The sequence below is a fragment of the Toxotes jaculatrix genome, chromosome 11 (genome assembly GCF_017976425.1).
Source record: "Toxotes jaculatrix isolate fToxJac2 chromosome 11, fToxJac2.pri, whole genome shotgun sequence".
Classification (NCBI taxonomy): Eukaryota; Metazoa; Chordata; class Actinopteri; family Toxotidae; genus Toxotes; species Toxotes jaculatrix.
The window spans coordinates 23,376,941-23,665,298 of record NC_054404.1 but is presented as its reverse complement, the minus strand read 5'-3'; the positions used below and the strand labels follow the sequence as shown (position 1 = coordinate 23,665,298).

Below are 288,358 nucleotides of genomic sequence, written 5' to 3'. Positions count from 1 at the left end.
TACAGAATGAAGGTACACCTTTTCGGTGCTACATCTTCACCCCCTACGCTCTGAGAAGAACTGCGGAGGATGGAGCAAGGTTTGTGAGTGCTGAGGCCGTTGACACTGTGTTAAGACACTTTTATGTCGATGATTGTTTAAAAGCAGTTGAAACAAGTGAACAGGCAGTCAGACTGGTACAAGAACTCACAGACTTATGCACCAGAGGAGGTTTTCACCTGACCAAGTGGGTGAGTAACAGCAAGACAGTCTTGTTGTCTATTCCAGATAATGAGAAAGCACCTGCAGTTAAAGACCTGGATTTAAGCCACAACACACTTCCAATGGAACGTGCACTTGGCGTGCAGTGGTGCACAGATAAATATGCAAAGTAAGCCTGTCACCAGACGTGGCATCTTGTCCACAGTAAGTTCTGTCTTTGACCCCCTTGGTTTTTTGGCGCCACTCATATTACCAGCAAAACTCATCTTGCGCGATTTGTGCAAAAAGAAACATGGCTGGGATGAAGTGATTGACAATGGACATGCAAAAATCAAGAGTGATACCTCTGAAACATGTAATATGTTACCGAGACTGGAACTGACAGGTAGCAGTCGTTGCTGTCAAAATGGACAGAATGCTCAGACAGGAACTTACGGTCCAGTTACAGGAATCAGTCTTCTGGAGTGATAGCACTACAGTACTTGGATATCTTTCAAATGAAAGTGCTCGCTTCAAAACCTTTGTGGCGAACAGAGTCATCACCATAAGGGACCATTCTCATCCCACTCAATGGCCCTATGTCCACTCGGCACTAAATCCTGCGGATCAAGCTTCTCGAGGGGTCAAAGTGAAGAAGTTCATGCAGAACAAAGTCTGGATACATGGCCCAGCTTTCCTGCTGAAACCTGAAGATGAGTGGCCTAAACAGCTGGATGAGAAAGACTTGTCAATAGAAGGAGACCCAGAAGTCAAAACGTGCGCTAGAGTCGTCATGACCAGCACAACTGAGAGCTTGTACACTGTCAACAAGCTTGTTGCTTTCTACTCAAACTGGCAACGACTAAAGAAGGCATTCACATGGTTTCTCAGACTGAAAGACACACTAATACTACTAAAAGACAAGAGAAAGGAGCTCAAAGCTACTGTCAGTCAGTCTGAAAACAACTCAGAAAAACAAAACAGGCTCATTGCAGAGCACATGTCGAAATTCAAATCAACAATTCCACAGCCTGCGTTATCACTGGAAACAGAGCTCATACGGCAAAGTCAGACGCAGGATTTCTCAGAGGAGATCTGTGCTTTACGAGAAAGGGCTCCAATCAAGAAAAAAAGTCAGATCCACAGACTGGACACTATATTGCAGGATGGTATACTAAGAGTTGGAGGAAGGCTTAATAAGGCTTCAATGCCACAAGAGGCTAAACATCCAGCCCTCCTCTCTAAGCAGTCACCTATAGCCAACCTCATACTGCAGCACATCCACCAGGAAGTTGGACATTGTGGTCGCAACTATATGCTGTCAGTGCTGTGACAAAAGTATTGGATCCCTCAAGTTGCTTATGAAAACCTAACCCTACATCCCACCAGTCTTTGACAAGAACGATCAATATGCACGACGGCGATGGAAACAAGTACAGTATATTGCCAATCTATTTTGGACCAGATGGACAAGAGAATATTTGCCACTCCTTCAGGAGAGACAGAAGTGGCACACACCACAGAGGAACTTCTCGCCAGGAGATATTGTACTGATAGTGGACAAATCTGCCCCTCACAACTCCTGGAATATTGGTCAAGTGATAAAGACATTGCCAGACTCTAGTGGTACTGTGAGGCGAGTCAGCGTGAGGACTAAGACTAACAAACTGGACAGACCTATAAACAAACTGTGTCTGCTGAAACGTGATGTGAACAGTTTGATTATGTCAGTACGAGTGTCTACATGTAATATACATGTAACAGTTTAATAGATGTTATGTTGAATGTTATGGGCATAAAAGGAGAGAAACTCATGGTGTGGCCCCCATCCTCCCCTGACCTCAACCCTACTGAGAACCTTTGGAGCATCCTCAAGCAAAATATCTGTGAGGGTGGGAGGCAGTTCACATCCAAACAGCAGCTCTGGGAGGCCATCCTGACATCCTGCAAAGAAATTCAAGCAGAAACTCCCCAGAAACTCACAAGTTCAATGGATGCAAGAATTGTGAAGCTGCTATCAAATAAAGGGTCCTATGTTAAAATGTAACTTTCAGTTCTTTATAGTCTATAAAATGTTTTGAAACTCTGTTGTGCATAATAATTTGGAACAGTGCATTTTAAGTTCTTTATTTTTGAAAAAAATAGTTATGATTGGGAGGTTTGTTCAATAACAGTCAATTTATACTCTGACATGAAAATTATGCTGACTTTCATTTGCATCGACTGAATAGAAAAATCATAGAAAAATATCATTTGCATAATCATTTGGAACGCGGTGTATGTTAAAGAATTGATTTACTTCCAATTGGTCACACGATAGTGACTCTAACCTCAGAGAGCAGAAGAAATTAGACTCAGTTTAAAGGCTCTGTTTGGATTCCTGCTGATTTACATGAATTTTATTTTAAACATTTAGACAGACATGGTGAACGTTTTCTCGCTAAAACATGGGTACTTAGACAGTTCCTTAGTATTCTGTGGTTGCTTTGAGGGTGGGTGGACAGTGAAATTGTCATACCACAGAGATGCAGCATTTCCTCACCCTTTCACTCGCTGCTTTCATGGCTGGTACAAGTTTCTTTCACTTTTGACGGACAGTTTCTGCAGAAGTCTTTATTGATTTAAAAAAAAAAAACTTTTGGGCCTCTGTTACACATGCAATAACAATATTTTTTGTTCAATGACAAAAACAATTCATTTATTTATTTATTTATTTATTTATTGGGGGATGGGGGAAATGCCGTTATACATTCAGGACTCAGCCTCAGCTCTGTGTAATTAGTGTGTTTTCTGTATAACACTGATTGCATGACAAGTTGCGTCAGGATGTGATTCAGCCCAGATGAAATGGACACATACGCTCAGATTATTAGGAACACTCAGCTAAAACTAATACAGTCTATTCTACTGTTTCCATGACAACTGTTATTCAAAGGATTCAAAGGATTCAAAGGCTTTTTTATTGTCATTTCACCATATGTCAGACATACAGGGGAATCGAAATGTTGTTTCTTCTCTCAACAATGTGCATTGTGCAATATAAATAAACAATTTAAACAAAAACCAGCTAAATAAACTTTCACTACAATATAAATATATAGTAAAGAAATATATGGAAAACACACACACACACACACACATAGATATATATATATATATATATCAGTGTTTGTTGAAATTGTGTTAAAGAGGTGTGATCATTTTGGAGGCAGCAGTTTGTGGTGCTGTTGAACTGTGATGTGTTATACATGCTGACAGGTTGTTTAGCCTAGCCTTACTGATTTGAGTGGGGTGGACAAAATAATAGGAACACCTGTCAACTTACACAGAACTTACCACAGAATACATCTTCCTCAATGATCACACAGCATTAGCAAGGTGTAGGAGCTAGATTTGACTAACCCAGGGAAATGAATCTCACGTAGTAGAACATCCTCTCGTTGCACCGTGTTATAGAGTTATGGATGTGGAGACAGTGTATAAGCGGGTGCAGTTTCCCAGCCTCTTTCTTATTCTCCCCTCTCTGGCATCAGTCCACTCCCAATGCTCACATACTTTCCTCATGACGTCTGAAGGAGGATTTTGTCAGTTAAAGGTGGTTTTACTGCATACAACGCGGGAACTCGACCCAGTGGAATTTTTCTGCAGTGTATAAGGCGCTGTATACCGTTCAGTGTTATCTGCGGTCTCCTTGCTAAATATGTCCTCAGGAAATTACAGTTTCCTTGTGAGAGACACCATGCATTTCAGCAACAGCTCAATATCTGAGGCATTCATCTCAAACATTCAGGTTTTCATTTAGTATTTCAGATATTTTAGCAGATGAACAATACAATAAAACCGTTTTTTCTGTATGTGAGTATGGTCATGCCAGGAAATCTAAATGAATTTAAGATAAAGTTAAAATCCAAGTCCACTTGAAATCTAATCATCCCCTGAGGTGGAGGCCATATGCCTGCTGAAAAAAAAAAGCAAACTCGGTGCCCAGTGTCCAGCGTTTGATGCTGTGAACTGTGATTTTTGGCAAAGCAGATGAGTCAGAATTTGGGACTTCCTTTCAAACAGCTGAGCTAATTGTTTCCTCGCTCTGTTTAAACGGCTGGCATGATGTTACTCAACAGAAACATGTCTCAACTAGACAGATAGCTCGGAAATGAAACACAAAACTTCGATTCCAGCGTCACACTTAAAAGAATCGTGGTCAGTCTAACTTCCATGAAAAAGAAATGCATGCAGTATTCCACTGAAACAAATCTGCCACAGGCTGGTACTGAAATGTCTCAGAGAAAGATCTTCTGAAGTTTCTTGTTAAATTATTTAGAAGTGAAAGAAAAAAAGTTTTAAAAAAGAAGTTAGACAACTTTACATTTTGAAAATGACACTTTTTAAAATAGGTGCTGGGTCAGACCAGGGTGTCATGAGTTTTCCTGAGTTGGTGTGTGTCTGTTGCTTGTACCATGTGAAGACCCATCCTTTCATGTGTGCAGTGCACATCAGTGTCTTGTGAGGGATTGTGTGAGCAGCTGGCTGACTAAGAGACTGAATCAAAGTCAACTTGTAGTCTTTTGAGTAGTTTTTAAAAAGGCGGGCTCGGAGCCTGTGGAGGAGCAAAGGGTATTCAATGCACTGATTCAGCTTGGCTTCAATAGAACCAACACCCCCTGTGATAGCAGTTAGCGCTGAAGAAAAAAACACAAACAGCCCAACCCAGCATGAAATGGAGACCTCTGCTGGAAAATGGTGCTTGGATTTATCACAGTGCCCAAGCAATATTGATGAGTTTTGATATTTGATATGGGCGGCCGATTGTGTTGCACTACAGTAGTTCAACATACCTGTCTGTATTTTTTAATCTTAACCTAAACAGGAGAACCTCTGTGAGAGTCAAAGTTTCTTGATGGTGTGTTATCATTAAAGCTGTATAATCAGGATTTTAAGTTTAATTTAAAGGAACAGACGTTTTGGAAAGATGATTATTCAGATTATTTAGATGAGAAGACAAGAATTGTTGTCATGGTTACAACAGGTCTCCGGAAAGTCACTGCATGACCTTGCACCACTAACAGCAATAAAAACCACAATTTGTCATTTTTAGACTTTTTATGGTCCTGTCTGACTTTGAATGGATTTAATAAAGAAGACGTGATATGTTTATGACCTTCAGATGTGCTGGTTGGCAGGTTTTGCCCACTTGCAACAAGATGGGTTTCAAATTGGTTTGGTACTTTTTGCTTAATCCTGCTGACAAATCAACAAACAAACAAACAGACATGGGTAAAAAAAAACAAAAAAAACAAAAAACCTCCGTGGCGAAGGTAAAAATGTAAGCTATTGTAAATATGGGCTGAAAGTGACCATTGTACAGAGGCAGCCATTAAAATAAAAATGCTAGCTTACTTATTTTGATTCTGTGGCACACTTGGCAAAACCATGCTAAATTATCTCTGTGTGTTTTTATTTGTTTGTTTAATATGTATTAAAAATCTTTACTCTGCCACAGACACTGGTGCTCTACACTTAAATACGTGAGTATACAGTCAAAAAAATCACTATAAAAATTCAACCTTTTGAATGATAAGCTTATATTATGCCTGATATTAGGGCTGCCATTACCTGTATAACATCTGCACAGCAATATAAAATTTTATGTTGGCCGTGTAAAAGAGGATGTATTCAGGGGTGGTGAGCTGGCCAGACTGCACACTCTAAGGGAGTGGTGTCTGAATGTGGCACTTCCTTGTGTTCACCGACACAACCATTTGGTTGTTAAAGGTGTTATTCAGCACACAACCAGCTTAAAGAACAGCTAAAACCAGGCAGATTTTTTTTTTTTTTTTTTTTAGATGTGTTCGGAAATGAAGCCATTTGCAAGGGCTTGGTTTAAAATGATTGTAATGCAAATAAACCTTTGCCCAAGCTACTTTTGTGTGATAAAACATTACAGAGCAGTTCTGCTGTAGCGTCACACACTGCGCTCTGTGAGGTTGATGCGACCGGTGATGGCCTGTGATTTCTGTCACAGTTATGTATGTCCCCTGGGGTGAACTGTTTAGTATGTCGAGTTTCATTCACAGACAGACTTTTACACATTGTTTCCTCCGAGTGTTCCTCTTTAGAAACTCTGGTTGGTCAATGGGAAGTGGTTAGGCTGGGGACAGATTGTCTTACTCACACATACACACACCCACAGCCACACACCCACACCCACACACACACACACACACACACACACACACACACACATAAACAACTTCAAACTTGCAGAAATGAGAAACATTTCACACCAAAATAAAAACAACAGTAAAAACAGCTGAACACACTCTTTGAAATTGAAAACACCAGTATAAAATATGTGTATTTGTTCAGTGCAAACTGATCTCTAACCTGTTATCGATTTCCTGAGCCACTGTGTCTGTGTCTTTGCAGCTGATTGACTCGTTTGCCTGGGAGATCTGCACATTGAAGAAAGAGATGGGGAAAAAGACTGAGCCTGCAGAAGGAGACCTCAAGACAGATGCACTGCTTGGGTGAGTTTACACTGTGCCTGTGTATAGAACAGTTTGACTGTGTATGTGTGGATGCAGGTACTCTTCTGCACCAAAGCCAGTGTTGTTTCATTTAATGTGGTGCAGTTCCTCATGGCTATCAGCAGATGGCGCTCTTGATAGGCCTTTATGATGTTTTGTGCAGTGTTGAGTGTGTGTGTTTGACCTGATGATCAGATACTGACACAAAGCCATGTCAGGATTCAGCAGATAGCCTGGCTCTCGTGTGTGTGTGTGTGTGTGTGTGCGTGTGTGTGTGTGTGTGTGTGTGTGTGTGTGTGTGTGTGTGTGTGTGTGTGTGTGTGTGTGTGTGTGTGTGTGTGTGTGTGTGCGTGTGTGTTGATCAACATCTTCACCTTGCAGGAAAACTTGATTCCAGACAAACCACTGATACTAACGCAATAGCAGCTCAGCTATGAAGAGAAGAGTCATCAAGTAATTTCAGGTTAAAGTTACATCATGCCCAGGCTACCTTTGTTACCCCTCTGGTGATTAATTCCTGTTTTAAGACACAGTTTCTGCGGAATTGGGAAAGTACCTGTGAAGTATCCAGGAAGTGTGACGCTGAATGAATTTCAGTTGGTTATCAACTTTGGAATTATTTATAGTAAGGTCACTGAATTAGTCATGTTTGCGTCTCTTGCTGTTCCTACACATTTTAAAGTTCATGCATGTGTGTCTGTGTGTGTGTGTCAGGGGTGGAGAGCAGTCATGTTAGTACTTGCTGGTGGGGTGATAAGAACTGACTATTACTGGCTGTAGATTAGAGGTACATTTATAGACTTCTGCTCTGCTGCAGTTCAGAGGGAAATGTTTAGGTAAAGATGTTTTAAAGTACTACACATTGTTAAAAGACTTAACAAGTGGTTTCCAACCTTTTTGGGTAATGACATGTCACAAAAAGCAGTGTGTGGTCGGGGTCGCACCTTCAGATGTCTGAGTTTTCAACAGCTCCACCAAACCCCTCTAAACTTCTCCCCCATGGTTTCATTTCAACAAACATTCAAACGATCCAGCATCTCACCAAAAATCTAACGTTTAGACAAAGAGTCCAAAAACTGAAAACAGATCTGTGAATCAGATTTCTTCTGACCTCTCACATCAATCATCTCAGGACTCCTCAGATTTATCAGGTGTCCCTGCGTGTAAAACTATATATAAAGTGGTTCAAACTAGCTCCAGCTCCAGCAGCTACAATAACATGCTGCTAACGAACTGATGCTTCAGTGTTAATCATCTAATCATGTCATATATATAAAAAAAGGGGACCAAAAAAAGCCTTTAAATTAACTGCTTTAACTGCATTTTACTGCTAATACTTGCGTGTTTTTACTTAAGTTGGATTTTTCATGCAGGACTTTTACTTTTCATGGAGTATTTTTACATTGCTGTAAAAGATCTGAATACTTTTTTCACCACTGGTTGTAGGCCTGTGTATACACTACCAGTCAAACGTTTTAGAATACCGCCAGTTTGCTATTTTTTATTGATTAATTTAGCAGTTCAGTGAATAACCTTAAATGGTACAAAGGTCAGTGGTAAACTGCCCAAGGTAAAAGAAGAAGAATCACGTACTTATCATAGGAAACAAGCCTTTTTCAAACTGCCTGAAGCCTTGAAAGTTAATGCAAACAAGTCCTACAAACCCTCTGTACGAAGGCAGTGTTGGAACAAACTGTTAGTAGGACAATACTATATGAATAATAACATGTCACATTGGACCTTTGAAATCCCGTGAACTGTTGTGTTTCTTACAACATTGTGTGTCTGTGTTTTCAGGCTGGGTGAAGAGGTGGGAGGTCTCTTCCTGCAGGCCCCACCTTGCCCTGGGGTTGGAGTGGGGCTCGCTGGAGCGAGAGACTCGGGCTACGACTCCCTCCATCGGCGGCTCAGCATTCTGGACCGACTGGTGCATACGCATTCTGTGTGGTTACAGCTGTGCCTCAGCCACCAGGAGGCCACGCTTCTACTGCAGAACCAGCCCGCCGGGGTAAGGGAGCAGCAGCCGCTGTGCAGCCTCTTACATTCAACACTGTTGAGTTCACTGTGGTTTAAAAGTTTAAGAGACACACGGAGAAACAGTAAATGCAACACATGTAAACTCAATGCTATAGAGTACAACAACATCGTAAAGTACAGCCAGCCCAATGAATAGCTCTCTGGCTCAGTGTCAACACATTGTTCAGGTGCTTAACAGACATTGAGATAAAATGACTATATGAAGAGCAGGCCTGCAGCGATAAGATGTACAGTGACTGATTACCTTAAAAGGTAGATGTAGATATCTTATAGACCTTTGTTTTATTGGTAATGCTGATAAACAGTGAACATCCTTCTTTTCTTTCATGCTTGAATGTTACCCATAATCCACTTGTCTCACGATTGGCTTTTTTGTTTGTTTTTTCTTGCAACATGAAAATCTCCTGCCACTTTGTCATGTAAACAGCTGACGGGATGTTTTTGCTTGACTTGGAGAGTTTAGGTGAACCTTGACCATTAAGAGACGTCCACATGGACACACACTGAGTGTCACAGAGTCACACACGTGGGTCTTTTAGTAAATATGTACATGCGTCTCGTCCTCCATGACCCCTTTTGAACCTCCGTCTGTAATGTCCCTATTAAAGAAACAGAGAAAATGAATAAATAGTTCACCATTATGTACGTACTAATAAATTTCAGTTTTCAAAGTTGTGGATCTACATGTAGATAATGTACAGCATCTTTTGTGTGCTTCCAAAAAAAGACTGTTTTTGTATTTTGTATAAATTTTTGTATAATAGAATAAAGTGCTACTATTGTTCGCTGATTACATCCTGTGTTACTGAGACTGTGAGAAGAAAAGAGGAACTTCCATTCAGACCATGAGATGTCATGGCATTGTCGCCGATGTCTTCACAGTAAGTGGGAGTGAACTCTGTTTTCTCATTGGATGTTCTCTCCCCTGACCTGCAGACATTTGTGGTGAGGAAGTCGGCCTCCCTGCAGAGGAAAGTCATATCTCTGCGCATGGACAAAGACTCTGCGGTTCCTGTCAAAGACTTCCCTGTCAAGGAGAGCCAATACAGTAGGCATCTTTTATTTTCATTTTTATTTTTATCCTTTGAACGTACAGAAGGCTGGCAATCAGGTGTCCTCCTCCAGAAACATCATACAGGACAGACTGTGGAAAGTGAACAAAATATCAGTGGGAATACACGCCTGTCTCCACCCATGGCTGTAATCACAGGCAAAACCAAAAAAAAAAAAAAAAAAATTAGCTCAGCTCAACCAGCTGTAATTAACCAGGCTGCTGTAATTATGCAGTGTAGATTTTGGAAAAGTACTCGTAACAGCCGCGTTGAGTGTATACAGAAACCTGTAATTATTGCACAGGCAAGCTTAAAGGGTGGGACAAAGTTTGTAATGCTTTCAGTCCCAGGCCAAAAAGTTTTTCTTCTTTACTCCAGTCAAACCTTGTCACTCATCTCTCTGACTTCATGGGTGTCAACACCTAGAATGTGAACAGTCTGTCTGCATCGTAACCACTAGGTAACAATAGCAACCATTTAGTGACCTCTTTACATTCCCTTCCTGCATTAAGGAGGGTGGGTAACAAGCAAATGGACTGACTGGACTGAAATAACATGTGGGGAGGAGTTTAGAAGGAGTTTTTAATGGAAGGGGTCACTGAAAGGTTTATCCAGTGCGTCAGAGGCTTCAATACACTCTGTCTTTTGTTAGCGGGTGACCTGAACTTCACTTTTCAAGTGTTTTCTTCCCCTTTCATCGCTCCATATAAATCAGCGCGATCATTAAGTCTGGTGTTGTTAACTTTTTTTTCTGTTCTATTTTTAGTTACTTGAAAAACTGGAATTTTCCCGAAGCTCTGAACAAAACATCTCACTGATGTCTACTGTCTTCTTTTTATACCTGTGCTCTGGCATGTTTGTGTGTTGGCACCAGACTGGAATCTACCAGACGCTTAACTAGTGAGAGAGAGAGTGTGTGTGTGTGTGTGAATCACTGCCTACTGCAGCCCTTTTTGCTGACTACTGGCAGTGGGTGTATAAAGAAGATTAAGTGATGTCACCTGAAGAGAATGAGACAACAATACAGGAGAACAATAAATACAGGGGCCATTTCACAGAGAGGGAGGCTTCATGGATGGAAATATGTCAGCGGATTGAGTGTGGATATGTGGATTAAGAATAAATTGTTTAACACAGGAAGATTTCTCAAGAACCTTGAGCAGAGCCCAGCACATTGTGGATGGATGGATTGAGAAAATGTAAATGAAAAAAAATCAGACCCTCATTCGCTTCAGTGAGACCACTGTGCAGACACGCCAGGGGGTGCCCACGGAGAGGAGGCGAAGACGCAGAGTGGCTCAGCTTTAGTTGCAGCTCGACGCAGCATCACCTCGGAAGGTGCCGCGTTGGCCAATAAAATTCATGCAAGCACACATGCCTTAAAACTGTGATTGCGATAACAACACTTCCCAGACTTGTCACCTCCTTCCTCTTGGTAATATCAACAATCGTGCAGTGTCTTGGCGTCTGATAAGCCCTCAAACCCACAGATCTAATTCTCAAACCGGTTTTATTTTCATCATCTGCCAGGACCTGAAGCAGCATGTTGCAAAACACGTTTATATAATGCAGGGCTGTTTTCAGTTTAGAGCGCCCACCGAGACTGTCACAGTTCATGTAAAGTTATTATCCTAGAAGTTTTTATCTTCATCGGATTACATTCAATGGTCTGGGTAGTGCTGGTAAATGCAGCTACAGTGGGCAGCAGTTTCACACAGATCTGTTTCTGAGTGTCAGGTTCTGCTGTAGATGCATCCTTACAGCAGTTCCATCAGGCATAGATGTAAACTTGCTGCCACACCACTACCTTTTTACATCTACATTTATTTGACTTCAGAATTTTTCTTTCTCTGTGTTCATGTTGATTTCGAGGCTTTGTGAGATATTAAATTTGCTCACATTTGTGTCCGTGTCTTTGTGTCTGGAATGTGTGTTTTTTTTTAATATGGGGCAAATATTCACTTGGTCTCAAGGATGAATTGATTAGAATTTGGCGGTCAAATGTTAAAGGTCACTGTGACTTCACAAAACATGTTTTTTTTTGGCAATAACTTGAGAATTCATACAGTAATTACAACATAGCTTGTGGTCTTTAACAGAGAATTGTTGTGCGTTGTGCAGAGTTGTGTGTCGAGGGTGTGCAAGCTGTGAAGGATCCTCACAGCTTGAGAGAAGAAAGCTGTTGCAGAGCCTGGTAGAGTAGATCCACCTCTTCTCTGTAAGCCGTGCCTCTGTTTCGTCAGTTAATCAGTTAACTTTGGTGGTGTGGTTGGAGCTGACTAATGTAGTGCAGGTGTGTGTCAGCATTGTGAACAGGTGTGGGCAAAGTATAAAGCCCTGGGGAGTGCCGGTAGTCAATGATGTGGTGAAGCTGTAGGTGTAAGCTGCTGATCTGGACCGACTGTGGTCTACCAGTGAAGAAGTCCAGGGCAGCGGTCCAAAAGTCAAAAAATGTCCCTTCCTAACATCTTTTGACCTCAGTAGAAGTCATAAGGACTTAGGAAAAGACAACTCGCGGTGCTAACTAGGCTACGTGATCATGCGTGATGTTACATGATTTTGTGCACAATGTTACTGACATGGAACGGCGTGTCACTTTAAATGTTGCTGCCAAAGGAATTATGGGACGGGATTTTCTTCTTTCCCACAATAAAGACTTTTCTTTGATATTGCATTGCTTTGCATAGTCTGTTATCTCTATGTTGTCTTTTTGTTTGTGTTTAATTTCCACATGTCAGTCTGTCACAGTCATGTACACACACACACACACACACACACACACAGATGCCGGTTATATCAGTTCATACCCAGATCTTGGCCACGTTTTGCTTCAGTCCCAGAAGCTCTGACTGTAAGCTGCTGTAATTGGATGCCAAGTTGTAAACAAACAAATTCTTATTCAGTGTCTTACTGCCAAGATGCATGAATACATTTTTTCCCCTCTGAACTACTGCTATGATCTGTTTGCCAGGAAAGTGTCGTATTACAGTTCATAAAGAAACATGGAAAAGGTGGTGACCGCCACGGTTATTCATGTTGCTGTTTGTTTCTGTTATTTATACAACACTTATACCACTTTTTCTTCAGGGAAATTCAAGTTAAAGTTAATTCATTCAAGTTAATGAATTAAACCAACCACGTGTGTGCACTGGTTCAGTGGTTGGCTCTGGTATTCGTGTTTGTTTCTCACCTGTGTTGTTCTGTGCTCCTACAGCTTTCTCCTTGGAGGGTTCAGGCCTGAGCTTTGCAGACCTTTTCCGTTTGGTGGCTTTCTGCTGCATCAGCAGGTGAGCTCATCATTTACAGTCACTCATAAAAAATTCAACCCACTCTTATGAGTTATCTGTCAACATCAGAGGCATTCAGCTGAACTGGTGGGAGCTGAGGGGGGCAGGGAGCGCAGGTTGAGAGACGTGAGGTGTGAGTTTTCTTCTCCTTCTTAGAGTCACAACCCTAAATTTGAAAACATGGACACGACATATTTGTAGGTTCCGTGTGACAACAGTCTCATGTCTGTCGGGATTAAACGTCCAGAAAAATGTTTCGAAACCATAGAAATAAAGATGCTCCTTACAGCTGCAGAACCTGCCCGAGAATCATCAGGTTTTTCATTTTTCCTCAGTATCAAAGTAACAAAGTGATCAATGCAAATAGCTGTTTTGACATACAAAAAAAATGTTGCACTGTCACTGTTTTTCTAACATTACTGTACAACTCGTTATAGATTTCTTGTGTTTTGGGGGTTAGAAAGAGTTTTCAGCTCAACACAACAAAGCTCCAAATCAGCACAAGCAAAGAAGGAAGTGTCAAGGATGGAAAAACAGTGCACAAAATATTCCACTTTTCACCTTTATCTAAACAAGGAAGCTGAGATGCATTTTTAGAGGGTTGGATGTTTAAAATAGAAATGCGTGTCAAGTGCATGACTATTCCTTTGCACATAGTTCCGCTGGTTCCACAACACAGTGTTTATTTATTTATGTATTTGTTCAGTTTTCCTGGGGTTAGTTCTGTCTTATCGTTAATCTTTGTTCTCATCAGCAGTTGCAGCTCGAGACAATGGTTATACTCAGGTATTTATTTTCATGTCATAGTGAGATCAGCTAACAAAGTCTCTATTAAGAGCCTTTGTAACCTATGGAGTTTTCTTTCAAGTTTATATTCACTGTTACCCACAGAAACAGATTGGGTTTGTTCCTTAGGTCTAACAAACATATTGAACTCTTTCCCTTTTTCATGAAACATTTGCAAAGATAGTTTTGAACCTTTGGAAACTACGTAAAAACGTCTTATGAAAGACCCACACAAACAGGAGTGCAGCAGGCACATGTTACCCTCAGGCCATACGCCCAGGCCAGGCCACACTTGTCTTCCAAGACAGTGACTCAAACTTGCACTTTCAGGAATAGGCTTTCAATCCCGCCCACTTTTCACTCGCTCTTCCTATTCCTAGACTTTCTACCTTTCACTCAACCTTTCCTCTCTTTCTCAGGGATGTGTTGCCCTTCACTCTGAAGCTTCCGGAGGTTATCGCTTCAGCCAGGACGTCTGCCGACCTCGAGGAGATTGCTAAACTTGGATCAGGTTTGTTCTATATAACTTTGGGAGACAAAGCCTTCCATCCTGTAGAGAAATATAGAATACATTAAAATAATCGTGCCTCGCGCCGAGTCCTTTTATCTACAACGAATTACAACAAAATTGGCAAGTAACATTTACAAATTGTTGCAGTTTACGTGTGCAAATGAGAACATAGCGTGTGTAGTGTAACCAGTAGGTGTGTCAACGTACATCTTTAGGTGTTTCCATGATCTAGTGAAAATAAAGTGCAGCAGTTCAGGGAGAGAGTCTGATAAGGATTATTATGTAGTCTAATGAAATCTATCAGAATATAGCAAGTCGTGTGCAGAGGTGTAGTATCACTGTATCATGAGTTGTGTTTATTATAAATCCTCTTCGTGTTTTGCCTCATCTCACATCTGCTGTGTGTAAAAAACTGAAGGCTCTTCTTTTTCCCTGTGGCACAACACTCGTAAAAGTCCATGTCAGCCCTGCTCAAAGCATTAACTGGCATGCCAGAGGCCCTGTTTGGACTCAGGCGTTAGCTGGGGCGCCTGTGGAGCTCCACCCACCGGCTGCGGGGGGGGGGGGGGGGAACCTTGGCTTTCTTTACAGCCATGACCACAGAACTTGGAACATTTTCATTCATCTCCAAAAAGTGTGGAGTTTTTTTTTTTTTTTCCTTCATTCAGCTGAGCTAAAAATAGTGACTGGAAGCTGTGTAGGTGTTTGCACCACTTCTCTCTTTTCATAACCCACTCATAGAGACACTTGTGTCCATTCAGGCTCTGCTTCTGTGACTCTGCGCTTTGAGGTATCATGTGTACTCTGGGCTTCCTGTGCATGACTTCCAGTGTCTTTTAGCCCCGGCAGTATTCATGGGTTCAGGATGACACACAATGATTTGATCACCTCCTCTCTTTAATGTGGTCTTGAAGGGTCTACAGACGTGAATTCTCACTCTTGTGTTCCTCAGTGTCTCTCTCTCTTTCATTCATAAACGGGCCCTGTTGAGTGAGTTGGCACAATGGTGGGTTTTGTGTCTGTGGAGGTAATAGAGCGACGATGAATAGATGATCTAAAAGGCAGTTCTGACGTACATACAAAGAACAACAGTGTGTGTGTGTGTGTGTGTGTATTGCCTGCAACAATAAGTTGAATGTGGCTTGGAAAGCTGAGAAAGAGTACTGCTCATTCTGACGTCTTCACAGTGTCACGCCACCTGTTGCATGGCTCTCCACCTGTAATGACAGTTTAGTGCAGGAGTCATCTGTCATCTTGTCTGAGTTTTTTTTGAGGCCCCTCTGTCCATTAGTTAAAGTATGAGATGCTTGGCAACCCAGAAACCAACCAGTATTTCCATCTCAGGGCTGCAGGGATACAGACCATAAGCAGTGAAGCAGGTATTGGCAAGATGTGGCTTCAGTTCAGTCATGGTGGGCTACTGACTCAGTATGAAGCACCATACCAGTCCCTGAACCATGTTATCTTACCCCTATTTTGAATTCAGGAAAAGGAGAACACTGGTTTTGGATTGGGAATTGGAATTGGGAGATACTGCTGAGGTACAGAAATCCGGTCAGATTACAGATTACAAATTGCCAAACAACCAAATTACTACAAACTGTTTGCCACAAAGACAACCTGACTTCCTGAGCACCTCTGGGGCCCCTGTGGATCACCTTTCCAAAGTCTAAAGTTACCCCAACGTCTTATTTTTAATCTTTCTTTTCTTTTTTTTTTTAAACATTCCTTTCTCTGAAGGAACCAGAGGGGACTGAAGCCATGTCCCAGCACAGTGTGTTGGTTGTCTGTGTTTTCCTGCTGTTCATCTATCATATTGCTCTACGAGTTGTCCTTAACTTTCCCGGTTCTTACGTCAGCCGCACCAAACCACAGTCCTCTGGGCTTTCAACTACTTGTGTGGACACGCTGTCGTGTTTTACTGAGTAATCATTCGTTCTGCGGAATTAAAAGTATCGAGATAAACATAAATTGTGAAATGTCTTCAACAAACACAACTATCAGGACTCTGTGTATAAAGAGATAGTATTAACAACCATGATGAGTAACACAATCAGAATAATGAACAGAGGAAAAAGGGGGAGATATTAATAGAGGACAGAGAAAAACAAGAGTAGTGTACGAAGGGAAAAACTTCTGTCTCGGCATGTCAGAGAGAGAGAGAGAGAGAGAGAGGCCACGCAACTTCAGCTGAAACACAGGGAGGGAGGTGGGACTACTCTGTTAATAGCCCGCCCACACACACACGCACACACACATTACCATGAGTGAGTCATAACACAGATTGTGTGTGAGTGAGCCAGAGAAACCAGTCGAGTTTCAGCTTGTGCAGACGCAGCGGTGTGTGTTTTCCTACACCATCAGAAATTGGACGGAGAAGTTGGACTGTTAGTGTGAGATCAACGCAGCGGCCTGTGTGTGTGTGTCAGAGAGCTTTGGGATCACAGTAAGTGTTGTTGCCCTCCCTTTTCTGCTCCGCTGTTGTGTGAAGGAGCTGCTCTGTGTCTGGCACTAGTGTTCTTCTTGTGGTATTGTTTCCACTCGCACGCGTGTGTGTGTCTTGTTTTGCTCTGTCTGGTATGCCTTGGATTCTAAAGGGTCAACAAATGGTTGTGTTACAGTCGTTTCAGCTCCGTTTTCCTCCGTCTTGTTTGCCGGGTAAATGCTCCCTGATGGACAGAGCCTCTCAGTCTGCAAAGGTTTTGCACTAAGCAGCATTTAGAGGTTTTGTTGAGATAGGTTATAATTGCAGGATTTGTATTGCACGTGAGCATTGGTAATTATTTGTCTTTCTTTTTGCGGTGCTGCTGTAGTATTGCAGAGTTTGCTATGAGTCTATAAAATTGTCAGCTACCAGAAGAACAGCAGGAAACAAGACAGCTGACAGTTTCATTGTTGGTAGAGGTGTAATGGTTCAGTACAGTAAGAATATTTTTGCCGATAAAGTTTCTTTACACTTTTTTTCTTTGAGACACAGTAAAGAGACACCTTTAATTTAATTATATCATATCATATCAGTTATGCTAATAGCATTAGTTTTCTAAACACAAGTCAAAAACTGCCAAAGCCTGTTTGAATTTATGTTCCTTGCATACCATGATATAGTAATTACACTGTAGCTGTATTAGACTAAGCAGGATATACTTGTTTATTTCACAGGGCCTCTAAAACCAAACCAAGCTGTGTAATGAGCCACTTCTAATTGTTGTTTCTTAATTGTGATATTATTGCTGTTTTTTATGGTGATATTATTGCTATTATTTTTGTTTATAGTGATGTTATTGCTATTATTTTTTTAATAGTGATATTATTACAAGTGTTGCATGTTCTGCTGAAAATAACTGGACTTGGTGTTTAATTATTTAGCCTGAAAGCTTGTGAAAAGGCAGGTACGGCAGATATGTGGTCCTGATAATGGTTGCTGCAATCTGCATTCTAATGCGTCATGTGGATTTATTTTTATTTTTATTTTTATTTTGTATTTTGTGCTGCAAAAAAAAGTGATGTTTCCTGCATTGAGTAAATTAAAGGTGTAATATTTCTGTCTCTGTCTCTCACAGGGTTCTGGGACTCTCAGCTGTGCCACAGGAAGAAGGGCTCAGTCTCGTTGTCAGGGACAGCAGCTCCCGTCAGACCACCTTCCCCTGTCCAGAGACCAGTCTCCTTGGCAACCACCCCAGGGCGCCCTCGGCTTCAGACTCGCACCCCATCTGAGCTTGAGTGTTGCCAGTCCAACGGAGCGCTGTGCTTCATCAACCCCCTCTTCATCAAGATCCACCAATCAGACGGCGATCGGAGCACCGCTCCCGACCCACCTGACACAGCAAAGCAGGACCCGGGGGAGGAACCCATTAGCAACAGCCGAGAAACCAACAACGAGGATACTCAGCACTCTTGTAGCAACAGTCCTCAAGTCTGGAGCCCAGATCACAGTGACAGAAGCCAGTCAGGTCAAAGCGACCTGCAGAGCCTTATCAGAAACACAGAGCTACAGGACGATAACAGTCAAACCAGCAGCAGTCCGAGGCTAAGTGCTGCAGACAGTGTGTCTCGGTCCCCACCCCCTCATCCGCCCCCGCCGCGCTTTGTGCCACGACGCTCGGCCCCTCCTCTCCGAAAGTGCAGCATGCCAGAGAAGATCCCCTGGATCAGTGTCCCCAAGGAGAAGACGGAGGAGAGAGAGAGGGGCAGCAGCCTCCTTTCTCGTCTGGGCTCCTCGCTAAACATCAGCCCCTCGTCCTCTCCTCCCAAGAGACTCAGCATCAGCGCCCCTATATCCATCTCCCGGCCCTCCCTGCCCCTCTCTCTGTCGTCTCTCTCTTCTTCTCCACGTCGATCCAAGATCTCACCATCATCCAGCCAGGAGGATGCCCAGTGCCACTTGGCATTGGAGGACCAGACTATTGAGAAGGCCCTCATTAGGGCCAAGCTCTCAAAGTGTAATTCTACCAGAACCCAGGACTCCAGCAGTCCTCCAGAACATTCACTGATGACAACCAGCAAGCAGGCCGAGATGCAAGGGGGAGAAGAAGAAGCAGGCGATGAATGCAGCGGGGGCGGCCAGCGGCTGAGCGACATGAGCCTTTCCACAGACTCCACAGACTCCCTGGATTTCTCTCAGTCCTCGGCTTTCTTCCTTCCCCCTCTGCATGACCCCAGCCCCCCCACTGTGGCCGACTTAAACACCCACCTCCCCCTCTCCATCCCTCCATCCCACCTGCCTTACAGCAGCATGGAGGAAGATGACGATGACGAGGACGAAGAGGACGAAGAGGAGACCGACTACGGCGTCAGCCTTGAGAGTGACCAGGACCAAGACCAGGACCTGACCATGGTGCCACCGGGGCATCGCACAAACCGCCGCCCCAGTGCCAGCGCTTTGGTTCTGCAAAAGGCCCTGCGAGGGCAACTGCGCAAGATGAGCGGCGTCTTCAACTCCCTGCTGACGCCTGAGAAGAGGGCGATCCGCAGGGTTGTGGAGCTGTCCAGGGATAAAAGCTCCTACTTTGGCTGCCTGGTGCAGGACTATCTGAGCTACATGGGCGAGGGTGCAGGCGCCCAGGCTTGGCAGAGCTACGCCTCTGGACTGGAGCTGCTGCAGACTCTCCGCCAGTTTATTACCCAGATGAAGAGCTACCTGAGACAGAGCTCCGAGCTGGAGCCACCAATCGAAAGCCTCATCCCTGAAGATCAGATCGGTACGTAGCTCCGCCATCTTTTACTCTAGTTCCTGGGGCACCTTTTGTTATTTTTGGGTCTTTTAATGAACGGCTTGGTCACTGCAGATATCACTGCAGCTCCATTTCTGCTTTTTAAGCATTATGACCTCATCCTCAACCCAGCAGGGAGGGCAGTCATTTCTGTGTGTGCATTTGCAAATAATGCCATGATTATTTTTAGGAAGTGTGAATGAGTGATGTATTTAATGGTGAAATATTATTTTTCCAGCAACACGATGTCCGAAAAAGCAATATTTAATGCAAATGCAGCGGTTTCACTTCAATATTTTAGCAGTGAGGACACTGGAAAACTTGTCCTCACGTGTTTGCAGCTGGATGTGTGCATGCGTGGGGTTATGCTGTGTATACATTGGTGCTGAAGCCAATCAGCATCCATTTGAAAAACAAAATGAAGGCAGGTGAACACGGGGTGGAACCGGCCTCAGGGGTTCAAACAGAGTGCAGCTATTCCATCCATTACTAACGTTTGCATTTTCCTTTTTATTGCCCTTTATTATATCCATCCTTCATGGCTTCTTACAATACTGTGACAGCATCATGAAAAGGGGAAAACCAGACACAGTAATATATCTACACAGGAACACACACACACACACACACCTGCCGGAAGAGCGGTCTGAATCATTTAGGCCAAGATTCAGTGGCTGCATTAGACCTTGGACAGAGTAACATGTAAACAGAGAGCACAAAGAGGTTTTTATCTCAGGAGGAAGGGGACTGAACCAACCTGTTTCTACTGGCCCTATTTGCCGCTGTAATTATGAAGTGGGGTGAAAATCTTTTGATCAGTAGTCATCACATAACGTGCCCCAATCTTTAATGCTGACACTTCACACTTTAATGTTATTTTTTTATTTTTTTTATTTTTTTTGATTGTTAGAAATCCTGGACCTCCATGGATCCAGAAAGTAAAATAATTAAAATAGTTAAAATAATTGTACAGGTTTCATCCATGTTCCTGTGTTATAAATTGACACCTGACACCACCAACACATCCTCGCTGTTAACAAACACAAAAAATGACATCATAGAGATGTTATCAGATGTTCTCGAGGCCCGGGCTTTGGACTTTGAGAGTTTAGAACAGTAAATGTTTGTTGTTTGTTTTTTCTTCCTGGAGAAAGTCCCCCAGTGCACAGGAAGTGATGCGTGTTTTATGGTGACAGTGGATATGTGTAAATATAATAACACAAAATTCACACAGACGGGTTTAATTAAAAAAAAAAAAAATGCACAGTTGGATGAAGAAAATTCACATCTTTTGCTGCTTTTTGCATTTTTACCCCATCACTGGATAATAATGTGTAACTTCACCCAGTGGCCCAGGGTTGAAGGCAGTGACCATGCAGCGTCCCCGTTTCGTATTTTGCCGGCGACCTTTGTGGCATTTTTGGTCGCAAAAAAAGAAAAAAAGAGTAAGAAAAACAAAAAGTTTAAGATTAAAATTCAAGATGTAATTGCATTTTTTTTTTCATGTCACTTCTCATGTTGGCCCTACCTCGTGTGCCTGTTTTTCTGAGTGACACACCGGGAACTGCTGCGATTTTAGTTCTTGGAATAGTTGCACAATATTTTGTTGTGGCAGTTTCAGAGTTGTTTTCTGCTCGGCTCAAAGGCCGGCCTGCCCAGATGGTTTTCAGAGACCGCCTGCCAAGTCTGCCTTACTCCAAGCTCCAGTTCTTTTATACCAGCTCTCCAATCAGTGGGTGAGGATTTGAGGCAAGCCCCCTTCACTGCCTCTGTCACCCTGTCTGTCTCTGACAGACAGTCTCTCTTTTCCCTCCAGACCCTGTCTCTCCCTCTCTTCTGCTCTTCTTGCTTTACTGTACCAGTATTTTTATATAGGAGCGGTGATGCTTTTATGGAGTGTTCAGTGTAAATGATGTGTGATTGATAGTGATAATCTGATACTGACTTAACTGGAACGCTGCTTTAAATTAGAGGAAATGTAACACAGCTTTAGCAAAATGATGCAAATCCAGAGCTAACATCCGGGTGTAATATGACATGAAAACAACAAGAGAGGGAAACACATAACATCGGGATGCTGTGTTCAGGCAGTGCAGACAAAGCTGAAAATAATTTGACACACATTTTAAAAGAAAGAGTCACAGGGTTTCAAATATGGATGCTGCTGCTGTTGTTCCTGTTTAGCACTCACTCAGCAAACCAGCCGTGTGTGTGTGTGTGTGTGTGTGTTTGGGTTCAGGATGTTCAGACGGGATGAGGGGAGTGTCCCGGGGGGTTTAGGCAGAATAGAGTTTGTTGTGTTCCACTCATCCCACACAGTGAGGCCGTCCTCCAGCACATAGCCTGAGCCAATTCGATGTCATGAAGCTGTGGCGTTTCACAAGGTGTTCATGTGTTAGAATAACATCTGCAGGATCTGCTGATTGTATAAACAGCTACATTTGTGAGGTTCACTGGATTAAAGGAATAGTTCAACATTTTGGGAAACTATACTTATTCGCTATCTTGTAAAGTGTTGGATGAAAATACTGATACCCCCCCTCATATCCAGCTGGAGCCAGCCTCTTGTTAGCCGAGCTTAGTGATCCAGCACATAAACCCCAGTAAAACCACAAATTGTGTGCATGAACACCCCCCCCCCCCGCCCCCCGGCGTGGAAATAACATGAAACCCTTAAGAGGATAAGTGGTGTAGATAATGGATGGATGAAGCAGGAAGTAAGCGATCTCTGTATCAGGTGAGCATCCTGGTTCACTGACAGGACAGATGGACGCACCCCTTGTTCTGATTACATCATGGCTGTGTTCCTGTTTATACCACAAGGAGACAACTCAGTGTTATTGTCTACATGTCTTTGCCATTCTGTGTGTGCGTGTGTGTGCGTGTGTGTGCCTGTCGTATGGTTGTGGTTTTTATGAGTTTTGTTTTTTTGATGCCACCATGGCAGCCGATTAAAGTCGTCCTCAGCCACTAATGAAATCAAATAAATTGAATATTTGTCGTTTTGTTTTAAACCATAGGGAGAAAGAGCTGTGAAAACTAACTGTTCTTCTGTTTGTGATAAAACCCAAGAGAGGCTGCGACCTAGCCAGTTATCTAAAGGTTGAAGTCAAAGTGCCTCGTGAGCAAGGTGCGTGGATTGCCTTTGAAACCAGGATAGGACGCGGACGTACCGAGGGGTCAGCGTGCTCCGCCGGCTGTTCCACTGGAGTGTGGAAAACTCTGTAAATCTGGGCAGCTCTTAATTTCAGACCCAGTGCAGAGAGAGAGGAATGTTGGCGCTGTACTCCCTGTTCTTAATCACTTCAGCAGACGAGTGGGGAGTCCAGTGATCCCTGAAATAAGAGGTATCTCTGTTGCTAAAAGGCAAGAAAATGTGCATATTGTGCCCTTAAGACTTAAAATGATGAATTTCTGTCATCATTCAGGCCATTCACTGTTACTAAGGCTACAGCTAATGATTATTTATTATTATCAAATCACGTAAAACCAGATCCTCACACTGGAGAAGCTAGAGGCAGCGAATTCTGGCATTGTTTTCTTAAAATCTCGAAATTGTAAGTGACTTTCAAAGATGTCCTTAGTAAAGGAGTGGTACAAATAGATAGAATTGGATAGATAGATAGAATGGAAGGGAATGCAGAGAAGCGGAGAGGAAGTGGGTTCAGACGGTAAAGGTTTCGTGTTATTTCCACGCTGAGAGTGACCGTAAAACACGTTTTTCTTTTTCTACCTGCTGCAATTTTTTCTGGGAATTTTCTTAAATGACTCACTATCTCATACCTGCTTCTGTAACATAGTTTTACTCTTTCTCAACTTTCACTGTGTCTGAGCCAAAGGTAGTTTCAGTGAAGCTCTTAGGGTGTCAGTGAGAACACGAAATCTCCGGAACGTGGTTGACGGGAATATTGAAATTAGCTAGAAAAACAACACAGGTCCTGCTGATGCCGGTTCAACGTGCCGGACACCCTGCTTACTGGCAGCTCTTAATCACTTTCTAGTTGTAGAATGAGGAAGCGAGAACGAGCTGTTTGTGTGAGGGCCTGGCACCAACGCCATTCCTGCGTCTTATCACCTCACCTGTGCGGTCTAAGTCCAGCAAGACGTGCCAGGAGGCAGCAGCAGCGATGTGGGTGTGGAGAAATTTTCCACCAAGCCCAGAAAGGGAGATGGAACTATTAAACACTTCGTAATGACAAGACGGGTTGTTGTGAATGGGAGAGCGCTGGCTGGCATCCAGCTGTGGTGGAAAGTAAAATCTGTGTCTGCAGATGTGCTTAGCCAAAAAAAAAACAAAAAACAAAACTGCTGACTTCATCCGATTCTGGAGAATAGTCAGCATCGCGCAGACAGCACTCACACATGGTCCTTATTCAGCAGTGCTGTGGTTTGGCCTCCCTCTCTGCATCCATCCTGTCTGTATTATGATATCATGGTTTGTGTGTTAGTCAGGGAGCACGAGCTGAGCTTGTAAACGCTGATGTTGACACAATCTCTGTGTGTGTGTGGATCCAGCTGCCCGCTCCGTGCTCTGGATTATTCAGCTCCAGCAACATCAACACACTCGCACTAACTCTGGCGCACACATGCACGGTGAAGAGCGGCAAATTAGGGTGTAACACATGACAAAGACGAGTGACCAGAAAGCGGCGATCTGACCTTGACGGTCTCCAGGAAACTTGACTGGGGTCTTGACTGATACCATTGTTGTTGCTGCACAGTGTTCACAACAAGACTGATAAAGAATGAAATGTCAACCTTGACATTTGCTCTGAAATGAGACTGACAAGTAAAACAGGCCAGCAGAGGCACAGCACACACTCCCTGAATGTAAACCCGCCCCTGCAAGCACATCAACAGACGTGAGGACAGTTTAAGGTCATACATGAGCCTCACAAATACACATCTGCCAGTCAGAGTGATTAATGGACCTTTCTGCTACAAGTGCTACAAATAGTCCAGAGCTGTGTTTAGTCATCCTGCAGTTGTTTTGTCCTGGAGGAGCACAGCCAGCACTTCCTTCACGTGGGAGAGTATCGGATCACCCACATACAGTCATTTGATCAGGAGTTTGTCAGCAAAGACGGAAACGCTGTGATTTCCAGCTTTTTCTGCAGCCCACTGAACGTTTCAGCCTTTATTTTCTGTGTCCTGTCTGCGTGTTACAGTACTGCCAACTAGTTTGTTGCACTTCACAGCCATCACCATTTATCTTTCTTCATCATGAAAAAGAACATGAATACAGAGTATGTTTACCCAAGTTCGCCGAATGTTGTGAAGGTAAACATAGAGTCAGTCGTGCGTTGACATTTATCAAAGAACAGTTAAAAAAACACACACTTCACAGACGACGGGATAGTAAGAAAAGTTTTATCCATTTAAACCTAAATCTACAACCCAGTGGAGAGTGCAGACACAGAGAAACAGAAGGGCTCTGAACACGTTCTGAAGACTCTGGATCTTATTTATCTGTGCCACAGAGCTCTGTTGTTGTCCAGTGAGACACACTGCTGCTGCACTGGGTGACGTGTTCCTTTATTTCCATGAAAACACACACACGCACACTGTAGTTTATTTTGACTCAATCCCAAACACACCGTCCTGCTGCCCCAAAGACTCACTGAAGCACCAAAAATGTGGGTTGATCCTCCACTGAAAATAGTCCCCAGCAAATGTGCGATTTCCTTCTGTTTGAGTTTAGCAAGTGGAGTGTTTTAGAGACACTGAATTCTAACTTCATCCTGTCTCGTCCTCCTCAGACCGGGTCCTGGAGAAGGCCATGCACAAGTGCGTCTTGAAGCCTCTTAAACCGGTGGTGAGCACGGCCCTGCAGGAGTTCCAGGTGCGCAGCGGGGCGTGGCAGGAGCTGAAGGAGAACCTGGCGCTGACCAAGGCGCGGCAGCCGCAGGACATGGGCGTGGCTGACATGCTGCCCCCGGACCATGTGGCTATAGAGAAGATCAAACAGAAGTTCCACACCATGTGTAAACTGTACTCCCCAGAGAAGAAGGTCACCATGCTGCTGAGAGTCTGCAAGCTCATCTACACCATCATGGAAGACAATTCAGGTAGAGACCAAAGGACACACACACACAGATGGACACAGGTGTGTGGCTGGATGAGGACAAAACAAATTGGTGGAGCTTAGAAATAGCATGAAACTGTCCTTGTGAATTAGAAGGCAGGGAGATGGTCTTCCTGCCTGAACCTTCACTACGCTTCATGTATGATAAGCATGTTCCACAGAGTCATCCTAAAATGAACTAATGAACCTGGTCTCTCTGCGTCTCAGGTCGTCTGTATGGTGCTGACGACTTCCTGCCCATGCTGACCTACGTGTTGGCCCAGTGCAACATGCCCCAGCTGGACAGTGAGATACTTTACATGATGGAGCTGCTGGACCCTTCGCAGCTTCACGGAGAAGGTACCTTAGTTTGGAGAGCTCACGATATTTGCTTTTCTTTTTTTTTTTTCTCCCCCACCTCCCGCCCTCCTGTGTTCTCACTGTGAACGCTCTGTGTGTCCACAACCAGGCGGTTACTACCTGACCAGCGCCTACGGAGCCATGTCCCTGATCAGGAACTTCCAGGAGGAGCAGGCAGCCAGAGTCCTGAGCTCTGAAACCAGAGACACACTCCACCAGTGGCACCGCCGCCGCACCACCCAGCGCTCTGCACCGTCCATCGATGACTTCCAGGTTAAAACACACACAAAGAGCGTCCAAAGAACCACACAGTGAAAGTGGTAGACCAAATGTCTAAAAAGAAAGCCAAATTCAGTGACTCACTCCAGCCGTGAGGATTTCTAGATGTGCTGGACTTGGCCCCAGATACTTAAAATCCGTCTTTCGGTTGTTTCACTTTTTGACGAAACCAAAATGTCTAACCTGACTGTGATTCCTCTGATTTTTCCCTCCAGAACTACCTGCGGGTGGCGCTGCAGGAGCTGGACAGCGGCTGTACAGCCAAGACCCTACAGGTCCGACCCTACGCCACCGTGGAGGAGGTGTGCCAGCTGTGTGCCCAGAAGTTTAAAGTGTCTGACCCTCAGAACTACGGCCTCTTCCTGCTGATGGAGGGCAGCAGCCAGCAGCTTGCGCCGGACACCCACCCTCAGAAGATCAAGGCTGAGCTGCACAGCCGCTCGCAGGCCGCCCCCTTCCACTTCGTCTTCCGGCGAGTGGCCGGCGGCGGCACCATGTCCTCAACTCCTCTCGATACCACACCCAACCTCAACAACCTCACTGTTACCTCTGACCCCCAGGCCAACCTCAACGACCTCAGCATGGACCTTTCAGGCTCCTCCCCCCAACCCGGCCTTAGCCTAGGCTTGTGCCCAGCTCTGAGTCTCAGCCTGTCAGCGGGCCGACTAGAAGTTTGAACGGGGTCTTTGTCTCCCAGCTGTGAAAAGTATCTCTCATTATCTCTAACAAACATGGCTCCATGAGACTGAAAGGAGCCCGAGTGTTGAAAGGGTTTAACTGTGCAGTGCCAGTCTTTACAAAGCCGGACTTCTCCTTTCAGATGACACGTCTGTCTCGGTCAACATCCCCTCGCTGGAAAGTTCTGTGTGACAGACACGAGCGAAAGAGGAAAAGAAGAAAGGAGGGAAGGAAATGAGAGAGATAGAGTCTGTTTTTTTTCTTACTTCCTTTGCTTTGGCATCAGAGCAGCACTTTGTTGCTGAAGGTCTGAACATAGTTAAGGTGGAGATGTTGGACTTAATGTCGAGTGTTATCAAAGACCGCGTGGACGCTCGGACGCGTCCACAGTGCTGCCTTAATGCTGGTTCTTGAGGGGCGGATTCAGGACCAGTTGTTGTTGTTGCTGCACGGAGGGAAATCAAATCTCATGAGACTCATCTTTGATTAATCACTTTAAATATATAACACATGTATTTAGGTGATATGTATAACTATGACTTACTTGTTACAGTTGCTGGTAAACTGTAATTCGGTTGTGTATGTTTTGAAACTGTTAATCCTTCAGACTGTCTGTTGTAATGGAGTTTGGCGACACCCGGTGGTGCCTGGTGCACATAGCAATCTGATATTTCCTAAGACTTCCATCGGAGACGGAGCGTTTACGGCCTCCCAGCTGAGGCGGGAAGCTGGAAAAACACACACCTAACATTTGTGTTTTTACCCTGCTACAGTAAGAGTCCCCAGTGTTTCTGCCCTGACTCTTTGTACAGCTACACACTGCTACACACAGCTCCCTCAGGACACGCTAAAGCCTGGAAACACACTTTGATGTGTAGATCTCGAAGGATCTCTCTGAAGCAGACAGATGTACATGTTAGCTGTAAGAATGGAAGAGACAGTGTGTGAACTACAGTAGGTTATTTATGATAATCTTAAGGATTAACATTTTAAGAGTTTGTAAAATATTGTTCTTGCATGTAGTTTGTGTTAAAGGGTCGTGTTAGAAACAGGCAGGTCTGCTAGCGTTGTTTTTTTTTTTTTAAGTAATACTGGTATATGTATTTACTGCGGTGAGACATAAAGAGGTTGCGTGGACCTCTTAGCTGGTCTGAGGTCAGTCCCGGTGAAACATGTTGAATGGCTCTTTGAGGATGAAATGTGGAAAGACAGACAGATTTTTGGTAGAACACAGTGACTCAGAGAGTTACTGACACTCTGCAGTACGGTGTGTATCAGCGTTGAGTCTGGTACTGTCAGAAAACAAATACTTGAAACTTCCTTGTGGATTTGAGATGCTTTGGTCAGTAGAGAGGAAACTGGAAAGTGATGCGGCAGAAGGAAGCCTGAAAGCTGTTGGAGCCAGTTAAGTATTAATGTCGTGTATCATTGTGTGTATAGCCTGTGACGTAGCTCACCGTGTTTATATCTGGGGGCCAAGTGTTCAAAGTTTGAATTGACTCATCTCACTTTGTTTGAATTTACTCTGTGTGTATCTGTGCGGGGATTTTTCACAGATGGCCTTTCTGTGCCTATAATATTCTCTATGGTGTCAAAATGTCATTTTCATCCAGGAAACATCTTCCTGCTTATTATGTGTCATTGAACGGTATCATAAATATTCTTTTGTACTTAATAAATCTCAGAAACATGTTTGGATTCTGTTGTGCCAGTACTTCACCACTAGATGGTGCTCACATCTCACATTTTCACACCCAGTCCAGAGTGTTTCTGGTATCAGACGTCATCCCAGTGATCAGATTCACGATGAACCCGTTTACCTGCATGGTGTCTCACCAGAAAAGAGAAAGAAAAGAGAAAGACATATGCATGGTACAGATTCTAAATGTGGGCAGCACAGTGGTGCAGTGGTTAGCACTGTCACCTCACAGCAAGAGGGTTTGAACCCCGGTCTGAGCTCTTCTGTGCGGAGTTTGCATGTTCTCCCTGTGCCTGCGTGGGTTTTCTCCGGGTACTCCGGTTTCCTCCCACAATCCCAAAAACATGCACATTAGATTAATTGGCTACTCTACATTCACCCAGGTGTGAGTGGTTGTCTGTGTTTGTGTGTCGGCCCTGTGATTGACAGGTGACCGGTCCAGGGTGTACCCCGCCTCTCGCCCGTAGTCAGCTGGGATAGGCTCCAGCTCCCCCACGACCCTGACAGATATAGCAGTATAGAAAATGGATGGATGGATGCATGGATAGTAAATGTACCACAGCCCAGGCTTTTTACAACAGGCTTTTTACAACAGGCTTTTTTTCCCCTATTTGTTTATTTATTAACTGCTCAGTTATAGTTTCTGTAAATTTATTTCATTCTAAGTTTTCCCATATTGCCACCAGTGGACAGTGTGCAGGTGTTTGAACTCCTGCACACTGTCACCTCTATGTTTATTGAAAATGAATCATTTAGGCCACAGGACTTTGTGTCTGACTTTAAGTTTTCCCTTATTTTGCAGAAACTGTCAACACCTACGTGATGGACTGGCTCACAAGTTTGTCCCAGAAGATGAATCCTAAAGGGCTATACTGATCCTCTCAGCAGCCAGCAAGGTCAGATTTTTTACTTTTCCAGGGAAAGATCTCATTCGCACAGACCTTTACGGTGCCCGATATATATTAACTGAACAACCTGAAAGGGGCCATTCTGCATTATTAGTACTTTAACTTTTAATACCTAAAGTATAGTTTGCTTCTGTACTTTTTAATACTGTAAAAAGCAGGAGTATTAACAAAAGTATTAATGTCACAATGATATTACCTTCATGTGTATGACACTTAAATAAAAGTATACATTTAGTCCTTCGCTGTTATATTATGAATGCAAAAGTTTTGCTGAGACTTACAGGTAAATTTCTGCAACCATGTGGGAGTTTGTAGGTACAACAACAACAACAACAACAAAAAACTTACTACAGTAAAAGGGTTGTGTTACCTTAAGCAAGGACAACTTTATTAATGCTCAGGTAGCAAAATGATCTCTAAAATTACATTTGAAACATAAACACAAAGTAAACCATTCTGCTGAAAAGTTTCTTGTATAGGAAGAGGTAAAGCTTGGATCCGTAGAGAAACGCATCGTCTGCAAACACTCTCACTCTCCCTCTCTTTCATCCTATACTAGCAATAGCATGCAGTCATCTAGGATATCCAGTTCAAACTAAATCCAGTGCCGCCTTAAAACCCATTGGACTCTCATCCCAAAGTACATAGAGATTTACCATAAATAATTTATTCTACTGAAATATCTCCATGCGAGTAAACAAAGACCAACAGCTTCAGAGGTCTCAAACACATCGAAACAAAGGGGAGTACAAGGGAGACCTAGGATCTATGAAAATATATTCAACAGATATACAGATTAAGACAAAAAATATATAAATACATTTACACCTATTTATATACATATGTACATCAGCAATATATCACCCATGTGAATATCACAAATAATTTAGAAATCTCTTCTACAAGACGCGTCGTTTCAAAACGTGAGCGTCTTTGTTGTAGCTTGGTTAGTTTCAAAGACGTGGTACCCTGTGTTTGAGTTTCAGGTACATGCAGTGAATAGCAGCGCAGAATGTATTGAACCAAATAACCTGTAACATCAGTTGTTTTAATGATAAAGTGCATGATACAGATATTTTCCAATATATAGGATAATCCCGTTAAAAAAAAAAAAGCCCTAGTTTATAAAGCTACTGATAATACCTCAAAACACTAAGGGATAATTGATGTCTTGTAGTCAGTTATATATCTGTATCTCAGCCACGCTACCAAAAACGAGCAGTAGAGAGGTTGCAGCTAGTGATAGATACTGGCTTTAGACGGAAGTGCTAAAATACACAAACTACTTTGATTAAAATCACCAACTGCTGATATTGTGAAACTTAATTTTGAATGAGGTTGATTTTCAAAACATTAGTTAACACTTTAGTGTATAAGTCCCATGTTTTCCAAACAGTTACCTAGAAAGAAACTGATATTAAACAATTCACAACGTATGCAAAGTTTCCAGTTGTGCTGTACATGTTGAATGAATGAATGTTTCCTTGAGTTTAATGCATCCCTGTCAGCTTTTCCTTTCAGCAAGATGTTATCAGCTGTTTAAAGACAAACGTACGGAAGCTCAATTCTGCCAAGAGCAGAACAGAATTAATTCAATTTTTAGGTAGAATGAAAATAAACTCATAAAGAGTCATAAAGTTAAAAAAAAGTGGAAAAAGTCCCAGAAATAAACAGGTACCTTACAAAACATATAGTATTACCATGATAGATAATTCTTTTAGGGACACGTTCTAGGAAATTATTGGGAAATGATGGGACCTGTACAATGTGGCTGTATTCATCATATCTTTAAACCCTGTTACTGAAATCCAGTAACATTTCCAGCCAGTGTGACATGTGGATGGTAAAGAAAACATAATCATAATCATAATCACCAGTATCTATCTGATTTAAAAGACTGAGCTCACTATTAACCTGCTAATTCTGAGGCAAAACTGGCCCATGATGATGTTTGGAGGTGCAGAGCTCTGTCTGTTATTAACAGTCCTGTTCTGATAAGTTTGTGTAGCCACTGATAAATAAGAAAAAATGTTGCAGTGTTACATACTGACAGACATCATTTACAATTCGAACACACCCTTTTAAACTCTATTATAAATTCGTCTTTGATCATTAAAGCAGCATATTTACATATTTGTAAGCTCGTAGTTATTGCGTCACGTTACGTAGGATTCAAACACGTTTAATAAACCCTGTTTTCCGGTCGTATCACAGAGTCCTCCGCCTGTGTCTCAAATAAATAAATACGTTTGAGCTATAAACAAAAACGACATTGATTATTCGTACATTCAAAAGACCTCATTTGTCAGGGTTGATATTTTTATATGACTGATCAATAAATTCAAAATGCACCTGAAACAAATCAGACTCTGTTTTGTTTCGTCTTCCCCTCGGTGAGAAGAAAAAAACAAAACAAAAACAGGAGCAGGGCACTTGACATTTCAGATTTGTGGAGGAGAAGCTGACATTTTGATGGATACTGTGCGGGAATCAACAGGCTCTGACAGACGAGTGCTCGCTTTTACAGCAGTGGAAGTCTTTGAGGAAGTAAAGCCGCTTCCCCGGCGTCTCTCCACTCCCGTAGTGGAATTAAAAATCCCCCCCGTAAAGGTTTCACAAACCACATTGTACATGCTCTAAAAACTAGTAGGAATATTTATGTACCACAAACCTACCATATCTGGACAAGTCTAAACATTAGGCATTACAAAATACAAAGAAATCCTGGGATTAAAAAAAAAAAAATGAAGTTAGAACCCCTGTCCAGCCTTAAAGTGTTCAAGCTGAGATAAAAGTTCCTGATGCTTTCTTTATATTGCATCTTTACTCTAACTCCTACAATGCTACCACTGGAATACCTCCGCTTCCTCTTCAGGGTCCACATGAGGAGGGAAGCAGGGACATACGTCCACCACAGAGGAAAAGAGCTCGTCCGACTTGCTCGGCTGTTGTTTTCGGATAATGCCGCCTCTGTTTTTGAGTGTATTTTGGTCAGAGAAGAGACAAAGCAGTCCCTAGGTGGCAGTACAGACTATGACATCTTCTCACAACAACCAGACCCCCACCCCCCCACCCCCAAAAAATATAACATTTTGCTTCTTGAAACCTCAACATGATTATTTCATACAAACCTGCTTCATTTTACAAGGAGCCTATCCTTATAATCAGCATGCATCAGGAGGAACAGTTACAGTCTCCCTGTGAAGTTGTTTGAGCTCTTCAGTGCAAGTTTGAACTCTGGATTTGACATCCACACACACACACTCACACACCCACCCACACCCACGCACACACACACACACTACATACTACAAATCAACCAGACAAATACCCTCAGAGCAAATTGTGCTTGTTTGTACATGAGTGGTCACCTAAAATAGATCTTACGTGTAGATTTCAGTAAACCCGGGTCCATGAAGAAAAAAAAAAAAAAAAAAAAAGCAAGCCCATGTGTTTTTGCGACCTCCAGAGGAGAGATGTGCGTATGACATGAATAAATAATATATAGAACATCTGGGGGTGGGGCCGTATTTACAGAGGTGCACTATTTACAGAAGGAAAAGAAAAACTCTCCATAAAGCTAATTCATCTCCAATACAAAACATAGAAGCTACAGCTGTGTTACTGACGTGAACGGGTGACTGGATAATGCCCTGGTTTGGGTTTTTTTTTTTTTTTGTAGTGATTGTAACTGTTCGTCCGAAAACGTTCCAAACAACCAATGAAATTGGAAAACGTACGCAGACAGACTTAATCAAACACGTAGTGGTGAGAGAAATCGTCCTAAGACGATGGCGTTTGAAAAATGTGCTCATTTGCATCACAGATCCTGTTTCTCTGACTGAAAAAACTGCACCCTGTGGCCTCTAACGGCTCGACAAATCTCCATCATCTGCACCACAGCGCCAAACTGCACCCCTCCCCACCCATTTACATCATTGCTTTTAACAGTATTACTCTCAGCTAGTAGATCTAAAAGACGCACCTTTCCTCTCAGGGAAGGTTAGCAGCTAGTACACATTACAACTTTGACACCTAAATACAGGAAGTTTCAAAAGCAGTAGTCAGAGAACGTTTTTTTTTTTCTTTTTTTTTATGTGTGTGTGTGTGTGTGTTGTGGTTCTCAGTTCTGCCCTGTGTGAGGGGCTTTTAAATGAGTCCATCTCTGCTCCTGAAATCAACCCCAGACTCTGGTTATGAGCAAACACCAGAGAAGCTTCGTATTGCACTGAGCAGAAAAACAAGAATTAAAAAAAAAAAAAAAAAAAAAAAAAATAGAGAGGGAGCTCTTCACACAGGAAACACTGTGTGAATCAGACCTGTGTTCAGTGGTATTCTCTGTTCACGCCTCCTGTTAATCAGCTTTGAAATGACAGTGGACACCACCGTCTCTATAATACTTAATGCCATTTGGGATTTCGTGCAAGTGTGTGTGCACATTTGTGTCTGTGTGTGTGGTATTTTTTTTATTACCTCTTTGGGACCTTTTCCGGTATAAACACCGACCAGTAGTGTCGGGGACCAGTAGTCCTCATGGGGACAAAAGTCTGGTCCTAATGAGGCAAAACGTCTTTTCTGAGGTCAGTGCAATGTCCTAACAAGGATAGCTGTGCAAACTGTGTGTGTGTGTGTGTGTGTGTGTGTGTGTCTGTGGCGAGTAGTGGTGGGAGTATACCACTCATTTTGTGGGGACATAAATCTGTTTCCACAGTCACATTGTGGGGACTTTTTTTTTCGGGGGGGGGGGGGGGGGGGGGGGGGGCTTGGTTTAAGGTCAGAGGAACAGTTTAGGGTCAGGCAGGTTAAAATGAATGTAGGACAATGTAATGTCCTCTGAAAAGATGGAAACATGACTGTGTGTATCTGTGTGTGTGTGTGTGTCTGTGTGTCTGTGTCTGTGTCTGTGTGTTTGCGTCAGTCGTCCCGACAGGTCGGCAGGTTGACAAACGTGAAGATGTTATACTCGATGAGGCAGGAGAAACACAGGAAGATGGAGTAGAGGAGGAGACACATCAGACCCAAACGCTTGTCCAAAGTCCACTTGTTTAGGTGAACTCCAAGGACCTGATTGGACAGATTGGGACAAACACAGAGAGAGAGAGAGACAAGTCAGGAAGCTGTCAGAGGCTGAAACTGTAGAGATTCAGGATTCAGTTCAGTTATCATTATATCACACAGGGTATAATGAAATTACAGATGTCTCTTTATGTGAAAGTGTCCTATTACAGAACTTAATGAGTCAAGACATGTATAAGACATGTCATATACTCACGGTCAGAAACACAGACGCCAGCAGGAGTCCCACAGAGAAGATCAGGCCTTTGCTGTTCAGTTTGATCTACAGGAGGATCACGGGTGAGACATTAGCATCACCACCGGCACGTCTACGCCAATATGACGAAAAGGATGATGAACGAGAGCCGAAACAAGTCTTCCTGTCACCATGTTTGCAAACTCAAAGCTGCAGATTTACAGACGTTGTACCCAAACTTAAGTCCTCCACCGGTCCCCCTGATCCACTTCCATCCACTTGGCAGCATTAACTCTAACATCACAGACTGTCATAGGGACATTGTGGACGTTCCCGTACGTAACTGAGCGTGGACGAATCAACACCCTCTCTGTATATTTCGTTAAAGCTGGAAGAAGAAATGAGGAGCGTGGGACTTACGTCAGAGCCGTAGTTGATAGCGAGGGTCTTCAGGGCCCAGGGTAGACCAAGCCCAACCAAGATGTCAAACACGTTACTGCCGATGGAGTTGGACACCGCCATGTCTCCCATTCCTGAACAAGGGAACAGGAAAAGAAATGTTACAGAGTCTGGGAGACAGAGGTGGTGGGGGTGAGGAGGAGGAGGAGGGAGAGGAGGCAACATGTTTGGATGAAGGCAGGTCAGCCCCCAATGAGATCACTGGAACTATCTGTCCAAATGACATCCCGAATGAAACAGCGAAGCGACAGCGGCTACAAAGCGAAGGACGGACGGCTAACCTGCGGTGGCAAGCGTTCGTCTCCCAGTGAGCCTCCCCACGCAGACAGACAGGGCCGTTTAAATATTTGATGGCAGGAGCAAGAATAAACACAGATGAAAGGATGGAGGAAGGGACCCTGATGGGCTGTCTTCCCTCTGCACCACCCCTCTCACAACCCCCTTTCACAGCCTCACCACAGGGACAGAAGAGGGACAAAAAGAGGACAGGCCCACACCACCTACCCCAACACCCCCCCACCCATCCAAAAACCACCACACTCCTCTCCATCCTCTCTCTCTCTCTCTCTCTCTGTCATCTCCACCCCTCTCCAGCTCTTTGATAGTGGCTTCCCTTTGATTCTCCGTGGCTTCCATCGGGCAGCAAGGTCACGTGTCCAACTCTTTGTGTACTTTTTACACGTTAACCCGCTCGGCTTCGGTTTTAAAGTCAGACACACGCAAACAACTTTTACTACTGTCACTTTACTGTCACTTCCCGTGTTAAATGTGTGATTACCTTGTCTTGCCACGATGAGGCTGGCCATGCAGTCCGGTACGCTGGTGCCAGCCGCCAAGAAGGTGATGCCCATGATGACGTCTGGGATGCCGAGCGTGAAGCCTATAACCGTAACCTGAGACACACACACACACACAAAGACAGAAATGTTGGCTGTTAGATCCAGTGGCGTTTTCACACTTTGCATGTTTTTAACATTCCTCAGGGGCACAGGTGAAAAGAATCTAGCTAATCTTGACTTTGTTTGCAGTCTCTTCCTCTGCATCTATGTGCTTCTAAATTGCTCTTATTTCATATTTTCACCAATGCACTTCCTCCTCCAGATGCAGACCTTCCTCCCTGCTCCAGTTTGGTCTTCTTTTTCATTCTACATCAGCCAATTTTCTCTAATTTCACCCTTGTTTATACGGCTAAAGGGGAGCTCTATTAATTCCGCACATCGACTGCTGCTAGGAATATTAAAGATTTCACACAAATATAATTAACTTCAAAATAATCAAGTTGCTCAGGCTCTGGCAGAAAAGCATGTCACTCTATTTTTCTTTTTTGTTTTTCTATGTACATGTCTGTGAGTTTGCCCTCCCCTGTGTCTCTTCCCATCTCTCACCATCCAGACCATGATGTAGGAGAAGCCGGCGATCCACAGGGTGGAGGAGACGAAGGACAGCATGAACCAGTTGTCCCAGCGAGGCGTGGAGCAGTTGGGGACGGTGAAGTACAGGAGCAGGCACAGAGGCCAGGCCAGCAGCCACTTCAGCTTGTTACACACACCGGCTGCAAACACACAGGACACCATACCGTGTTACGCTGAGTCAGCACCCAGATACATGGGCTGCATGAAGAGGGAATAATCTGCTGTCTAACACCTAACCGGGCCCTGTCCACAGCTAAAACAAGTGTGGCTGCTAACACCTCTAAAGCTCCAGCTCTGGACATAACACACAGATGTGAGAGCGGCCCTGGTTTTCCAATTTCCCTCTTAGAAGGAAAACAAAAGTATTTCTAAAAATGCTGAACTAGTTTTTAAAACATACCTGGGCACTGGAAAGGTACAAAGGGTCCCTCTCCATCCTCTTCTTCTTCCTCTTCATCATTCTCATTGTTCTCGTTGTCCTCGTTCTCCGTCTCGTTACCCGTCTCTCGGTCATCGTGGCGAATGTTGAGACCCCTCTCTGCTCCGGACAGCCCGTTTTCAATGCCCCGCCTACTTCCTCCTTTCACCGGAACATCGGAGTCGCCATTGGTCAAAGTCCGTGTGTTGATTAGACGCTGCCTCTGTATCACGAACACACACACACACACACACCCATGCACAAAAACATAAAAGCACGAGGGGTTAAATTCTAAATTACATTCATACATTTCTACTTACGTCTGCTCAGATGAATTTCACTTAAGGAAACATTATGAAATGAAAAATAGAAAATATATATTTCTTCTTCAAGTGGACTTCAGCTAAGTGATGGACCAAAAGGTATGTTCGCTGCTCAGTAACAGGTCATGTCTGGCCTCCGTGCAGCAGCAGATTACCTTGTTAAAGACCCTGTCTGAAACGCTTTTCCCTCTGAGTAAAAGACGCCGCAGCTTCTTTTCAAATTGCTTCTTTTTTTTCTCTCTCTCCCTCTCTCTCTTTTTTTTTTTTTTTCAATCAGAAATGCAGCCGCAGCGTGCCCGTGTGCCCGTCCTCACCTCTGTGATGAGCATTCGCGAGGCCATGGTGAGGCGGGTTCTGGGGGAGAAGTGGCTGGTGATCATGATCCTCATGCCAGCCTCGGAGAAGGACAGCTGATGGGGGTACGCTGACAGCAGCTCGTCCACCATCAGCACTGACGGCTTCCTGTGGTGGTTTGCTAGAAGACACACACACACACACATATGACCACTACAGAACATGTCCATGCATTCCAGACCATGTAATGACTGTACATGTCAAACTACAGCAGAGGACCCCACATTAGGATTTGGGGTTTTTAGAGCAGCTGCTTTTATTCTTCCATGTGGTTTGTTTTCATAGGTTTTCAGGTGAAGCAGGTGTTCATGCTAGCTAACCTGCTCATCACCTGGTGGCACAATTGCAAAGTCCCTGTAACACCAGAGCCGGGCTGAACCTCCTTACCTGAGCCCTGAGCCATGTAAACTGTTTTCATATATAAAATACTGTTACTCCTTACTGAAAGATGTGTGTCCATATTGCAGTTAATCAACATTTTAAATTCAATATCTAGGCACTCACTGAATTATTGTAATGTAACAAACACACAGCTGGACGTGCGTACCTTTCTTCAGCAGAACAGCTGTAGCATCACAGCCGTCGTCCAGCTCAGCGTTACTGGCCGCTCCGTTCCTCAGACTGGACGAGTTCTTCTTCCTCCTCTCCAGAAAACGAACCACATGGGAATTCAACCTGGAACAGACATGGAGCGATCCAGTTCACCAGCAGTTCACGGCTTCATTGCTTAGGAGAGGACTCTTATTCATTAATTATTTGTCAGTCAATAATCATCAGTCCTGTAAGAGAAGGAGGTGTTTGAATCAAACTTACTTCATGATCAAAATGTAGACAAAATACATCAGAATCAGCGTGAGGGCCTCCCACCTGGAAGAAAAAAAAACACAGTTCGACTCAGTTTACCATGTGTACTTTTAGCAAACTGGAATTCATAGATGTCTCGTCACATTCCTTGTAATTCCAGCAATCAATGCTTATATAAATCTGACTCACCAAACCACTTTTTCATCGTATATGAACTGTAGAAAAGAAGAGAGATAGAGAGAGAGAGAGCAGTGAAAATCACAGGCCTGAACATGTGTATCTATACAGCTGTGGAAAACCACTCATTGTAAAAAGGAAAATATAAATACAATCAGATTTATCAGTCCAGCTGGTTGTTAAAGTGAGATGGTAAAACTTTTCATCAATCAATATAATGTGTAATGTTCATGTGACTGAGTTTGTGCTTTATCAAGCTGCTTCTTACCACTATGAGAGCAGAGATCGACAGAGTGTAGTAGACAGAGTCTCTGAGCAGAGGCCAGCAGGACAGACGGACTGTCTGGGAGAGAGAAGGACACACACACACACACACACACACAGAAGGAATGAAATGAAATGATGCTACAACTTGCAGACACTGAGCTCCAATTTCTGTCCTGTTGAGTAACACATCCCACAAGGTACTCACTGCTGTGCACGACTAACAAGATAAACCAACCAAGCTCTCTCTCTCTGAGTGTGTGTGTATGTGTGGCTCTTATGTAACTTGTAATCTAAATAGAAAAAAAAAAAATCTTTCAAGTATGTTTCTCTTTTCCTTGTGGGATTATAGCAGTGAACAGGACAGATAACACTTTCTACCACACACACACTCACTTCTGCTGCAAAATAAAAGCAGCTGTGATGAGAGTGTGTGTACTCTTCATCCGAGGTTTTTCATGTGAACGCCGATGTGTCGACTTAGGCGCGCTTGCAAATGGTTTTCAGACTGGCCCGAGGCAGACACAATCAAGCATAAAGAAAATTTGAAAGAATAAATATTGCTCGGCACAACATCTGTCTGTCTGCGTTTTTTATTTTTTACGTATGTATGTATGAAGTGGCCTTAAATGGTTTAATTGCTGCTTTTCCTCACACAAGCAGTGCTTAAAGTTCTTGGTAAAAATTTGGAAGAACATTACTGACATGGTCACTGTGTGTTGTGTTGTGTTGTGTTGTACCTGCAGGGTGAATATCCCACACACTCCAATAATGCAGAGGATGTTGAAGACGGCTGAGCCCACGATGGTGCCGACCCCGACGTCACCTTTAGTGATGAACACTCCTGCACACACGGGGACACAGTAAGTGATTACCACACATTACCAGATATTTGTTCATGTTTTAGACGTAAATCCTGTTTGGTTTTAAAGTTTTGGTGACTTGAAATGGTTCTGTAGCGCAGTGTGTGTGTGTGTGTGTAGTCAGCTGATCTACACTGATTTGCTTCTACAGTTGCTATATTAGCCCTGATTAATGGTAATGGAGTGATAATCAGTTTTTCAGGATTTGCAGTAACAATAACTCAGCAGCCATATGATCCTGTACACAAAGGAGCGAGGATCTGAAAATGAACAAACAGAGGAGGCTTCACTGTATGAAATCTGAACTGTGGAAGTCAAGACCAGGACCTGGACAGAATGGAAAAAAACTCATAAAACCTCTATATATCTGCAGGAGAGCTGCAGGAAGGTTCAGCTGACACAGGAGTGGGTGCTTCACTGTCCCACTGGAAACAAGTGCTTTGGACAGATGAAGTTAAAACGGAGCTCTTTGCACTTTGCCAACAGTTCAGCATGGAGGTATGGAAATATTCTGCTCTGGGGCTGAGTGGCAGCAGAATGGCAAACCTTTGTACACTCCACAACTACTGTTATAATATTTTCTGTCTTTAAGTTCATGTAATAAGACGTAGCAGAGCAGTAACGTTTGAAGAAAGGTTCATTTTTATGTACGTTTGCTTCAGGGGTTGGATTTACGGCTTTACACTTCCAAAATCAAGCCCAGGGACGTTCAGACATTTACCTCCAGCTGTCTGTGACACACCATTTGATTCATCCAAAGGATTTTATAAACTATAGATCTGTGTATTCTGTTATTTTTATTCATTTAGCTAAAGTTAAATATGGGAAATGATGCTATGTAGGTTCAGTATTTTCACAGAAACTACGACTTCCCACTTGTTTTGTGGTTTAAAAAATTCCCCTCAAAGGATGTGTGTGTGTGTGTGTGTCTGTGTCTGTGTCTGTGTCTGTGTCTGTGTCTGTGTGTGTCTCACCAATGACAGAGGTGAACAGTTCAGGAGCTGAGCTGCCTGCTGCCATGAAGGTCGCTCCCGCAACATCCTCACTCAGATGAAGACGCTGAGAAAGAAAAAGACATTCATAACAGAAATCCATTACTAAAAGTGTCCTTGTGTGTTGATGTGAGCTCAGTAGATGAGTAGTTCTGCGAAATATTATCTTACCTCACATATCTTTTCTAGTGAGGGAACAAAGTAGTCGTCACAGACCAAGGCCAGGGCGTAGAACATGTAGACTGCCTGCAGGAGCCAAAACACATACAACCTTAGCAAAATTCTGCTAAGGGCCACTTTCCTCTTACCTGAGCCATGTCAACCATTTTCAAATACTATTTATATACTATTTATATACTATTTATACATATACTTGATGTTATTATTATTACTATTTACTGAGAGATGTGCGTCCATATTACCCAGCATACCCTGCTAATTACCATTTTAAATTCAATATTTAATCAATATTCAAAGTCAGTCCATTGCTGTCTTTCTGACATTAGGAGCAGGACAGAGACTCTTATTGAACAGTTGCTTATATGAAAGCTGATCCATTGGTGATCCTTTGCTTATCGTGGTCCATTTGCACTGTGGTCATTTCATCTGTTTGCTTAAAATGCTCTAAGGTTACTTCATGCAAATTGCCCCAAATACACCAAAGTAAGAGCTCTTAGTGAAAACAAGCACATGGGAAATTTAAAATAAAGGTTAATCCGTTCCTGTTCTAAATAAGAGCCTGCTTCTTTCTGCCATTCCTACATTAGCAGTAAACATATTTGAGACAGACGGCTGAAACAGCTACACAATCATTTCAGAAAATGTTTTTGTTTACTATGTTTTTGTTGACATGAAAATAGAATTCGTAAGTGAACAGACTTCCACAAGAATGAGTGTAATTCCAGGGAATGACGTAACCTCTGTAACGCAGAAAGGGTGCGCTCTCTGAATCTTTAGACAGTCAGTGAGTGTGTCCTCAAATCACACATAAGCCTCTGCTCAGCATCTGCTAAACACTTCTGCACCACACTGGCAGCAAGCTCAGTGTGTGGCTACACTGATGTGTGTGTGTGCATGCGGATCTTTCTGTGGACAAATAATGTTTCAAAACCATTGTTGTGAGGACATTTTGGCCAATCGCCACAACTTTAAAGGGTTCTTTGAGGGTTTAGACTTGGTTAACAGTTTGATGTTACTGTAAACTCAGATCATCCTCCATTTTGACCTTTCTTGATAAATGAAAGTCATTCGTTCTAATTCCATCAGAACAACGACACAGTCATGTCAAACCTTCTCTCAAAACTGCTCCAACTTCCTTACCTCTAAAAGAAAAACTGCTGACACTCACTAATTAATTCCACTCACGTCTACTTTGTTGTTTTTGGAATCACTATTTAGTTGTTTCAAATTAAAAGCCTTCCTGCTTCTCAAAGGACATAACTAACGCCTTTCCTGGTAGGCTTTTAATTTGGACTGTTACGTTTCATTGATGGAGATCAATCAATGGATGTGATCAAAAACATGACATAGAAGAGTTTGAAATTGTAAATAAAAACAATATTTCTTAAAAAGTGAACATGACATGACTCTGTTGTCATATTAACTGTAAAGGTTCCATATTTTAGGCTGCAGGTTACAGTGAGTTCAGCATTATGATAACGTCCTTGTGTTCAGTGGCCCTGCAATGTGAGGAACTTGATACTTAATACCAATCCAGTGACTGATTTATGTGTCGCCACCTTTGCTGTGGTGTCAGAGTGCCACTGAACACATGTCAGTTGCTAGCAGTGTCTCCAAGTCAAGTCTGCATGAAGTTATTCTGTGTTAAAGCACTGGTCTGAAACTGGTTATAAGATATGATTTGGTAAAAATAACAATAGCACAGCACCTCTGTCCGATCTCCACTGTCTGAATGTAAAAGTGCTATGTGGAGTAACGTTAACGAGCTTAATTAAATCCCCCAGGAATGACTTGTTAGCTTATGTTTTAAATTCTCAAACTCTATGATTGCATCATATGGGGAGAAGCTAGCAAGAGATATGCATGGTAGGAGCTAATCATGAGCGGAGACAGAGTGCTCCTTCATGACCCACGATCGGTCCTTTGTTGGCAAGCCCTTCAAAATAAGATCAAAACACGAGGATTTAATGATAATGCAGATGCAGGAAAGTAAATGTGATTTCATGGAGCCGAGGCGTGTGGCTTGCACTCCACATATGCTGATAGTAACATAGAGCTGAAAAGGAATCTAAGCATCTGTTAAAAGTGGACTCAGTTTTGTACATCAGGTTCTGTTTTGTAGATTCTGTCCTTTTATTTTAATGGTTCTTAAATAACTTAATTCTACAGGATCTTCTGATGAGGTCTCAGTGTTATATACAGGTTTACCAGTGAGGTGCCACTGCAGTAACGGTCTGGATTTGTCTTTAGCTATATCATATGTGTGTGTTGTGTTTGTGTACAGTATGTATGGCGTTTTTATATTATTAGATAAAAGACAAATATTCACACTTTAGCAGCTGCTGCATAAAAAGCATTAAAGCCACATCCCAGCACAAGCAATGTTTCATTAAAGAGCTGTTTTTTTTTCTGATCTCTGCTGTTTTCCTTCTCAGGGGCCTTTTCCAGTTTGTCTTCCAGCGCAGTGTAACTGATTTAAACCTACACGAATGAAGAAACCAACAAGATTCGTCTCAAACAAATGTGTGCGATGCAGCGATGCAGGTGACACTCACACAGAGGACGTGCAGGCCCACCGCTCCTTCAGCTCTCTCCTGGTTGGTGAAGTAATCCCTGGGGAACTCGTGGATTGCTGCAGAGAGAGAAAAAAAAAATGCACAAATGCTGAATGAACTGAAGATACCCAAAGGGCGGAATGTCTCATCAACCCAAAGTAAGCCTAATTAAATAAATAAAATGAAGGTGGTAAGCATAGATGCAAGTCAAATCAATAAGTGAATTAAATATTCAGTGAGGAGGCAGATGTATAAACAAACAGTACAGTACTACAATACATAAAAAAAAAAAATCAACTGTTGAAGTCCAAAGATAAACAGAAGGAAAACAGAACAAAAGTCACGTCTCCTTTCTCACGATCAAGAACAGAGTGATTTTCAATTAAACACTGGACAAAGCTTTCTAAATGTTTCTCGCGGATAAACATCCCACAGAGAGGAAAATACAAAGAAATGAAAAGCTGAGACTCGCTGTCACTCTGCAACAATCTGGAGAGTCGCACTAATTTAAAAACATACAGCCATATTCTGTTGTCCTGATCAATAGCAGCCTCAAATCTCCCCCTTCCAGCTCAGTGCATACATAATCAATGGACACAAACAGAGGAAACAGAGGACAGGTTTGTTCTCGGAGGCACAAAATTGGCGAAGACGTGTCCAATGCGAGAGGATCAAAGACGCCCTGGTTTTCTAAGTTGTGAAATCGTCCAGATTCATGTGAGAACATTTTCAGAATTAGAATGTTAAACCTCTCTAACACTTGTCTGTGAGGTTTGATTGTACAACTGCAAAAACAAAAGCTTTTTTTTTTTCTTTTTTTGCACCAGTCTTCCTCATCATTCTCCTCTGATGTACAAGTCAGCTGTGCCTGGTAACCACCCCTACAACCCCCTCCTGGTCCACCGTTGTCTCCCACACCAGGCTGAAATGGACGGCTGCAGACCGTGAGGCTTGTGGACAGTCTGCTGCAGTGCTCACACTGTTCACTCTCAGCACACGAGCCCGAGATCAGTCAGCGGCTGAAAAGGTGAGATCAAACATCACCTCTGATATATGAGCAGACCTCTTGGCTCGCAGCCTACTGAGGTGAAGTGGCTCACGAGCGTTCAGTGAGTCTGAGTCCATGTACACTGATCTGAGGACAGTATAGAATTTAACGAACATGTTGAAGTTTCTCAAAACAGTTGAAATATATTTATTCATACAGAAAAACTTAGCAGTGGTAGCAGTGAGCTCTTGTTATTTGGACTGTGTGTGTGTGTACAGCTAAACACAAATCAAGCCATCAAAGTTGCTACAGTGTGTGTGTGTGTAAGTTGACTGACAACTGGTCCAGCTGTCAGTCAACCTGTATTTTTGAACCTGCGCTTTCATACACCTGTCACACAGGTGACAGTTCAGAGGAAAGAACTTGATTCCTCAGTTCTCTCTCTCTTTGCATCTTGTAGGGATAAAGATGAAAGGCTCCACCAGTGAAGGAAACATGGATGAAATTGAAGGATGAGGAATGCTCCCTGTGACCCTGTGGAGGGAATCTGAGTTTGTTTTTTTTGTTTTTTTTGTGCTACTAGGCCCTGTTACAAAATCAGCCAGGAGCTGCACTTTTTTTTTTTTTTTTTTTTTTCCCATGTTTGTACAAGTCAACAATGTAGGAAACAGCTGGGCATCACTGCAGAGTGCAATTTACTGTGGCTTTTTGCCCTTGCTTGTCATTCTCGGCACGTCAGACATGCAGCTATCAAATGTTTAGAACAAAGTCTGACCACATCTGTTCAGAACCAGAACAGAGTCTGATGTTCGTACTCCTAATGAATCACCCCACAGCCAAACCTGCACACAGAGTCAATCATTTGGACCGACTCAATTATTAAGATCAATTATCAGTTAATATAAGAACCGCGGGATGAACCTGTCCCCGGAGTTTGAATCCAGCTCTCCGCACATGCTCAGTGTGAAGCTGAGTGAGATATCACTCTGACACCACCCTGCCCCCTCCATCCTTGACCCAACAGAGGTGACACCATGAATTCATCAGTGTCTGACAGCAGCGGCCAATCACACCAAAATATGCCACATATTCAGTCACAGCCATCATGTGTGTTTCCTGTTGCATATGAGTCTGCATACGAGGGGCCAGGCTAAAAATAGCCTCAGCCCAGTGTGTGACTCTGTGTGTATTTGGGATTTGCTTGCATGCTCTGTGTGCGTGTACTATACATGCGCACAGTGAGTATGTGGGTGTACATGCTCGCTGTATATTTGTTTGCTGTGTGCATGTGTGTGTGTGTGTTTCATGCGTGCGCTTGTGAAACGTGAAGGCAACCCAATGTGCAGTGACATTCTCTCTCTCAACAGCCGAGAGCTTGTGAGTCAGGCGGCTTCAGCTTCAGCCTGTGCGTCCCAAACACAACACGAGCCTGTCTGCTCATAGGAACTGACAGCAGCACGGGGAGAGAGAGAGAGAGAGAGAGAGAGAGAGAGAGAGAGAGAGAGCGAGAGAGAGAGAGGCTGACGTGATGTGGTGCTGCCACTGACAACAGTGATTTTAAAAAAGGGGGCAGTTCATGGGTAACCAGAAAGGGAAGGTTAGAGCTAGGAATGAAAAAGCTTTACCTCCTATTCTATGTGTTTTATGGTCAAAGGTAAGGTAAGGTAAGGTAGAAGGAGATGGCAGCTCTTGTTTCAGGCACGTTCAGTTCAACTCTTTGAGAGATTATACAGGAAGTTTGAAGTCAATAACTGTTCTCTTTTGAGATAACAGAAAACTGCAAGTAAGGTCTGTCTGAGAAAATGGACACATGAGCCTTCATGCAGTCATCAGCTACCTTTGTCTCAAGGGCTCATCGCCCAAGGAGGTCCACAGGGACATGGTGGCAAAACAAATTTGGCCATTTGCTTCACCACTGTCAGCACCTCCTCCTCCATTACAACAAACAATAAAATACTACAATAAAATACCTCTGATGTCAAATTTAGAGTCAGTGCTTCAGTTTTATAGCAAGACTGAAACAACCAAACAGCCTGTTCCAAGATTAGTGCTAGACCCACAAACACAAACACAAACACACACAGACACACACACACACACACTGCTGTCTGTGAAACATGCAGGGACAAAACCGGTTACGTTCAGTCTCACAGCAGACACATATTGTATGCATGTTCGTACCCACACTCAGAATAATACATCACAAATACACACTCGTATCGCACATACACACAGACATCTATACATACTGATGAACACTGCTTTAGCCAATTCCACAGCCCCAAAATAATAACGACGACAATGACAACAACAGCCGGGATTTGTTGGCGTGACTGCTTCTTTTGGAGCGTCTGTGAGGACTCTTTGTGTTTTCAATTCACAGATCGGAGGCTCACTGAACCTGGCCAATGCAGGCATGGACACAGGCCAGCTCTGTTTCTGTCAGAGATGTGTGTTTGTGTGTCCCTGTTAGTGTGTGCCTATATGTGTATGTGTGTGTGTGTGTGTCGGGGGATCGCTACAAAGCTGCCCTTTCTCTTTCCTTTCACCTCAACTTGGCACTGATGCAGAAACTTCCTGAGGGAAGAACGGGCCACATACTGTGAAATATCTACTATTCAAACACACACACACACACATACAGGGGCGTAGTTCCTGTATATGTCAAATTTATGTTTCCAATCTTTTCTCCCATCTTATCTGATTCTCTCATACCAGAAATTGTGAATAGTATTTTCAAACTGAATCTCAAATGACCAGAGAGAAACACTGATTATTATAAAATTCACTCAAATGAGGGACATTGTTGCTGCCAGTAAACAGTGCGATAGTCTTCCTATATTCTGATGCACTATACAACATGGAGCCTAACTAAACCATGTTTAGGATAAAGTTACGTGCTCCAACAGCCAGTGACCTAAAAAAAATCCTATCCCCCTGGTAGGTCAGATCTTATACCCATAGGTTGTGAATTCTACTAGTTACTGTTAACCCTTCTGTTTTTGTTCTTTGTCATGGGACATAGTTCATGAATGGACAAATTCAGCTACAGACCAGCCTTTTATTTTCACCTTACACTGAAAATTCCTCGAACATCAGTATCTCCCTTTGATACAAGAACCACTGTTTCTAAATTATATACAGCAACAATCTGCAAACCATGCTAACATGCTCATAACAACAATATTAACACACCGATGTTAATTTTGATTCAATATCCAAAGAACAGTTATAGAAAATGCAAACACAACACTGTCATTGCTTTACTCGGTTTACTTAGCAAGATTAAAGTCTCTGTACAAAAAAAACTAATCCTCTCAATCACTCTACCCTGCACATGCAGACATTCAGGTTCAATATCTGCTGAAACTGATAAAAAAAAAAAAAAGCAGAGAAATGAGGTGAGGTCACCCAAACTCATGAATGATGAATCAGTGATTTCTCCTGTCCTAATAAGGCAAGCACAGTCACACACAGTCCCAGCATGAGGTGTAATCAGGCATAATGGGTTAATACAACACAGTAGCGGGTCTTTAACATGACACATGCCGTCTGACATATTTTGTATGGAAATCTTTTCATCAGGTTTTGCTGCCATGTTGGAATCTGTGTATATTAAAGTCCACCAAGTGAAATAACTGCACATTTGTATCCAACCCCAGCTGTGTGGACCTGCTCAGGTCAGCTGAAATGAAATTAATATTTCTGATTTCATCAGCTTGACACTTTAACTTGACAGTTTAAGCCCTGGAGAGGATTAGTGCATCTAAATAAATAAAGAAAGAAAGAAATATCATTTACTTTGAGCAGTACTTAGCTATATAGATAGTTTCGGTGTCTCTAATCCACAATAGCAAACAAGGACCAATTCTCTGATCTAAGGTTCCCGTGAATGCCTGGGCAGATATAACAAAACAATGTGCATGGTGAGATACCATTAGATAAAATGTGTTGTTTTGTTATTTGGGTGAACCAATCCTTTGAATCCCAGGCCGCTCCCACCCCCGTCACTTACGTAATACCACAAGAATTACATAAGAGCTCTGTGGCTCCAGTACAGACAGAGACACACAGAAAGAGAGAGAATCCTCCAAATCCTATACATCATTAAAGGGATCTGAGGAGGCTGCTGTGTTTTAAAGCGCAGCAGAAAAGACACCGCTTTATGCAGATGACAGATGGCTTTTCCTCCATCTATGACAAAGCGTGCTTAGCATCTGTTGCGAGGAAGTGATAACATACACATACATACATGCAGCGTGTAGAGGGAGAATGTTGTCAGATACAAACAGCAAATACAACAGCCCTGCTGTCACATGAAAACTGTGTATCTCTAAAACAGGAACCTGATTTTTTGTAAAATAAAGTTGCATTTTTGAATTTATTTAATATATATATATATTTTAAATATAAGGCCAAATGTTGATGAATTTTCTAAAGGAAAAACAAAAGACTGACCTAAAGGTAACTTACCGTACAGTATGTGAGGAAGTTATTATTCAGTGATATTTTACAGGCTGCATCAGTGTTTTTTTTATTGGCTAGTTCCCCATCAAACTTCCCATAACTGTCTTTATTGAGAAGTAGTGTTGACACATGGACATTATCACTAGAGGTATCACTATTCATTTTCTGACAAAACCTAATGCATACAATTACCCTCACTGCTGACATTCAACATTGTGATTTTTTTTTTTTAAACTTTTTTCTTCCTTTACACAAAATGCTTAATACAAAAATTAAACTAAAACTTCTCTACACTGACATTCATATAATTCTGGTGAAGAAAACTAAATCCCTTTGATTTTATTCTTTTTACATTTAGTCTAAAAAAATATGAGTGTGACCTCAAAAACCCAACATGTTTAATATGTATGTGTAATCATTAAATCTGTAATTGTCCTCTAAATGTCATTTAATCCCCCAAATTCTCAAAGACATTACAAAGGACATGTCCTCAGTGTTCCCAGTGGTAGCCATGACCCTGGCAACACCATCTCTCCCTTAAGAAAAAAAAACTTTAATTATTTATATTACTTTACTTTTTATATTTATAATACTTTATATTATTGATTATACAGAATGATGAATAATTCTAAAAGTGCCTCAATACAGTTTTTTTTTGTCACAACACTAATTCTCTGGAAAACACGTTCCCATGACGTGTGGAACAACAGATCCAGGAAAGTCTGAATTAATTGTTTAAGTCAAGAATCTCCCATACACAATCCATGTATCTTGTGCTTTACACTGATACAGTATAACAAACTGTATGTGAACCTCCCTCCCTCTCTCCAACACACACACACACACACACAGAGAGTAGTAGTTCAGTATTTGTCTTAATCTTAAAGATGGTATCGTTTAATGCACTGGGAGGTAAGCACAGCACTAAAACTCAGCCCCTGACAAAGTGACACTCTGACAGGGTTCATTTAGATTCAGTGTCTGGCTTTGCCTCATGTATTTATTCTCTGAATTGAGCAGCTTAAGACAGACACAGTCAGCACGTCATGTTCATGCACCCAGCAGCGGGTACCAGGGTGAAATATGATGTAAGTTTAAAATGTTCGACCCTGTGCCTTACGCCTGCTCATGGTTAGCAGTTTAGTGCATAAGAAGGCATGCAGCCACACACACACAAACGGCAGCATGTGGTTGCATTTATTTTCTGCCACAAGTGCTTACAAGTAAGTGGGTGGTATTACCTAACACGTCGGACATTCGTCAGCGGCAGAAAAAAAAAGTGCAGAAATTAAGAGGAAAACGAGGGGGAAGCACGGAGAGAGGTCGGCTGTATTTACAACATTTTCCTGTAAATCGCCCACTAACATCAGTGTTGAATAAATACAAATAAACATGTCTTTATAATAGCTCTTAATGTCTGCAGCAGAAAAAAAAATGTGCAGAAGAAAATGATCTAAAGAAATCACTTTAAAAGGAAACAGTAAAAAGGAAAAAAACAAAAACAAGAGCAAAGCAAGGAAAAGAAAATGGTGAAATGAGAGGAGCAGAAAGGCAGATCAGGAAAAAAGATTGAACGGCCCAGGCTGAGCTGCCCTCCACTCTGTTCCTCTATAAACAGCTCCTCTGAGTGTCTGCAGCCCCGGGACACAATTAGCACCAGAGGTGGCTCAGTCAGGGAGGTGCAGTGTTCAACACCAGCCCACCCTTTAGCTACACTAGCTGGGCAACTAAAACTTCTGCACTGCCCTGACTGTCAGTTTGGAAAAACTCAATTCAGCTCTTTAATGTGGGCTATTGGATAAAGCCTCATCTCAGTCAGACGAATTAATGGAGAGATAACTTTCTCAAGACGCATCTCAGGAATCTTAGCAAACACCATTTTAATTTTCATTTACCAAGCTGAGAGGATGGATGATGCCCATTTTTTAAAATGGGTTTTGTAACAGGGAAGTAGTAGCTGTGCTCATACGACTTTGCACTGACTGTCTATAATATGCTTATATAATAAGGTCAGAACTGGAGACAGAACTTCCTGGAAACATTTATAGAAATCTGTCCTATAACCATCACGTCCAGGTGCTTTACCAGCACTGAGAGCCTTAACCTCCATTTCCTGGACATCTGTCTCCAAGATAGTCTTTTCATTGTCTTCCAGCCAGTGGGAGGGGTGAGATATTTAAATTCTGATTCATACAGCTTAGAAGAGTTTTCTGGAAATGCCAGATTTATTTGTTTCTCTTCACTTATTAGGGATCCCCTGTGATCATGTATGGCTCATACTGAAGAGCTGCTCTCCATTTGTCTCAGTATAAGTGCGGTGATGTTCTATCCTTTATCAACAACACACATTTCCCTTCCCTTAAAAGCATCTGGTTAAACTTCCACTGTTTAGTTTTATGTAAATTTAAACAGGGATAGAGTGCGACAGACATGGGAGCGTGGTCGGATGTTAGGACGTTATGAATCCCTGAACCGATTCTCAATTCAATTCGACAATAACAAACTGGAGCTATTTATTAGTTACATTTAACAGGTCAACACAAACATAATGTCAAATAAAAGCTAATGTTGCTCTGTGTCTGCTGGATGCATAAACAGGCAACAGTTTGCTAACAAGTTCAGCACAACAATTTTGTAGCAGTGATAATATATGTCAGTGTTGTGTTTACTGCTCGATGCTAAATCGGTCCAAGAAATTACGATTAATTAGCTGCGTCTGATGTAATGAAATTCTTTTTTTACTAATGTTGCCACATTTTCATTAATAGACCTGGAATTATCTTCTGACGTGTTTCTGATTGTTTTTTTTTTGTTTTTTTTTTCAGAGGGAAAAACAAAGTGAGCAGATCATCACAGATCTCCGGTTAGCCTTTGCTTCTCTTCTTTTTCTCTTCTCCATCAGTGAAACCCAGCGTGAACCCATCTGAGATCTGAAGACTGACTCCACGGTTCCACGGTGCCCCTCGACGGGACACACCATTTAATCACCCTCCTCTCCACAATGACAGCTTCACCACTGTGACAGGCATTTAACGAGCTCCGGCCCGGGAATATGCTGTTGTCTGTCGTTCTGTATGCGTGCAACCCCCCCCCGTCATATTTCTGACACATAGAGCTGAGTAAAGTGATCTCTGAGTCGAGAGAGGGGAAAAGAAGGAAGAGGGGAGATTTAAACTACACTGCACAGGACGACAGCGTCGACGCAGGCTCAAGCATGTGTAAATGTGAGACAGACGCAAATAACAAAAACCACACATAGAGGGACAGAGGGAGTGATCATATCTGTGTGTGGAGGCCTGTGTGTATCCATCTGTGGCACATCAGTGACAGCAAGAGCTGCTTTCTGTTGCAGATGGAGAAAACTACACAACTTTTTGTGTGTGTGTGTGTGTGTGTGCCACTTCCTAGCTAAAGGTTACATGGTAATACTGGCATTTAATCGGTGAAGCAGCAAACGTGGGCAGCAAGAAATCAGAGTATGACCTGTGCTGACCTGGGACTCATATTATACATATTCACACAGAAAAATCAATATAATCTTTTGTCAATGTCTCACCTGTGGATGATGGCGTGTGTAAAGTAGGTGTCCAATATATTTCTCTGCCCCTATATTTGATCTGCCTCTAAGCTGTGTTGTTATTATTGTTGTTTCATTCTATGAAACATATAACTATTGTTTAAAAAGGTGATGATTGGCCTACATGTGGAAATACAGTCAGTCCTGTGATCACATCTTTGCATGTAGATGAAGCTCGTATCGATGACATACAGTATATTTTAAAAAGAATTTCCTACTTTTAAAAGTCCATGAATTTTTCATAAAGAGACTGTTTTGCAGTTAATTGTGCATTTGATGTCAAAAGCACATCCTGATTCACGGTCAAAGTATCATACTGTTTCATATAGTTAACCTTTCTGATGATGGCCAGCCGTTGTTTATAACTAGCTAACAATCAGGGCCCAGTGGGCCTAGTTGCCCAGCTAGTGTAGCTAAAGGGTGGGCTAGTGTTGAACACTGCACCTCCCTGACTGAGCCACCTCTGGTGCTAATTGTGTCCCGGGGCTGCAGACACTCAGAGGAGCTGTTTATAGAGGAACAGAGTGGAGGACAGCTCAGCCTGGACTGTTCAATCTTTTTTGTCCAATCTGGTCTTATCTTCAGTCATTCCACTTTACTTTTTTAAAAATTTGATTTCCTCCCTATGCCGTCTGTCCCTCTTCCCTCACTTGTGTCCTTCCTATTTTTTTTTTGCTGACATATTAGGTAATAAGTTGGTGTTACAATGAGGAATTACATGAGCTAATTCATCTGACGACCTCACTGTTTTCAGATCTGCTCTTGTTGCTTTGTTGAAGGTCTAATGAAATTCATTGTCGACTATGACAAAAAATACTAAATCTAGATTCAGACTTAATTACATGCAACGAAATGGTTGTGTATAGCTGTGTGTACCGAGGGTCAGCCTGTATTTTCAGCGTGTCTGATGTGTTTTTGCAGCAGTAGTTATACAGTTGCGTACGTTCTGTAAGCTTTTCTATGCAATAACTGTCACTGTCACTGGCGAGTTCTTGTTGCAGAATTCAATTCACTCGTGCAGTGAACTTCATAGCAAACAGTAGAAAGTCATCTGAGATGAGCTGTGGTTGGGTTGAGGTGTTCTCATTTACAGTGCACTGTTCCAGCGTAATCAGCTGCTCTGACAGCAGTGACTCTGAGCCTGCTGCTTAATTACAAACACATTTATGGAGGTGGAACACTTGTAGCTACAGGAAAAAGGTTGCCAGGGAGTCAGTTTTCATGTTTTTTTTTTCTCTTTTTGCTACTGAATGAATGTTTTGAAGTCAGAAATCATCTGTAAAAATCTACTGCATGCTTGGAGAGAAAAAAAAAAGGCAGACGCTTCCTCTTCTCTGTGCATGCTCACATCTAAAGTATACCCAGCTCTGCAGCCTTAGTGGGTCTGGTGTTGGGTTCAGTAAATAAATTCTGAGCTCACATTTTTAAGGTACTGCCGCCACCGTCTGCTATAGTATGTCGACTCACTCACCACTTTGGTGGAAAGTCATGAGACATGTTGCTGCTTCTTGCCTTTCAAAATCCAAGCAGCAACCCAAACAGCATGAGTTTCCTCTTGTGCTGGTCCTGTAGACAGTGTAGATAACTGGACCAGAAAACGTAATGCTACCATCTGCGTTTAAATGGCTTCAATGAGAACATGACAATATACATCCTAACATGAAAAACAAGGAAAAATGCTGAAAAATGTTCGAACATTTTTCATTAGTTATGATTTTGTCTACTTGTTGAAAAAAATGAGCTCACATCAGATGACACACACGCACACACACACTCATAGGCTGCGTCCACAGAGGTGCTGCTCTGTCACTCGTCGCCGTGTTAATAATTCCCAGTGTTAATGCAGTGCTGCCATGGAACCATGTTTCAACAGCTGAGCCCTGCCTCCCTCTGCTGCTGCTGCTGCTCACAGCACAGGAAATACGACACAACAGAATGTGTGTGTGTGTGAGTGTGTGTGTGTGTGTGTGTGTGTGTGTGTGTGTGTGTGTGTGTGTGTGTGTGTGTGTGTGTGTGTGTGTGTGTGTGTGTGTGTGTGTGTGTGTGTGTGTGTAGATTCACTGATGTGAGTGATGCAGCAGCAGAGAAACAGGGAGAAGAGCTGTGACGACAACACAAATGACAAGCTGTGGTGAATGCGAGGACGTTTTACTGCATTTACACACACATACACAAACAGGGTGCATGTGTGTTCACTAGCTGTTACTATATATATGTAAGAGTGTCCCACACCACAATCACAGGGCAAGAAGGAAGCATGAGGAAAAGGCTGCCAATGTGTGGCTGCTGAACAGGACATGACAGCAACTGTGGTTCTAATATGAGGCATATGTGTCCTCTGACCCCCTGAGAACCTCTGAGCCTTGACTGGATGGCCAAAGTAGGCATGTGACTGTCCAACCCAAGTTTTACATTCACCTTCAATGGAAAAGGAGCAGTGCATGCAGAGCAGCTGGGGTTAAATGCAACGCTCAGAGGCACCTAGGAGAGTAGTTCTGAGCATGCTCAAGCACGCTAGCCAGATGGGAATTGCAGTACCGATGCAGATATTAAAGGTACCGCTAATATGTTTCTAGTCAAATGTCACACACAGAAAACAGAAGAGATGAAGGAAGATGAAGGAAGAGCTTTGTGGTCACAATTTTAACACTGATGACGATGTCATGACTGAATATAAATGTAGAAGGGGACTATGGTGAAAAATACATGTGCCAGGTTATCTAAAATTGACTCCTTTTACATTAGATAACAAACCTATCTATCACCCTTCATACTTTCTGTCAGTAAATATGGGTCCCCCCCCCCATCTCCAGCCTTCTGCCTTCTGCTGTAGGTCGTACAGTGCAGCAGCTCTCTCTCCATGCTCTGTACATGAGTTAATACCACGAAATCAACAGCGCAATCTTCCCTCTGACCAACAGGAAGATTAAGCATGCCCTCGCTTTAGCATGTGCCCTCCTGACATGAACTACACTATCCTCTTTATACCATTATTGTCTATAGAGCTCCATAAAGCCCCCCCAGCCCCACCCTACACATGTACAAACACCAGAGCACAACACACATTGTCCATACCGATGTTGTTCGCACACACACATGAACACAAACCCCACACATTAGCCTGTGTTCCCATCATATACATGACGTCCATGTCTATATAAGCAGATGGCCTGATATTAATCCCATCACATACATCACCATGTTACTTTAATGTTCCTTTTATTCTCTGGCCTAACATGATCCTGTTTTACATCCACTTTCCACTGTAAGTCATGACATCACTCTCTAGACCTACTGTGGGTCTGCGTGTGTGTGTGTGTGTACTGTATTACTGTACTCTGCACTTTCTCTTTGCTGGCATTCATTTTGAGCTGAGGTTCCTGATGTGTGGGAACACATCATGTATGTCCTGACAAGTCCTGAGAGGTCACTTGTGGTTGTAAAAAAATACAGCTGACAGCTGTCACTCAAAAGCAAAGGTCCCTTCAGTCCTGGTCCCAGCAGAAAGCGGCTCAGCAAAGTGCTCATTCACGCATCCTTGTTAAATACATGGAGCCAGAAGCTTGGTAACGTACTAGCTGGATGGAGATGAACATAGAGCTGGATGGAGATAAACTTAAGAGGCAAACCAATAAAGGTTTCCAATTCAAACACGCATAAACTGTACTTAGAGATCTACTTTCATATGGGAATAAGGTTAGGCACAAATGACAAAACCTCTCTATTCTATTGTGTATTCTAATGTCCATGTCCCCCGTCTCTCTTTCCCTGTATCCTCTAACCTCTAACTCTGGCTTTTTTTAGATTCCACCAGGAAAGACTTGAAATGTAAACAGAAGAGGGACACAGGAGGTAGGTGTGTCCAGGTACGAAGCTGACACGCACATGGGGGGAGAGAGAAGTGGAAAGCTGCAGTGATAAAATATGAATTGGACATGGTGTGTGTTCCAGCTACTTCCTCATTTTTGTTAAACACACACCGCTGCACAAACACACACATACACATACACACAAAATCCACTGGCAGGTGACACAGTTCACTGGTTGCCATGGCAGCAGGGGGGGAGGGAGGAGGGTCTATTCCCACCAGCGAAAAATTTGCTGATTTGTTGCAGAATGGTCCTAAATAGCGTTACCTTCGTTATGAACACACATGCCTGCGCACACACACACACACACTGATACACCCAGTGTTACAGTGACTTGTCAGGTCACAGTGTGAGTGCCATGTTGCTGCTCTCTCCTGAGAGCTTGTTTGTGCGGGGTAGCAGTTTGGTGGAAGGGTGGAAGGGGGCGGGCTGTGAGGGCATCTGGTATATCTGTAATACTGTTGTTAAAGGGGAATTCCACTCTGTTTTGGAATCTGCTCTAAATAATGCGGTATAATTACAGTGCCGTGTATCCCCCATTTCGATGTTACTCAGGCCAATTAGACCTCCTGTTCGTTAAGACGCTGGGCGAAGAAGTGCTGCGACTGTTCATTCTCAAATAAAAGCAGGTATTTAAAGAATCACGGCACAAACACATAAAGGCTGCTCACTTATAAAGGCTCAATAAAGAACACAGAGGGGGGAGGAGGGCGTTACTTAGCTTGCATGCTAAATTTAGTAATAGACATTTCTGCAGCACAAATTACATTTTTATTATTTCCAATCATTTCTACATGACACTTTTTTTTTTTTTACATTACATTTTTGGGGGTCCCTGCTAAGCTACTCTCAATAAAACTTATTTTCTACATCTTTCTCCATTAAAAGCCTATAAGGAAAAAGAGGGATTACAGTGTGCACCTTTCGCCGCTTGGTAAAAATGAAGTGCCTGCCATTAATTAAAGAATGTGAAAAGTGTTTGTAGTAAAGACTAAAACTTGACATGATTATGCTGTGTAACATTATTCTGAATTTCTAAATTAACCAGGTAGAACGTGGAGGAAGTGCTGAGTTTGAGTTTGTGATTCAAAAACGAGGAGCTCTTGTTAAAATAGGATAAAGTATAAATGAATAGAAGCATGCTGATGGGTGGCAGTGTAATGGTAAATGAACTGCAGTTATATAGCAGCACACACACATTCATACTGCTATTTACACACACACACACACACACATTCACGGATGACCAGCAATGAAATGACAATCAATAATAGTATTAATACTGGTGTCAGTTATTAGTAATCAATTGTCTATCCTGATTGAATGCAATTATTAAAGCCATTATTAAAAATGTATTGATGGGAGTGTAGAGTCCCTATGGGTGCAGTGGAATCATTGCACCTAATGTGTGTTTATATGCTGCCATCATCATCATCATCATCTGTATGTTTTCTTTCTCTGTGAAAGGTCCGGCGTGAAAACCAAGTGAAAAAAGAAAAAATGCCACAAAAAGGTCAAAGGTAATCCTTTAGAGAACTGTGTGTCTGTGGTCACTAATAACAGATCAAAGTCACAGGGGATTTTCAGCTCCTCTGTAATTTCCTCAGAGGATTATACACTTGCAAGAAAAATCTCCAACACTCAATATTTTTTTTTTTGCATGTGCAGGTTTGGTGTCCAGGACGAGACCCAGGGGGTGAATCCAGCTGAAGAGAATAAAGAATGTCCCGCGGGGCTCCATACCAGGACATTTATCTTTATCACCCAGGGAGGGGAGATGTCTGCGTAGAACACAGCAATAGTCAATTAACATTGATTTTTTTTTTCTTCCCCCTCCATACTGGTGTGTGTTAGTGTGTATGTGCATACAATGCATAGAGCTGATGTGTGTATGGTGAGTGATTTATTTGTGTCTTTGTTAATACAAGATTAACAGCTGAATCCCCAGTTGTGTCTGGCAGCAGTTGTGTGATCAGTAACATTTCCATTTCTGTAACCTTGAAGCTTTTTTTCTAACTGTCTGATCAGATTTTGGACATTTATCATTCAGCTGACTGTTCACACTCACCACCAGCCGCTGAAGCTGATAATTCATTGTGACATGTTGATAAAAAAGAAACAGCTTTTCACAATCATCTCATAATCTTGTGCTTTTCTGTGACTTTCCATTTGTACCCAATGTATGCTAGATATTAGCATTTGTTTCCTTGCCTTTTGACAGACGGACAGGTGGCTGACATGACCGTCACTGAAAACTACAGGTGCCATGGAACCGAAGAGCGACGAGATCCAGTGGAATTCGATGGTAACACATACACTAAATGTTTCCCTGACACCTTCACACTGCGGTGTGCCGTATGGCCCAGCTCAGTTAAAAGGTGACGCAAACAGTGAAGGTCCAGAACAGGTTCTGCTAAAAAGATAATCCAGGATCATAAATAAACATGTAAACTGCAGTGAAGCACACACACACACACACCTCTCAGACACTGATGAAATCCAACACCTCGTGTGTAGCTTGCCTCGCCATTACGCTGCTGAGTAATATGACATTTAAGCCTTAATCTCCACGTGTGTCTGAGGTTGTTTGTGTGTGTACGGCACAGAGGTTTCTATGGATGTTCTAAAACTCTCACTCTTTGCCTACACAGACTTTAAACACTAAACCACAACTCTAATTCTCAATTCTGATTAAGTTGCCAGTGAGGATCCTGAACCCCGTGACCTGAGCCAGATCTACCCTGAGACCCAAGACCATGAGAGTGCTGAAAGCTAGTCAGTGGGCCTTAGCTTAGATTATTATATATACACAGTTCCCAAATGGTAAGAGTGAAGTTTCACGTTCAAACTCATTTACTCACTATTTTTAGATAATGAACCACCCCAGTAATTCAGCCTGTTGATGTGAAACTGAGTCTCAGGAAGTAGAACGCCATACAGGACTGCAGACTGCAGAAACACTACATGGCAGGTACGATCTGGGATAAATTAGCCAGTTCTCCTCCTCTTGATAAAGCGTTTCTCCTTTCCTGTCTCAGACTTTGGATTATTTCGTGCTGGTGGGATTATTTAACAGGAAATGATGTGATATGACGTGACAGAGATCCACCCTCCCATTCCCCAACCCCCCCACCCATCCATGCACACACACATACATACACACACACACACACCCTCCCAGCTGGCCCGCAGTCTCTGACATGTCTAGTGAGCATTCTTGGAGTGACAGATGGACCGCGGGCAAGGAGGGGGTGGCTTGGTAAACACACTCATATAATCACACACACATACACATACATACACACTCAAATGGGGGCGAACACATGTAACGTCCTCCCCTTCCTTCCTACATGAAGGTGGCATCATGCCCGCTCTCCTTGCCTTCACCCACAGTCTGTGTTCAGGGTTGGATCCCCAGGGCTCCTCATACAGGGGGATACATGACCTGCCTGCCTTTCACTACCTGTTTGTTCTCCTGCCCTGCCAAACACCACAGGCCACACCAACACACACAGGGACGGGCTATGATGTCTAAATAAATCTAATTTCAGAGGTTTGCTTCTTAAGGAATGTAGCTGTAGATGCTGTTTCAGCCACACAGGCTTGGCGTCTGATTGAAAATCAGCATGATATGATGGATATGTTGCAGCCTGACTGATTGTTATAGAATTGATCGATTCTACACAGGCTGCAGAGCTGCAGAATTAAAACTGTTGATTACCTATAGAAAACATTAATGCAGACCAAGATCACAGCCAAACTGATGAAATCTGGTATGGTTATTTGTGGTTTATTATTAAAATATTAGGAATAACTTGTAACGGTGGTGTTTTGAGCCAAATGCTAAGGGCAGCATGCTAATATATATAATATTAGTATGCTAATATATAACAGTGGCACCATGGGAATTTTTCTGGGCATTATATGGAACATAAATTTCAAAACCTGATATATATTTGCCAAACTGACCAGTTAGTTTTCATCCTTCTTTTCTCTCGTAAAACCAGAACGAAAAACCAGCTTGTCCCAAGTTTTCTAGTACTGAGTCTTCTTTGCCTCTTTGTAATGTGCAAAGCTGTAATGGGCTCACTACTGCCCCCTGCCGATTAGTGAGAACTGGAATTGTAGAGGGTACAGCGACGAGCACGAGTATTTTTCAGATTTCAAAGCAAAAAGACCTCAAAGATTAAGACTAACTGGTTGGTTTGGCAAATGTTAGTGTGGTTAACTTCCCATCTTAACTCCCCCCATCTTCCCTAGAACAGGGCCAGGGAACACTAAAGTCATTAGAACTCATTATCTGGGAACCATGAATGTCTGTACCAAATTTTATGGCAATTCATTCCGTATTTGAGTGGCTGACCAACCAACCAACACTGCCATCCTCAGAGCCACACTGTTTGTGTGGCTAAAAATATAAAAAATCTGGACATCAAATTTACTGAGAACATTCATTCTAACAGTGCCTAGTATTTCCTGTTGTTTCCTGTTTCTATTATTGTTCATGACAAGCTCCCTCCCGGCAACTCCAGGGCTCTGAATGTTTTTTGGACATCTAGTTTTAACAATTTTTTGCTGCCTCCATTCTACCCGAACTGTCTCCAAATAGACTCTCGCTCTGCCTTTATGGTTCATTTTGCCTCGGTGTGCAGTAATGGAAAAAGGGAAAATAGTCCCATTAAGCAGATAATTAGCTGCATGTTGGGAAAACCTGCAGTACACATGCTGTTCATCACAGTGTACTGCGAGTCAAGGCAGCAGTTTCTCCCATGTTCTTAAAAGGATTTACACAGTATTTGACTTTTGGGAGATGGGGGAAAAACTGCAGCGAAACACAGAGCACTGACAGTATTGACTGGGAAATAGATGTCTAAAGCCCCACTGGGGCCCCTCAAGACTATTGCAACACTGGTTCATTACACCCCACAGTACGGAAGTGTTGAAAGGAACAAACAACATACTGTAGCTATTCTTAGAGCCTTACCAATAACTGGGATAAACATGTTAATTCTGAAGGTGGCAATATGAGGTCAGTGCACACAGAGGGTTTATCCCCTTGAGACCATAAATGTGTTTAGAAATGTTTATAGCGATCTGACAGTTATCTTATGAGATATCGGGGCGCAGGGGTATTTGGAATTACTGAGTGTGATCCTTCAGCCAAAGGGTGGCACATAATGAGAGTCCAAAACAAAAACAAACAAACAGGTTCATCTTCAGGAGAACAGAAAAGTAGCAAAGTTTTGGCTCTGTGCTACAGAAAAGCTCAGATTAGCTGTTGATTTAACAGCTCTATCTGTTCCACTAACAAGCAGCATTGTGCATTTCAGTAATGTTTACACCTCAGCCAGGGTTAGATGGAAGTGGCAAAACAACAGCCAACAAGAACCAAAAAAAAAACATGCAGATCAGCATGTCGACATTACCTAAAGCTTACATGACCTTAAAGGGCTGAGTATGTGGATGTAACATTATGGTTACTTGGTTACTTTATGGATTTTATGGGTTGTTAGTAGGAATGAGTGCAGGATTAATGTAGGCCGTTCAGCACCTTAACCTTCCCTTAGATGTCCCCTAATCTGTGAATAAGTGCGTGAATACAGCTCCAGAGTGAGCTTTGCACAGGTAACATCTTTCTTGACAGCAATCAAATGACTAAAAGGTGATTCCAATTAATTTGACATTTTCGCTAAAAGACTAACACTGAAAGTAAAACTGTAAAAGAGTCTCAGCAGCACTGAACTGTCCAGACACCCAATGACTGTTTGTTTTTTTTTCATTACTTACTCTTATTAATTGAGGGAGCAGAGCGAAGAGAAACCGAGAGCAAAAGAGCGTAACCCTTTAAATTATGTTCCATTTGTGCGACCGAAGTATAATTAGAATGTAACAAGTCATTTGTTATGGTTAATTGAGACCTGATAGACAGAACCGTGAGCTGAAGTGTAACTGATAAGCAAGGTCAGGAGTCTGCTGAAGCACCATCACCACAGACAGCCACATCTACCTGCACTGCTGTTTATGATTGAACGAGATTGAATTAGATGAGAACAGATATGAGTCACAGAGGAAGCTGACAGACAGAGGTTACTGCTACTATAAGCGCTCACACACACTCACACAGACAAATACACACATTTTAATGAGGCAGAGCTGCTTGTTTGTGGTGCATGAGCACTGAGGAGAAAGTTGGCAATTGTAAACACGATTATCTCTAATCCAACACACTCCACTGTTATAATGCGTAATCATAGCTGAACGTGTGTGTGTGTTGGTATTTGACCTTAGAAGGACTTTTGCATTTTGGGTGCAGTCATGAATGCAAATTTGTGTGTTCCACATACATGTGTGTACAGTATGTGTGTGTTTGTATATGAACTTCCTCCAGTCTCTGTGCCTGTCAGAGACTGTGCACATTTGTTCTTCTGTGCGTATGAATATGGATACATTTATGTGTGTGTGTGTGTGTGTGTGTGGTGAGTGATGAGAGGAGGAAGTAAGTGCCATCGATCTGACCGATTGCAGCTGGAAGAGAGAACGGGACAAAGAGTCGCTGCTAAATGAATGTATAGAATCATCTCCTCTGACAGATCAGAGGCGAGTTTTCTCAGCTGTGAGTCTGCACTGAGAGGAAGCCTTTAACCCCGGATGCTAAGTATTTGTCAGAAGTGGCTGCTGAAGCTGTCAGTGCCACTGTTCACTTTACACGTGTAATCAAGCCGGGGTTTAATTCAAAAATTATCCTTGATGCTAAAAATTGAATTTGGGTGCTAACATCTTTTCACCTGCAGGGCTTCAGTTTTGTTTTGTTGTTTGGTTCAGTGCTCAGAGCTGCTGGTGTTCTGTGCTGTCAATCAAACACTGAGGGCACCTTCTTTCATAGGTGTCTGTTTATGATGTTTGTTTAAGGATCAAGGATCAAGGAACTTTATTGTCATACCAGGACATTCGCATGTTATGGTACGAAATTAGTACTCAGGTCCCAGTTTAAGCCATTCAGAGCAAGATGTGAAGATGTGAAGAAAGATGTGTTCTTTATCAAACAAAATACCAAACATCACTGATTTGTCGGGGGAGGATTTTGTGTTTTACATTATTATAAACTGAATGTATTTGTTGTTCAACCTCCACACGCCGGCCAGGAAACAAGCAGAGAGTACCCACCTTGTAACAGATGTACAGGCCGACCAGAGGCGACATCAACTTTGTATCTTTGCAGTGTCATCATGTCACATGACCAAACGTGTGTACGTCATGAATGTGGAACATCACGCCTCATGACTGTCTTTGCTTCATAGTATACTGTCTCTTTCACTTGTGTTACTGGACTTTGGTGACTTTTGGAAATATGATCCTGGTAACGCTGTGTAGCTGTCACTGTGTGAGATCTGAAGTTGTTATACTCATGTAAAGTAGCTGTAGCTGGATTTGACACTAGAGGAATACAAATATAGAATTCATCACCACTATACAATGTGTACATGCGTGTGTATCTACATGTATAATGACTATACTCATGAGGGACATTAAGTTACAACCACTGTAGAAACAAATCACAGGTGTAACGCAGACTGGCCTCGTGGCCATGACGTACATGCTGGTTGGTCATGTGACAGGATGTACCTCCTCTGAAGCCTACTCCAGGATCTAATGCCAACTATTTGTCTTGTCTAGACAGCCCTTCAGGAATTAAGCGATGACTTAATACAGTAAACAACAAACCCATACCTAAATGTTTTCACATGCTTTCAGTTGAAAGCTCTGGAAAAAGCAAATAATTGGATCTTGAGTTAAGATGATTTTGTCAAACTACTGTCAAGCATGACCTTTCATGACTCGGAACATTTTTATGGGTGACATCAAAAACCAAAATGTCTAACCGAGCTAGCATTTGTGCAAAGTGCAGACATTACACAAAGTGGATCCTGATGTGTTTCTGTTTTGGCTCCTTGTAAAAGGCTCGTCTTCTCTGACCCGGGGTGCCAATGATTAACCACTAACATATTCTTCGCAGCATACCTCATGAGCCATGTATATATATCTCCCACAAAGAACATCCTGTCTCTTCAGCTGCATTAAGGTCAGTACAGTTCAATTGATTTGCTCACTTGAGGGAGCCGCACAGACCCCAGCTGGCCTGAGTCAACAGCAGAAGAAGCAGCGTTATTTTGGGGAATTCGTCGTCACGTGTCCACGCTCCATTGTTGCGTATTTTGAAAACGAGGCTGTCAAGCACGCGCTACTAAAAATAGAACCTGGGCTGCTTCCCCCAAACTGTTGCTGTGAAAGCTTAGCATCAACAGCAATACAAATTTTTTTTTTGTCCCTGTAGAGACATCTAACACTCATTCCAGCAAATATCCTGCTCCCTAATTCCCATACAGTGCATTTCTTATCCCTCTCACAAAGGGAAAGACTGCTCCCTGACAAACGTGTCAGCCTCACCATAATAAATCCTCCACTTTACACTTCTCTTTGGCAGGAAGGTGAAATAATTTAACCAGGAACTCAATCTGAAACAAGCAATATCACGCAACAGGAGACAATCGTCTTTATTTCAAGAAGCTGTCATTTGGGTTTGTGTCTAATCTTGGACGGAAGTTAAACAAATGAAACAAATCCAATTAAATCACTCTGCCTGAAAATTCCCCTTGTTTTGACAACAGTGGGGCTGAGATGCTCCACATGAGATTAAATATCTGTTTACATGCATATGTACATGCACGTGTTACATCAGAACGTCAGCTGCACGCGCAAAGATGCGCATGCGTGCATCTCCCCAGTGTGTGTGTGTGTGTGTTTCCACGCCATGCTGCAGCGTGTGACAAGAAAGCTCTATGACTTGAAACTGAACCGAAGATTGTGTCTGTTAAAAAAAAAAAAAAAAAGACGCAGGAGAAAGAAAAACACAAAGAAAAACACAAAGAACACGCTGGAGACAGCAAGCGCTCCAGGGGTATGGACGAGAGAGCTAAACAGATGATAATGGAGAGAGAGAGAGAGAGAGAGAGAGAGAGAGAGAGAGAGTGAGGCGTAAGGAGAGCGTTGTGAAAGCCCCTTTTAGTGAAGGAAAGCGGGAATAATCCCTATTAAGGTAATTAGTGTTTCAGGAGACAAAGCGTAATTAAACAGAAACAGGCTATAAACTATGTGCTGTCTAAATATAACTTGTCTGTACAGATTCTGTCAACGTTGCATCCCCAAACTGCAGGAAGAGAGAGTGTGTGTGTGTGTGTGTGTGTGTGTGTGTGTGTGTGTGTGTGCGTGCATTAGATAGCAGTGGTGTGTTTACAATGAGATCAAGAGAATGCTTGGCAGGACGTCAGCCTTGTAAAGCCCCAGGATTCCACATGGAAAACACTCACACACACACACACACATGCACTGACAAGCCCACAGAGAAAACAAACATAAGGCATGAGAGCTTTTGGTACACAAAGAGGAAGAGACTTGCAGACACACAGGGATACACACATGGTGACGCTGGCAGCATTCAGTCTGAAGGAGAGCAGAGAGGATTTCTACCTGGGAGAACTTTGTGTTTTTCATCAGCTTTCATCTTAATGTCAACATCCCCTTCACTTTTTCTGTGTGTGTGTCTCCAGCTCCTCACCAGAGGGAGTGCTGTTCATTTTTCATCCTCAGTTCAGCTCCTCTGGAACCAGCTCTCTTAGACTTATCCTTGGTGTATGGTTGTGTGGACAAATTTTGTTTTGAAATCATTCTTGTGAGGACATTTTGACGTTGTGAGGACATTTTAACTGGTCCACACAACTTTAAAGGGCTCTTTGAGGGTTAAGACTTGGTTTCGGGGTTCAGGTCAGGATTAGGTTTAGCTTAGGGTTAGAATAAATGGTCTCACAAAGATAGTAAGACAGTAATGTGTATGTGTGTGTTTGTAAAGGCGAAGGGAAGGGGAGGAGGGTTGTCATATATATATTCCTTCTGTTTGTTCACCATGTATTTCTGTCATTACACAGACATACATGCAATGACTGACCCTGGCAATCTACTACCACTACTACACAGTAACACACAAAGCCAGGAGAGTCATTAAAAACCATCCATCTTCTATACCGCTTGATCTGTCAGGGCTGTGGGGGAGCTGAGGCCTATCCCAGCTGACTATGGACGAGAGGCAGGGTACACCCTGGACTGGTCGCCAGTCAATCACAGGGCTGACACAAAAAGACAGACAACCACTCAGTCACACCTAGGGGCAATGTAGAGTAGCCAATTAACCTAATGTGCATGTTTTTGGGATTGTGAGAGGAAGGTTTTCTCCGGTGTACCCAGAGAAAAGCCACGCAGGCACAGGGAGAACATGAAGAAGAGCCCAGGCCAGGGTTCCACCACCATCCTGCTGACTGTTCTCCATTAATTGTCTGATCTATAAAGAGTCAAATAAATAAATAGCGCAAATAATGTCCATCACAATGTCCCACGGCACAAGCTGACGTCATCAAATGTCTTGCTTTCTCGAATCAAAAGCCCCAAATTCTAAAAAACATCCAGTTTGCTAACATGTAAGACCAATTACAGCAGGCGATTCTCACAAGTGAGAAGCTGGAACCAATGTCAATCGATTAAACAATTAGCAAATTAGCTGCAGTTTAACTGTCTTTCGACCGACTTCTCGATTATTGGACCTGTGGAATCTTATTTGAATCTTAATTTGAATACGGAGACAGTCTTACCTGGTTCAGTGCAGTTTTTCTCAGGCTCAGAGTAGAGCTTGGACTCATTGTCAAAGACTTCTTGTAGAAGGTGACGACCGCCCGACCTCGCCCTCTCCACAACCACAGAGCTGGAGACGTGATATCCTGAGAGAGTCAGAAAAAAAAAAAGACAAAGAAAAAGAGATGATGGAATGGTTCCCATTATTCTTATTAACAAACCACCAGGCAAACCATTAGCGGCAACTCTATCCCAGGGCTGCTGGGTTGGTGAAAGGCTGTGAATGCATCATGTTGCATTCAGTGAAAGTTGGTTTTATGTAACAAAATAATGACAGACGGAGAGATTCTTTGTATTTGTTGGTTTTGCAGATGAACATTAGATAGTGACTTTTTAATGTCCGCTGAAATACACAAACAGACTAATGGCCGTGAAGCACGAGCTCTTAGCTCCACAGTTAAGTAACATTCCCGAATACTCTGAACCTTCCCTCTCCCCACACAACAAAGGCAGATGAGGCATGCATCTTGTGGTCACCGCGTTCCTGCAGGAGCATTAGCACGGCGACACACTGAGCGCCGCGAGGCTGATCATTCCAGCTCAGTCATTCGGGTCACGGTATCCTCAAACGCCCCCCCCCCCCCCCCCCCCCCCCCCCCCTCCCCACCTCCGACCCATCTCCTTCTCCCACCATGCACCAAGGGCCCTGACTTAGGTGCAGAGCGCGCCGGGGGCTTCTATAAATAGCACCATGCTCAGCTATATTTATCAAAAGGCAGAAACATGAAATGTTCGCAGCAGTTTGCAAACAGCTACGTCACAGGCAGATGGAAGAACAGAAAGTCAGAGAGCTAAAACATGATACTGTGGAGTGATGACTGTAGCAGCAGCATCAGTGATGTTTAGCTAATAACTGTGAACACCAACCAAGCGCTCCAGCCAAGATTTAAATCCTTGAGAAAAAAAGAAGGGAATGTCATCTCTTTTTTTTTTATGTAGCCATGCAGAGTTTTATTTTTATTTGCCCAAGTTTCTTCCACCACCTCAATACAATACAGGGTAATTTATTTCCTCTGCCCCTGTCTTTCTATACATTTAACAAAACAATCTCATCTCAAGCTTTATTTAGCAGCTGTCGCAAGGCTTTCGATGATATCACATGATCTTCATCGACAGGTGGTGTCCAATTATCATGAAAATGTAAATGAGTTTGAGTTTCCATTTTTTCTGAGTCAATTTCATTCTTGACCTTGGGAACAGCAGATGAAATGACAACCTCAATACTTAGTCCATTTTATTCAATCTGATTTAACATTTGCTTGATTTTAGGCGTTTCTCCCCATGACACTTAAATTAAAGGGCCAGTACCCCACCCCACTCCCCACTTGCAATGGGTCGATATAAATAGCACCATGCACAGCGATATTTAAAAACAAGAAACTTCTCTGTAGCACTACTGGACAAAACTACTTCTTTGTATTTATTGCTGTATTGCTTTTTTTTTAAAATCTATTATTCATTTGACTGATGTCTATTAGATTAAATTGCCCTTCTGAGACATTTCATCACTGATCAATGAGCAGTTCCTTAGATGATTTCACGCACAATGTACTTCATTACGATGAATATTGATGCTGCATCATGAAGTCACAGACCGTGATGGAGGGTTTCATCCTTATTGTCCAGTCTTCACAGAAAAAAAAAAAAACACTAAGGTGAGAGATCTGTGAACAGGGGTTCTGTTTCTAGAGAGATGCGCTGCTACATTTAAAATGTTTTAAATGTAATAGTCGGTAACAAGCCTGTGATTCACAGAGTCATTTACGGTGGAAGAATACATGACTACGGGGTAACATGGCAGCAACACCTGGGTATTCTGGAGGAAAGTACTTTTATAGATACTGGATACCTGCAGGTACAGTACTGGGAAACCTTTTTCTTACTGTGTAGTTAAAGAGTGAAAATAATAATGACTAGGTTCCTCATTAAATATTAAAGATTAGCAACGTTTGATCCATCAACACCTGTATGTTATATTATTACGTTACTTTAATAGTTTTTCCTGCTCAGGTATGTTTTTTATTCCAGCGTACCTGTGATGAGCTGCTGCAGTGCTGGGCCAATTTTCAAAAGTACAGTCCCATTTCTCAACTTGTTTATTTTCCACATCATAAAATGGAGCAGAGGACGTGATAATGAAGCCCTGCAGTACGGCTGTAACTGTAAAGGCGAACCCTTTTTCTCCTAATCATCGCAGTAATATCTGTTAGTAAGTGAGGCTATGACATGTTCTCCCCTTTTCACTTTTTTATTATACAGTAAAAAATGTTTTTATTCCCATGTTCCCCCAGATCTCAGTAGACTACAGTTTTGTTTCCATTTTTCCTTCCAGTGTACACGTCTACATTTAAGCATCAGCAAGAACCAGCAAATATTTTATTGGCACCTCATTCATCCAGCTAAATTACACAATAAATCATGGGCTGTATTATGAAGCGTTACGTAATGTTTCGATCATAAATAAAATTCCACTTGCTTACAGTGTTTATTGTTCTACAGGGAGAACTGAAGGCTGAGATCTGCCAAGATGCATCAGGGCCAGAGCTGCTATACAGCTGTGACACCCTTTGCCCTCTTACTGTATGTTTTTCTCTCGAGCCAATGCTTCTCTCTCTGTGTGTGCCTGTGCCTGTGTGTGTGTGTGTATGTGTGTGTGTGTGTGTGCGTGTGTGTGTGTGTGTTTGGGTGGTTGAGGATGGGGCCACATTAGCAGAAGACACTGAACAAGTTTAAAGCTGGAAACACTCGGTACAATTAGAAGACGTACTCCACAGGAATCCTCTCTATCTCCTGACATTACTTCATAAATGGAGTCTGTGCTCCATTAGACTGCACACACACACACAAGTGCACACAGGCAAGAGTCAACAAAGGGAACGCACAAACACAGACAGACCTTGGTGTGTGTGAGTGTTTTAGGTGGCTGGTTGAAGCATTGAAGCAGAATATATCACCACAGCCGAAGTTACTATGGCGACATGACGTAACAGATAAGATGGGGGGGGTGGACTTGACATAACACTGAGTAACTCACGCACATGCACCGACACACACAACAATGACTAACCAAACTACAAGTGCATGCCACTGATGTGCTGTGCAACTCCAACAGTCATGCAGGTAAACACAGCCGCCTCAGCAGCCACAGGCTCTTTCACTGCTGGAGCTGCACCTGGGAGAAAGGACTGGGACCCCGTGTCCATCAGGATCACGTCAAAAGCTAAAAATGTAGATTTTTTTTTTTCTGTTAATACTTATTCATTTCGAAAATTTCAATTTTCATATTCATACCTGCCTGTGAATAGCTCCGAGGCATCCTACCGCTACCATTTTCAGACCTGAGTACCTTTCCTCCTCCGCTGGGAAAGCTTAGTGATGAACAACACTAGTCTATTAAAAGATCACAGCATCTTTAGTCTATTTATTAATGTGCTGTGCATCTTTGCACTGCAGTGTGTCATGAGTGTGGCAATGTCTGTTTGACAGATTGGTTTTAGCTTCTCTAACTGGAAAGTGGGACAGTTGACACTTAGAACAAGATGTCTCAACAACTGGAGAGCTGTTTGGAATGACACTTGATGTCATTCGTGATCCCCAGGGGATGGTGCCTCATGATTTTGCTGACCACATGTTTTTTGTTTGATGCCACACTGATGTTATGTCAGAATGTCCATTCCAGGAAAGAAGTTAATGGTTGGAAGTCCTTTAAATTTACTGAACACATTCATGCTCCTCAGAGAATAAACCCCTTCTCTATTATGTACATTCCATATTGCTCATATAAAAGCATTGATTGGCGCAGATTTATAGACAATGAGAGAATGAATAAATGCATACTAAGTGAATGAATGGAGTCAGTCAAGATGCAGGAATCACCCCCACAGATTTAAGCTAGCAGTTTATACATATATGTACATATATGTGTGTGTGTGCCTATAGAAAGAATGCCTCAGGGGAAATGTAAACACAAGAACGCTTGATATATTTTGATAGTCTTCTCCCCACTATATTCATCCATACACATCTGTCTCTCTCTCTCTGTCTTCCTGTCTCTCTCTCGCTAACACAGTGTCCTATATTGACCAAAGTCCCATGTCTATAGGTCCGAGCCAACCCCATAACGTCACATAAAACAGCCGCCCATCGCTCCTCACTGTCATGCTTAATTAGCTACTTTATCTTCATTAGCGTCCCTTGACAGGCATGTTCATGTGTGTATGAAAACATGTCCAAGTGTATGTGTATATTCCTGCACACTGTGCCTGCGGTGTGTAAATGCATTTGTAATATGTGCATGTGTGTGCCATCACTGGTCTCTGCTCTGTGTATCAATGTGCGCATGTGTGTGCACATGTGTGTGTATGTGTGTGTGCCCTAGTGAGTTCTAGCTACAACCTTGTCCCTGGAGAGAAAAGAATCAGGCCACGAACACGTGACTCATACTATACAGAGCTATAATATGATCCACGTGATACCAGCATCCTTGGCTCCTCATCATAGGACATACAATAACTAGGTTACTGTTTTGTATGTATTATCATACAATACATGCATTATACATACACAGATATATAGATAGATGCACAGATATACTGTGCATGCATAGTTACATTAGCACTGCGTTTTATTCACCTGTGCTGATATGAGCTGATATGACTTCCGTTCAAGTCTGTCTCTCCGCAACTTGACAGATCTTCGAAAAATACAAAGTGCCTACTGCTTTGTGTCACTGGGAGCCACAGCTTTCTTTGGGAGAGAGCGTAGATGCTGAGGTTTCTGTCTGTACCACGTTAGGGACTGTATATTGCCGCCATTCTTACCACTCGCTGCTGTGCTCAAAGTTCAGTCAGTTTCTACTCTGAGCTTAGAGATAGCACCTGTCTGCAGTGGCACAAACTTACTAATTACATTTCTTCAAGAACAGTCTAGTACAAAGTCCTTATACTTTACTTGAGTGTTTCCATTTTATGATACTTTATACATCTGCTTCACTACATTTATTTACTGGTTTAATGGAAAATCCATATTCTTTATAGATGTTTTGTAACCACCTGTTAAGTATGAGCTTGTGATCCTGACCCAACATGTGAGAGTGAACAGATAGTGAGGGTCTCAGTCTCTGTGTCAGCAAGAATATGACTACAAAAGTCTCTCCTTTGTCCAAGGACAGGACCAGATAAGCCCAAGCCCTCTGTTATCCTGTAAAGATGCTGTTTTTGTCTCTACAAGTAAGGCAATGTGTAACTATGACAGATAAGATGACCCACTGAAGCTGTGTAAGAAACCTACACACCTTCTGTTCACTACTCATTTGTGTATCTCGTGTGTGAGATCGCTGTGGGTCAGTTTGCTAACATTTGAATCTAATCTAGCTGAAAGACAGGATGTGTTTTATTCAACAGAAAATTGCCACTACACTGGTTACTCTACAGATTCAGATCTTTCATCCAAAGCACATGGTCATTTTCTAATATATTACCCATTGTCAAAGTTTAAACCAGTTGTTCCCAAGCTTTCCCAAGCTAAAAGTGTGTCGTTTGTCATGTTTCAGTTGTCTATGATGTTGTTGTAAAATTTAAGATCAGAACAAAGTCCAAAAACTGAAAAAAGAACATTGTTTCTTCCTTCTCTCCTCTTCCGTTAATCATCTCAGATTTATCTCTCTACACAAGTGAAAATCTGCTCACACACTGACGCATCCGGATCAACAGTTTATGGAAGTCGAATAATCAGTCACTGCCAATTTTTTAAGAATGAGCACTTCTATTTTAGACACTTTGACTGCATTTAGCAGAATACTCACTCAGTGATTCAGAGTTCCCAGGACTGTGTAACACCACTTTAACATCATACCATGGTCTTGGCGGGAAGACTGAAGCGTTGGCTGTGCACCGAGCTCTGTGAGCCCTGCTGCAGTTTGAACAGCTGGTCGTGTGTAGAGAAGCCTGAAGGGTTCACCATGCTTCAAACAAACTGGGCTTTTGCTTTAAACACATCTTAAGGCCAAAGTGTTTGTACTGTGTCTGTTCTCAGTGGCAGTACTACGGTGGGTGATGATGACTCTTTTGGAGTTGTGTTTGTGTCCTCCCAATCAATCTCAGTCCAGTATTCTCTCTCTTTTAGCTCTGTTTTTGGTCCCTACCAACTCCTCCAGAAATCTCTGGCTCTTAAGCTGCTAAATCCTCCACTATGTTCACCAGCTGGTCTTTACAGTTTACAGTTTACAAAGTTGTGGCCCTTCTACATGTTGTATCACAAATCCAAAAGAGAGAGAGAGAGAGAGAGAGAGAGAGAGAGAGAGAGAGAGAGAGAGAGAGAGAGAGAGAGAAACAGCATCTACAGTGGCTGCTGTCACGATGAGTACCAATCCAAGCTGAATTTACTTTTCCAGATAATCAAGCAGTCAATGCACTGTTGCAAATCCTAACTGTCACACTGCCAACTGAAATTCAGAAACACACTTATCTGTGAGCGCTTGGTTACATCGACCCAACATCTCAGAGCAAGAGCATCGTAAATTCAGTCGACAGTGCTGTGAACTGCATGTCACACACCTCGCTCTTGCTCAGACACACACGTGCGCCAGCCAAGCTTAGCTGTGTGATTGCCCATCAATAAATCAATGAATATGGGCGGTTAGAATTACATAATCTCTTGTGTTTTCATAAAATGTCCCTACAGATGTTATTAAGGATGATTTTCCACAGGGTATATACTGATATTGTATATACATATATATGCACACACACACACAGAGGGTTTCTTTAATTGTTCCTTAACGAACAAGACAGCTCGTTAATGGTCTCATTAGCTGACACTGTCAGACGCCACGCCTGCTGTGAGAGTGTAAGAGTGCTGTCATCTCGGACGGTTTCTCACTCTCATCTCTGTCTGTCTGAAGATGTGGCCCTGGCACGGAAGGGGGTCAAAGACGCCCAGGGCATTGGGGGCACGGAGGAGGGTGTATAACACTTCCTTCTGCTCCTGTGGGGCTTTAATCTGAGCCCAGCCAACATGTACAGTCTATCCAACACACGTCCACATAATGGCTGACAATGGATGAATGCTAAACACATATTAAGAATAGTAACAATTGCGCCACAGTGTGCTAAGATATTAGCATCAATGCAGCAATTTAACATTTTGGCTAATACCTTGACAACCATTATTTGCGGTAGAAAAATTATTGCATCTGTGGAATCAGCGTATGATGCTGATGCTGACGCCCTGTTGCGTAAAAAATTTTAATCAACGCACTTTCCACTTCCTATTCAGCGTATTTCATCTAATCTTCACCAAACCTGGAACAATGTTGTTTCGTCTATAAATGGTTAACAAACTTATGTGCGAGTGACCCAATGCAAAAAATACTGAAGTAACTCTCTAACTCACCTCTACAGGTTGGGTCACCGTGGGAAAGCGAGTGTTTTGAAACGTGTTACTGACAGCGCCACCCTGCGGCTGGTAAGTTCCTGATTCTCCTGCTCCCACATGCTTAAAGCAAGACATGTGGTTCCACTTCAAAGTTCTTCAGCTAAATAAGAATCTCTCAGCAGCAGTAGCTATCTCACAGATTTACTTCAGGAGATGCACACTGCAGTTTGTCTTTTTTTTTTTTTCCTTTGACTGCCACTTTTGAAATCTATTTCAGAATGTTATTCTTATTTTCTAACAGCGTCAAACAGGTTTAACAGAACAATTTGTACACTTTAGATAAAGTCATTTTCTGATCTACCTTCTGTTGTCTCTTTTTCTGTCTGAGTCAAAGCTGCTTTCTCCACCACCTACCATGATAAAACCGAGCTCTACCTGCAGGCAAATTCAAAGCAGGTATAATCATGCGAGTGTGACTGAAGGGAGCGATATCAGGACTTAGATATCTTTAAACCATCACCTGGAGAAGGAATTCAGATAAGGACCATCAGGCCAGTACATTCTGCCACGTTGCCACAGAATCAGACCAGGGGAGGTTTTAACAGTGGGAAGGCCACACAGCTCATTGGGTCATATTGCAACTAGGCTGTAATGGGAGTGGGAACAGATAAAAAAAAAAAATAAAGATGGTTCCTAACTTCAGGTCACCATTTCCCCATCTACTGTCAAGTCACATGAGATTTTCAAAGCACTGGGTCTTAATCTCACATCACACAGGGAAATATCACTGCACTGCACAACAAATGTGAGGAAACTGATGCAAGGTTTCTGAGTGTGAACATCAATGATTGTCTAAATGTCATATCATATCATCAATTTACACCTGTTTTTTTTTTTTTAGCTTATATTTGTTTCCAGTATCCATGAGCCTGTTCCAAAGATTTTTCCAGATTTAAATGACTATATTTCTAATTAATCTGTTCATTCATTCATTTTTAGATCCTAACTACAGAATTCTGCAATGTTCTTAATAGGACAAGAAATATATTTCATTGTTTTTTCCAAAAAAGGACACCAAATGCCACATTGCTGTAACAAAAAGGACGACAGAGTAAAGCCAAGGAGAACATTTTTTAACCCAAGAGGAAAGCAGGACATGAGGTGTATCAAATCATCTTCACTGTGATTCTCTTTCTGTTTTAATTTGACTTTCCTGACCTTTCCGGCAGACAAATGAACTAAATCTGCTTCTTTCCTCTCTGGCCCACAGCAGATCCATGTCTCTTTGGATGAGCAACTGCAAGCAGTATACATGTCACATACGATAACCAACATGATGTCAACATGATGTCACTCACGTCACAGCGTCTGACTGTATTGCGTAATCGTCATGTTCCTTGTGTCAATCAAACACTTGTGATGCGACAAATTATTCAGGTCCACAACCTGAAGAGATTTTAACTTCCTCCCTACAAAGGCCTGCTGTACCGAGCTCGCTTCCACACTGCAACACAGAGCAAATAATGTATGAGCTTCAGAGCAGCAAAAAGGAAGAAGAGTGTGTGTGTGTGTGTGTGTGAGGGGGGAAAGATTATCACTGTGGAAATGTTTTATGCGTAGAGATCTGACACACACACATACATACACATACACACAAATTTCAGTACAAATTGTCTCTCCAGAGCAGAAATGACTTCAGACAAGATAGTTATGTAATCAGGGTGTATTTGCCTAAATTGTCCAAAAATGGACTGAGGGGAAGTGTGTGTGTGTGTGTGTGTGTGTGTGAGAGAGAGTGAGAGTGTGATGTGCTTTCTGTGTGTGTCCCACAGGAGGTTGGGGATGGAGAAAAAAAAAAAAGATCTAAGCTGGACAAAGCTTAACATGACTAAAAGTCAGTCTCATAATAACGTGTTCTGTGCAAGTGTATGAGTTCACGTACGTCGTTGTGGAGCACTACGTTGTGCTGCATCTCCTGCTCTGAGCTTCTGTTGTAAAATGAAGCTTAGCTAAAGTTCAGTCAGGAAGTCTACATCCTTGCACATGCCTTCTTAGTCTTTAACTTGCTAAAGAAAAACATCAAATCACCGAAGCTTTAACCTCCTGTTTGGTGTGGTACTAACGGAAGCCTTAAGCTAAAGGTAAATATTTTACAGGAGACTGTCCACAATAGAAAACTCATACCACTGGTCAATACTTCAAAGACATTTATATTGTTTGTATTTCCTCTCCTGTTACTCACAAGCAAAGGCAGCTATAGTGTGATTCAGTTAAAGCCAACGGTCAGTATGGGTTTCTTTAACTCTCTCCAACATCTGCTGACCTTACTTAGGTATTGTTTAACCACACTTTAACAATGGTCGTGGCAGATCAGTAAGCGCTCATATGAATCCTTTTTGTGACAGTCATTCTGGAAGGCACTGACAAATAACCTATTTCAGCCTGATCCGCTGTTAATTTGTATGAACCTGATAAAACATTCAGTAGTTTAAATCCTTTCACTGTCGGATTCTAGGTCAGTGTTTAATGAATTTAGCATCTACGGTGCAGCTTTTTGTTGCCACTGCAACAATAAATCTTTTTAGTTTAGTTTAGTTTTATGTAGAGGAACTTTCTCTTGGTAAAAGAAAAAAAAAAGTCTCCTTCCACTTCTCAACACTATAAACATCATTTCTAGTGTTACCTGTTAGGCCAGATAATTGGACACAACCTGGTCTAAAAACTACTTGAACAGCCAAGACATTCTGATGAACTCCTGAATGCCTCGGTCAGCCTGTATCCCAAAGTTATTCTCCTGTGTTTGAAGCATAATAAATAATATCTATGCCACTTAGAAACGCACTTATAATCATCAAGACTTTAACAGAATGGCTCATGGCAGCCTGAATGCCTAATAAGTGGTGAGTTCTCTGAGTGAGGAACAGGAGACAGTTTCACTCATAATCTTTCCAGTGAAGAGATGAATATCCTCAGCATATTTGTCTTTTCAAAAGGAAGGGCTTTTCTAATTGCTACCTTAATAAGCTCCTCCCCAACTGTTTCTCACACACACACATATACAAACACACAGATGGTTAAATTTCATTCGGAGTCATCTGAGAGTATGATTAATCTGATCTGAGTAATTAAACACGTAATGGGTTCCTCTGGCCCTGCTAAGTGCAGGTGAATAGGACTGTGATTGTGTTTGCATTGTTCAGGGGAACAAAAGGGCCCTGCAGGCTAATCGCTGCAGGAGAGCTCGATCACACATCGGACTGTGTCATTATCATCCAACAAGAGCCACTCAGAGAATTCAGAGATGAAGCTCAGAGGTTTAAATTATTATTTTCATTGTTTTTAGGCTTATGGTGGCGTTAAGATATGGACCAATACACCGTAAGGGGGTAGGACTTTCCCCAGAGAAAGGTTTTGTTTATCTTCTTGAGGAAGAAAGCTGGTAATTGGTTCAAGAATGATACAAAGCAAATGTATGAACTAGCTTGTCACAAACCCCAATTTCCACAGCAAACATGGTAAATGCTGCTGTTCTTTTGCATTTAATGACAAGCTATTCAGAGATATATGTATAGAGAAAGGAGCTTTAAATTTAAAGAAAGTGGACCTCCTGATGGGTTTGGAAGTCAGTCACTGCTTGTTGTCAGTCAGGGACCTGAATCATTGACAGCTCGTGGGTAAGAGGCCGATTCAATCACAGTGAGCTGAAGATTTACTTTCTATGTAAACATCAGTGGCTTCTTGTCCTGGATTGAATGAAAACAGGCAGGTGCCTCACAGTGATAATGTAAATGGTATGTATCCAGTACATTAGATTTAAAAGTGCTTTTTTTTAGTCCACTTTAGTCGAGTCTGATTTTGATAAATATTGATTCGATGGTCATCCGATTTTTTGTGCAGATGTTCATAGTCATCAGAGGATGAATCCTAGTGACTCTCATGATCCATTCATTTTTCATCTAGTGCCACCAGCAGGTCAGAGTTTTAGAGATTGAATGACAACATCTACCAAGTAAATCAGTTCAATGATTGGTAGAGACTTTCATGGTTCCCAGAGGATGAATCCTAATGACTTTTCCAATCCAGTCCAGACTTTTTTTCAAACCAGTCTTTTCCTGAAGCGCCACCATGAGGCGCAGAGTAAAATGTTTTGATAATTACTGGGCATTTGGTGCCAATATTCATGTTCCCATCAGGCAGAAGATACTTATGGTTTATGACCAAATGCCTACAAACTAATGAAATTACCAACAGCCTCAGCTGTATTTAGTGCTAAGTAGCAAACATTACTATGCAAAAACAACACAGCAACCATGGTAAACATTACCTGCTCAACACGTCAGTGTAATATCTTAATGTTGTGACTGACATCATGTTGGTACGCTAACATTAGCATTTAATTTGAAGAACTGCTATTGCTACGGACAATCTGAAATCCCTGCTAGCACAGCAGAGAACTTTTGTCTTGTATTGCTAAGTGTTGTGCTAAAATATATACCAGTAATATTTATGGAAATTTTAATCTTAAAAATCCTAAACAATTTATGAAAATAAATTGGTTATGGGGGTGGCACGGTGGTGCAGTGGGTTCCAGGAGGGTGCAGAGGGTTCCAGGTTCGAACCACGGTCTGGGCCCTTCTGTGTTCTCCCTGTGCCTGTGTGGGTTCTCTCTGGGTACTCCGGCTTCCTCCCACAATACCAAAAACCATGCATGGGTTAGGTTAATTGGCTACTCTAACTTGCCCGTAGGTGTGAGTGTGTGCGTGTGTGGTTGTCTGTCTTTGTGTGTCAGCCCTGCGATTGACTGGCGACCAGTCCAGGCTGTACCCCGCCTCTCGCCGATAGTCAGCTGGGATAGGCTTCAGCTCCCCCACGACTCTGACACAGGATTAAGCGGTAGAAAATGAATGAATGAAATTGGTTATGGAATGTAATGGTGTAATGGACTGATATCCTGGCTCTAAGAGCAAATGACATTTGAGTAAAGTGCAACCATTGTCTAGTCTGTGTTAAAGTCTGACCTTGAAATTCTATAAACAATGAAAAGTAATATCTTTTTGGCTTATTGTCCATTAACCTACCTTTGTATTTTTGGTTCAAATGTTTGTTTGGACCTGTCCTACATTACAGCATGAGAACATAAAATATAACCTTAAATTTAATATACAGCCACTAACCTACATTTCACTGCATAATAATTCTCAGCTGTGAAAACTAACAGTGTCAGATCGTGGCCTTAGGGGAAACAGCAGGTGTGTTTCATTTCTAATGTACATAGAGGGGACCCCTCTGTGCAGAAAGGCAGAATGTAGAGGGCCCATGAGAAGTATAGAAGGTCTTTGCCGAGCTCATCAATCAAACGCTTAATAAGGACTTTTACAGTGCTTCTCCTTAGAGAATATATGGCATATATAGCTGGGGGGGGGACTATAGGTCAACTTGAGACATGAATTTAAAAACCTACATGAAAATCTGACAATTTTGGTTGAACTCTGACACAAAACTAAAGATGATATAGAAATCTTTTGGTGGCTGAAGCTGCTTGTTCTGATACTATACATTCACAAAGGAGATGGCGAGTGCAAAGTTAGCATGTCCCGTACAGGCTGAAAATTCAGTTCATTGTTTTACATGAACAGGGTTTTGGAGCTTTAAATCCAATTCCCCAAACTACTGGAAATTTTGACAATGGACAATAGAACCAAGCTTTAGACTGAGCATCATCAGTGGCGATTACCAACACACTGTATAACAATGAGCCTCACAGATGAGGAACAGAAGAGTAGAGAAGGGGAACAGGAAAGGAAAGATGACAGGAGAGGACAAGTGGAAAGAAGCAAGTGAGGAGGACATGAAGGAATAAAAGGAAGAGGAACACAGAAGTAAAGACTGCACACTCCTGCTCAGGAATGGACTCCTCTCTTCAACGCTTCTTCCTTTCATCTGTCTCTCCTAGAGATCCCAGAATACACATGACTGGTGCTAAAATAGGCTTTGGGCTGGGTGATGAATTAGCCGGGGCGTATTTGGGGAGCAAGGGAGCGATGGAGAGAGAGAAAGATTAGAAAGGGAGGGGAGAGAGAGAAAGAGAGAGAGAGATGGAGTGAGAGAATAAAATAGCTCCTAATGTTTAATCACAGCTAGATCTAATACAGTACATGGCCCACAGACAAACTCAGTGACCCTTACTCTGATTTGCTCATCCATCATAAGGGAGCTTTGAATGTGTTTATCTGTGTGTGTGTATGTGTGTGTGTGTTCATATGATTTGATTATGAACACGTGAGAACAGGCTCCTGAGGGTGAGAGATAAAGCTGCTGTTAACAGATTGGGGACAATTAGGAGACAAGGACAGACACACACACACACACACACAAACAAACATACAGGTGAGGTAATGTGAGGATTTTCTAGTTAAAAGTTAACTATAAACTGAGTGTCTCTGAATTTTGACTGAAAATAAATAAGGGGACTTTATTTGGAACAACTCATCCTCATGGATTCCACAAACCTCAGAACCCATCCAGTACTCGGATAGTACTGCAGTGCTATCTGGTCCCAAGTTTGAGTCACTAAGACTTTTTTTTTTTTAAATGTGATTTATTTACAGTACCCACCAAAAGAATGAACTAGATTTTGGCACAGAGCCCCTCTACAAGATGGAATCCAGATTAAGAAATAAAGCAGGGCTGCAGCTAACAATACTGATTATTCTGCTTATTATTACAGACCACATAGATTCTCTGTGTGGTCTAGAAAAGATCTGAAAATATAGAAAAGTTTACATTACAATTTCCCAGAGGCCAATGTGACTTCTGCACAGGTATTCAACTTAAAATGATAAAGATAAATAAATAAGATAAATAAGATAAATAAGCAAATTTTCACATTAGAGAAGCTGGAAAAAATGATTTCTCATTTTTGATTTAGAAAATAATTAACTGATTGAATAATTAGCAAAATTGTTGCTAATTCTCTGTTGAATAACGTTGATAAATCAATCAATCAATCATTTCAGCTCTAGAATAATATATTTCACTTGATATTTTATAGTTGATACAGTAAAAGCACTAGAAACTAACTGTCTCACACTGGGACACTCTCAGACCTCCAGGGGCCCCAGGGCATTTGTTAAATTTGCCCTGTTGGTGATCCAGCCTTGACTAAGGTATATAAGTCATCATATTGTTCACCATGCTATATTTAGATGTACATATATTAGATATGCATATATTAGTGTGAGTTCACTCGCAGGTTGAAAGCAGAGGGAGATTTGGCTGCTGCTGGATGAGCCAAGTGGCCACTTCATTATCATCTCAGCAGCAGAATGTTATTTCTCTAAAGTGCACACACTTATCAGTCCTCTTTCTCTCATACACACACTTATGTTGTTTGACTTTTTGTGACATTATCATCATCGTACTTCTTAAATAATGACCTCATCCATTTATTCTGATTTTAAATACATAAGGCCCTGCATAACCGTCCCCTTTACTCCCAGCAGACCAGCATCACCACATGATCCCACACCGCTCTCCAGCATGTAATCCAAAGTCTTCCCCAACAGTTCAAAGAGTCATGCAGTCAGTCTACACAGTGTTACACAGTGGATCAGCTATGCTGTGGATTCATTATTCATCTCCAGGCTTGAATTAAACATAAGCAGGAATCAACAGGACTCTTCTGATAACCTCATTATTTGTGTGTGTGCTTGTATATGTGTGTAAAGTGTGCTTTTCTTTTTACCTACCTACAGCTCCGTTATATCTGAAGGACATATAATATTTTGTGTACATTGTGATGACTGAAAAGCACATTAATTAAAAAGCCAAGTGGTACCTTGATACACCTTGTTAATTATGTTGAACCTGTCAGTGCCCTTTGTTGTTCAGAAGAATTTTAATACTAATAAAAAAGCTCTTTTTGGTGCGAACTAAACTGTCATTATAAACAACTTAAAACTGCAGTAACCAATCATGTTTATCAAAGGAGGAAATCACTACGTGTAAGATGAAATAGTCTCACTCATTGTGATCAATTGTCACTTGAATCTGAATTTTTTTTGTGTGTCTTTCAGCTCACTGTTTTGGTTTTCCAGCCTGCAACTTTAATATTTTGTTTAAGCCTCTATGTGCTATTTCCAGTCACATCAGGTAGCTAGCTAGCTGTATACTGCCTGCTCAGCACTGAGAGGCAAAGTCAGCAACTACCTGGTGAAAACAGTTGAGCATTTAACAGCTAAAAAATCAAATATCTGTCTCGGAAGTTGGTGGAAACCAAAATAAGCTAAAAGGTGAGTGAATATTTGACTTATTTTCATCAGGAAGTCAGAGACACAAGTCCAAATGAAGTTAATATTGCTCTTGAAACAGGCAACAGTTTGGCAACACATTCACTCAAACAACTTTGTAATTTCCTAACGTGACAGTGTTGTATTTAGAGCTCGTTACAGTGCGGTTAAGAAAAGTGGTCTAAAGAATATGTTGCTTTAATATTGGTAAAGTATTCAACTATTTTTAGAGCTTCAAACTTTTTTTACACAAAAAAAAAAAAAAAAAACGCTTCCATGTATTTACGCTCTGATAAACTGAGCTGTTTTTTTCAGGACTTTTGAATTAGCTGTACTGATGCAGTGAACAATTCAGACCTACCATGTCAGTCATTTTTATTTAAAGAAAAACTGGACTTCTAGCACATCCCTATAAAAACACAGCTAAACAACTTAGGCCTGTATTTAAAGACAATGGAGAACACAACAGGATTTTTTTCTCAGTTGGAAAGATGAGGCCCAAACAAGCACAACCAGATGGATGGAGTCTAGATAGTCTGGTGATCCACTACCCAGAGGACAGGACCAGTGAAACAAGGGAGGAAGAAATACAGCAGCAAGCTGCTCAGAGACCACCCTGAGACACTCAGAGTGGACTTTAAAAGGCAAGGTGACAGAGCAGTAATAACAGACCTGCTGTTCTCTGACTGGCCATATACAGATACTGAACCAAGAGTCAACATCAAACTCTACAACACAGGCACAATGATGGTTCAAGGGTCTCAGACAAAACTGGAGCAGTTTGAAAGAGACTTCAGCTGGTGGGAAGAGAGGTACAGAGCATTAAGTGTATGAAGGTCAGAATAACCCTCCATTACCCACTGATAATTAGCATTTACAAAAAGAACATTTACATTTTGGTTCTGTCTTAAATTGAACCCCCAAGACGCACTGAGATTTCAGGCACTGCAAACCCAAGAGCTGAACCCCCCTCTGTCAGCTGGTCCTGAGAGAAAGGACGACAAGTCCAACGAGTCCTGGCAACCAACAGAGGAAAGAGTCTGTGGACACTGCATGAGATCAGATGAGACAGAGACAGAGATGCACTTCCTCTGACAATGTGACAGATATATCAGAGTGGAAATACTTTCAGGGATTTGATTTGTTAATTCAAAACTTAAAGAAGAAACAGATTCTATTAGGAGACTGACAGACTGTGCAAACAAACTATGTGACTGAATGTAACAAACTGAAGGACACAAAATTAAAAGCATTTTCATTATTGAACTGTATTATCCTTAACACTTAGTACAGTACTGTTCTACTAAAATTCAGTACAGCCAGTAAAGCATTCTGAATTGAACTGAACTGAGCTGAATTGAATTGAATTGAACGTGTCTGCGTATGGTTGTGTTTTCGGGGGCCTCCTGTCGTGTTAATGCCTGGTATTCAGTGACAAAAGCATGGACCTCTCACCCACACATTCATACAATGGCAGAACAGGAGCTGTGAGTGACTCACACCTGCAGCTCATTGGTCTGCTCAAGGTAAACTGCTAAAGCCGAACAGGGAAAAAAACAAAGTGCTGACTTCACATCCAATTCATAATGACACACTGTGGTCTCTGTAGACCCTGCAGACCCCGATTTGACAAGGTGTGATCGTACACCCAGTGATTCAGTACAGTGGTAAATGGCAACTGCTTCCATCGTATTTGTCAAGATATTAAGATAAATCATCATTCACTGACATGTACTTCAAGTATACACACAAAACAAGTTCACTGTTCACTGTCACACATTTTACTTACTCTTATAAAATCTATGCCCTTTACAACTGACAGTCACACCTTGTCATGCGTTACTTTAAATCCATCCTGATTTATTTACATGTCTAATTTGCTCATTTGTTTCCAGGTTCAGTCTGTATATGAAAGATAACTGTGTATTCCAGCTCTGAAATGTGGACTGAAGGTGCATTTGGTGTTAATGTGTCTCTGACAACCTCTGGAGGTACTTTAGAAGATTGAATCCCCACTGTTTCTTTAGTGCGGCACCACCTGGATTTCATGCAATCCCTGGAAACTCCTCAACAATCCCACTTCAAAGGGCTGGCTAAAAGGATTACTCAATTAGGATGCCCCATATTGGAGTGACTTCACATTTTCCTCAGTAAATTTATGATTTAACAAAAAAACAGACGTAAAGACATTTCTATAGCAGAGGTTGTTTCGTGTGTGGGACTGATATCAACTATTTCGCAGTACAGAAGGATGTCTGTCTCTCATAGTCGCATATTTCCCAACAGCTGTTATTCCCATAATGATGCTCCCACACTATTTATTTAAGGAAACACACATCATTTAGCAGATAATTTTTATACCAACTGTCGCAGCAGCCTGAGCACCTACACCAAGTCTCCTCAGGCAGGGACACACCACATGATGTAGCTCCAGCTATTCCTGGGCTCGTTTCATACATTTGTACATAACTTTATAAAGATTTCATTTATACACCTTCATATTTTATCTGTGACGCCCAGTTATACTGCCTATACATAAAACTGTGGCATCTTTGTGGTTACATTGCATTAATGTTGACCACTAGGGGGCAGAGAGAGAGTCTCAAACAACAACAGAACAATCAGCTGATCAAGTTCTTGACAGGGACAGAGCGACATGAGCATTCCTAGTCCACATTAGTCCACTATTCACAGACATTTTAGTGCTTTTGTTTTTCACCAATCAGCTTTGGCAGATAGCGTTCGATCAGCTTGTGTAAAACTGTACGTTGGAAAAGCCGGTCACTGTTTTCCAGCAGATTGTGGTGAAAGCTGTCGGCTGTGGAGCTGAAACGATTAGCCTATAAATAAATGAGCTGACTGAAAAAAGTTTCATAATTAATCATTTAAAAGTTTTTTGTGCAAAAAAAAAAAACCTTGAAACCTTTTCTACTTTTGCTTGTCTAATGTTTTAGTAACAACTGAGATAACGTCAAAAAACTAAAGATATTTAGTTTTGGACAAATCCTGAAATAAAACACGTAACTTTGAAGACATCACCTTGGGCCTCTGGAAAAACTGTGAGTGACACTTTTCAATATTTTCTGACTTTTTTTTTTTGGTCAAATTATTAATTGAGAATGTAGTCAGCAGATGAATAGATACAAATAATCAACAGTGTTGAAATCAACAATTTACTTCATGCAGTTTTAAATGTATGACACTTAATCTTCTTAGACTGTTCAGTCCATCTCCAGCCTTTCAAGACTATAGCTGCATATATTCGCATGGGGCCACAGCTTTGAATCACATTAAAGTGTTGGCACAACTAGACTGAATAACAAAAGTGCACTCTTGTCCATCATTCACTCAGAGAAGAGGACAATTTGATTCCCAGCAATCTAACCCAGAGAGAAGACAGGCCCCCATTAGGTGCTCAGCTTGTTACAATAACACAAAGCCATCTATCAAAACCTGGACTCACTGTCACAAATCCTGCAAAAAGCAGCTCTGGTAATGAAGTGCTACATGACCATCGGATCAAGAGGAGTGTACAGACGTGACAAAAAAGAGAAAAGGAGAAAGGGAGAGAAAGAGGGTGGAGCAAAGAGTGAAGCAAATGAGAGAAAATCCATACATTCTAGTCCCTGATGAACACCAGCAGGCTATTTGCACCTCATATTCTGACTGTTTCATTCATCACACACACACACACCCTTCCTTCCTGTCATGTAGCTACTGTACTCTCATTTCACAGTTGAGTTTACGTTTTCCAGCGACGTGAGAAATGTTTACACTCTAAAAAGGCTTTGTGTGTTTATGTGTAGGCAACCCTGATGTGCATGTATTAAACTGTGCACAAGTGCAGATGAAGGTCAGTTCATCCATGCTTAGCACAGTCACTCACAGCAAAGTGGAGAGAGGTTAATCTGTGTGTACCTGACATGTGTCCCTGTCCACATATTCACACATACTGTTTACAGCTCACACAGATGCTGTATTTATTTCCCCTGTAAATATGTTTATGTTTGAACTGATTGGACTCAGGATGTTACTTTCACACTGCTGTAGTTATCAATATTTTAAATATGGATTAATGAATTTTCATCAAAAAAGCAAAACAAAAAAAAAAACACTGCACATTACCCGGCCAGCACCAAAGAGCAAACAGTTAGTGACAAGCCAGTGCTGCATTTAATGTCTAAAGAACCAGATAGTTTGTTGGTAGAGACCAAAACAGAGCTAAAACAAGAGAGAACGCTGGACAGAAACAGAAATTTCACGATTGTTAATGTAACTCTGTCTGTGGGTAAATATCAAACTGTTTGCTAACACGTTAGCAAACAGTTTGATATTCTCACCTTAGAAGGTGATGACAGGTCTGTATTTTGTTAACAGCTTGTTCTTTTGTCCCCAAGTGGCCAAAAAAATCAATAAATGCAGGTTTAAATCTAAATTTTCTTTAATTATAGATAGCTCTGGATTTAGATCAATTTCTGCCAATTTTAGATAATTTTATATTATGTTAGAACTAGCTAACATATTCACGATAATGCTACCTCAGTTTAGCAAGTTAGCATGCTAAAATTTTCTAATTAAAAAGTACGTCTGAGGCTGATGGCACTCAATAAAAAGTCAGGAGGAATCACTTATCTATCTTGTAGGGAACATTGTGTGTCCCAAAATTTCAAGGTAATACATAAAATAGTTATAGTTATAGACCAACCAACACTGCCATCGCTAATGACCCACTGCTAGCCTAAAATATTTCATAGAACTGCAGCTATTGTCATGTTTACAAGGAGAACTACAACAGCAACCACCATTTTACTACTGCATCAGTATCAACCAGGACAACAAATACTTTATTTGTCCATTGCTGGTCGGACAAACAAAGACGTGCTTAAGTTCCTGTGATGGAAAATGACTGAGGCTAAGGTACTGGAAAAAACCATTAGCACCAAACCTCAGACACTGTAACAGGAGAAGAATCAAAGATCCAAGTATCCACAACTGTACTATTCAGACAGAGAGCTGCATTAAGTGTGCTTGGGCAAACACACCAGGTTACTGTAGTTAACTCTGAAACAATGACGCAGAGATGGGATGATGAAGCAAATAAATAAGTCAACGAGCAGGCAAGCTGTGCTTGAGCGAATTCTGTGAACTGGCATTTGAAGGCTGTGTGCTGATGATACAGGAGAGAGTGAGCGAGGGAGAAAAAGAGAGATGGAGAAAAGAAAACTGTAGCTGCTGCATGACTGGGGCACTACAAAGGGCAAAAGGGTTACAGCTACGGGGGGATACACCAAAATGATAGTTGAGTGCCACCAAAATGGAGGGAGAGAGGGACAAGATGAGAGCATGGTGACCGCTGGATGGAGGGGATGATTGAGAGAGAGTACGACAGAGGAGGGAGGAATGGATGGATAGAAAAGGGAGAGAGGGGATGCTTGCGTCTGCCTCAGACTGGAGGAGTGTTGCTCTCTGTTCGCACAGGCTGACCCAGATGCAGCTGAATTAGACACAGTCTTGTGTGCAGAGGTGTGCACATTGGTGTGTGTGTGTCTGTGCATGACAGCGTAGGTATGAGAGCTGCAGAGCTTGAGGTAGAGAATGAAACAGTGTTTCAGGAGACGTCTCTGTTTTTCGAGGGTCACAAGAAAAGGTTAGAGAATCTCCAAATTAAAAGTCTGACATATAGCACTTCAAAGTCATTAGCGCAGATTGATACTTTAATGGGGCTTTGTATGGAACCTCATTTGTTTTTAGTAATAACCAAAAGATGTCCACAGCACATCCAGTATCCAGAGTATCCAAAACTGTCTTGATACCAAAAACTAGAACTGAAGGCTTGATCAGATTCATAGACTCCTTTGCTTATTCTCTGATCCGAGAGTTTAGAGTTTAGTTTTTAAATCATAATCTTTGTCAACTTCAGATTCTGTTCTAATATGACGACTCAAGCTTAGACAATATTTAAAAGTGTCTTTCTTTTCTTGTCTTTTTTTTTGCCCATAGAAAAATCTAAACTATGAGCCGCAAGAAGTTAAAAGAGCTAAGAGGAACTGCAGGACTGGTAACAATTACACACAGTCATTTGAGAGAAGGTGTAATGTTTTTTTTTTTTTAATGAATAAACTACCATCCCCAAACAAGAGGTTTACTGAAAAGATGGATGTGTATACTAGCATAAACACTGCTTTATTGATTAGATTTGACAGCTAATATCATCTTCATTGTACAAAACAGGATGAATGGCAATGTTACTGCAAAGAAAGGATGTTCCATTCAGTTTTTGGAACTGAATTTTTCAAAGCTAAACTGTTTTTATACAGTTTATACTAAACATTTTTATATTAATATAAAATAACAATGTGTAATGTGAAGGGAGTCACTTCTAACGCTCTATGGTTGCAAAAAAGAAAAAAATCAATCAATGATTACAGCTTTATCGGCCTAAGTAAGCTCAGTCTGAGTGTCTGTGGTAACAGCTGCTCTTAGAAAGAGGGAAACACAACTTCAGACTTCTCCAAATGGCAATGACTGGTCTAACTAAACCACATGCTGTAATTTACATACATAACAAGTTGCTGATTTCACTATGACGGAAGTCACACCCATGGGAGTTTGATACCCTGACTTGTGAATATCATACATAGATACATGCTGCACACAGTAAATGTCTTTTTTGTTGTTTTGTTTTTTGTTTTAGAGGCTTAAAATTTGTTTGGATAAAAATTTCAGTCACTGCTTACAGGCAGCCCACTCTGGCAGTGGAGAAAAAGAAATCTCAACAAACTATTCCTCGGGTTGCACAGCCTACCTCCACAGCTCTGTCGACACTCTCTCAAGTCTAACCGGCTAATTAATGAATCTGCCAATCACACATTAAAGGCACCGCCGAGGGAGGAGCAGCGGCCCCTTTGTGAGAAATGTCAGAATCTGCCCGTTGGCACCAGAAAAAATAAGAGTAACAAAGCTCTTAATCTTCCACCTGAACAGCTACTACATAGGAGCCTGCCTGCTTAATGATTTTTTTGCTAGAATTTAGCTGATGGTGTTTCTACTCTGTTTCTTTTCCTGTGAAATATTCTGCTCTTTCAACCATTAGAACACTTCAGGTTCTGACCTTTGCTCTCCTTAAAGCATAATTTCAGCTTATTGCAACATATATTTGTAGTGTGGGTAAACATATCTATGACTTCAAGACAATACTGCACAGACCAGATGATGATTAGTTTACTTTCCTGTAGAAAGGTAGGATCTGCTGGGTGGTATATGTGACGCTGAGTGTAAGGTGAATGTATTCATACTTATACAGATCCTGTGATTTTTTCTTTTTCCAACAAAAGCAGGTGTACAGGTTGATGCGCATTTTTTTCTATTGTGAGATTTTGGTCACTTATTTTCCGATAATTTTTGAGAAGTGTTTTGTAATGCCGTCTTATTTCCTCTTTTCGCTCTGTACTTCTCCACAGAATCATTTTTTTATGCAGAAAGAGACCATGTGAATGAGTTATTTCTCTACAGCGATGATACATATGTGATACACATTGTGGGACATGGCAACATCATGTGTTTCAGACACTAGTTTGAATTACTTCAACTTAGTTTATGAGAAATTATGTTTTGTTTTTCATTTTTGAATGTTCTTGTTGACACATTAAAATGCGTGTAGTAACAGATTCAGGCTCGTTGGTGCAGTTGAGAACAAACTTCATTCAATATGACACAAAATTCAAAACTTAACCGCTTTAAACTTTTTTTTAGCTTTGCTGACAGCTTTCTCCTGCCTTCAGCTGAACGTCACAGAATTTTAAGCTCTGTGATTGGATGTTTATTGCCAAAATGCACCTTGGAAGTCACAGAAAATGTCTCCCAAGAAATTTTTACCTTCACAGGCCCAGATATTTTCCCAGGTATTTTCTGGTACAGCTGTAAACCATCGACCTCATGATTTAACCAGGAGAGTTTCAAGTGCTCCAACTGTGAGTCATTGAAATATGAATGGGATTTTTTTTTTAACTGTACAGACACAGAACCACCTCTCCCACTTTGCAAACACTGTGAAATGTGTCAGGAAGCAAGAGCGGGCAGACGATCAGATCGGTCGTTAACTTTTCAAAATTTTAACCAGATGATCTAAACCAATGCTGAATTATAACTATAAGTGAACACACCTGAAATGTCTGTACAGGAAAACAGCAGATTCAAAATCTGATGGATGTTTATAAAAGTTTACTGTTCATCTTCATTATTTCTTCTACATGTGTTTGACAGATCTGTGGTTTTGTTTGACAAGCTTGTGTTTCGTGCCCCCGCTTGACTAGGACTGAAGCTCAAAAAGCCAAAAAATACGACCAAGCTGTAATAAACCAAACTGTCCTTTCATTTGAGCTGCTTCTATTTTGTGTTGATCCAAGACAAAAAGCCTTTTCAGCTGCTGCTCTCATCAGAGATTTCATTGCTTTAAACAACCAGCAACATGCCTGAAAGCCAAACGAAATCATTATTAGTCTGGACCTTTAAAGAAAAACGTCCCACACAGTTAAAATTTGAGCTGGGGCGAAAGACGACTTGAGATCAGAGTCGGCATCGCTCACTAGTTTAAGCCTGAGACCTCTCTCCATCCTCTCTGTCTGTGTTCCACTCGCTCTGTGATTCATAGCCACCTCTGCTCCCATCCTCACTTCATCCACCTCAACATGGACAGGTTCCCCCATCACCCCCTCCCCTTTCAACATCGTTTCTCTCTCCCCCTCTTCCTCTCACTTTTTCTTCCCTTCTTCCCTCCTCCTCCTTCCATCACTGCCAATGTTTTCCTCACTTGCTCCCACTTTTCTTCTTCAGAGCCCCCGCCCCCCCGTTCTTTTCTCTTCACTCTTGTCTCTTTTGCTTTTTGTCTAAACCGGCTCGGAGTCCTGAGGCTTCGTCAGCGTAAAGTGCTCCGTCTGTGCTCCTCTGCTCTCCCCTCCTGCCCTCTGCTAGCGTGCGAAGAGAAGGGGACCCGCCGACGAGAGCTTTAAGTTATGTAATGAGATCATCTGGAGACTAATGCTGTATACCAGATATACTGAGCAGCCATTAGTGGCTTCTCTATAGCATGACCATTTGTCTGGCTGCTACACACGTCTTTTAGGTTTGTCACAGATGGATGATGGACTTGAGTAGCAAAGCTCAATGATATTAAAACATACAGATAATAGCAGCGGCAACATGTGCTTGCTCATATGGGTAATCCTCCGTCCTATAGTGCTTTTGTCCTGGGTCTGGCTTTTACCTTGCATTTCCAGGAGGTGAGATGTGGACGGATGGATGGAGGAGGTTAAAGGGATGGTGGAGGAAATAAGGACAGATGGAGGACAAGGGGAGATGAGGAGAGGTGCGTGCGCATCCACGTGTCGGTCCACAGGGTCGCCGAGGAGAGCAAAGACATGGGGTAATGCACACACCTTAACACGTGCATGTTTGTGTGTGTGTCCAAGACCTTGAAAGCATCACTGAGGCCTGAGGGCTCCTATCACCGACATGAGAGGAGGTCCTGGTGTCCCATGTGGCAGTCTATGTGAAAATGCTGTCAATGAGGACCACGTTTCTCCATCAGGGGAGGTCAACCTCCAGAGTTCAGTCTCATGACAGAGCAGTTCAGAGCTGGAGCTGTTTGTCCATCACTCATAGGATCATCAGATCAGTTCTTTACGTCTTCTGTCTCAGTGTTAAAATGTCCTTGAGCAGGACACGGAACCCAAACTGCTCCCAATGTAAATGTAATGTGATGAATTAGTCATTCTGTAGAAGACTGTTAATAGTGTTGATCACTAGTGTTAATGTGTTTTTAAATAACTGGAACCTTTCATTTATTTGAATTTTTTTCTCAGTCAAAACAAGCAACCTGAGGACATCGTTATTAAACTAAACTACAGTTAAAATGATTTATGTGTGACTTCAATTTAGTTTTTCAACCAAAAACATTTCCAGGTTCCAGTTTCCAGTTTGTAAAATGTGACATTTTACTGCTTTTCTCTGTTTTATATAAAAACTGACCAAAAAAAACAGAATGATACATAATGGTCAGACAAAACAAGAAATTTGCAGATGCCACCTTAAGCTTTTTTTTTATTATTTTCTTTTAATTTATCAGAAACTCAAGCAACAAAACTAGTGGTGGCATTACAAAGTCAGTTCATCAAATGAGGAATCCCACTGAGGGCTCCAGAAAAAGCTCATGACTACACTTTGAGTTATGATTTTGTTTTTGTTTTTTTGTTTTTTTTTTTGTCAAACAACTATTTCCTATTAAGGTTAAGAAAAAAACTTTCACGTGAAACAGATTTAGTGATAATGAAAATAACAGCTGTAACACTAATACAGTTAGCATGAGCAAAGAGAAAACTAGGAGAATATAAAGGGAGAAAGAAAGAAAGAAAGAGAAAAACAAAGAAATTAAATAATAGTCATTTTTACAAATCAAACAAGAACTACATTTTAGAACAGCAACCAGTCAAATTTCTGCTCTCTATTGGCTCCTTTATTTCAGGAAACCTAACTTCTTACAGCGTACAACACTGATGTTTCCTAAATACGTTTCCTTATACACACAAAAAAAAAACCTCAGAGGGAAATGTTCTACACCATTTTCAGACTGAATCTACCAGATAGTGTTCTACACCTAAATCTTTCCAAACATCTCACAAGAAGAGGTAAAACTTTCTCAAAGATACAGGAGTCCTGACTTGTGAAACTCTTCTCCTGAACTTTTTTTTCCAATCAAAAAAAAAAGCCCTTTTAGAAGCAGGTGTGAAAATAAATGCTTTTTCTGTCTGAACATATTGTTTTTGTCGTGTAGGACTAATAAGAACTTCTTTATTACAGATGCCATCCACACTGTTCATACTGTATGAATGGTAATTACATAATTATTAGATAAATACAGTCTGAAGCAGTCCGGCTCATAATGCCTCTGTCACCATTTCACATTCTCATCTTTTCTGTGGCCCCTGAGAACTTTAGACTCCAGCACACCATCAGAACAACATCCATGAGTCAGACAGTTGCTACTTTAGTGTTTTGGAGATTAAAAAAAAACAAACATACATGAAAATCTGAATGTAACAAGCAACGGAGAGAGTCTGAGTCCGAAGGACTCTGGTCTGCAGTGTGTTTCTATACAGCTGCACCACCTGGGCTCTGTGGTCTCAGAAGACTTGGTAATATTAAGTAACATTAACTGGACCTCTGACTTCGCCGTCAACAAGACCTACTTGGCAAAAGACACCAAAACTCTGGCCGAGCTTAAGCGCTGGTGATGATATAAAGCTGTTTGATAGCCTGAACCAACAGGAAGAAGGTGAAACTGATACTTTCTGATTCTGATTAGCTGATCCCTCATAAACCAGTCAATATGACAACCGATGATATACATTCCCAGTGAAAGAACGCTGCCCCTTATCGTTGAGGCAGTGTCATCAGTTGTCACTGAATAAAACAGACAGGTATCCCCAGCACGTCAACGCTCCAGCTTATCACACGCCCTCTGCCTGCTGCAGCTGACAGGAAATTCTTTTAAAAAGCAGATTTCTGTTAAGTAATTCAAGCAACAGAGCAGCACAATCAGCGCTACCACTTCCAGGGGATTATTAGTTACAGATGTTGAGCTACAAGAAGGCATGTTGTTGTTGTTGTTGTTATTTTCTTCTGTACAGTGATTGTAAATGTGTGCTGATACACTATGCTAACAAAAATTCAATCAGACCTATCTACTCATCCTAATAGGATCTATACTGTGTTTTAGCTCTGACAGCCTGATCAGTGGTTCTGTACAGTAACTATACAGTCTACTATTACCACTCAGTTACATATGGTTTCCATCCATTTTACTGTACACAGTCTTAGAAAGTGTCCGTGTTGTTCATAGATCAGAACTGATCTTACTGTACTTTAGCTCCTGTTTTAAATTCAGTGTTTTTATGTCAGATTATTTCTCGTGTTACCTTAATCTCTGTTTTCCTTTCTAACACCCACCACAGCAGCGCCATTCAGCCTTATTTTGCCGTTTTACGAATTTGAAATCAAACAAAAATGCATCCAAAAGAAAATAAGAATCCTAAATTCACCCATGACAGTGTGTTGCTCTAACAGTCCTTCTGCCTCCGAACAGCCTGTTGTTCCCGTTTGCCACAAACTCCACATTAACGCTGTCTTCTTCACAAAATAAACCTGTGATTGACGGGAAATAAAGAGACGTTTAAACTGGCCCCTCACCTGCTTTCTGTGCTACAGACTGGAGCCCTACGACGAGCCCCAGCAGTACCCCCGCAAAGCACATCTGGACGGCGAACAACTCCTTTCGCTTTCTCCGTCTGGCTTTGCTCCTCCGCCGGTTAAGCATCACTCCTCCTCCGACGGCCGTCTCCGGCATCCCGTCAACCACCACGCGGGCCATGGCTGCTCTTCTCGCGGCAGGCTTTCCGACGGAACCCCCGGTGGTGGCGGTGGCGGTGCAAAGGTACGAGGAACTGAATTGAAGGGGAGGGAGAGACAGAGCGATGCGCTGTGTGGGCACTGAACTTACTCGACGAGAGAAGATACGACTGGCTGGTCAGTGGGTTTGTCAAGGTAACCAGAGTGTTGGAAACGAAACATCCGGCCTCGAATTTCAAAATAAGACTCTTATCGAGTCACATTTATGAAATTCTGAGTAACAGCGGCCAATACACAGACAGATAAATAGATAGATAGATAGATAGATAGATAGATAGATAGATAGATAGATAGATAGATAGATAGATAGATAGGTAGGTAGATAGATAGATAGATAGATAGATAGAACATTATTTCGTATGTTTTCTTTTTATTGTCCGAGACCCTCAGTTGACTAAATAAAACTAAAACAAATATATATTTGTTTTTTAAATTTTATTAATGGTTGATATAGATATATTTGAAAGCTACTGTACATGTAATATCTCAGCAATGTTTATTCTTGGAAGACAGTAAAACCGCTATTGGACCCCATAACAAGAGTCACAGTGCTAATGATAAGAAACAAAATTAAATGTATCAGATATTAGTTTTGTTCCTCATATAGTTCACAGAGAGTACATGGTTTTGGACTGAGTCCTACGTGCCACACTGTAATAGAAGTTAAAAAAAAAAAAAAAAAGACAAAAAACTATAAAGACATAAATTATAAAGTGTTACATACATGTCTATGCTGTACATTCACAAGCTAAAATCCCGAACGTTGCATAAAGTAAGTGCTTTAACTTAAAAATCCTATTTCCGGGTCTCAGTTAACTCTGGTGCATTTGACGCAGTTTGAACAGGTCGATGATAAGTGCCTCCACCGTGTTTTTTCCCTCCTCCACGGACGGAGTCAGAGGGCGGGCCTCCTGGCTAAACGACACGGGACAGAAGTGTGGTTTCTCGGCGTGGACGTTGAAGCAGAGCGCGCTGCTGCTGCTTCGGAACCGAGGTTAGAGGGAGGGAGAAACATGAGGGAGGGGCGTGTGCGTTGGTGTGTGTGTATGTGTGTTTATGAAAGGGTAACATGACAGTAATAACATAACATTATTATTATTATTATTATTATTATTATTATTATTATATACCTGCTAAGTTTTACAGGGCTAAAATATAAAATGTGATTCCATGTATTCTCTTGTTGTCAGTTTCTATCAGTGAAACTACAGAAGACTGAAGTCATGTTCGATAAAATGAGACTCCTGGGAGACAATAAAGACAATGAGATTGATCTTTCACATCTGAGACGCAGGCATACACTCACACCATGCCGACTGGGTTAAAGGTCACAACCTCTGACCTCTCTATGGGGAAACATCCCACAGATGCTTTCATTTTTTCTGAAGCGGAAGAGAGGAAGGAGCAGAGGAGTGAAAGAAAAAGGAGAAAGTCAGTTGTTGGGCAGCTTAGATCATCACTTCACTGTGGAGAACGTCATGTAAACACACTGAACTGTCACGTCTCTGTGTGTGAAGGGTTTGCAGGAATCACTCCACTTCCCTGTTCTTTTCTCTTCCTCCCACAGAGGTGTGTAATGATGTCATCGTGGGAAGGACTGAAATTGGAGACCCATAATGCCATGGGAGAGATAGAAAGCAGTATGGCATTAGTGAATGAGCTCCCAGATTACACCTACAGCCTCTTGGCCCACGCTTATGTGTATGCACACACACACACACACACACACTTCCTTCATGACGGATTGGGTATAATCCTCATCCTGAGCAATAGCGTCTGACAGCCGTGATTCGAGACAATGACAATGACATATCGAGCGTGCCGGATTAGGAGCCAGAGAGGGATTTTAACTCTCCGTCCTTTGGGTAAAACCTCCAGAGAGTTACTTGTTGTTTTTTTACATTCGCTCTCTGCAAACCTCATGTCATATTTTGTTGCTTCTGACGGGGCAGAAATACACTGGATGTTGAATGGAAAAGAACATGACATAAAACATAACGCACCAGATCAAGGGTTTTAACATGTTTTATCTCAGTAACTATAAGTTGGGTTAGGGTTAGTCCACATCTCAAACTGTGTTTAAACAGTTATCAGAGCTTTGTCAGCAGGATTAAGAATGGGGGGGGGCACTAGCTCTTTTCTTCTTCTTAGAGCTAGTAGCCACCAAATCACATTCATAAATATAGAAAAATGGGTGCGATGAGTACCTGGCATGAGACTGACACGGTTGTCCAAGTTTTCTGAGGCGACTCAAAGAAATTAAAAAAAGCTTAACTCTGCATATTTATTTAACTGCTATGAAAGTGTTTACATTTTGACTGAAAATGACATCAGTGGGACAGATGTGACATTTTTTTTAACTAATTTGTTTGGGGCAAAATTATCATCCTTCCAAACATAAATCAGCTAACACAAACACACTGTCAGACAGTGAGCTGGTCTGTGCATCAAATATAGTAAAAGTTGTGTGTTTTACAGTGGTCAACTAAATAAATAAACACAGTTTTTGTGATTGGATAGATCCCATCTTTGCAGGTTCCACAGTCAGAGTGTGTCTGGACTCAGCCAAGTGTATTAAACCATGTATTAAACCACTTGTATTAAACCACTTGTTAAAGCCCTGTTGGTGAGTGTTCTTGGCCTCTCAACTGCCTGGATCTTCAAATCTGAACCACAGTGTCACTGTGCTTGGAGTGTATTTTATGTATTATACATTTCCCTACCACTTCTGGTGTAATGTTAATCAATGAAATTAACAGCAAATCACTTAGTAGCATATCTGTAGAAAGGGGTGATGCCACCTGCCTTGTTAGCCAAATAACCAAAATGACATCGCCTTTCACCTGCTGCTGAATAAATTTAAAGAAGTATTTAATCATTACTTTAATAAAAAGTCCTAAAAAAGACAGTTGAAGTAGGGAGCTAAGAAAGATAACGAGGTAAAATTGAAGTGAAAAAATTACAAACATCATAGTTATGGTTAAGGCATCTTACAACAATTTCCTCTGGGAGGTGTACTTCCCAGAATGTGTGCGTTGGTTGGTGGTGTTCACCCGTTTAAAAAAAAAATCACCCGCTGTCCACAAGACTACAATCTAGAACATAATTCCACATTTCTGCTACATATGTGGCCTAGTTTTTAAAAAATGGCCCTCCCTCTTTACATTGGGGAAATTCCTCTATCACAGTGTTTTTCAACCACTGTGCCGTGTGCCGCGAGATAATGTCAGGTGTGCCGTGGGAAATTATCCAATTTGTGTGCCTGTGCGGTGTAGCGCCTGGCAGAGTAGTCATGTAGTACTCTTCCATACCAGTAGGTGGCAGCAGCAGGTAGCTAATTGCCTTGTGCTTGGAGACAAGCGAATTAGTGACGCATGCGGCATCCATGCGCCACTAATTCGCGTTGACGGTGGCATTGTGGCTAGCGGGACGACGGTGAAAGTTATGGACGAAAGTTTTTGAAGAGGAAAAATGCTGACTCTGAACTGGACCCTGGACAAAATCCGGACCCAGATGAAGGCCCTAGTATGAGTGGAGGTCAAAAGAAAGCAAAGACGGTGACGTCGAGCAGAGTTTCTGGCGCGAGGCAGTACAACGAAAGCTATCTTTCATTTGGATTTACGTTTACCGGAGATGCAACGGCACCGACTCCGTTGTGCTTGATATGTGGTGAAAAGCTCTCCAACAGTGCTGTGGTCCCATGTAAGCTTAAACGCCATCTCCAAACCAAACACTCTTCGCTTCAAAACAAAAATGTGGAGTATTTTGTTCGCCTGCGTGAACACACGGACAAAAACCGCAAAGGTAAACGAGAGAGCCCTTAAAGCTAGCTACCACGTCGCTGAACTTCTGGCTAAATAAAAAAAAAAAACCCACACTGTGGCAGAGCAATTAATACTTCCCGCCTGCAAAGCCATTGTAAATGAGATGCTCGGATCCGAAGCGGCTAAAGAAATAGCCAAAGTCCCTCTCTCCGATAACACAATTTCCAGACGTATTGATGAGATGTCTGAAGACATCGGAAGTGTGGTTTTGGACAAGATCCGTATCAGTAATAAATTTGCGTTGCAACTTGAGGAGTCTACTGATATAAGTGGACATGCTCAATTCTTGGCCAATGTACGTTTTGTGGATGGAGAGTCTTTCATCGATTCCTGCCAGGATATCAGCTCTGTGTTCATCCAAACAGGCCCAGGTTTCACACTGAGTGAGTATAAATGTGAAAGATTATAAAATACTTTTTCTTTGTGTTTATTTGGTTCCTATTCAAGACGTTAGAATATAACGTCATTCTTCAATGTTAAAAAAAAAAGCTTATATTAACAATATGACACTTGTATTGTTAATGTTGCCTTGGCTCGGAAAAGGTTGAAGAACACTGCTCTATCAGCACTGTGTATTTACATTTGGGTAATAACGGTTCACTTTCAGAAGGAAAAGCAGAACTAACATGACGTTAGTGTCTGACTTTGTGCTAGTTAGTCTGACTTTGACTGCAATCTTTCCCTGAACTGGCTTCACGAATTTAATGTCAAACCAAACTTCCACCGTAGAGGTGTCAGACCAGAAAACAGCCACATGGATCCATTTCTGTAATGTTCATATTGATCACTTTTGAAGGCAACAACAAATATCAGGATAAGAGGAATGTGGGCTTCACAGCTTTGGCTTCACGTTCATACTGTTTTAAAAAAGGCTGCTAAACTACTAATGTCACACAATCACTAAAGGCACCAGTTCTGAAAAGTCACTGCTCACATCTGCAATACTTTAACTTCCTCATGTTATATGATTTCTGACTGCTGGCGTCCCAGAATTCACAGTTACCTGTCACTGACAAGATATCTAAGGTTTTAACATTCTTTTAAAATAATCTAATATTGTCTGAATGCTAGAGCCTGAGCATGCATTGGTGATGTAATGATTTACCAGTTAAAATATACACTTCAAACTTTAAAATCCTAATTCCTTGTTTCGTTCAATAATCTGCCCTTTGGTTTCACCAGTGACAACATGAAGAGAATGAAAAGTGTTGATTTTTACAGTCGCTCTCATTGCCTCTCTCACTCAAACACACACACACACTCTACACAGCTCACACGGACACACACTGCTTTTGTAGTGTGATGTTACACCTGCCTTTGATGTGTTGTTAGTTGGGGCATTGTCCTGTAAATCATTCCAGGATTCCATGTTTATTCCTTTCTGCGTTGGACCATTGAAGCTGCTCCTCGCCTCTTTTGATCATCAGGGATTTGGTTGGAACACTAAAAAGGATTTTTTTTTCTTGTAGAAGATTGATTAGGTGTGTTTGAAATTCATTACATGAGAAACAGAAGACTGCCCCTCCCTCACTGACTGAGACATTGAGGGTTGGTCAGTTTTCTGTTGTCCACGTGTGACACGTGTTTTCTTGATAATTTGAAGCTTAAAAGCAAAAATATTAAAACATATTTTACTCCTCAACTCCAAAGAACAGCAGCTGATAATGTCTGACTTCGATGTGTAGCTGTAGTGCAGGGTAAAGTACAAGCAGATAGATGAAACTCCTTCCCTCTGGTAGGTCAGCACAGGAGGGCAGTTTATAAGTGACACTAATTTACATACATTAATATGTGTAGTCTTTACAAAGAAGGAATTACAACACTCAATTCAAGAGGATTAACTAAAACATTATAGATCAAACCTTTTCATTACTGTGGGAGATTGTTAAGGTTCTTGAAAGAATTCAGATAACATTTAGATGACAGGATACACGCTACAAACAGAACTATGGTGTATGTATATGCTGGATATGGGACACTGATGGAAACATTTGGCGCCCTCATGTAGTGCTGCACGATTTGATGAAAATGTGCGATTGCGATTATTGTGGACAATATTGCAATTTGCGATTATATTATAAATTAATGGTGTCATGAGTCTACTTGCTTTAATATCAAGGACAACACAGAATAATGATAGTTTGTGTATTTTTCAATTCAAAACATACACAAGACACAAAGATTACAGACTGTTTTTTCCAAATAACTTAATATCAAAAAATAAATAAAAGTTTGAAAATAAAGATAGTAATGCAAATTGCAAATAGAATATCATTGTTAACTCAAATGCATTTCTGCTGGCAATTACGTAAACCTGAAAAAAATTCTTACAGTAGTCTTGAAAACTATAAGTGCATTTCTGCAAAGTGCAAAGGAAGTAGCAATACTGTAAACTTAACATTTTAGTAAACCTTACAAGTATTATTTGAAAAAAATAATATTTATGCAGTAAAAAAAATAGAGGCATTTCTGCAAAGTTCAAACTGAGACAAGTGCCTGTTTCTTAACATAACATTTGGTATTAGTTCAAAGTGCAAAGACACAGAAAGGCCTTTCTATGGAGGCCTTTCTCTAAACTAAGAGAATACAAAATGCTCAAAAAAGGACATTAAAGAGGAGTGTAACAAAAATCAAATGGGCTATAATTTGTACCCTACAACTTTCTCTAAAAATGAATCCATCAAGTTGTTCTTCCATATCCTCTTTCTATAAGGGTTACCACCACTTCAGAGGTTCTTTGACAAAAAAACCAACATATCCACCTTTTCTGGTTTCAGACAAGAGCGATGGGCTGATACAACATTACCGCTTGCACTGAAAGCTCTTTCTGATGCAGAGCTTGTTGCTTGTATGCACAGATATTTCTGAGCTAGTCTGGACAGCAAAGGAAAATTTGTGGCACTTCCACCATTTCAGTGGATCTTCTTCATGACTTACACATGGCATGTAAGTGTACGTATTGAGTTCATCCCTATTGAGCATCCCTACACTGTGCCATTAAGTTAGTTGGTGTTGATGCTGTTGTTGATGTGCATGTGCTATACTGGAAGAAACTGGCTAAAGTTTTCTTCTTAGCTTTAGCTGCAGGTGGTGAATTGTCCAAATCCAGGCTATCCTCCATCACTATGGTGCGCTGAGGTTCAGGCTTCTGCTGGTGAATTTCCACCACCTATTAGAATGAGAAGAAGGAGGGGAAGGAGAAGTAAATGTTTTTTTAAATGTAATTTATATAGCACACTTTAGAATACATCAGAAAAAGCTTCATGGAAAGAGTCAACAGTCATACTACATGATAGAAGCAGTGAACGTACTCCAAAAACAACATCAACAACAACATATCATGGCAGCATAAGAGAAAATTATTACTTATCACCTCAGAGATCACTCGTTCCTTCATGGTCCTCGTTTCCTTTGTGCTCATGTATTTTGCTTTGAACCTGGGATCAAGGAATGTTGTGATGTTCAGCAGGTCCTGTGTGACTTGATATTTTTCACTGAGGTAGCTCAGGATTTTAGCTTTCAGTGATTTGGCAAGGTCACTGTCCTCTTGCTCCTCAGCCAGTACTGAGGTGTTCAGAATATGGAGAATGGGTTTCAGGTATGATATGCTTACATATTGCTCAGCTGACAAAGCATCCGTGAAGTCCTGGAGTGGGCTGAGAGCCTTGTTTACAGATTCCAGGACATCCAGCTCTTGCCATGAGGGCAGTAGCTGTCGTGCTTTGCGGTCTGTAGAGAGAACCTTGGTCAAGGCACATTGTTGTTCCAGGATTCTTGCTGATTCTTGCTTGATCATTTTCTGTGTGGATCGCCATTGTGTTTGGCAGTCTGTCACCATGGCATGTTCTGGGAGGTTGAGCTCCCTCTGTGCCTCCTTTAAAGCTTCTCTTTTCCTCCAGCTATGGGAGAAGTGGCCCACAAGCTTCATGCATATCCCAATAGCCCTGCTGGTGCGGTGAGCTTCACTTTTTACAGCATTTTCTGTAAAAGAGAAGAGTGAAAGACACCCATGAACTTCTCTTTTCCTCTTTACATTCAGACACATGCAGTATTATCTCAAACAACTGAGTCTTATACAGTAACAAAGGTCATTGTTTGTAAGTGTGTGTGTACAAAACAGCTTCTATCAGACATGTTTATGATTTTTGTCAAAATTGAAATCTAAAATAATTTGACTTTCACTAAGTAGAAAGCGCAGGGATCATTTTTACATTTACCAAAGTGCTGTTTGAGACTATGCAGGGCTGATAATGCAGCATCAATTTGATCAGATAGGGCGAGCTAACAAAATACAGATAAATAAAATGAATAAATAAAGAAACGGCAAACAGCAAGGTTAAAGAGTGTAGAAAGAATTAACTTACCGATGGCAAGATGATGTCTGTGGCCAAAACAGTGGAATCTTTGCCAGTCATTAAGCTCCACGGCCTTTATGATGTTACTGGCATTGTCTGTAGTGATTGTAACGTGACGTTCCTCGCACAGCCTCCACTCTGCCAAAGCCTCCTTCAGGCCTGATGCAATGTTTTCTCCCGTGTGATCCTGAGGGAAATACGATGTTTGCAGGGAGCGGCTTTTAAGCTCAAAGTCATCGTCGATAAAGTGGACTGTCAGGCTTAAATAAGGTTCCACGGTTCAGCTTGACCACAAGTCTGTTGTGGTTGAATAAAACTTGACGGTAGCCATTTCGGTTTGAACCTCACTGCGGCATTTGTTGTAGAGCTCGGGAATAGCGGTTTGGGAGAAAAAGTTCTGTGAGGGTAGCTGATATCTCCTGTCCAGCGTGCGGATCATATTTTGAAATCCCTCCTTATTAACTGTATAAATCGGCACCATATCTTGTGCCAAATAGTTTGTTATGGAATCTGTGATTTCCCTATGTTTTTTTGAGGTCTTTTTTTGGCGTGAGATTTGCAAATACATCCTTGATTGTACGTTGTGGTTCTTTCAGGGGGTTTTCAGTTTTACCTTTCATATTACTTGGTTGGCCTTTTATTTGCATACACTCGTCGAATTTTTCTCTGTGTTGTCGCAAATGTTGGTACAGATTGGTCGTATTACCTCGGGACGTCGCGACTTTAGCTCTGCAGGTTCTACAAAGCACGTCTTGCTGTTCAGGGTCATCATATCTGAATCCAAAGTATCGCCAGACAACAGAAATTACATTTTTTTTCGCCACCAACTCTGCCCTTCCCTCGTGTTCCTCCTCAGCTTCCATGGCAGCCACTACTGTTTGCTGAAAGCCGGGTAGTCACGTGACCATACCTGCGGCTGCCCACAGCGTGTGGCTGTGGCGTCAATTACTCCACATTGGTTTACATTAAATCGCAAATCGCAGTCTTTTATGCAGCTGAAGCCAACTGAAACGTCATCAGCATCATCATTAACCTGAATTATTATTGTTATTATTACAGCATCTCAAGCCTGGTCAACACTCAAATGTCCATCATCTCCCGAGATCAGTTGGAGGCGTGGATCACGTTGCTGCAAATGTTCCGGGGCCAGTGTCTAATGCTGTTTCTGCCCTCTTTCTTGGGCTTTGGCTTATCCATCGTTGGGGCGACGATGCATTTGGGGGGGGGTAGATTGTAGCAAGATGAGATGTTTCGCCTTGCATCTCCCAGTGCGAGTTTGCGCCGTTTTGTTCACCTCGGCTCTCGTTAGCCTATTACCACATGAGGGCACTCTATAAAACGGTGCTGTGGCCATCTTGACTCTCTCTTGCTCCTGGCTCCGAGGCCCACTTCCTGGTCGCTCGCTTCCTTCCGCCTTGTCGTTGCTGGTGCAGACGCCAAACTCACGGTCCTCCACCGACGTGCACGGCTCGTGGGTTCATTCCCAGTGCTGCAAATTAGCCGCAGGTTGCTGCTAGCCTCCACTGTTGCGGAGTGAACATGCGCTCGCTTCTCTCTCCCGCAGGTGATCACACGTAGCCTGATTGGTATGTACGCCTCGGTGCATTTGATGCATTTAACTTGCATGTATATGTAGCTTGGTTAACTCGCCACAATTCATTTATTTAACACTGGAACACCATAAAATAGGATGAATACGTTTTTGATTTAATGACCCACATGACCCCATTAATCTAACATCACTGTGGAACACACGTTACTTCTTTAAGCTTACAGCTGGTCATACTGTTGTGCTGTGTATGAAACATTACAGTTTCTGTGGCTCACCAGCGGGGATTCAGGGTTTTAATCTTGTTGACAGAGAGGCCATGTTTGAGCTTTGCCATGTACAGTTCACCTCACACGCACTTGAGGATGCAGTGATTCATTTAAATGTAGCTATGTGAGTGTGAAGCAGTGTATACACTATTTACTGCCTGTCAGACAGGAAAGGTTGTATTAAAGAAATCCTTGTTGCCCTCTGGATGAATAACTCTGTCCTCAGTAAGCAGATTATGGACGGTTTTGTTCAGGTTTCTTGTTTATATTCACACAGATGTGTGCACACATGCGCACACACACTCACATGTACACACACACACATACCCACAGAGCAAACGATCTCTTCAGAGTGTTTAGAGCCAAACACATAGAAGATACACGTAACTGCACTGAGTGATCTACCTGGGAGATTTAAAGTGAAGGTGCACACATAGACTCACATGGACATACACACACCTGTTCGCTCCCTGAAGCTTTTACCTGTTCTACTTTAACACTGAGTGTTTTTGTGTGAGGGAACATCCTCTTCTGCAGAGGAACAAGTGCAGTTGCTCTCTGTCTCTGTCTCTCTCTCTGTCTCTCTGTCTCTCTCTCTCTCTCTCTCTCTCTCTCTCTCTCTCTCTCTCTCTCTCTCACACACACACACACCACACACACACACACACACACACACACACACACACACACACACACACACACACACACACACACACCACAAGCTCATGGTACTAAATGCTATGAAAATGCCTTTAGAGCTGCTTCAGTAGAGTTTGGTTTTTGCACTTTATAACAGGATAACGGGGGAAACAGGTGTAACAGGAGGGATGAAGAGGTTGTGGGTTTACACAGTGGACAGTTTTTATTGAACAAACATTATTGTCTGGTTGCCTAATGGATAAGGTACACACAACATCACTGCAGCATCCAGAGTTTGATTCCTGGCTGAAGGACCCTTGTATGCTTTCTCTGTCTTTGTTTCCTGTCTCTCTCTCCAAACTGTCTACTGTCCAGTAAAGACTAAATGGTATAGCACAGAGGTCTTCAACAGGGGGTCCACGGAGGTACTGCAGGGAGGGTCGTGAAATTTTTGGTTAATAACAGACAACAAATTTAAATGTCTTTAAAACATGTTCACATTAATATATGAACCTGTGTATTGTTTGAATAGCTTAGTATTTAATGCAGAATAATAAGGTATGTTTATATATGGCACTAGACTCAGTTTAATATAAAACACAACACAAAAATAAAATATAGGGGTGTAGGGGGTTCCTGCTCCATCTCTCCATCAGTTTTGGGGTCCTTGGCCTGAAAAGCATTGAAGCCCCCTGGTATAGCACATCAGGCCAAGTGTTACAGTTACAGTCAGTTTCATAATATTATATCTATAGTACAGAAATTATTCAGACGTATCGTGCAACAGACAGAGCACTCTTACAGTCTATTGTGTGTCAGATTGTGTGTCAGACATGCAAAAAAAATGGATGCAAAATAAGCACAATCTCTGGTGTCAACCAAACACTGAACTTCACTAACTGTAAGGTGCAATGCATTTGTATCATCGCCCTCAGTTTTGACTCAGTCTTGAGCCCACTTCAGAATCTGGACTTGAAGTCAACAAACTGTCTTTGAGTTGTCTTGTACTTTGCTGTCTTGACCGTAGCTCTGCACCAGAGTTGATACTAAAAAACAACAGGCTTATTAGAAAGTCATTTGTTCTGTTAAACATGTGAACTATATTGCATAACATCAGAGCATGCATCAAATGTTCGACCACCTTCTTCTTGTCAGAGAGTTAATGAGACGGGCTCTATGGGCTAATTTGATTTATATCATCTATTGTCCGTGAATGTGTAACTGCCTCTGTCCATTGTACTGTTCTGGGAGCTGTCCAGGGTACTGTTTTATCAGCAGGTTACACTCCCATTGGTCATTTACTGCACCTCTTTTATGGTACATGCACTCTGTGCTGTGCGTTTGAGCTCCTGGTTTGTGTGTTTTTTGTGCTGCTGACTCCAAAGTTTGCTGATTTGTTGTTCTCTAATCTCACCTCAGTCACCTGAAGGGTTAGGTTAGGTTTTGTTATGTACTTTTAGTGGTACAGAATGTAGCCGTGCAGATAGTTTTGATTTTATTTGACCAGGTCTTGAGACATCTGTCTCTTAGGCGTCTGCCTCCACCCCACTACAAAAGAAGTGGACTAAATATGTGACACTTACAGCACTTTTATTTTTCTTTTCAACAGCAAACATGTCTGTCCAGAAATATCCCACTGACTGCGATCGCACAGACCTCGTTGTCAACAAATTTTACTGCAACTACTTTGTACTGCAGAAATAGTGCATTGACCGAGCGATACCACTGTGTGTGACTGTGTTTGTGTGTGTGTGTGTGTGTGTGTGTGTGTGTGTGTGTGTGTGTGTGTAGCTCCAAAAAGCACTAGACCAAGCAAAGAAGTTGATGTTTCCAAAATCAACAATGAACTAACACATTTGTCAGTAGATGTTATTCAAGTCCCCCTGAAAGCTCAGTGTTCCTTGTTGTTTTACCAAACGTTTGTTCAAATTTCACCAGTTGGTTTTGAATTTTGAAGATGTGGTCATTGAATGCATTTTGTGTCAAAGCAGATCAGTCCACACTGACTGCTGCCGTGCTGACTGAGTGAAGAGTGTCCTAAGCATCACCTTTTTCAGTCCTCTCCATCTTCAGCTTGATGTGTGGAAAACACATGACTTTGATCAGGACTGTAGGACTGTACCACTGTGAAAACAGGGAGTTGATTTGCTCCCCTCTTGTAGACTTGGTTTTGGATGTTGGCTGTGTGTGTGTGTTTTGTGCTTGTTTTTTTTTTTTTTTTTTTTTAAATCCTGGTGGGGACTTAAACCCCATGGACTCTCATGTCCCCATGGGGACAAAAATTAACATGACAGTGAGGGTTAGGGTGAATTGTTCCTTTAAACAAGCAGACAGGTCAGAAACAATGTAAATGCTAATACTATATACTTTATTGGTTGCTTTCCATTGTGTTTGTCATTGATTTCTAAAGGCATCGTGTCCTGTGACCTTACAGTACCTTCATGTTCATGTCACTGCACCAAATCAGCCGACACTAGAGAAAAATTCCTTCACTCAAGTTTACTGTTACCACCAGCAGCTTGGATGTGTCCCACGTTTTCCTGTAACCAAATCCCACTTTCTGTCTTCACTCTTCACCCTGTGTGTGTACAATATGCCTCCATGTGCAGTTGTGTGTTTGTAGACTCAGAGTGTGCACAGCTGTTACAGAAACACACATAAGAGAAGGATGTTCCACATGTTTCATTTGGAAGAAAGCATGCAGCTGTTTACCAGTCCCCTGTGTTCACGTGTAGACCAGAAGTGTGATATGGTTCTCCAGTCAGTCACTGCTCTGTCTTCCTCCAGCTCTGTGTTGCAGCTAGGTTTTCCCTGAGGGGATTCTCCACAGCACTAATGTCTCTACTCTCTGGGCTATTCCAGTAATGATGGTAGACTCCTTTCTCTATATTTGGAAGAGATCCGTTGCAAAGTCACCCCAAGGAGAAAGAGGAAGAGGGGATGGAAAAGGAGGCAAATGGGGGAGGAGAGGAGAGAAAAGGGGAGTGGTGAAATACAGAGGGAAGGAGAAGTGAAGGGCAGAGACATGAAAACAGAGCGCTGGTTTGTTTTTAGGTCAGTTTCAGTTTAGTTTAGTTCAGTGAAATTTAATTACAATTTCATTTCATCTTTCACAAATGTAACACTTTCTGGGTCACAGTGCACAAAGTTTCCTCAGAACAAAGCTGTCTATACAAAGAGAAACAACAAGGTAATGGTACTGCAGGTCATCCTGTATTCATGCATTTACAGTAGCAGAACACTGAATGAACATGGAGCCCAGATAGTTTTGGGTTTCTTTGTCCAGGCTTTTCTTTCCCCACCCCGATACAGTGGAGGGAAGTGGATTTAATTTGTGGTTCTCACAACACTGACAACTTGACATTTGAAAATTTCAAAAGTATCATAAAAGGTGATGATACGTCAGTGTTGTGTCCACAACTCTTTTCAGATGTTCTCAAGAGGCCAGAAAAGAGCTATTACAGGTATATGCATGCTGGTAATTGTGGACTGAATGCATGTGACCTTTACTACATCACACTACCTCCACACTTGCTGCTGGGACATTGTCATAACAATAAAACTGTAGAACGGTCCTCTCAGATATCCTCTGTTGTTTTCATGTCCAGCTCACCTGGACCCAAACAATGTCAGTGCAGCTGACTTCTCTTGATGTTTTAAGTTTAGTGTTATAATACTGTTTAATCCTGTAAAACCAGGGTGTAAAGTTGTTTTTATCCTTTTTTCACTCTCTCAGATGGTGTTGTCAGGCTAATCACGAACCAAAACACACCAGACTTTGTCACTGTGATGTTAAAGTGTTCTCAGGTTTTTACAATGTTAACACCATGGCCAAAACTATCTAAATTATTCTTTAACTCTGGACCACATTTGGGCTCCTATTTAGAGTGTATGGGACGGCCAACTGAGCCCTTCCATCTGGAAGGGACATCTGGACAACAGGGTGCAGAGATGTAGGCGAAAAAAAAAAAAAAAAAGCAGGGGGGGTGAAAGTGTTTGTTTGAATAAATTAGCTTATTTAGTGTCAGGCCAATCTGTCTGAATGACCCTCATCACCTCTCCTGTCTTACTGGGGCACTGTCATGATGCATAATGGATCGCAAGACACCAAGCCAAAACACAGCAGGAGGACAAACTGTGAGCAACACGCTTTATTAAAAACACTTCCACTTGCTGATGACCAGTTTCCAGGGACTCTGGCGTCTCCAGGTTTACATAAATGTTGCATCTCATTCTGTATCAAAGTGTTTCGCTGTCTTTAAGATGGTCAGGCAGTGTGTAAAGTACAGGGACACGGTGCTGCAGGTGGTAGGAGGTGAATCAATGTGAACACACAGGAGTGATACATACTGTAGGCTTTCTTTAGCCTCAGTGATCACACACACCCACACACATGCACATTAGCATTCATGTAATCTCAACAGAAGCACCATTAATGCATAACTACATGCTTTCAGTTGCTAAGAGGGGAGTGTGATGTTGTAAGGAGAGGTCTGCTTGATGTGTTTTAAATATGGAAAAACTGCATATATGCCTTTATAAATGTACAGTATGTACGTGCGTGCTTGTTTTTGAATAGCTATGTCCACCTATCACCTGTGCAGGAACATACACTTAAATGCTATCTTTCTCAAACTCCCACTCACTCTCTCTCTCTCTCTCTCTCTCTCTCTCTCTCTCTCTCTCTCTCTCTCTCTCTCTCTCTCTCTCTCTCTCTCTCACACACACACACACACACACACACACACACACACACACACACACACACACACACACACACACATGCAGTATTGATCCACCTCAGACTGGCTCACTAAAGATCCCATTACACTGTAATCAGAGTGGAGTTTATGATAAACAAGAGGTACTCACATTTACATTTACTCATTTGGCAGACACTTTTATCCAAAGCGATTTACAAGTGAGTTATAACACTCAGGCTTCTGTTCAGTAGGAGGCCTTGGCTTGGCGTAAGGAGTAAGTACTACACCTAAGACAAAGTGCAAGGAGATCAGGTAAAGAAGTGCACAGTAATTGCGGGTTAGGCTCATTAGGGTGTTAGAGGTGTTAGGAGAGGAGGTGTTCTTGGAAGAGAGGGGTCTTCAAGAGATTCTTGAAGATACAAAGGGACGCCCCTGCTCTGATAGTATTTGGTTGCTCAGTCTGGACTGAGATTGCAATGTAGTGGCGAAGAAGGAGCATAGACCTGTATATCTGAGTTCAAGTAGATCGGGCGGCCATGGGTAGCTAATGTAGGTCCATGACCAGCAGAGAGACGTGCCCTTTTAAGTTGATCAAAAACAGGATTTCTGGAGCAATGGAGAGTAGGAGAACCAGTCAAAAGTTGTGATACTTTGCTGTAAGTGAGAGGGGTGAATGAATGATGTGCTGGAGGACACAGAGAAAGGCATTTGATAGGACTACTACATTTGGCTTGCAGGTGCCCTGCCCTCAGCGAGAGGGCTGACCATGGTGAGTGATTGCCTTACCTGGGGGAAACTGTTTGTCTCTCAGTGGTTTAGGGAAGTGGCTACTGATGGGCTCCACCTTCTGTAAAGAAAGCAGCAAAGATATGAGAGGTTTGTGTCTGGTGGAGGATTAATGTTTTTAAGATGGAAAAAAATTTCTGAGAGTCTCTGGCACTGCTTCTCTTATCATTGGAAAAAAAAGCAGCTTTAGCAGCACTGATGTTGGATAAGAAGGAAGATAGGGAATAACTGATATCACCTGAGATGATGGCAAGAAAATGACAAGAGAAATGCCATTTTCTTTCAGCAGCTCTGAGATTGATATGCAGCTTTTTGGATGGTATGGGTCTGCCATGGATGAGGCAGGCTGGAGAGAGCAGATTTGGTGGATAGAGGACGCAGGCTAACCAGACATGAGCTTACTGTAGGCCGAGGGTTGTGTTGGTAGGCGTTGAGTGAAACAGATGAAATGATGTTCATAGAGGTGCAGGGCATGACTGTTTGGCTGTCTGTGGCAGAGTTTTGGAGAATGAGGTCAAATTCCTTGCCAGCTTTGTGAGTTGGAGGACTGCAAACCCATTTTAGGTAAAATGAGTACTTGAGCTGTATAATGTCTTCACATTCTCACTGTGATACATGAAAATGATCTAGTCTTTGTAATATGGTTGTTAGTGTTAAGCAGCACACACTGATTAGCAAATATGCCCATTTCAGTCAGTTTTGTTCAGTCAGAAAAAAAGCTGTAAAAAGCCACTGTCTGCTACCTGCTCAGCAGCAAACAGCAGACAGACACAGTCAGAGACCAGCTGGTGAACACAGTGGAGCAGCTAAATAGCCAGATATTTCCCTCAGGAGTTGGTAGAGACCAAAAAACAGAACTTTCAACTTAAATGAGATGATATGTCAATGTTGTGTTCAGTTTTCCAAATTAATAAATGTATTGGTCTATGCCAGAGGTCCAAACTGTTCCACAAAGGGCAGTGTGGCTGCAAGTTTTTGTTCCAACCAAGCAGCAGCACACCAGACTTGACTCATTTAATCAACTGATCTCAGTCTTCAGACAGCTGATTGGTCAAACTGTGTGCTCTTCATTGGTTGGAACAAAAACCTGCAGCCACAAGGCCCTTTGTGGAACAGTTTGGACACCTCTGGTCTATGAATAGAATAGAATAGAATGCCTTTTATTGTCATTGGACATCTTTTACATGTACAACGAGATGGAAAGCATCTCCTTCTCCAGTGCAATATGAATAAATATACGACATAGAATAGAATAAAGTAAAATAAAATAAGATTAAATTAAATAAGTTTAGTGCAAGTCAAAATGTAAAAGGAAAGCTATACAACAATATGAAGAGAAAAAAAAAATACGGGGGGGGGGGGGGGGGTAAGGTGCACAGTTCGAGAAGTATGGGTTATTGCACATTAATGAATATTGCATAGTGTACGAATATTGCTCAGTGAGTGGATAGAAGGAAGGAAGTCCGGGGGGTCAGGGGAATAGACTGTGGGGTTCAGTGCATGTGTGAGTTCAGTGTGGTTATGGCTTTCGGGAAAAATGCACTTCAGGATTCCATGTTTCATATAGAATGGGTAAATAATAAGCCTGGAAAATGTTTAAAATGGTCTAGAAAAACTTTTAAAAAGTGTCATGATCTAGAATGAAACAATTTTTGAAATGCCATTTGAGTTGGATGATCTTATAGCAAAAGGTAAACCATTCCAAAGTTCCAGTACAAAGACAGCACATGCACATCCTGCCTTGATTTTATGTTGGGCCCTTTGAACATCCAAAGGCACCGGATTAGCTGACCTATAGGTTTCTACATGGACACAACAATTTAGAGATGCACTCAGTGGCTTCACCACGTACAGCCTGATAAGTAATAACTAAGATTTGGTGTCTGATTCTGAATTCCACTGGCAGCCGACACTGGAGTAATGTGCTTCCTGCACTTTGTCTTAGTACAACAAAGTGTCACATCCTCAGGCAAAAGTTTTTAGTAGAAGAATGTGGAAACAGTATTTTGAGTTGTTATAAAATTTCACAGGGCATATTGTTTACTGAGTATTTTGAGCTTTGTCCTTGGGGCATCTTGCATCACTTAACATTGACTTAAGTGATTTCATCAAAATGAAATTAGAAAGTACGTTGTTTAACTCAAAAAAGAAAGAAAGAAATAAATCCAGGCTTATTTAATGTATTCTTGCTGTAAAACACTTTGTGCCTTTTGTTGTCAAACATCCTCTGCTTAGATTTAAAATCTCAATTGACCTTAGACTGGAGTGTTAAACATGTACACACTGAGAAATGAATCATCTATATGCTTACAGAAAAAGACACGTCGCTAAAAATAGATAGAGAATAGAAAACATGGTGGGATGATGCAAAAGCCTACAATAGCCTAAACAGAGACTTGAGCCGATCTGTGCTCATGACTTTCACATTCATAATTTTTTATTTTAGGAAGGTTAGGAGACTTGATGACAGATTATCAAACAGTGGGCTCTCATATTAGAGGAGACACTGTATAACAACATGATGAATTCAGACATAAGCTGGAGGGAAAGAATGAGGGGAAAAAACACACACACACATCAAAATACAGCATGACTCAATGAATTGAAATACATCTCCTGCTGGTGTCAGAAGCAAGTTTTGCTTAAATGTCAATCAACAACCAGAGATGTCCACATTCACATCAGGCAAACGTAACACAGTTAGAAACTGTCCTCTACAGAAAAACAGGATCTTAACAAACAGGCCTTTGTGAATATCTTCCTGACACTGCCCTCCTGTGGCCAAGTCAGTAATGACTGTTACCTCATATCTGACTTTTTCTCCCTCCAACAGTCCACCTTGGTATCTTTTAACCATAATCACAACCTTTCTCTAACCTCAACCACACACAGTACTCAGCTGTTAGTCATACTAGCACCCTGACATGTTCTGGCCCCCAGTGTGTTGAAAAATGTCTCCGTCCAAGCGTAGCTGAACACACTACTTATGGGACTGATTCAAACCTTCCAGGATGTAGATGTAAATGTAGGTGTTGCTTGATTTAAATAGTTAATCTGTACAGTTTTGGACTGAAGTTGGCTGCAAACATCTTGTGTTAACATGATAGACTGTTGAAACATCAAACGCACAACAGTGATAACAAAACCTAAATCATTATTAAGAGTCAGAGTCAGATTTAGTTTCATATCTCTTCTGTGAGACACCTGCAAGAGACACCTGGCAAAGGAAAAAAACACATCCAGACAAAACTAATGGACGTCCAGCATCATCATCACCACTCTGTGGTAGACACATCCCACAGTCAGTAGATGGCGCTCTTGGCATCTGTTAAGCTTGGTGCTTATCACTGCTCATAAAATGTCAGTTATTCTGGTTAGTCTAGAAAATGGACTGGATGGATGAAATACTTTACTCCCATAACCCCCCCCCCCCCCCCCCCCCCCCCCGCCCACCCCCCTGTTTTTTTTCTCCAGGACAGAGTGACCTCCTGAACAGTATGAACTGCCTGTAGATTACACCCCAATGATATTCACTGAGTCAGAGGATAACAAAAGAAATTCATATGTAAACACATCATCCGACTCAGACAGTTTAACTGTGGTATTATAGTGTTGTCTGTGTGGATACAGTCTGTGTAGGACCACAGCACGTTTCTTGACCTGTGATTGCGGAACTGGGGGCAGGGAACTGTGTGTGTGTGTGTGTGTGTGTGTGTGTGTGTGTGTGTGTGTGTGTGTGTGTGTGACAGTTAGATGGAAGTGAGAGAGAGAGAGAGAGAGAGAGAGAGATACTGTATGAGTGAGAAAATTTGCCTTCCTGCTCAAGTGAGTTGAGTAATCCTTCACCAGTGTGGGCAAACTAATGCCACATAATCCATGCGAGTCCGTATCAGAACTGTACACTCGCAATGGGACAGCAGTGACATAAACTGCTTTAGCATAATATACAATGCTGTGTGTCCAGTAGGAAGACTCTTAAGTCTCATAAGTCATGTGTCCAACAAACGTCCTTCTAAAAAGAGAACAAAATCAATTGCAAATGAATGTGTTTAAACCAAGTGATATTACGCAAACACAGCACATGTCACAAACTCTACATAACCAGCTGAGCAGCAGCAGCTCTGGTGCAACTTCCTCACCAACTTAGCATTTAAGTAATTTGTCACAGTTCATGTTTTACTTGCACCACATGCCCATAAATGCAGAAGGACGCGTACTTTTATGTTCCAAGTCCATTTTCCTGTGGTTTATGTGTGTAACTGTAGTGCATCTTTGATACATCCATTACATTGTAAACACAAAGTCATTGTATTTTAGCAAACATATGGACATGTGAGATGCTTCTTATCTCAAGACAGCAAACAAAGCTCAACAGATACTGTGTCTTTATTTATCTGGTACATTATATTAACTCACTCTACATGTTTTATTCTGCTTCTCGGCACGACTACAGTACTTTTACCCTCACAAGTACTTCCCTTTGTCTGCCTTGGAGTTTGCCTGTGTTTCCCTCTGCCATGCCAGTTTGCCTGCATCTCATTTGTTGAACCTGTACATGCACAGACACATAAAAGTTGTTTTTGAACCTTCTGGCATCACTTATGCTTTTGTGTCCAAACTCAGAATAACAAAACAAAGTCGCTGCTTTTGCTTTTTGTTTGTTTCTCCTTTTGTGCAAAAAAAAAGAAATGAAATCTAATCTTTTCCTCACAAAATCCATTCAGCTGTCATATTTTAAAATGCATCCGTCTTGTTCACAATATTATTATACTGCTTTGTGTTATTATGACAGCTTTACTATAGCCTATACTATTATTATCCAACTCCTGTTGTGTATTGTGGTTCAACTCAATCACAGATGTGTGTGAGCATACATGCATAAAGCTCTAATGCAGGTTTTTGTCTCCACTGCTGAACAAATGTAGTGGACACACACACACACACACAGCTGAATACATCAACACTGCATTCTTAGAGCACTCTCCTCCACAGAGCAAACTCTATTAGCAGGCATCTTCCCTCAGGGCTGACACTGACTTCTCCTATCTAACTCCACTGTCCTCAAGAGGATAAACACACACACAGTCGGGCGTGACGAACAGACACATTTTTCACACAGGCCTGTGTGTGTATGTGCGTCACAGACTCATTAAAAAAGAGAGACAAATAAAGGCAGAGGAGACGTCAGCCGGTCACACGCTACAGATGATTTCTTGTAGTGCTGCACGATTAATCTAATTGCATTCGCGATTTCACGCTGCGCGATTACGTAACCGCATAAAACACTGCGATTTGCGATTTAATGTAAACCAATGTGGAGTAATTGACGGCACATCCACACGCTGTGAGCATTCGCAGGTATGGTCACGTGACTACCCGGCTTTCAGCAAACAGCACTGACCGACCAGTGAACGGGACAAGCAGAGTTGGTGGCGAAAAAAAAATGCTACTTTTGTTGTATGGCGATACTTTGGATTCAGGCATGACGACCCTGAACAGCAAGACGTGCTGTGTAAAACCTGCAAAGCTGAAGTCGCTACGTCCCGAGGTAATACGACCAATCTCTATCAACATTTGAGACAACAGAGAAAAAAATCGACGAGTGCATGCAAATAAAAGCCCAACCAAGTAACGTGAAAGATGAAACTGAAAACCGCCTGAAAGAACCATAACGTAATATCACGGATACATTTTGAAAATATTTTCAAACTTTTATTTATGTTGTGAAATTAAGTTATTTGGAACAGTCTGTCAGGTTTTGTATTTTTTTTCTGTCGTGTATGTTTTGAGTTGAGAAATACACAAACTATCATTATTCTGTGTTGTCCCTGATATTCAAGCAAGTGGACTCATGACACCATTAATTTATAATATCGTAATCGCAATCGCAAAAAGCAATATTGTCCACAATAATCGCAATCGCACGTTTGCATCAAATCGTGCAGCACTAATTTCTTGTACGTTTCATACAGTGGAATCTGTGTAAACATTTCTACAGCTCATGCTCTTTAACTCAGATGCTATTCCCACTGCAATACTCCAAAATGAGTGTGTCACTTCCAATTTGGGCCATTCCCAACAAATATTCCCACACAATATTTTCTGTTTGTGTGTGAGAAACAGAGATGTGAGGAGTGCATGAGAAAGAACGTACAGCTTTTAACTTAATTTGTACATATCCCTGCACACATACACACACCAAACCTCTATATTTAAACTCTCTACTCATTTTTATCTTAACCACATCCTGCTCACTTCAAACTATGTAACTTCGTATGTAACTCCATTATTTGTTAGCTAAAAATCAGTGGATCCATTTCAAATGATTTGTGATTCTTGGTTGATAACTCTGACGCTTCCATTGTTTCTCCTTTTAGCTGCAAGAACAGCATTCGTCTTTCAAGTTTATCCCTCACTTCTTCAGATTTCCTGCCAAATCCGTCCTCGTGGCACACGATGCAAAATGCAGCGGGGAGTCTGCTAATCCGCTAGGCAATAGAGTTGTTTATTGACGATAATTGAAACGTCTCAAAATGAATGTGGAAATGATTTATTGATCGTAAAAAGCTGCATACAATTGATTTAACCAGATATGACTGATTTTTATTATTATTTTTTTTTTTTTACAATTATCTATTTAGACTTCATAAATTTTAAGCTTATCTCCTTAACTGATACAGAACCTCCAGTAAAATCTAAGGCATATCTAAATAATTTTTTATGTATCTACTCAAAGCTGAGCACAAAGTGACTGGTGAGGCAGCACAACATGGCTCAAGCCAACAAGAATACAGTTAGCGTACCTCACTTTTAAAGGTTCAACTACTTATTCATTCCTGAATAAAACAGATAGAAACACAATATTGACTGTTGGACGCTTAGAAAACATACAAAAACGAGACACTTTGACTTTTGCCATGGTGTGAGAACAAACAAAAGTTAGAAGCACAGTAGCTACATCCAGGCCTTTATGGCCACTCTTCTTACAGACTACAGGAGTAAAAGTTACTTAATGTGAAGAGTCAGGTGAGAAATATTTATACAAATGGACGACCAGTCATATAACCTCGCTTCAAAGTCACAGTAAAAAAAGTAGTTTTCTTTAGCTTGTGTTAACTGAGTTACCTGAGAGAAAATCCACTTAATCTACAGCTCTGAAAAGACTCAGACATCAAAAATGGAAGTCATTACTGGATAGTGATGAGATTTATGACTTATATGAACATATTGCTGTTGTAACTTATACAAACATGATATATATAACTTTGAATAAATGTAGTTACTTTTGAATGAAGCTTGGATGGAAATTCAATACCTTCTACAATGCAACCCACCACCGTGATTTCCTGGATGTTTGTTGAGAGATGGTCCATCTTCATCCTGATGGCTCCACTCCTTCATCCTTGTTGATCGAATTTAATTGTTGACGTCCTTCTTTGCTGCTAACATCACTAAATATTATTGATTTCACAGTCATCTCTTCTAACTGAACTTTAAGTTTTTGTTTTTCTTGAAGACTCTTTTCCTTAAGATTGAATTACTGGTTATTTTCTTTGAGGACTCTACGGATTTGGTTCTTAATCCATGCAGACACATCTATCTTCTCAGTAGTGTCAGCAACAACAGCAGCAGCTCGTCTGGGACCTACAACAAATTACAGTTTGTTTACTGATTGTGTATTTACATTCATGTGTGCTGTAAAACTTATTGAAGAAGAGGCTCTCTGTAAGCATCATCCCTTTCACTAAGCCACTTAAGCTACTCCTCTACTCCCAATACACTGATTCCTCCAAGTGAGATTTCCTGGCTCTAGCGATGGCAAGGTTGGTCTGTCCACCTCCAACTATGCTGTATGAACAAATGCCATAAAGTGTTGTAGCGATATTTATGGTCTCCAGTGGATGAATCCCACTGAGGTTGGTTGACATTTTTGTTTTAAAGTGAAAACTCTCCACAGCTGTGGAATGGACAACCACTTAAAGGAACAGGCCTGTTTACCACACACTTCACTCTAATGACTTTTCAACTGGTGCCATCATCACCTCAACAGTGGCCTTCCCATGAGCCTCAGCTGTAGTCTGAGTTTAGAGCTGATTAGCAAATGCTAACAAACTAAACAAAGAAGGTGAACATGGTAAACTTTCTACTTGCTAAACATCAACATGTTAGCATTGTGTTTGTGAGCATGTTAGCATGCTGACATTAGCATTTAGCTGAAAGCGCCGCTCAACCTGAGCAGGACCTGGCAGAGCTATATTATTATCTATGTGACAAATGTTCAGTAAAAAAGTTCAGTGAACACAACCAGTGAAAACACTTACGATTAGCAGAAAAGTGTCTTTTAAAGACAAAATCCATCAGTTCCACTTCTCTCCTGCTCCACTCTCTCTCAAACAGCTGCTTCCCTTCAGGTTTGATTGCTTCCTTCTCACAAATGATGGAGACAATATCTACACAAAATTCAGAGCAGAACCAGTTTTGTACATTAAAAGAGACGCTCACATTAAAAAGAATAAACAAGGTAAATTGGAAGGTGAAAATTTCTCTTCTAGAATAAAAAGATATGTTCTTTTGCCTGTAAAAAAATAGAATCAAGAAAATACTTTATTTTAAGATATAACCAGATGCTCCACCTTAATGTTCACATGGGTTCAGTGTCTCACTTCAGAACATTTTGATACACTCTCTGGAGGAGTTGAGGGATCAAACCAGGAACTTTCTGATTACTAGACGATCACTTTACCTCCTGAGTCACTCCCATAGAAATACCACTGATTAAATGAGTCCAGTCACTCACTCCTACTGTCATGTTCAAATGCATTGTTACTTCAAATAATGTTTATAACACGACACTCACCAAAGGCTCCACATTCTCTACGAAGGTAGAGTTCAAAGAGAATATTCAACATCTCTTCTAAGCTTTTTCCTCTCAGTTCCTCTCGTAGCACTTTTTCCACCTCTCTTCTCTGAAAATCTAAGTTGAAATCACATCAGTTTAACATTATTTCTGGAAAATACATTGATTTACACATCAAATAAAAAGTACATGTGATCATGGTAGACTGGATTTATTAAAGGTGACATTTTAGGACATACACTTGTTCATTTGATAGCAGAGAGTTATATGAGAAGATTGATATCACTCTCATATCTGTTCAATGACTCATTGCTGTGGTGAGTTTACCTGAGAAAAGCTGTGTTAGCTGAGCTCCACCTACTGACATTACATTGTAACACATGCCATGTAAGGTGTGGTACTTTTAAGAGCAGCTACTGTACTGTTAGCTGCCTGTTGAATGAGCTGAAGCATGTGAATGGCTTTAACAAAGTGACCAATAAAGAGGGTGTAGTAATCTAGTCTGGTGGTGACAAAGGCATGGATGAGTGTTTCTAAGTCAGACTGGATAAAAAAGCATCACATTTTTGAGAAATTCCTAAAATGATGGAAGGCTGGTTTATACAGTTCTAAGGTTTTTGCCATGGGCATGGGTGGTAAGGGATTTTGACCTCAAATAAACACAGGCTTACTGCCTAATGTTTACTATGTTCACAATCTCAAATTAGCATGTTAGCATGGTAAGATTTGCTAATTAAAACTCAAACTACAGTTGAGGCTTGTGGGGATATTTTTAGGTCTGCATGTATTTGGTCACAAATTAAAGTGTTGGCCAAATTAAATTTTGGATCTGATCTTGGCACTAGAGGAAAAGTCAAAGAATCACCAAAGTTATTAGAGTTCCTCTTGTGGGGGACATGAATCTCTGTATCCAATATCATGGTCATCTATCCAGTAATTGTTCAGGCATTTCAGTCAAAACCACAAATGACCCATGAATGTCTGTAAAAGCAAATTGTGCCTATCCTCATGACAGATGTCGAGATGTGTACAGGATAATTGAAAACTTGAATGCTTTAGGTGGAACTAGAGCAAAAGCCATTGGAATTTATCCTCAGGACCATGAATGTACAAGCAACCAAATGACTGACTAGCAGACAAACTGCCATCCCTTAAGCTGCTAATGTGGCTAAAAGTATGGCAGTGGTACAGCAGGGTTTCAGCTTAGAAGCTTAAGCTCAATTAGAACTCAAAAAAAGTTGAACAAAATACTGAATTCCTAGATAAGATTTGATTTGTTTGAAAAAATCAGTAACATGCTGAAGTGGGCAAAGTAATTACTGCATGAAGTCTGTAAATTAAAGAGATAAAACATGTGCTTACCAAAAAAATGACGCTTCATGCTGTCTTCATCACATGTGCAGTCTTCCATGGGTCTTTCATCAAATCTCACCATAACTTCCTCAATGTCCCATGATTTCCAGTCCCACATTCTGTGGAGCTGGTCTGCAATTTTCTTCAGGTCCTCATCAACTGGTCCCTCACTAGCTTCTGCGTGGTCTTTGATTTCTGCTGTCTGCCGTGTCTCCTTCTTTGGACTGCTCTGACCTCTGGACAACATTTCTTCAACCATGTCTAACAGCTCTTCACTCTGAGTTTTCATGATACTCTGCTCCTCTGTGTCATTTTTTAAGGCAAAGTACCTGTTCCCACATTTCTCTACAAGCCAGGTGAGAGCTTCCCCTTCACTCTCGATGTGCTGCTCTATGTGGTACTCTCCCAGCCAAGTACTTTCGGTAAAGACCAGAATGGTGTTTTGCCAAATTGTCTCACCAAAAGGTCTCATATTATCTTCTATGATCTTCCTCTGTTCATTAGTAAATGAAGTGTTGGCTGGGACCATCAGGAGGAAGGCTCGACCTGATGAAACTTGGTCTTGAGGGTTTTCTGTGGCAGATGTGTGGGTTGTTTCCTCGTCCTGATCTAATGCCTTCATGATCTCTGATCTGATGGCAGTCTGTACCAAATTGGCAGGAAAATATTTCCACCATCCAGGAGTATCCACCACAGTCACCTTCAGTTGTCGTTTTCCTATGACTTTAGTTTGTTTCACACATTTTTCTGTTCTCCCCTCGTCTTTGGGGATACCCAGAATGGCACTACCTACAGTAGTTTTTGATGCAAAAACCCAGCCCAGCAAGATGATGGTTACAGCTGATATGGATGTTCCTGAAAAAAAGCGAGGTCAGACACATTTATTTCAAGGAAGTGAAATTCAAATGATTAACCATGGAGGATCATCAGTAAACAGTGTATCAGCAGAGTAATGTTCTGAAATGGCAGGTTATAACATCCAAGCTGTACGTCTGTATGAATATGATTTGGCATTCTGAAAAAGCTGGTAGCCAAAGAACTGGTGAAGCATGGATGAAGCAGGTGATGCCAGTTAGTCTGAACACATAGAGGTAGGTGATAGAGGTACAATACAAAGAATACTGACTGAACCAAAACAACAACTGTAAAACCAAAGCAATGAGCTGAAAGGTGCTGAATGAGCTGAGGAGAACTGCAGAGTGGGGCAATAATTATTTAGCTGTTCAAAACCATTGGGTACTCCTCTCACATTATAATTATTATTAATAAAATACTAATTGGTGCCGTTTTAATATGATATACACACTCCTACTTTGTTCTGACTATGCTGGAACTCATTTCACAGAACTCACACAACAGAACTCAGTATAACAGAAACAACAACATTTAGCTGTATAGTTCTGAAAACTATACATCTATCAGATCTACATCTGTCTATCAAAAACACAAAAAATAATTATTACATTTATTCAGATCCAAAGTTTTCTTTGGTGAGATTAAAAAGAAACCTGCTTAACAAAGATCTGTAATCGGGACAAACAGTTTTACCACATTCTGAGAGAACACTCAGCTTTAATGTACAAAAGATATCCACAAAGTCCATGCACAGTAACTACACTTGGGTGTCCTGATCAGTCATGTTACAGGTATTACTGACAGCAGATAAAGCGGGACATCAAATAGTGTTTTTGCTTTAAATATCCATCCCTCATACAAACTGTGTTTTTGTGGTAACTCTTAGGTTGAATAGGGTAAAAAAGAAAGATGTAAAATGCCTGAAATATTTAATTTGACATTTCACTCATCATTTGGTATCATATAGTATCAGTCCATAGTACAACTAAATTCTTGGATGGAAATGGAAGAGAACTAACCTGACTCCTTCTCTTGTGTTTCCTTCTCTTTGATTCTTCTTTGTCTTCTGCTTTCTGCTCTCATTTTTACTTCTTCCCTCTTTTGGAGAATTCTCTGCAGTCCTTTCTCTTCAATTTCAAAATGTCTTCCCTCATTCCTCTCCACCAACTTCTCAACCTTTTCCAGAAGCCTTTGAGTTAAAGTTTGACGTTCCTCTGTGTGGTCACACACAAATCTTTGTCCACATCTCTTCAGGAGCTGTATCAAGCCTTCCCCTTCACCAGCAATGTAATCCTCAGAGTCTGAATTTCCCAGATAATCCACACAGGTGAAGAGTACAACAGTGTGGTTCCACACATCTTTTCCATAAAGCTCTAAGTGAGCCTCTACTGCTTTGGCACAAGCATCTGTGAACGGCAAGTCAGCCTCAACCAGCAGAATAAAAGCATGGGGTCCTGGTTTGCAGTGGGTGACACTGAGGACAAGTTCCTCCTTCACAAGTTCTGCTGTATCACACAGATGGTAACCCCTAAACCACACAGGAGCCTTCACCAGCTGGATTACCTTTCCATTCACCTGGGCTGTGTGTGTCACACTCTGAGCAGTTCTTCTCCCCCATTTAAAGCTTCCTCCTAAGATTGTGTTTGCAACTGAGTCAGCTGCGTACCACTGTGATCCAACGAGAATCAGTCTCAGGTCTGGAGTAGTATCTATGAAGAGGCAACGTACAATCAGAGACATATTTCTACAGTGCATAGAGTGATCAGAAAGTCACTGAAATGGCCAACATGGCATATTAAAGGTTGTACTCACCACAGGACATTTCTTATTCAAATGTGGAGGCAACAGCCAGTAAAATACACAATGACGGTCCTTTGCACTGTTTTAATGTTCAGTCTGTTTTGTGAGAATGAACCAGGAATTCTGATGAAGCTGGTTGTCGATCTATCAGCTGTAGTTTATATTGTATTGTTCCTTACTATCAGGCTGATGTCTACGTGCCAAGAGTCAAACCAGTTTTACTGTAGCAGTGGGAAGCATTGCTTAACAAAAACCCTGTTTGGACTTGCCCTGTGTTTCACTTTCAGATTAGCCACTATGAGGTTTAGTGTTTCACCTCAGATTTCTTTACTTCTATCTGCAGCAACCACAGCTCAACACATTTCATAAAGGTTGAGGCAAGAGCTTTGTTCTAACTGTCTAAAGTGTGTTTTTCAGAATCAAAAACCAGAATTGTTTTTCTTACTGGCACCACTGCTTGTGTAGTTATTGTAAGCAAAGGCGATTCTAGAGTCTCTTGGGGCCCTAGGCAAAAATTTACAGGGGGCCCTCCAACCAGCGTTCATCACCTTTACATAATAAATAATGTATCACTAACAAAATAATGTGAAATGTAAACATTTATAGCGTCATACAAAGATACAGTTTTCAGTATCCTAAAAGCACAAAGCCTACTCGACACATATGGAAAATACAATAACATACACACACCACTTGCACACAGCACACAATAACTTCCAGCAATGAACCTAAGTAGCACAAATTTCTTGCATATAAATTCTGTAATTTAGCATGCTTAGCTTGACAGCTAAGCTTGGCTGGAGCCAAGCTTTCATTTGTAGCATTGTCCAAGTTCGATGTTTTTATTTTTTGCCTGCTCGCTAAGCAAACAAGTCACTGCAGGTACTCAACTCGGTCACGTCAGGACCAGCAGAGCTAAGCTGCTCTGAGCTAAATCAACAACTGTATTATACTCACCACTTTCTTGCTTTCTTTTCTCTTCCTCTTCTTTTTTCTTCTTTCCTTTTTCGCTGCCAAAGGGATAACTTCTCTTCATTTTCTCAATGCCGCTCACTTGTTTCTTTAGATACACTTACAATTTCTAAGTGTTGGTAAATCTATGCCTTTTTCCTGCTTAAACAAGTTTCAGAAAAATCCTGAACCAAAAACATATTAGCATTATTTTATATGGTAATTTGTTCTCATTATTATTTCTATTACTCTTATTACTGAATTCCTTCTAGTTTCTCATATCAAAAATTAGTCGATTAATGGCTCACCCACAACATTTGTGCCCTCAAAACCTCCATTACTGAGCTACCGTGGAGTTTTTGTTCAGGATATGGGGCAGTGTTTCTATGTGTGGCTGCTGGTTTGTTTGTATTGTACACATGCACAAGGTCAAGGGCATTGCAAGGCACTATGCCTGCTATGACTTTCATCCTGTTCCACTCATCAACAGCTGATAGCACATGGATTAAAGTTCTCCGTCACTACGACGGATTTCCGTCATTTGGAGTTCACAGAGGCAACTTATGAGATCAATGTAGATCCGGGGAGAAAAAAAAATAATAATCATGTCCCATATCAGAGTGGAATGTAAACACGGAGCTGTGGCGCGATAGTTAAGCTAGCATGGACTCCCTCATAATGATCAACTGCTCCGATGTATCGGATATTGACCGAACACAAAAAAAAGTGTCAGCGAGTCAGCAAAAAAGTGCTGACTCGCCATCAGACTGATGCGTCTCACAAGGCTGCCCTTCGCGCTCTCAAAAATACATCCTCACTCCCAGGTGCCACAATAACAACAACGGAGGCGCAACAATCCATGGCAGACCGTGTTTGCAACCACAAAGTACGCATATGTTCGTTTATTGCGGAACATGATTTGTCGTTGACCATCGCCCAACCACTGGTTGAACTCATTAAGTCCTGTGCTGAGGCCGGTGCGCACTGTCGAGACTGTCAGTGTCAAACTCCCATGCGTCCTATCTTTGCACACATGGTATTGCCGCTCATCAAAAAGAGATAATGGCTCTTAAACTGAAAAAATGTACCATAGAGATTTGCACTCTTTGTTATTTAATCCTGGTGCTGTTTATGTATTTTTTATTTCTATTTTCTTATATGTAAAAGATTTACTTGAAATAATAAGAAAAATAACATGTAATGAAAAGTTATGTAGATGCTTGATTATTTTAGAGAGAAAGATATGAGCACATTTTGCAAAAAAATTTGAAAAGCCAACAAAAAAATGCAATAGATGCTATAGAACAGCTTTTTAAAATCCTCCTCCTGTAAAATAATATTGGTCGAGCATTTAAACATGATAGCTGTATTTGGTGCTGAAGTCCTATGCATTAGTATTTCTTAAGCAGGTGTTAAGTAACCTAACTGGAACTTGTTTCACACACTGCGTGTGACTTGGCTGTAGCGCGAAAAAAATTTCAGTCAGAAGATTTTTTTTTACTTTAATCCATGTGATAGCACTAACGCACAAAGTTTGTTTGTACTTGTACATTTTTTTTATCTTGAAGAAATGAAAAACATTTAAAGCATTAACATACTTAATTCTATTCATTACTCATTTTAAGTCAAATATTCATCTACAGTGGGAAGTTGGTGCAGTGGTCAGCTCCAGTCCCCTGGTGACTCTCAAGGATCAGCAGTATAGCTAATGAACGGGTGGATGGATATTTATCTGTATTATGTCCATATGAACAGAGACGGTTTGGGGCACCATTACAAACAAATCCTCTTGAAGGGGGGTTGTAGTCATAAAAAGCTTGGGAACCACTTATGTAAACAATTTATGACTAAAACTGTTTATAAATATAATCTTTGCAAATATTTTATGATTGAGGAAATTGATTCAGCCTGTTTGTTAGAAAGAAAGAAACACACCATTAACCAAACTGCAGCAGATATGTTTCTTTACCAGACAACAAATATCATCAGTGGGCTGGACACATGATGTCTGTTTATACATAAACAGATGTGCCTAGATTCTTCTTCAGTGTCTGCTACATAACACTGAACTGAACCATTTTCATACTGAGTCAATCTTTGGAGCCTACTCAAATCATCACTTATGTTTCAGTCTTGTCTACAACACCATCTAGTGTTACACCCCAGGTATTACATGCTCAGTATTTTTAACTACATTTCTCCATAGTAATGATCATTTGTTTGCTTGGAAAATTGCTTCATTTTCAATATTTGTTCAGCAAATATACATGCCATTTCTCATCACATATTTTTTAAACAGCATATAAAAATCAACATGTGGGGGAAAAAAAGAAAAGAAACAAAAACTTTAATCCCGTTGTCCACCACTTTCTTCTTGCTTAACAAATAAAAGTTCAAATGAAACATTTAAAAGTAAATAATTAAAGACTCATGTTGGGACTCTCCTCTTGATTCATGAGGAGATTCAGAACACAACCACATCTTAAATAAAAACTGACAGTTTCCAGATTTCTGACTCCAATCCTATTCAGCGTGACACATTTTGTGTAGATGAAAAAAAAAAACAATAATGATAAAGACATGTTTTCCCAAAGGAAATTTTACACAGGGCAGAAAGTCAGGAGCTGGTTTTCTTCACAGGAATGTCCTACTTTAAACTCAGGGTTTGCCATTTCTGAAAAGTCATGTAAGATTTGTGAGGTAAACAATCAAAGGTTTGAATCAAAATCTATAGTCCAAAAAAACTCTACAATTATAATAAGACAGTTACAAAAGAAGAAAACAGAAAAAAACTCATTTAAATGTTGTTGTACAGTGTCAACTATGATGAACTGCCTTCCACTTCAAATTCTTCAGAGTCCAAAGTATTGAAGTACTTACTATTTACTATTAGCTATAATTGGTAATAATCATTAAGTGGTTGTCGTCTGATCCCTTTTTTTTGTTTTATTTTTTACAATTATCTATTGAGACTTCACAAACTGTAAGCTTATCACCTGCTCTCTAAGGCTACATATCTAAATAATTTTTAATGTATCTACTCAGACATCAAAAACTGAAGTTAATTAATGGAAAGTGATGAGATTTATTTATGAACATATTGCTGTTGTAACTTGATGTTGTAACATTATATACATAACTTTGAATAAATGTAGTTACTTTTGAATGAAGCTTGGATGAAAGTTCAATATCTACTACAGTGCAACCCACCACGATTTCCTGGATGTTTGTTGAGAGATGGTCCATCTTCATCCTGATGGCTCCACTCCTTCAACCTTGTTGATCGAATTTAATTGTTAATGTCCTTCTTTGCTGCTATCATCACTAAATATTTTTTTTCTTTTCCTTGGAATTGAATTATTTTCTTTGAGGACTCTACAGATTTGGTCCTTAATCCATGCAGACACATCTATCTTTCCAGCAGTGTTAGCAACAACAACAGCAGCAGCTCGTCTGGGACCTACAACAAATGACAGTTTATTTACTGATTGTGTATTTACATTCATGTGTGCTGTAAAACTTATTGAAGAAGAGGCTCTCTGTAAGCATCATCCCTTTCACTAAGGCACTGGAAATTAAGTTACTCCTCTACTCCCAATACACTGATTCCTCCAAGTGAGATTTCCTGGCTCTAGGGATGGCAAGGTTGGTCTGTCCACCTCCAACTATGCTGTATGAACAAATGCCATAAAGTGTTGTAGAGATATTTATGGTCTCCAGTGGATGAATCCCGCTGAGGTTGGTTGACAGTTTTGTTTTGAAGTGAAAACTCTCCACAGCTGTGGAATGGACAACCACTTAAAGGAACAGGCCTGTTCACCACACACTTCACTCTAATGACTTTTCAGTTGGTGCCATCATCACCTCAACAGTGGCCTTCCCATGAGCCTCAGCTGTAGTCTGAGTTTAGAGCTGATTAGCAAATGCTAGCATGCTAACAGACTAAACCAAGATGGTGAACATATTACTAAACATCAACATGTTTGCATTGTCTTTGTGAACATTTTAACATTAGCATTAGCATTTAGCTGAAAAATGTTAATAAAGTAAAAAAGAAGTTCAGTGAACACAACCAGTGAAAACACTTACGATTAGCAGAAAAGTGTCTTTCAAAGACGTAATCCATCAGTTCCACTTCTCTCCTGCTCCACTCTCTCTCAAACAGCTGCTTCCCTTCAGGTTTGATTGCCTCCTCTTCACAAATGATGGAAACAATATCTACACAAAATTCAGAACAAATGAAGAGATAACATTTTAAGATTATATGTGTGCATAATTTAAGACAAAATACAAATTCTAATTACAAAAGAAAAGATTCATTTCATGTTTTGAAATAGTATTAAGTATTACCATTCTCTATTAAAACTGAAAACTACCGAAAAATTTTCATTTTACTCCCGTGTAACTGTGCTACAGTTGCATTCAGGCAACATCATGCCTTAGTTGTTTTTTGAAAGTCAGTGAAATCATGTGTGTCCAGTAAAATATGATTAATGTGAAGATCTTGTCACATTGCACTTTTCAAGTCTATTTACCACTAAAAGCAAATGTATGTCTCATTTACACACACTTTTACATGCTGATGGAGCAGCATCAGGAACAGAGGTTCAGTGTCTCACTTAAGGACATTTTGACACACTCTCTGGAGGAGCGAAGTGATCAAACCAGGAACCCTCTGATTACTAGATGACCACTTTACCTCCTGAGTTGCTCCCATAGAAAAACCACTGATTAAATGTAAACTCAGTTCAGTCACTCACTTCTACTGTCATGTTCAAATGCATTGTTACTTCAAATAATGTTTATAACACGATACTCACCAAAGGCTCCACATTCTTTACGAAGGTAGAGTTCAAAGACAATCTTCAACATCTCTTCTAAGCTTTTTCCTCTCAGTTCCTCTCGTAGCACTTTTTCCACATCTCTTCTCTTAAAATCTAAGTTCAGATCACATCAGTTTACCATTATTTCTGTAAAATACATTGATGTACACATCAAGTAAAAAGTACATGTGATCATGGTAGACTGGATTTATTAAAGGTGATATTGTAGGACATATACTTGTTCATTTGATAGCAGAGTTATAAGAGAAGATTGATACCACTCACATATTTATCCGTTCAGTGACTCAGTGCTGTGCTGGATTTACCTGAGAAAAGCTGTGTGTTAACTGAGCTCCACCTACTGACATTACACTGACACATGCCATGCTGCAGCAGGCTGCAGTAGGATGTGACACTTTTAAAAGCAGCTACTGTACTGTTAGCTGTTGGATGAGTCATGTGAACATAAGCTTATAATGTTTACCATGTTCACAATCTGAATTTAGCATGTTGACATTGTAAGATTTGCTAATTAGTACCAAACGCAAACTACAGTTGAGGCAGGTTTTTTTCAGGTCTGCATGTATTTTCAGGTCTGCATGTATGTAAGTTATTACAGTTCGTCTTGTGGGGGGACATGAATCTCTGTACCCAATTTCACGGTCATCCATCCAGTAATTGTTGAGGCATTTCAGTCAAAACCACAAATGAACCATGAATGTCTAAAAAAACAAATTGCTCCTGTCCGTATAATAGATGTTGAGATATGTACAGGATAATTGAAAACTTGAAAACTTTCAGTGGAACTAGAGCAAAAATCATTGGAATTTTTTCCAGGGACCATGAATGTCCAACCAACCAAATACCTAACTAGCAGACAAACAGTACCATCTCTTCAGCCATTAATGTCTTGTCTTAGAAGCTTAAGCTCAATTAAACTTGATGTAGTTGTAAAAAAAATACTGAATTCCTACATAAGATTCAGTGTATTTGAAAAGATCAGTAACTGTTTATGTTGGACACAGAAATACTGCATGAAGTCTGTAAATTAAAGAGATAAAAGATGTACTTACCAATAAGATGACGCTTCATGCTGTCTTCATCACATGTGCAGTCTTCCATGGGTCTTTCATCAAATCTCACCATAACTTCCTCAATGTCCCATGATTTCCAGTCCCACATTCTGTGGAGCTGGTCTGCAATTTTCTTCATGTCCTCATCAACTGGTCCCTCGCTAGCTTCTGCGTGGTCTTTGATTTCTGCTATCTGTCGTGTCTCTTTCTTTGGAGTGCTCTGACCTCTGAACAACATTTCTTCAACCATGTCTAACAGCTCTTCAGACTGAGTTTTCAAAATACTCTGCTCTTGTGTCTCATCATTGAAGACAAAGTACCTGTTCCCACATTTCTCCACAAGCCAAGTGAGAGCTTCCCCTTCCCTTTCGATGTGCTGCTCTATGTGGTACTCTCCCAGCCAATTACTTCTGATGAAGACCAGAATGGTGTTTTGCCAAACTGTCTCACCTAAAGGCCTCATATTGTCTTCTGTGATCTTCCTCTGTTCATTAGTAAATGAAGTATCGGCAGGGACCATCAGGAGGAAGGCTCGACCTAATGAAGCTTGGTCTTGAGGGTTTTCTTTGACAGATGTGTGGCTTGTTGCCTCGTCCTGATCTAATGCCTTCATGATCTCTGATCTGACAGCTGTCTGTACCAAATTGGCAGGAAAATATTTCCACCATCCAGGAGTATCCACCACAGTCACCTTCAGTTGTCGTTTTCCTATGACTTTAGTTTTTTTCACACATTTTTCTGTCCTCCCCTCGTCTTTGGGGATACCCAGAATGGCACTACCTACAGTAGTTTTTGATGTAAAAACCCAGCCCAGCAAGATGATGGTTACTGCTGACATGGATGTTCCTGAGAAAAGAGAAGTCAGAGACATTTATTTCAAGGAAGTGAAATTCAAATGGTTAAATGTGATGGATCATCAGTAAACAGTGTTGGCATGAGACTGAAAAAAAAGCAACAGGCTGTGAAACCAAAGCAATGAACTGAAAGGTGCTGAATATAAAGAGCTGAGGAGAACTGCAGAGTGGGACAATAATTATTTGGCCGTTCAGCATTGTGGGATATCTCTATCCCCAGATAGAACAAGTTCAGAAATGTCCTGTCACACTGACAAAGAAATAACAATTGGGAAAGGTGGAAGCTGCAATGTGTACAATTGTGTTCTTACTATGCTGGAACTCATTTCACAAAACACACACAAGCATAGTAGAAACAAAAACATTTGACATTTCACTCATCATTTGGTATCACATCGTATCAGTCCATAGTAAAAGTAAACATTTGGATGAAAATGGAAGAGAACTAACCTGACTCCTTCTCTTTGATTCTTCTTTGTCTTCTGCTTTCTGCTCTCATTTTTACTTCTTCCCTTTTTTGGAGAATTTTCTGCAGTCCTTTCTCTTCAATTTCGAAATGTCTTCCCCCATTCCTCTCCACCAATGTCTCAACCTTTTCCAGAAGCCTTTGAGTTAAAGTTTGACGTTCGTCTGTGTGGTCAAACACAAATCTTTGTCCACATCTCTTCAGGAGCTGTATCAATCCTTCCCCTTCACCAGCAATGTAGTTCTCAGTGTCTGGATTTCCCAGATAATCCACACAGGTGAAGAGTACAACAGTGTGGCTCCACACATCTTTTCCATAAAGCTCTAAGTGAGCCTCTACTGCTTTGGCACAAGCATCTGTGAACGGCAAGTCAGCCTCAACCAGCAGAATAAAAGCATGGGGTCCTGGTTTGCAGTGGGTGACACTGAGGACAAGTTCCTCCTTCACAAGTTCTGCTGTATCACACAGATGGTAACCCCTAAACCACACAGGAGCCTTCACCAGCTGGATTACCTTTCCATTCACCTGGCCTGTGTGTGTCACACTCTGAGCAGTTCTTCTCCCCCATTTAAAGCTTCCTCCTAAGATTGTGTTTGCAACTGAGTCAGCTGCGTACCACTGTGATCCAACGAGAATCAGTCTCAGGTCTGGAGTAGTATCTATGAAGAGGCAACGTACAATCAGAGACATATTTCTACAGTGCATAGAGTGATCAGAAAGTTACTGAAATAGCCGACATGGCATATTAAAGGTTGTACTCACCACAGGACATTTCTTATTCAAATGTGGCGGCAACAGAAAGTAAAATACGCAATGACAATCCTTTGCACTGTTTTAATGTTCAGCCTGTTTTGTGTTGTGAGAATGAACAAGGAATTCTGATGAAGCTGGTTGTCGATCTATCAGCTGTAGTTCGTACTGTTCCTTACTATAAGACTGATGTCTACGTGCCAAGAGTCAAACTGCTTTTGCTGCAGAAGTAGAAAAAAGAAGTGCAGAAGCAGAAGAAGTGGGAGGCATTGCTTAATAAAAACACCCTGTTGAACTTGATCCTGTGTTTCACTTTCAGATTGCTCACTATGAGGTTTTTTTTTTCATTTCATGTTTTACTTCTAACTGCATCAGCCACAGTTCAACACATTTCACAAAGGTTGAGGCAAGAGCTTTGTTCTAGCTGGCTAAAGTTTGTTTTTTCTTACTGGCACCAGTGCTTGAATCAAATCCTTAGACTTCTGAATAACTTTAGTTTGTACTTAGTACCGCAACTATCAAATGTACTGAGACAGTCATGGTGTAGTTATTGTAAGTGTTGGTAAACTTAGGCCTGTTTCCTTCTTTAACAAGTTTCAGTAAAAGGCAGAACCAAACACATTTTAGGGTTATATTGTGAAATTTGTGCACATTATTATATCTACTACTATTATTACTGAATTCCTACTAGTTTCTCACATCATGAATTAGTCATTTGAGCCTTCAAATGAATAGCTCAACATTCGTGCCCTCAAAATCTCCATGAGTGAGCTACCGTGATATGGGACAGTGTTTCTATGTTTGTTTGTATTGTACACATGTACGAGCACAAGGGAATTGCAATACACTATACCTGCTATCATTTTCATCCTATTCCACTCAGCAGCAGTGACGCACAAAATGTAAGATATCCTCAACAAAGTTTGAGAGGACTGAAGCTGAACCCACTAACAAATCTAAAATCAGACTGAACACAGCCAGCAGCTTAGCAGACATACATCATTGCCTGATAGGGCATTCACTGTGGTACTGTGTTCCCAACATATATGTGTTATAGACACATAGAGACATCACACAAAACCAGAACAAAACCAAAAACCTCTGGTCAGTTTACTCAGACCTGCAGGTTGTACTCTCTCTCCCCACATCGACAGCAGGTTTACGTGTCCCATTAAATTTGTGCACTTTAAACATAAGCTCATTTTAATTTGAAGAAATGAAAGAAACATTGAACATATTAGCATACCTAATTCTATTCATTGCTCATTTTAAGTCAAATATTCATCTACAGTTGGAAGTTGGTGCAGTGGTCAGCTCCAGTCCCCTCTCAAGGATCAGCAGTATAGCTAATGAACGGGTGGATGGATATTTATCTGTATTATGTCCATATGAACACAGATGGTTTGGGGCACCATGACAAACAAATCCTTTTGAAGGGGTGCTGTAGTCTTAAAAAGCTTGGTGCTGATGTAAACAATTTATGACTAAAACTGTTGAGATAAAATCATCTTTGCAAACTTTTGATTGGTTCACAATAAAAGTCCACTGAGGAACCTTTAAAGTGGCACCATGGTGGGTTGGTCAGTCAGCCCAGCATTTTGGTTCAGACTGAAACTTCTCAACAGCTGTTGCCATGAAATTTCATACAGATGTTCATGGTGCCCAGAGGATGAATCCTAGAGACTTTGTTGATCCCCCAAGTTTTCCTCCACCATGAGACTGACCTTTTTGGTTCTAAACGAAACAACTATTTGGTGACTCAAGCTGTGCTGCAACACATCCATTTCTGAAACACAAACGATTATAATTTTTTGCAACAGGCCATGTAAATAACTTTTTTCTGAGACTGTATTGTAGGACACCTCCACAAACATATTAGAAAAACTATGTGCCTTTGTTCAGTTAGGTAGTTTGTCCTTTTGGCAGCTTGTCCTCAAAGGACTTACCTGTAGTGAACAGTCACACAACATTAACAAAACTGCAGCAGATATGTTTCTATGTCTATAACAAATGTCATCAGTGGACTGGACACATGATGCCTCTTTATACATAAACAGATTGTGTAGCTAGCTTTAGTCTAGAACTTTCATGCTTTGTTTCTAGTTCTTAGAGTTTTATCAGTGAACAGAGGATTTATCTTGTAATGGAGTATTTATTTTTCATTGTGTTGTCATTGCTTGTTACTTCATACATTTTTCCAACATGATAGGAAATGTAGAGCACTCTTGGCTGAACAAATAATATAATTCAGCTTTGGCACACTTACAGAGGAAAGATGTCAAAATCGAATCAATGTTTGGAGCCTACACAAATCATCACTTATGTTTCAGTCTCATCTACAGCACCATCTAGTGTTACACTCCAGGTATTACACTTTTAGGGAGGCTGGGTGCAGTGGAATCCAGTTGATGTATTTTTAACTACATTTCTCTGTAGTAATGATCACTGGTTTGCTTGGAAAATTGCTTTATTTTCAATATTTGTTAACCAAGTATACATGCCATTTTTCATCACATATTTTTTAAACAGCATTAAAAAATCAGCATGTAGGAAAAAGGAGAATAGAAACAAAAACTTTGATCCCGTTGCCCACCACTTTCTTCCTGCTCAAAAAATAAATGTTAAAATGAAACATTTAAAAGTAAATTAAAGACTTATGTTGGGACTCTGCTCTTGATTCATGAGGAGGTTCAGAATACAACCACATCTTAAATAAAGACTGACAGTTGCCAGATTTCTGACTCCAATCCCATTCAGCATGACACATTTTGTGTAGAGGCACAAAAAACAATAATAATAAAAAGGTGTTTTTCAAAAGCAGATTTTATACAGGGCTGAAAGTCAGGAGGTGGATTTTGTTTACAGGATTGTCCTACACAGGGTTTACCATTTCTGAAAAGAATTGTGAGGTAGACAATCAGGTGTGAATCAAAATCAATAATCCAAAACAACTCTACAAATATAATAAGACAGTTACAAGAAAAGAAAAAAAGACTCATACACTGTTAACTACGATGAAATGCCTTCCATTTCAATTCTGCAGAGTCCAAAGAATTGAAGTACTTACTATTTACTATTAGCTATAATTGGTTATAAAGAATTAGCCACTAATTAGCGGAAGGTAGTTAGCTGCCGCTAAGACGTTTATGCTAGCTCACTGCGTAGCTAAGCACTGTTGTTTACGTTGCATTTGCCTTTTGATTGATCCGTTGATTGATCATTGTAATTTGAGTTATAAGCAATATTGAGCTGTATTTAAGTTACACTTATTAGATTCACATATTTGGCTCAGTATATATTTTATGTGATTTATATTTCATTTCTAATTGTATTTTGTTACTGTGTTTGTATTACAGAAACCACACACACAATCCTATGCATGTAATCACTCACAAAGTTATATAAAGAGTCAAACTTTATTCTGGACTCCGTTCCTCATTCTCCACCTACCTGCTCATGTGTTCTGACCGACACACTGAGGTGTTTGCTGCCACCTAAGATCCACATCTAATACAGTCTACACAACAGTCTTCATCAGATGTGATGTGAGAGCCACCGGCCTGAAGCTGCTAGGATCCCTAGCATGCGGTGTTTTGGGCACTGGTACCACACAGGAGGTCTTCCATAACTGTGGTACCATCCTCAGCTTTAGGCTCAGGTTGAAGACTTGCCCCATAATCCCACACAGTTCCTCTGCGTAGGAGCCTGGAGCTGATGCCGTCTGGTCCAGCTGCCTTTCGTGCTATCCTCACCTGGGCAGGTGTGAAGGACAGGGGTGGGCTGGGGGGGCTGCTGAATCCATGGGGCAGTGAGGAAATAGTGAGGTGTGAGCAAGAGGTGTGGAGGGCTGCAGGTGTGGGGCATTGTCCAGTTGATGAGGTGTGGGGCAGCTGCGTGGGAGGAGTAGTGGGTTGCTGGTCAAACCGGTTGAAGTGATGGTTCAAGTCGTTCACCCACTGCGGGTCCCCCTCAGCCTGGGAGTGGGGTGTTTTGAAGCCTGAGATGGTCTTTTGCTGCTGGTAAACTGGTGTTTTGCTGCTTCAACTGCTCCTCCATCTTCCTCTTGTACCTGGCCTTGCCCTCCCTGATCTTCCTTCTCAGCTCTTTCTGTGTCGCCTTGAGCTCCCCCTTGTCCCCAGACCCGAAGGCTCTCTTCTTCTCCTTCAGGAGAGCTTTAATGTCAGGGGTAATCCATGGTTTATTGTTTGTAAAACACCTCCTTAGGCCATTGTAGCTGTAAAACACCATATATATATATATATATTTATATTTATATATATATATATATATATAAAATGTTGTCTTCCTTTGTGTCCAGCAGGTGGCTGCATCTGGCTGAGTGGGGTGCCTGCTTGGATGAGGCTGTGGCCAGTGTGGAGCCTAGGTAGCCCTGTTGCAAAATCTTAAAATAAAAAAAATAAAATGATTTTTTACCTGATTAGTATCCAATGTCAGTTGGTTTTTTTTTTGGGGGGGGGGGGGGTTTGATCCAGAGAACCCTTGTGCAGTGTTTCTACCAGTACACATGCATGCATCCATGTCTGAGTGTGAGAATGTGTCTATTAAAATCAGAAAGAAGGAAGTGCCTGCTTTTGTGTTTAATGCACTTTAGATGGGGCTCAGATCAGTTCTGGGGGGGCACTGGGGTCCAACTAGGTTTGGAGTGTGCGTTTGCTATTTCTAGGCTGTTGCATCAGTATGTGGAAGCACATTATGCAGTTGTGATCCGGACACAACTGTATATATGTGGAAGCCCATCAGCAGGTAGTGTTGGATGCACAGGCTGTATTGTGTAGATTAGTATTGTCAGGCTTAGTTGTGGGTATTTGTCACTATATGGATGACACTGGGGTCAGTGTGGGTTTAGTGTGTGTGAGTCATAGTTGGTGCTTGATGTAAAATAAAACTTATGCATGCATTAATGTCTCCTTGTTTCTTTCTGTGTGCAGCTGCTTCTGGCTGAGTGGTGATCCAACTTTGAGGCCATGGGCAATGTGGAGCTCCGGTAAGGCCCCTTGTAGTGTCAAATTTTGTGCAATGTGTATAATGTATTCTTCAGTATGTTCAGATCCCTTTATGTTCTACTTATCCTAGACCTGATTCTCTGTTTGCTTCTGCATCTCACTCACCCCCTCCCAACTCTATCCCTCACACACTGACACAGCTCCACTATCTCCTACACACACACACACCTCTACTCTGCCAGATGCACACTCCTGCACCGTTCCCCATGCTGCTCTCCCACATAAACACACACGCACAGACACGCTCCCTTACTCTGTCTGTCACGAAGCTCTCCATCAGAGCACAGCCCATCTTGCACCTGTGGTTGTCCTTGACACCACACTAAACCTCAAAGGCATAAGTCCCTCTGTCCCGTACATTATTCCCCACTGATCCCCATATACTGATGACCATTCTCCCGTCGCTCCCCTTTTGACTCCCCAATATTTTACTCATCTGTGTATGCTCCTGTGAATGTGCTATCCACTGGTGCTGCTTATTTAGCAGCTGATGTTGTTCAGAGTGCATGTGCTGTACTCATGTCATACTCACTCCTACCATACCTCTTGCTAACTTTGAGGTAGTCTCAAAAGTTTTTAAAAAAGCAAACAAGAGAAATTCAGATCCCATTAAAAATAAAATGCATGTGAAGCGTGTTAAAAATGGACAATCAATGGTACACGAGATAAGCAATGACCCCAAGAGAGACGAAGCCAGCCAAATTCTAGGAAAAAAAAAGACAAATTTGATGTAGAAGTTGATGCCGGTAAAAATGACAGCCAAAGGGAAAATGAAAAAAGACATGCCAATTCACGCCCAGAAGTGTCCTTGAGATGGGCACAACCCCGTGTATATAATATGATGTATCTTTTGAGATTTTCAGATGCTCCTGCAGGACTTCTCATGTTTGTAGACTCTGTGTTTGTAGAAGCTTTCTGGACTCAACCTCTCTGATCTCCGGCACCTGATTGACTCTGTGCATTTTCTCTGAAGAAGATTTGAACACTTCGAATTTTTGGAGAAGACAAAAACTTGAGGTGTGGGGACTCAGCCGGACCTGGACCCAGCTTCAACTGGCCCTTGACTGGGTCTATCGCCTGGCCTGAAAAATCCACATCAAAATTGGCGAGCCAGCCAGGAGGGGTATCGGGACTTGAACCGGAGCAGATTCATAGCTGCATTCCAGACCACGGTGCACCAAATCTAAGGTAAGCAGAGCTTTTATCTGTGTCTGGATGCAGTGTTGAAATCTCGCCTGGGTAAAGACCTGTATGACTCACCCCTAAAAAACCTGGTGTAAAAAAAAAGCATAAAATTGATTGTATAAGAACCTAGCAAGTCTGTTTGTTCTGAATAAGATTTGAAATAACACTAAAAGGCTGATTAACTTACATATTGAAGTAAGTTAACAGTACACAGGAGATCAGACAAGTTGATTACAGCTGTATGTTGTGTGTCTAAGTGTGAGTCCAGTGTCTGATGAAGCCACCATAGTGCGGATAAGTGCGAATGAATAGCTGTGTGTGAATGGAGAAATTGTTGCTAAATATTGCTATTGCGCTCTGGTTGATTGTCTGCTTAATGTTTGTGGGAGGAATATTTTGGTTGGCAGTACATGGAAGAGTAGACTCTGTGTAGTGCTGCATGAAGTCTGAGCGAGACAGAGCAGAGAAAGGAGGGGCTCGCTCAGTGTGTGAGAAGGAGAAAAAGAGTGCTTACAGCTTAAGCTTAAAGAAAAAGGAAAAAAGAAAAATATATCCACTGACTGTCCTGGAGTGAGAGGGCTGTTTAAGTGGACTAGAGTTAGAATTTATAGTGCCTGTGACACTTTCTGCTCTTTTGAGAGAGAGAGAGAGAGAGAGAGAAAGAGAAAGAGAAAGAGAAAGAGAAAGAGAGAGCTGTTTAAATGGGATATGGGCCATACCACCTAGGCAATAAAGATTTGTTTAGGATTGAGTGTGGGTGTTAGAAGGCCTTCTATGGCTACCGCTCTCAATGTATAGAGGCCTGCACGGGTAGAGATATTTTAAGGACCCCCTGCGGATACTGCTCTTAATGTATAGAGGTCTGCACGGGTAGGGGCGTTCTGAAGCTCCCTATCGATACCGCTCTAGACGTTGAGAGGTCTGCACGGGTAGAAACACAAGGAATCAGAACTCATTTTTGGCTGGAATGAACCTATAAAGACAAAAATGGTATAGAGCAGTGGCAAGATGATTCTTTAATCAGCCTAAAACTGTGGAACATAACAAAATTTCTCAATCTGCAACAATAAGAGAATTTCCAACTGTAGATTGGCTTCAAGTACTGCACAGGCTTTGGACCACTAACTTATTGGCTCCTCTATTGGAGCAGCTGTGTAATGATCCAAGGGCAGTAGCAACTGTGCCATTAAAACCACTCTTAGGAATTCCTGAAAACGCTTCCCTAGTGGGACTCAACAGAGGATCAGAGAATCCGAGACTCTGCATTTCAGTGGTTCCCAGGAGAGTGCAGTGGGAAACAGGAAAATTTGGCTGGCTGGTCAAAGAGCCTGGTGAAGACGGAGAGGAGAATCTGAGATTTGATTACAGACAAAACAGAAAACTAAAACCTGGTATTACTGCAGATAAAATTCTTGTAATAATAAAAACCAAAGCAGAATACGAATCAGAAGTTCCCAGATCTGCACTCAGTGAAGCCAGACAGGCATACATGGGGACAAAGGTGATGAAGGGAGTTGGTGTGTCGACGCCGCTGGAGTTGGTGATAAGACAGCAGCCGGACCATGAAAAGCAGATTAGACTCTGCATGAAGAAGTGGCACAAGCGAACCACCGGACGGCTACAATGGCCTAAGGAGGGAACCTTCATGGCAGCCTGTTGTGATGAGATGGAAGCAAACATTAAACATCATAAAGGTACTGACACTAGCAACAGCAGGCTAGGCAAAAGAGCAAGGGAGAGAGAGGTATTAAGGTGGTTCAGGCAGGAGGGGAGGAGACGTGTTAAATGTAACACAGTTGCCAATAGTGGAGAATAAGCAGGCCCCTGCAAAAGAAAACACAGGGGACACACACACAGTCAGAGACAGAAAAGAAACAACACAATCATCCTTCGGCCCCACAGTGGCCTGTGAAACCTCCCCCTTATGCCTCTAACCTAACAACGCCACCGTCAGGACAGTATCCCCTAGTGCAGGTAAAAGATCAGCTTCAGGGACAGATTAAAGGTGAACTATCAGGAAAATTAACATTTCAGATAGAGACACAGCCTCAAGAAGAAGGAGAGCTAGACAGTGTGAACAGCTCCCCCAACAGTGTGAGGAGTGAGAGAAGCTGTGTAAACAGGGAAGATCAGAGATTCCTTAACCTAAGACAACACATCACAAGCCAGACCAGGAATACAAGCTGATAGGGAAAGATACACAGAAATTGAGGAAATTAATCAACAAGAGAGGCAGAGAGAAGAAGAGCTGCAGTACATGCTGGAACAAACCGAGCTTGAAGAAAAACAAAAAATGGAAGGACATCGAGCTGCTGCTGAAACGAAAAGGAGTGGCCCTGCCAATCAGAATATGCAATATGTGCTGCCATCACAAAGTACTCCAAAGGAAGCTGACTTAAGAGCAATATCTGAACAACAACAAAGTGAAACAATGGAACTGTGCCTAAGTCAAGTGGAGAAAGAAACCAAGAAGCTCGAGGAATAGACTGAGAAGCTGCTGGAACAACTGAGGAGATCGACTGCAGAATCCAACCCACAAGTGGTGACAATGCAACTGTCAGAAACTGACATCAGACAGTGACACCTGCATGGAGAGACATTTTGTGCACTCTGAGAGCTGATGTTATGTGTACACCAGATGGCGTTTGGTTGGATCTGCCCCCAGACTCCTCGACTTCCCCAGCCATCATGATGCCATCCTCTGTGGTCCAGAATGCCGTAACAGCAGAAAAGCAGCTGTATATTGGACAAAGTTAATTCAAAAATCAAGTTTGGAGCACGAATGGTCCCAGTGGAAAATATGGGCACGAAGCCAATTCAATGACGCCAATGAACCACGACTTCCCCTGCATTGTACTCTTCACTATGATGCACAACAGGAACATGTGGACTATGATGAGTGTTGGCAGGAAATGATTAACAACAAAATCTATTATCTAAACGTTCAAGACATATACATTGGTCCTCAAGGAGCTACAGCTGCAGTACAACTTCCACCTGAACTGCGACCCTGGTTCTCAGTCCCAGGTTCTGCACCTCACATTATGCTCCTGATAGAAAAAACTATGAATCTCATGACCTAGGACCAATGGTGAAATCTGCGTTTTAAGTTCCTGAATGGCAACAAACTCTAACAAACTCTGAATAAAAACCGGCATGTATCTGCAGCCAAACAATACATTAGAACATCACTTAGCACACATGATGAGGGAAAGGCAGAAAAAGTTTTGTTAGAGAAACCCATAAGCAATTACCACTCACTGTTGAACATGAAAGTTTACTTAGACACACACTTTTATCAAATATCCCACCTGACACTCGATGGTACACTGTCATAGACTTATGCTCAGCATTTTTCAGTGTACCTTTACACCCAGATTCACAACATTTATTTGCATTCATATTTCAAAACCAACAGTACACTTACACTTGTTTACCACAAGGTTATGTAGCGAGCCCAACAATATTTAATAGGGTTCTAGCAGAGGATTTACATCATCTTAATGTTCAGAGCACCATCATCCAGTATATGGATGACATTTTGCCCGCTAGCCCCACCAAAGCTCAATGTGAAAAAGATTCTATTACTGTGCTAGCAGCATTGGCTAAGGGGGGACACAAGGTGAGCAGAGACAAACTTCAATTCTGCCAGGAAGAGGTAGAATATTTAGGAAGAAAACTCAGTGGAAATCAAAGAAAAATTGCCTCCTCTCATATAGAAGCAATCACCAACATGTCAAAACCACAGACAGTGAGACAAATGCTGACTTTTCTGGGCATGGCTGGATACAGCAGAGCTTGGATTTGTGATTATGCTATTAAAGCTGCACATCTGAGAGCACTGATTCGTGCTGTGGGACAAACAGACAGCTCAGCCAGGTTACAGTGGACTGATGTTGCTGAACAAAGTTTTCAAGCGCTTAAACATGATTTACAGACTGCTCCTGCACTTGGAAATCCAGACTACAGTAAACCGTTTTATCTTTATGTTGCAGAGAAATCGGGCTATACATGTGCAGTATTGATGCAGGACACTCCAGTTGGTAAGCAACCATTAGCTTATTATAGCACCAAATTGGATAATAATAATATTCAGCTTCTATGCCATAGGTCAGCACAAGATCAAGGGTGTGATTAAAACAGTGAGTTGGTTTGTTAACATTTTGTAAAAAGCCAATTGAGTCTAATACTGAATAGAATGCAGTCTTAAGGCTGTCATTGTGGGTATCTACATGAATATTAAAGTCGCCCACTATAATTGCTTTATCCATACTAAGCACTAAATCAGATAAAAATTCAGTGAATTCAGACAAAAACTCTGAGTAAGCAGCAGGTGGGCGATACACCACAGCAAATAGGACTGGGTTTTCTGTCTTCCAATTTGGGTGTGAGAGGCTGAGGATAAGGCTTTCAAATGTGCTATAATTCGGCTTAGGTCTAGGATTAATTAATAAACAATGGTCCTGCATTTCTAGCAAATGAGAATGGTATTAAAAATGCCATATCTGTGCCATATCTTAAATGACCCTATCAAGGGCCACCTCTAGAACAATGTGAAAGAGAATTGGTGGTCTATTTGCAGCAGGTGACGCCTGGTGACTGGGTATACGTCATGGTGTTCAAAAGGAAGTGGGACCAACCCAGACGTGAAGGTCCTTTTAAGGTTACTCTTGCAACCCCTACCGCCCTTAAAGTGCAAGGTAAGACCGTTTGGTTTCACCTTAACCACTGCTGCAGAGCAAACAATCCAAAGCACGACTGTGAGATCACAGCCCGGACCGGAAAGAGGCAACAACGCTGCCCCATAGGGGGACATCCGGCCACGTAGAGATAGCCAAGAAGAAAGAGGCGCATCTCCACCAGCGCATAAGCAATCACAGTCTAATTGTAAAAAGGAGAAGGGATAGTGAAAACATACAGAGTAATGGCTCACTAGCTGCCAGATAAAGCCAAATATCAGAAAACGATTCAGATAAGACAAGACATGAAACCCCAATGGTAGACCCCGAAAAAGGGTCAGAACCTTATGTGCTCACACCAGAAGCAGATCCAAACATGTATTTTAATTGGAAAACGAGAAAATGGGAAAAATTAAAAGATTAAAACTAGGGATAGGAGCATCAATAGCAGCTATGATAATATAGTTACTTCTCAGTGAAGTTCTGGACCTAGACACACAACACTCACAAACCAATAGAGAGCAACTCATTGAGTGTGCGTTAGCAGCAGGGGTGATGACGAAGGATGAAGAAGGAAGAGCTGGAAAGATAGTGTGACTCATGGATTATACCTCAACCTTTGTCCTATGGTTCGATGAGTAATGTTCTTTGTCTCATCCAAATAGGCAAAAAATGAACCCTGTCAAGGCTGGAGACATGGCTCTCGCCAGAGATCTTCGCAGCAGTCTCTCACCGGCACATCATGCCCTCCTCCGAATTGGTGATTCGCCGAGACTTGAGGCACCACCGTAGAGAGCTACAGTGGAAGAAGAATCTCCAGAAAGCCACAGACAAAAAGCTACTCCTGATGCTGTGACAGCTCACTGCTCTGTCCTCCAGGAACCATCTCACCCACAGATCTGAATAACAGGTGTCCAACGTGCTCAACCGCTTTAACATGCTCTCCGTCTGGAAATCGCAAGTGCATTTCATATATATAACCTGCTTCCCAGGACTGGACAGTTTCTTCTCTTGATTAAACTGTTTTAATCTCTGGACGCAAGAACATATACTCACACTGTATTTTAAATCATGGACACTGCTCACGTTTCATGCAATGTGAGTATCATTATGTTTTACTTATGTGTGCATTATTATTCTCCTCACATGAATGACGAATCCATAGTTTCACTATATAGTTGAAAAGTTTATATTTACATGATTGATTCATGATTGTTAATCTTTTTAGTTTCTCTTTGACATGTAGGTAATTACATGTATTACGAACCAGTGTTTGACACTGACACAGCTCCACTATCTCCTACACACACACCTCTACTCTGCCAGATGCACACTCCTGCACCGTTCCCCATGCTGCTCTCCCACATAAACACACACACGCACAGACACGCTCCCTTACTCTCTCACGAAGCTCTCCATCAGAGCACAGCCCATCTTGCACCTGTGGTTGTCCTTGACACCACACTAAACCACAAACGCATAAGTCCCTCTGTCCCATACATTATTCCCCCACTGATCCCCATATACTGATGACCATTCTCCCGTCGCTCGCCTTTTGACTCCCCAACATTTTACTCATCTGTGTATGCTCCTGTGAATGTGCTATCCACTGGTGCTGCTTATTTAGCAGCTGATGTTGTTCAGAGTGCATGTGCATGTCATATTCACTCCTACCATACCTGTTGCTAACTTTGAGGTAGTCTCAAAAGTTTTTAAAAAAGCAAACAAGAGAAATTCAGGTCCCATTAAAAATAAAATGCATGTGAAGCGTGTTAAAAATGGACAATCAATGGTACACGAGATAAGCAATGACACCAAGAGAGACGAAGCCAGCCAAATTCTAGGAAAAAAAAGACAAATTTGACGTAGAAGTTGATGCCGATTGATGGGCACAACCCCGTGTATATAATATGATGTATCTTTTGAGATTTTCAGATGCTCCTGCAGGACTTCTCATGTTTATAGACTCTGTGTTTGTAGAATAAAGCTTTCTGGACTCAACCTCTCTGATCTCCGGCACCTGACTCTGCATTTTCTCTGAAGAAGATTTGAACACTTCGAATTTTTGGAGAATACAAAAACTTAAAAGAGATAAGATTAAGGTGTGGGGACTCAGCCGGACCTGGACCCAGCTTCAACTGGCCCTTGACTGGGTCTATCGCCTGGCCTGAAAAATCCACATCACCCTGCTGCAGCTGCAAGTGAAGCAAAGTATTGCAAGTTCAACCACTGACTTGATTAGTGTCCAAAACCAATGTGTTTGTGTTTTTCAGCAGGAGGGAGGAGCTGAGTGAGAGGAATATTTGAGACCAGGTGAGCAAAAGCCACATTGTAGTCTTTCTACACTTATGCATGCACTAATTTTACACTTTGTGTGAGTGTGTGTGTGTGACGTTTTTTATGACATTTTGAGGTCTTACTAAAATATGAATTTTTTTTGGCATATTTTGACGCCTTACTATACTATGACTTTTTTTATGACATTTTGATGTCTTGCTAAAATATGACTTTTTTTGGCATATTTTGATGCCTTACGGCCGTATGGCATTTTTTATGACATTTTGAGATCTTACTAAAATATGACTCTTTGGCATATTTTGACGCCATACTATACTATGACCATTTTTAGACATTTTGAGGCCGTTCTGAAGTATGACTTTTTTTGGCCCATTTTGACGCCATACTATACTATGACGTTTTTTATGACTTTTTTTGGCCCATTTTGACGCCATACTATACTATGACGTTTTTTATGACTTTTTTTGGCCCATTTTGACGCCATACTATACTATGACGTTTTTTATGACTTTTTGAGGCCATACTAAAGTATGATTTTTTTTGGCCCATTTTGACGCCATACTATACTATGACGTTTTTTATGACTTTTTGAGGCCATACTAAAGTATGTCTTTTTTTGGCCCATTTTGACGCCATACTATACTATGACGTTTTTTATGACTTTTTGAGGCCATACTAAAGTATGACTTATTTTGGCCCATTTTGACGCCATACTATACTATGACGTTTTCTGGCACTTTTTGAGGCCATACTAAAGTATGACTTTTTTTGGCCCATTTTGACGCCATACTATACTATGACGTTTTTTATGACTTTTTGAGGCCATACTAAAGTATGACTTTTTTTGGCCCATTTTGACGCCATACTATGACGTTTTTTGGCACTTTTGGAGGCCATACTAAAGTATGACTTTTTTTGGCCCATTTTGACGCCGTACTATACTATGACGTTTTTTGGCACTTTTTGAGGCCATACTATACTAAGACCTTTTTTGGCCCATTTTGACGCCGTACTATACTATGATGTTTTTTGGCACTTTTTGAGGCCATACTAAAGTAAGACTTTTTTTGGCCCATTTTGACGCCATACTATACTATGACGTTTTTTGGCACTTTTTGAGGCCATACTAAAGTATGACTCTTTTTGGCCCATTTTGACGCCATACTATACTATGACGTTTTTTGGCACTTTTTGAGGCCATACTATACTAATACTTTTTTTGGCCCATTTTGACGCCATACTATACTATGACGTTTTTTGGCACTTTTGGAGGCCATACTATACTAAGACTGTTTTTGGCCCATTTTGACGCCATACTATACTATGACGTTTTTTATGACTTTTTGAGGCCATACTAAAGTATGTCTTTTTTTGGCCCATTTTGACGCCATACTATACTATGACGTTTTTTATGACTTTTTGAGGCCATACTAAAGTATGACTTTTTTTGGCCCATTTTGACGCCATACTATACTATGACGTTTTTTATGACTTTTGGAGGCCATACTAAAGTATGACTTTTTTTGGCCCATTTTGACGCCATACTATACTATGACGTTTTCTGGCACTTTTTGAGGCCATACTAAAGTATGACTTTTTTTGGCCCATTTTGACGCCATACTATACTATGACGTTTTTTGGCCCATTTTGACGCCATACTATACTATGACGTTTTTTGGCACTTTTTGAGGCCATACTAAAGTATGACTTTTTTTGGCCCATTTTGACGCCATACAATACTATGACGTTTTTTGGCACATTTTGAGGCCATACTAAAGTATGACTTTTTTTGGCCCATTTTGACGCCTTACTATACTATGACGTTTTTGGGCCCATTTTGACACCATACTATACTATGACGTTTTTTATGACTTTTTGAGGCCATACTAAAGTATGACTTTTTTTGGCCCATTTTGACGCCATACTATACTATGACGTTTTTTATGACTTTTGGAGGCCATACTAAAGTATGACTTTTTTGGGCCCATTTTGACGCCATACTATACTATGACGTTTTTTGGCACTTTTTGAGGCCATACTAAAGTATGACTTTTTTTGGCCCATTTTGACGCCATAGTATACTATGACGTTTTTTATGACTTTTGGAGGCCATACGAAAGTATGACTTTTTTTGGCCCATTTTGACGCCATACTATACTATGACGTTTTTTATGACTTTTGGAGGCCATACTAAAGTATGACTTTTTTTGGCCCATTTTGACGCCATACTATACTATGACGTTTTTTGGCACTTTTGGAGGCCATACTAAAGTATGACTTTTTTTGGCCCATTTTGACGCCATACTATACTATGATGTTTTTTATGACTTTTTGAGGCCATACTAAAGTATGACTTTTTTTGGCCCATTTTGACGCCATACTATACTATGACGTTTTTTGGCACTTTTGGAGGCCATACTAAAGTATGACTTTTTTTGGCCCATTTTGACGCCATACTATACTATGACGTTTTTTATGACTTTTGGAGGCCATACTAAAGTATGACTTTTTTTGGCCCATTTTGACGCCATACTATACTATGACGTTTTTGGCCCATTTTGACGCCATACTATACTATGACGTTTTTTGGCACTTTTTGAGGCCATACTAAAGTATGACTTTTTTTGTCCCATTTTGACACCATACTATACTATGACGTTTTTTGGCACTTTTTGAGGCCATACTAAAGTATGACTTTTTTTGGCCCATTTTGACGCCATACTATACTATGACGTTTTTGGGCCCATTTTGACGCCATACTATACTATGACGTTTTTTATGACTTTTGGAGGCCATACTAAAGTATGACTTTTTTTGGCCCATTTTGACGCCATACTATACTATGACGTTTTTTGGCACTTTTTGACGCCATACTATACTATGACGTTTTTTATGACTTTTGGAGGCCATACTAAAGTATGACTTTTTTGGGCCCATTTTGACGCCATACTATACTATGACGTTTTTTGGCACTTTTTGAGGCCATACTAAAGTATGACTTTTTTTGTCCCATTTTGACGCCATACTATACTATGACGTTTTTTATGACTTTTTGAGGCCATACTAAAGTATGACTTATTTTGGCCCATTTTGACGCCATACTATACTATGACGTTTTTTATGACTTTTTGAGGCCATACTAAAGTATGACTTTTTTTGGCCCATTTTGACGCCATACTATACTATGACGTTTTTTGGCACTTTTGGAGGCCATACTAAAGTATGACTCTTTTTGGCCCATTTTGACGCCATACTATACTATGACGTTTTTTATGACTTTTTGAGACCATACTAAACTATAACTTTTTTTGGCCCATTTTGACGCCATACTAAAGTATGACTTTTTTTGGCCCATTTTGACGCCATACTATACTATGACGTTTTTTGGCACTTTTGGAGGCCATACTAAAGTATGACTTTTTTTGGCCCATTTTGACGCCATACTATACTATGACGTTTTTTATGACTTTTTGAGGCCATACTAAAGTATGACTTTTTTTGGCCCATTTTGACGCCATACTATACTATGACGTTTTTTATGACTTTTTGAGGCCATACTAAAGTATGACTTTTTTTGGCCCATTTTGACGCCATACTATACTATGACGTTTTTTATGACTTTTTGAGGCCATACTATACTAATACTTTTTTTGGCCCATTTTGACGCCATACTATACTATGACGTTTTTTGGCACTTTTGGAGGCCATACTATACTAAGACTTTTTTTGGCCCATTTTGACGCCATACTATACTATGACGTTTTTTGGCACTTTTGGAGGCCATACTAAAGTATGACTTTTTTTGGCCCATTTTGACGCCATACTATACTATGACGTTTTTTGGCACTTTTTGAGGCCATACTATACTAAGACTTTTTTTGGCCCATTTTGACGCCATACTATACTATGACGTTTTTTGGCACTTTTTGAGGCCATACTAAAGTATGACTTTTTTTGGCCCATTTTGACGCCATACAATACTATGACGTTTTTTGGCACTTTTTGAGGCCATACTAAAGTATGACTTTTTTTGGCCCATTTTGACGCCATACTATACTATGACGTTTTTTGGCACTTTTTGACGCCATACTATACTATGACGTTTTTTATGACTTTTGGAGGCCATACTAAAGTATGACTTTTTTGGGCCCATTTTGACGCCATACTATACTATGACGTTTTTTGGCACTTTTTGAGGCCATACTATACTAATACGTTTTTTGGCCCATTTTGACGCCATACTATACTATGACGTTTTTTGGCACTTTTGGAGGCCATACTATACTAAGACTTTTTTTGGCCCATTTTGACGCCATACTATACTATGACGTTTTTTGGCACTTTTTGAGGCCATACTATACTAAGACTTTTTTTGGCCCATTTTGACGCCATACTATACTATGACGTTTTTTATGACTTTTTGAGGCCATACTAAAGTATGACTTTTTATGGCCCATTTTGACGCCATACTATACTATGACGTTTTTTATGACTTTTTGAGGCCATACTAAAGTATGACTTTTTTTGGCCCATTTTGACGCCATACTATACTATGACGTTTTTTATGACTTTTTTTGGCCCATTTTGACGCCATACTATACTATGACGTTTTTTGGCACTTTTGGAGGCCATACTAAAGTATGACTTTTTTTGGCCCATTTTGACGCCATACTATACTATGACGTTTTTTATGACTTTTTGAGGCCATACTATACTATGACGTTTTTGGGCCCATTTTGACGCCATACTATACTATGACGTTTTTTATGACTTTTGGAGGCCATACTAAAGTATGACTTTTTTTGGGCCATTTTGACGTCATACTATACTATGACGTTTTTTGGCCCTTTTTGAGGCCATACTATACTAAGACTTTTTTGGGCCCATTTTGACGCCATACTATACTATGACGTTTTTTGGCACTTTTTGAGGCCATACTAAAGTATGACTTTTTTTGGCCCATTTTGACGCCATACTATACTATGACGTTTTTGGGCCCATTTTGACGCCATACTATACTATGACGTTTTTTATGACTTTTGGAGGCCATACTAAAGTATGACTTTTTTGGGCCCATTTTGACGCCATACTATACTATGACGTTTTTTATGACTTTTGGAGGCCATACTATACAAAGACTTTTTTTGGCCCATTTTGACGCCGTACTATACTATGACGTTTTTTGGCACTTTTGGAGGCCATACTAAAGTATGACTTTTTTTGGCCCATTTTGACGCCATACTATACTATGACGTTTTTTGGCACTTTTTGAGGCCATACTATACTAAGACTTTTTTTGGCCCATTTTGACGCCATACAATACTATGACGTTTTTTGGCACTTTTTGAGGCCATACTATACTAAGACTTTTTTTGGCCCATTTTGACGCCATACTATACTATGACGTTTTTTGGCACTTTTTGAGGCCATACTAAAGTATGACTTTTTTTGGCCCATTTTGATGCCATACTATACTATGACGTTTTTTGGCACTTTTTGAGGCCATACTAAAGTATGACTTTTTTTGGCCCATTTTTACGCCATACTATACTATGACGTTTTTTGGCACTTTTTGAGGCCATACTAAAGTATGACTTTTTTTGGCCCATTTTGACGCCATACTATACTATGACGTTTTTTGGCACTTTTTGAGGCCATACTAAAGTATGACTTTTTTTGGCCCATTTTGACGCCATACTATACTATGACGTTTTTTGGCACTTTTTGAGGCCATACTAAAGTATGACTTTTTTTGGCCCATTTTGACGCCATACTATACTATGACGTTTTTTATGGCTTTTGGAGACCATACTAAAGTATGACTTTTTTTGGCCCATTTTGACACCATACTATACTATGACGTTTTTTGGCACTTTTTGAGGCCATGCTAAAGTATGACTTTTTTTGTCCCATTTTGACGCCATACTATACTATGACGTTTTTTGGCACTTTTGGAGGCCATACTAAAGTATGACTTTTTTTGGCCCATTTTGACGCCATACTATACTATGACGTTTTTTATGGCTTTTGGAGACCATACTAAAGTATGACGTTTTTGGGCCCATTTTGACGCCATACTATACTATGACGTTTTTTATGACTTTTGGAGGCCATACTAAAGAATGACTTTTTTTGGCCCATTTTGACGCCATACTATACTATGACGTTTTTTGGCACTTTTTGAGGCCATACTAAAGTATGACTTTTTTTGGCCCATTTTGACGCCATACTATACTATGACGTTTTTTGGCACTTTTTGAGGCCATGCTAAAGTATGACTTTTTTTGTCCCATTTTGACGCCATACTATACTATGACGTTTTTTGGCACTTTTGGAGGCCATACTATACTAAGACTTTTTTTGGCCCATTTTGACGCCATACTATACTATGACGTTTTTTGGCACTTTTTGAGGCCATACTAAAGTATGACTTTTTTTGGCCCATTTTGACGCCATACTATACTATGACGTTTTTTGGCACTTTTTGAGGCCATACTAAAGTATGTCTTTTTTTGGCCCATTTTGACGCCATACTATACTATGACGTTTTTTGGCACTTTTTGAGGCCATACTAAAGTATGACTTTTTTTGGCCCATTTTGACGCCATACTATACTATGACGTTTTTTATGACTTTTTGAGGCCATACTAAAGTATGACTTTTTTTGGCCCATTTTGACGCCATACTATACTATGACGTTTTTTATGACTTTTTGAGGCCATACTAAAGTATGACTTTTTTTGGCCCATTTTGACGCCATACTATACTATGACGTTTTTTATGACTTTTTGAGGCCATACTAAAGTATGACTTTTTTTGGCCCATTTTGACGCCATACTATACTATGACGTTTTTTGGCACTTTTGGAGGCCATACTAAAGTATGACTCTTTTTGGCCCATTTTGACGCCATACTATACTATGACGTTTTTTGGCACTTTTTGAGGCCATACTATACTAAGACTTTTTTTGGCCCATTTTGACGCCATACTATACTATGACGTTTTTTGGCACTTTTTGAGGCCATACTAAAGTATGACTTTTTTTGGCCCATTTTGACGCCATACTATACTATGACGTTTTTGGGCCCATTTTGACGCCATACTATACTATGACGTTTTTTATGACTTTTGGAGGCCATACTAAAGTATGACTTTTTTTGGCCCATTTTGACGCCATACTATACTATGACGTTTTTTTGGCACTTTTTGAGGCCATACTAAACTATGACTTTTTTTGGCCCATTTTGACGCCATACTATACTATGACGTTTTTTTGGCACTTTTTGAGGCCATACTAAAGTATGACTTTTTTTGGCCCATTTTGACGCCATACTATACTATGACGTTTTTTTATGACTTTTTGAGGCCATACTAAACTATGACTTTTTTTGGCCCATTTTTACGCCATACTATACTATGACGTTTTTTATGACTTTTTGAGGCCATACTAAAGTATGACTTTTTTTGGCCCATTTTGACGCCATACTATACTATGACGTTTTTTATGACTTTTTGAGGCCATACTAAAGTATGACTTTTTTTGGCCCATTTTGACGCCATACTATACTATGACGTTTTTTATGACTTTTTGAGGCCATACTAAAGTATGACTTTTTTTGGCCCATTTTGACGCCATACTATACTATGACGTTTTTTGGCACTTTTGGAGGCCATACTAAAGTATGACTCTTTTTGGCCCATTTTGACGCCATACTATACTATGACGTTTTTTGGCACTTTTTGAGGCCATACTATACTAAGACTTTTTTTGGCCCATTTTGACGCCATACTATACTATGACGTTTTTTGGCACTTTTTGAGGCCATACTAAAGTATGACTTTTTTTGGCCCATTTTGACGCCATACTATACTATGACGTTTTTGGGCCCATTTTGACGCCATACTATACTATGACGTTTTTTATGACTTTTGGAGGCCATACTAAAGTATGACTTTTTTTGGCCCATTTTGACGCCATACTATACTATGACGTTTTTTTGGCACTTTTTGAGGCCATACTAAAGTATGACTTTTTTTGGCCCATTTTGACGCCATACTATACTATGACGTTTTTTTGGCACTTTTTGAGGCCATACTAAAGTATGACTTTTTTTGGCCCATTTTGACGCCATACTATACTATGACGTTTTTTTATGACTTTTTGAGGCCATACTAAACTATGACTTTTTTTGGCCCATTTTTACGCCATACTATACTATGACGTTTTTTGGCACTTTTTGAGGCCATACTAAAGTATGACTTTTTTTGTCCCATTTTGACGCCATACTATACTATGACGTTTGTTGGCACTTTTTGAGGCCATACTAAAGTATGACTTTTTTTGGCCCATTTTGACGCCATACTATACTATGACGTTTTTGGGCCCATTTTGACGCCATACTATACTATGACGTTTTTTATGACTTTTGGAGGCCATACTAAAGAATGACTTTTTTTGGCCCATTTTGACGCCATACTATACTATGACGTTTTTTGGCACTTTTTGAGGCCATACTAAAGTATGACTTTTTTTGGCCCATTTTGACGCCATACTATACTATGACGTTTTTTTATGACTTTTGGAGGCCATACTAAAGTATGACTTTTTTGGGCCCATTTTGACGCCATACTATACTATGACGTTTTTTATGACTTTTGGAGGCCATACTAAAGTATGACTTTTTTTGGCCCATTTTGACGCCATACTATACTATGACGTTTTTTGGCACTTTTTGAGGCCATACTAAAGTATGACTTTTTTTGGCCCATTTTGACGCCATACTATACTATGACGTTTTTTATGACTTTTTGAGACCATACTAAAGTATAACTTTTTTTGGCCCATTTTGACGCCATACTAAAGTATGACTTTTTTTGGCCCATTTTGACGCCATACTATACTATGACGTTTTTTGGCACTTTTGGAGGCCATACTAAAGTATGACTCTTTTTGGCCCATTTTGACGCCATACTATACTATGACGTTTTTTGGCACTTTTTGAGGCCATACTATACTAAGACTTTTTTTGGCCCATTTTGACGCCATACTATACTATGACGTTTTTTGGCACTTTTTGAGGCCATACTAAAGTATGACTTTTTTTGGCCCATTTTGACGCCATACTATACTATGACGTTTTTGGGCCCATTTTGACGCCATACTATACTATGACGTTTTTTATGACTTTTGGAGGCCATACTAAAGTATGACTTTTTTTGGCCCATTTTGACGCCATACTATACTATGACGTTTTTTTGGCACTTTTTGAGGCCATACTAAAGTATGACTTTTTTTGGCCCATTTTGACGCCATACTATACTATGATGTTTTTTTGGCACTTTTTGAGGCCATACTAAAGTATGACTTTTTTTGGCCCATTTTGACGCCATACTATACTATGACGTTTTTTTATGACTTTTTGAGGCCATACTAAACTATGACTTTTTTTGGCCCATTTTTACGCCATACTATACTATGACGTTTTTTGGCACTTTTTGAGGCCATACTAAAGTATGACTTTTTTTGTCCCATTTTGACGCCATACTATACTATGACGTTTGTTGGCACTTTTTGAGGCCATACTAAAGTATGACTTTTTTTGGCCCATTTTGACGCCATACTATACTATGACGTTTTTGGGCCCATTTTGACGCCATACTATACTATGACGTTTTTTATGACTTTTGGAGGCCATACTAAAGAATGACTTTTTTTGGCCCATTTTGACGCCATACTATACTATGACGTTTTTTGGCACTTTTTGAGGCCATACTAAAGTATGACTTTTTTTGGCCCATTTTGACGCCATACTATACTATGACGTTTTTTTATGACTTTTGGAGGCCATACTAAAGTATGACTTTTTTGGGCCCATTTTGACGCCATACTATACTATGACGTTTTTTATGACTTTTGGAGGCCATACTAAAGTATGACTTTTTTTGGCCCATTTTGACGCCATACTATACTATGACGTTTTTTGGCACTTTTTGAGGCCATACTAAAGTATGACTTTTTTTGGCCCATTTTGACGCCATACTATACTATGACGTTTTTTATGACTTTTTGAGACCATACTAAAGTATAACTTTTTTTGGCCCATTTTGACGCCATACTAAAGTATGACTTTTTTTGGCCCATTTTGACGCCATACTATACTATGACGTTTTTTATGACTTTTTGAGGCCATACTAAAGTATGACTTTTTTTGGCCCATTTTGACGCCATACTATACTATGACGTTTTTTATGACTTTTTGAGGCCATACTAAACTATGACTTTTTTTGGCCCATTTTGACACCATACTATACTATGACGTTTTTTGGCACTTTTTGAGGCCATACTAAAGTATGACTTTTTTTGGCCCATTTTGACGCCATACTATACTATGACGTTTTTGGCCCATTTTGACGCCATACTATACTATGACGTTTTTTATGACTTTTGGAGGCCATACTAAAGTATGACTTTTTTTGTCCCATTTTGACGCCATACTATACTATGACGTTTTTTGGCACTTTTTGAGGCCATACTAAAGTATGTCTTTTTTTGGCCCATTTTGACGCCATACTATACTATGACGTTTTTTGGCACTTTTTGAGGCCATACTAAAGTATGACTTTTTTTGGCCCATTTTGACGCCATACTATACTATGACGTTTTTTATGACTTTTTGAGGCCATACTAAAGTATGACTTTTTTTGGCCCATTTTGACGCCATACTATACTATGACGTTTTTTATGACTTTTTGAGGCCATACTAAAGTATGACTTTTTTTGGCCCATTTTGACGCCATACTATACTATGACGTTTTTTGGCACTTTTGGAGGCCATACTAAAGTATGACTCTTTTTGGCCCATTTTGACGCCATACTATACTATGACGTTTTTTGGCACTTTTTGAGGCCATACTATACTAAGACTTTTTTTGGCCCATTTTGACGCCATACTATACTATGACGTTTTTTGGCACTTTTTGAGGCCATACTAAAGTATGACTTTTTTTGGCCCATTTTGACACCATACTATACTATGACGTTTTTGGGCCCATTTTGACGCCATACTATACTATGACGTTTTTTTATGACTTTTTGAGGCCATACTAAACTATGACTTTTTTTGTCCCATTTTGACGCCATACTATACTATGACGTTTTTTGCCACTTTTTGAGGCCATACTAAAGTATGACTTTTTTTGGCCCATTTTGACGCCATACTATACTATGACGTTTTTGGGCCCATTTTGACGCCATACTATACTATGACGTTTTTTATGACTTTTGGAGGCCATACTAAAGAATGACTTTTTTTGGCCCATTTTGACGCCATACTATACTATGACGTTTTTTGGCACTTTTTGAGGCCATACTAAAGTATGACTTTTTTTGGCCCATTTTGACGCCATACTATACTATGACGTTTTTTTATGACTTTTGGAGGCCATACTAAAGTATGACTTTTTTGGGCCCATTTTGACGCCATACTATACTATGACGTTTTTTATGACTTTTGGAGGCCATACTAAAGTATGACTTTTTTTGGCCCATTTTGACGCCATACTATACTATGACGTTTTTTGGCACTTTTTGAGGCCATACTAAAGTATGACTTTTTTTGGCCCATTTTGACGCCATACTATACTATGACGTTTTTTATGACTTTTTGAGACCATACTAAAGTATAACTTTTTTTGGCCCATTTTGACGCCATACTAAAGTATGACTTTTTTTGGCCCATTTTGACGCCATACTATACTATGACGTTTTTTATGACTTTTTGAGGCCATACTAAAGTATGACTTTTTTTGGCCCATTTTGACGCCATACTATACTATGACGTTTTTTATGACTTTTTGAGGCCATACTAAACTATGACTTTTTTTGGCCCATTTTGACACCATACTATACTATGACGTTTTTTGGCACTTTTTGAGGCCATACTAAAGTATGACTTTTTTTGGCCCATTTTGACGCCATACTATACTATGACGTTTTTGGCCCATTTTGACGCCATACTATACTATGACGTTTTTTATGACTTTTGGAGGCCATACTAAAGTATGACTTTTTTTGTCCCATTTTGACGCCATACTATACTATGACGTTTTTTGGCACTTTTTGAGGCCATGCTAAAGTATGACTTTTTTTGTCCCATTTTGACGCCATACTATACTATGACGTTTTTTGGCACTTTTGGAGGCCATACTAAAGTATGACTTTTTTTGGCCCATTTTGACGCCATACTATACTATGACGTTTTTTATGGCTTTTGGAGACCATACTAAAGTATGACTTTTTTTGGCCCATTTTGACACCATACTATACTATGACGTTTTTTGGCACTTTTTGAGGCCATGCTAAAGTATGACTTTTTTGTCCCATTTTGACGCCATACTATACTATGACGTTTTTTGGCACTTTTGGAGGCCATACTAAAGTATGACTTTTTTTGGCCCATTTTGACGCCGTACTATACTATGACGTTTTTTGGCACTTTTTGAGGCCATACTATACTAAGACTTTTTTTGGCCCATTTTGACGCCGTACTATACTATGATGTTTTTTGGCACTTTTTGAGGCCATACTAAAGTAAGACTTTTTTTGGCCCATTTTGACGCCATACTATACTATGACGTTTTTTGGCACTTTTTGAGGCCATACTAAAGTATGACTTTTTTTGGCCCATTTTGACGCCATACTATACTATGACGTTTTTTATGACTTTTGGAGGCCATACTAAAGTATGACTTTTTTTGGCCCATTTTGACGCCATACTATACTATGACGTTTTTTTGGCACTTTTTTAGGCCATACTAAAGTATGACTTTTTTTGGCCCATTTTGATGCCATACTATACTATGACGTTTTTTATGACTTTTGGAGGCCATACTAAAGTATGACTTTTTATGGCCCATTTTGACGCCATACTATACTATGACGTTTTTTATGACTTTTTGAGGCCATACTAAAGTATGACTTTTTTTGGCCCATTTTGACGCCATACTATACTATGACGTTTTTTATGACTTTTTTTGGCCCATTTTGACGCCATACTATACTATGACGTTTTTTGGCACTTTTTGAGGCCATACTAAAGTATGACTTTTTTTGGCCCATTTTGACGCCATACTATACTATGACGTTTTTTGGCACTTTTTGAGGCCATACTATACTAAGACTTTTTTTGGCCCATTTTGACGCCATACTATACTATGACGTTTTTTATGACTTTTTGAGGCCATACTAAAGTATGACTTTTTTTGGCCCATTTTGACGCCATACTATACTATGACGTTTTTCGGCCCATTTTGACGCCATACTATATTATGACGTTTTTTATAACTTTTGGAGGCCATACTAAAGTATGACTTTTTTTGGCCCATTTTGACGCCATACTATACTATGACGTTTTTTGGCACTTTTTGAGGCCATACTAAAGTATGACTTTTTTTGGCCCATTTTGACGCCATACTATACTATGATGTTTTTTATGACTTCTGGAGGCCATACTAAAGTATGACTTTTTTGGGCCCATTTTGACGCCATACTATACTATGACGTTTTTTTGGCACTTTTTTAGGCCATACTAAAGTATGACTTTTTTTGGCCCATTTTGATGCCATACTATACTATGACGTTTTTTATGACTTTTGGAGGCCATACTAAAGTATGACTTTTTTTGGCCCATTTTGACGCCGTACTATACTATGATGTTTTTTGGCACTTTTTGAGGCCATACTAAAGTAAGACTTTTTTTGGCCCATTTTGACGCCATACTATACTATGACGTTTTTTGGCACTTTTTGAGGCCATACTAAAGTATGACTTTTTTTGGCCCATTTTGACGCCATACTATACTATGACGTTTTTTATGACTTTTGGAGGCCATACTAAAGTATGACTTTTTTTGGCCCATTTTGACGCCATACTATACTATGACGTTTTTTTGGCACTTTTTTAGGCCATACTAAAGTATGACTTTTTTTGGCCCATTTTGATGCCATACTATACTATGACGTTTTTTATGACTTTTGGAGGCCATACTAAAGTATGACTTTTTATGGCCCATTTTGACGCCATACTATACTATGACGTTTTTTATGACTTTTTGAGGCCATACTAAAGTATGACTTTTTTTGGCCCATTTTGACGCCATACTATACTATGACGTTTTTTATGACTTTTTTTGGCCCATTTTGACGCCATACTATACTATGACGTTTTTTGGCACTTTTTGAGGCCATACTAAAGTATGACTTTTTTTGGCCCATTTTGACGCCATACTATACTATGACGTTTTTTGGCACTTTTTGAGGCCATACTATACTAAGACTTTTTTTGGCCCATTTTGACGCCATACTATACTATGACGTTTTTTATGACTTTTTGAGGCCATACTAAAGTATGACTTTTTTTGGCCCATTTTGACGCCATACTATACTATGACGTTTTTCGGCCCATTTTGACGCCATACTATATTATGACGTTTTTTATAACTTTTGGAGGCCATACTAAAGTATGACTTTTTTTGGCCCATTTTGACGCCATACTATACTATGACGTTTTTTGGCACTTTTTGAGGCCATACTAAAGTATGACTTTTTTTGGCCCATTTTGACGCCATACTATACTATGATGTTTTTTATGACTTCTGGAGGCCATACTAAAGTATGACTTTTTTGGGCCCATTTTGACGCCATACTATACTATGACGTTTTTTGGCACTTTTTGACGCCATACTATACTAATACTTTTTTTGGCCCATTTTGACGCCATACTATACTATAACGTTTTTTGGCACTTTTGGAGGCCATACTATACTAAGACTTTTTTTGGCCCATTTTGACGCCATACTATACTATGACGTTTTTTGGCACTTTTGGAGGCCATACTATACTAAGACTTTTTTTGGCCCATTTTGACGCCATACTATACTATGACGTTTTTTGGCACTTTTTGAGGCCATACTAAAGTATGACTTTTTTTGGCCCATTTTGACGCCATACTATACTATGACGTTTTTTGGCACTTTTTGAGGCCATACTAAAGTATGTCTTTTTTTGGCCCATTTTGACGCCATACTATACTATGACGTTTTTTGGCACTTTTTGAGGCCATACTAAAGTATGACTTTTTTTGGCCCATTTTGACGCCATACTATACTATGACGTTTTTTATGACTTTTTGAGGCCATACTAAAGTATGACTTTTTTTGGCCCATTTTGACGCCATACTATACTATGACGTTTTTTATGACTTTTTGAGGCCATACTAAAGTATGACTTTTTTTGGCCCATTTTGACGCCATACTATACTATGACGTTTTTTATGACTTTTTGAGGCCATACTAAAGTATGACTTTTTTTGGCCCATTTTGACGCCATACTATACTATGACGTTTTTTGGCACTTTTGGAGGCCATACTAAAGTATGACTCTTTTTGGCCCATTTTGACGCCATACTATACTATGACGTTTTTTGGCACTTTTTGAGGCCATACTATACTAAGACTTTTTTTGGCCCATTTTGACGCCATACTATACTATGACGTTTTTTGGCACTTTTTGAGGCCATACTAAAGTATGACTTTTTTTGGCCCATTTTGACGCCATACTATACTATGACGTTTTTGGGCCCATTTTGACGCCATACTATACTATGACGTTTTTTATGACTTTTGGAGGCCATAGTAAAGTATGACTTTTTTTGGCCCATTTTGACGCCATACTATACTATGACGTTTTTTTGGCACTTTTTGAGGCCATACTAAAGTATGACTTTTTTTGGCCCATTTTGACGCCATACTATACTATGACGTTTTTTTGGCACTTTTTGAGGCCATACTAAAGTATGACTTTTTTTGGCCCATTTTGACGCCATACTATACTATGACGTTTTTTTATGACTTTTTGAGGCCATACTAAACTATGACTTTTTTTGGCCCATTTTTACGCCATACTATACTATGACGTTTTTTGGCACTTTTTGAGGCCATACTAAAGTATGACTTTTTTTGTCCCATTTTGACGCCATACTATACTATGACGTTTGTTGGCACTTTTTGAGGCCATACTAAAGTATGACTTTTTTTGGCCCATTTTGACGCCATACTATACTATGACGTTTTTGGGCCCATTTTGACGCCATACTATACTATGACGTTTTTTATGACTTTTGGAGGCCATACTAAAGAATGACTTTTTTTGGCCCATTTTGACGCCATACTATACTATGACGTTTTTTGGCACTTTTTGAGGCCATACTAAAGTATGACTTTTTTTGGCCCATTTTGACGCCATACTATACTATGACGTTTTTTTATGACTTTTGGAGGCCATACTAAAGTATGACTTTTTTGGGCCCATTTTGACGCCATACTATACTATGACGTTTTTTATGACTTTTGGAGGCCATACTAAAGTATGACTTTTTTTGGCCCATTTTGACGCCATACTATACTATGACGTTTTTTGGCACTTTTTGAGGCCATACTAAAGTATGACTTTTTTTGGCCCATTTTGACGCCATACTATACTATGACGTTTTTTATGACTTTTTGAGACCATACTAAAGTATAACTTTTTTTGGCCCATTTTGACGCCATACTAAAGTATGACTTTTTTTGGCCCATTTTGACGCCATACTATACTATGACGTTTTTTGGCACTTTTGGAGGCCATACTAAAGTATGACTCTTTTTGGCCCATTTTGACGCCATACTATACTATGACGTTTTTTGGCACTTTTTGAGGCCATACTATACTAAGACTTTTTTTGGCCCATTTTGACGCCATACTATACTATGACGTTTTTTGGCACTTTTTGAGGCCATACTAAAGTATGACTTTTTTTGGCCCATTTTGACGCCATACTATACTATGACGTTTTTGGGCCCATTTTGACGCCATACTATACTATGACGTTTTTTATGACTTTTGGAGGCCATACTAAAGTATGACTTTTTTTGGCCCATTTTGACGCCATACTATACTATGACGTTTTTTTGGCACTTTTTGAGGCCATACTAAAGTATGACTTTTTTTGGCCCATTTTGACGCCATACTATACTATGACGTTTTTTTGGCACTTTTTGAGGCCATACTAAAGTATGACTTTTTTTGGCCCATTTTGACGCCATACTATACTATGACGTTTTTTTATGACTTTTTGAGGCCATACTAAACTATGACTTTTTTTGGCCCATTTTTACGCCATACTATACTATGACGTTTTTTGGCACTTTTTGAGGCCATACTAAAGTATGACTTTTTTTGTCCCATTTTGACGCCATACTATACTATGACGTTTGTTGGCACTTTTTGAGGCCATACTAAAGTATGACTTTTTTTGGCCCATTTTGACGCCATACTATACTATGACGTTTTTGGGCCCATTTTGACGCCATACTATACTATGACGTTTTTTATGACTTTTGGAGGCCATACTAAAGAATGACTTTTTTTGGCCCATTTTGACGCCATACTATACTATGACGTTTTTTGGCACTTTTTGAGGCCATACTAAAGTATGACTTTTTTTGGCCCATTTTGACGCCATACTATACTATGACGTTTTTTTATGACTTTTGGAGGCCATACTAAAGTATGACTTTTTTGGGCCCATTTTGACGCCATACTATACTATGACGTTTTTTATGACTTTTGGAGGCCATACTAAAGTATGACTTTTTTTGGCCCATTTTGACGCCATACTATACTATGACGTTTTTTGGCACTTTTTGAGGCCATACTAAAGTATGACTTTTTTTGGCCCATTTTGACGCCATACTATACTATGACGTTTTTTATGACTTTTTGAGACCATACTAAAGTATAACTTTTTTTGGCCCATTTTGACGCCATACTAAAGTATGACTTTTTTTGGCCCATTTTGACGCCATACTATACTATGACGTTTTTTATGACTTTTTGAGGCCATACTAAAGTATGACTTTTTTTGGCCCATTTTGACGCCATACTATACTATGACGTTTTTTATGACTTTTTGAGGCCATACTAAACTATGACTTTTTTTGGCCCATTTTGACACCATACTATACTATGACGTTTTTTGGCACTTTTTGAGGCCATACTAAAGTATGACTTTTTTTGGCCCATTTTGACGCCATACTATACTATGACGTTTTTGGCCCATTTTGACGCCATACTATACTATGACGTTTTTTATGACTTTTGGAGGCCATACTAAAGTATGACTTTTTTTGTCCCATTTTGACGCCATACTATACTATGACGTTTTTTGGCACTTTTTGAGGCCATACTAAAGTATGTCTTTTTTTGGCCCATTTTGACGCCATACTATACTATGACGTTTTTTGGCACTTTTTGAGGCCATACTAAAGTATGACTTTTTTTGGCCCATTTTGACGCCATACTATACTATGACGTTTTTTATGACTTTTTGAGGCCATACTAAAGTATGACTTTTTTTGGCCCATTTTGACGCCATACTATACTATGACGTTTTTTATGACTTTTTGAGGCCATACTAAAGTATGACTTTTTTTGGCCCATTTTGACGCCATACTATACTATGACGTTTTTTGGCACTTTTGGAGGCCATACTAAAGTATGACTCTTTTTGGCCCATTTTGACGCCATACTATACTATGACGTTTTTTGGCACTTTTTGAGGCCATACTATACTAAGACTTTTTTTGGCCCATTTTGACGCCATACTATACTATGACGTTTTTTGGCACTTTTTGAGGCCATACTAAAGTATGACTTTTTTTGGCCCATTTTGACGCCATACTATACTATGACGTTTTTGGGCCCATTTTGACGCCATACTATACTATGACGTTTTTTTATGACTTTTTGAGGCCATACTAAACTATGACTTTTTTTGTCCCATTTTGACGCCATACTATACTATGACGTTTTTTGCCACTTTTTGAGGCCATACTAAAGTATGACTTTTTTTGGCCCATTTTGACGCCATACTATACTATGACGTTTTTGGGCCCATTTTGACGCCATACTATACTATGACGTTTTTTATGACTTTTGGAGGCCATACTAAAGAATGACTTTTTTTGGCCCATTTTGACGCCATACTATACTATGACGTTTTTTGGCACTTTTTGAGGCCATACTAAAGTATGACTTTTTTTGGCCCATTTTGACGCCATACTATACTATGACGTTTTTTTATGACTTTTGGAGGCCATACTAAAGTATGACTTTTTTGGGCCCATTTTGACGCCATACTATACTATGACGTTTTTTATGACTTTTGGAGGCCATACTAAAGTATGACTTTTTTTGGCCCATTTTGACGCCATACTATACTATGACGTTTTTTGGCACTTTTTGAGGCCATACTAAAGTATGACTTTTTTTGGCCCATTTTGACGCCATACTATACTATGACGTTTTTTATGACTTTTTGAGACCATACTAAAGTATAACTTTTTTTGGCCCATTTTGACGCCATACTAAAGTATGACTTTTTTTGGCCCATTTTGACGCCATACTATACTATGACGTTTTTTATGACTTTTTGAGGCCATACTAAAGTATGACTTTTTTTGGCCCATTTTGACGCCATACTATACTATGACGTTTTTTATGACTTTTTGAGGCCATACTAAACTATGACTTTTTTTGGCCCATTTTGACACCATACTATACTATGACGTTTTTTGGCACTTTTTGAGGCCATACTAAAGTATGACTTTTTTTGGCCCATTTTGACGCCATACTATACTATGACGTTTTTGGCCCATTTTGACGCCATACTATACTATGACGTTTTTTATGACTTTTGGAGGCCATACTAAAGTATGACTTTTTTTGTCCCATTTTGACGCCATACTATACTATGACGTTTTTTGGCACTTTTTGAGGCCATACTAAAGTATGACTTTTTTTGACCCATTTTGACGCCATACTATACTATGACGTTTTTTGGCACTTTTGGAGGCCATACTAAAGTATGACTTTTTTTGACCCATTTTGACGCCATACTATACTATGACGTTTTTTGGCACTTTTGGAGGCCATACTAAAGTATGACTTTTTTGGGCCCATTTTGACGCCATACTATACTATGACGTTTTTTGGCACTTTTGGAGGCCATACTAAAGTATGACTTTTTTTGGCCCATTTTGACGCCATACTATACTATGACGTTTTTTATAACTTTTGGAGGCCATACTAAAGTATGACTTTTTTTGGCCCATTTTGACGCCATACTATACTATGGCGTTTTTTGGCACTTTTTGAGGCCATACTAAAGTATGACTTTTTTTGGGCCATTTTGACGCCATACTATACTATGACGTTTTTTATGACTTTTGGAGGCCATACTAAAGTATGACTTTTTTGGGCCCATTTTGACGCCATACTATACTATGACGTTTTTTGGCACTTTTTGAGGCCATACTATACTAATACTTTTTTTGGCCCATTTTGACGCCATACTATACTATGACGTTTTTTGGCACTTTTGGAGGTCATACTATACTAAGACTTTTTTTGGCCCATTTTGACGCCATACTATACTATGACGTTTTTTGGCACTTTTGGAGGCCATACTAAAGTATGACTTTTTTTGGCCCATTTTGACGCCATACTATACTATGACGTTTTTTGGCACTTTTTGAGGCCATACTATACTAAGACTTTTTTTGGCCCATTTTGACGCCATACTATACTATGACGTTTTTTGGCACTTTTTGAGGCCATACTAAAGTATGACTTTTTTTGGCCCATTTTGACGCCATACTATACTATGACGTTTTTTGGCACTTTTTGAGGCCATACTAAAGTATGACTTTTTTTGGCCCATTTTGACGCCATACTATACTATGACGTTTTTTGGCACTTTTTGAGGCCATACTAAAGTATGACTTTTTTTGGCCCATTTTGACGCCATACTATACTATGACGTTTTTTGGCACTTTTTGAGGCCATACTAAAGTATGACTTTTTTTGGCCCATTTTGACGCCATACTATACTATGACGTTTTTTATGACTTTTTTTGGCCCATTTTGACGCCATACTATACTATGACGTTTTTTGGCACTTTTGGAGGCCATACTAAAGTATGACTTTTTTTGGCCCATTTTGACGCCATACTATACTATGACGTTTTTTATGACTTTTTGAGGCCATACTAAAGTATGACTTTTTTTGGCCCATTTTGACGCCATACTATACTATGACGTTTTTGGGCCCATTTTGACGCCATACTATACTATGACGTTTTTTATGACTTTTGGAGGCCATACTAAAGTATGACTTTTTTGGGCCCATTTTGACGCCATACTATACTATGATGTTTTTTATGACTTTTGGAGGCCATACTATACAAAGACTTTTTTTGGCCCATTTTGACGCCGTACTATACTATGACGTTTTTTGGCACTTTTGGAGGCCATACTAAAGTATGACTTTTTTTGGGCCATTTTGACGCCATACTATACTATGACGTTTTTTGGCACTTTTTGAGGCCATACTAAAGTATGACTTTTTTTGTCCCATTTTGACGCCATACTATACTATGACGTTTTTTGGCACTTTTTGAGGCCATACTAAAGTATGACTTTTTTTGGCCCATTTTGACGCCATACTATACTATGACGTTTTTTATGACTTTTTTTGGCCCATTTTGACGCCATACTATACTATGACGTTTTTTGGCACTTTTGGAGGCCATACTAAAGTATGACTTTTTTTGGCCCATTTTGACGCCATACTATACTATGACGTTTTTTATGACTTTTTGAGGCCATACTAAAGTATGACTTTTTTTGGCCCATTTTGACGCCATACTATACTATGACGTTTTTTATGACTTTTTGAGGCCATACTAAAGTATGACTTTTTTTGGCCCATTTTGACGCCATACTATACTATGACGTTTTTTATGACTTTTTGAGGCCATACTATACTAATACTTTTTTTGGCCCATTTTGACGCCATACTATACTATGACGTTTTTTGGCACTTTTGGAGGCCATACTATACTAAGACTTTTTTTGGCCCATTTTGACGCCATACTATACTATGACGTTTTTTGGCACTTTTTGAGGCCATACTATACTAAGACTTTTTTTGGCCCATTTTGACGCCATACTATACTATGACGTTTTTTGGCACTTTTTGAGGCCATACTAAAGTATGACTTTTTTTGGCCCATTTTGACGCCATACAATACTATGACGTTTTTTGGCACTTTTTGAGGCCATACTAAAGTATGACTTTTTTTGGCCCATTTTGACGCCATACTATACTATGACGTTTTTTGGCACTTTTTGACGCCATACTATACTATGACGTTTTTTATGACTTTTGGAGGCCATACTAAAGTATGACTTTTTTTGGCCCATTTTGACGCCTTACTATACTATGACGTTTTTGGGCCCATTTTGACACCATACTATACTATGACGTTTTTTATGACTTTTTGAGGCCATACTAAAGTATGACTTTTTTTGGCCCATTTTGACGCCATACTATACTATGACGTTTTTTATGACTTTTGGAGGCCATACTAAAGTATGACTTTTTTGGGCCCATTTTGACGCCATACTATACTATGACGTTTTTTGGCACTTTTTGAGGCCATACTAAAGTATGACTTTTTTTGGCCCATTTTGACGCCATAGTATACTATGACGTTTTTTATGACTTTTGGAGGCCATACGAAAGTATGACTTTTTTTGGCCCATTTTGACGCCATACTATACTATGACGTTTTTTATGACTTTTGGAGGCCATACTAAAGTATGACTTTTTTTGGCCCATTTTGACGCCATACTATACTATGACGTTTTTTGGCACTTTTTGAGGCCATACTAAAGTATGACTTTTTTTGGCCCATTTTGACGCCATACTATACTATGACGTTTTTTTATGACTTTTGGAGGCCATACTAAAGTATGACTTTTTTGGGCCCATTTTGACGCCATACTATACTATGACGTTTTTTATGACTTTTGGAGGCCATACTAAAGTATGACTTTTTTTGGCCCATTTTGACGCCATACTATACTATGACGTTTTTTGGCACTTTTTGAGGCCATACTAAAGTATGACTTTTTTTGGCCCATTTTGACGCCATACTATACTATGACGTTTTTTATGACTTTTTGAGACCATACTAAAGTATAACTTTTTTTGGCCCATTTTGACGCCATACTAAAGTATGACTTTTTTTGGCCCATTTTGACGCCATACTATACTATGACGTTTTTTGGCACTTTTGGAGGCCATACTAAAGTATGACTCTTTTTGGCCCATTTTGACGCCATACTATACTATGACGTTTTTTGGCACTTTTTGAGGCCATACTATACTAAGACTTTTTTTGGCCCATTTTGACGCCATACTATACTATGACGTTTTTTGGCACTTTTTGAGGCCATACTAAAGTATGACTTTTTTTGGCCCATTTTGACGCCATACTATACTATGACGTTTTTGGGCCCATTTTGACGCCATACTATACTATGACGTTTTTTATGACTTTTGGAGGCCATACTAAAGTATGACTTTTTTTGGCCCATTTTGACGCCATACTATACTATGACGTTTTTTTGGCACTTTTTGAGGCCATACTAAAGTATGACTTTTTTTGGCCCATTTTGACGCCATACTATACTATGATGTTTTTTTGGCACTTTTTGAGGCCATACTAAAGTATGACTTTTTTTGGCCCATTTTGACGCCATACTATACTATGACGTTTTTTTATGACTTTTTGAGGCCATACTAAACTATGACTTTTTTTGGCCCATTTTTACGCCATACTATACTATGACGTTTTTTGGCACTTTTTGAGGCCATACTAAAGTATGACTTTTTTTGTCCCATTTTGACGCCATACTATACTATGACGTTTTTTGCCACTTTTTGAGGCCATACTAAAGTATGACTTTTTTTGGCCCATTTTGACGCCATACTATACTATGACGTTTTTGGGCCCATTTTGACGCCATACTATACTATGACGTTTTTTATGACTTTTGGAGGCCATACTAAAGAATGACTTTTTTTGGCCCATTTTGACGCCATACTATACTATGACGTTTTTTGGCACTTTTTGAGGCCATACTAAAGTATGACTTTTTTTGGCCCATTTTGACGCCATACTATACTATGACGTTTTTTTATGACTTTTGGAGGCCATACTAAAGTATGACTTTTTTGGGCCCATTTTGACGCCATACTATACTATGACGTTTTTTATGACTTTTGGAGGCCATACTAAAGTATGACTTTTTTTGGCCCATTTTGACGCCATACTATACTATGACGTTTTTTGGCACTTTTTGAGGCCATACTAAAGTATGACTTTTTTTGGCCCATTTTGACGCCATACTATACTATGACGTTTTTTATGACTTTTTGAGACCATACTAAAGTATAACTTTTTTTGGCCCATTTTGACGCCATACTAAAGTATGACTTTTTTTGGCCCATTTTGACGCCATACTATACTATGACGTTTTTTATGACTTTTTGAGGCCATACTAAAGTATGACTTTTTTTGGCCCATTTTGACGCCATACTATACTATGACGTTTTTTATGACTTTTTGAGGCCATACTAAACTATGACTTTTTTTGGCCCATTTTGACACCATACTATACTATGACGTTTTTTGGCACTTTTTGAGGCCATACTAAAGTATGACTTTTTTTGGCCCATTTTGACGCCATACTATACTATGACGTTTTTGGCCCATTTTGACGCCATACTATACTATGACGTTTTTTATGACTTTTGGAGGCCATACTAAAGTATGACTTTTTTTGTCCCATTTTGACGCCATACTATACTATGACGTTTTTTGGCACTTTTTGAGGCCATACTAAAGTATGTCTTTTTTTGGCCCATTTTGACGCCATACTATACTATGACGTTTTTTGGCACTTTTTGAGGCCATACTAAAGTATGACTTTTTTTGGCCCATTTTGACGCCATACTATACTATGACGTTTTTTATGACTTTTTGAGGCCATACTAAAGTATGACTTTTTTTGGCCCATTTTGACGCCATACTATACTATGACGTTTTTTATGACTTTTTGAGGCCATACTAAAGTATGACTCTTTTTGGCCCATTTTGACGCCATACTATACTATGACGTTTTTTGGCACTTTTTGAGGCCATACTATACTAAGACTTTTTTTGGCCCATTTTGACGCCATACTATACTATGACGTTTTTTGGCACTTTTTGAGGCCATACTAAAGTATGACTTTTTTTGGCCCATTTTGACACCATACTATACTATGACGTTTTTGGGCCCATTTTGACGCCATACTATACTATGACGTTTTTTTATGACTTTTTGAGGCCATACTAAAGTATGACTTTTTTTGGCCCATTTTGACGCCATACTATACTATGACGTTTTTTATGACTTTTTGAGGCCATACTAAACTATGACTTTTTTTGGCCCATTTTGACACCATACTATACTATGACGTTTTTTGGCACTTTTTGAGGCCATACTAAAGTATGACTTTTTTTGGCCCATTTTGACGCCATACTATACTATGACGTTTTTGGCCCATTTTGACGCCATACTATACTATGACGTTTTTTATGACTTTTGGAGGCCATACTAAAGTATGACTTTTTTTGTCCCATTTTGACGCCATACTATACTATGACGTTTTTTGGCACTTTTTGAGGCCATGCTAAAGTATGACTTTTTTTGTCCCATTTTGACGCCATACTATACTATGACGTTTTTTGGCACTTTTGGAGGCCATACTAAAGTATGACTTTTTTTGGCCCATTTTGACGCCATACTATACTATGACGTTTTTTATGGCTTTTGGAGACCATACTAAAGTATGACTTTTTTTGGCCCATTTTGACACCATACTATACTATGACGTTTTTTGGCACTTTTTGAGGCCATGCTAAAGTATGACTTTTTTTGTCCCATTTTGACGCCATACTATACTATGACGTTTTTTGGCACTTTTGGAGGCCATACTAAAGTATGACTTTTTTTGGCCCATTTTGACGCCGTACTATACTATGACGTTTTTTGGCACTTTTTGAGGCCATACTATACTAAGACTTTTTTTGGCCCATTTTGACGCCGTACTATACTATGATGTTTTTTGGCACTTTTTGAGGCCATACTAAAGTAAGACTTTTTTTGGCCCATTTTGACGCCATACTATACTATGACGTTTTTTGGCACTTTTTGAGGCCATACTAAAGTATGACTTTTTTTGGCCCATTTTGACGCCATACTATACTATGACGTTTTTTATGACTTTTGGAGGCCATACTAAAGTATGACTTTTTTTGGCCCATTTTGACGCCATACTATACTATGACGTTTTTTTGGCACTTTTTTAGGCCATACTAAAGTATGACTTTTTTTGGCCCATTTTGATGCCATACTATACTATGACGTTTTTTATGACTTTTGGAGGCCATACTAAAGTATGACTTTTTATGGCCCATTTTGACGCCATACTATACTATGACGTTTTTTATGACTTTTTGAGGCCATACTAAAGTATGACTTTTTTTGGCCCATTTTGACGCCATACTATACTATGACGTTTTTTATGACTTTTTTTGGCCCATTTTGACGCCATACTATACTATGACGTTTTTTGGCACTTTTTGAGGCCATACTAAAGTATGACTTTTTTTGGCACATTTTGACGCCATACTATACTATGACGTTTTTTGGCACTTTTTGAGGCCATACTATACTAAGACTTTTTTTGGCCCATTTTGACGCCATACTATACTATGACGTTTTTTATGACTTTTTGAGGCCATACTAAAGTATGACTTTTTTTGGCCCATTTTGACGCCATACTATACTATGACGTTTTTCGGCCCATTTTGACGCCATACTATATTATGACGTTTTTTATAACTTTTGGAGGCCATACTAAAGTATGACTTTTTTTGGCCCATTTTGACGCCATACTATACTATGACGTTTTTTGGCACTTTTTGAGGCCATACTAAAGTATGACTTTTTTTGGCCCATTTTGACGCCATACTATACTATGATGTTTTTTATGACTTCTGGAGGCCATACTAAAGTATGACTTTTTTGGGCCCATTTTGACGCCATACTATACTATGACGTTTTTTTGGCACTTTTTTAGGCCATACTAAAGTATGACTTTTTTTGGCCCATTTTGATGCCATACTATACTATGACGTTTTTTATGACTTTTGGAGGCCATACTAAAGTATGACTTTTTTTGGCCCATTTTGACGCCGTACTATACTATGATGTTTTTTGGCACTTTTTGAGGCCATACTAAAGTAAGACTTTTTTTGGCCCATTTTGACGCCATACTATACTATGACGTTTTTTGGCACTTTTTGAGGCCATACTAAAGTATGACTTTTTTTGGCCCATTTTGACGCCATACTATACTATGACGTTTTTTATGACTTTTGGAGGCCATACTAAAGTATGACTTTTTTTGGCCCATTTTGACGCCATACTATACTATGACGTTTTTTTGGCACTTTTTTAGGCCATACTAAAGTATGACTTTTTTTGGCCCATTTTGATGCCATACTATACTATGACGTTTTTTATGACTTTTGGAGGCCATACTAAAGTATGACTTTTTATGGCCCATTTTGACGCCATACTATACTATGACGTTTTTTATGACTTTTTGAGGCCATACTAAAGTATGACTTTTTTTGGCCCATTTTGACGCCATACTATACTATGACGTTTTTTATGACTTTTTTTGGCCCATTTTGACGCCATACTATACTATGACGTTTTTTGGCACTTTTTGAGGCCATACTAAAGTATGACTTTTTTTGGCCCATTTTGACGCCATACTATACTATGACGTTTTTTGGCACTTTTTGAGGCCATACTATACTAAGACTTTTTTTGGCCCATTTTGACGCCATACTATACTATGACGTTTTTTATGACTTTTTGAGGCCATACTAAAGTATGACTTTTTTTGGCCCATTTTGACGCCATACTATACTATGACGTTTTTCGGCCCATTTTGACGCCATACTATATTATGACGTTTTTTATAACTTTTGGAGGCCATACTAAAGTATGACTTTTTTTGGCCCATTTTGACGCCATACTATACTATGACGTTTTTTGGCACTTTTTGAGGCCATACTAAAGTATGACTTTTTTTGGCCCATTTTGACGCCATACTATACTATGATGTTTTTTATGACTTCTGGAGGCCATACTAAAGTATGACTTTTTTGGGCCCATTTTGACGCCATACTATACTATGACGTTTTTTGGCACTTTTTGACGCCATACTATACTAATACTTTTTTTGGCCCATTTTGACGCCATACTATACTATAACGTTTTTTGGCACTTTTGGAGGCCATACTATACTAAGACTTTTTTTGGCCCATTTTGACGCCATACTATACTATGACGTTTTTTGGCACTTTTGGAGGCCATACTATACTAAGACTTTTTTTGGCCCATTTTGACGCCATACTATACTATGACGTTTTTTGGCACTTTTTGAGGCCATACTAAAGTATGACTTTTTTTGGCCCATTTTGACGCCATACTATACTATGACGTTTTTTGGCACTTTTTGAGGCCATACTAAAGTATGTCTTTTTTTGGCCCATTTTGACGCCATACTATACTATGACGTTTTTTGGCACTTTTTGAGGCCATACTAAAGTATGACTTTTTTTGGCCCATTTTGACGCCATACTATACTATGACGTTTTTTATGACTTTTTGAGGCCATACTAAAGTATGACTTTTTTTGGCCCATTTTGACGCCATACTATACTATGACGTTTTTTATGACTTTTTGAGGCCATACTAAAGTATGACTTTTTTTGGCCCATTTTGACGCCATACTATACTATGACGTTTTTTATGACTTTTTGAGGCCATACTAAAGTATGACTTTTTTTGGCCCATTTTGACGCCATACTATACTATGACGTTTTTTGGCACTTTTGGAGGCCATACTAAAGTATGACTCTTTTTGGCCCATTTTGACGCCATACTATACTATGACGTTTTTTGGCACTTTTTGAGGCCATACTATACTAAGACTTTTTTTGGCCCATTTTGACGCCATACTATACTATGACGTTTTTTGGCACTTTTTGAGGCCATACTAAAGTATGACTTTTTTTGGCCCATTTTGACGCCATACTATACTATGACGTTTTTGGGCCCATTTTGACGCCATACTATACTATGACGTTTTTTATGACTTTTGGAGGCCATACTAAAGTATGACTTTTTTTGGCCCATTTTGACGCCATACTATACTATGACGTTTTTTTGGCACTTTTTGAGGCCATACTAAAGTATGACTTTTTTTGGCCCATTTTGACGCCATACTATACTATGACGTTTTTTTGGCACTTTTTGAGGCCATACTAAAGTATGACTTTTTTTGGCCCATTTTGACGCCATACTATACTATGACGTTTTTTTATGACTTTTTGAGGCCATACTAAACTATGACTTTTTTTGGCCCATTTTTACGCCATACTATACTATGACGTTTTTTGGCACTTTTTGAGGCCATACTAAAGTATGACTTTTTTTGGCCCATTTTGACGCCATACTATACTATGACGTTTTTTTATGACTTTTTGAGGCCATACTAAACTATGACTTTTTTTGGCCCATTTTTACGCCATACTATACTATGACGTTTTTTATGACTTTTTGAGGCCATACTAAAGTATGACTTTTTTTGGCCCATTTTGACGCCATACTATACTATGACGTTTTTTGGCACTTTTGGAGGCCATACTAAAGTATGACTCTTTTTGGCCCATTTTGACGCCATACTATACTATGACGTTTTTTGGCACTTTTTGAGGCCATACTATACTAAGACTTTTTTTGGCCCATTTTGACGCCATACTATACTATGACGTTTTTTGGCACTTTTTGAGGCCATACTAAAGTATGACTTTTTTTGGCCCATTTTGACGCCATACTATACTATGACGTTTTTGGGCCCATTTTGACGCCATACTATACTATGACGTTTTTTTATGACTTTTTGAGGCCATACTAAACTATGACTTTTTTTGTCCCATTTTGACGCCATACTATACTATGACGTTTTTTGCCACTTTTTGAGGCCATACTAAAGTATGACTTTTTTTGGCCCATTTTGACGCCATACTATACTATGACGTTTTTGGGCCCATTTTGACGCCATACTATACTATGACGTTTTTTATGACTTTTGGAGGCCATACTAAAGAATGACTTTTTTTGGCCCATTTTGACGCCATACTATACTATGACGTTTTTTGGCACTTTTTGAGGCCATACTAAAGTATGACTTTTTTTGGCCCATTTTGACGCCATACTATACTATGACGTTTTTTTATGACTTTTGGAGGCCATACTAAAGTATGACTTTTTTGGGCCCATTTTGACGCCATACTATACTATGACGTTTTTTATGACTTTTGGAGGCCATACTAAAGTATGACTTTTTTTGGCCCATTTTGACGCCATACTATACTATGACGTTTTTTGGCACTTTTTGAGGCCATACTAAAGTATGACTTTTTTTGGCCCATTTTGACGCCATACTATACTATGACGTTTTTTATGACTTTTTGAGACCATACTAAAGTATAACTTTTTTTGGCCCATTTTGACGCCATACTAAAGTATGACTTTTTTTGGCCCATTTTGACGCCATACTATACTATGACGTTTTTTATGACTTTTTGAGGCCATACTAAACTATGACTTTTTTTGGCCCATTTTGACACCATACTATACTATGACGTTTTTTGGCACTTTTTGAGGCCATACTAAAGTATGACTTTTTTTGGCCCATTTTGACGCCATACTATACTATGACGTTTTTGGCCCATTTTGACGCCATACTATACTATGACGTTTTTTATGACTTTTGGAGGCCATACTAAAGTATGACTTTTTTTGTCCCATTTTGACGCCATACTATACTATGACGTTTTTTGGCACTTTTTGAGGCCATACTAAAGTATGACTTTTTTTGACCCATTTTGACGCCATACTATACTATGACGTTTTTTGGCACTTTTGGAGGCCATACTAAAGTATGACTTTTTTTGACCCATTTTGACGCCATACTATACTATGACGTTTTTTGGCACTTTTGGAGGCCATACTAAAGTATGACTTTTTTGGGCCCATTTTGACGCCATACTATACTATGACGTTTTTTGGCACTTTTGGAGGCCATACTAAAGTATGACTTTTTTTGGCCCATTTTGACGCCATACTATACTATGACGTTTTTTATAACTTTTGGAGGCCATACTAAAGTATGACTTTTTTTGGCCCATTTTGACGCCATACTATACTATGGCGTTTTTTGGCACTTTTTGAGGCCATACTAAAGTATGACTTTTTTTGGGCCATTTTGACGCCATACTATACTATGACGTTTTTTATGACTTTTGGAGGCCATACTAAAGTATGACTTTTTTGGGCCCATTTTGACGCCATACTATACTATGACGTTTTTTGGCACTTTTTGAGGCCATACTAAAGTATGACTTTTTTTGGCCCATTTTGACGCCATACTATACTATGACGTTTTTTATGACTTTTTGAGGCCATACTAAAGTATGACTTTTTTTGGCCCATTTTGACGCCATACTATACTATGACGTTTTTTGGCACTTTTTGAGGCCATACTAAAGTATGACTTTTTTTGGCCCATTTTGACGCCATACTATACTATGACGTTTTTTGGCACTTTTTGAGGCCATACTATACTAAGACTTTTTTTGGCCCATTTTGACGCCATACTATACTATGACGTTTTTTGGCACTTTTGGAGGCCATACTAAAGTATGACTTTTTTTGGCCCATTTTGACGCCATACTATGCTATGACGTTTTTTGGCCCTTTTTGAGGCCATACTAAAGTATGACTTTTTTTGGCCCATTTTGACGCCATACTATACTATGACGTTTTTTATGAGTTTTTGAGGCCATACTAAAGTATGACTTTTTTTGGCCCATTTTGACGCCATACTATACTATGACGTTTTTTATGACTTTTTGAGGCCATACTAAAGTATGACTTTTTTTGGCCCATTTTGACGCCATACTATACTATGACGTTTTTTATGACTTTTTGAGGCCATACTATACTAAGACTTTTTTTGGCCCATTTTGACGCCATACTATACTATGACGTTTTTAGGCACTATTTTAGGCCATACTAAAGTATGACTTTTTTGGGCCCATTTTGACGCCATACTATACTATGACGTTTTTTGGCACTTTTGGAGGCCATACTAAAGTATGACTTTTTTTGGCCCATTTTGACGCCATACTATACTATGACGTTTTTTATGACTTTTTGAGGCCATACTAAAGTATGACTTTTTTTGGCCCATTTTGACGCCATACTATACTATGACGTTTTTTGGCACTTTTTGAGGCCATACTAAAGTATGACTTTTTTTGGCCCATTTTGACGTCATACTATACTATGACGTTTTTTGGCCCTTTTTGAGGCCATACTAAAGTATGACTTTTTTTGGCCCATTTTGACGCCATACTATACTATGACGTTTTTTATGACTTTTTGAGGACATACTAAAGTATGACTTTTTTTGGCCCATTTTGACGCCATACTATACTATGACGTTTTTTGGCACTTTTGGAGGCCATACTAAAGTATGACTATTTTTGGCCCATTTTGACGCCATACTATACTATGACGTTTTTTGGCACTTTTTGAGGCTATACTATACTAAGACTTTTTTTGGCCCATTTTGACGCCATACTATACTATGACGTTTTTTATGACTTTTTGAGGCCATACTAAAGTATGACTTTTTTTGGCCCATTTTGACGCCATACTATACTATGACGTTTTTTATGACTTTTTGAGGCCATACTAAAGTATGACTTTTTTTGGCCCATTTTGACGCCATAGTATACTATGACATTTTTTGGCACTTTTTGAGGCCATACTAAAGTATGACTTTTTTTGTCCCATTTTGACGCCATACTATACTATGACTTTTTTTGGCACTTTTGGAGGCCATACTAAAGTATGACTTTTTTTGTCCCATTTTGACGCCATACTATACTATGACGTTTTTTGGCACTTTTTGAGGCCATACTAAAGTATGACTTTTTTTGGCCCATTTTGACGCCATACTATACTATGACGTTTTTTGGAACTTTTGGAGGCCATACTAAAGTATGACTTTTTTTGGCCCATTTTGACGCCATACTATACTATGACGTTTTTTGGCACTTTTTGAGGCCATACTAAAGTATGACTTTTTTTGGCCCATTTTGACGCCATACTATACTATGATGTTTTTTGGCACTTTTGGAGGCCATACTAAAGTATGACTTTTTTTGGCCCATTTTGACGCCATACTATACTATGACGTTTTTTATGACTTTTTGAGGTCATACTAAAGTATGACTTTTTTTGGCCCATTTTGACGCCATACTATACTATGACGTTTTTTGGCACTTTTGGAGGCCATACTAAAGTATGACTTTTTTTGGCCCATTTTGACGCCATACTATACTATGACGTTTTTTGGCACTTTTTGAGGCCATACTATACTAAGACTTTTTTTGGCCCATTTTGACGCCATACTATACTATGATGTTTTTTGGCACTTTTGGAGGCCATACTAAAGTATGACTTTTTTTGGCCCATTTTGACGCCATACTATACTATGACGTTTTTTATGACTTTTTGAGGTCATACTAAAGTATGACTTTTTTTGGCCCATTTTGACGCCATACTATACTATGACGTTTTTTGGCACTTTTGGAGGCCATACTAAAGTATGACTTTTTTTGGCCCATTTTGACGCCATACTATACTATGACGTTTTTTGGCACTTTTGGAGGCCATACTAAAGTATGACTTTTTTTGTCCCATTTTGACACCATACTATACTATGACGTTTTTTGGCACTTTTTGAGGCCATACTAAAGTATGACTTTTTTTGTCCCATTTTGACGCCATACTATACTATGACGTTTTTTATGACTTTTTGAGGCCATACTAAAGTATGACTTTTTTTGGCCCATTTTGACGCCATACTATACTATGACGTTTTTTTATGACTTTTTGAGGCCATACTAAAGTATGACTTTTTTTGGCCCATTTTGATGCCATACTATACTATGACGTTTTTTGGCACTTTTTGAGGCCATACTAAAGTATGACTTTTTTTGGCCCATTTTGACGCCATACTATACTATGACGTTTTTTATGACTTTTTGAGGCCATACTAAAGTATGACTTTTTTTGGCCCATTTTGACGCCATACTATACTATGACGTTTTTTGGCACTTTTTGAGGCCATACTAAAGTATGACTTTTTTTGGCCCATTTTGACGTCATACTATACTATGACGTTTTTTGGCCCTTTTTGAGGCCATACTAAAGTATGACTTTTTTTGGCCCATTTTGACGCCATACTATACTATGACGTTTTTTATGACTTTTTGAGGCCATACTAAAGTATGACTTTTTTTGGCCCATTTTGACGCCATACTATACTATGACGTTTTTTGGCACTTTTGGAGGCCATACTAAAGTATGACTATTTTTGGCCCATTTTGACGCCATACTATACTATGATGTTTTTTGGCACTTTTGGAGGCCATACTAAAGTATGACTTTTTTTGGCCCATTTTGACGCCATACTATACTATGACGTTTTTTATGACTTTTTGAGGTCATACTAAAGTATGACTTTTTTTGGCCCATTTTGACGCCATACTATACTATGACGTTTTTTGGCACTTTTTGAGGCCATACTAAAGTATGACTTTTTTTGTCCCATTTTGACGCCATACTATACTATGACGTTTTTTATGACTTTTTGAGGCCATACTAAAGTATGACTATTTTTGGCCCATTTTGACGCCATACTATACTATGACGTTTTTTGGCACTTTTTGAGGCCATACTATACTAAGACTTTTTTTGGCCCATTTTGACGCCATACTATACTATGACGTTTTTTGGCACTTTTTGAGGCCATACTAAAGTATGACTTTTTTTGGCCCATTTTGACGCCATACTATACTATGACGTTTTTTGGCACTTTTTGAGGCCATACTAAAGTATGACTTTTTTTGGCCCATTTTGACGCCATACTATACTATGACGTTTTTTGGCACTTTTTGAGGCCATACTAAAGTATGACTTTTTTTGGCCCATTTTGACGTCATACTATACTATGACGTTTTTTGGCCCTTTTTGAGGCCATACTAAAGTATGACTTTTTTTGGCCCATTTTGACGCCATACTATACTATGACGTTTTTTATGACTTTTTGAGGCCATACTAAAGTATGACTTTTTTTGGCCCATTTTGACGCCATACTATACTATGACGTTTTTTGGCACTTTTGGAGGCCATACTAAAGTATGACTATTTTTGGCCCATTTTGACGCCATACTATACTATGACGTTTTTTGGCACTTTTTGAGGCCATACTATACTAAGACTTTTTTTGGTCCATTTTGACGCCATACTATACTATGACGTTTTTTGGCACTTTTTGAGGCCATACTAAAGTATGACTTTTTTTGTCCCATTTTGACGCCATACTATACTATGACGTTTTTTATGACTTTTTGAGGCCATACTAAAGTATGACTATTTTTGGCCCATTTTGACGCCATACTATACTATGACGTTTTTTGGCACTTTTTGAGGCCATACTATACTAAGACTTTTTTTGGCCCATTTTGACGCCATACTATACTATGACGTTTTTTGGCACTTTTTGAGGCCATACTAAAGTATGACTTTTTTTGGCCCATTTTGACGCCATACTATACTATGACGTTTTTTGGCACTTTTTGAGGCCATACTAAAGTATGACTTTTTTTGGCCCATTTTGACGCCATACTATACTATGACGTTTTTTGGCACTTTTTGAGGCCATACTAAAGTATGACTTTTTTTGGCCCATTTTGACGTCATACTATACTATGACGTTTTTTGGCCCTTTTTGAGGCCATACTAAAGTATGACTTTTTTTGGCCCATTTTGACGCCATACTATACTATGACGTTTTTTATGACTTTTTGAGGCCATACTAAAGTATGACTTTTTTTGGCCCATTTTGACGCCATACTATACTATGACGTTTTTTGGCACTTTTGGAGGCCATACTAAAGTATGACTATTTTTGGCCCATTTTGACGCCATACTATACTATGACGTTTTTTGGCACTTTTTGAGGCCATACTATACTAAGACTTTTTTTGGTCCATTTTGACGCCATACTATACTATGATGTTTTTTGGCACTTTTGGAGGCCATACTAAAGTATCACTTTTTTTGTCCCATTTTGACGCCATACTATACTATGACGTTTTTTATGACTTTTTGAGGCCATACTAAAGTATGACTTTTTTTGGCCCATTTTGACGCCATACTATACTATGACATTTTTTGGCACTTTTTGAGGCCATACTAAAGTATGACTTTTTTTGGCCCATTTTGACGCCATACTATACTATGACGTTTTTTGGCACTTTTTGAGGCCATACTAAAGTATGACTTTTTTTGGCCCATTTTGACGCCATACTATACTATGACGTTTTTTGGCACTTTTGGAGGCCATACTAAAGTATGACTATTTTTGGCCCATTTTGACGCCATACTATACTATGACGTTTTTTGGCACTTTTTGAGGCCATACTATACTAAGACTTTTTTTGGCCCATTTTGACGCCATACTATACTATGACGTTTTTTGGCACTTTTGGAGGCCATACTAAAGTATGACTTTTTTTGGCCCATTTTGACGCCATACTATGCTATGACGTTTTTTGGCCCTTTTTGAGGCCATACTAAAGTATGACTTTTTTTGGCCCATTTTGACGCCATACTATACTATGACGTTTTTTATGACTTTTTGAGGCCATACTAAAGTATGACTTTTTTTGGCCCATTTTGACGCCATACTATACTATGACGTTTTTTGGCACTTTTGGAGGCCATACTAAAGTATGACTATTTTTGGCCCATTTTGACGCCATACTATACTATGACGTTTTTTGGCACTTTTTGAGGCCATACTATACTAAGACTTTTTTTGGTCCATTTTGACGCCATACTATACTATGATGTTTTTTGGCACTTTTGGAGGCCATACTAAAGTATCACTTTTTTTGTCCCATTTTGACGCCATACTATACTATGACGTTTTTTATGACTTTTTGAGGCCATACTAAAGTATGACTTTTTTTGGCCCATTTTGACGCCATACTATACTATGACATTTTTTGGCACTTTTTGAGGCCATACTAAAGTATGACTTTTTTTGGCCCATTTTGACGCCATACTATACTATGACGTTTTTTGGCACTTTTTGAGGCCATACTAAAGTATGACTTTTTTTGGCCCATTTTGACGCCATACTATACTATGACGTTTTTTGGCACTTTTTGAGGCCATACTAAAGTATGACTATTTTTGGCCCATTTTGACGCCATACTATACTATGACGTTTTTTGGCACTTTTTGAGGCCATACTATACTAAGACTTTTTTTGGCCCATTTTGACGCCATACTATACTATGACGTTTTTTGGCACTTTTGGAGGCCATACTAAAGTATGACTTTTTTTGGCCCATTTTGACGCCATACTATGCTATGACGTTTTTTGGCCCTTTTTGAGGCCATACTAAAGTATGACTTTTTTTGGCCCATTTTGACGCCATACTATACTATGACGTTTTTTATGACTTTTTGAGGCCATACTAAAGTATGACTTTTTTTGGCCCATTTTGACGCCATACTATACTATGACGTTTTTTATGACTTTTTGAGGCCATACTAAAGTATGACTTTTTTTGGCCCATTTTGACGCCATACTATACTATGACGTTTTTTATGACTTTTTGAGGCCATACTAAAGTATGACTTTTTTTGGCCCATTTTGGAGGCCATACTAAAGTATGACTTTTTTTGGCCCATTTTGACGCCATACTATACTATGACGTTTTTTGGCACTTTTTGAGGCCATACTAAAGTATGACTTTTTTTGGCCCATTTTGACGCCATACTATACTATGACGTTTTTTATGACTTTTGGAGGCCATACTAAAGTATGACTTTTTTTGGCCCATTTTGACGCCATACTATACTATGACGTTTTTTATGACTTTTTGAGGCCATACTAAAGTATGACTTTTTTTGGCCCATTTTGACGCCATACTATACTATGACGTTTTTTGGCCCTTTTTGAGGCCATACTAAAGTATGACTTTTTTTGGCCCATTTTGACGCCATACTATACTATGACGTTTTTTGGCACTTTTGGAGGCCACACTATACTAAGACTTTTTTTGGCCCATTTTGACGCCATACTATACTATGACGTTTTTTGGCACTTTTTGAGGCCATACTAAAGTATGACTTTTTTTGGCCCATTTTGACGCCATACTATACTATGACGTTTTTTGGCACTTTTGGAGGCCATACTAAACTATGACTTTTTTTGGCCCATTTTGACGCCATACTATACTATGACGTTTTTTATGACTTTTTGAGGCCATACTAAAGTATGACGTTTTTTGGCACTTTTGGAGGTCATACTAAAGTATGACTTTTTTTGGCCCATTTTGACGCCATACTATACTATGACGTTTTTTGGCACTTTTGGAGGCCATACTATACTAAGACTTTTTTTGGCCCATTTTGACGCCATACTATACTATGACGTTTTTTATGACTTTTGGAGGCCATACTAAAGTATGACTTTTTTTGGCCCATTTTGACGCCATACTATACTATGACGTTTTTTGGCCCTTTTTGAGGCCATACTAAAGTATGACTTTTTTTGGCCCATTTTGACGCCATACTATACTATGACGTTTTTTATGACTTTTTGAGGCCATACTAAAGTATGACCTTTTTTGGCCCATTTTGACGCCATACTATACTATGACGTTTTTTGGCACTTTTGGAGGCCATACTAAAGTATGACTATTTTTGGCCCATTTTGACGCCATACTATACTATGACGTTTTTTGGCACTTTTTGAGGCCATACTATACTAAGACTTTTTTTGGCCCATTTTGACGCCATACTATACTATGACGTTTTTTATGACTTTTTGAGGCCATACTAAAGTATGACTTTTTTTGGCCCATTTTGACGCCATACTATACTATGACGTTTTTTGGCACTTTTGGAGGCCATACTAAAGTATGACTATTTTTGGCCCATTTTGACGCCATACTATACTATGACGTTTTTTGGCACTTTTTGAGGCTATACTATACTAAGACTTTTTTTGGCCCATTTTGACGCCATACTATACTATGACGTTTTTTATGACTTTTTGAGGCCATACTAAAGTATGACTTTTTTTGGCCCATTTTGACGCCATACTATACTATGACGTTTTTTATGACTTTTTGAGGCCATACTAAAGTATGACTTTTTTTGGCCCATTTTGACGCCATAGTATACTATGACATTTTTTGGCACTTTTTGAGGCCATACTAAAGTATGACTTTTTTTGGCCCATTTTGACGCCATACTATACTATGACGTTTTTTATGACTTTTGGAGGCCATACTAAAGTATGACTTTTTTTGTCCCATTTTGACGCCATACTATACTATGACGTTTTTTGGCACTTTTTGAGGCCATACTAAAGTATGACTTTTTTTGGCCCATTTTGACGCCATACTATACTATGACGTTTTTTATGACTTTTTGAGGCCATACTAAAGTATGACCTTTTTTGGCCCATTTTGACGCCATACTATACTATGACGTTTTTTGGCACTTTTTGAGGCCATACTAAAGTATGACTTTTTTTGGCCCATTTTGACGCCATACTATACTATGACGTTTTTTGGCACTTTTTGAGGCCATACTAAAGTATGACTTTTTTTGGCCCATTTTGACGTCATACTATACTATGACGTTTTTTGGCCCTTTTTGAGGCCATACTAAAGTATGACTTTTTTTGGCCCATTTTGACGCCATACTATACTATGACGTTTTTTATGACTTTTTGAGGCCATACTATACTAAGACTTTTTTTGGCCCATTTTGACGCCATACTATACTATGACGTTTTTTGGCACTTTTTGAGGCCATACTAAAGTATGACTTTTTTTGGCCCATTTTGACGCCATACTATACTATGACGTTTTTTATGACTTTTGGAGGCCATACTAAAGTATGACTTTTTTTGGCCCATTTTGACGCCATACTATACTATGACGTTTTTTGGCACTTTTGGAGGCCATACTAAAGTATGACTATTTTTGGCCCATTTTGACGCCATACTATACTATGACGTTTTTTGGCACTTTTTGAGGCCATACTATACTAAGACTTTTTTTGGCCCATTTTGACGCCATACTATACTATGACGTTTTTTGGCACTTTTGGAGGCCATACTAAAGTATGACTTTTTTTGACCCATTTTGACGCCATACTATACTATGACGTTTTTTATGACTTTTTGAGGTCATACTAAAGTATGACTTTTTTTGGCCCATTTTGACGCCATACTATACTATGACGTTTTTTGGCACTTTTTGAGGCCATACTAAAGTATGACTTTTTTTGGCCCATTTTGACGCAATACTATACTATGACGTTTTTTGGCACTTTTTGAGGCCATACTAAAGTATGACTTTTTTTGGCCCATTTTGACGTCATACTATACTATGACGTTTTTTGGCCCTTTTTGAGGCCATACTAAAGTATGACTTTTTTTGGCCCATTTTGACGCCATACTATACTATGACGTTTTTTATGACTTTTTGAGGCCATACTAAAGTATGACTTTTTTTGGCCCATTTTGACGCCATACTATACTATGACGTTTTTTGGCACTTTTGGAGGCCATACTAAAGTATGACTATTTTTGGCCCATTTTGACGCCATACTATACTATGACGTTTTTTGGCACTTTTTGAGGCCATACTATACTAAGACTTTTTTTGGTCCATTTTGACGCCATACTATACTATGATGTTTTTTGGCACTTTTGGAGGCCATACTAAAGTATGACTTTTTTTGTCCCATTTTGACGCCATACTATACTATGACGTTTTTTATGACTTGTTGAGGCCATACTAAAGTATGACTTTTTTTGGCCCATTTTGACGCCATACTATACTATGACGTTTTTTATGACTTTTTGAGGCCATACTAAAGTATGACTTTTTTTGGCCCATTTTGACGCCATAGTATACTATGACATTTTTTGGCACTTTTTGAGGCCATACTAAAGTATGACTTTTTTTGGCCCATTTTGACGCCATACTATACTATGACGTTTTTTGGCACTTTTTGAGGCCATACTAAAGTATGACTTTTTTTGGCCCATTTTGACGCCATACTATACTATGACGTTTTTTGGCACTTTTGGAGGCCATACTAAAGTATGACTATTTTTGGCCCATTTTGACGCCATACTATACTATGACGTTTTTTGGCACTTTTTGAGGCCATACTATACTAAGACTTTTTTTGGCCCATTTTGACGCCATACTATACTATGACGTTTTTTGGCACTTTTGGAGGCCATACTATACTAAGACTTTTTTTGGCCCATTTTGACGCCATACTATACTATGACGTTTTTTATGACTTTTTGAGGCCATACTAAAGTATGACTATTTTTGGCCCATTTTGACGCCATACTATACTATGACGTTTTTTGGCACTTTTTGAGGCCATACTATACTAAGAGTTTTTTTGGCCCATTTTGACGCCATACTATACTATGATGTTTTTTGGCACTTTTGGAGGCCATACTAAAGTATGACTTTTTTTGGCCCATTTTGACGCCATACTATACTATGACGTTTTTTGGCACTTTTGGAGGCCATACTAAAGTATGACTTTTTTTGGCCCATTTTGACGCCATACTATACTATGACGTTTTTTGGCACTTTTGGAGGCCATACTAAAGTATGACTTTTTTTGGCCCATTTTGACACCATACTATACTATGACGTTTTTTGGCACTTTTGGAGGCCATACTAAAGTATGACTTTTTTTGGCCCTTTCTGACGCCATACTATACTATGACGTTTTTTGGCACTTTTTGAGGCCATACTAAAGTATGACTTTTTTTGGCCCATTTTGACGCCATACTATACTATGACGTTTTTTGGCACTTTTTGAGGCCATACTATACTAATACTTTTTTTGGCCCATTTTGACGCCATACTATACTATGACGTTTTTTGGCACTTTTGGAGGCCATACTATACTAAGACTTTTTTTGGCCCATTTTGACGCCATACTATACTATGACGTTTTTTGGCACTTTTGGAGGTCATACTAAAGTATGACTTTTTTTGGCCCATTTTGACGCCATACTATACTATGACGTTTTTTGGCACTTTTGGAGGCCACACTATACTAAGACTTTTTTTGGCCCATTTTGATGCCATACTATACTATGACGTTTTTTGGCACTTTTTGAGGCCATACTAAAGTATGACTTTTTTTGGCCCATTTTGACGCCATACTATACTATGACGTTTTTTGGCACTTTTGGAGGCCATACTAAACTATGACTTTTTTTGGCCCATTTTGACGCCATACTATACTATGACGTTTTTTAAGACTTTTTGAGGCCATACTAAAGTATGACTTTTTTTTGGCCCATTTTGACGCCATACTATACTATGACGTTTTTTGGCACTTTTGGAGGCCATACTAAAGTATGACTGTTTTTGGCCCATTTTGACGCCATACTATACTATGACGTTTTTTGGCACTTTTGGAGGCCATACTAAAGTATGACTCTTTTTGGCCCATTTTGACGCCATACTATACTATGACGTTTTTTGGCACTTTTGGAGGCCATACTAAAGTATGACTATTTTTGGCCCATTTTGACGCCATACTATACTATGACGTTTTTTGGCACTTTTTGAGGCCATACTATACTAAGACTTTTTTTGGCCCATTTTGACGCCATACTATACTATGATGTTTTTTGGCACTTTTGGAGGCCATACTAAAGTATGACTTTTTTTGGCCCATTTTGACGCCATACTATACTATGACGTTTTTTATGACTTTTTGAGGTCATACTAAAGTATGACTTTTTTTGGCCCATTTTGACGCCATACTATACTATGACGTTTTTTGGCACTTTTGGAGGCCATACTAAAGTATGACTATTTTTGGCCCATTTTGACGCCATACTATACTATGACGTTTTTTGGCACTTTTTGAGGCCATACTAAAGTATGACTTTTTTTGGCCCATTTTGACGCCATACTATACTATGACGTTTTTTGGCACTTTTTGAGGCCATACTAAAGTATGACTTTTTTTGGCCCATTTTGACGTCATACTATACTATGACGTTTTTTGGCCCTTTTTGAGGCCATACTAAAGTATGACTTTTTTTGGCCCATTTTGACGCCATACTATACTATGACGTTTTTTGGCACTTTTGGAGGCCATACTAAAGTATGACTATTTTTGGCCCATTTTGACGCCATACTATACTATGACGTTTTTTGGCACTTTTTGAGGCCATACTAAAGTATGACTTTTTTTGGCCCATTTTGACGCCATACTATACTATGACGTTTTTTATGACTTTTTGAGGTCATACTAAAGTATGACTTTTTTTGGCCCATTTTGACGCCATACTATACTATGACGTTTTTTGGCACTTTTTGAGGCCATACTAAAGTATGACTTTTTTTGGCCCATTTTGACGCCATAGTATACTATGACGTTTTTTATGACTTTTTGAGGTCATACTAAAGTATGACTTTTTTTGGCCCATTTTGACGCCATACTATACTATGACGTTTTTTGGCACTTTTTGAGGCCATACTAAAGTATGACTTTTTTTGTCCCATTTTGACGCCATACTATACTATGACGTTTTTTATGACTTTTTGAGGCCATACTAAAGTATGACTTTTTTTGGCCCATTTTGACGCCATACTATACTATGACGTTTTTTATGACTTTTTGAGGCCATACTAAAGTATGACTTTTTTTGGCCCATTTTGACGCCATACTATACTATGACGTTTTTTATGACTTTTTGAGGCCATACTATACTAAGACTTTTTTTGGCCCATTTTGACGCCATACTATACTATGACGTTTTTTGGCACTTTTGGAGGCCATACTAAAGTATGACTTTTTTTGGCCCATTTTGACGCCATACTATACTATGACGTTTTTTGGCACTTTTTGAGGCCATACTAAAGTATGACTGTTTTTGGCCCATTTTGACGCCATACTATACTATGACGTTTTTTGGCACTTTTGGAGGCCATACTAAAGTATGACTTTTTTTGGCCCATTTTGACGCCATACTATACTATGACGTTTTTTATGACTTTTTGAGGCCATACTAAAGTATGACTTTTTTTGGCCCATTTTGACGCCATACTATACTATGACGTTTTTTATGACTTTTTGAGGCCATACTAAAGTATGACTTTTTTTGGCCCATTTTGACGCCATACTATACTATGACGTTTTTTATGACTTTTTGAGGCCATACTAAAGTATGACTTTTTTTGGCCCATTTTGGAGGCCATACTAAAGTATGACTTTTTTTGGCCCATTTTGACGCCATACTATACTATGACGTTTTTTGGCACTTTTTGAGGCCATACTAAAGTATGACTTTTTTTGGCCCATTTTGACGCCATACTATACTATGACGTTTTTTATGACTTTTGGAGGCCATACTAAAGTATGACTTTTTTTGGCCCATTTTGACGCCATACTATACTATGACGTTTTTTATGACTTTTTGAGGCCACACTAAAGTATGACTTTTTTTGGCCCATTTTGACGCCATACTATACTATGACGTTTTTTGGCACTTTTTGAGGCCATACTAAAGTATGACTTTTTTTTGGCCCATTTTGACGCCATACTATACTATGACGTTTTTTGGCACTTTTTGAGGCCATACTAAAGTATGACTTTTTTTGGCCCATTTTGACGCCATACTATACTATGACGTTTTTTGGCACTTTTTGAGGCCATACTATACTAATACTTTTTTTGGCCCATTTTGACGCCATACTATACTATGACGTTTTTTGGCACTTTTGGAGGTCATACTAAAGTATGACTTTTTTTGGCCCATTTTGACGCCATACTATACTATGACGTTTTTTATGACTTTTTGAGGCCATACTAAAGTATGACTTTTTTTGGCCCATTTTGACGCCATACTATACTATGACGTTTTTTATGACTTTTGGAGGCCATACTAAAGTATGACTTTTTTTGGCCCATTTTGACGCCATACTATACTATGACGTTTTTTATGACTTTTTGAGGCCATACTAAAGTATGACTTTTTTTGGCCCATTTTGACGCCATACTATACTATGACGTTTTTTGGCACTTTTTGAGGCCATACTAAAGTATGACTTTTTTTTGGCCCATTTTGACGCCATACTATACTATGACGTTTTTTGGCACTTTTTGAGGCCATACTAAAGTATGACTTTTTTTGGCCCATTTTGACGCCATACTATACTATGACGTTTTTTGGCACTTTTTGAGGCCATACTATACTAATACTTTTTTTGGCCCATTTTGACGCCATAATATACTATGACGTTTTTTGGCACTTTTGGAGGCCATACTATACTAAGACTTTTTTTGGCCCATTTTGACGCCATACTATACTATGACGTTTTTTGGAACTTTTGGAGGTCATACTAAAGTATGACTTTTTTTGGCCCATTTTGACGCCATACTATACTATGACGTTTTTTGGCACTTTTTGAGGCCATACTAAAGTATGACTATTTTTGGCCCATTTTGACGCCATACTATACTATGACGTTTTTTGGCACTTTTTGAGGCCATACTATACTAAGACTTTTTTTGGCCCATTTTGACGCCATACTATACTATGACGTTTTTTGGCACTTTTGGAGGCCATACTATACTAAGACTTTTTTTGGCCCATTTTGACGCCATACTATACTATGACGTTTTTTATGACTTTTTGAGGCCATACTAAAGTATGACTATTTTTGGCCCATTTTGACGCCATACTATACTATGACGTTTTTTGGCACTTTTTGAGGCCATACTATACTAAGAGTTTTTTTGGCCCATTTTGACGCCATACTATACTATGATGTTTTTTGGCACTTTTGGAGGCCATACTAAAGTATGACTTTTTTTGGCCCATTTTGACGCCATACTATACTATGACGTTTTTTATGACTTTTTGAGGCCATACTAAAGTATGACTTTTTTTGGCCCATTTTGACGCCATACTATACTATGACGTTTTTTGGCACTTTTGGAGGCCATACTAAAGTATGACTTTTTTTGGCCCATTTTGACGCCATACTATACTATGACGTTTTTTGGCACTTTTGGAGGCCATACTAAAGTATGACTTTTTTTGGCCCATTTTGACACCATACTATACTATGACGTTTTTTGGCACTTTTGGAGGCCATACTAAAGTATGACTTTTTTTGGCCCTTTCTGACGCCATACTATACTATGACGTTTTTTGGCACTTTTTGAGGCCATACTAAAGTATGACTTTTTTTGGCCCATTTTGACGCCATACTATACTATGACGTTTTTTTGGCACTTTTTGAGGCCATACTATACTAATACTTTTTTTGGCCCATTTTGACGCCATACTATACTATGACGTTTTTTGGCACTTTTGGAGGCCATACTATACTAAGACTTTTTTTGGCCCATTTTGACGCCATACTATACTATGACGTTTTTTGGCACTTTTGGAGGTCATACTAAAGTATGACTTTTTTTGGCCCATTTTGACGCCATACTATACTATGACGTTTTTTATGACTTTTTGAGGCCATACTAAAGTATGACTTTTTTTGGCCCATTTTGACGCCATACTATACTATGACGTTTTTTGGCACTTTTTGAGGCCATACTATACTAAGACTTTTTTTGGTCCATTTTGACGCCATACTATACTATGATGTTTTTTGGCACTTTTGGAGGCCATACTAAAGTATGACTTTTTTTGTCCCATTTTGACGCCATACTATACTATGACGTTTTTTATGACTTGTTGAGGCCATACTAAAGTATGACTTTTTTTGGCCCATTTTGACGCCATACTATACTATGACGTTTTTTATGACTTTTTGAGGCCATACTAAAGTATGACTTTTTTTGGCCCATTTTGACGCCATAGTATACTATGACATTTTTTGGCACTTTTTGAGGCCATACTAAAGTATGACTTTTTTTGGCCCATTTTGACGCCATACTATACTATGACGTTTTTTGGCACTTTTTGAGGCCATACTAAAGTATGACTTTTTTTGGCCCATTTTGACGCCATACTATACTATGACGTTTTTTGGCACTTTTGGAGGCCATACTAAAGTATGACTATTTTTGGCCCATTTTGACGCCATACTATACTATGACGTTTTTTGGCACTTTTTGAGGCCATACTATACTAAGACTTTTTTTGGCCCATTTTGACGCCATACTATACTATGACGTTTTTTGGCACTTTTGGAGGCCATACTATACTAAGACTTTTTTTGGCCCATTTTGACGCCATACTATACTATGACGTTTTTTATGACTTTTTGAGGCCATACTAAAGTATGACTATTTTTGGCCCATTTTGACGCCATACTATACTATGACGTTTTTTGGCACTTTTTGAGGCCATACTATACTAAGAGTTTTTTTGGCCCATTTTGACGCCATACTATACTATGATGTTTTTTGGCACTTTTGGAGGCCATACTAAAGTATGACTTTTTTTGGCCCATTTTGACGCCATACTATACTATGACGTTTTTTGGCACTTTTGGAGGCCATACTAAAGTATGACTTTTTTTGGCCCATTTTGACGCCATACTATACTATGACGTTTTTTGGCACTTTTGGAGGCCATACTAAAGTATGACTTTTTTTGGCCCATTTTGACACCATACTATACTATGACGTTTTTTGGCACTTTTGGAGGCCATACTAAAGTATGACTTTTTTTGGCCCTTTCTGACGCCATACTATACTATGACGTTTTTTGGCACTTTTTGAGGCCATACTAAAGTATGACTTTTTTTGGCCCATTTTGACGCCATACTATACTATGACGTTTTTTGGCACTTTTTGAGGCCATACTATACTAATACTTTTTTTGGCCCATTTTGACGCCATACTATACTATGACGTTTTTTGGCACTTTTGGAGGCCATACTATACTAAGACTTTTTTTGGCCCATTTTGACGCCATACTATACTATGACGTTTTTTGGCACTTTTGGAGGTCATACTAAAGTATGACTTTTTTTGGCCCATTTTGACGCCATACTATACTATGACGTTTTTTGGCACTTTTGGAGGCCACACTATACTAAGACTTTTTTTGGCCCATTTTGATGCCATACTATACTATGACGTTTTTTGGCACTTTTTGAGGCCATACTAAAGTATGACTTTTTTTGGCCCATTTTGACGCCATACTATACTATGACGTTTTTTGGCACTTTTGGAGGCCATACTAAACTATGACTTTTTTTGGCCCATTTTGACGCCATACTATACTATGACGTTTTTTAAGACTTTTTGAGGCCATACTAAAGTATGACTTTTTTTTGGCCCATTTTGACGCCATACTATACTATGACGTTTTTTGGCACTTTTGGAGGCCATACTAAAGTATGACTGTTTTTGGCCCATTTTGACGCCATACTATACTATGACGTTTTTTGGCACTTTTGGAGGCCATACTAAAGTATGACTCTTTTTGGCCCATTTTGACGCCATACTATACTATGACGTTTTTTGGCACTTTTGGAGGCCATACTAAAGTATGACTATTTTTGGCCCATTTTGACGCCATACTATACTATGACGTTTTTTGGCACTTTTTGAGGCCATACTATACTAAGACTTTTTTTGGCCCATTTTGACGCCATACTATACTATGATGTTTTTTGGCACTTTTGGAGGCCATACTAAAGTATGACTTTTTTTGGCCCATTTTGACGCCATACTATACTATGACGTTTTTTATGACTTTTTGAGGTCATACTAAAGTATGACTTTTTTTGGCCCATTTTGACGCCATACTATACTATGACGTTTTTTGGCACTTTTGGAGGCCATACTAAAGTATGACTATTTTTGGCCCATTTTGACGCCATACTATACTATGACGTTTTTTGGCACTTTTTGAGGCCATACTAAAGTATGACTTTTTTTGGCCCATTTTGACGCCATACTATACTATGACGTTTTTTGGCACTTTTTGAGGCCATACTAAAGTATGACTTTTTTTGGCCCATTTTGACGTCATACTATACTATGACGTTTTTTGGCCCTTTTTGAGGCCATACTAAAGTATGACTTTTTTTGGCCCATTTTGACGCCATACTATACTATGACGTTTTTTGGCACTTTTGGAGGCCATACTAAAGTATGACTATTTTTGGCCCATTTTGACGCCATACTATACTATGACGTTTTTTGGCACTTTTTGAGGCCATACTAAAGTATGACTTTTTTTGGCCCATTTTGACGCCATACTATACTATGACGTTTTTTATGACTTTTTGAGGTCATACTAAAGTATGACTTTTTTTGGCCCATTTTGACGCCATACTATACTATGACGTTTTTTGGCACTTTTTGAGGCCATACTAAAGTATGACTTTTTTTGGCCCATTTTGACGCCATAGTATACTATGACGTTTTTTATGACTTTTTGAGGTCATACTAAAGTATGACTTTTTTTGGCCCATTTTGACGCCATACTATACTATGACGTTTTTTGGCACTTTTTGAGGCCATACTAAAGTATGACTTTTTTTGTCCCATTTTGACGCCATACTATACTATGACGTTTTTTATGACTTTTTGAGGCCATACTAAAGTATGACTTTTTTTGGCCCATTTTGACGCCATACTATACTATGACGTTTTTTATGACTTTTTGAGGCCATACTATACTAAGACTTTTTTTGGCCCATTTTGACGCCATACTATACTATGACGTTTTTTGGCACTTTTGGAGGCCATACTAAAGTATGACTTTTTTTGGCCCATTTTGACGCCATACTATACTATGACGTTTTTTGGCACTTTTTGAGGCCATACTAAAGTATGACTGTTTTTGGCCCATTTTGACGCCATACTATACTATGACGTTTTTTGGCACTTTTGGAGGCCATACTAAAGTATGACTTTTTTTGGCCCATTTTGACGCCATACTATACTATGACGTTTTTTATGACTTTTTGAGGCCATACTAAAGTATGACTTTTTTTGGCCCATTTTGACGCCATACTATACTATGACGTTTTTTATGACTTTTTGAGGCCATACTAAAGTATGACTTTTTTTGGCCCATTTTGACGCCATACTATACTATGACGTTTTTTATGACTTTTTGAGGCCATACTAAAGTATGACTTTTTTTGGCCCATTTTGGAGGCCATACTAAAGTATGACTTTTTTTGGCCCATTTTGACGCCATACTATACTATGACGTTTTTTGGCACTTTTTGAGGCCATACTAAAGTATGACTTTTTTTGGCCCATTTTGACGCCATACTATACTATGACGTTTTTTATGACTTTTGGAGGCCATACTAAAGTATGACTTTTTTTGGCCCATTTTGACGCCATACTATACTATGACGTTTTTTATGACTTTTTGAGGCCACACTAAAGTATGACTTTTTTTGGCCCATTTTGACGCCATACTATACTATGACGTTTTTTGGCACTTTTTGAGGCCATACTAAAGTATGACTTTTTTTTGGCCCATTTTGACGCCATACTATACTATGACGTTTTTTGGCACTTTTTGAGGCCATACTAAAGTATGACTTTTTTTGGCCCATTTTGACGCCATACTATACTATGACGTTTTTTGGCACTTTTTGAGGCCATACTATACTAATACTTTTTTTGGCCCATTTTGACGCCATACTATACTATGACGTTTTTTGGCACTTTTGGAGGTCATACTAAAGTATGACTTTTTTTGGCCCATTTTGACGCCATACTATACTATGACGTTTTTTATGACTTTTTGAGGCCATACTAAAGTATGACTTTTTTTGGCCCATTTTGACGCCATACTATACTATGACGTTTTTTATGACTTTTGGAGGCCATACTAAAGTATGACTTTTTTTGGCCCATTTTGACGCCATACTATACTATGACGTTTTTTATGACTTTTTGAGGCCATACTAAAGTATGACTTTTTTTGGCCCATTTTGACGCCATACTATACTATGACGTTTTTTGGCACTTTTTGAGGCCATACTAAAGTATGACTTTTTTTTGGCCCATTTTGACGCCATACTATACTATGACGTTTTTTGGCACTTTTTGAGGCCATACTAAAGTATGACTTTTTTTGGCCCATTTTGACGCCATACTATACTATGACGTTTTTTGGCACTTTTTGAGGCCATACTATACTAATACTTTTTTTGGCCCATTTTGACGCCATAATATACTATGACGTTTTTTGGCACTTTTGGAGGCCATACTATACTAAGACTTTTTTTGGCCCATTTTGACGCCATACTATACTATGACGTTTTTTGGAACTTTTGGAGGTCATACTAAAGTATGACTTTTTTTGGCCCATTTTGACGCCATACTATACTATGACGTTTTTTGGCACTTTTTGAGGCCATACTAAAGTATGACTATTTTTGGCCCATTTTGACGCCATACTATACTATGACGTTTTTTGGCACTTTTTGAGGCCATACTATACTAAGACTTTTTTTGGCCCATTTTGACGCCATACTATACTATGACGTTTTTTGGCACTTTTGGAGGCCATACTATACTAAGACTTTTTTTGGCCCATTTTGACGCCATACTATACTATGACGTTTTTTATGACTTTTTGAGGCCATACTAAAGTATGACTATTTTTGGCCCATTTTGACGCCATACTATACTATGACGTTTTTTGGCACTTTTTGAGGCCATACTATACTAAGAGTTTTTTTGGCCCATTTTGACGCCATACTATACTATGATGTTTTTTGGCACTTTTGGAGGCCATACTAAAGTATGACTTTTTTTGGCCCATTTTGACGCCATACTATACTATGACGTTTTTTATGACTTTTTGAGGCCATACTAAAGTATGACTTTTTTTGGCCCATTTTGACGCCATACTATACTATGACGTTTTTTGGCACTTTTGGAGGCCATACTAAAGTATGACTTTTTTTGGCCCATTTTGACGCCATACTATACTATGACGTTTTTTGGCACTTTTGGAGGCCATACTAAAGTATGACTTTTTTTGGCCCATTTTGACACCATACTATACTATGACGTTTTTTGGCACTTTTGGAGGCCATACTAAAGTATGACTTTTTTTGGCCCTTTCTGACGCCATACTATACTATGACGTTTTTTGGCACTTTTTGAGGCCATACTAAAGTATGACTTTTTTTGGCCCATTTTGACGCCATACTATACTATGACGTTTTTTGGCACTTTTTGAGGCCATACTATACTAATACTTTTTTTGGCCCATTTTGACGCCATACTATACTATGACGTTTTTTGGCACTTTTGGAGGCCATACTATACTAAGACTTTTTTTGGCCCATTTTGACGCCATACTATACTATGACGTTTTTTGGCACTTTTGGAGGTCATACTAAAGTATGACTTTTTTTGGCCCATTTTGACGCCATACTATACTATGACGTTTTTTATGACTTTTTGAGGCCATACTAAAGTATGACTTTTTTTGGCCCATTTTGACGCCATACTATACTATGACGTTTTTTTATGACTTTTTGAGGCCATACTAAAGTATGACTTTTTTTGGCCCATTTTGATGCCATACTATACTATGACGTTTTTTGGCACTTTTTGAGGCCATACTAAAGTATGACTTTTTTTGGCCCATTTTGACGCCATACTATACTATGACGTTTTTTATGACTTTTTGAGGCCATACTAAAGTATGACTTTTTTTGGCCCATTTTGACGCCATACTATACTATGACGTTTTTTGGCACTTTTTGAGGCCATACTAAAGTATGACTTTTTTTGGCCCATTTTGACGTCATACTATACTATGACGTTTTTTGGCCCTTTTTGAGGCCATACTAAAGTATGACTTTTTTTGGCCCATTTTGACGCCATACTATACTATGACGTTTTTTATGACTTTTTGAGGCCATACTAAAGTATGACTTTTTTTGGCCCATTTTGACGCCATACTATACTATGACGTTTTTTGGCACTTTTGGAGGCCATACTAAAGTATGACTATTTTTGGCCCATTTTGACGCCATACTATACTATGACGTTTTGTATGACTTTTTGAGGCCATACTAAAGTATGACTTTTTTTGGCCCATTTTGGAGGCCATACTAAAGTATGACTTTTTTTGGCCCATTTTGACACCATACTATACTATGACGTTTTTTGGCACTTTTTGAGGCCATACTAAAGTATGACTTTTTTTGGCCCATTTTGACGCCATACTATACTATGACGTTTTTTATGACTTTTTGAGACCATACTAAAGTATGACTTTTTTTTGGCCCATTTTGACGCCATACTATACTATGACGTTTTTTGGCACTTTTGGAGGCCATACTAAAGTATGACTATTTTTGGCCCATTTTTACGCCATACTATACTATGACGTTTTTTGGCACTTTTTGAGGCCATACTAAAGTATGACTTTTTTTGTCCCATTTTGACGCCATACTATACTATGACGTTTTTTGGCACTTTTGGAGGCCATACTAAAGTATGACTTTTTTTGGCCCATTTTGACGCCATACTATACTATGACGTTTTTTATGACTTTTTGAGGCCATACTAAAGTATGACTTTTTTTGGCCCATTTTGACGCCATACTATACTATGACGTTTTTTGGCACTTTTGGAGGCCATACTAAAGTATGACTTTTTTTGGCCCATTTTGACGCCATACTATACTATGACGTTTTTTGGCACTTTTGGAGGCCATACTAAAGTATGACTTTTTTTGGCCCATTTTGATGCCATACTATACTATGACGTTTTTTATGGCTTTTGGAGGCCATACTAAAGTATGACTTTTTTTGGCCCATTTTGACGCCATACTATACTATGACGTTTTTTGGCACTTTTTGAGGCCATACTAAAGTATGACTTTTTTTGGCCCATTTTGACGCCATACTATACTATGACGTTTTTTGGCACTTTTGGAGGCCATACTAAAGTATGACTTTTTTTGGCCCATTTTGACGCCATACTATACTATGACGTTTTTTGGCACTTTTTGAGGCCATACTATACTAAGACTTTTTTTGGCCCATTTTGACGCCATACTATACTATGACGTTTTTTGGCACTTTTGGAGGCCATACTAAAGTATGACTTTTTTTGGCCCATTTTGACGCCATACTATACTATGACGTTTTTTGGCACTTTTTGAGGCCATACTAAAGTATGACTTTTTTTGGCCCATTTTGACGCCATACTATACTATGACGTTTTTTATGACTTTTTGAGGCCATACTAAAGTATGACTTTTTTTGGCCCATTTTGATGCCATACTATACTATGACGTTTTTTGGCACTTTTTGAGGCCATACTAAACTAATACTTTTTTTGGCCCATTTTGACGCCATACTATACTATGACGTTTTTTGGCACTTTTTGAGGCCATACTAAAGTATGACTTTTTTTGGCCCATTTTGACGCCATACTATACTATGACGTTTTTTGGCACTTTTGGAGGCCATACTAAAGTATGACTTTTTTTGGCCCATTTTGACGCCATACTATACTATGACGTTTTTTAAGACTTTTTGAGGCCATACTAAAGTATGACTTTTTTTTGGCCCATTTTGACGCCATACTATACTATGACGTTTTTTGGCACTTTTGGAGGCCATACTAAAGTATGACTATTTTTGGCCCATTTTTACGCCATACTATACTATGACGTTTTTTGGCACTTTTTGAGGCCATACTAAAGTATGACTTTTTTTGGCCCATTTTGACGCCATACTATACTATGACGTTTTTTCTGACTTTTTGAGGCCATACTAAAGTATGACTTTTTTTTTGGCCCATTTTGACGCCATACTATACTATGACGTTTTTTGGCACTTTTGGAGGCCATACTAAAGTATGACTTTTTTTGGCCCATTTTGACGCCATACTATACTATGACGTTTTTTGGCACTTTTGGAGGCCATACTAAAGTATGACTTTTTTTGGCCCATTTTGACGCCATACTATACTATGACGTTTTTTGGCACTTTTGGAGGCCATACTAAAGTATGACTTTTTTTGGCCCATTTTGACGCCATACTATACTATGACGTTTTTTGGCACTTTTGGAGGCCATACTAAAGTATGACTTTTTTTGGCCCATTTTGACGCCATACTATACTATGACGTTTTTTGGCACTTTTTGAGGCCATACTAAAGTATGACTTTTTTTGGCCCATTTTGATGCCATACTATACTATGACGTTTTTTATGGCTTTTGGAGGCCATACTAAAGTATGACTTTTTTTGGCCCATTTTGACACCATACTATACTATGACGTTTTTTGGCACTTTTTGAGGCCATACTAAAGTATGACTTTTTTTGGCCCATTTTGACGCCATACTATACTATGACGTTTTTTGGCACTTTTTGAGGCCATACTAAAGTATGACTTTTTTTGGCCCATTTTGACGCCATACTATACTATGACGTTTTTTGGCACTTTTTGAGGCCATACTAAAGTATGACTTTTTTTGGCCCATTTTGACGCCATACTATACTATGACGTTTTTTGGCACTTTTTGAGGCCATACTAAAGTATGACTTTTTTTGGCCCATTTTGACGCCATACTATACTATGACGTTTTTTGGCACTTTTGGAGGCCATACTAAAGTATGACTTTTTTTGGCCCATTTTGACGCCATACTATACTATGACGTTTTTTATGACTTTTTGAGGCCATACTTAAGTATGACTTTTTTTGGCCCATTTTGACGCCATACTATACTATGACGTTTTTTGGCACTTTTGGAGGCCATACTAAAGTATGACTTTTTTTGGCCCATTTTGACGCCATACTATACTATGATGTTTTTTGGCACTTTTTGAGGCCATACTATACTAAGACTTTTTTTGTCCCATTTTGACGCCATACTATACTATGATGTTTTTTGGCACTTTTTGAGGCCATACTAAAGTATGACTTTTTTTGGCCCATTTTGACGCCATACTATACTATGACGTTTTTTGGCACTTTTTGAGGCCATACTATACTAAGACTTTTTTTGGCCCATTTTGACGCCATACTATACTATGATGTTTTTTGGCACTTTTTGAGGCCATACTAAAGTATGACTTTTTTTGGCCCATTTTGACGCCATACTATACTATGACGTTTTTTGGCACTTTTTGAGGCCATACTATACTAAGACTTTTTTTGGCCCATTTTGACGCCATACTATACTATGACGTTTTTTGGCACTTTTTGAGGCCATACTAAAGTATGACTTTTTTTGGCCCATTTTGACGCCATACTATACTATGACGTTTTTTGGCACTTTTTGAGGCCATACTAAAGTATGACTTTTTTTGGCCCATTTTGACGCCATACTATACTATGACGTTTTTTGGCACTTTTTGAGGCCATACTAAAGTATGACTTTTTTTGGCCCATTTTGACGCCATACTATACTATGACGTTTTTTGGCACTTTTTGAGGCCATACTAAAGTATGACTTTTTTTGGCCCATTTTGACGCCATACTATACTATGACGTTTTTTGGCACTTTTTGAGGCCATACTAAAGTATGACTTTTTTTGGCCCATTTTGACGCCATACTATACTATGATGTTTTTTATGACTTTTTGAGGCCATACTAAAGTATGACTTTTTTTGGCCCATTTTGACGCCATACTATACTATGACGTTTTTTGGCACTTTTTGAGGCCATACTAAAGTATGACTTTTTTTGGCCCATTTTGACGCCATACTATACTATGACGTTTTTTGGCACTTTTTGAGGCCATACTATACTAAGACTTTTTTTGGCCCATTTTGACGCCATACTATACTATGATGTTTTTTGGCACTTTTTGAGGCCATACTAAAGTATGACTTTTTTTGGCCCATTTTGACGCCATACTATACTATGACGTTTTTTGGCACTTTTTGAGGCCATACTATACTAAGACTTTTTTTGGCCCATTTTGACGCCATACTATACTATGACGTTTTTTGGCACTTTTTTAGGCCATACTAAAGTATGACTTTTTTTGGCCCATTTTGACGCCATACTATACTATGACGTTTTTTGGCACTTTTTGAGGCCATACTAAAGTATGACTTTTTTTGGCCCATTTTGACGCCATACTATACTATGACGTTTTTTGGCACTTTTTGAGGCCATACTAAAGTATGACTTTTTTTGGCCCATTTTGACGCCATACTATACTATGACGTTTTTTATGACTTCTGGAGGCCATACTAAAGTATGACTTTTTTTGGCCCATTTTGACGCCATACTATACTATGACGTTTTTTATGACTTTTTGAGGCCATACTAAAGTATGACTTTTTTTGGCCCATTTTGACGCCATACTATACTATCATGTTTTTTGGCACTATTTTAGGCCATACTAAAGTATGACTTTTTTTGTCCCATTTTGACGCCATACTATACTATGATGTTTTTTGGCACTTTTTGAGGCCATACTAAAGTATGACTTTTTTTGGCCCATTTTGACGCCATACTATACTATGACGTTTTTTGAGGCCATACTAAAGTATGACTTTTTTTGGCCCATTTTGACACCATACTATACTATGACGTTTTTTTTATGACTTTTTGAGTCCATACTAAAGTATGACTTTTTTTGGCCCATTTTGACGCCATACTATACTATGACGTTTTTTGGCACTTTTTGAGGCCATACTAAAGTATGACTTTTTTTGGCCCATTTTGACGCCATACTATACTATGATGTTTTTTGGCTCTTTTGGAGGCCATACTAAAGTATGACTTTTTTTGGCCCATTTTGACGCCATACTATACTATGACGTTTTTTGGCACTTTTGGAGGCCATACTAAAGTATGACTTTTTTTGGCCCATTTTGACGCCATACTATACTATGACGTTTTTTATGACTTTTTGAGGCCATACTAAAGTATGACTTTTTTTGGCCCATTTTGACGCCATACTATACTATGACGTTTTTTATGACTTTTGGAGGCCATACTAAAGTAAGACTTTTTTGGGCCCATTTTGACGCCATACTACACTATGACGTTTTTTGGCACTTTTTGAGGCCATACTAAAGTATGACTTTTTTTGGCCCATTTTGACGCCATACTGTACTATGACGTTTTTTATGACTTTTTGAGGCCATACTAAAGTATGACTTTTTTTGGCCCATTTTGACGCCATACTATACTATGACCATTTTTATGACATTTTGAGGCCAAAATAAAGCATGACTTTTTTTGGCCGATTTTGACACTTTACTATACTATGACCATTTTTATGACATTTTAAGGCCAAAGAAAAGTATGACTTTTTTTGGCCAATTTTGACACCTTACTATACTATGACTATTTTTATGATATTTTGAGGCCAAAATAAAGTATGACGTTCTTTGGCCGATTTTGATGCCTTACTATACTATGACCATTTTTATGACATTTTGAGGCCATTCTGAAGTATGACTTTTTTGGCCCATTTTGACGCCTTATTATACTATGACCATTTTTTGACATTTTGAGGCCATTCTGAAGTGCAACTTTTTTGGGCCAGTTTTGTCGCCTTACTATACTATGACCATTTTTATGACATTTTGAGGCTAAAATAAAGTATGACTTTTTTGGGCCGATTTTGACTATGACCATTTTTATGACATTTTGAGGCCGTTCTGAAGTATGACTTATTTGGGCTGATATTGACGCCTTACTATACTATGACCATTTTTATGACATTTTGAGGCCGTTCTGAAGTATGACTTATTTGGGCTGATATTGACGCCTTACTATACTATGACCATTTTTTGACATTTTGAGGCCGTTCTGAAGTATGACTTATTTGGGCTGATTTTGACGCCATACTATACTATGACGTTTTTTTGGCACTTTTTGAGGCCATACTAAAGTATGACTTTTTTTGGCCCATTTTGACGCCATACTATACTATGACTTTTTTTGGCCCATTTTGATGCCATACTATACTATGACGTTTTTTGGCACTTTTTGAGGTCATACTAAAGTATGACTTTTTTTGGCCCATTTTGACGCCATACTATACTATGACGTTTTTAATGACTTTTTGAGGCCATACTAAAGTATGACTTTTTTTGGCCCATTTTGACGCCATACTATACTATGACGTTTTTTATGACTTTTGGAGGCCATACTAAAGTATGACTTTTTTTGGCCCATTTTGACGCCATACTATACTATGATGTTTTTTGGCACTTTTGGAGGCCATACTAAAGTATGACTTTTTTGGCCCATTTTGACGCCATACTATACTATGACGTTTTTTGGCACTTTTTGAGGCCATACTATACTAAGACTTTTTTTGGCCCATTTTGACGCCATACTATACTATGACGTTTTTTGGCACTTTTTGAGGCCATACTATACTAAGACTTTTTTTGGCCCATTTTGACGCCATACTATACTATGACGTTTTTTGGCACTATTTTAGGCCATACTAAAGTATGACTTTTTTTGGCCCATTTTGACGCCATACTATACTATGATGTTTTTTGGCACTTTTTGAGGCCATACTAAAGTATGACTTTTTTTGGCCCATTTTGACGCCATACTATACTATGACGTTTTTTGAGGCCATACTAAAGTATGACTTTTTTTGGCCCATTTTGACGCCATACTATACTATGACGTTTTTTATGACTTTTTGAGGTCAAAAAAAATTTTGACTTATTTGGGCCGATTTTGACGCCTTGCTATACTATGACCATTTTTATGACATTTTCTGGCCGTTCTGAAGTATGACTTATTTGGGCCGATTTTGACACCTTGCTATACTATGACCATTTTTATGATATTTTGAGGCCATTCTGAAGTATGACTTTTTTTGGCCCAATTTGACGCCTTACTATACTATGACCATTTTTATGACATTTTGAGGCCATTCTGAAATATGACTTTTTTTCGGACAATTTTGACACCTTACTATACTATGACCATTTTTTGACATTTTGAGGCCATTCTGAAGTGTGACATTTTTGGGCAGATTTTGACGCCTTAATATACTATGACCATTTTTATGACATTTTGAGGCCGTTCTGAAATATGACTTTTTTTTGCCAATTTTGACGCCTTACTATACTATGACCATTTTTATGATATTTTGAGGCCGTTCTGAATTATGACTTTTCCTGGCCGATTTTGACGCATTACTATACTATGACCATTTTTATGACATTTTGAGGCCAAAATAAAGCATGACTTTTTTTGGCCGATTTTGACACTTTACTATGCTATGATCATTTTTATGACATTTTGAGGCCAAAAAAAAGTATGACTTTTTTTGGCCCATTTTGACACCTTACTATACTATGACTATTTTTATGATATTTTGAGGCCAAAATAAAGTATGACGTTCTTTGGCCGATTTTGATGCCTTACTATACTATGACCATTTTTATGACATTTTGAGGCCATTCTGAAGTATGACTTTTTTCGGCCCATTTTGACGCCTTATTATACTATGACCATTTTTTGACATTTTGAGGCCATTCTGAAGTGCAACTTTTTTGGGCCAGTTTTGTCGCCTTACTATACTATGACCATTTTTATGACATTTTGAGGCTAAAATAAAGTATGACTTTTTTGGGCCGATTTTGACTATGACCATTTTTATGACATTTTGAGGCCGTTCTGAAGTATGACTTATTTGGGCTGATATTGACGCCTTACTATACTATGACCATTTTTATGACATTTTGAGGCCGTTCTGAAGTATGACTTATTTGGGCTGATATTGACGCCTTACTATACTATGACCATTTTTATGACATTTTGAGGCCGTTCTGAAGTATGACTTATTTGGGCTGATTTTGACATCTTACTATACTATGACGTTTTTTGGCACTTTTTGAGGCCAAAATAAAGTATGACTTTTTTTGGCCAATTTTGACGTCCTACTATAGTATGACCATTTTTATGACATTTTGAGGCCTAAAGAAAGTATGACTTTTTTTGGCCGATTTTGACATACTACTATGCTATGACCATTTTTATGACATTTTGAGGTCGTTCTGAAATGGCCAACATAGCACATTATAGGTTATACTTACCACAGGACATTTCTTATTCAAATGTGGAAGTAACAGCCAGTAAAATACACAATGACAATCTTTTGCACTGCTTTAATTTTCAGTCTGTTTTTTGATCTTTGAGTCTTTTCATTCCATCAGTAATTCGTATTGTTCCTTACTATCAGGCTGATGTCTTCGTGCCAAGAGTAAAACCAGTTATGCTGTAGCAGTGGGAAGCATTGCTAAGTAAAAACATCTTCAAGTACACTCCCTGTTTGGACTTGATCCTGTGTTTCACTTTCAGATTGCTCACTATGATGTTTATTTTTTCACCACAGATTTCTTCTAACTGCAGCAGCCACAGCTCAACAAATTTCATAAAGTTTGAGGCAAGAGCTTTGTTCTAACTGGCTAAAGTTTGTTTTTCCACAATCAAAGACAAGAAATTGTTTTCTTACAAACCTGCAGGTTGTACTCTCTGTCCCCTCATCAACAGCAGGTTTACATCTCATTAAAATGTCTGCAACCTTGTACTTTTATTATTTTAACTTAATTTATTTTGATTTTATGATCTCTTTGATCAATTATTTAAAAAAGAGCATTTTTATACATTACCCAAGAGTACAAGTTGTTAAAATTGCCTCCACCTTGACAGCTATGAAAATGCTGCTTACATGTTCACACAAATCTGTAATAATATTCCAATATGATCCATAAAACTCTCTGTGTAGCTAGCTTCAGTCTGTTATATATAGATATATAAACAGATGTGCTTAGATTCTTCTTCAGTGTCTGCTACAAAACACTGAACTGAGTCATTTTCTGAGCACTTTCATGCTTTGCTTCTAGTTCTTAAAGTAGAGTTTTATCAATGAACACAGGGTTTAATTTGTAAGAGAGTATTTCTTTTTCACTGTGGTGTCATTGTTTGTTACTTCATACATTTTCCCAACATGATAGGACATGTTGTAGAGCACTCTCAGCTGAAAAAATTATGTAATTCAGCTTTGTCACACTTACAGAGGAAAGATGTCAAAATCAAATCAATCTTTGGAGCCTACTCAAATCATTGCTTATGTTTCAGTCTCATCTACAGCACCATCTAGTGTTACACTCCAAATATTACACTCTCAGTGAGCCTGGCTGCAGTGGAATCCAGTTGATATATTTTTAAGTACATTTCTCCATAGTAATGATCATTTGTTTGCTTGGAAAATTGCTTTATTTTTATTTTTATTTATTATTTGTTCAACAAATATACATGCTATTTTTCATCACGTTTTTAAACAGTATAGAAAAATGAACGTGGGAAAAAAGCAAAGAAACAAAAACTTTGATCCCATTGCCCACCACTTTCTTCCTGCTTAAAAAATAAATGTTAAAACGAAACATTTAAAACTAAATTAAAGACTTATGTCGGGACTCTGCTCTTGATTCATGAGGAGATTTAGAACAACCACATCTTAAATAAAGACTGACAGTTTCCTGATTTCTGACTCCTATCCTATTCAGCGTGACACGTTTTTAACCAAAAGATTCAAAACTGTCAACTGTACTTTTTAAAATTTCCAGCAGAAGCTTCATGAGACCACAGAAAAAGGAGAAACATTCCTCAGACGGGTTTTCATTATGCAACTGAAGAATCTTGAGCGTGTCTGTCTGTTGACTGGACACATGATGTCTGTTTGTTTCAGCACTGAGGCAGAATGCAGAATTTGTGAAAAGTGCCTGTGATTCTGTTGCGTTTTACTTAGCTTTCTATCAGAAAAGTGGAGCTTGATTCAGAGGATAAATACAGAGAAGGCACAGTGATTGTGTGATGAACAGTTTACTGTGTTACAGGTGATGTCACCTGTTGTCGTCAGGCAGCGTAGATCCAGATCTCGTTGTGGTGATGAAGAGAGAGGTAGGGATCATAGCCAGCCCCGGTGTAAGTGTGGGGGTCAAAGCTTTTCCCAGCTTTGTTCAAGGCCTCACGAAGCATCTCCATGTTGTCTTGACCGCTCCTGATGCTCGGAGCACCATCGAACACTCTTTTATATGAGGGGGAAACAACGACAACATTATGATCACAGTCAGTTTCAGGTTACATCAAATGCTGTTTGGTTCCCTCTGTCCCTCTGTTTTCTGCATTTACCTTCTCTGCTGTCTGTTTCTGTGAATGTTAAAAATCATTAAAGACAACAGTGACTTGCTCACCTGACATAGACAGTGGCCTCAGGTCTGCTTTGCAGCTTGACTGATGGATCAGTGTTTTCAGGCTTTGTTGTTCCAGGAGGAAGAAACCAGGACATGGACAAATCAGGACCGTCTCCTCCTTCTGTGATGGTGATCAGTGCGGGCCAGGAGTCAACAGGGATCTCATAACCTGGACCAAACAAACACGGCACAGAATGGCAAGAAGCTTTACAGAACTGTACAACACTGCAGGAAGACAAACAAGCTTTGAAGATAACCACACACTGGTTTGTAACATCAGCAGTTGCAAAACTTGGAACATTTCTTGACATTTCTTGAGTTCCTTTAAAAAAAAGTGCAAATTCACAGATTTCTCTGAGGCAGATTAAAATGTTTCTAAAAATTTTCTCAAATCTTATTTGATTTTGAAGATTTGTAGAATGCAAAGTGTGAATTCTTCTTTAAAAATAAACGTGTATAAATTCACACATTTCTCAGAAGTAAAAGTTGAAGAACTTCAAAAAGTTCTTGGAAGCACAACTTCTCACACCTTTCTGGTGTGTTTTATATAATGCTGCCTTTAAGTGGATTGTTATTCCATTCTTCATCATTTTGCTCTGTGGGAATAATACACCTTATCCATTTACAGAGATCTTGGCTTGATTTCCCTCACTTGAGATGCAGGGACAGTTACAGTGATATATTCCAGTTTTACTTGTTAAACCATAGCACATAATTTACATCGATGTGTGTTCAAATTGGTAATTAGCATCACAAAGCCCCTGCATGAGTGAAACCTCTGGTATCAGACTGACCTGCATCCTTCTGTCTCTGGCAGTAATCCTTCAGCCTTGAGCTTGCTGCCATCACATCACCATCCATAGCGCTCTCTATCTTGGTGGTAATCCAGTCAGTGGCCACATACAAACGCTCCTCAAAGTCCTGCACATAACAGAAGCATAAAACTGTTTACTCGAAAAGGAGCATACCAGAGCTGTGTGTGCGTTAACTGCTCTGAAACCTACCTGGTTTGTAGCAACTAGTTTGTATTGAGGACATTGTTGCTGATGGCAAAAGTCCGGAGCCGTCCAGGCATGTCCTTCGCAGACCAACACCAGGATGAGAGCTACAAGCACAGGCAGAGGCTGTTCCATCCTCCTGGACTCTCTGAGAGACTCCACAGATGCAGCTGCTGAAGCACCACTGCTGCTTTAAACCAAACGTTAATGTCACATCTCAGGTTTACCAGTCGATCAGGTCGTGCAGGTAATCCCACATTATTCCTCCTCCCTGGGAGGAAGAGAGAGGACTTCACTTTGTCACAGTCACTCACTGTGCTCACTGCAAACTGAGCATCAGATAGATAGATATTGATGAACAGGCCACGCCTACAATCATCAATCAATATGATGCCTCAGGTACATGTTTTTGGTATGTGGTTCCCAGAGACGGCCTGAAAATTTCAATATTTTTAAATTGATGGCAGCCATGTTGTTAAACTGATCTTGCCCATTTATGGTCCCACTGTGTCTCTCAGTCCTGAAATGCTGTGAGTCAGATTTGGAAAATCAGGAAGTAGAACACTGTGTTTTCACATCATGCAAATTAGGAAAAAAAAAATGTTTATCTGTCAGAGTGTCAAATAAAAATGTTTAAACAAGGTGTGAATGCTTTCTTCAAAATACCAAATTGGATATGATGAAATTAGAGATGGAGAGGTTTGATGCCATCCACTCAGCCACTCCAACCCTCACTGCTCTTTGCTGGGTGCCAACACATGACCAGACTGTTGCTTTACCCGGGAGAGACAGGATTCTATCACACATCCAATGTACCATGTCAGACATTGGTTGTCTGGCACATTGAAAACCCAGAAGACAATGGTATAAGACAATCAATGTGCCAGCCAGTGAACCACAAGGAGGACCTCCTTATACTGTATAACCCTTTTATAGGCCCCTAACTGAAGGCAGGTTCATCAGGGTGTATCCCACTCAGCTGGGTACGTGGGTGATGGGACATTGTGTGTCTCTCAGGAAATAAGAGGGACAGTTCCAGCCAGACAATGCTTTTAATTCAACACCTGATCTTATATATATATATATATATATATATATATATATATATATATATATATATATATATATATATATATATATATATATATATATATATATATATACACAAACACACACACACACACACAGTAGCAGATTTGTAGGCCTAACATATATTTGACAGTTGTCAACAGGTTTCATGTTGATGAATGAGGGCACAGGAGAATGAACGTGAGCAACCAATCTCAGCATGACAACAATTTTGTTTCATCTTGGTGACTGGCAGCTCATATCCCCACCAAGCTGGTGCAGACGTTCACCTTCCCTCAGGACCAACCTGTCACCTGTACAACATCCTGACAGTCCTATCAACTGTGATCTGGGTTTAGTACTAATAAGCAGATGTCTGTATGCTAACATGCTAAAATAAGACAGTGAATGTGATAAACATCATGTTAGCGTTGTCTCTGTTTACATGCTGATGTTAGCATTTCTCTCACATCATTCAGTACAGACACTGAGGGCAGCTTCACAGAGGAGCAGGTGTGGCTGCTGCAGACTAGGAGTGTTGTTTACGTTGCAGACATTGATCAACCATTGTAGTTTCACCAGGTCAGATCTTGGCACAGAGAGAGCAACATTCTAATCCCAAGCTAATGCAGTCAGTGACAGATGTGTCTGTGCAGAATGGACTTTTACCTGCCTCCAGGACGAGAACTGCATCTGAGAAAACTGATAAATATTTTCCTACAATAAAAGAAATGTTTAATTAAAACCTGGTCATCTGTCATTTTAAACCAGTGTGTGCAGCTCTGACCACCTTCTGTAAATCATGTGTGTGAGGCAGCACAGCCAAACCTTATCAGAGTGACTCAGTATTATCAATATCTGAAACAAACATTTGGATACCGCTAAATTACAGTTATACAATATTAAATGTCTGACAACAGAAAAGCAGTGGAAATCTACAGGAAAATCTGAAGAAAAGCTCGATCTCCTGTTTTGAACCAATTCTTACTGGACTCAGTCTGGACAAATGAAGGGGAAAATGAATCCTCAGCCAGTTCTCTGTTCCTGTTTGGGCTGAGATTAGAAGGCCCGCCTTCTCACTGCTGTGGCCGTGGGAGAGTTCGGAGAGGATGGACAGCTGGAAGAGAGAGAGAGAGAGAGAGAGAGAAGGAGGGGGAAAACAGATTAGAAAAGGTGATACATCTCCTTCGTTTCTCTCACACACACACACATACATACACAGTGAAATAATCACATTTAGAGCCTGTTTAAGTGCTCAAGACTAACATAAAGGTAGACAACAAGTAAAAAAGATAAATAGGAGATGCAAAGGATAAGGTCCCACGTGGTCTTGCAGTTTGCAGACCTGATTCATGGATCATATGATCTATGTCCTTCATGTTGTTTCTGTCCCTTTGTTTCAGTGTTTTCATATCATATCATCACACACTGTCGGCCTGATGCTGTGTGTCTCTGAGGGACATGACCTCCTCTGTCTGTGTCAACCTCATGGAGTCATTTGATGTGGCTAATAAATCCCAAGACCTTTCAAATAAAGGCCTTGATCTAGGCTTGAGGTGAATGAAGAATGTTATGAATAACCCACAAACCCTCTCAGTGACTCATGAGTCACAAAAAGTGACCCACATGTGTGTTTTGTGGTCTGCAGGTAAACTGGCACGAAGGGGGACCAAACCACCTCAGTCCATCAAAAGAATGTTAGATTGCAAAACTGAAAACCGGCGACATTTTGGGGTTATAAGGTGGGACATTTGTTTTCAATACTTTCCTCAAAAATTCTTTATATATATTTTAATTCTTGTTGATGAGATGGGCTCTGTGTCCATACCCTGGACGGTCCTCGATATAAAGAGCGTAGCTGATCCCAGGACTGTTCCTGCTGCAGGTCTAATGTGGCCTCGACAAACACCTGGAACACAACAAAGAAGCAAAGAAGAGATGCAGAGTATGAAAACTGTGATTTAATTGATTCATGCACACAGAGTGAAGACAGAGAGACAAATCATGACAATCAAGTTGTGTTAAGATGGCAGGACACCATCTGTCCTGACTGTGGTGTCATTTGTAGACGGGGTCTGATCAAACCTTACCTTCTGCTTTCATCTTTTGTGATTGGAGCGGAGTCAGGTGCACATGAAGTCTGTACTGTTTGGCCACATTCTTCCTCCCTCAAGCTAATGCAAGAAAAATTAATAAGAATAAAAGGAAGCAGAGTCCATACAGCAGTATCACATAAATAATGTTAGCCTGGTTAGCAGGGCAGGGGAAGGTTGAAGAAAAAAAAAAGAAAACACTTATTGATAACAGGTGTAAAAAAGGCCTGTGCATCAGATGTCAACATCAGAGGGAAACTGCTGCGTGTCTCTGCTCCGTGAAAGAGGAGGGAGGCTCCGAACCTCGGTGCTGAGAGGCAGGTTTGCAAAAACAGGCTCCAGTGCCAAATGAAAGTCAAGCACTCTGCGTCTTTGATCCTCCAGCTATCTGAGTGTGACCTCCAGTTATCATTATGATTGATACATACCGTAGAAAGTACCAACCTTTCCTGGTTAGTGAAATGTTGTTGTGTTCTCTGAAATATAATTTTGTATTTTTGGGTTTTTGTTTTTTTTTTTTGGTGAAAACAGCTGCACCTACCACCCCTCCAACCCCCACCTCAGCAGTAAGAAGAGGGAAGAGGGTGGAGAGACAAGGTGGGGAAATCAAAGAGTACTGTTGGTTTGGATCTTTTCATGAAATTTTAACAGTGCTGATGATACTGTATACATTCTACAAGCAGCAATTTTCTAATAAACAGCAGATTTCATTTTCAGCTCACGCCTGAATCTGCTGAGTTGAGAATTTTGTGCAGGACATGTAGACAGACCGTCAGCATAATGTCCAAAGCTTCCAACCATTCAAACCAAACATTTGGCCATGGACTGAGGAATAAATTATAAATAAATCTGTGAGAACTCACCTTATGTACACCAGAAGTTTGTTTCCCATCACCACTTCCTCATCTGTCCAAGAAGAAGAGCCCAGATAAAGACGTGCATGTGTTTTACAAACTCGTACTAGTGAGACACATCAAATAACTGGTGCTGTGGAGTGGAGGTGGGGGGTGGTCTCCAGGCTTACCTGTTAGGCTCCTCCCCTCCCTGAGCGGTGGTCCAATCACTGCAAAGAGTTTCTGAAACATAAACACAGAGGGGTATGTAATGCTCTGCACACAGAGTGTGGTGATGAGGATCTGAGGTACAGTTACTGTTAAAAAGCATTTATCAATTGACAAAACCTTGTGAAACTGACTGTGTTTACACACTGACATTGAAGTCAAACTGAAATTAAAGTCGTCCTATTAATTTAGAAAAATTTAGCACCAGCTCTGATATGATGAAAGTGATGAAACAACCTTTTGGTGGAGGACTCACCTCCATCGGTGTGATGTAGTCGTTCATGCCGCTGTTGAAAACGTAAATCATTGCATCGTAGAGCTGATTCTCCTAACACACATGTACCACCTTCAAACACACACACGAACGAATGAACACACAGAGAGGACCTATGGTGAAAATGATATCAGTGTAGAGACCAATGGAGTTTCATCATGAGGTGTGTCCTTTAAAGGCGTGTTAGCTTACGTGGAAATGTTGCTCCATCACCTGGATCTTTCCTTGTTCTGGACACTTCTTCAAAGCGTAGTCTGCAAACTGGCAAAGGATCTCTACCATCTGCACACAGAGCGCGGCACGAGTGAGCTCGAGAGTATCAGATTACACTGTGTGGGGTGTACAGATTTAATACAGCAGGATTTCTCTTCTTACCTTGTCACCGACCACTCCCTTCTTTTTTACTGGATCTCCAAAGAGGCCTGAAATAAACACATATGATTCTCACCTCATCCATCTATCAACAAAAACTCTATCTCTGATCACAATTATCGTCATAAACAAATCTCATTACCACATTACTTGATCAAAGCTGTGTGTTGTGTCCTATACCCACCAACCACAGCCTTAGCAGTTCCCTCATGGAAGGACCAGGCCAAAGAGAGAGCCTCAACAAAATGCTCCTGCTTCAGCAGGCAGTCTATACGCTGGACACACAGACAGACAAAGAGACAAGGAAGGTGTTGGTTTGCAAGTAGATCCTGAGCCTTGGATCATTCACTTCTTGCAAACCATTCTTCATAATTGGTGATTTTTGTGGAGCTACAGTTGTAGTTAAGTATAACAGTTTCATACATACCTCTCTCCAGTTCCTCAGAGTCATAATGTGAGCCGACTGCAAGACAAGAGAATCCTCTTCATTTCAGGATAAACTTGAAAATCGTTCTCAGTGTCTAAAAATCTCTCCATGGTCTGACTCCTACATATATCTCAGAACTTCTCACCCTGTACGGTAACACCAGACCCCCTCAAACTTGTTTAAACTTAGTTTAAACTTGTTTAAACTTAAATCTCCACCCTCCTCTGTGATTTAAGCTTCAAATCGACACCCAGAAATCTCTATTAAGGGGCACCCTGGCTCACTATTTTAGAGGCCTCCTTCTTTTTTTGCAGTTTTTATTCATTGATTTTCTCTTTCCTTTTCCCTTCTTTTCACTGCACTAATGACTATAATTACTTGTTTTGTTGTTGTTTGATGATGTACATTACAATGTGAACGTGTACATATCATACATGAACAGCATTCATCAACATGTCCTCTTGGTCAATGTGCAGGAAGCGACAGGAACAACGACTCACAGCTGTCGTGTGCACACGAGCAACAAATGGAAAATAGAATGCAGCACGGTAACTTGGTGCCTAAATAGACAATCTGTCCCCCATAGCTGGAGACGGACTGGTAGCAGGCCTTTTCTCCGACTAAAGCCTGAAACACAGACACGCTGTTTAACTTGCTGTGGAGAAATGCAAAAATGATAAGTTCAGTATCTGATAAAGAGAGAAATGGACAGCTTCCGGCAGTCGAGCCAGCTGGCGAATGGATAGGAAGCGTGAGGAAAGAAGAAAGCAAGTGAAGGAATCAAAATCACCTTTATTTCATAGTTCAGTTCCTCTGGTGTCATATCTCTTTGAACTTTTTGGTTGAAAAGAGGCTTTAATAAACTGGCTAGGCCTGATCAGTTACCTCTTACCTTTCAAATCCAATATCACTATCACTTTATTTGAAGAATGACACAGAACATTTATCATTAACGTGACCCCTGACCCCTCAACAAACATGGAGTCTGACCTCTGATCCTGTCCACCCCCCCATCAGCTAATCCCTCACCAGAGCCTGGGAGACATTCCCTCCAGTGGCCAGCGATTTGAAATGTCGGCTGTTATAGACCAGCTGCACCTGCTCCAGAGTCCAGAGTCTCCAAAACCTCCTGGCTGGGCCTGACCAGGACATGCAGCTTTTCATGGCTGTCTACCAGGACCAGCGTCCGGCTGTTAATCCACTGCAGAGACACAGACACAGGAGGAGAACAAGTCATGGACTGCAACGCCACAGAAAATGTCATGGTGGAGTCACAAACACAGACACAAAGACACAAAATGTGTGCCAATAATGAAGGCGACCAGCAATTCAACACTTTGTCAAGTATGAACAGTATGGCAGCCTTAGCCTTAACCAAAATCCTGCCTCATCATCCAACCAGCTAAACACGCAGGACTGTTCAGGTGCTGGATGTTGATGTTTACCTTGATCTTCTCTTCAACTGTTCCCTTGTGCAAAGCAATTTTCTGCTGGATGTGCAAGTGGCCCAGTTACAGATCTACCCCCCAAAAAATGCCAAACACTGACAGACTGAATGTGACTGAAAGTGGGTAAGCGGCCCGCTGACTTGAGGCTCGGTACTTACACTCAGGCTGATGATGTCACAGCTGAGGTGGAGTTGTCTCTGTTTGATGACATGGATGGTCCCTGTCTCCTCCTTCTTAACCTGAACAAACAGTAGGAGAGAACAATCAGCAACAGCACAAACATCTGTGTCCACTGATTCTCAGAATACACTGCTGTAGTTTCAGCATCTGAGAAATATTACATTAAAGCCCATTCAGTTCTAATGTGCATATGTATTAGGGAAATGGTCACCAATAACTAAGTGGACAGAAATACTGTAGTACATTTCTGAATGTCTGCATTAAGCACATAGAATGAGGTAAATGGCAATACTTTACTGTGTATTATTTGTAGGGATGCACCGAAATGAAAATTCTTGGCCGAAACCGAAAACCGAAAATGAGGAAACCAAGGCCAAAATCCGAAACACCGAAAGAAATTATTTTGCCATTGCATTTATGGCTATGACTGTGTACTAACCTCATTAAAATTACAAGGCACTGCGATTACATAAATTAATATGAATGTTTCAAAGAATAAATCAATTTAAACAAGATTGTAAAATTAAATATGTTCTCTCATAAAAACACAAAGTGCATATAAGTCAAGTGCATTTTAAAATTTTCGCTGTAGGACTACAACATAATAGTGTATCAAAACAAAGATTGCCATAGTCCATATGTTAACCGTAGGCCTTTAACTACAACAAATGCACCAAGAGCGCTTTCGGTTAAGTTTTAAACTTCCTTGCCTTTAAAAAACGTCCGCCACAGACGGACAGGCGTTAGGCGTGTTTGGCGGGAGTTTCCTTTACTGTGCTGCTTTCCTCTCATATTCCGCACAGCGATCGAGATGTTTGGATTTCAGGTGTAAATTAAACCCGACGTGGAGAAATTCTTTGCAGATGCGCTTCCTCTTGAAATTTCGACAATACATTTTGCAAATCGCTATCCGTGTGTCTTTCTCAGATTTACTGAAATCCGTCCACACCGCGGACATGTTGGCCTTTCCAAACACGCTCGTACTGGCCGCGGTTTTCGCTTGCGTCATCACAACATCCTGTTTCGGCCATGTTGTTTCGGTGATAAAAGTCTTCCGGCCGAAAACCGAAAATGCACTTTTGGGCCATTTTCGGCCGAAATTTTTCGGTGGCTGAAAATTCGGTGCATCCCCATTTTCAACATCTGACAGAAGACGACTCTCAGCCAGAGAGGCCATCTGGTGTGTGATTGACCTATAGACCTTACAATGAGACTTCTAATGCAGGGAATAATACAACATCCAATCAGACTGAACACGCTTGCACCAATATGGATACCAGTGATTCCTTGCAGTGGCGATGAATGGGCATAAAATTACATCTGTAGCACAACGACATTCATACCTCAGCTATGGCTTTCGCCACCTCCAACTCCAAACGCGTGTCGGGCAGTCCCATTAAACTGCAGCACAAAATTTCCTAATATTTCTTGCAGAAAATCCTCTTCTGCCCCCGCTTTCTTGTGAGATTCGCGCAGAGATTTCTGTAGAAGAAAGGCCTTGTTTAGCCATGGCTAAAATAATCTGGCTGTAAGGTTCCAAGGACATTTTGGTTAAGCGCGCCGCTCTGACAGGAACTAGACTATCTTCTTCTTCCTGGCCGCTGGATTCTGCTATTCGCCAAAACGCTTATTATAAATAAAGAACAGTAGGTGTCGACAGTCCTGCAGCCGGTAGCAGGCAGCAGGTCTCCCTTAAATAAAAGAAGAAGAAAACAATGACAACATCCGGTCTGTGGACCGTGAGAAAATGGTCCTTTTTCGTTTCTGCCTCTTCGTGCTTTTGTATTTTGTTACGCTGAGAAAGAAAATCGAAGTAATTTTTAAATTTCGAGGACTCCCTTCAGACCCATAAAAAATTAAAATGCCTCGTATTTCAATTTTGTTTTTTGTATTTTAAAACGAAATCACATAAGCACTCTTTTTTCATTTCTTTAATATCAGCATTTGAAGGAAAATTCAAGTACCAAAACATACATAGCACTTTGAGATTTGCTTTTAAATTTAAAGTGCAATATCGATAAAATGCATTATTATTATTATTATTATTATTATTATTATTATTATTATTATTATTATTATTATACACGGACCAGCTCTGTATTTGATTGGACAAATTTACTGAACCACACCAGAGTACAAGATGAGTCAGCACAAATACTTTTATAGATATTAAAAAAGAAGAAAGAGACATTTTGACAACAACAAAATAACACACAAAATTCTCCTCTGGCACATATTTAGCCTGTAACAAGAGACACATGAACTAACACCACGACAAAAGATCAGAACTTGTACAATGTATTTTTCATTTAATCTTTCATTTGTGTCTTTAAAATAAAGTAGGACAGTCTTTCAGGTAGTAATGTACTACCTCAGAGTGGACTACCAGCAGAATAACGATGCTTTAAATCAAAATAGGTTTGTTTCTCATTAATAAAAAAGACAACCAGCATTATAAATGCACTTAAAAACAATGCAACTCATTTGATCATGTTGCTGAAAACTTTCTCCATTCAAGCAGATCCATCACTTTATTCTAGCTAATCGAGAGAATAAAGTGTCACAACAGAATTATCGTCTGAATGTTCACAAACCCCAAACTTGATATTACAATTTTTCTATTAAAAAAATAAAGCAAAATAAAACCACAACAAAAAACTCTCTCTACATCAACTGAGAGAAAATCCACTTAATCTACAGCTCTGAAAAGACTCAGACATCAAAAACTGAAGTCATTACTGGATAGTGATGAGATTTGACTTTTGAATGAAGCTTTGATGAAGGTTCAATATCTACTACAGTGCAACCCACCACCTCCACGATTTCCTGGATGTTTGTTGAGAGATGGTCCATCTTCATCCTGATGGCTCCACTCCTTCATCCTTGTTGAAGGAACTTAATTGCTGACGTCCTTCTTTGCTGCTAACACACTGCTAACATTTTTTCTTTTCCCTGAGATTGAATTACTGGTTATTTTCTTTGAGGACTCTACGGATTTGGTCCTTAATCCATGCAGACACATCTATCTTCTCAGCAGTGTCAGCAACAACAACAGCAGCAGCTGGTGTGGGACCTACAACAAATTACAGTTTGTTTACTGATTGTGTATTTACATTCATGTGTGCTGTAAAACTTAGAAGAAGAGGCTCTCTGTAAGCATCATCCCTTTCACTAAGCCACTGCAAATTAAGCTACTCTTCTACTCCCAATACACTGATTACTCCAAGTGAGATTTCCTGGCTCTAGTGATGGCAAGGTTGGTCTGTCCCCCTCCAACTATACTGTATGAACAAATGCCATAAAGTGTTGTAGAGATATTTATGGTCTCCAGTGGATGAATCCCACTGAGGTTGGTTGACAGTTTTGTTTTGAAGTGAAAACTCTCCACAGCTGTGGAATGGACAACCACTTAAAGGAACAGGCCTGTTCACCATACACTTCACTCTAATGACTTTTCAGTTGGTGCCAGTGGCCTTCCCATGAGCCTCAGCTGTAGTCTGAGTTTAGTCTGCTAGCATGCTAACAGACTAAACCAAGATGGTGAACATGGTAAACTTTCTACTTGCTAAACATCAACATGCTAGCATTGTCTTTGTGAGCATGTTAGCATGCTGACATTAGCATTTAGCTGAAAGCACCGCTCAACCTGAGCAGGACCTGGCAGAGCTATATTATTATCTATGTGACAAATGTTCAGTAAAAAAGTTCAGCGAACACAATCAGTGAAAACACTTACGATCAACAGCAAAGTGCCTTTTAAAGACGTAATCCATCAGTTCCACTTCTCTCCTGCTCCACTCTCTCTCAAACAGCTGCTTCCCTTCAGGTTTGATTGCTTCCATCTCACAAATGATGGAGACAATATCTACACAGAAATTCAGAACAAAATCAGTTTTGTACATTAAAAGAGGTGCTCACATGTTAAAGAAGAACAAGGCATTTGGTAAGGTGAAAAATTCTCTTTTAGAATAAAAAGATATGTTCTTTTGCCTGTAAAAAAAAAAATAGAATCAAGAAAATGCATTTTAAGATATAACCAGATGCTCCACCTTAATGTTTACATGGGTTCAGTGTCTCACTTCAGAACATTTTGACACACTCTCTGGAGGAGCTGAGGGATCAAACCAGGAACTTTCTGATTACTAGACGATCACTTTACCTCCTGAGTCACTCCCATAGAAAGACCACTGATTAAATGTAAACTGAGTCCAGTCACTCACTTCTACTGTCATGTTCAAATGCATTGTTACTTCAAACAATGTTTATAGCACGATACTCACCAAAGGCTCCACATTCTCTACGAAGGTAGAGTTCAAAGAGAATCTTCAACATCTCTTCTAAGCTTTTTCCACTCAGTTCCTCTCGTAGCACTTTTTCCACATCTCTTCTCTGAAAATCTAAGTTCAGATCACATCAGTTTACCATTATTTCTGTAAAATACACTGATGTACACATCACATAAAAAGTACATGTGATCATGGTAGACTGGATTTATTAAAGGTGACATTTTAGGACATACACGTTCATTTTATAGCAGAGAGTTATATGAGAAGATTGATATCACTCTCATTAATTTATCTGTTCAATGACTCAGTGCTGTGGTAGGTTTACCTGAGAAAAGCTGTGTGACATTACACTGTAACACATGCCATGTTGCAGCAGGTAACAGTAGGATGTGGCACTTTTAAGAGCAGCTACTGTGCTGTTAGCTACCTGTTGACTGAGCTAAAGCATGTGTGCTGTGTTAAGTAAAGTTTGTTCTCTTTCTGGCAACTCCTGGTGGCAATTAATGCAGCACTAGCAGTAGTCAATGGGAGATCACTCAAAATTTCTCATTGGTGAAGAAAATGATGGAAGGCTGGTTTATACAGCTCTAAGGTTTTTGACATGGATGTGGGTGGAAAGGGATTTTTACCTCAAATAAACACAGGCTTACTGCCTCTTTTGAACCAGACACTATGATATCAGTGTTTTCTTTGTTGCAACAATTTAATTCAGTTTCAATTCAATTTTATTCAAAATTGTCTCAAGGCGCTTTACAAAGACCCAGAGCCTGACCCCAGAGCAAGCACTTAAGGCAACAGTCTTAAAACTCCCTTTTAACGGAAAGAAACCCCAAGTTGAACCTGGCTTATATGGAGGAAGATAGGACAGCTGGGAATGGAGGAGAGGAGGAGAAGGACATGCAGCATATAAAACATCATACAAACAGGGCTGGCAGTGAACAATGTTAGAGGGCCAGCATTCAGATTACAGAACAGTTAGTGGATACTGTGTTGTTAGACACTTTACAGGAAAGAAATGTCAAGGCGACGGTCGGATTTGCAGGCCAGATTTTTTTGTTTTACCCAAAAGCAGCACAGGTACATCGCCAAACCAAAGGTGAGACCTAACCAGCAACAGCAGCAGATTTAAAATTGGCGCCCTTTTATACTGCGTCCTGGTAGGTCCAATTGGATGCATGCATTTGCAGGTGTTCCCAAATATAGTCATATACATAAATGACTTATATAAAAATGTGATTTCTATATTTAACCCGAAACGTTTAAAATAACCTGGCTGCTGTAATCTAACAAACACCTTAAATATCATTGCAATAAATATACACATATAACAATTTCCCGACTCCCTCCTTTCTTGTCCTGCCACTTCTTTACACTGACCTAGGGGACTATTTTCAGCAGCACACCCGGAGCAAAAAGAGGATACAAAAGGTGAGTGTTAAACCATAACTTAAACAATGTCTGTTCTTCAGGCACTTGCACTACTTGCACCATCCTACTTGCACCATCCTACACATAACTTTTTAAAAAGTTCCACAAAATGGCACTTACATCGATGTCCGTCAATTCTGAACAGTCAGCTGCAAACAGAGCCTAACGGACTTGCTCTCCCTTCCAGATGGAGCCGAGTGGCCACCACGGTATCAAGCAGAAGCTAACTCCTCAACCGTAACAGTTACAACATGCAATAAATATTGCCATTACATGTTCCATAAATAGAAATTCCCAATGTGCAAATATGCTATGTGCAAATTTCCCTAATATAGTGCCTTATGTTATTACCATACATTGTCAAGTCATTTATAAAAACATAGTTAATACCAAACCTCCCCGTGTACAATATTTACAAAACCACACCCGACAGTCACGATAACAAAGCCCTTCGTTACATGTGAGCTCAGCAGATTACAGTTATAAGTTATAATAAAAAGAATCAAAAAACTATGTCAAAATTGGTAATTCTTTACATTACATCTGATAGCTAAATCATCATTAATATGAACAAACTGGAATCTATCTGTTAGATATGATTTAAACAAACCTAGTGCTGTTCCTTTAATCCCAATGACATGTTCCAATCTTTCCAATAGGATACTATGATCAATAGTGTCAAACGCAGCACTGAGATCAAGTGGGACAAGTATAGAGATGAGTCCATTGTATGATGCTATGAGAAGGATGTTAATAACTTTCACCAGTGCTGTTTCTGTGCTATGATGAACTCTAAATCCTGACTGAAAAAACCTCAAAGAAACGTTCCTATGCAGATGGTCACATCATTGATTTGCAACAGCCTTTTCAAGAATTTTAGAAGTAAAGGGGAGATTGGATATAGGTCAATAGTTTGCTGAAGCAACAGGGTCAAGAGAGGGCTTTTTAGGTTGAGGTTTGATTACAGCAATCTTGAAAGCCTGCAGAATGTATCTTTTTACTAAAGAGAGATTGATCTGATCCAATATGGAAGCGCCAAACATAGGGGAAACATTGAGTCTTGTGAAGTCTTGTAACATCCAAACAATTATACACCATGGTGTCATCTCTGTGAGGCTGTACCTAGGCACATCTAGTATGTTCTCAGTGACAATGTTAACATAATGATAGTATATGATGCAGGTATAATCTTTAGTATGTTCGCAATCTCAATTTAGCATGTTAGCATGGTAAGATTTGCTAATTAAAACTCAAACTACAGTTGAGGCTGGTGGGGATATTTTTAGGTCTGCATGTATTTGGTCACAAATTAAAGTGTTGGCTGTACCCAATTTCATGATCATCCATCCTGCAATTGTTGAGACATTTCAGTCAAAACCACAAATGAACCATGAATGTCTGTAAAAGCAAATTGCGCCTATCCTCATAACAGATGTGGACAGGATAATTGAAAACTTGAATGCTTTAGGTGGAGCTAGAGCAAAAGCCATAGGAATTTATCCTCAGGGACCATGAATGTCCAAGCAACCAAATGACTGACTAGCAGACAAACTGCCATCTCTTAGGCTGCTAATGTGGCTAAAAGTATTGGCAGTGGTACAGCAGGACTTCAACTTAGAATCTTAAGCTCAATTAGAACTCGATGCATAAAAAAAAAGTTGACCAAAATATTGAATTCCTAGATAAGATTTGATTTGCTTGAAAAGATCAGTAACATGGTGAAGTGGGCAAAGTAATTACTGCTTGAAGTCTATGAATTAAAGAGCAACAAAATGTACTTACTAATGAGATGACGCTTCATGCTGTCTTCATCACATGTGCAGTCATCCATGGGTCTTTCATCAAATCTCGCCATAACTTCCTCAACTTCCCATGATCTCCAGTCCCACATTCTGTGGAGCTGGTCTGCAATTTTCTTCAGGTCCTCGTCAACTGGTCCCTCACTACCTTCTGTGTGGTCTTTGGTTTCTGCTATCTGCCATGTCTCCTTCTTTGGAGTGCTCTGAACTCTGGACAACATTTCTTCAACCATGTCTAACAGCTCTTCACTCTGAGTTTTCATGATACTCTGCTCCTCTGTGTCATTTTTTAAGGCAAAGTACCTGTTCCCACATTTCTCTATAAGCCAGGTGAGAGCTTCCCCTTCGCTCTCGATGTGCTGCTCTATGTGGTACTCTCCCAGCCAGTTACTTTCGGTAAAGACCAGAATGGTGTTTTGCCAAACTGTCTCACCTAAAGGTCTCATATTGTCTTCTATGATCTTCCTCTGTTCATCAGTAAATGAAGTGTTGGCAGGGACCATCAGCAGGAAGGCTCGACCTGACGAAGCTTGGTCTTGAAGGTTTTCTTTGGCAGATGCGTGAGTTGTTGCCTCGTCCTGATCTAATGCCTTCATGATCTCTGATCTGATGGCACTCTGTACCAAACTGGCAGAAAAATATTTCCACCATCCAGGAGTATCCACCACAGTCACCTTCAGTTGTCGTTTTCCTATGACTTCAGTTTGTTTCACACATTTTCCTGTTCTCCCTGCATCTTTGGGGATACCCAGAATGGCACTACCTACAGTAGTTTTTGATGAAAAAACCCAGCCCAGCAAGATGATGGTTACTTCTGATATGGATGTTCCTGAGAAAAGCAAGGTCAAAGACACTTATTTCAAGGAAGTGAAATCTCAAATGATTAACCGTGGTGGATCATCAGAAAACAGTGTATCAGCAGAGTAATGTTCAGAAATGGCAGGTTATAACATCCAAGCTGTACATCTGTATGAATATGATTTGGCAGCTAGTAGCCAAAGAACTGGTAAAGCATGGATGAAGCAGATGATGCCAGTTAGTCTGAACACATAGAGGTAGGTGATAGAGGTACAATACAAAGAATACTGACTGAACCAAAACAACAACAGGCTGTAAAACCAAAGCAATGAGTTGAAAGGTGCTGAATACAAAGAGCTGAGGAGAACTGCAGAGTGGGGCAATAATTATTTAGCTGTTCAACACCGTTGGGTACTCCTCTCACATTGTAATTATTATTAATAAAATACTGATTGGTGCAGTTTTAATATGACATACACACTCCAACCTCAAGACATATTCAGAAATGTCCTGTCACAATTAGGAGAAGTTGAAGGCTGCATTATGTACAACTATGCTCTTCCTATGCTGGAACTCATTTCACAGAACGCACACACAAGTATAACAGAAACAACAATATATAGCTGTATAGTTCTGAAGACGACGCATCTATCAGATCTACATCTGTCTTTCAAAAACCCCCAAATTATTAGATTTTTTCAGATCCAAATTCTTCTTTGTGTGGTGAGATTAAAAAGAATCTGCTTAACAAAGATTTACTGTATAATCGGGACAAACAGTTTTATCACATTCTGAGTGAACACTCAGCTTTAATACACAAAAGATATCCACCAAGTCCATGCACAGTAACTATCCTTAGGTGTTCTCATCAGTCATGTTACAGGTATTACTGACAGCAGATAAAGGGGGACATCAAATAGTGTTTTTGCTTTAAATGTCCATCCCTCATACAAAACTGTGTTTTTGTGGTAACTCTTAGGTTGAACAGGGTAATAAGGAAAAAAGATATCAAAGATGTAAAATGCCTGAAATGTTTAATTTGACATTTCACTCATCATTTGGTATCATATAGTATCTGTTGTGCTGAGACTAGGGATCAGGCCAGGACCCAAAAGCAATAACCCCCAAGACAGGCTAGGAGTAACTTAAAGTCTTTTAATGAACCAAAAATAACTGGAAGTGTTCAGGGCCAGTGAACAAAACTCAAATAACCAAAAATCATCCACGCAGCAGAAAACTACTCAGAGACCAAACCAAACAAAAATACAAAATGTTTTTACTTGCAAACAGAGGAAACCAAGGTAAGTCCATGAGGTGGGGAAAAAATGCAAGACACAGGTACGGGAACTATCACGGGGAAGACACACACTCAGGCAAGGAAACAGACTCGGGCATGGAACACAGACGAACCGACAAGGACACAGGGAAATAACGAGACTTAAATACACCAGGCAAAGGAGAACGGGTGACACCAATTAGGGCGGGGCAGACAATCACCAAGGCGGGAAACAAGACAAAGAAAGGAAGTAGAACAGGACAAGGTACACAAGGGCAAAGACTTCAAAATAAAACAGGAACAGTGAACAAAACTTAACAAGAGTCCCAGAGTCCCAAAGAGTTCAGAGAACAGGCCCCTTAGGGGCCAGTCATGACAGTATCAGTCCATAGTACAAGTAAATGTAGCAAAAGAGAACTAACCTGACTCCTGCTCTTGTGTTTCCTTCTTTTTGATTCTTCTTTGTCTTCTGCTTTCTGCTCTCATTTTTACTTCTTCCCTCTTTTGGAGAATTCTCTGCAGTCCTTTCTCTTCAATTTCAAAATGTCTCCCCCCATTTCTCTCCACCAATGTCTCAACCTTTTCCAGAAGCCTTTGAGTTAAAGTTTGACGTTCCTCTGTGTGGTCAAACACAAATCTTTGTCCACATCTGTGCAGGAGCTGTGCCAAGCCTTCCCCTTCACCAGCAATGTAATCCTCAGGGTCTGAATTTCCCAGATAATCCACACAGGTGAAGAGTACAACAGTGTGGTTCCACACATCTTTTCCATAAAGCTCTAAGTGAGCCTCTACTGCTTTGGCACAAGCATCTGTGAACGGCAAGTCAGCCTCAACCAGCAGAATAAAAGCATGGGGTCCTGGTTTGCAGTGGGTGACACTGAGGACAAGTTCCTCCTTCACAAGTTCTGCTGTATCACACAGATGGTAACCCCTAAACCACAGAGGAGCCTTCACCAGCTGGATTACCTTTCCATTCACCTGGCCTGTGTGTGTCACACTCTGAGCAGTTCTTCTCCCCCATTTAAAGCTTCCTCCTAAGATTGTGTTTGCAACTGAGTCAGCTCCGTACCACTGTGATCCAACAAGAATCAGTCTCAGGTCTGGAGTAGTATCTATGAAGAGGTAACTTACAATCAGAGACATAGTTCTACAGACCATAGAGTGATCAGAAAGGCACTGAAATGGCCGACATGGCATATTAAAGGTTGTACTCACCACAGGACATTTCTTATTCAAATGTGGAGGCAACAGCCAGTAAAATGCACGATGACAATCCTGCTTTAATGTTCAGTCTGTTTGTTGATCTTTGAGTCTTTTCATTCCATCAGTAATTCGTATTGTTCCTTACTATCAGGCTGATGTCTACGTCCCAAGAGTCAAACCACTTTTGCTGTAGAAGAGGGAAGAATTGCTCAATAAAAACATCTTCGAGTACACTTCCTGTTTGGACTTGGTTTTATGTTTCACTTTCATATTGCTCACTATGACGTTTATTTTTTTCACCTCAGATTTCTTTACTTCTAACTGCAGCAGCCACAGCTCAACACATTTCATAAAGGGGCGAGGCAAGAGCTTTGTTCTAACTGGTTTGTCTTTCACAGTTAAAGGAAATGTTTTTCTTTCTGGCACAAGTGTTTGAATCAAATTCTGCAGAACCAGACACATATTAGGGTTATATTATATGGTAATTTGTGCACATTATTATATCTACTACTGTTATTACTGAATTCCTACTAGTTAGAATGAGTCATTTGAGCCTTCAAATTAATGGCTCAACATTCGTGCCCTCAGAATTTCCATGAGTGAACTACCGTGATATGGGGCAATGTGTTTGTTTGTATTGTACACATGTACAAGCACAAGGGCATCACAATACACTATACTTGCTATCAGTTTCATCCTATTTCACTCATCAACAGTTGGCAGCAGTGACGAACAAAGAAATGAAAGAAATCCTCATCAAAGTCTGAGATGACTGAATCTGAGCCCACAAACAAATCTAAAATCAGACTGAACACAGCTAGCAGCTTAACAGACATACATCATTGCCTGATAGGGCATTCATAGTGGTACTGTGTTCCCAACATCATCATCATGGTGTCTCTCACACATAGAGACATCACACAAAACCAGAACAAGACCAGAAACTTCCATTCAGTTTAGTCAGACCTGCAGGTTTACATGTCCCATTAAAATGTCTGCAAACTTGTTTATTTGTCCTTGTGCACATGAGATGAGTTCATCTTAATTTTGAAGAATTTAAAGAAACACATTTAACATATTAGCATACTTAATTCTATTCATTGCTCATTTTAAGTCAAATATTCATCTCCAGCGATAAGTTAGAATATTTTATGATTGAGGAAATGGATTCAGCCTGTTAGATCTCAAAGTTGTTCACTATACATTTTGGCCAGAAACCTTAAATGGAAAAGAAAACTCCTTAAAAGCTTTAAAGTGGCACCATCGATGGTGGGTTGGTCAGTCGGCCCAGCATTTTGCTTCAGACTGAAACTTCTCAACAGCTGTTGCCATGAAATTTCATACAGACATTCATGGTGCCCAGAAGATGAGCCCTAGAGACTTTGTTGATCCCTCAAGTTTTCCCCCATCATGAGACTGACCTTTTTGGTTCTAAATGATAATTGTTTATGACACGCCATGTAAATAGCTTATTTCTGAAACTGTATTGTAGGAAACCTACACAAACATTATATTAGAAAAACTATGTGCCTTTGTTACTTAGGTAAGCTGTCCTGCAGGGAGTCTCTCAAAGGTCTGGCCTGTGGTGATTTGTCTATTTATATTCTCTTTATACATAGACAGACTGTGTAGCTAGCTTTGTTGTTGATGTATAAACACATGTGCTTAGATTCTTCTTCAGTGTCTGCTACATAACACTGAACTGAGCCATTTTCTGAGCACTTTCATGCTTTGCTTCTAGTTCTTAAAGTAGAGTTTTATCAATGAACACAGTGTTTTACTTGTAATGAAGTATTTATTTTTCATTGTGTTGTCATTGTTTGTTACTTCATACATTTTCCCAACATGATAGACATGTTGTAGAGCACTCTTGGCTGAACAAATAATTTAATTCAGCTTTGCCACACTTAAAGAGGAAAGATGTCAAAATCAAATCAATCTTTGGAGCCTACTCAAATCATCACTTATGTTTCAGTCTTGTCTACAGCACCATCTAGTGTTACACTCCAGGTATTACACTCTCAGTGAGCCTGGCTGCAGTGGAATCCAGTTGATGTATTTTTAACTACATCTCTCCGTAGTAATGATCATTTGTTTGTTTGGAAAATTGTTTATTTTCAATATTTGTTCAACAAATTTTTCATCACATATTTTTTAACCAGCATAGAAAAATCAACGTGGGAAAAAAGAAAAGAAACAAAAACTTTGATCCCGTTGTCCACCACTTTCTTCCTGCTTAAAAAATAAAAGTTCAAATGAAACAGTTAAAACTAAATTAAAGACTCATGTTGGGACTCTGCTCTTGATTCATGAGGAGATTCAGAACACAACCACATCTTAAATAAAGACTGACAGTTTCCAGATTTCTAACTCCAATCCCATTCAGAGTCACACGTTTTATGTAGATGCACAAAAAACAGTCAATATTAATAAAGAAGTGTTTTTCCAAAGGAGATTTTAGGGCAGACAGTCAGGAGGTGGTTTTCTTCACAGCAATGTCCTACTTTAAACACAGGGTTTACCATTTCTGAAAAGTCATGCAAGATTTGTGAGGTACACAATCAATGATGGCTCATCTATTCTAATTGAACTTTAAGTTTTTGTTATTCTTGAAGATTCTTTTCCTTGAGATTGAATCACTGCTTATTTTCTTTGAGGACTCTATGGATTTGGTCCTTAATCCATGCAGACACTTTTTCAGTGCTATCTATCTCCTCAGCAGCGCCAGCATCAACAGTAGCTCGTCTGGGACCTACAACAAATGACAGTTTGTTTACTGACTGTGTATTTTTATTCATGTGTGCTGTAAAACTTATTGAAGAAGAGGCTCTCTGTAAGCATCATCCCTTTCACTAAGCCACTGGAAAAATACAAATGTTCAGTATAAAAAAAGTTCAGTGAACACAACCAGTCAAAACACTTACGATCAGCAGCAAAGTGTCTTTCAAAAACATACTCCATCAGTAGCGCTTCTCTCCTGCTCCACTCTCTCTCAAACAGTTGCTTCCCTTCAGGTTTGATTGCTTCCTTTTCACAGATGATGGAGACAATATCTACACAAAATTCAGAACAAATTAATGGATAAATTTTTAACATAAAAAAATTAAACTGCGAAATTTCTTTTACTATTTCTTTGTGCATAATTTATGACAAAATACAAATTCTGATTACAAAATCAAAATTTCACAGTCATATCATTGTTTCTACCATGCTACAGTTGTAGTAACACAACATTAAGCCTTGGTTGTTTTATTAAAGTGAATAAAATCATCTTTAATATGAAGATCTTGTCATACAAAGGAAAAGGTAGAGGAGTTTATTTTTTTCCTTTTGTGGGCGTTATGTGTGGTATGATGATAGCCAACACATATTGAATGCATAAATGGTAATTGGGCTGCATTTACATTGCACTTTCATAGAACTATTTAACACTAAAAGACATTACAATGTATGTCTCAGTCACCTGTTCGCACACACATGGAGCAGCATCAGGAGCAGAGGTCCAGTGTCTCACTAAGGACATTTGGACACACTCTCTGGAGGAGCCAAGGGATAAAACCAGGAACCTTCTAATTACTAGACGACCACTTTACCTCCTGAGTCGCTCCCATACAAATACCACTGATTAAATGTAAACTCAGTTTGGGTCAGTCACTCACTTCTACTGTCATGCTCAACTGCATTGTTACTTCAGATAATGTTTATAACACGATACTCACCAAAGGCTCCACATTCTCTACGAAGGTAGATTTCAAAGAGAATCTTCAACATCTCTTCTAAACTTTTTCCACTCAGTTCCTCTCGTAGCACTTTTTCCACATCTCTTCTCTGAAAATCTAATTTCAAATCACATCAGTTTAACATTATTTCTGTACAAATACAATGATGTAAAAGTCAAAGTTGTACAAAATACTGAATTCTTACACAAGATGTGATGTGTTTGAAAAGATCAGTAACATTTTGACATGGGCAAAGGAATTACTGAATTACGTCTGCAAATTAAAGAGCTACAACATGTCCTTACCAATAAGATGACGCCTCATGCTGTCTTCATCACATGTGCAGTCTTCCATGGGTCTTTCATCAAATCTCGCCATAACTTCCTCAGCTTCCCATGATCTCCAGTCCCACATTCTGTGGAGCTGGTCTGCAATTTTCTTCAGGTCTTCATCAACTGGTCCCTCACTAGCTTCTCTGTGGTCTTTGGTTTCTGCTATCTGTCGTGTCTCCTTCTTTGGAGTGTTCTGACCTCTGGACAACATTTCTTCAACCATGTCTAACAGCTCTTCAGACTGAGTTTTCAAAATACTCTGCTCTTCTGTCTCATCATTGAAGACAAAGTACCTGTTCCCACATTTCTCCACAAGCCAAGTGAGAGCTTCCCCTTCGCTCTCGATGTGCTGCTCTATGTGGTACTCTCCCAGCCAACTTCTTCTGGTGAAGACCAGAATGGTGTTTTGCCAAACTGTCTCACCTAAAGGTCTCATATTGTCTTCTATGATCTTCCTCTGTTCATCAGTAAATGAAGTATCGGCTGGGACCATCAGGAGGAAGGCTTGACCTGATGAAGCTTGGTCTTGAGGGTTTTCTTTGGCAGATGTGTGGGTTGTTGCCTCGTCCTGATCTAATGCCTTCATAATCTCTGATCTGACGGCACTCTGTACCAAACTGGCAGGAAAATATTTCCACCATCCAGGAGTATCCACCACAGTCACCTTCAGTTGTCGTTTTCCTATGACTTTAGTTTGTTTCACACATTTTTCTGTTCTCCCCTCGTCTTTGGGGATACCCAGAATGGCACTTCTAACAGTAGTTTTTGATGCACAGACCCATCCCAGCAAGATGATGGTTACTGCTGATGTGGATGTTCCTGAGAAAAGAGAGGTCAGAGATGCTTGTTTCAAGGAAGTGAAATTCAAATGGTTAACCATGGTGGATCATCAGTAGAATCAGAATCAGAATAATCTTTGTTGTCATTGCAGAACACGAGCTGGACAGTGCAACAAGATTTTGTTTTGGTTCTGTAAGATGCCCAATAAAACAATTTAAAACATTATGTAACAATTTCGAAATAAATATAAATTAGGGGGACACTAGGGATAGTAAATGTACAGTATGGAGATTTGTGGGATATAGAATGTATATACAGTATATAGTGTGTGTATATATATATACACACTATATATATGTGCGTGTGTGTGTATATATTATTGTTATTGTTATTGTTATTAATACAGATTTGACTGGATAGAGAATATGACTATGAGAATATACAGATATTATGTACAGTGTAGTGCAAATTGTCATATTATTTACAGAGCAGCTGCATGGTAACAATGTAAACTGTTGACATGGTTTATGTTTCAAGCAGAGACTTTCTTGGACTGGTTTAGAGCAGCCACAGCTCTGGGGAAGAAATTGTTTTTCAGTCTGGTTGTGTGGGTGTGGAGGGCTTTGTAGCGTCTGGTATGGATGTGTAAGGTTCGTGTCAGTAAACAGTGCACTAGCATGAGAGTATCAGCAGAGTAATGTTCAGAAATTATACCATCCAAGCTGTACATCTATCTAAGCAACTGGTGATGCATGGATGAAGCAGATGATGCCAGTTAGTCTGAACACATAGAGGTAGGTGATAGAGGTACAATACAAAAAATACTGACTGAACCAAAACAACAACAGGCTGTAAAACCAAAGCAATGAGTTGAAAGGTGCTGAATACAAAGAGCTGAGGAGAACTTTAGAGTGGAGCAATGATTATTTAGCTGTTCAACACCATTGGGTACTCCTCTCACATTACATATAGCCATACGTTCCATTGTACATTATAAAATACTGAAATACTGGTGCATTCTTAATATGACATACACACTCCAACATCAAGATGCAACACATTCAGAAATGTCCTGTCACGTTGACAAAAATTAACGATTAGGAGAAGTTGAAGGCTGCATTATGTACAACTTTGTTCTGACTATGCTGGAACTCATTTCATAGAACTCACACACAAGTATAACAGAAACAGCAACATATAGCTGTATAGTTTCAGAGACGATACATCTATCAGATCTACATCTATCTATCAAAAACACAAAGAACACAAACTCCAGAACCATGAACCACTTTTTGAAGAGAGAGAAGGAGGGCTTAGAGGTATTACTGATAGCAGATAACAGTGGATATCAAATAGTGTTTTTCTTTAAATGTCAGCACAAGAGATCACATCATGTCATTATCTCTTGCTTATCTGGATCCAGGCCCAGTCCACAATGCACCTCCCATGGGTGGTGGGCTCATGGAAGGTAGTGCTGCCCAGAGTGGGGTTCAAACCCACAACCCTGAGAGACTGAGTCTCATGCTCTACCAACTGAGCTAACCAGGCAGCAGCAAGGTATAAAAGAAAAGAAAATGCCTGAAGTGTTTAATTTGACATTTCACTCATCATTTGGTATCATATAGTATCAGTCCGTAGTACAAATAAATGCTTGGATGGAAATGAAAGAGAACTAACCTGATTCCTTCTCTTGTGTTTCCTTCTCTTTGATTCTTCTTTGTCTTCTGCTTTCTGCTCTCATTTTTACTTCTTCCCTCTTTTGGAGAATTCTCTGCAGTCCTTTCTCTTCAATTTCAAAATGTCTTCCCCAATTCCTCTCCATCAACGTCTCAACCTTTTCCAGAAGCCTTTGAGTTAAAGTTTGACGTTCCTCTGTGTGGTCAAACACAAATCTTTGTCCACATCTCTGCAGGAGCTGTATCAATCCTTCCCCTTCACCAGCAATGTAATCCTCAGGGTCTGGATTTCCCAGATAATCCACACAGGTGAAGAGTACAACAGTGTGGTTCCACACGTCTTTTCCATAAAGCTCTAAGTGAGCCTCTACTGCTTTGGCACAAGCATCTGTGAACGGCAAGTCAGCCTCAACCAGCACAATAAAAGCATGGGGTCCTGGTTTGCAGTGGGTGACACTGAGGACAAGTTCCTCCTTCACAAGTTCTGCTGTATCACACAGATGGTAACCCCTAAACCACATAGGAGCCTTCACCAGCTGGATGACCTTTCCATTCACCTGGCCTGTGTGTGTCACACTATGAGCAGTTCTTCTCCCCCATTTAAAGCTTCCTCCTAAGATTGTGTTTGCAACTGAGTCAGCTCCGTACCTCTGTGATCCAACGAGAATCAGTCTCAGGTCTGGAGTAGTATCTATGAAGAGGCAACGTACAATCAGAGACATAGTTCTACAGACCATAGAGTGATCAGAAAGTCACTGAAATGGCCGACATGGCATATTAAAGGTTGTACTCACCACAGGACATTTCTTATTCAGATGTGGAAGCAACAGCCAGTAAAATACACAATGACGATCCTTTGCACTGATTTAACGTTCAGTCTGTTTTGTGAGAATGAACCAGGAATGTTGATGATCTTGGTTGTTGATCAGCTGTTGCATTCCATCAGTACTTCTTATTGTTCCTTACTATCAGGCTGATGTCTTCGTGCCAAGAGTCAAACCAGTTTTGCTGTTTAAGAGGGAAGCATTGCTCAGTAAAAACATCTTCAAGTACACTCCCTGTTTGGACTTGGTCCTGTGTTTCACTTTCCAGCTGCTCACTATGATGTTTATCTTTACACCTCAGATTTCTATACTGCTTGTATTGTGCACATGCAAAAGCTCAATGGTATAGCAATACATCATTTCACCGTATTCCACATACTTTGTTTCCTAATAGGGCATACACTGTGGTATTGTGTGTTCTCAGCATCATTGTGTGATGTCTCATCTCTGGTCGTCATGAAAACAAGACTAGAAACCTCCAGTTGGTTTACTCAGACCTGCAGGTTGTACTCTCTCTCCCCACATCAACAGCAGGTTTACATGTCCCATTAAAATTGCACACTTTAAGCATGAGCTCATTTTAATTTTGAAGAAATGAAAGAAACACATTTAACATAGTAGCATACTTAATTCTATTCATTGTTTATTTTAAGTCAAATATTCATCTACAGTGGGAAGTTGGTGCAGTGGTCAGCTCCAGTCCCCGGGTGACTCTCAAAGATCAGCAGTATATCAGCTAATGAATGGGTGGATGGATATTTATCTGTATTATGTCCATATGAACACAGATGGTTTGGGGCACCATGACAAACAAATCCTCTTGAAGGGGTGCTGTCTTAAAAAGCTTGGGAACCACTGATGCAAACAATTTATGACTAAAACGTTCAAAAAAAATCATTTTTGCAATTATTTTATGATTGAGGAAATGGATTCAGCCTGTTTGTTAGATCTCAAAGTTGTTCAAGATACATTTTGGTCAGAAACCTTGAATGGAAACAAACTTTGGATTGGTACTCAAAAACACTCCACTGAGGAACCATCGATGGTGGGTTGGTCAGTCTGCCCAGCATTTTGGTTCAGAATGAAAATTCTCAACAGCCTTTGCCATGAAATTTCATACAGACTTCCATGGTGCCCAGAGGATGAATCCTAGAGACCTTGTTGATCCCCTGAGTTTTCCTGCACCATAAGACTGACCTTTTTGGTTCTAAATGAAACAGCTATTTGGTGACTCAAGCTGTGCTGCAACATCCATTTCTGAAACACAAACACAGGATTATAATTGTTTGTGACAGGCCATATTAATAGTTTCCTTCTGAGATTGTAGTTTAGATCCACAAACAATAAAAAACAGACACTATGTACCTTTTTTCAATTAGGTAGTTTGTCGTCTTGGCAGAGAGCCTGCAGTGAGCTTCTCTATTCAATCCAGAGGAAGAACACACGACATTAACCACATATGCAAACAAAGAAAAAACTGCAGCAGATATGTCTGGATATCTTTACCAGACATCAAATACCATCAGTAGCGTGTAAAAAGTGACTGTACAACATTCCTCTAACCGGTTTCTATCATGCATCTGAAGAATCTGAGCGTCAAACTTCAGCTCAGCTCTGTGAGATGTCACATCAGTCATAATATATCCCACAGTGTATATAGAGCACACTGACACATATTGTGGGTGCACAGTTTTAAGTGTCTGTGTAAGAAAAATGGGTCTAAATCATGTTGGATTTGAATTAAAGTCCGAAGTCCAGAGTTAATATATTTGCTCATTATACTGACTTCTGTTGTTGTAATCAATTGAATTGTATTCTAAAGTCATGTGGTATGAGAATGAGTCACATGGTCACACTCTTCTATATTTATTCCAGCTTCCATTAAAAGTGTGATAACACACCTGACGCACTGGACATGGCTTCTCACTATAGTAACAGTTGCTGTGGTGACTGTGAGTTCTCTGGGCTCGTATCCCTCCACAGCTCTATTTTCTTCAGAAGCTCACTGAAACAGTCCTGTACTCACGTTGTTACCCACCACACTCAAGTTCAAGACTCACATTATGAATCTGGAGAGGATGGCAGGGATCAGGATCACAACCTGGATCACTACAAACATTCATCTGTCCCCTTTATAGGTTCAAATCATTAACAGGTGAAGCGGAGAGACAGCAGGGGAAGAGAGCAGTGAACTGTTTGTACACTTGTAATTTATTAAGGTGTGGCTGTGCTGTCTACGTTACCCTAGAGTACAAGTTGTTAAAATTGTCTCCACCTTGACAGCTATGAAAATGCTGCTTACATGTTCACACAAATCTGTAATAATATTCCAATATGATCCATAAAACTCTCTGTGTAGCTAGCTTCAGTCTGTTATATAGAGATGTATAAACATATGTACTTAGATTCTTCTTCAGTGTCTGCTACATAACACTGAACTGAGTCATTTTCTGAGCACTTTCATGCTTTGTTTCTAGTTCTTAAAGTAGAGTTTTATCAATGAACACAGGATTTAATTTGTAAGAGAGTATTTCTTTTTCACTGTGGTGTCATTGTTTGTTACTTCATACATTATTCCAACATGATAGGACATGTTGTAGAGCACTCTCAGCTGAAAAAATTATGTAATTCAGCTTTGTCAAAATCAAATCAATCTTTGGAGCCTACTCAAATCATCGTTTATGTTTCAGTCTGGTCTACAGCACCATCTAGTGTTACACTCCAAATATTACACTCTCAGTAAGCCTGGCTGCAGTGGAATCCAGTTGATGTATTTTTAACTACATTTCTCCATAGTAATGATCATTTGTTTGCTTGGAAAATTGCTTTATTTTCAATATTTGTTCAACAAATATACATGCTATTTTTCATCACATATTTTTAAACAGTATAGAATATGAACGTGGGAAAAAAAGCAAAGAAACAAAAACTTTGATCCCATTGCCCACCACTTTTTTCCTGCTTAAAAAATAAATGTTAAAACAAAACATTTAAAACTAAATTAAAGACTCATGTTGGGACTCTGCTCTCGATTCATGAGGATATTTAGAACACAACCACATCTTAAATAAAGACTGACAGTTTCCTGATTTCTGACTCCTATCCTATTCAGCATGATACGTTTTTAACCAAAAGATTCAAAACTGTCAACTGTACTTTTTAAAATTTCCAGCAGAAGCTTCATGAGACCACAGAAAAAGGAGAAACATTCCTCAGACGGGTTTTCATTATGCAACTGAAGAATCTTGAGCGTGTCTGTCTGTTGACTGGACACATGATGTCTGTTTGTTTCAGCACTGAGGCAGAATGCAGAATTTGTGAAAAGTGCCTGTGATTCTGTTGCGTTTTACTTAGCTTTCTATCAGAAAAGTGGAGCTTGATTCAGAGGATAAATACAGAGAAGGCACAGTGATTGTGTGATGAACAGTTTACTGTGTTACAGGTGATGTCACCTGTTGTCGTCAGGCAGCGTAGATCCAGATCTCGTTGTGGTGATGAAGAGAGAGGTAGGGATCATAGCCAGCCCCGGTGTAAGTGTGGGGGTCAAAGCTTTTCCCAGCTTTGTTCAAGGCCTCACGAAGCATCTCCATGTTGTCTTGACCGCTCCTGATGCTCGGAGCACCATCGAACACTCTTTTATATGAGGGGGAAACGACGACAACATTATGATCACAGTCAGTTTCAGGTTACATCAAATGCTGTTTGGTTCCCTCTGTCCCTCTGTTTTCTGCATTTACCTTCTCTGCTGTCTGTTTCTGTGAATGTTAAAAATCATTAAAGACAACAGTGACTTGCTCACCTGACATAGACAGTGGCCTCAGGTCTGCTTTGCAGCTGGACTGATGGATCCGTGTTATCAGGCTTTGTTGTTCCAGGAGGAAGAAACCAGGACATGGACAAATCAGGACCGTCTCCTCCTTCTGTGATGGTGATCAGTGCGGGCCAGGAGTCAACAGGGATCTCATAACCTGGACCAAACAAACACGGCACAGAATGGCAAGAAGCTTTACAGAACTGTACAACACTGCAGGAAGACAAACAAGCTTTGAAGATAACCACACACTGGTTTGTAACATCAGCAGTTGCAAAACTTGGAACATTTCTTGACATTTCTTGAGTTCCTTTAAAAAAAAGTGCAAATTCACAGATTTCTCTGAGGCAGATTAAAATGTTTCTAAAAAATTTCTCAAATCTTATTTGATTTTGAAGATTTGTAGAATGCAAAGTGTGAATTCTTCTTTAAAAATAAACGTGTATAAATTCACACATTTCTCAGAAGTAAAAGTTGAAGAACTTCAAAAAGTTCTTGGAAGCACAACTTCTCACACCTTTCTGGTGTGTTTTAGATAATGCTGCCTTTAAGTGGATTGTTATTCCATTCTTCATCATTTTGCTCTGTGGGAATAATACACCTTATCCATTTACAGAGATCTTGGCTTGATTTCCCTCACTTGAGATGCAGGGACAGTTACAGTGATATATTCCAGTTTTACTTGTTAAACCATAGCACATGATTTACATCGATGTGTGTTCAAATTGGTAATTAGCATCACAAAGCCCCTGCATGAGTGAAACCTCTGGTATCAGACTGACCTGCATCCTTCTGTCTCTGGCAGTAATCCTTCAGCCTTGAGCTTGCTGCCATCACATCACCATCCATAGCGCTCTCTATCTTGGTGGTAATCCAGTCAGTGGCCACATACAAACGCTCCTCAAAGTCCTGCACATAACAGAAGCATAAAACTGTTTACTCGAAAAGGAGCATACCAGAGCTGTGTGTGCGTTAACTGCTCTGAAACCTACCTGGTTTGTAGCAACTAGTTTGTATTGAGGACATTGTTGCTGATGGCAAAAGTCCGGAGCCGTCCAGCCATGTCCTTCGCAGACCAACACCAGGATGAGAGCTACAAGCACAGGCAGAGGCTGTTCCATCCTCCTAGACTCTCCGAGAGACTCCACAGATGCAGCTGCAGAAGCACTACTGCTGCTTTAAACCAAACGTTAATGTCACATCTCAGGTTTACCAGTCGATCAGGTCGTGCAGGTAATCCCACATTGTTCCTCCTCGCTGGGAGGAAGAGAGAGGACTTCACTTTGTCACAGTCACTCACTGTGCTCACTGCAAACTGAGCATCAGATAGAAGATATTGATGAACAGGCCACGCCTACAATCATCAATCAATATGATGCTTCAGGTACATGTTTTTGGTATGTGGTTCCCAGAGACGGCCTGAAAATTTCAATATTTTGAAATTGATGGCAGCCATGTTGTTAAACTGATCTTGCCCATTTATGGTCGCAGTGTGTCTCTCAGTCCTGAAATGCTGTGAGTCAGATTTGGAAAATCAGGAAGTAGAACACTGTGTTTTCACATCATGCAAATTAGCAAAAAAAAAAATCAGTTTATCTGTCAGTGTCAAATAAAAATGTTTAAACATGGTGTGAACGCTTTCTTCAAAATACCAAATGATTTGATGCCATCCACTCAGCCACTCCAACCCTCACTGCCCTTTGCTGGGTGCCAACACATGGCCAGACTGTTGCTTTACCCAGGAGTTCAGCTGGGTATGTGGGTGACTGGACATTCAGCGAGTGCAGCAGTGTTTGGCTCTTCATTACCTGACAGCAAAATGTTTGGGGAATCAACTGTTCTGTCACATCCCATAAGGTGTTCGCTGAGTAGTGTGGTGCTTCTTCAGCTGTTGTACACATGAGCTCAGGATCAGATCATAATCAGCATATTAACCATAAGACTGTGTGTCTCTCAGGAAATAAGAGGGATATGAGACAGTTCCAGCCAGACAATGCTTTTAATTCAACATCTGAAACTTAAGAATGATGAGATATACACACACACACACACATACACACATACACACACACACACACACACACACACACACACACAGTAGCAGATTTGTAGGCCTAACATATATTGGACAGTTGTCAACAGGTTTCATGTTGATGAATGAGTGCACAGGAGAATGAGCGTGCATGACAACAATTTTGTTTCATCTTGGTGACTGGCAGCTTATATCCCCACCAAGCTGGTGCAGACGTTCACCTTCCCTCAGGACGAACCTGTCACCTGTACAACATCCTGACAGTCCCATCAACTGTGATCTGGGTTTAGTACTAATAAGCAGATGTCTGTATGCTAACATGCTAAAATAAGACAGTGAATGTGATAAACATCATGTTAGCGTTGTCTCTGTTTACATGCTGATGTTAGCATTTCTCTCACATCATTCAGTACAGACTCACACTGAGGGCAGCTTCACAGAGGAGCAGGTGTGGCTGCTGCAGACTAGGAGTGTTGTTTACGTTGCAGACATTGATCAACCATTGTAGTTTCACCAGGTCAGATCTTGGCACAGAGAGAGCAACATTCTAATCCCAAGCTAATGCAGTCAGTGACAGATGTGTCTGTGCAGAACAGACTTTTACCTGCCTCCAGGACGAGAACTGCATCTGAGAAAACTGATAAATATTTTCCTACAATAAAAGAAATGTTTAATTAAAACCTGGTCATCTGTCATTTTAAACCAGTGTGTGCAGCTCTGACCACCTTCTGTAAATCATGTGTGTGAGGCAGCACAGCCAAACCTTATCAGAGTGACTCAGTATTATCAATATCTGAAATAAACATTTGGATACCGCTAAATTACATAGTTATACAATATTAAATGTCTGACAACAGAAAAGCAGTGGAAATCTACAGGAAAATCCAAAGAATAGCTCGATCTCCTGTTTTGAACCAATTCTTACTGGACTCAGTCTGGACAAATGAAGGGGAAAATGAATCCTCAGCCAGTCGTGGTGCTATTCTTCCAACAGAGGTGGAGGAGAGAGCTTGAGCTGGAAGTTCTCTGTTCCTGTTTGGGCTGAGATTAGAAGGCCCGCCTTCTCACTGCTGTGGCCGTGGGAGAGTTCGGAGAGGATGGACAGCTGGAAGAGAGAGAGAGAGAGAGAGAGAAGGAGGGGAAAAAAGCACCTCAGTCCATCAAAAGAATGTTAGATTGCAAAACTGAAAACCGGCACAGTGACATTTTGGGGTTATAAGGTGGGACATTTTTTTCAATACTTTCTTCGAAAATTCTTTATATATTTTTTTAATTCTTAGTTTATGAGACGGGCTCTGTGTCCATACCCTGGACGGTCCTCGGTATAAAGAGCGTAGCTGATCCCAGGACTGTTCCTGCTGCAGGTCTAATGTGGCCTCGACAAACACCTGGACCACAACAAAGAAGCAAAGATGAGATGCAGAGTATGAATATGAAACTGTGGTTTGTTTGATTCATGCACACAGAGTGAAGACAGAGAGACAAATCATGACAATCAAGTTGTGTTAAGATGGCAGGACACCATCTGTCCTGACTGTGGTGTCATTTGTAGACGGGGTCTGATCAAACCTTACCTTCTTCCCATGAGCCTCTGCTCCCGTGTCATGATGTACTGACGTTACACGAGTCTGAGACAGAGAGGAGGACAGGTCTGTCAGAAGACATTCTCTGGTCTTAGACTGAAAGCAGCACTGTTACAAAAACCAGCCTGTGTAACCACACACCATCCCCTCACATTTCTTTAAGCACCACATTATGGTTTTACTATCTTTTTTTATTTTAAGGTTGGAGAGAGTTTAATTAAAGTTATTCACTTCTTAGTTACTGTGCATTTGCATTTGTAGTGAGGCGCACTTGTTTTATTTCACTGTATGTCCCTCAGTGGCGGTCAGCTTCCTTTGATGCTGCCATCAGGATTTCTTTTTTTAATTGATTTGTTTGCTTGTTTTTATACCCGGCCTCTGTGGTTTTAGAATAATGAGCAGCTGAAGCATGGCATGCTCTGACGTGCTTTCATCTTTTGTGATCGGAGCGGAGTGCAGGTGCACATGAAGTCTGTACTGTTTGGCCACATTCTTCACAAACTTAGCACAGAGCAATTTAACAGCTGAGCCAAACACTACCACTCCCTGCTCCCTCAAGCTAATGCAAGAAAAAATGAATTACAATAAAAGGAAGCAGAGTCCATACAGCAGCATCACATAAATAATGTTAGCCTGGTTAGCACGGCAGGGGAAGGTTGAAGAAAAAAAAACAAAACTTATTGATAACAGGTGTAAAAGCAAAAAGGCCTGTGCATCAGATGTCAACATCAGAGGGAAACTGCTGCGTGTCTCTGCTCCTGTGAAAGAGGAGGGAGGCTCCGAACCTCAGTGCTGAGAGGCAGGTTTGCAAAAACAGGCTCCAGTGCCAAATGAATGTCAGGAACTCTGCGTCTTTGATCCTTCAGCTATCTGAGTGTGACGTCCAATTATCATTATGATTGATACATACCGTAGAAAGTACCAACCTTTCCTGGTTAGTGAAATGTTGTTGTGTTCTCTGAAATATATTTTTGTATTTTTTTTAGGGGTTTTTTTTTAGGTGAAAGCAGCTGCACCTCCCACCCCTCCACCCGCCACCTCAGCAGTAAGAAGAGGGAAGAGGGTGGACAGACAGGGTGGGGAAGTCAAAGAGTACTGTTGGTTTTCATGAGATTTTAAAATAATAACATCCCCTCAAACAAACAAACATAGAGAGACACACACACACACACACACACACACACACACACAAACACACACCTGTGCCAGGGACGTGCTGCGCCCTCTTTTGGGTTCAGTGGAAGGCCCGCCCCTCCCTCCTTGGCTGGAGGAACACTTGTAGCAGCTCCACCGCTGCTGCGGCTCTGGAGCAAAGCCCCGCCCACAGTCCTTCTGCTGCAGGCACTGGAAGTGGTACAGGTGTCCACAGCTGACGAGACGCACACACACACACACACATTTGTATACGTCATGCTTTTCCATAACATGTATTTGGCAAATATTGCTGCTATTTTAACATTTGAATTCAGAATTCAAGAATTCGGTGATAGATTGATGATTTCTTTTCATTCAGTGTTTGTGAGAGGCTGCTGCATTATTGTCGCATTGTGATCCTTCAAAGATCACATTTCAAAACCACACTGTTTAAGTGCTGCTGTTTTTGGTTAAAAGCTGGACTTGAAACTGATTTTGTCCATGCAGGAGACGCAGCCTGGATCAGATCCAGACTCACTGACACAACAGATCAACAGGCCAACAGACAAATGACTACATGACATAATCATTCTAATTTTGTGGCAGACATCACACCACAATGTCACCCTCTCTTGGCAACGGGCTCCTTTTGGTCGGGAATAAATTAGGCCTGAATCTATCAGGGGCAAATTTGTTGAGACAGGTGAGGAAAATGAGAAGAACTGACGCAGAATATTTCAGAGAAAAAGCTGAGCATGAGAACTATTAACATTTCTGGGTCTTGGTCGCCCTTTATAGACTGTAGATTGTGGCAGCTTCTATTTATGGAATTTATGGTTTATATTACATTGCATCAGTTTGTACAAGTGTACCTAATAAAGTGCCCACCGAGTGTATATGATGTAAAGCCACATACATCAAACAGAAACAAACACCTCTGCTGTGCGTTACCTGAACACTATGATCTCCTCAGCGGAGTCCTGCCTCCTCTTGTACTGCTGGAGGCAGATGTTGCAGTGGTCTTGTCGCGGGTGGAGCCCCCTTGTGACGGCAGCGCGCAGGTGAGCTAGGGACCAGTGGAGGTCGTGGTTCAGTAGACTGGTGGTTGTTTCAAGTAAAGTCTAAAACAGAGATGAAAGCTTTATTAAAGGCCAATCTGTATTTTTTTTTTCTACAAATGTAAAAAAAAGTTTGAATTATAGATGAACAGCTTTTTTCTTCAAAGGTAAAAATATGTTTGTTGTTTTCACAGACACAGTGATATGAACCAACTTTTAACAGCAGGGACAATCATTCTTAAGTTGATGGCTCCATTTGTCCTGATACTGCACACACTCATTCACACAAACACATAAACACACACAAACACACACACACACACAAACACAGTGCTTTACCTGTTCATAGTTAAAAGTGTCCAGCATACCCAGAATGAGGCCCTGGATCTCTGCCAGCTTCCCTTTCCCATAAACTGGATCCTGACAGACACAAACATACACGAATATAATGATGCTGTCAGTGTAAACAATGTTAACAGAAACACCATTCACACATTACATTAATGGAAATATGGGATTTAATAAAGGGACATTTAATAAAGTGGATTAACATTATCTTTCTTTGATTCTGCAGAAAGTCTGAAGTTACTAATCACTTTTGTGTTTTTTTTCTATTTCAGTTCTGTCTGAGAAAATGGACACATCAGCCTTCATGCAGTCATCCGCTACCTCTGTCTCAAGGGCTCATCACCCAAGGAGATCATTGGCCTGATCTGGCTCCTCAGACTACTTCAGACTACTACCTCCTCATCAAGATCAAATCTACAACACAACTGAGAGCACAAAAAGTGAAAAGGTCTGAAGACTCAGAGTATTAAACAATGGATTTGGTGGAAGAATGTTCTTTGCTTCCTCCCTCTCCTTTATTTGGGGAACTGGGAGCAGTACTGCATAAACCTCAGAGCTTCAGGGAGGAAGCACAACACAGAACTGGTGTATTTCACTGTGTTTTGGTGAAGCTGCGACTGAGATATACAATGCATGAGGAGGGGAGACAGAGCGGTGTAGTCTCAGTACTCACCGCTGGAAACCAACTGTAACCAACTTTAAACATACATAAGCTGCAGCTCTTTGTGAAGCAGATCGACAGGCAGTGACTCAGAAGATTAACTTTAAAGTGGAGAAGATTAAGAAAGGCTGCACAAAAAACACACACACACGCACACACACCTGCAGTATTCGCTGGATGATGGCAGGCAGAGAAATAAAGCTGCTCATGCAGTTGAGAACCTTCATCGTCAGCTCCTTCAGCACTGAGACAAACACAGACAGATTCTCGTCGTCAGGATCAGACTCTCTACCAAACAATGGCTTGTTATCCTGTCTCAGGTGGTAAAGACATAATAAACAAAGCCTCATAAAGAGTGATTGTATCATACATGGTCATAAAGACAGCAGTGTTCACTGATTCTGGGCCACGTGGGTCAGAGGAAATTTCCACATCACATTAATATCAAATCACACAGGTGATTTGATATTATTACAAGTGTACTGTATTTCAGTGTTGTTCAGCAAAGACTGTTATTAGTTTTCATGACACAAAAATAAAATGGTGAAGGACTCGGGTCCGGATCTGCATCAGCAAACCTGGGACATCCTTGTGCTTGTGTGTCCAGTGATACAAAACAACTACATGTGTGTGTCTTTACCCTCAGAGGTGTGTTTGGCATTGGGGCCCTTCACTAGTTTCTGAGAAGCCATCATGGTCTCCAGGAGTGGAAACCACAGAACCTGTGAGGGAGGGGAAAAGAAAGCAATGAATGAGCAGACAGTGGTCACACACACACACACGCACACACACACACACACACACACACACACACACACACACACACACACACACACACACACACACACACACACACACACACACACACGCACACACACTCTAACACCACCTCTCTCTGTTGCTGGTTGAGGTTGTGAGAGCTTCGATGACACAGGGCGATGATGTCGTTCAGTGAGTCCTTCACTCTGGGCAGCGTTGGCTCACTGTCTCTCTCCTCTCTGTCCTGTCTTTCGTCTCCTCCTTCAGCTCCTGTGTCACCCTCAGCAGTAAGGAGACACAGTTTTTCCTTCAGTGTCTGCAGAGACAGTATAAAAGCACTTCAGTGACAATAAGTAACAGTAGGTACATTTCCTGACTGTATTTAAGGACAGTTTGTGTTACTCGTACTGTACCGATTATTTCTATTATAAATGAATTAAGATTTCTTCACACATACACACCAGTGTGTGTGGATATCAGTGTGACACCACCAGAGCCTTTGTCTTCATGTCTCAGATTGTCTGTGTTTTGTATCTACCTCCAACAAGACAGAAAACGCTCCATGGACATCCCCCTTCTTCTCCAGCAGGTAGGCTGTGGCCTCGTTGTGGTGGTGCTTCTCTGTGATCTACAGAGGAAAACGTGGACAGAAAGACGGTGAGAGGCTGCTCACTTTCCACCTCTCACTGAGAGTCTCTGGATATTCTCTTTTATCTTCATGCCAAGCAGCTCAGTGAGGCTGTACACCGTCAAACACATGCTGTTTATGTGCATTACATAATCAAAGTATAGCAGATAGTACTTGTATGGCCTCCTCCAGTCTGTAGTGCTGGGAGGTCTGGAGGAAGCTCAGGAGCTGCTGGGGTGCGAAGCGGCACAGCAAGTCCAGCAGAAGCTCGTGGAGGTCACGTTCCAGAGGCAGGACCGTCCCCGAAGGAAGACCTTCCCTGTATGACACAGCAGACGGGAGGTGAGAAGGAAGACGAGGAGATAAACCCGGAGGAGGGGATGCAAATTAAAAAAAGAAATGCAGGAGTGGGGAACGAGGTAACCGCCGTACCGTGGCTCCAGGAGGCACCTGAGGAACTCGAAAAGAAGCCGGTCATCCTAGACACACAGAGACAGAGACAGACACTGAGAATTCCACTGGGTAACATCAACCTCTCTCTCAGACACAGCCAGGGAAAAACAATGCACACTGGGGTTGCGATCATATAATCTGTGGTGTTCACTGCACACGTATGACCTCTAACATTTGACCTCTGAGAGCTGATAGTCAGTAATCTTTATTTCTTATTCTTTATTTCTTATTTCTTTATTTATTTGGAGCTTACCTCGAGCTCAGAGATGATCTGCTGCACCTCTTCAGTGAAGTGAAACACCACTACATCGGCTGACTTGCTGGGATCAAGCGCCACCAGCTCCTGTGAACATATGTCGGAGGGCTGGTATGTTAATGCAAACACAGTCACACACAGAGTTCGCTGGTGCACACAAATGGCTACAAAAACATTTCTCATTTATCCCTGGCGGGTCGGTCACACATCTTTTCCGGATGCCTCCTGGATCATGTCCCATAATACCTCAGGATGTCCCAGAAGGACCTCCTTCCTGCCTTCCTTGCCACTGTGATCAGGTCTGTATAAGCACCAGAAATGTCACGTGTGTGTGTGTGTGTGTGTGTGTGTGTGTGTGTGTGTGTGTGTGTGTGTGTGTACTGACCTGAGTGTGCTGCAGCACTTTGTCCTTGACTGTTTGCTTCTCCTCAGGGCTGTAGCCAGGCATGGACAGCAGATTGTGGATGTAGTTGAAGATCTCCCCCTACCCCGCCAACACACACACACACACACACACACACACACACACACACACACACACACACACACACACACACACACACACACACACACACACACACACAAAATGTTTTATTCAACTCAACAATTTCATTACAATTGTCTACAGGACTCGGATATTTACAGATGCAAGCTAAGATGGAACTAACTAACTTTTTTTTGCTAAGCCTGCCAATCATAACCAACCAACAAAATTCAAGTGCATCACATTGAACCACAGACATGTTGGTGTGATGAATCTGAACTGTTACCTTTCTCAGAGGGTCTCTCAGGTAGCAGTCAATGATCCTGTCATACAGATGTTTCTTCTCATAAAGAAATTCACAGATTTGGTAGCTGAAGGGCCAAGACAGGACACAACAAACACAACTGAGTGTAACAGTAATAATAAGAATAATAAAAAAAAGTAATACCAGAATTTATTTGCACTGTTACCCCTGGTGTTTCACAGGTAGCTGAGCCAAACCAAAATTCAAAACCTCTGGATGGATCAGAGGTCCATGCTCCGGCTGGATCTCAAATATTATTCTCAGGGGTTGGTGGTTAAATACTCACAACTTGGCCTTCTCTACCAAAGCCAACAGCCTTTCTTCATTAAACTCCACCACACCCCCGACCTGCAGCAGCTCCAGCAGGACCTGTCGCAGGACATGACGTAACGAGGTCATCCAGCAAATCACAGACTGCAGATATATAGATATAGATAGAGAGCTACTGTTCTGTGTCTACTCCACCCACCTGCTGTCTCTCGGTGTGTCGGGAGTCATCGTCTGGACAGCACAGGAACTCCAGCACCTGGAGAGAGACAGTGAGAGCAGAGAGGTGCAGATGAGTGGTGCTGGAGGTTGACTGCTCTGAGAAATGCTGCCTACAGTGATGTGCTGATGTATCAACAACAATGGATGGTACAGATGTGAAGGAGACCACAGATCAGATATTTGGTCTTCAGGAAAGTTTAGGTCTCAATCAGGCCTGCACATCTGGATGCTGCAGTTTTACTCCATCCTCCTCTGCAGAACTACTCGAGCTCTGTCAGGCTGCACAGGGATCGGGGTTGTGAACAGCCCTTTTCAAGTCTAGCCACAAATTCTCTATTGGATTGAGGTCTGGGCTTTGACTCGGTCACTCCACAACATTCAGCTTGTTGTCTTTAAACCCTGTCTCTGTAGCTAAAGTACCGTTTTGTACTGTTTCACCTGGATGCAGTTTGTGAAAATTTGATGCTAACTGTGATTAGTGCATTAAGTTCCAGCCTATGATATTGTGTTTGAGCTACTGGATGAGTTATACTTGAACTTGGCTCCAGCCCCGAAAGACGAATGAAAGATCATGAAATTGAGTCAGTGAAAGTATCAGGGTAATAAAAGATTGGTTACCTGATCAAAGAGCTTCCTGTTCACAAAGAGCGTGTTGTCTGGTTTGGCCAGCTGTCGAGCCAAAAAGGTGAAGAGCCCGCCCACCTGGGAGGGAGTAAAGTCCGGGTTGTCCACCATCACCTAGGTAACCATAAAGACAGGTTTAAAAAAAAAAAAACTTTAATGCCTTTGTTTTATACAGTGACCACATCAGTGTTCTTTGTGTTTAGTGTCAATTTGCAGGAGCGGATTTTACCTGAAGTAAGATGTCCACTATCCTCTGCTGGTACTCAAGGGCCTGCTTGTCATTCTTAAAGTCCTCAAATGTCTAGAACGAAGCAAGAACCAAATCTTTAATGACAGAAAAGTATGAAAGCAAATCTCACCTTTCAATGGTGACATGTTTATGTTTTTTTTTTAAGGAGAATGAAAACACAGCCTGAGAGTGACCAGGTGAAATCTACCAAAACAAGACTAATACTGCAGCCAGTCCCCTTTTAATTCAAACTGTTCTATATGTAGGAAAAAAAACAAGTTGGATGTCAGAAATAACTGGTTGTGAATCATACACACAGCCTTGGTAGACCCACCCTCTTTGAGGTTAAATTTGTGATTTTTTTTTAATTGCACCCTAGTTTTTAGCACAGCCTTAGAAGTAAGCATTTAAATGCACTCAGCTGTACCGTCCTCACACAGATTTCATGTCCTTCATGAACACATCATCGACACAACATACTGAAGTTATGTTTGTGTCCTCCTGATGAATCTAAGTTCAGTATCCTCTCTCTTTTAGCTGTTTTTGGTCTCAACCAACTCCTGAGGGAAACATCTGGCTCTTTAGCTGCTAAATGCTCCACTATGTTCATTAGCTGGTCAGTAACTGTGTCTGTGTGCTGTTTGCTGCTGAGCAGGTAGTGCACAGTGGCTGAAAACAGCTGCTGCAGCCAGAAATGATGCTATGAAAGCAGCGAGAGTGACATTAAAGCTGTGGTCCAGACAGATAAACACTGAGCTGAAACTGTCACACTGGTCTACATGTCCCATGTCTATAACAGCTGATGAAGCTATCTAATTATAGTCACATTCTTTTAAAGATTCGTATGGTTCGTATGTGCAAATCAAACTTGAAATAAATAAATTTGAGAGTGAGTAAATGGAACTGATTCAGATCAGTGGTCTACTGTTCAAGATGCAGTCATCCAGGTTCTCAGTACACTAAACACATATTTACCAGCATGACAAGGGTTAAAATAATATGCAGAGATCTCACCATGGCGAGAACATTGAGGAACTCCCGCGTGTCAAAGTGGAGGAGTGTACGAACAAACGGGAAAACCTCCTCCTCCTCTGAAGAGTCAGCTGAATGGAGACGGATCAGGAACTCAAACACCTGAGACACACACACACACATACGCAGACAGCCATTAGTGACGATGAGTGATGAGATACAACAATCAGTGAGTTACAACACTCATTTATTGTTGTAACTCACTGAGGAGAACATCAACAACCGCTGTGCTGCTTAGCAGTGAGGGGGGTCTGTGTGTAAAAACCTGTGCAGGCTTCATATTCTTCATACCTCTCTGTGTTGTCTGTCTTAGTGCTGCTGTCCCACTTCCCCACTGACCGCTGACACTTAACATAATGTACTCCCTAACTCTTTACCATCACAGCGTAATGCCTAACCCTAACCCTCATCCTAACCTAACCAAAACCTAAACCCAATTCTAACCCTGACCATAAAACCAAGTCTCCACCTGTGGGGATCTCAACTTTTGTTCCCGCAGTGACAAGAGTCCCCATGGGGATAGTGTGCACTCAGGATTAAGTTCCCACCAGGTTATAAAAACAAGTTTCTCTCTCTCTCTCTCTCTCTCTCTCTCTCTCTCACACACACACACCCTCTAGCCTGGCATTCGTCAAATATAAAAAATTCATTTACCTGGTGCTTGACTTGAACCACAAGGTCTTCTGGGATGTCTCCCAGTGGATATGCTCTTCCTGCAAGACAGCAGCTACATACACAACATATATACACACACACACACACACACATATACAAACATACAGACAACATGTTAATATTGTATTAACAGTGCTGAGGATACTGTATACATTCTACAAGTAGCAGTTTTCTAATAACCAGTAGATTTCACTTTCAGCTCACGTCTGCTGAGTTGAGAATTTTGTGCAGTGCAAGACATGTAGACAGACTGTCAGCATAATGTCCAAAGCTTCCAACCATTCAAACCAGACATTCGGCCATGGACTGAATAATAAATTATAAATAAATCTGTGAGAACTCACCTTATGTACACCAGAAGTTTGTTTCCCATCACCACTTCCTCATCTGTCCAAGAAGAAGAGCCCAGATAAAGACATGCATGTGTTTTACAAATAAGTAACTGGTGCTTTGGAGTGGAGGTGGGGGGGGGGGGGGGGGCAGGGGTGGTCTCCAGTCTTACCTGTTAGGCTCCTCCCCTCCCTGAGCGGTGGTCCAATCACTGCAAAGAGTTTCTGAAACATAAACACAGAGGGGTATGTAATGCTCTGCACACAGAGCGCGGTGATGAGGATCTGAGGTACAGTTACTGTTAAAAAGCATTTATCAATTGACAAAACCTTGTGAAACTGACTGTGTTTACACACTGACACTGAAGTCAAACTGAAATTAAAGTCGTCCTATTAATTAATAGAAAAATTTAGCACCAGCTCTGATATGATGAAAGTGATGAAACAACCTTTTGGTGGAGGACTCACCTCCATCGGTGTGATGTAGTCGTTCATGCCGCTGTTGAAAACGTAGATCATTGCATCGTAGAGCTGATTCTCCCAACACACATGTACCACCTTCAAACACACACACACATACACAAACAAACGAATGAACACACACAGAGGACCTATGGTGAAAATGATATCAGTGTAGAGACCAGTTTCATCAGATTGCTGTGGGTCACTGTGGACGCCATTATTTACTTACCATACACTCCTTACTGTACACACACACACACACACACACACACACATACACACCTGCTGTATGTCCAGGCTGGTGACATCCAGATGGACTATGCACCTCTCCAGGCTGTCCATCATACCGTTGCCATGGTAATGAGCCAGTAGGTCCCTCATGATGGGTGTGGTGAGGTGACCGAGGCGGTCTGCGACGATGTACGACTCCAGCGACTCCAAGAAAACACCCTTAGCAACTGTGTTCTCCACCAGCCGAGTATACAGCTGGTTGAACAGCAGGTCTCTGTACACGCACGCACACACAGACACACACAAAAAGCACAAGCACAAGACACCTTTTTCCTAACGTGGTTCTGGAAAACATAAACCCCATCTGTCTTCTTTTTTCTTTTTTTTTCTTTTTTTTTCTTTTTTTAAAAGGTGGAGCACCCAGCTGAACTTCCCCTTATATGAACGAAATGTGGAATTAGCTGTGAGGCGGACAAACCATTGCATGCAAATGTATGTACTTACGCTCTCTGAAGGAGCAGACAGTAATCCACCAGGACTGGAACCACATCCTGAATAGACAGAGAGAGAGAGCGAGAGAGAGAGAGGAGAGAGCGAGAGAGAGAGACCTGTCAGATGAACCCAAGTACCCCTCCATCAGGGGTAAGTACATTTCAGTACAGATTTTAGGTGGGAATACTAATTGAAGTAATACAGCTAGTTATTATTTCACATTACCACTTAAGATTATATATGAAAGTCATGTGATGATATACACACCCATATGCTGAAGTAGATTATATTATATTACATTACATTATCTGCAGTAATTATATCAGGAGTTTCTACAGGGGTGGACAAAATATGAGAAACTACTTAACCTGCTGTCATTAAACAAATGAGACACGACTGGTTTTGTTTGTTTCCATTTGTCAGCCATGATGATTCAATGTTTGCCATATACTATATCTACACTGAATTAGCTCGGCCGCTAGTATTCTGTCACTGTGCTGACTCTGTGGCAGACTGGACTCTGTGAGGTGTGTTCTTTAAAGGTGTGTTAGCTTACGTGGAAATGTTGCTCCATCACCTGGATCTTTCCTTGTTCTGGACACTTCTTCAAAGCGTAGTCTGCAAACTGGCAAAGGATCTCTACCATCTGCACACAGAGCGCGGCACGAGTGAGCTCGAGAGTCTCAGACTACACTGTGCGGGGTGTACAGATTTAATACAGCAGGATTTCTCTTCTTACCTTGTCACCGACCACTCCCTTCCTTTTTACTGGATCTCCAAAGAGGCCTGAAATAAACACATATGATTCTCACCTCATCCATCTATCAACAAAAACTCTATCTCTGATCACAATTATCGTCATAAACAAATCACATTACCACATTACTTGATCAAAGCTGTGTGTTGTGTCCTATACCCACCAACCACAGCTTTAGCAGTTCCCTCATGGAAGGACCAGGCCAAAGAGAGAGCCTCAACAAAATGCTCCTGCTTCAGCAGGCAGTCTATACGCTGGACACACAGACAGACACAGAGACAAGGAAGGTGTTGGTTTACTGATCCTGAGCCTTGGATCATTCACTTCTTGCAAACCATTCTTCACAATTGGTGATTTGTGTGGCGCTACAGTTGTAGTTAAGTATAACAGTTTCATACATACCTCTCTCCAGTTCCTCAGAGTCATAATGTGAGCCGACTGCAAGACAAGAGAATCCTCTTCATTTCAGGATAAACTTGAAAATCGTTCTCAGTGTCTAAAAATCTCTCCATGGTCTGACTCCTACATATATCTCAGAACTTCTCACCCTGTACGGTAACACCAGACCCCCTCAAACTTGTTTAAACTAAGTTTAAACTTGTTTAAACTTAAATCTCCACCCTCCTCTGTGATTTAAGCTTCAAATCAACACCCAGAAATCTCTATGAAGGGGCGCCCTGGCTCACTATTTTAAAGGCCTCCTTCTTTTTTTGCAGTTTTTATTCATTGATTTTCTCTTTTCTTTTCCCTTCTTTTCACTGTACTAATGACTATAATTACTTGTTTTGTTGTTGTTTGATCATTCGGTTGATCTTTTCTGACGATGTACATTACAGTGTGAACGTACATATCATACATGAACAGCATTCATCAACATGTCCTCTTGGTCAATGTGCAGGAAGCGACAGGAACAACGACTCACAGCTGTCGTGTGCACACGGGCAACAAATGGAAAATAGAATGCAGCACGGTACCTTGGTGCCTAAATAGACAATCTGTCCCCCGTAGCTCGAGACGGACTGGTAGCAGGCCTTTTCTCCGACTAAAGCCTGAAACACAGACACGCTGTTTAACTTGCTGTGGAGAAATGCAAAAATGATAAGTTCAGTATCTGATAAAGAGAGAAATGGACGGCTTCTGGCAGTCGAGCCAGCTGGTGAAGGGATAGGAAGCGTGAGGAAAGAAGAAAGTGAAGGAATCAAAATCACCTTTATTTCATAGTTCAGTTCCTCTGGTGTCATATCTCTTTGAACCTTTTGGTTGAAAAGAGGCTTTAATAAACTGTTACCTCTTACCTTTCAAATCCAATATCACTATCACTTTATTTGAAGAATGACACAGAACATTTATCATTAAAGTGACCCCTCAACAAACATGGAGTCTGACCTCTGATCCTGTCCACCCCCCCATCAGCTAATCCCTCACCAGAGCCTGGGAGACATTCCCTCCAGTGGCCAGCGATTTGAAATGTCGGCTGTTATAGACCAGCTGCACCTGCTCCAAGTCCAAAGTCTCCAAAACCTCCTGGCTGGGCCTGTCCACGACGTGCAGCTTTTCATGGCTGTCTACCAGGACCAGCGTCCGGCTGTTAATCCACTGCAGAGACACAGACACAGGAGGAGAACAAGTCATGGACTGCAACGCCACAAAAAATGTCATGGTGGAGTCACAAACACAGACACAAAGACACAAAATGTGTGCCAATAATGAAGGCGACCAGCAATTCAACACTTTGTACAAGTATGAACAGGATGACAACCAAAATCCTGCCTCATCATCCAACCAGCTAAACAGCCAGGACTGTTCAGGTGCTGTTCAGGTGCTGGATGTTTACCTTGATCTTCTCTTCAGAGGCCCAGTTTCAGATCTACCCAAAAAAAACCTAAGTGCCAAACACTGAAAGACTGAATGTGACTGAAAGTGGGTAAGCGGCCCACTGACTTGAGGCTTGGTACTTACACTCAGGCTGATGATGTCACAGCTGAGGTGGAGTTGTCTCTGTTTGATGACATGGATGGTCCCTGTCTCCTCCTTCTTAACCTGAACAAACAGTAAAAGCAGGAGAGAACAATCAGCAACAGCACAAACATCTGTGTCCACTGATCATTACTCTCAGAATACACTGCTGTAGTTTCAGCATCTGAGAAATATTACATTAAAGCCCATTCAGTTCTAATGTGCATATGTATTAGGGAAACGGTCACCAATAACTAAGTGGACAGAGATACTGCAGTACATTTCTGAATGTCTGCAACAGGCACAGAGGTTAGAATGAGGTAAATGGCAATACTTTACTGTGTATTATTTGTCTTTCATTTGGGTCTTTATGTCAGTTTTAGCTATATTTTTGTGTATTACACCGTTCTATGTACTAACTGTGATACAACAAATGATATAATATTCTATGGAGAGGCTGGAATCCGAACCAAAACCAAACTCCAGATCTAAATTACACCTACAGACTGGTCAGTAAGTGCACACTGATACTCATACCTGACAGAAATTAGTCATAATAATATGTATCCCTATAACCCATAATAAGAGAATAGCCATACACAATGCAAATTGCATTATATTATCTGAAAACAAGATCCAAGTTCAGAAAGTAGCATGTATGCTACTGTATGTATGTAAAACTTCAGTAATTAAGCTTAAGTTAAGAGGAGCAGATACCAGGAGGAAGTGGACGGTGTCCCCTTTGCAGAAAGCCAGGATTGGGTTGACTGTCTTCTGAACAGGAACAAACTGCCAGGCCAGCTGAGGGACACTGGATGGATCAGACTGGTGGAAGAGTGAAAAATGTGTTTTTAAAGTCAAACGCAGAAGAAGAGACTATTGCTGTGGTTAAACTTGCAGTCCCCAGAGTTCACAGGGCTCTGCAGTGCTAGAAAGTGATCATGTTGATGCCATACATGCCACATATAACATGTTCTGCCATATTATGTGACGGCCATCTGATCCCATGATGCCTGCAGCAGGATGTGGTGTTTGTAGTCATGTTAGTCGCATTAATGGAAGCCTGTAGGGATTGTAGATCTATTAATGGAATTAATAGATCTACAATCCCTACTGAGTGTGACGAACACATATTCAACCCTTTCACTGTTTTGATGCATCTGAGCCAACTTGCATTCGTTAATGCAAGCTGAGTCAGATGCCTACCTGTTACTCTGGAAACACAGAGTAAAATACAGACCTTGCTGTAGGGAAAAGTCATCCAGACTTTCAGGGAGGGCTTCAGTCCAATGACCAGAATCTGGTGAAAGAAACCCAAAAGGTAAAACCATCACAAGCTATACACATATGAGAAGAATGGTAAGAAAAGGACAGAGCATGCACTACTATGAACGGAGCTGCGTGTGTTTGTGTACTTTAGTGAGCGAGGCCATAGCCAGCAGAGAGTAGTGTGTGATGGGATGGTCTCTGAAGTCCGGAGGAGCACGCAGCGGTTCAATACAGCAGACCTCCCCTTTGGAGCCACTGAAGAGACATCGAGAGTCGCAGGACCGCATTCCCATCACCCTCCTGGAAACAAACAAACAAAACCCTTACAGTTCAGGACCAGTGAACTAAAACTGACATCATGGCAATAATGTAAGACATAACTGAAATCAAACAATTTATCAGAATAAGAATGAGAACAGATGTCAATACAGTCTTTAAAGTGGTCAGCATGAGGCTGCAGAGGTTAGCTCAGTGACTGGAGCGTGTTTCAAGATTTATAACATTTCAAAGTACTGTTCTCCAAACAGAAAAAACATTTTTAACCCAACCACGTGGAACAGCCTTGAAGGCTCTCATGAACAGTTGTTACCAACTGTCTAAGAGGTGGTGGAACAAGACTGTGAATGATGTTCTGGGAGAAAATAAAAAAGGTAAGTCATTTTATTTACTCTTAATTTACTGCAAGTCACGTACCTGAAGGCCAGCTCGAAAACTGATCCTCCACTGTCATTGCACACTGCAAGGGTTGGGTCGTCCGTGAACTGGAGACACAAACACAGGGAGAGAATAACAAGGGACAGAAATCATATGGACATTATCAGTCCATTATCACCGAGAGCACTTCCTGTATCAGTAAATTTGTCTTATGGTTTTATTGTTTGGTCTTAAATGGTCTAATATGGAGAAAGAGACTGTGGCCACTACAATACACAACTTCACTCCCCTTATAGACAGCTGTCTTTTTAATGGTTGTGTGGACACATTTTGTTTCAAAAACATCACTGTGAGGACATGTTAGCTGGTCCACAGACCACTTTAAAGGGCTCTTTGTATTTGTGTGTGTGTGTGTGTGTGTGGGTGTGTACCTTCACGTGCAGTATAGCTGTCCCTGGAGGGTGGGCATCAGTGATAGTTCTCAGAAGTTTCCCATTGGCTAGATCCCACATCGTAATCTAGACAGACAGACAGACAAAGGTTGTTCAGTATTTAAAGCAAAAGTTAACACAATAATGAGAACATTAATACACAATCTATAAGTTTCATATGAACACACCATGAGAGCTCCTCCTATATCCCTAATAATGTACAGTTACAGCTTCACATGTGTGCAGCGAATATGTACACACACATTAAAAAAGGCAAAGTTATATACTAATACATACATAAAAGTGTTCGTGGGAAGCTGGAACTGCTGTTTGCTAGTTGAGTTAGCAGAGCTTTCCACCGCTACACTCAGCTCTTTCACCTACACTGCTGGACTGAGCGCTAGACCTTTTCAAATACAGTCCAGGAACTAACACGCCTTCTCAACCCAAAATGATGGCCTGTGATTGTATGTATGTGAGTGTGTCTGAGTGTAGTGCACACAGTACCTGTCCTTTGGCGAAGCCGCAGAGAAGCCGTGAGCAATCGTGGTTGATGCTGAGGGCGGAGACGGCTCCAAACTCGGCCCCGGTGGTCTTGGTACCCAGACAGAGCCGCAGGGCCTGGTTGGTATCTGGAGACGAGGATGAAGAGGACATGAGAACTGCTCAGGTTCTGAAAGTCCAGGTTCTTGAAAAGGTGTGGACATTAAAATGAATTAAAGAGGGAAAAGAGAGAAAAACTCAAGGTTTTCCCAGTTCTCAAGTTTTAAGAATGGGGAAAAGAAACAGAATCAAACAGCAACACATACAACAACTTCAACACCAAGAACACAACACACCTTAACCAAATGAAGAGTTGGAAAAGCAATAAAAACTCAAAATGGCAAATGATCAAATCAAATAACAAAGCATGCACCGAAGCGGCTCGGTCAAAACAACACGGACATGAGCGATGGCGTCTCAGAGCCAAGTCAGGCTGAACAGAAAATGAACATTAAGCACGAGTGACCCATCGGACAGGCACGTTCATACCTTTTCCTGCCCAGGCGTCATTATGTCAGCAGTATAAAGAGACATGGGTCAGCCTCAACCCCAAACCCCAAACATCATCACAGGGAGAACTTAAGACTCAGTCAGTTTACATTTCTTTTTCTTTCCTTTACATTTCTTACATTTTTCTTTTTCCACCATGAACATTTTAAATCTACAGTTCTCTTTTAAAATGATGAAAACTTTGAGTCTGGACTGAAAACTCCCACAATGTTTATGGACAATTTCCGAATCTCACTGAAACTGAGCTATTTACTAGTTCATATATTTAGGAAAAACACTTGAAGAGTTCTGGCAATTCATTCAAACCATAACCAAACTATAAATCAAACAGTGATGCTAAAAGACAATTCATTTCCTGTAAATAAAATAAGGACAAAGACAAAGAGAAGGAGAAGAAAAGAAATCCAGTAACTTCCCCTATTTTAGGGAAAACTTAGCAGCTCCTGATTTTCCAGCTTGTTCTTTTTGGATTTAACAGGCTACTGAAGTTTATTCTTCTTGTTTCAAGTCTAACGGTTTTTTATTGACTTGGCAGCTTCTTGCTGTTAAATCTTTCTGATTGTCTGAATGTGTGTGTGTGTGTGTGTGTGTGTGTGGTTTCACATTAGTATACAGAAACAGTTCAGTGTGACAGAGTCATTTGCCCCAGTAGCCGGCTCACACTCCTCCTCCTCTTCCTCAGTCTGGATGTACAGTGTGCAGCAGCTGCTGGTTCAGAGCTCTGACACATTCTCTGATCTGATCCAAGCAACGATACTGCGACTGTAAATTCTCCTGATACGACTGATACGGCTGCTGATAGAACCTCTTTTACAGAGATTAATGCTTTTATTGTTACTACTGATGATAAACAGTGTCATTATCGTGGCTACAACTTTCCTACATGGACTGATACCACAAATCCCCATAAATACCAGTGACATGATTTGTGTTGGAGTCATTGCGGCTGCTCCTTTTGCCACTTAGACTGCACCATTAATCCTCCTGTTACTACCATTATTCTTCCACTATGACTGCTCCTGCCACCACCTACTAAATACATTTCACTTCTATCTGTCCTTAATGTACTGATTTAAAATATTTTTTCCAAATCACTTACTACTTGTCTTCCTGAGTAACTAAAACATGTACACTGAATTCAGCACTCTGACATATGGCCACATAAGACCACAAGGATCCAATCAGCCTTATCATTTTCACATACACTGATGTTTGTGCTTCTGCTCAGAGCAGGTTAAGTATTGTCTGTGCCTGTGTAATCACTCATTCACTAAGGAATGGCTGATGATGATGTTGTGGTTGGTTTGATGGGAGCCATCTTCCTGCAGTAGCCTCATTTCATGGTCAATGAATTGATTGCACTGATTGCTTCTCCTCAGACTCTCCTTTGTACTATTACCCCTGTCACCATGGCAGACTGGTAAGTCCTTACCCTCCTGACATCCCACCCTGTACAAATAATGGATATGCATTTTAAAAGGTTCAATCACACACACACAGAAAAAATTTCCAAACAAAAGCGTGGGCCGACGCAATCGGTCTAATCCAATCCCGTCGTGGTGATAAGGCGGTGGCGAGGTCCGGGAACAGAGGTGAGCGGGCAGCTGATACAGGAGGAGATAAGGAGGGAGTCAACTGGTGCCTAAAGGTCCTGATTAACTGAGTCAATAAAAACCCAGCCGTGTGGGATCTGACTTCACCACTGCATCCTGCCTGAAACCTGGACCGACAATCCGCCAGCTCAAACTGCCTCTGGCCTTTTTAACAGAACCACACAAAGGTAAGTAGGTTCAGGCTCATCTTTAACTCCTATTGTTTCATGTTTTACAGGTTTTGTTTCATGACTACTGTCACGCACTTTTTCTAAACCACTTCTCATCGGTCTATTGCTGTTTTAAGGTTTATTAGTTGTAGTTGTGTGTGTTAGTAATTAATTTAGTGGATCAGCATTAGCCAGGTCTGCACATCAACAACTGTCAATAATATTAACAAACGATTCTAATTACCTTTTATAATATAAACAAAATAAGATCGTTCCAAACAAGAACATTAAACTATGAACTACTGATTACAACAATGAAGCTACTCTTAACTTAAAAAAAAAATGTATAGTCAGTCTGTTTAGGTACATCTGCATTGCTGTGTTAAAAGTGTAAGTGCATAAATATATGTTTTAAGAAGTTAGCTTCAGCTCCAGGGGAACTAATTATACATTTCCTCATGAGAGCAAGTAGATGGGGATGTAATGTGGCTTCAGCTGAGTAATGGAAATAAAAAAAGTATATTTTCAACAAAAGTTTTGCTATAAAAAAAGGAAAAAAAGTTACTCTAATGCTGAAGTGGCCCTCCCACAAGGTGACAGCACCAGCAGGGGCCCTAAGCCTTGTGAACAGAGCTGGGGACATTTAGCCAATCTTTTACGTGTTTCTAACTATAACTGATTTAGATTTAGATATTTAACATCATCGTGCAGAGCTTGTAACTGACCTCCATTCATTTTTTGACTCAAATAAAATCAAGATCAGACCTGATGAGCTTTTAAAGCTCTTTAATAGCTGCAGAGCCACAGTGGCTCCAGACGTCGACCTACTTTCTTCAACAGGCTGTTGCTATCATTTACTTTCCTATCACCTTCTGACTTGGCTGAGTTCCTGGGGCTGTACGGTGCTGCTAGCTCCAGGCTGCAGCACTGTTAGCACCGCATGAAGGTGTGCCACCAGGAAGACGACTCAAGCTCAGAGCCACGCATTAATGTGACTGCTTTAAAGATTTTCTCCAATTTTGTCTCCTCTTTATTCTTCAGTGAAATTATGTACAAACTTTAAGTTTTTATTTCCAATTTCAATCAACCCTACTTCAGTGGCAGGGCCCTGGTGTGGTATATGGCAGCTTACTACTATGGTTTACAGGAACGCCTAAGTGGAACACCGCCATCATTGCTTGGTACTAGCTCCATCTGTGCTTTTCCAACCTTCAGTGCATTTACATACGCTAAAGTAACCAGTGTATAGTCAGCTTATTCTAGTGAGCGGATTTCTTAAAAGTCATGTAAAAGGAGAAAACCCAGTTTCTGTAAATAGGCTGAGGGATTAATCAAACCTGGTTTTCTCAGGTGGATAACCTGTCTAATCTGGTTTCTATGAGTAACCCAGTTACTGAAGAGCATGTAAACAGGGGTAAACCTGAGCTAACCTGAGGTCAGCTAGTTCTTACAAGTGGTTCCATGGGTTAATAACAGAGCCTTCCTTCTACCTGACCGTGCTAAAAAAAACAGCAAATGAGAGTAGCGGAGTGCGACACAATTCATTGTACGCATGGAATGAGTAGTGGTGGTTTTAATTACTAGTGGTTTAAAGCACACTGTTTACAACTTACATCTTTTATTTCTCTTTATTCCTAAAGCGATGTATTTTCTATCCAAAGCCATCAGCCTACGGAAAAGCTCTCAAAACTTTAGCAGCGGTCACCAAATCACAAACTAACTGGCTAAACTCAGTTTAGTCAGGAAAGACCTGGACCACTGTCCCTCTGCTTCAGAGATACTGAACTAACGGAAACGGTTCTGTCTTGTCTCTTGTTCACAGCCAGCCGCTCTACTCCTCATCACAATGCCTCATCGCAACTGCTCTGTCGAGATTAACAACAACTCTGGCAGCTACACTCTGGCCAACCCAAGGTTAGCTTTTCTTTTTGTACCTGTCTTTTTTTCTCGGGATAGTGAGGGGACACTTTAAACCCAACAAACATCTTTAACATGCTTAATGTCTGTGACATGTTATCACACTGCATATGGCTGGGCTGTCCACATACTTTAGGCCATGTAGTGTATCATAACAGGCATGTGACACGGCTGCAGTATGGTTATCGTTCTGTCAGACTGATACGCCGTGTCTCTGTGTTCAGGGTGTTCACTGAGAGCGGCTGCTGTGAGGTCCCTCTGCCACCCATGGTGGGGCCCTGCTCCTTCGCCAGCGGGCTGTTCAACAAGACCACCGGCGCTGCGACCGGAGCCGTTGGCGTCTTCACCTACGACCTTTTCAACGCCGACCTGAACGACTACAGTCACGTCATGGCCATCATGTACTCCGTGCCCTACGACCGAAACCTCTACTCCAACTGGTTCGCTGTGGGGATCTTCGACAGAGGAAACGACTGCGACTATAACCTGTACGACATCATGTACAACGGAAGTGAAAACAACTTTGTGAGAGCGAAAGCTGACGGCTCCTGCATTTCTTTTGAGGGCGATTACGTCATCATCAGCGCCTCCATGTCAGACTCCGGCGAAGCGGTCCTGAGGGTGGATATCAGTGATACTGGCATGTATTGAGTCAGAAGCAGGGAAGGTTTAAGTGTTGTTATGTAAACCATATGAGATGATCACACTAAGTTTAATAAAATATTTTAAAAAGCTTCATCAACTCAAAGTTGGTGACCAGCTGGTTATGTCAGGTGTGATTTTAAAAAGCTGACGCCTTGCAAATAAAAAACAAGACTGTTGTGTGTCCGTCAGATTGTGTCGTCTTTGTATTTGTCCACGTACAGATAAAATTCTTTAATCATGCTCTGGTTAAAGCCTGGTTATTCATATTTCACCATGATTCTAACTGTGACCCCCCCCTCCACATCCTGGTTAGTCTGATGTCCCCCACTGCATTTTGTCATCCAACACACACTTAGCCTACAAAAAGCCTACATTATAAACAATGAAGAGGTTTAGATTAGCTGTATTTCTGCTGCCCCCACAGCTTTCTATAGAGAGATGTTTGTATAGGGTCCTGCAGGGCCTGACAGAGGACGTCAGCATGGATCTACTTAATGAGCTTCAGATTCACTGTTTGAGTTTTTTTTTTATTTGCATTGTAAAAACTTTCCATCATTGTGCGCATGTAAAGAGGGGTAATCGAGTTTAGACTCACCAAAGACCAGAGCCAGACCGTGAGACGTTCCCACAGCAATCACACCCGACACTGTCTGAACACCAAACACACACACAGTTTAGTTTCAAGTGATTAGAGGAAGTTAGGACAAATCACAGGAAAGCAAGACACGGACAAAATGAGACAAAACAGCAGAAAACAGTATCTTTCTTCCTCTCTGCCTCCGCTTGAAGCAGCTGCTCTTAAGTCTTTTTCGGTGGCTGTGTCCTCACTGTGTGAAGGTTCATACACTGTAACAGCTGAGAGGAGAGCTCTGTGTAAATGCTCTGCAGGACTGTCTGCTCACAGCAATTTCAATAATAATAGCCAAATGCGGGACACCCAGGTCCATACCTGTAATGTCTCCTGGACAGACTTCCTGTCTGTCTAAGTCTGACTTATTTCCCATGTCTCCTGTTTACAGCCACATTTAAAGTTATGAAACTCCTAAAATGCATCATGAGTGACATTACTCATTTTGGTGCCACCAAATTCTTTTAATCTGATATCATCTCTCTGTGTTCAGCTGATTCATAGTTGAATAAAGGAATACTCACTATAGCAGTTGGCAGTCCAGCATCCACTTTGTCCTGGGTAAAAGATAAAAATTATTTTATTCTGCTTGAATACAAGGGCATTAGTCATACTGAGACACAATTCTGAATGTGTGTGTCTGAGTGTGTGTGTGTGTGTGTGTCTGAGTCTTACAGCAGCAGAGACGATCTGTGCAGAGATGCCCTTCAGCAGGCTGTGTCGAAGAACCGACCCATGAACCGTCGCATTCACCTCCACGGTCCTCCTCTTCCTTCACACGTGTCCACGTCCACGCAGAGACACCACACATAAACACGCTCAATTTTATTAACTTGCACATGCAAAGACAACGAGGTTGGCATCACAAATAAGTTATAGTGTTTGTTTGGCAGGTGGTCAGTTCTCCACAGGACTGTTTCAGGGTCAGGCTTCGTGCTGGCTGATGCTTCGGCTGCTTTATTTACTGCAGCAGCAGCAGCAGCGTGTGTGGTGCCTTTGATTTACAGCCCAGAAACTACCCACCCAGCTTTGCACTGCATTTATAGCATATATCTCAACAAGACATATTATTGACTGAAACCTATTTTCATATACAGATACGGTGTGTACTGCTTTCTTTAGGTCAATTTGAAATTTAAACAGTATTCGATTTATGCAACCTTTTCAAATTTAATGTAGTCACTTTATTTAGAATTGCTTTTTGATTTGTTGTCATACAGACTAAGTAAGATATTGAATACATTTTGGTTGCATAGCACCTTTCAAGAGCAGATTCACAATTTAAAAAACGTAAGGCAACATGAATAAAAGCCTAATTTAAAACTTAAACATAATGTGTAACTGAATAACACCTGCAAAGCAGTGAGAGGAGATTTCTTTTAATTAACTTACTATCTACTATGTGTGTGTGTGAGTGTGTTCATACCGTTTGAGGTGTGCTGGGTCTCCACTGTCAGAGCTGGCCAAAGAGGACGTGTCACAGGAGTGAGCATCCATGTTGTCTGTGCTTAGTACGCAGGTGTCCTCCAACACAAACGGTTCCTCCTCATCATCCAGCTACAGACACGCAGGAGAGCAAAACAAACACACCTCAGCTACAGGGATTTTATCACTTTACTGAATATGGCAGTGAGGCGGGGGAGGGGCCGACGAGGCAGGTCCTGGGTTCATGTGATGCTCGTGATGATTCTACCTGACTGACTAAGTCGGATAGAATTGACCTGACTTGAGTTAACATGAGCAAGGAAACAAATCACTGTCTTACAAGATTCCTTAATTACATCCATAATACTAATCAGAGGTCACCAACCACCCGTCGATTATAATCCACCTGTCCATCTCTGAGGTTCCAAGTTCATCTCAAAGCATTTCACAGAAATCAAACCCAATCAGCAAAGCACCAATCAGAAGGCTCTCCTGCATCCATCCACAGCAGGGCTGTGCTAAGTTCCTGTTAATTCAAACCGATCACTTTCTGCTGTAGCAAGAGCAGCAGAACGTGTAGGAATTCTGGCCTTCAGGTCCATTGCCAGCCTTCCTCCTGGATCTTCTGACCAGGAGATTGTGCGTCTGCTACACACAGGGCTTTGCTTCAAAAAAAGGAGAGAGCCCAAAAACATGTCACGTACAGATGTGGAGTGACAGTCGCTGCTTTTGTCCTGTGGTGTACACGAGTAGACAGTATCATCTCCTTAATGTGTTACAGCCCTGGTTTTAAGAACATGTCTCCGTGGTACTGACAGAGTCAGTGTACATTACACTGGTTTGCATTAACAGCAAATTAAAACAGGAGCACAACAGAAAAACAGCACTCAAACACGATTTCTAATCGATGGCTGCAAAATGGAGGTGTTGGAGTGTATCCTGAGGTGAGTGTGTTCTTTAGCTTCACTTAGCTTAACAATGGTGATTCGGTATACGAGAGAGAAACAGTTGTATGTAAAGGTTTGAACACCCCGGGGCAAATAACACATTCTGATGGTTTTTGGAGTGAAAAGACAGAGTGAATCCAACCCCTGCAGCGAAAAAAAACAAAAAAAACAAGCCTTTCTTCAACTGTTAGAGCTCAATTTCATCAACTTAAAAGATAGAACAAAAAAAAAAAAAAGAAACAGTAGCTGTGGCATGTGCAGAGATCACAGATCGCAAACACTTTCTGTAGCAGCTAAGAGTCTTTCTGATCTGACATATTTTTAAGTTGTCTAAACACACACACACAGTCACACACAGCAGCAGCTTTAAAATCTACACACAGATTTTCAGTGATGGTCAGGTCGGGGGACTGTGAGGGGCTGTTCTGTTGGCTGAAGTCTTTCACGGTGGTTTTTGAGGTCTGCTTTGGATCCTTGTCCTGACTGACTGCAGGACATTTGCATCCAGATTTTGCTGATATTTATACTGGAGTCCATTCTTCCCTGACTCCATGCTGTCTTTCCAATTTTAACTTCATGTGTCCACAGCACTCATTTCCAAAACCACTCTGTCTTATCCAGATGTTGCTTTGCAGACTCCAGACCTTGACTTTTGCGATGAAGTTTCCTTCTGATGACTCTTCCTTCCAGCTGAACCTTCCTTTGCATGACATCCTCATTCAGCTGCTTAGAGAAGCCATGTTGGTCAAATGTCCACTGACAAGTCCTAAAGACTATTCACTTCAAAAATCAACCAAATATGGAATTTGCCCGGGGGTACCCAAACTTTTCCATACAACTGTATGCACAGTGAAAAACGCAGAAAAGAAGTGAAGCGGCAACATGTACTTGACCTCATTGAGGATGCTCTCCAGTGTGGGAGGTGTGTCCACTTGGGGAATGTCAAACTCCTTATCATCGATCTGAGAACAGAAGTGGGACGAAAACAGAAGGTTAGAAAGCAGCATCTGTTTCCCTGCGTTTCCTGTTCAGTGTGGAAATGTTTTCTATCTGTTTGCTGCACTTCTCTGGTTATTTACAAAGACTTGTGCCACAATCTGATCCCTTCAGGGACCCTCACTAACTCTTAGGATGTGTGTTGTTGTGTTTCTGGGTGCTGGCATGAGAATGGCTACTGAAACAGAAACAAACTGTTTAGATTTAATGACTTAATGATAAGCTTTGCAACACAAAGATGAACAAACCTACTATGAATACTACACTTAATAAAACTTCAGCCAGCTCGGTCCGTGGTCTGCTTCTTTTCTAAAGCTCTGTGCCAGTACAGCGTTTTGGATAACTGCGTCTTTCCGCGTTATTACCACTGCAGAGAAGAGACTGTTCAACCCCTCCACAAAAACCAAGAGGGTCGTTTTACAAGAGACAGCAAAGAGTTTACACCTCTTCTTTCTTTTAGTTCTATCAACCCAGACTGGCTTTTGATGATCCTCAGATATGGAGCTAGATTCACATAAAACACTGTCACAGCCGTGACTAATAACATGGAGGACGACAACAGGATATCGTCAGTGTGCGAGGTGATTTTATGCACCATGTTCCCCTCAGTTACTCCCCTCATACCATCAGCATGTACCATCATAACCTCAGCTACTGACTCTAATGATAAGGAGTGGGATAGTATATGATTGATGATACTGTATGTTTTAGGGCTGTCACTTATGTATTAAAAATTCTAAATTTTCATTCAAACTCAACACATTTTCAAACTATAATTACCATGAGCAACTCAGTCCTTGCAGTCTATACTCTGCACTAATGGTCTGAAGTAGTTTGCCTAAAGATCCAGCAGAGGGAGCTCTTCAGTTTGACCTATTGCTCACTACCAACTTCCACCATACTTAACCTCTAAGCTTGGGGCAGGGGTGCCACTCAGGGAATAACATGTTTCAGTTTCTGAAAACACGACAGCTCTAGCATATATTCAGTTCTTCTTAACACTTCCAAAAAACACATTATGGTGACTTTAGAGAAACAGATTTAAACCTCTGTGTTTAAAGCACCTTTCAGACATGCACCCCTTCACATTAATCTTTTTTTAACACACCAGTCTTAAGGCTGAATAAGCTGCCGAGCCTTTGTCAGACTGATGTAAGTGCTGCAGCAGCACAGGGTTAAACATGCAGAGAAAGAGAGAGAGACAAAAACATGCATCTTGTACCGACTACCAAGATCACTGATATCTAATCTCTTAATCATCACATCTTATGGGGAAAGTAAACAAAATCAGTTGAACAAACTGTGAAACTCTGTATCAGATCAGTCTATTAAAAACTAGTTTTTTCCTCACGATACAACCGGAGAAATAAGAAATTCCTCATTTATCCTTATGGAGCAGAATGTAGGTGCTAAAAGGTGTCACAGGAGCTGATACGTGTTTGTATTATACTGCGTATAATGCAGGATGTCCATTATTGTGGGGGCTTTAAACTGCTGCAGGTGGTTGGGAATGGTTAGATAAAAAAAAGAATCTGTGAATCTTCTTAACACATTAACATGTATCCCTGCACAGTCCTGGTTTTTATCCAAAGGCCAAAGTGAAAACAGCACAATGTTCCTGTGAAATTGTTGAAATTGTCCACAAATGTGTGAATACTAATGGAATATTCCTCCTGTGATGTCCAATATGGAACAACCCAACAATGACAGCAGGAGGACAGACAACAATGCAAGTGTAACATGTACAGGGGACATTATACCATTTTTTTTAATGATGGTGTTGTACTGGGACCCAGTATATGTCTTGATGATAAGTTCAGAACAATGGTCACTAGGAGAGGTATGGTCTCAGCACTTTATGAACCGTTAAGTAACCTATTACTTACTAACTAACTGTCCAGGAAACACTGGAAAGTTCACCACACAACAATGAAATCTAATTTTCAAAAAGCTGCAGGAAACACTAAATCACACAAACCAAGATCTGAGAGCACACGTTACCGATAGTTACAGATCGTTACCGATGTTTAGGCAAGAACAATGGCTTAAAGACTTCCTACACTAACAAGCAGTCACAGTCTAAAGACCATGTTGAAGGACTCGAAGGGACCATGGCCTTTAATAAGGTCTTTTCAATAATCAGCCCGTCTGAACTTTATTTATGATGAACCCTTTTTCCTTTCCTTTCTTTTCTTCTTTTTTCTCTACTTTCTGGCCCCAGCATGACAGAGAGGAGTAGGACGACCATGGCAGCCAACAGCATCCAATCTAAAATCTTGCCATCATATCTGAGAGTCAGTCATACAATGCTGTACAGACACAGAGGTTTCATATCAGTGAGGGCGGGCCAAATAACAGAACCAGCTCTCTACAGTTCAACAGTACCACAGATTACATCCTCCATAATGATCCCACAACTGTATTAGCATCTCTCTGAAATATTATATCCTTACAGAAGGTGGAATTTATTGCATGTACCATTGGATCAGACTGCATTCCTTTTAGCTAGCTGTTGTAAATAAACTGATAAGCATCTCTTTTGTCCAAACCACAGATCTGACTGGAATCCTCCTTTGTTTTCCAGGCTACATGTCAATCAGGGACAGTCCTCCTCCGGTGCAGGAAGAGAGGGTAACACACCTGAAGCTGTACCAGAAGAAGAACAACTCCCGACCTTTAACAGTGCATAACAATAACAGTTCAACTATCCATAACCAACACAAGTCATGTTATTAACTACAAGCCAGGCTCTCATTCACACAAATTATACAGGGTCTGAACTGATCAGGGATCAGCTCAGTGCTCACATCCATACATATCCATTAGCTACATCACAGACAGAGGGCTGGAGCCAATCCCTGCTGACATTGGGTGAGAGGCAGGCTACAACCTGGACGGGTCATGAGTCTATCACAGGGGACAGGGGACGAGGACAGAGCAGACAGACATCTGTCTCGGATGTCCGTGCATTTGAATGCCTCCTGGATGCATTTAAATATGTTTAGACGCCCACACACACCTGAGAGCAGGTCCACTGACACAAGTGAAAACACCTGCGGTGGTGGACCGTGGTGGAGCACAGAGCCTTGTCTTGGTCACTTAGCACCTTTAGTTAACTCACATTGCTGTATTCTTACACACCTGGCATGTACATCTCACATTCCATGAAACATGTTCCATGTATAACAAACGATATCCTCTAAATAACAAGCCAGTTTGGACCAGTTTAGTTCTGTTTTGCTGGGTGTGTAGGAGGTGGAGCACAACGGGAAGTGGCGGAGCCTGAACGCACCACGGACGGCAAGTTGCACCACTAAACCTACCTTTACTTTCAAGTGTCAGAAAATGGCTGGAAGAGGAACAGGGGACTAGGTCGCTGTCTGAGGCTCAGTACCGACACGTCCTGTTTAAATAACAACGGTTCTGACAGCGCTGAGCTGCACCGTAAACATTTAATCACGTGATAGCGTCCAGACTTCAGGACGGTTTGATATACCAGTCAGAAATGCATTGATACACCAGCTTCGACAATCACACATGCGCAGACGGGCCTCATTTGGTCTGTCGTTAGCTAATATTGGGTTCGTTATTAACCGCGTTTTCCTTTGGCCACAGGGGAAAGTATCGTTTGAGACCAGAATCTCAAGCAGCCGCCAAGCAGAACCACAATTCGTGGTGTACCGAAGCCGGGGCAAACAGCTGACTGCTGCGGCGGCTCAGTGCTCATTCGCCCCCCAAACACTTCTGGAATAAACAGTGTCTCTCACCGCGTCCACCTCCATCAGGTTGAGCTGGGAGGAAGCAGACAGAAGGCTGCGGGCGTCCGGAGACTCCGACATCTCTGGGTCTGCGCGGGCCGAAGAGATCCCCTCTGTCCGTTTGTGGTGCCTGTGACAGGAAGCACTTTCAATTACACCTTCCGCTTGGTTTTCAAAATAAAATGTATTTTAAAAAATACTGGGCTGTAAAAACACAGTAAGTTCAGCAAAATTATTGAAAAGCGATTGACAGTGATAACTGTACCCAAAAGGAAACTCATGTCAGTCCCTAAGATGAACAAAATCGTAAATGGTAAAACATTAATGTTTTAAAATGGTAAAACATTAACAGCACAGTTCTCTGCTGTTCATTAGTCTGTTGTACATTACCACAATAACAACTGGGATCTACTTTTGCACAAATCTAATGACAGACCCTCATATTCAGCCAAGTGAAATGAATAGTAAATCATGCAAACTGTTTACAGAACCTTAAATCATAATGAGTGAAGTAAATGGATATGAACATATCTTAGATCACAACTGGCAGAAGTGCATCAAAGAAAATCAAAATGAAATGAAACCGATCAACAGCAGAAAGAAAACATCTGTTCTCATGAGGTGCTGGCTCAGAGGCAAGTGGAAAACTTTGCACATGTAACTCTAATGCAGTCGTGCAGTGTTTTTAGTGTTCTACAAATCAATGTTTCAGGGACATTGTCTTCTTCAGAGTAAAGTCAGCAGACCCCCGACTGACATGTATAGCACAGGTATTCCAAATCAGAGTTCACAGAGTATCAAATGAACAACATACAGTTACAGTGCATTAAGAAATCATTCAGAGCAAAGAAAAAAACCCAACAACAGATGCTGCAGAGTAAAAATCACAGAGGGCTGAGTGTTCATGGTGAAACATCTGCAGGAAATACTGAGAAGAGAAACTCAGGGCGTGTATAATGCATGACCTGAATTCACATTGTGGAAATGTATATAATGCCGACCTTCTCATGGCAGCCATTGTAGTACAGCCATTCTTTCTCCTGCTTTGATTTGGAACGAGCCTTTCATTTGTTTGTACTAACTGGACTCTTCTTTCTGTCTTTTCTATTATTCTCATAAATATAAACTCACAGGATTTTGCACAGCAGACTGGTGACTGATAGATTCATATATTAATCAACTGACAAAAAATGAAGCTATTTTGACATTATCTGTGGTTAATTGTAATTAACTGCAATTAATTAATTGTTTTTACTCATTTTCTCCAGCTATATTACCAAACATTTCCTGGTTCCATCTTTTCATTTCACAGAATTTTCTATTTAAATATGTCTCTTTGGGAGAATTGTTGGTGGTAAGTAGAGTAATAATAATAATAATAATAATAATAATAATAATAATAATAATAATAATTTCCTGGTTTAAATAAATAAATGCTATAAACCTGGAGAGTAAGCTGTTATCCTGACTGATGAGAATATGCCAGAACCAATGTAAACTATATGTATGTAAATAAAGCTTCGTGGTGAAAATCTGTAATTTTCTCACCAAACGTAGACAACATTACGTATGAGTCATTTTAATTCTTATAACACAATCACACCAGCACATTACATTTCATTTTCACATGTTGTCATGTCAACACTAATTTCTATGAAACGTCGGTCTGACAGACTCAGGTTATCTACATGAACCCTGTGACACAGTACAGTCACTGCACCGTTTACTCATCTGTGTTTTACCAAAGACATATCTTAGAGTCGGTTGGAGAAATTAAAAAAAAAAAAAAAGAGGGAACGAAGAAAGGAGGGGAGAAGGAAAGGAGACAAGGGCGCCACTAGACCGTGTTGGGTCGCGGCATGCTGTATTCCTTCGACTCCGTTCACCTCCATTCACACAGTAAATAAAAGCATGGAGGCTCTGACTCTCGGGATCTAACACCGAGCAGCGGGGGGTAAAGACACTGCCGCATGCGCTCTCCCTTTCACCAAAACGCGCAGGAAGGAAGCAGGAAAGCGGCGAACGCTTTGCCAGTTTGGATTTAACTCGTATTTCGTGGAAGGGAGGATTGTAGTTGGCGAAAGGAGCGGGGCAGCCCGCCGTGCTGAGCATGAAGCGGACGGCTGTAGTGGCCAGGCACAATGGCCTCGTCTCTCCGCTGGGGAACAACAACTCCGGAGCTTCGAGCATCGTCTCGCCGCCCCAGCCGAGAGCCACTAGCATCTCCGCTTCTGCCGACAGCGGTGCCGGCGGTGGGATGGACGGCCTGCTGGATTTCTCCAAAGGCCCCACCGTCAAAACCGAACTGGTGTGCAAATGGATTGACCGAACTTCTTCGAGACAGAGGCTTGGGCGGACGGCGACATCCGTCTGCGACCAAACTTTCAGCTCCATGCACGAGCTGGTGGACCACGTCACCACCGAGCATGTAGCGGCGGGGCTCGAGACCCTCAGTCATGTCTGCATGTGGGACGAGTGTATGCGCGGCGGGAAGGCGTTCAAAGCCAAATACAAACTCATCAACCACATCCGCGTGCACACCGGGGAAAAGCCTTTTTCATGCGCATTTCCCAACTGCGGCAAGATGTTCGCACGCTCCGAGAACCTCAAGATTCACACGCGCACGCACACTGGTACGGTTTCATGGCTGTATGAGCACACACACACTCACACCCACACACACAGCGCGGGGGACACAGTCGTTATAGTCTTTAAATCCGTGTCATCCGTCAGGACAGCAGCCTCACGACAGAGACGGAGAATAAAGAGGTTAACAGAGATTGTTCCCAGCCTGCTAGGAATCCCCTCCATGTTTACGTAGGCTCGGTTCCGTACCGATGCCCACCCGTCCTTCGTTGCTCCCTTGTTTCCTAGAGGAACCGCGGCTCTAAACTGCAGCTCAGGAGTCACGTAAGGTGACAGGAAGCAGCAGAGAGCGGCTGGATTACGTGAGAGGGAAAAGGATGAGTGCAGAATTAAACTGATTAGACGCACGGAGCAGAAATCAGTGTGCTGAGACGTACACGTTTCTGTGTTTATATGATTTTAGCTGTCAGTCTACATAAACATACGGTTCGCAGGAAACGTATTGGTGCTTCCCTCTGATTACCCAGAGTCAGAGCATGTGCAGTTTTAATTAAACTCAGTTGCCAGTTAATTAAAATCCTTTAATATCAATTAGACTCTTAATCTACCCAGTGCTGCTTTCTACTCACTGTCTATGAAGGGTGTATAGGCTGCAAAGAATGGCTTTATTAACGGTTAATAAGTCTTTTTCTAATGCTTTATAAATCCATTATAAGTCATTGATAAGAACAACTCTTGGGTTGCCAGGTTGGCTAACAATCCTTGTGGCTGGTGTTTTGTTTTATTATTTATTTATTTGTATTATTTTTAACGGACAGTTCATGGTTTTATTAGACAGTGTGAGCGGAGAGAGCGAGGATGATATTTAACATAGATCAACATTTACAAATGAATAATTCTTTTAATAACCCAATTAACTAACAAACCTAACTGCAGATGACTTGCTCCTTTGTCTTGTTGGTTTGTTAGAAAGTAAGAAGCCTAATGAACTAAAACACTAGCTGACAAAGACAGTGCAGGTGTAATGATGGAGGAGGAGAAATATCAGCCATAGGGATTTTTCTGTCACTCCAACCTGGCAACGCAAAAGTTGTTCTTTGTTATTGCCTTACAACAAACCTGTAAATCAATCCTAACTGGGCTATTAGCTTCAAATAAAGCTGTTAGTTACAACATATAAACCCTCTGTAAAGGCAGCCTAAACTGGAAAGTGGTACCATGTTCTCTCATGTAACCGGAGTAGGCTAAAATATGAAGCATTTTCAGTGTATTGCTCTGCGTTTGAACAGGAGCCTCAGACCATGGTTTTGATCAGGAGCATAAAGTCGAATCAGCACCTCACTGAACGAGTCTGAACAAAAACTGAACATTAGAACCTTTGTGAAAGGGGGATTTGCTGCAGAGCTGCTGGATTAGGCTGCATTAACTTTAGCTAGGTGGATCTAATAAACTGCCAATAGACAGAGTGTTTGAGTAAGTGTATTTCAGCTTTATTGAATATCTATGAAGGTCATGAAATAATGCAGCGTTTATTATAGTGTGTAGGTTTTTTTGGGGGATGACATTTATGTCATGCCTTTAAACACAAATGGTCAAACAAGATTTGAATATATTTTTTTTAAAAAGGGGAAATGAAATATACCAGAGACCTCAGACATAAACCTACAAATTTAACTTGAAAGTTTGCCACTTGTTATAATAATTATTATAATATACATAATATTGTTATTATTATAAACAGCCAGTCTTGTTTTTTTTTCTTGTGACTTTTGATATCATTTATATTTATATATCTTGTACAGTGTACCTTTATTTAAAGATACAGCCCCTGGTTTTGTTATGTGCTCAGAACAGCACCACCAAATTTCAAAGCGATGAATCTGTCTCACTCATCAATCATTACAATTATTTTATGTCTTTTCCTGTGTAAATATTCTACAGCAAAGATGCTACACAGACATATAAGCATCCTGATCATTACTGTTAATTTATTAATTACGATACAGTGTTAATCTACCTGCTGGCAGCAGGGAGGATAGTTCCAAATCATAACACAGTGAGGATTTTTAAATGTGTGGACCAGAGCTGTGCTCAGGTTGACAGTGTTGGTGTTGTCAGTTTTCCAGCCTTCACACATTCAGTGCACTCAGAGTCTCAGAGCCCTTCACTTGTTTCACATTTCGTTATGTTGCAGCCTCGTTCTAAAATTGTTTATATTCAGTTCTTCAGGCTGCACTCTGTACCCCATAATCAGGCCCAGTGCCATCCTAATGGCAAAGCATGATGGTGTGCAGGTGTTTTTCAGCAGCAGGGACAGGGACACTGGTCAGGGTTGAGGGAAAGCTGAATGCAAAGTACAGGGATAAGCTCTAGTTAAAACATGGTCCAGAACACTCAGGACCTCAGACTGGGCTGAATAAAAAAAATATTCACCTTCCAGGACAATGATCCTGAGCTCACAGCCAAGACGACACAGGAGAGTCTTAGAGACAACTCTGTGAATGTCAGCCAGAGCCCTGACTTGAACCCAATCAAACATCTCTGGAGAGACCTGAAAAATGTCCGTCCACCAGTCATCCCCATCCAACCTGACAGAGCTTGAGAGGATCTGCAGATGAGAATGGCAGAAAATCTCCAAATCCAGATGTGCAAAGCTTGTCATGTCATACCCAAGAAGACTTAAGGCTGTGATCACTGCCAAAGGTGCTTCAACAAAGCACAGAGTAAAGTGTTTGAATACTTCTGTCAATGTGATATTTTTTAATAAATTTTGCAGAAAAAGTCTAAAATTGGAGTGCAATGTAACGAAAGGTGAAAAAAAGTGAAGGGCTCTTTCTAAATGCGCTGTACGTGTCTGAGCATTACCCGGTTCTTCACATGTGAGAAGCTTCCCAGTATCTTCACAAACACTCTCAGTGTTTTTCATTCCCAAACAGTGAGATATTGGGTTGTTTACCCAGACACCAGACTTTTTCTCTTTTCTTCCCATTTAAGGCAACAAGTAGCATTTAAATGATTATTTGAATGGTCTGAGCAAAATAACAACTTTCAAACAAAATTTCATGTTGAGTAGATTTTTTTCTATTAATTACCTCCTTCCAAGAGTCTTTTACCTGAGCACAGCCACACATACTATAAATTAGGGTTTCTTGTGGCTACACAAAGCCACAAGAACATAGGTGTGTGCATGTAGATGTAGAGGCTGAGTGTTCCCTTCCAGTCAAGTCGAGTCATTTTATATGTAGAGCCCATTTAAAACCAGGAAAACTGCTTTACAGAGATTCAATTATGGGAAAGGGGCTCCTTCTACACTGTGATTATGGTGTGTGTGTGTGTGTGTGTTTGTGTTTGTGTGTGTGTGTGTGTGTTGTTTGTGTTGCAGGTGAGAAGCCATTCCAGTGTGAGTTTTGCGAGCGGCGCTTCGCCAACAGCAGCGACCGGAAGAAGCACTCACAGGTCCACACGGCCTCCAAGCCCTACGACTGCAAGGCCCTGGGTTGCACCAAGTCCTACACCCACCCCAGCTCCCTGCGCAAACACATGAAGGTTCACATCAAGTCGTCACCTACCTCTGACCCCCAGGACCCGTACGACTCCATCCCTCATCAACTCCAGCAACCTCATCAGGCTCTCCTGGAGCCCCTCGACCTTAAAATGAACCGCCTCTCTCCATCACTTGCCAACAATAATGCTAATTTTTCTCTTCTGTCGAGTCACGAATTGGGCATCAGCTCAGCCAATGAAGTGGACCATAAGCTGCTGCTGCGGAGCTCGTCTCCAATGGCAATGCCTCTGGATCTGTCTCTGTCGGGCCTGAAGAGTCAGCTGGCCCAGAAGCAGCAGAGCGGCAGGACCCCGCGGAGGAGCCAGCGATCGGTCAACCCAGCCTTACCTCAGTTGTCTAACATTAAAGAGTGGTATGTCTGTACCAGGACTACAGCGCCACACTTTCCTCTGCTTCACCCAGACCACATCAAATCAGAACCTAGCGATGACGAGGAGTACGTCACGTAGGATGGAGGGACTGGTGAAGAACAGACCTCGTACGTTGTCAGACTGGAGTCAGGTCAGAGGACGCTCTGTGGAATCATAGTTGCTGTAATTTTCCAGAACCAGCAGTTGTACGGTTCGACGTCAGTGGCCCTTCTAAGATGGAGGAGGCTGCGATCAGACAGAAGGCTTGTCCTCTCTGTCTCAGACTCAGCAGTGTGTGTGGGGGGACCATCAGCAGTGGCTCAAAGGATGCCCGGATGGGGGGGACGAGAGGAATTTCAACACTATGGTTGTCAAACTAAAATGTCTGACGCAAAGAAAAAAGAAAAAAAAAAAAGACTGCAAGTTATGGAATCAGCGTTAGCTAGCTAACCTGAACTAACAGAGGGGATAACTTTGTACAAATGGACCAGAGAATGTTAGTGACTGCTCTGCTCGCTGTTAAAGAATATGAAGAGGGTCTGTGTACGCGATGGCCTCTGTAGAGAGACAGATTATTGACCAGTTTATCTAAGAGCTCCACCTAGATGAAGCAATTTCAAGGGCTAAATTGCCACTGATGGAAAGTGGTTAATGTTAACCTGAGCTCGTAGTAGTATTGTACACGTGGTAACAGAGCAGGTGAGTGCGTGCCTGTTAAGGACTCAGTCTGCTTTAAGCAAGCTAGTTTGAACAGTGTCAGAAAGTTGGAGTTGGAAGCAGCTGATTCAGCCGTCAGAAAGTAGAGGGGGGGGGGGGGGTCAGAAGGTGTTAGGGATCTGACCAACGCTTTGTTTGAAGCAAACTGAGGCCTTTACTAATAAAGCTTACTTGTTCAGAGGTGTTTTATGTGATCACAGTCTAATCCAACACAGCAGGCAGTTTTCAGACAAGTGGGACTGATCCGTCTTTGTACTGCTCATCAAGTGTCTCCTTAACCTCTTCAACTCTATGGACCTTTCAGTAAGTTAATCGTGGGTTAATGTTTACACTCCATTTGCAATTTAGTTACGACCCCCAAGGATTTTTTTCCAAAAATGACCATATATGTCATGCACATATTCCTTTAACATGGAGAAAAAAAAAAAAGTGTATTAAAACGATGCACAAAACATCCAGTATTTTCCCTGTGATCAAATGGTTCAGCCATAAAAAAACAAGAGGTGGCATCTCAATGTGAGCATCCTGTAGTGTCCATGAATCAAGGAAGTGCAATGTGTTGTGTGAGATTGTGGTACAGCTTGGAAAAATGTGTAGTGTCTGTGAAGACTTTAAATGGTTAATAAGTGACTCGTGTACATTATCCATCCATTAGAAGGTCATTTCCAGCTGGATTTGAACCTGGGACGTAAGGAAACCTGCCTTTAAAATGCTATTTTAAAGGAAAATTACCAGTATGGGTACACGACCGCGGCGAGTACAGTACGTCAAAGGTGAGGCAGGTAGTGGGTCTGCAAACGGTGATGGATGTTTAGAAGGGTTAGTTTTACTGTTCATTTCTGTTTTCTCTTCCACACATGTTCTGCTAATGAGGGGGTTTGTTTAAACCTTCTTGGTCACCATGTTCCCAAGCTTTTAACTTGGTGAGTACATCGTTATTATTATTACTGCCAGCAATGACGGACGAAACTGCAACCATAACACCCAAGGTCAATGAATCTGGAACTTCTCTTTAAACAGTGTGAGTGAGTCATCAGTCTGGAGGTCCAGAGCACAGAGGGTACGTAGTTTTGAGAGCAAGGACAGAAGTGTGTTATTGAACTTTTGTTTTTCAAGAGCAATAATCTCAAGACATGAACAAGCAACTGCTCACACCCAGTTTATGAGGTATTGTGTAATTCACACGGTGGAACAGTGGTGAGCACTGCCACAGCCAGATGGTTGTAGGTCTTCAGTCCTCCAGCTGGGACCTTTCTGTGTGGAGTCCCAAACACAGGCAGGTCTGATTGATCTGAAACTCTGAATTGTCCATTGATGCGAATGAGAGTGTGAACTGTTGTTTGTCCATATGCGTCCGCCCCGTGTCAGACTGGTAACTTGTCCAGGTGTACCATGCCTTTCACTGAGTGTGAGCTGGGATACTCCTGCTCGATAAGCTGGTACAGGTAAAACGGATAGAAACCCCAACACAAACTGAACACAGCCCAATAAAATCCACTGCCTGTGACCTGGAGGTGAAGAGTCGTCCTGTTAGATGATGCCTCCTAAATAACATGAGACCCCTCTTAGTGTGCTCCACTTCATGATAAGATATCAGATACATCAAATCTTTGCGGTCCCTTCAGAAAGAACTCTCTGGCATCGAAGGCGTTCAGTTCACACCCATACATTCACTGAACCATTCACTCTGCCTTTATAACATGTAGGCAGCAGATGAAATGTAAGATCCAAGTCAGCTAACATGAACGCCCCCTTTGCTGTTCCACCTTTAACTGACCCCCTGATGAAGCCACACTGAATCCCAAACCATTTTTGTCAGTATTTACTTTCAGAGTTGTGTAGTGATTTTTTTTTTTTCAAAATGGCTCTCAGAAAACAGGTGAAGGGACATTCTGACAGCCTCTGCCTGTCCTCGTTTCACGATAGTTAACAAGGCTCACGAAGCCTAAAGAGACTTTAAAAAACAAAAAAACAAACTTAAATTATAAGTTAAGTGTGACGTCAAGAGAAATGACTCAAATCTGACCAGAGAGCAGCTGAACTGATTCCTTTCCAGTCTGTCTGGGAACCACTGGAGTTCATTCTTGAGCTTTTCCTGGAGCTTTCAACCACATCTGCACTGATTAAGACCATGAGATGTTCCAGACAAAGTGGCCCATGGGATAAGATGTCTTTTGTCATACTACTGCACCACTGGCTGAACTCTTCAGGTGATTACAGTTGATAAAGGCACCGTAATCTGGTGCTGGGATTAATTCTGATTAATTAACGTCAGGGAATAATTGGATATTCACTGCCTGCTCAGACTGCTTCCCAATACGGTGCTAAAGTTAGTAAACACTGATACCCGTTTCTCACTAAGGACCGATCTTTAATCAGAATTGCCTAATCCAGGACTGATCCACGTGAGATCCCTTTACACCAAACCTGACTGACCTGTGGCACCTGGTCTCCATCTGCTTCAAGTGAAAAGGCCTGGGACACGAGTCACCTAAACCCGTAGCAAGCGTCTATAGTCAAGACCTTTATGAAGAGCGTCATGAATTTTGGCATCAAGGCCTTTAATGTAACATCCTTAAATAAAAATCCTTAAATAAAAAAAACAAACAATGACAACAACACACACACATAAACACAAGCAAACTGAACCAGCAGTATGTAAGTTAACAGGTATATTTATTTATTTGTTTGTTTGTTTTGAATTATTATTATTATAAATACTTTAGAAGCCCACATTACTGGTTGAAGGCACTAGAAAGTTTCTGATGGCATCTTTCATGCAGGTCCACTGGTTTACAGCATGTGCAGTCTTCAGAGAGCAATACAAAAAAAAAAAAAATCTGTAATGAATTTTCTCATGCACAAGAAAATGTAATTTGTTAAATAAACCATTTAAATATTAATAACTTATTATCAGTCATTTGTTAAGCACATATGTTGTAATACGTTACAACATACATCAGCTTCTTAATCGCTCCTTCTGTGTTAGGTACTTTAGCCTTCACAGGATCTGACAGGGCAACTATTCCCATTCAAACTGATTTTCACCTAAACTGAAAGCTGTCACAGCCTCTTCATCACCTGAAGTAACAAAGACATGAGCTCAGTGTCCTTAGTCATCACGTGACCAGCATCACTGATGTAGGGATGTCTGACTCAGCTTGTCCACGCGGGTCCGTGGACGTGAGACATTTCTGTGTGAGGCCTGACTTTCTGACTTTCTAATGTCTGTGGAATGCAGTGTTGAAGAGAGTATCAACTGTGACAGTTTCTAACCCGAGGGTCCAGGCCCTTACAACAGGTCACCAGATAAATCTTCACAGTCGAGAGATGATTATGTTGATTATAATTTCAATCTTTCAGAATTTCCCCTAATCTTTATTTTCCACAGGACTCTATAAATCATTCAAATAAAACAAAGAAAAACCAAAACTTATAAATGTGCAACTAGTACCGCGGGGATGGTAACAACGGTACATGACCAAAACCTTACCATAGAATGAGTGATTCACTTTGAATAAAACACACAGAGCTGACTCCACAGAAAGAAAAAGAAAAGACACTAAAATTTATTTTGGACTCCAGAGAGCACAGTGTTCCCACATGCATCCGTTTGCTTTTCTGTCTTTTACTTGTTGTTGCTGTGGTTCATTTATTCTGAACTCTGAGTACAATTGCAAACAGCACTTTTAGTCTTGGAGCTTTGTGGTTGACAGAGTGAGGAGGAGGAGGAGGAGGAGGAGGATGGAGAACTTCCCCCAAACTACTCTACCCCCAACTGAGCTCATGCTGCCAGCTCTTACCCTGAGCATTGTACACTGTGACCTTATTCACCCCTCCTGTTTTCTCACAAAGTCACTTTTACCATCTTTCCCAGTCCATTCCACATGGAGCAGGTCTGTAAAGACATAAAGCTCTAGTATATTGAGGTATAGTTTACTGGTTTGTCCCTGCTACACATGAAAGCTTGAATTTAACTCATTTATGAAACAATGATTTCAGTGAATTCGTATTATTCTTTACTTTCAGATCCAGCTGTTTGACCCACATGGGACAGGAGCTTCAGTGGGAGGACTGGTCTGGTTCTCAGAGGCACATTGACCGCGCCCCCAGCTCGATGGCCATTTTAATCTATAATACAAGTATGTTTATGCATTCTTTACCACTATGGTTGAATTTTAAAAATTTAACAATTGCCCAAACAACTACTGGTGTGCGAAACCCTGCATGTAAACACGACTTGCTCTCTTTAATCGTGTGAGTTAAGACAAGGCCCCTGGCCCTCTCTCCATTCCAGCAGTGAGGCAGGAGCCAGGGCCGGACAATGAAACCTTTCACAGAGAGAGCATCATTTGCTGAGGGGATGAACAGTTATGACACAAGGCCAGAATTGTCTGTGCTTTGGTTTTGACAAATCACAACTTCAGATGCAGATATTTACAATTGTTATTTTCACTAGTGTCTAACTTTAATTATGTATATTATTTAAATATGTCTATATATATGGTGGCAGGTCAGAATTAAAGGGCTATATGTTGTGTTTGAGTTAAAAATAATCATCATTTAAATGGTGTTATCTGTGAATACTGGTATTTGGGATATTTTGAATGGGATATTTTGGGATACTGGTGTTTGAGGAAAGTGTTGGTGCTGTAGAACGAGAGGCATCGCCATCTTTTCCCCATCTCCTCCAGGAAAAGTCTCCTCTTCAATTTCTTTCTTTTTCTTTTGATTCCAGCCTAGATTCCTTCATCTGATGTTGAAAACCATGGTGTCCTATAACCTCCAATCATCAATCAATAAAATAAAATAAAATAAAACAGTAAGACGTAAGTGTGTGTCTCCGTGAAGGCAAACTTAGATGAAAATGGAGCCTTGTCCTTTGTGGTCTGCAGTGCTGGAGGAAGTTTGGGTTTGTTCCATCTAAATATCCCCACCATGGTTTTTTGTGTTTTTCCATAGCAGATCTTGGCTAAGGGCATATGAAGTGAAGAAACGATCCTGTTGATGTTGTGCCCCTGGAGACCTGCTCTCACATCCAGGACCACACATTTGGCCTGGTTCTTCTGTGGAACTCCATCAGCAGGTTTGGCTGTGTGCACCTGTGTGTTCCAGGGCCTCTGAAAGGGACAACACATTCATCCACTGTATCGTCTGGACTGGGATTGTAAAGTGGCAGGTGTTGTACCCACTTTTGCCAAGTCTCTCATATGGTATCATGTTGATGACAACCAAGTCACATGTCCGCATTGTCAAAACCAGTCCTCCGTACATCCTCAAAAATATATAGTCTCATGGTGGGGATTTGGATCAGCAGGACAGTGTGTTTAGGACTGAATCAAAATACAGTACAGCGTACGTGCGTGCATGCGTGCGTGTGCGTGTCTGTGGTATGTGGTTTTAAAGTTTCTGGACAACAGTGGAGCTCTATGATCCTGTCTTAAGACCTTCACTGATATACTATACTTCATGTTTACAGAGTAAATATGGATCACCAGCTTACTGATATATGGTGGAACCAAACCGTTCAGTGCCTTAAAAGAAGACTTTTGGAAAAGTTGTAGGTGCCTTATTTAACAAGTATGGAGTGCATTAAAATGGTAAAGACACAAAGAGGTAAAACTGTGGATGTTTTGTAAAAGCTGTTGCAGTGATAAGAGTAGATGTAGTCTGGCAGTGTTTCTTCAATGAAAACAGCAGGACTGAGTCACTGACAAGACATTTCTGAGAGTTGAACTGGGAATAAAAAATAACCCTGAAGTTTCTGGAAGCCAACACTGGGTTTGAAGCCAAGGAACCCAAGTGCTGCTGAAAATGGTCAAAAGACTGATTGATGCAAAAAAAAAAAAAAGAGAGAAAAAAGAAAGAAAGAAAAAAACAGGACTTCAGTTTCACTGTGATTTAACTGCAGGAAAATCAAATTTCACCAGGCTTCACAAATACATTCAGCTGGACATCATCGGTGTGTCAGAGTAGATCCACAGGTCACAGTGGTGATGGACGCAAAGAAGTTCTGATTTGGTAAGTAGAAGGAAAACCATTTATGTGTTATTCCAAACATCCTGACCTATTTCTTCACATGATGTAGTAAAATGTTATGATCTGTAGTTTGGGAAACAGAGCTTAAATCCATAAGAACCAAAACACAGTTTGCACCACTATATACAGTGGGGCAAAAAAAGTATTTAGTCAGCCACCGACTGTGCAAGTTCTCCCACTTAAAATGATGACAGAGGTCTGTAATTTTCATCATAGGTACACTTCAACTGTGAGAGACAGAATGTGGGAAAAAATCCAGGAAATCACATTGTAGGATTTTTAAAGAATTTATTTATAAATTCCTGCGTAAAATAAGTATTTGGTCAATAACAAAAGTTCAACCCAATACTTTGTAACATAACCTTTTCCACATGGTCACGGGCAAACTTTAGACGGGCCTGGGCATGTGCTGGCTTAAGCAGGGGGACACGTCTGGCACTGCAGGATTTGATTCCCTGTCGGCGTAGTGTGTTACTGATGGTAACCTTTGTTGCTTTGGTCCCAGCTCTCTGCAGGTCATTCACCAGGTCCCCCCCGTGTAGTTCTGGGATTCTTGCTCACCGTTCCCATGATCAGTTTGACCCCACAGGATGAGATCTTGCATGGAGCGCCAGATCGAGGGAGATTATCAATGATCTTGTATGTCTTCCATTTTCTAATAATTGCTCCCACAGTTGATTTATTCACACCAAGCTGTTTGCCTATTGTAGATTCACTCTTCCCAGCCGTGTGCAGGTCTACAATTTTATTCCTGGTGTTCTTCGACAGCTCTTTGGTCTCGGCCATGGTGGAGTTTGGAGTCTGACTGTTTGAGACTGTGGTCAGGTGTCTTTTATACAGATAACGAGTTCAAACAGGTGCCATTAATACAGGTAACGAGTGGAGGACAGAAGAGCTTCTTAAAGAAGAAGTTACAGGTTTGTGAGAGCCAGAAATCTTGCTTGTTTGTAGGTGACCAAATATTTTATGCAGGAATTTAAAAATAAATTCTTTAAAAATCCTACAATGTGATTTCCTGGATTTTTTTTCCACATTCTGTCTCTCACAGTTGAATTGTACCTTTGATGAAAATTACAGACCTCTGTCATCATTTTAAGCAGGAGAACTTGCACAATCGGTGGCTGACTAAATACTTTTTTGCCCTACTGTACATAGATATCATTCGTGAGTCTGAGACCTGTCTACTTACTGTGATTTCCACAGAATCCAGACTGGAACTGGTGAATTTTCCTCTGGGAAACAGAGAAAAAAGTTACTTACAGACAACTTTTTCTAAGATTTTAGAAACTGAGATGGGTCTGCAGTTCTGGGGTTGAACAGGATTGTTTTTTTAGGCCTTAAAATGACTTGGGACACAGCCAGAGGAAAGGGAATTAATTATTGATAATGGTGAGGAAAGGTGAGCCAGCTACGTGTCAGTCATACTTCTTTGAAGAATTTAGATGCCAAAATAGAGAGAGGGGCAGAGAAAAGAGGGAAACAATGTCACCTGGTGTCACAACGTGGTCACAACATGGCTCAGAACGCAGCTGGAAGGCACAACTGAAGCTCTCGTGCTAATTTCATCAACAAAAAATAAAATGACAGTCATCAACAGAGGGTGAAGAAATAGCTGGATTTTTTCTGTTTAACAGATGGATTATAGTTTTGAAAAGAAATCTAGGTTTTGTTTTATTGGAGGTAATAAGGCTATTAAAGTAAAGTAAAGGTGTTTAATGCCTGTTCACTCTTTAGATTTCAGGACACCATCAAATCCTTCATATCAGCACAGTGAACCTAAAGCCTGGTGTTTTTCCACCTGTGTTCAGCCTTTTTTTATACAGCGGATTTCATCACTGATGCAGGGAAAGGACCTGATTTTGGAGAAATATCCAAAGCAGCCTGGCAAGCACGTTTAAAACAGATTACCAAATCATTAACCTGGGAGGGCCCAGACATGTCCTGGGCTGGATCCATAAAAGCATTTGGAAACGAAGCAGCAGATGTGTTCTTAAAAATGCATGAGAGTGCAGCGTGCTCCTGGGGCTAAAAGGGTTGTCTGTAGGATGGAATCAATGATAACACATTTATGGTCAGAGATGAAGTCAGCTAATTTTAAGGAGCTGAATGAAATGCCCTGTGTGAAGACCAGATACGGCCCCTGTTGTGAGTAGGAGCCTTCTCGTGTTGACTAAATATAAAGGCTTCAAATGCATTTAGAAAAATCACAAGCACACACACTTGTATTGTCATCCACATGGAAACTGATATCACCGGCTATGATTATTTTGAAAACACAACAGCAAAAAGCTGGACAGAGACAATATGAGTTTGAAAAAGGAGACACATTATTTCACTCTATGATACAGCAATTTGGAACAACCAATATTTTTGATAGAAATCAGGCCTTGTTTTATGCAGATAGGATGGAAAAAAGCAAAGACTGAATGGATGTCAAAGGGCATCATTAAAGTATAGGTTTACGTTCTTTCCACAGTGTGGGGAAACAAAAAGTCAGAATTTTGACTCACGTGATTGGCTGAAGTCAAGTTTCTGATGCATTTTTTGCACAGTACAAGCTCTGTGGATTTTGTCCACCATCTCATACACTGGAATTTAATTAGAAAGGGCTCATTTCACAGCCACTATGGACAGGAGGAACAAATATAGCAACAAAAAACGGTTGCAGGGTATATATGGGCATGTGAGTGTTGTTTCAAGCATGGGGCCCTGTCTGGGATCTCATTCTGTGTCAAATCACACAGAAAACATTTCATATTTCACTCAGAGTTTGTCAGAGCTACAGGCTTTTAATGGTTCTGGCCTACACAAA

At 40.4% G+C, this 288,358-nt stretch overlaps 10 protein-coding genes, 1 long non-coding RNA gene and 1 other non-coding gene across 20 annotated transcripts in view; 4 read left to right on the top strand and 8 right to left on the bottom strand.

The window, feature by feature from the left end:
- LOC121189408 (ras and Rab interactor 2-like) overlaps window positions 1-28,663 on the top strand; it is a 43,569-nt gene extending 14,906 nt beyond the window's left edge. Inside the window, exons 3-12 of the mRNA XM_041049511.1 lie at window positions 6,607-6,707; window positions 8,505-8,715; window positions 9,681-9,792; window positions 13,011-13,083; window positions 14,289-14,380; window positions 17,941-19,578; window positions 25,350-25,658; window positions 25,883-26,014; window positions 26,124-26,287; window positions 26,509-28,663. Of these exons, the coding sequence (XP_040905445.1) occupies window positions 6,607-6,707; window positions 8,505-8,715; window positions 9,681-9,792; window positions 13,011-13,083; window positions 14,289-14,380; window positions 17,941-19,578; window positions 25,350-25,658; window positions 25,883-26,014; window positions 26,124-26,287; window positions 26,509-26,970 (3,294 nt within the window). The 3' untranslated portion in view covers window positions 26,971-28,663. The remainder of the gene's footprint in view (window positions 1-6,606; window positions 6,708-8,504; window positions 8,716-9,680; window positions 9,793-13,010; window positions 13,084-14,288; window positions 14,381-17,940; window positions 19,579-25,349; window positions 25,659-25,882; window positions 26,015-26,123; window positions 26,288-26,508) is intronic.
- A 450-nt stretch (window positions 28,664-29,113) lies between these two features.
- LOC121189246 lies at window positions 29,114-52,871 on the top strand. Of its 2 annotated transcripts, XR_005894857.1 has the most exons (8): window positions 29,114-29,566; window positions 34,497-36,176; window positions 36,681-39,903; window positions 40,277-40,401; window positions 43,511-43,788; window positions 44,458-44,657; window positions 45,079-45,169; window positions 51,911-52,871. It is a non-coding gene; the product is annotated as an uncharacterized LOC121189246 (long non-coding RNA). The 2 variants fall into 2 exon arrangements; XR_005894856.1 differs by having other exon boundaries at window positions 34,497-39,903.
- On the bottom strand, window positions 33,868-95,432 carry LOC121189245 (sodium/potassium/calcium exchanger 3-like). The gene is made up of 17 exons (XM_041049179.1): window positions 95,174-95,432; window positions 67,229-67,354; window positions 43,631-43,707; window positions 41,067-41,141; window positions 40,878-40,962; window positions 39,781-39,884; window positions 39,045-39,119; window positions 38,789-38,814; window positions 38,609-38,662; window positions 38,343-38,470; window positions 37,756-37,916; window positions 37,101-37,341; window positions 36,674-36,840; window positions 36,067-36,181; window positions 35,250-35,362; window positions 34,851-34,916; window positions 33,868-34,642 (listed from the first exon to the last, which is right to left on the bottom strand). Exons 1-17 carry the CDS (start codon window positions 95,352-95,354, stop codon window positions 34,493-34,495), a joined length of 1,944 nt encoding a protein of 647 aa, XP_040905113.1. The 5' UTR covers window positions 95,355-95,432; the 3' UTR covers window positions 33,868-34,492.
- Window positions 95,433-118,051: 22,619 nt separating this feature from the next.
- Window positions 118,052-125,700, bottom strand: LOC121189476. The gene is made up of 7 exons (XM_041049624.1): window positions 125,340-125,700; window positions 123,602-124,291; window positions 121,737-122,582; window positions 120,375-120,491; window positions 119,839-119,967; window positions 119,049-119,161; window positions 118,052-118,860 (listed from the first exon to the last, which is right to left on the bottom strand). The coding sequence occupies exons 1-6, from the start codon at window positions 125,416-125,418 to the stop codon at window positions 119,055-119,057; spliced, it is 1,968 nt and encodes a 655-aa protein (XP_040905558.1). The 5' UTR covers window positions 125,419-125,700; the 3' UTR covers window positions 118,052-118,860; window positions 119,049-119,054.
- LOC121189477 (GTPase IMAP family member 8-like) lies at window positions 118,052-236,267 on the bottom strand. Of its 6 annotated transcripts, XM_041049629.1 has the most exons (8): window positions 235,988-236,208; window positions 235,195-235,884; window positions 232,711-233,556; window positions 232,406-232,522; window positions 231,611-231,739; window positions 231,314-231,438; window positions 144,969-144,977; window positions 128,470-128,549 (listed from the first exon to the last, which is right to left on the bottom strand). In XM_041049629.1, the coding sequence occupies exons 1-6, from the start codon at window positions 235,995-235,997 to the stop codon at window positions 231,323-231,325; spliced, it is 1,908 nt and encodes a 635-aa protein (XP_040905563.1). In that variant the 5' UTR covers window positions 235,998-236,208; the 3' UTR covers window positions 128,470-128,549; window positions 144,969-144,977; window positions 231,314-231,322. The 6 variants fall into 6 exon arrangements, with proteins under 6 accessions (XP_040905559.1, XP_040905560.1, XP_040905565.1 ...); XM_041049625.1 differs by lacking the exons at window positions 128,470-128,549; window positions 144,969-144,977; window positions 231,314-231,438; ... (1 more) ...; window positions 232,406-232,522; window positions 232,711-233,556 and adding exons at window positions 118,052-118,919; window positions 128,609-128,793; window positions 129,423-129,551; window positions 130,154-130,270; window positions 131,230-132,075 and having other exon boundaries at window positions 235,988-236,267; XM_041049626.1 differs by lacking the exons at window positions 128,470-128,549; window positions 144,969-144,977; window positions 231,314-231,438; window positions 231,611-231,739; window positions 232,406-232,522 and adding exons at window positions 118,052-118,919; window positions 128,609-128,793; window positions 129,423-129,551; window positions 130,154-130,270 and having other exon boundaries at window positions 235,988-236,226.
- Window positions 209,134-211,198, bottom strand: LOC121189479 (heme-binding protein 2-like). Its single transcript, XM_041049633.1, has 4 exons — window positions 210,980-211,198; window positions 210,770-210,896; window positions 209,976-210,144; window positions 209,134-209,809 (listed from the first exon to the last, which is right to left on the bottom strand). The coding sequence occupies exons 1-4, from the start codon at window positions 211,106-211,108 to the stop codon at window positions 209,638-209,640; spliced, it is 597 nt and encodes a 198-aa protein (XP_040905567.1). The 5' UTR covers window positions 211,109-211,198; the 3' UTR covers window positions 209,134-209,637.
- On the bottom strand, window positions 212,169-272,416 carry vps8 (VPS8 subunit of CORVET complex). Of its 3 annotated transcripts, XM_041049622.1 has the most exons (47): window positions 272,299-272,416; window positions 268,429-268,497; window positions 266,590-266,720; window positions 265,839-265,935; window positions 265,688-265,720; window positions 265,131-265,185; window positions 259,666-259,790; window positions 259,159-259,245; window positions 258,767-258,834; window positions 258,220-258,373; window positions 258,045-258,104; window positions 257,522-257,629; window positions 256,808-256,888; window positions 256,274-256,444; window positions 256,057-256,101; window positions 255,823-255,897; window positions 255,251-255,286; window positions 255,012-255,102; window positions 254,831-254,877; window positions 254,648-254,737; window positions 254,104-254,150; window positions 253,651-253,873; window positions 253,375-253,464; window positions 253,080-253,131; window positions 252,922-252,964; window positions 252,557-252,629; window positions 251,885-252,004; window positions 250,871-250,942; window positions 250,636-250,755; window positions 249,998-250,054; window positions 249,815-249,897; window positions 249,511-249,595; window positions 249,126-249,224; window positions 248,738-248,827; window positions 248,464-248,510; window positions 248,206-248,350; window positions 247,942-248,031; window positions 247,534-247,719; window positions 247,285-247,366; window positions 246,806-246,888; window positions 245,975-246,055; window positions 245,529-245,698; window positions 244,644-244,812; window positions 243,435-243,488; window positions 243,168-243,248; window positions 242,823-242,965; window positions 212,169-213,066 (listed from the first exon to the last, which is right to left on the bottom strand). In XM_041049622.1, exons 1-46 carry the CDS (start codon window positions 272,368-272,370, stop codon window positions 242,840-242,842), a joined length of 4,263 nt encoding a protein of 1,420 aa, XP_040905556.1. In that variant the 5' UTR covers window positions 272,371-272,416; the 3' UTR covers window positions 212,169-213,066; window positions 242,823-242,839. The 3 variants fall into 3 exon arrangements, with proteins under 3 accessions (XP_040905556.1, XP_040905555.1, XP_040905557.1); XM_041049621.1 differs by lacking the exon at window positions 212,169-213,066 and having other exon boundaries at window positions 242,023-242,965; XM_041049623.1 differs by lacking the exons at window positions 212,169-213,066; window positions 256,057-256,101 and having other exon boundaries at window positions 242,023-242,965.
- LOC121189478 (GTPase IMAP family member 8-like) lies at window positions 220,659-228,912 on the bottom strand. Its single transcript, XM_041049632.1, has 6 exons — window positions 228,699-228,912; window positions 227,906-228,595; window positions 225,393-226,238; window positions 222,177-222,293; window positions 221,633-221,761; window positions 220,659-220,969 (listed from the first exon to the last, which is right to left on the bottom strand). The coding sequence occupies exons 1-6, from the start codon at window positions 228,706-228,708 to the stop codon at window positions 220,860-220,862; spliced, it is 1,902 nt and encodes a 633-aa protein (XP_040905566.1). The 5' UTR covers window positions 228,709-228,912; the 3' UTR covers window positions 220,659-220,859.
- Window positions 234,993-235,065, bottom strand: trnal-cag. Its single transcript has one exon. It is a non-coding gene; the product is annotated as a tRNA-Leu (tRNA).
- On the bottom strand, window positions 238,827-240,981 carry LOC121189480 (heme-binding protein 2-like). The gene is made up of 4 exons (XM_041049634.1): window positions 240,821-240,981; window positions 240,611-240,737; window positions 239,817-239,985; window positions 238,827-239,650 (listed from the first exon to the last, which is right to left on the bottom strand). The coding sequence occupies exons 1-4, from the start codon at window positions 240,947-240,949 to the stop codon at window positions 239,479-239,481; spliced, it is 597 nt and encodes a 198-aa protein (XP_040905568.1). The 5' UTR covers window positions 240,950-240,981; the 3' UTR covers window positions 238,827-239,478.
- LOC121189481 (DELTA-stichotoxin-Hmg2b-like) lies at window positions 263,820-264,541 on the top strand. The gene is made up of 2 exons (XM_041049635.1): window positions 263,820-263,887; window positions 264,115-264,541. Exons 1-2 carry the CDS (start codon window positions 263,820-263,822, stop codon window positions 264,539-264,541), a joined length of 495 nt encoding a protein of 164 aa, XP_040905569.1.
- Window positions 272,417-273,988: 1,572 nt separating the features above from the next.
- zic2b (zic family member 2 (odd-paired homolog, Drosophila) b) lies at window positions 273,989-282,306 on the top strand. The gene is made up of 2 exons (XM_041050540.1): window positions 273,989-274,922; window positions 278,258-282,306. The coding sequence occupies exons 1-2, from the start codon at window positions 274,400-274,402 to the stop codon at window positions 278,887-278,889; spliced, it is 1,155 nt and encodes a 384-aa protein (XP_040906474.1). The 5' UTR covers window positions 273,989-274,399; the 3' UTR covers window positions 278,890-282,306.
- The last annotated feature ends 6,052 nt before the right edge of the window (window positions 282,307-288,358 follow it).

Bases quoted from the DNA above. Each gene is read 5' to 3' on its own strand.
- LOC121189477 (XM_041049625.1), bottom strand. The intron at 129,552-130,153 runs GTGAGTATCGTG...AATTTTGTGTAG, and splicing joins TAAAGAATGTGGAGCCTTTG to ATATTGTTTCCATCATTTGT. The intron at 128,794-129,422 runs GTAAGTGTTTTC...CATTTGTTGTAG, and splicing joins AAGACACTTTTCTGCTAATC to GTCCCAGACGAGCTGCTGCT.
- LOC121189478 (XM_041049632.1), bottom strand. The intron at 226,239-227,905 runs GTTAGTTCTCTT...TGCTTTTCTCAG, and splicing joins AACACAAGAGCAGGAGTCAG to GAACATCCATATCAGAAGTA. The intron at 222,294-225,392 runs GTAAGTACATTT...ATCTGAACTTAG, and splicing joins CATGAAGCGTCATCTCATTA to ATTTTCAGAGAAGAGATGTG.
- vps8 (XM_041049622.1), bottom strand. From the start codon at position 272,370: ATGTCGGAGTCTCCGGACGCCCGCAGCCTTCTGTCTGCTTCCTCCCAG. The intron at 256,445-256,807 runs GTAAGTACCAAG...GTGTCTCTGCAG, and splicing joins GTGACATCATCAGCCTGAGT to TGGATTAACAGCCGGACGCT. The intron at 243,249-243,434 runs GTAAGGTTTGAT...GTTGTGGTCCAG, and splicing joins CAGAGGCTCATGGGAAGAAG to GTGTTTGTCGAGGCCACATT.
- LOC121189476 (XM_041049624.1), bottom strand. From the start codon at position 125,418: ATGAAGAGAAGTTATCCCTTTGGCAGCGAAAAAGGAAAGAAGAAAAAA. The intron at 122,583-123,601 runs GTTAGTTCTCTT...GCTTTTTTTCAG, and splicing joins AACACAAGAGAAGGAGTCAG to GAACATCCATATCAGCTGTA. The intron at 119,968-120,374 runs GTGAGTGTCGTG...AATTTTGTGTAG, and splicing joins TAGAGAATGTGGAGCCTTTG to ATATTGTCTCCATCATTTGT.
- LOC121189479 (XM_041049633.1), bottom strand. From the start codon at position 211,108: ATGGAACAGCCTCTGCCTGTGCTTGTAGCTCTCATCCTGGTGTTGGTC. The intron at 210,145-210,769 runs GTCAGTCTGATA...TGTTTGGTCCAG, and splicing joins CCAGAGACAGAAGGATGCAG to GTTATGAGATCCCTGTTGAC. The intron at 209,810-209,975 runs GTGAGCAAGTCA...CTCATATAAAAG, and splicing joins GAGGCCACTGTCTATGTCAG to AGTGTTCGATGGTGCTCCGA.
- LOC121189481 (XM_041049635.1), top strand. From the start codon at position 263,820: ATGCCTCATCGCAACTGCTCTGTCGAGATTAACAACAACTCTGGCAGC. The intron at 263,888-264,114 runs GTTAGCTTTTCT...CTCTGTGTTCAG, and splicing joins TACACTCTGGCCAACCCAAG to GGTGTTCACTGAGAGCGGCT.
- LOC121189245 (XM_041049179.1), bottom strand. From the start codon at position 95,354: ATGGCCCGCGTGGTGGTTGACGGGATGCCGGAGACGGCCGTCGGAGGA. The intron at 43,708-67,228 runs GTAAGACTGTCT...CTCTCTCTGCAG, and splicing joins GAAAAACTGCACTGAACCAG to CAATCCACGAGTTCCCCAGG. The intron at 40,963-41,066 runs GTAAGATAATAT...TTTCTTTCTCAG, and splicing joins CACTAGAAAAGATATGTGAG to CGTCTTCATCTGAGTGAGGA.
- zic2b (XM_041050540.1), top strand. From the start codon at position 274,400: ATGAAGCGGACGGCTGTAGTGGCCAGGCACAATGGCCTCGTCTCTCCG. The intron at 274,923-278,257 runs GTACGGTTTCAT...TTTGTGTTGCAG, and splicing joins TCACACGCGCACGCACACTG to GTGAGAAGCCATTCCAGTGT.
- LOC121189480 (XM_041049634.1), bottom strand. From the start codon at position 240,949: ATGGAACAGCCTCTGCCTGTGCTTGTAGCTCTCATCCTGGTGTTGGTC. The intron at 240,738-240,820 runs GTAGGTTTCAGA...TGTTATGTGCAG, and splicing joins AACTAGTTGCTACAAACCAG to GACTTTGAGGAGCGTTTGTA. The intron at 239,651-239,816 runs GTGAGCAAGTCA...CTCATATAAAAG, and splicing joins GAGGCCACTGTCTATGTCAG to AGTGTTCGATGGTGCTCCGA.